The following is a 288,358-nucleotide window of genomic DNA, read 5'->3' as shown; positions in this document are numbered from 1 at the left end:
CCCAGCCATGTCATTTTCATTCATTACTTCAGTCTTTATAAAAAACTCCAGCATGATACTCTGAAAAACTATTGTGAAATTAAAGTTTTGTCAATGATTCTGAAAATCACAGGGACAGAGATTATAAACTCAGCCTTGCCAGTGCCATTAATTTAGTACAGTAAATCCTGTTTAGATCTCACACAGTGAGAGATCTTGTTCCAACAAATTATATTTTATTTTGCCCATTCACCTGTTGCAAATAACTGCACATCTTTCACAAGTGCACAGCAGTAAACAGCTGCATATTTCTGTTGAATTTCCACCACTTTTGTGGTACCCTCTCTTTACCTCCCCACTTGGGCAAGGCTGCCAGATTCGTAGTTCAATCCAAGTGGAAGAAAACAAGAATCTGCTGTTTGAGGTGACAGTGACCTCTGTCTGGTGCATTATCACATCTCAAAGTGTGATTTCCTCAGGATGCCAGGAGAAAGCCAATCATTATGAGAGCTGTTTTATTGCCATTGCTTTAGACAGCTGATGAAAGAAACAAGTCTCACTTTTTTATGTAAGAGTAATTCTGGACAGCAAAACCCCACAGTAAATTATTGTAAGGGGTTCTTTTTATAACATATGTCACTCAAATCTTAACACAAAGAAGCATTTTAAAAATTTATAGCCTTCAGACCAAGCGAGTTGTGATTGATAGTAGATTTTTTAATATAGATTTTTAAATAAATATGTGTAGCTGTGGTGAGTAGGGAGATGTTTTAATGATGGACTGAGCAGTGCTGGGTTAATGGTTGGATTTGATCACCTTAAAGGCTTTTTCCAGTCTAAACAATTTTTTCTTTGCCTTGTACACTTACAGAATGGTAATTTCACCCAAATACATTCCCTACTATTTGTTTTAAGATATCACTAATGAAAAAAAGGCAGCTTTTATCACTTCTTCCTTCTTATCCACTACACTGCATATTGGTTACAGTGTCAAGAAGCACAAGATTTGTTTAACATAATTAGTTCTTCACATAGCTCAGCTGTTGTTATCACCCAATTATCCCCCAGCTCCTTTGAAATCAATTGTTAAGAAACTAGGCTTCCCAGACAGCAAGGATTTTTAATTTTATTAAGGAAGTTTTACCAGATGTTTATATAAGAGCACATAGGGGGAAATTATGGAAAATGTACACTGCATTACATGATTCACCCTTTTGGAAAGATTGTCTCTCTTAAAATTTGCATTATGCATCAATGTGTACAAAGAACATTGATAAGACAGTCAATTGTTGAGGCAATTTAATGTGGGTTTTATTTTTATTTTTTATTTTTAGAACCCCTCTTAGTACATTTGCTTTTAACAGGTGTTAATGCACCAGGCTTTCAGCAAAACAAATTAGAGAGGAAATTTTGTTTCCTTTATGGGATTGCTAAAGACTTTTTTCCCATTTAATATGTTACATATTTTAGTCAATTAAAATTATCATCAGTTTGTTACAAAACAATTCTCAACTGTGATGTCAAGCCAAAGGTTGGGTGAACACATGAGAATTGAATGTGAGAAATTTCCTTAAAAAAAACCCCAACCTGTTCATTGAATTGAGAATTTTATTCCCTGTGTTTGGGAGGACTCAGCCTTGCTTTCCCTGGACTCTCTCTGAAATTCCCATGGAGTTCCCAGGCAGCAGGAATGGGGCCTCAGTGTGTTAGGGCAGAGAGAGAAGTTTCTCATCTCAATTCTAGCAGGGAACACGTTCCTCCCACAACATTTTGATCATTTGTGAATATTCCAGCAGAGATGTCTTCACAATGCTGGCAGCACAATAAAGGCCACAAATAGTGGTCAAAATTTCTTTAAACGTGTAGTATTTTATTTTCTTCACTCACTGTACACCTTTAAAAAAGTTTTTGCTTACTGCAGGGAAATAATTCAGCGTTCACCAAGTCCTGCATCTCCTGTCATCTGCACACTTATTGATGTGCCTCTATTTAGGCTCAAGGACATTTTCACACTGTGTCCAAATGCCTTTCTGGAGGCTGATTACATTGGCATTTTCCTCCTCCATTTCTGGCATGGTTTCAGAGTATGTTTTGCAAGTATAAGTGAAGTGTCAATGAAGTTTAATGAAAAGAAACACAAGAAAGGAATTGTCCAGCTTTGGCTTCATGGTCATCCAGTTAAGCATTAAGATGCATATGTTGTCTGGAATATTACAGAACAGCTGAACTAAAGTGATGCAAACAAGTCTTGTGGTTTCTCAGGTACAGCATTGAATTATTTTTATCTTCTGTTTCTAATTTTGCAACAGTTCTACATTTCTTTTATGGCAACCTATATCAGCAAAACAAGACACAGAGAAGGTACAGAAATGAGTTGGGAGCACATGATTGCTTAAATTCTCTCTCCAAGTTAGAATGATCTTTTTGACTAAACTCAATTGCCAAGTGATAATTATTTCATTTGATCTTTCTTTGGTTGAATTAAATCTCTCCTCCCTGGTATCCAGTGGGAATGGGAATGGTTCAAGGCTGTGCCAGGGGAGGTTCAGGCTGGACATTGGGAAGCATTTCTGTACAGAGAGGGTGGTGTTTGAACACTGGAACAGCTTCCTAGGGAGGTGGTTGATGTCCCAAGGCTGTCACTGTTTGAGAGGCATTTGGACAATGCCCTCAACAACATAAATTAGAATTTAGCTGTAGGTCAGCCCCAAACTGGTCAGGCAGCTGCACTAGATGGCTGTTGCAAGTCCCTTCCAACTGAAATAGTCTTTCCAATTCTATTCTAATGACCTTTTTAATTCACTCACAAAATTTCTCAGTTTCTGTTTTTAGATAAAAAATTCCAAATCTGGAAATATAGAACAGCCCTTCCATATTTAGGGTTTTGCTCTTGCTAAAAATAGTTGGTTTTGTGTAATGTGGTATTTTTACTCTTTATAATCTCATTTTGCTATTAACACAGAAGACTCCTTTCAAGGGTTCTTCTTAAGAAGAGATTTGAACATCCAAATGATGCATCTGATTTGAGGCAAGCAGACCATTATCCCATTTCTTTTGAATCATGACTGACAAAGAGTCAGCCTGGATCAAGCACTAAATTCATATAATAGTCAACCCATCTATATTCAGACAAATCCTGTGGGTTTTCAAGCACTTTTGAAGAGGATATGAAAATCATTACATTAGGAAAGTGGTAGTTATTGCTGCTACTCTCACTCTGGATTTATGCCTTCATAGCAATTCTGTGCAACTTTTTTCATTGTTTAAATCCTAGAGGAAATGTGTTTACATTTCTTCCTCTAACATGAAGATGGACAAATAATAATGTGCTTTGCTGGTTTCAGCCATAGCAACTGAAGATTCATGGCTGTATACATCCAGCATAAGTACTATACTAAAACTACATAAATAAATAAAATGGAATTTACTTTCCACAGAAATTAAATCCAGCCCCAGAATACATCCAAGGCTGAGGGGGAAAAAATATGTGTTGATATTTTACAACACAAATAATAACAGAAAAGCAGTAACACATTGGGTTTTTTAAAGTACATGAAAAAGCTGGTTCCATGAGAACAAACATTTTTTGGTTTGTTTTAGTTTAGTTTGGATTTTAATCAAGAATGTGCATAGCTAGGTAACTCAATTCTTGTAAGAGAAATAGAGAAATAGGACATTGTGGCTTGGAAAGGGTTGCACTTGTGTGTATCCCAAACAATATCACCGGTGGCTTTTGTACCAATCCAACCCTTGTATCCAGGGACTGCACTGCTGCACAGGTTTTTCCTCCTTTTCTTATCCATTCCTAATCCATCAGTATGGCTGTCTGCTACCTCACAGTGCAAAGTGAATTTTCTGCAGAGGAGCTCCTGGGTTTTATCTGTGATTGCTGTCTGCACATACCAGCGTTGCCTGTTACATAATTGCTCCAATTGCTGGCATTGTCTTTGAAAAGAGATGTGTTTTTATTTTCAAATGTGAGCTATTTTATGGAGTTAGTTTAGCCTAAGCAAGATTCCTTGCTTTAAAAAAATTATAATTGGGAAATATGTGAATACTAGATAAAGAAATTGAAAATATGGGATCAAGCAAGCATTCAAAATTAAGTCAAATCAACACAGACAGAGCGAGTCTATCAAAGGCTGCATAAGGGAATGCCAATAATTTTCACATTTGTGTGAAGTTCTCCATTATTTTCCTATTTAAAATGAGCACATCCATTTTTCCAAGTTGGAGGAGCTCTATCTGATGGGTCTTGTTCCCTATGAAGACTGTTTATGCCTTTATTAATTGTAAAAATTGCAACAGGGTGGTGATTCTAAGAAATTCCAGGAATGGGGTGATTAGGAAATATGTGATGTTTCAGCTGTAAAGCCATAATTTACCTTGGATACTGCAAATACCACCTGAAAACCACCCACTAACTTGTCAGAACAGCAGCATTTGCTCAGGACAGCTGAAAAGGAACAAAATGGTTCATTCTTCCCACATTAAAGTGCCATTTTCCCTTCTCTCCTGTTGCAACCCATGGTTGTTCTCAATGGTTCATTTCATGACACTGGGTTCAGGGGCAAGGGGAAATAATTGATGCAGCAGCAATTATAAATATTTTAATTATAACTGAGGCTGAGATATGATATCTGACCTACAAAACTTCTTTAGCAAGATTAATGCTGGGAAAAGACACAAAGGTAAGATAATATGGATACAAGATTTAAGAGAAAAATACTTCCTAAGCATCCTGGGGAAAGAGGTAATTTTCATCAGGGATTTGAACAATGCATAATGCTTGCCTTGGATGAGAAATCCTGATGTTGTATGTGTTTGTACCTCCTCACATTTTGTACTCTGCCTTCCCAGCTCAAGGTATCAAAAATCCAGAGCTCCCCCGGGTAAAGACCCCTGAGTGCTGCTGCAGTGGGTGGGATACAGAGCTCCCAGAGCAGATAAAGTTTGACTCCCTGTGAAAAGCCAACACCTTGGGTAGCATTAAAAAGAAAAAACTCATCTAAAGGGAATAAGGAATCTAAATGGAATAAGATCACTCAGATGGTCAAGTCACTCAGGCTACAATTTTAATCCAACAATATGAAGCCTGTCTCTCCAAGGACCTCAAAAGCATCATGAGTTTCCTTCAGCCTGTGATGTTTTCTTTCAGAATAAAAAGAAATAAAAATACATCCAAGGCCCACTTTGGGTGCTTTGTTGACAGGGTTTGTAGCCAGGACTGAAGGCAGCCTAGGCCAGGCCACCCTCTGCAGCCCCTTTGAAATTGTGACCATAATTCCTCCCAAGGTGGGAACTGGGGTGACAATGTCACATCAAATAATTCAGGCCTTGTGGATACTGTCAGACAGATAAATGCTCCAGGAAATCTTCACAATTAGCAAGCTCCAAATGCCACATCCTAAATAAGAAAAGCCAGATTTAGGCAGGACATGTGTGTAGCTCTCAAATAACTTCCCATTACCCCTCCTGAGTCAGTATTGCCTACAAGGTAATTTAACTTACTGTCTTGTCTTCCTGTTGATAAAAAAAATAATTTCTTCCTCTGAGACACCTAACAGATGATCTGCTGAAATACATGCCTAAATAATTATCTGTCTAGGAGACTCTTTTATATGGTGAGTCATCACTCACTGTCACTATAAAGGGCTTGTTCTAATTTTGAGACCCTCATTAGAATTAAAATATCAAACAAAGTATATGCCTCTGACAGCTAGTCCAGCAGAATTGCAGCAGGAATTCTGTACAGCAAGAAGCAAACAAGGAGTGTTCTGAAGACACAAGTCTAGAATATAGAACATTTTCAGCACAGAGTGAAATCAGAGTTCAAGGCACAGAACATTTGAATTCAACCTGCTCAGAGGAATTTTCTCTTACTAATTGTCTGTAAGCAGAAGAGAAAAACCTTGAGAAAGTGAAGATGGAAAATATTGTACTCCAGTGCAAACTTCCATGGTACCTCCAGGGAAGGAACAGAATGTAAGCTACTAGATATAAAAAAGCAATATTTTTTCTTTTTTATTATTATTGTGGAAGAGAGGGTAGGTTTGGGATTGCAGGGGCTCCTATAGGATGCTTTATTTGTTCCTATGCTGACTAGCATGGAAGAAGAAATTTGGGAAAAAATCTATCAAGAATCCTGAGTGATTTCCAGCTCCCAGCTGAAGTCAGGTTCTCATATTCTTTCTTCCAAATACTTGTGTATTTCATTTCTTTTAGAAGACTAAATGTGGCAGGCTAAAATTTAAAAAAAAAAAATATCCCTTGCCATAAGCTAAACCAGATTTCAGTGTGACATTGTACTCCAGAAGTCAGAGTTGGAGCAGAGTGGGAGGAAGCAAACTACAAAGTCTCAAGGAATTGGAATCTCCACAGACAATAAACCTGCTCTTTGTGCCTAATCTCAGCCATTAGGGAGCAATGCTTGGTTAGTAGGGTTTGTTTCAACCATACATCAGAACAGTTCTTTGAAAGAAAATTTGACTTTTGACTCAAAAAAACCATTGAACTGGAAATGGATGCTGAAAAGCTTTCAGAGCTCAAACCTCAGCCTGTGGATGAGAACAGCTCTGATGTAATAGACTTAGGCAAGCCAGGGCTTTTCCTCAGAATATTAGGGGGAAATGCAGAGGAAGTCTAGGGTGCAACTGGAGGTGTTAAATGTGTGAGTTATCTGCTTTTACAGCAATTGTGAAAAAGGAATTACATCAGCATAATTCAGAAAGTCAGTTTATACTAAATACACGTCAACTGCATAACCTAGTTTATATTTGTTTATATTTATGCTGCTGTTCCCACTGATGTGGTACAGCTGCTCCTGCCACAGAGAACTGTAATACCTCCCTGCCACTGTGGGGACAAAAACCACTGGTTCTTTTTTCTCAGAGTGTCCCTTGGCCTCAGGCTCAGCTGTGGCTCAGATGACAAGGTGGTGATTTTCTCCCCAGCTCTGACTGTTTAATCTCGGTGTGAGAAACCCTCCTGCTTCACATCCATTGAACCAATCTGGCTGCTGCTTGACAGGGGTTTACCCAAATTCCATCCCCTGCCAATAGCTGACCAAGAACAAAAGGAAAAGGACAATCCCTAGCCCCAAGATCCTCCCACTTATGTTCCTGTCCCATGGGTCTTTGCAATGCTTTGATGACAGCCCTTGTTTCAGTGTCCCACACCTGAAACCTCACTTTCACATTATTTCTCTGCTTATCCCCATATCCCCTCCTTCAGCTGTAAAAATATCTTATTTCTATCTCCAGAATAGGTTCATGTGGATCAATTGCCAGTTAAATAGATAAAGAAGCAATTGATAAGAGATTTGTTTCTGGAAAAAAAAGGAGTATTTCTGTCTTTATTGTCTTTACACCTGCTTCTAATGTCTCCCTGCTTCCACCTTGTTTTTAAGCCTCATGTGGGTGACCTCCATACACACAGACACCAAAATATCCCTACAAACAAACAAAAAACCCACAGGAATGGCTTAAATTAGTTAAGAAGTGTGGGCAACCCAAGGATATTTAGCATTGCAGTGAATGCTTGTCTCCTCTACATCACACTGCAGATATTCAAATAGGTCTACCATGGCTCGGCTCAGAGAAGGAACTGTGATGTTTAGGGTGCCTCTTTTCTGAACTCTGATATTTAGGGTGCATCCATGTTTTGCACAGTCTGTTCCTGCTCCCAGCTCATGCTGAGCAGCAGCAGCACCTCAGATGTTTCTGATCTGCTGCCTGAACAACAACTCACAGTTTCTGGCTATTTTCTTCCCCCTGAGAAACTTCTCCACTTTAAGCCCAGGTACAGGCAGAGATGTGCCCATCACTACAGTGCTGTAAATGATGAGCTGTGGTACAGAGAGCACCAGGGCTTGGCCATCCACCCAGGGGCAATGAGCTGGCTGTGCTTTGATATCCTGCCTAGCCAAAGGCTGGAGAGACACCCTGGCAGCTGCTCATCAGCAGTGAGAGGTCAGTGTGCAGGGCTTGGCTGGTTTTGGTGTCTCTCTCCATCCCAGTCCTCATCCCCATCCCTCTCCAAGCCCCTGCCCCAGAGCTGCCATTTCAGAGCCCCGCTGAGCCCCTCAATACCACCCTGTGGCAGCACCCCCATCTCTGCTGTGACCGTGTTCACAGGGGTTTTCGGATGAGGGAAGAGATGAGGATCTGACTCCATGTTTCAGAAGGCTTGATTTATTATTTTATGATATATATTACATTAAAACTATACTAAAAGAATAGAAGAAAAGGTTTTCATCAGAAGGCTTAGCTAAGAATAGAATAGAAAGAATGATAACAAAGGCAGCTGTCTCGGACTCTGAGCCGGCTGACCTGATTGGCCATTAATTATAAACATCTAAGATGGACCAATCAAAGATTTACCTGTTGCATTCCACAGCAGCAGGTAATCAATGTTTACGTTTTGTTCTTGAAGCCTCTCAGATTCTCAAGAGGAAAAATCTTTAAAAAAAAGGTTTTTCATGAAAAGATGTCTGTGACACTCTGCCCCCCTGTCCAGCCAGGTCTGTGGGGCTGAGCTGCTGAGACCCCCATGGGCAAACTGTAGGGTCTGTGGGGTCTGGGGCTTCCTCCCCACCCCTGGGCACAGGCTGCACCATGAGCAGCTCTGTTTGAGGCACCTCATCCAGGAACTCTTGATGGGGCATTTTACCCCAGCAACAATTGTCACTCCTGACTGAGCTGGGTTTGACCTGCTCAGGAATCCCTGTGTGCCACAGGAACATGACAAGAACACCCCAGGCCTAGGGATCACAGCTTATTTGAGAGTTTTTTTAATAAGAGCTCTATATCTTTTTTTATCTAGCTCTGTAGTGGCTGATCTTTTGTGTCAACCATCCCAAATGTAGCAGAAAATACTTTCTTTTATACATATACACACATGTATATTGTATTTACGTCCTGTATTATCAAGCAGTCAGGATTACATACTTTTTAATTGCTCCTTGTTGCAAAAATTAGGCTTAAAATTATCAATAATATGGTCCATCACATTCTGGGCTACTGCTTTGAAGAAAACAGCTGTAGTGATGGTTCTAAGTCTGTCTTGTGTAGCATTTCATTCCATGGGCACATATTGTCACCAGAGTCTTTGAATCATGTTATGACATTTCTTTTGCTGGGTCCTGAGAAGACTTCTGTAATAACTATAACTTATATTAAAAAAAAAAAGAAATCCCCAAATATTTTTCTTCCAACCCAGACTAATGTGACATCCAGCCACCTCTGATTGTTATTAAATTGTGCAAGTTGCTAGCTCTGCTGAAAGTTTTGTGAATTTTCAGCAACTTTTGAGTTAGCCTGCAACATTTTTGGTTTTATTTGGAAATTATGCCAAATCAACAATGAAAGTGAATGCGCAGCTTTGGGAAAAACGTGGATATGCAAATCTATCTGCATTGGCTGAGGAAAAATGTCCCCCTTAGTTCCTTATAAGGTGAGTCTTATACAGCTAAAATACAGATCTATGAAAGTGATGAGAAATTAGATCTTATTTGAATAAATGAAAGATGAACATAAACATTTTTCTGTGTTCTCCAGCCGGGTTCATTTTCTCCCGTGCTAGCTCTTGTCTAGCCCTGCAGTGGCAAGCAGAGTGCCATCTCGTGGATAAACACCTGCACTCACAATACATAAACCACGGACCTGTCTTTTCCCCACTGGTTGGAAGAAAATCAATTATGGTCTGCAAATATGACCCAGGACAGCAGGCTTCATGCAGAACCATGCAGTTTTTGACACTTATCCCTCCTGGTACAGAGCAACAACCCTACTGGGAGTGTGCCAGACAGCACCAGTGGAATCCAAGCATATCTTTCCCTGGAGTGCATTATTTTGAATGATGCTGGTGGTAATATGTAGTAGATATTCACTTGGTTGGCTTATTAATAGAGAACAATTTCCCACAGTGGAAAATGTACCATTTTTATCATGGTATGTTAATTATAATATTTCACATGCCAGTAAAGATCAGTCACAACTTATATTTAGAGAAAGTCTGAATGATTAAGAACATTCCTGTAGCTTATGTTTTAATCCAGTTTTGGAATAGAGACAAAACCAGTATTGCCTGACTATTAATAGATGGTAACAATTTTAAGGCACATTTCTGTGCAATCTGTCCATAAATTAAGTTTTAAAAAAAGATATGAATTTCCATACCATAGCACTCAATACTCTCACGGCAGTATCACAAGCACACACATGGATTTCTCTGCTCTCTCTAAATGCTGGCCAGCTCCAGTAAATGGCTAAACCATAAATTGAAATCTGATCCTCTGCTCATGTTTATCTGTGGTTGCATCCACGCCTCAGCCTTCTGCACCCCATTCCTGCACATCCAGAAATTGTCCCCACACTCTCCCCTGGCTGCTCCTCCTGTGCCTGCTCCCCTGCCTGTGCATTTCTTCCTTCCCATTAGTCTGACCAGCAGTTTGCTCCTCAGCCATGTCAGTCTCTTCCTTCCTTGCCTGATTTCTTGTTCCTGGGGATTGAGAGCTCTTGTGCTCTATGGAAAGTGTCCTTCAAAACATGGAGTAGGGAGAAAATTACTCCTTTTGCAGTCTACTGGCCCAGCTATGTCATCTAACAGAGCTCTGAGGTGCCAAACAGACCCAGTGAGTGCATCTGGGCTTCCCTTGGCTTATACTGTTGTTGAATGAAGGACAAACCCATTGGCCTGTGAGAAATAAGGGCACTGCAGTTTTAGTCACTGAAATTCTCAGGTTCCTAATGAAACTTCTCAAATTAATCTCACTACAAAGCAAATTGCAGTGTAAACAAAGCAGAGTAGCCTAATTTGCTAAACTGATATGGGTGATTTGCTCCTAATTCAGAAGAATTTCAAGTGAAAACTGAAGAGGTGCTGTGCAGCTTCATGTTGTATGCCTTTTCCATGACTTTAAGTTGTAAATCATTCACCTGATTCCCTGAGGACAGAAACAGGGCACTCACCCAGAGCCAGGCCAGCCCTTCCCTTGGCCAGCAGCAAGGGGAGCTGTGCCAGCCAGCTCATGGGCACTGCTGTCTTCACACTTACAGGGAGGGTGGAATGTTTTCTGTGTTCTCCTATTCCACAGTAAAGACAAGTACTTGGATTCAAGCAGCCGTGCAAAAACTGAAATCCCTGTGCTGGATCTCCAAGCTCATTCAAGGGCAAGTGTCCAGCTCACAGCAAGCACTGTGAGGCCAAGGACTGCTTGGTTTAGGTTGTAGAACCAGAGAGTTCTCTCTTAAAAATTGAGCAAAGCCTGCTTTGCCCTGCTGAGCCACCATTCTCAGCTCTGTCCCTGCTCTGGCCTGTGAGTTATCTGCCAAAAGGGCCTTGCATTTTAAAGTCCATTAGCTGCAGGGCCATCAGTCTGTGACAGAAGCATGTTGTTTTCTGTCCTAGAGCCCAGTTCCTGACTGAAGACACTCTGCAAGATCTGAGCAAATTGAAGATAAGTAGGTTCTTATCAGAAGGATCCACAGAAAGTTACCAAACACTGAATAATATCTAAAGGCTGTACTCTTGAGAAATAGGCTGTTCATTGTGTTCATGAATGAAAAATTACACATAGAGTAAGTTGCTTTTCTCCCTTCTTATTAATAGGGGTAATTCCTACTTCCATTTACATCATGTGTGCTGCATTGTTTCAGATGATCATTAATTTGGTTTTGCTGAGAGCCAAGTTTCAACAAACATTCTTAAATCAAATGAGGAGCTCCTCTAACCATTCCATACAGCAGTATCAGGTAGCTCTTTAGCAGATTACTGGGGTTTCCAGACCTGTTAACTTTTGATTCTATGGAAGGGACAATACTGATAGCTCTGTGGTGGATTTCAGAAACTGAGTACATACAAAATGATAGAGAAGTTTGTGGAACCTCTTAGACATATGCTGTGTCTAGTCTCACTGATGCAGTTCTGTGAAAAGCAGTGAAGCAGACAGGATCTGTCAACAATTATTCATCAAATGCCTGATTTGTTAAATATTGCATACAGATTGCCTGCTGAATAACAAGAAGCCAATTCTGGAACTTGCTGCAGTGTAATTCAGAGCTCCTCCCAAACAGCTATTAACATCTAGACTTTCAAGTGTCTGAGACCAAGCTACCAAGCTATTATTTTAATTTCATTGCTGCCTTCTTACAAGTTCCTATCTAATGAACTATAATAGTGCTTTTTGAAAAGCTCTCCATTTATTTAGAGCAGCTTAGAAGCAGTGCTAGCTGTCTTGGCAAATCAGTAATTTGTTTTGGTAACCTGAATGATTAATACATTGAAATGTCACCACCTTATTCTGGACTCAGAATTCTTGAAACTTGATGCAAAATGCATAGAAAAGCTCTTTGGAAAACACTGATGCTTTAAGCATTCCTCAGTTTGCCAGGTCCAGGGGAAGAAACAATGAAAACAGCCAAGGAATGCTCCTCCTTAGTGAATGTACAGAAGGTGGCCCTTTTCAACAATGAATAAATTCCCTTTCCTTGATGAAACAAAGTATGGGTTTGATCCAGCTGCTACTCCATCAGAGAAAATGAAGTGGAGATTTCCATGGTAAATGGTGGTAATTAATGCATAAGTAAAATAGACAATAATCAAATCACTGAGGGTGCATTTTCAAAAGAGGCACTTTTAAGAGTAAAAATCTTGCTAGAGCATTTTGGGTCAGAGGTTAATGCCCATATTTATGCAGGCAGTTTATCCTGCTCCTGCACTCCACACAAGGTTCTGGGATAGATCTGTGATGATCTCTGACTCACTCAGTGTTTGAGCCCAGCTGCCCATGAGTGCTGGCATGTTGTTCAAGGCCTTCCAGGAATTGCAGAGCATGGGCTGCTGAAAAGGGCTAGGATCCCAAACAGAGGTGGCTGCTAAAAGCAGATTTACTCCTGTAATTGCGACATGAGCAAGTTCACTTTCTGACTCCAACCTGAGATGTGTGACTGGAATCTTAAAATGGGAAACAACTTGTGTCCCAAATTCACAACATCTCTTCCAGAGATTTTACAGACCTTCAAGTCCAGTTTCTATACAAAGCAGAGAATTATAGCATTAGGCTAATGACAATCAAACCTGGAACAGCACTGAAGGCTCTTCAGAAAGGACAGATATTTGCATTCACTTCAGCTGACTCCCAGAACAATTCCTCCATTTCTCAGAAGTGACAGGATAAAGTACTTGCAGATAATGCTTTTCCCTGGCCCTTGGCAGTCTGGTATGTTCTGTTCCATTTTTGCAGGCAATGAGAAGGTGTTTGCAAATAGCACAGAGTTGCATTAATTGAACCTGAGATCCTCACTAGTACTGTAGATTCCAATTTTAACCAAAAGATTTTTGGTTTCTCAGACTGGTTCTTATATATACAGTTCTCCCTTCTTCTCTTAAACAAGCCCATAAGCAAACAAACATAAACCCCATATCTGAATACATAACACCAAGACTTAAGCAATGATTTAAAGTGGAACTGGAGGGAGATGGGCAATGGGCTGCTAATATCAAGCACCTGCTGTTGTCAGCAGGAGCTTAAGGCATATTAGGACACAATCCCAGGCCATGTATCTGTGTTGACTGATCCTGTACAGGAATGAGGAGCAAACCCAAGCTGCTGGAAGCAGACAGAGCTTTCATTGCCTCAGATCTAAGAGCTCAGGTTGGGTTCCTCTGCTGTGGTGTTCGAGAGTCAGGGTAAGAGATTCAGCAGATGTAAAACTGGAACAGCTCTGCCTGTTCCAGGAGCAAAATGTACCAGGAGCTTCCTCTGCCCATCACCTCCTGCCCACCTGGGTGCCCTGCACAGGGACTGTGCTCCCTGTGTGAGCTGGCTCTGAACTCTGGCAAGGCACATCCAGTGCCCACTGCCACCTTTGGGTCACAGGGAGTCTCAGGGCCACCCCTGGGTGGTGACACAAACACCCACCCTGGTTTGCAGGCAAGTGCAACACTGCAGGGCATTTTCCAGACTGCTGTGATATTAATTCACTATGAAGTACAAGGGCAGGCTAATTTCTGCAGTGTGAAAAACTTAGCACTTTTAAGGAGCCATTAAGGAAACAATAACTCACAAAAAAATCACTGCTTGCCCTTTCTCAGACCCTGATTTTGCTACCATCCATTGCAGGGAAAATAATTATGTCAAAGGATGCATAACTAGTCTTGGTGTATATCAACATGGGCTTCTGCTGTGCATCCAAATAGATCTCTGCCAGCTTCACTGGGGCTCTGTAATTATCTTTGATTAACCTAGACATAATGATAGGAAGCTGCAAGATTGTAATGGAGATGAGAATTTCACTTAACAAATGGCCTTGCCAGGTGCTCTTCTGTATATCTGTATTTGCTGCCTCACTCTTGAGAGGCTGGAGAGAATATAAGAGAGGTGTTGAAATGAAATCATAGGACATGTGAGCTCAAAGCACTTCAGGGATGCAGTGAACCACAATGTCCTCAAAACCACAGGCTGCACTCTCTCTCTGCACGTGTGTTTTGATGGTTCTGATTTACAAATTGTTTGGAAAAAGAAGGATTAAAGTTCCTGTTCTTTGTAATTTGAAACCCTCAAAGTAGTTCACAAGAGAAAGTGATGTGATATTTCCAGTCAGACAGACCAGCACAAAGGCAGACACTGCAGGAACTGTGGCTAAAATAAAGCACTGATAGGAATTTGAGAGCTGAAATCCTTGATCAGATTACACCACCATATCCATGTTTATTAAGGCAATTAAGGCAAAAAAAACCCCACATAACTAACTTTTATTACTTGAATAAAAGTTAAGCAACTAGAGACCCTCATAGATGTCTGCTCCAAACACCATTGCATTAAGGAGGCTCTTACTCCTGATTTAAAAAAAATAGGCTCATTCTCAGTTCCTCCGTTTTTCCTTCCAACAAGTGATGGGGTGTTAAAAACAGAGAAGTGTGATGATTCATAAAATGTGTTATAGGGAACATTATCAGCTGAGATTAATGTTATATCATGTGTAATATTTATTGTCAGAGCAAGTGGAAATGTTTTCTAAAATTTAAATTCCAGCTATGAACTTTGGCTAAGTTTCAAATTTTAATGATTTTTTTGCAAATGCATATTCAAAACTGTCAAAGTTTTCTGAATTTGGTTTCCTAGCATGTTCCAACTTATTCTTATCTATTTACTTTCTCAATTCCTTTTAGATACAGGAAGTTTTACAATTTATAAAGCCAGCAAAAGGTTAGATTTTTCCATTCATATATGGTAGCTTTGTTATGCCTTAGTCTGGAGAAAGAATCTAAAAACCACATCTTTAATGCTCTTTTTCAGACAACTGCCTAGTGATGCCACTGCAATGTAATAGTCCCAGGATAAATGGTTTGGGGTAGATTTCCTTACTGTGTTCTCCTGGACTTCATATCTGACATTTTAACTTCAGGATTATCAGCTCTGCTTGACATTAAGTATTGGTGAGAATTAGCTTTTCAAAAATAACAATTTTTTAAATATACTTTTTAAATTAAAAATTAAGTCATCGGGGAAATACAACAAAATGATTAAATGTTAGGTAGGGATTTTTCATAGAATAGAGATGTCACTTCTTGAAAGAAATCCAGAGCTGACAGAAGTTGACAGAATAAAGGCCACAAAATTCAGCTGTTTGCCTCTATGATGCCCTTGGGGAATACTGATTCTCAACTCCCTGCAATAATAAAACTGGGTCTGGAAGGTTCAAGAATGTCCCCATTCTAACACCTGCTCAGTGAATCTCTAGAACTGAAATATTCTTTTTTCATGATTTTATAAAACAAGCATGAGAACACAAACATAAATAGATGTTAATGGAGATGGACTCAAGGTGTGCACTAAGCAGAACAATAATGTGAGTAATTCCCAAAATATTAAATAGTCTGACTGAACAGCATGAGATTGTTCATTGCTTTATAGACTGGCTCCCAAACTGCACTTTTGGATGCCCAACCATGTTTGGGTGCAGGTAGAGAAATGCTATCAAAATGAGTAAGCAGTTCCAAAAATGTAGATGCTAAACCAGAACCTGACTGGGAACCCCAATGCCACTGACCACTGACCTCAGCTGAAACTTGGCCCATTATCCAATGGCCATGAAGCCATATCCAACCCCATGCCAGCCATAAATCAGATTTAAAGAGCCAAAAGGACACAGATAAAGACATTTTCAGCTTCTGGGATGTGTCACTGTGCACCTGTCAACCCTAACAAGTTACAACTTGGGAAGGGAAACAGTGTTTGAATAGCATTTTGTGGTGTTAGATAATTGGCTTTTGAACCTGCAGTGTGAGCTAATGCTGATTTGCACATGGAAGTTATTTTTGAAAGACATTACATACTGAAATAATTTACATACTGAAACAGGAAAGCATCAAAACCCTTTATTTCAAAGAAAGCTTAGTCTGACTGGCTTCACTAAAAGATGCATTACATCTTGACTTTGTCCAAAAATTACTTCACAACCTCAATGAAAATCACAGGGTTACTAGCAGGATTGCTATCAAGAAAATAAAGTTACATCCAAAATGTCAATGAAAGTTTCCTTCAATACCAGCAATGATCTTAAACACACACACACACAAAAAAAAAAAAAAAAAAAAAAAAAAAACAAAAAAAACACCAAAAAACAAAATCAAACAACCAAACAAACATAAGAAAAAGGCACAAAGTCAATACAGCATGTTTTCAGAACAAATTGAAAAGGAGAAAAAATGGGATGTCTTAGATCCCTTGGCATCTGTAAACATCTAGAAGACATCACACCTGAGCTAATCTCAAGGCAAACCAGCCTTATAAAGTAAATCTACAGGCTATCTAAATAAATCTATGGGCTTTCTTGGCCTTCTAAGGTATGGAAGATAATAGAAGAATAAGAAGATAAAAGGAAGTCCTCTTTCTTTTTTGTTAAAAAAAGGTTACTTTAAAGTAGGGTGAACTTTTTTTTCCTCACTTTGTAGGATCTATTTTAAATGACCTATTTAAATGTTCTGCAATTATGGTGCTTTTGTATATTTTCCATGCAAAGCTAACAGAAAGGGAATCCCTTGAAGTCATGGTATTTTAACCAACCAAAGAATAATCTTCTTTTTCTTTCTTGCTGAATTCTTCATACAAGGTGTCTTAAAATAGATAAGAAAGGTTCATTACCATTGTCATAATTGTCAGCTTCTGCCAGTTCCATTAGTGGATAAAGGTGTCTCTGGATATTACTCGTGCACTCCTAGCCAGCTTCCCAAACTCTGTAAAGCCTCCTAAAACCTCCTCAGTCCCTCAAACCTGCTCTTCAGCCATTTACCATGTTCCCTGCAAGGCTTCCCTTGTTGCAATATTTCACTTTTTTCCACCTTCTGTACTGCTTCTGCATTACTTTATTAATATCTGAATATCTTTATTGATTTATCAAGCACTCTTTTAATAAAATTCATTTCCCTTTATGCTTCAAGCATGCTGGTTTCAGATTTGTCTGGGAGGTTGTTAAAACTTCACACCTTGGAGAAGACCTGAAATGTTGTGTGTCAGGACAGTATTCAGGTCACAGATCTTGAGATAAGGCAAGACATTTGTTTTTTTATCATTTTGTTATGCTCAGTGTGTCTACAAGCATATCCTCCTCTTGGCTTAAGAGGATTCCAATAATGCTAGAATTTGCCTTTAGACTACAAGGTTTCAATCATTCAGGCACCAGTTTAGACTTTTCACATTAATCTGTCTTTGATTCTTTCACTATTTAGTAAATATGCATAAATGTTTCTTCTGAAAATGAGATTTCATGGACATGTGGGAAGAACTGATATTTTCCCTTTTTAAATGTTAAAAGGCACAAGTGTGAGAAAATACAGACTTTTTTTTTCTGGTGAAGTGAGGAAACTCTACAGAAATATTTTTTTTCTTTACATTTCCATCTAAACTTTAATCAAAATTAAATTTACAAGACTGTGAGCTACAATAGGCATTTTCAAACATTTAACTTGTGTTATTGATGTTGTTGAGTCCAGCTCATCCTCCTCTCAGAACCTGTCCCATCTCTCTGTGTCCCCATTAGTGTCTGGGTGCTCACACCACTGATCACACACCAGCTCTAACACATGCTGGAGCACTTCACAAGACAGCTCAGGTCAGTAATTTGAAAATTAACCTGATCTAGAGAAGTAAAAAGGGTTATTTGGGCCTGGTGGGCTGGTTCAAAGAGGGTCCAATAAATGCCATTGATGGCGTGAGACCTTGACAAGACTCCTGGTGTTCTCATTTGGAAAACTTCACTGCTCTGAAAAATTATTTTACACACCATGAAATCTAGCTTTAGATTTTTTTAAGATATTTCTGGGTTTTTTCTGTCTTCCTTCTGATGGTCCACCTCCTGTTCCCTGGTGTGCCCATCCAGCAGAATGCAGCAGAGCTGCCTGTACATATTGCTGTGCTTTAGCCTTTGCTCAGGTGAGCAATATTCCATTTTCCTGCTTTTGGGACAGTCTGGACTGGCTGCTCACACCTCAGAGACAATCACATGAGGCAGACAGGTAATGAGAGGACATTCCTCCCTTCACCCAGATGGGGCTGGAATTCATAGAGAGAGTGAGACACCATCTCAAATACAATCTTTCCTGGCAAAAGAAGATATGTCAGCGAAGACTTAGGTGGATATTAGGAGAAGGTTCTTCATCTAGACTTAGGCTGGATATTAGGAGAAGGTTCTTCATCCAGACTTAGGTGGATATTAGGAGAAGGTTCTTCATCCAGACTTAGGCTGGATATTAGGAGAAGGTTCTTCATCCAGAGGGTGTTTGGATATTGGAACAAGCTCACCAGGAAAAGGGACAGAGCACCAGCCTGCCAGAGCTCAAGAAGCATTTGGAAAATACATGGTGTGATTCTTGGGGTTCTTATGTGAAGGGCAATGAGCTGGTCTTTGATGCTCCTTGTGGGTCCCTTACAATGCAGGATATTCTATTATCCCATGATCATTTTGATATAGTGTCAAAGTGTTTGTTGTTAAAAGCAAACATCTCTTTTTCAACTACAGGTTCGGCGTGCCTTCCCTGAAGACACTTTACATCGGACCAGCCCTGGTCTTTCATCATTAGGTTAAAAAAAGTCACAACTTGGTTTCTGAAGTAGCTGCAGTTTCTTGAAAGATCATGCTCCTACATTCCTTTGCAATAGTCTAGAGGCAACAGGAAAGCCAGTTTTGGCCTGCGTTTTTAAAAACAATAATAAAAAATCTGTTAGTTCGTGAGTCTATGGAGGCTTTAATTGAAATGAATATAAAATGCAAAAGTAGAGGAAATTAGGACAGCTGCAAAAGAAACCCCAGAAGCAAAAGCAGATTAAAGTAGAGCAATGAGCAAACCCATGCAAACACTTAATGTTGCTTCAGATGTTTCCCCCTTGGTGAAACTTTTTCCCCAAATCAAGCAACAAGTCTAAAGCACATGGTTTCTGCTGCAGATGCCTCTGAGTTCCACCCAGGGCTCCTTCAGCTGATGCGCACAGGCACTGCAGGAGCTGGGGAGGGAAAGAGGGAGGGAGTGAATCTCAGTGTGCTGAGGCAGGGGTAGCTGGCACACTGCTCTGTGCTCGCTCCCCATTCCACAGGGTCACAGCTTGGAGCTCTTCTTCCAGGAGACAGCACCAGCCTAAACTTCAGCAAAAACAGAACATTTATTCTTCATTCTAAAGATTGGATGACAACTGTTTGATTTTCTTTCCTGCAAGTTTTATTCTTCAACTATCTTTTACTCTTCAACTATCAGAGACCTTTCTGCTGGCACGTAGCTTTATGAAGGAGTTATTCCATCAACCTTCACACACGTGAGAAGCCCCATTTAGGTCTGTGGAATTCCAGAAGGTGATAGGAAACAGTCTCATGTGTGAGAAAAACATGGAGGAGTGAGGATTTAAATTAGAATGTTCTAAATTCATATTCTGTTAATGTCAAGTGATCTCAACCCACCCAATCCTGACTGCAAGCACAGCAGGCATGATATTCATGGCATGAAAGATTTCCCTTGCTCCACTGCTGAAGACAAAGTTATCAGCAGCAAAGAAAGAAACAAGTCTTGCAACACAATACATTTTCTCCCCTTCTTATCCTCTAACATCTCCAACCACAGTCAAGGTTCTTTAAATTTTCTCTGCAGTTCTTTTATTTGGTTAATAGGCTGTCTGCTCAGGGAGAATGAACTGTTATTTCATGATTTGGAGTATTCAATAATGTCAGAGTTTTCTAGCACAGGATCCTTATTTTAAATATATCTCTCATCTTGAGAAATCATTTAGTGAGCAGTTTCCACATGAGGTGGGTAGGAAAAGAGCAGTTGCTTGTAGGTTTAGCATTTAACCTTATATCATAAAACCTTATAGAAAAATATTCCCTGTAAGTTCTTTACCAATTATTTCCTAAATTTTCTCTGTCCTCTGATTTCACATTTTTGGTAGTTCCAGGAGTCAAGAGAATAGGCCAAGCTCGGTTTTAGATTCTGACAGTGAGCTGGAGGGTGAACAACCCTTGGGTAGATGAGCACAGAGAAAGAAAATAAGTAAGGCACAGGACATTTTGGAACTTAGTGAAATTAAATGCCTGCCACTGTGCTCTGACAGCTCTGCAGTTATGGAAAGCTGGCAAGCACAGGGTAATGGAGCTGGACAGCCCCACAGGCTGAGTTTACACAGAGAACTGGTGAGAAAACCCACTACCAGCACCATGACCTTGATCAAGCATTCAAGACAATGACTTATTGCAAATGAACAGCAAATGATGGAATTAAAACCCCAGCAATCCCTGTGGAAGGCACTGCAGTGACTCCTCAGGTTTCCTGGATGCAGGTGATGGGTTACTTGTTGCATATTGAGGAGGGGTCCTGGATAAAATGGAGGAAGTGAGGTGGAAATAATACAGAGACAGGCAGAGACATATATCTGACAGTTTCTTCCACTTTATTCAGCACAGTGCTCTCTCACAGTGCTTCTGCCTTGGGTCTGCTGCAGACTTGCACTGTTTCCTATCCCACTGTGTCTTTAAAAGGATGTACATGCTGGGACTCACTCCAGTACATACAGAGTTCTCAAGGATGTTCTTCCTCCCTGCTTTTAACTGACATTCTGGCAAAATACAGACAAGATGTGGACATTGGGTGAAGTTATTGGTTGATTTTGGGGATTTCTTTCCTCCTCAAAAGGCTATGATCTATTCGTTGAAGCCTCATTAGAAGACTGCACAGTCATTTCTGTACTCTGCTGTGTTGGATGTTGTTTGCTGAGTATGGCTGCTGTTACTGATTTATATGAAAGCAGAAACTTGTTGTAGACCTGTTAAACTGAAATTGCTTAACCACAGAAACCCCAGCAACAGACAGACCCCATACAAACCATTGCTTTCCTATTCAAAGAATTGTTAACCAGCTTCCCACATGTTCAAACAAAACAGTTTATTCTTTACCTGGGCACTGTGTGAAGGGCCAAAATATTAACTCTTGGGTTATTTTTATCATTCTTTAGGAAAAGGAAGGTGTAGCATGTAGTGTTAACATAACATTAGAGTCTGATCCAAATGGATCCACCTTAATTTCCGGAGATCTTTTATAAAAATTTCTACTCCTGGCATGAATCTTTTCAAACAGAACAACCCAAATTCATATGTGTGCACACTGCTTCTCTCCCAGGTGTGTTTTTGCCATCTGGATACACAAGGCTTGCTCACTGCTGGCCAGTGGACATGCAGACATGACCAAGAAATGAGTGTTCCTCTGCTGCTCACAGCAATTGCAATTCCTTGTTTTGGCCTTCTGATTTCAAGAGCCAGGGGTGTGTGGGTCATAGGCATCTTTGGTTAGTTCTCACTGCTGAGAGTGAGATTAATCCTTATTTGATTTTCAGGATGACAACAGAAAAACTGGAGAGGGAGCAGAAAAGTGCAAGGCAGTGTCTGTGGAGAAAGTGTTTAGGATGCACACAAATCCATAGGTATTATAAATGTAGGATGATGGCAGATGTATGAAGACACCTCTTCTCTGCCACTTATGTGCGCACACACAGCCTGATTGCAGGTACTGAATCTTAAATTGTACTTGTAAGCGCTCAGGAATGAGTAGGATGTTTAGCTCCTGTTTCCTGTCACTTCATTCCTCACTCAGAAAATGACTGTGGATGAGAAAACAAAGCAAGTTATTGCACAGAACTGTCCTCCCTTCAGCTGCAGCCCCATTTGCATGTGTGCCAAGCAGCTTGAGGAAAATGCTCTCCAAGGTTTCCTGCTGTGAGCAGTAGTCTCAGCATCTCAACTGGCCTCTGCATTTTGATGACTCTGTTACAAGAAGCTTTTTCTCCTGACAGACTTTGGACGCACATAAAGCTCAGTTTCAGTCTCAAGTTCCTGCATCAGCCCAGAATTAAATTGGGAGAGGTAGGTGACCAAGCATGTCTGTGTGTTTAAAAGAAAAGTGTTGCTTAGGTCTCACAAAAATGTGAAAGGAAAAATAATATAAACAGGCTTCTGTAATTTCTGAACAGATTTAATGATGAATGCCAGTAGCCAGGAGTAAAAAAGTACCTTTCTCTCCCAAGAGAGAATGATAATGCCTTCTACTTAGGCATTATCAACAAGCTAATTGTTGATATGATACTGAATGCTACCCCCTGAGTGTGTCTGTTTGGGTGGGAAGTAGTATATGTCACATTTCTACCTTTTCTTCAGCTACTTCTCTCTGCAGAAAACCCTGTTATGAATCTGTCTGCCTGTTAGCTTTTGCTCTCCTCTTGCTAAGCTGAAGAAGGAAAAAAATACATGCTGCTGTGGCAAACAACAGACAGGGGGAAAAATCAAAGGAGATGAATGAGGTTCCATCACAGTAGAAAATTTTAGAAAAGGTTAGAGATTACATTAAATGGGCATGGTGTGTAGCCTGAAGTAATCTTGTAAACTTCAGGGAACCAGGCCAGGTACTCCAACGTGCCCTGTCTGGCTCTGCTGTCTTCCAATTACTATCTGCCATCAGCCTAAACAGAAAATGTATCCTGATAGTGATAGAACCTCAAGCTGGATCTCAGAAAATGGGTGCAACCAAGTGATTCTAGGATGTAACCCTTTAAAGTGTTTTATTCCTGAAGCACATCAACATCTTGGGTCCCAGTCTTGACCTTAGCTTGTGCTTATGTCATACTTTAAAATTCCCCTGTTTGCTTTGGATTGTGGTCCTGACATGTAAGCCTAAATATTAGTGAGCTTGACATGATGGCAAGTAGCTTAGGAATCACTTAAGATTTGAAGAAGTTATTTTTAGTGACTGTAAATTAGAAAGAGAAATATATTGCATACTGAAACCCTAATAATGAAATTGTGCTGCATAACTAAGTTTCCTTCTCAGATAAGCTCTACAACACCATAAACATACACCATTGGTAATAGCCACTCATAACAGAAACATCAAGAATTATTTATTTAGAGTGTAATTTCAGTTCTCAAATATTTATTCATTTCACAGTTTACTTGGTTAAAATACAGTATTTTATTATGCTTCTTGTTTGATGTTTAATTCAGTCTCTGAGTAGTTGGTTTGAATGTGGTGGGAGCAGTGATCTCTTTGAAACTGCCAATATGCTCTTTCACCTACTAAATAAGCAAGAAATTAGTTTAGCATCCAGATAAGGTTGCTGATTAAACAAAACTGGCATCTTGATCTTTACACCTGCATTTCTATGCCTGCTGCTAAAATAGTTATAAACCAGCTATCTTCCTAAATGAATTTTATTCTAGACCTTTGCTCTCCAATTCATTAGTTTATTTTAAAAGTGTTTGAAAAATTCAGCTTAAACTATATGCAAATCCTTCTAAACTGGGCCCTTTATATACACACATCCCCTTTTATGTGAACAGTACTTTGTTAATGGCTCAATAATTAAGAGAGTTTACATTTTAAAGACTTCAGATTTTAATTGACTGAATATTAATCACAGATCGCTTTCAGTTCTGTTGTGATATGCAAATTATTGATGTCTCAGCTGCATTTGTTTTCAGGTATCAGTCTAACCGCATAATGCAAAATAACATTCTGCAATTATTTCAATTAGATGCAGTCAGCCTTTGAGCAAGCTATTTATTTCATTTCAGTAAATGAAGAAAGCAGTTGCTGTTTTCCATTCCCTGGCATTTATTGCCCAGAACTAGCACTCACAGCCGGTATGTGTACAGCACATAAACAGTTTTCTAACTGGATCACGTTAGCATTCGTGGTAAAGGACAAGCAGTTGAACTCCCCTTGCAAGATTTCATTTGGTTAACTGACTCTTCTGCTTCGGAATGCGATGTCACCTTGTTCGAGGGTATTCATTACCATTTTAAAGTGTATTATGAAAGCTAGAGTCAATAAGAGTTGTTAATTAGAAGAATCTCTTTAGCACCGGTGCATAACATTTGAGGATTTTTTTCCATCAGGCTGCAGCTGTTACCTACGCAGAGAAGGAATTTCACCTAACCACAAAGAATGAGATAGACAAATAGCTGCGTTGTCGTAAGAACGGCTCGGGTATGTCTCCTCGCAGCGATTTCGCTCCATAATTGCAATTCACATTAAATGCAGCAAATGTTACCATCCTGCCCACTCAGTTTCCACCTCTACTTTTGTTTCAAGCCGGGAGGGGAGATCACCAGAAAAGAGAGGGGGGAGTCCCTCCTTGCCTCCTCTCTCTCCTTCCCCCGCTCGGCTCTCGCAGCCGCGCTGCCCTGCGGCTCCGCTGGCCCCGTCCCGGCCGCGGGCCGCACTTGTGGCTGCCTCGCCCGCCCATGGCAGCCCCGCCGCGGCCCCGCCTGGGCTCCCGCCGCCCCGGGGGGCTCCTCCCGCCCCGCACGCCCCGCCTGGGCTCCGCGGGGGCGCAGCGCGACGGCTCCGCGGGAAAGGCACCGGCGGCACGGCGCCTCCGGGCTGCGGGAGAGCCTCCGGCCGCGGCGATGCGCCGGGATCGCTGCCCCGGAGCGGCGTCTCCCTCCCCGGCGGAGCAGCGCTCGGTGCGTGCGTGTATGTGTGTGTGTGTGCGTGTGTTTGTGTGTGTGTGTCTGTGTGTGCGTGTGTGTGCGGCTGTGCGTGTGGCGAGGGGAGGGGGCTCGCTGCGTGCAGGGGGTGGGCGAGAGCAGTGCGATGGGAGCGGGCGCCCGTGTGCAGAGGGATCCTCTCCCCGCATGTGTGCGGGGGACCGCGGCGGCGGCGGGGCAGGGCTCAGCCGGGCGGCTGCTGCTGCATGCGGCGGAGCCCGCGGGGTTCCGCAGCGCCGGGCTTGCCCTCGCTCCGCGCGGCCGGGGGTGCTGGCCCCGGCGGGCGCCCCGGCTGCCCCCGCCGCCCGCGGAGCCGCCGGAGCCCGGAGCTGGCGGGGAGAGCAGCGGAGCGCAGCCCAGCGGAGCCGCGGCGACCCCGGGCGCCGAGGTAGGGACGGTGCCGGGCTGGCCGCGGAGAGCCGGGAGCATCGCCGAGGGCGGCGGGCGCCCGCCGGGCGTGTGAGTGCGGGCGGGGGTGGGGGCACGGCGGGGCCGCCCGTACGTTGGCGTTTTCATTTTTTTTAATTACTCCGAAGGTTCTGTTTTCATTGCTATAAGAATTAGCGGTGCTGTTTTAAAGACGGCGAGGGGTGGGGTGGGGGGAGGCGGGGGTGCACACGACGAGGCGACAGTGGCTTCCTGCCGGAGCCTCTCTGCCATCGCGCTCGCCTCTCCCGGAGCCCCGGCCGGCGGCACCAGGCGCAGCGCTGCCCTCTCCCATCCTTCCCGGGAGAGCGGGCGAGCGGAGGCACCGGGGCCGGGCGGCCCGGAAAAGCCGGCGGAGGTGTGGGAGGGACGGGGGGGCAGGATCTGCGCAGTGGGGCTGGGGAAGGGGGTGTGTGTGGATCCGCTGCGGGCTGGACTTTGCAAAGGTACCGGGGCGGGGGGGCCGGTGCGTTCCGCGGCGGGGAGCACGGCCGTGCCTCGGAGGTTGCGAAGGGACGGCGGAGGGGATGCGGGGCTGCTCCGCCGCGCTCTGCCCGCGCCCCGCCGGGATGTGCGAGCGCGCCCGTGCCCCTGCCGCCCTCCCCCGCCGGGAGACAGAGGGCGACGGGGCGCCCACGGCAGAGGGGAGCCGGCACCAGCCGAGCCGGATGCGGCAAAAAATTGCGGTAGTGCCGGCAGTGCTGGCCGGGCTCGCCGCCCCGCCGCCAGCCCCGCGCAGCGCCCGCAGCCCGCCCGCTCCGCGCCGGCCGGGGCCCCGGGGCTGAGGAAGAAGAGGGACTCGAGCGTGGGCGAGGCAGGGACACGGGAGCGCGGCGGCTCCAGGGGGAGGGAGACGGAGCGGCGGGGGCGCGGGGACACCGGTCCGCCCCTGGGGGCGCGCTCGCCGCGGCCGGGGTCGGCAGCCTGCGGGCATCGGCAGCGCTGCTCCGCTTCCCCTTCTCCCGGCAAGCGGCCTCCTTGACCCCTTCCTTCGGCCATCCGTTCCTCTCATCCTATCCTCTCTCCTCTGTGCTTTTCCTCTCCCTCTTGTCCTTCTGTCCTGCGGTTTCTCCTCATCCCTCCTCTCCCCTCCCTCCCAGGACCCCCGGCGCATCCTCCCCTTGTGTCTCTCTCCAGCCCGGTTTTCCTCCCTCCAGCTGGCTCCTGCTTTCTCCACTTTTCATTCTGGCTCTCTCCTGCCAACTCAGTGGCTTCCTACAGCAGGAAATGAAAGGGACAAGTTGGGAAATGGGGGTAATGGGAAGATGGAATGTGTGTGTGCAATGTATTGATTATTGACTGATTTATTAATAAAGGGGGGGAGGGGGGACCTACCTTATAACTCAGAGGAAATGCTGTGGCTCGAGTTCTTCTGCGTAAAAAATGGCAGTTCAGCTGGCCGGACTATTGCAAAGGGTTCTTATCAATGCAGGAATAAGAGCAAATTACATAATGTTTTAGGGGGAAAAAAATAGTTCTCAGATTTCAATAGTGTCAGACTGGCAAATTGTGACTTTGTTTTTCCCTGCAAGTCAATGTATTGTTATTCCTGGGGATGGGGCTGTGTGCTTGTGCATGCTTCTTCCATGTCTGAGTGCTTCCATTGGTCACCCAGAGCTGATCTTGTTTTGTGAATAGTTGTGTTTCTGCAGTCAGTTTATCACCTACTTATTTAAACTAGATATCAGAAGTGACAGAAACAATGTGTTTGCATGCCTATGTAGCCCTTGAGTGAATATCTTTATCATAGTGATACATCTGTATGTGCTGTTGCTTTATATGCATATACTGAGCATTGGCATTGCTTTTTGTGTCAGCATCTCCATCCTTTCTATATTGTGCTATCCCATCCCAGATGTTTGGGCATGCATAACATCAGCATTTGTGTTTAATATCCCTGAAATGCACAGCAACATATGAGCAGTGCACAATTGAGGGGAGTAAATATGCATAAAATTGGAATCTCCTTTGGTTATTTTACTTTATTAGTTATGCATGCTTGGCATGTACAAGAGAGAGAAATACATTTGACAGACCTGAGAGTTATTTGTGTTTCTCTACAGAAATTTACATTCTGTGTTTGAAATCATCCCAGCTCCTGTGCACTTGTTTGGTTGTTAAAGTCTTTCATGTTATTTTAAATTCAGTTCTTGTAGTTTATCTATAATACTTGGCAGGTACAGTAGCTCAGTGGTATACAATTTCTAACCCAAGTGACGTTTTGGAACAATGTCAACTGAAAAACATTTTCTTTTTCTTTCCTTCTTTCTTCTTTAGATTCTTTATCTTTGTTCAGGAGCCTAAGGTTGCTTGCTGATCATAAGAAGATGATTCTGTGGCTCTTTCTGGTTCTGTCATCTCCAGTTTCTTCTACAACTGCAGATGCTGATATATCTGTGGAAATTTGCAATGTTTGCTCCTGTGTGTCAGTTGAGAATGTACTCTATGTCAACTGTGAGAAGGTTGCAGTCTACAGACCAAATCAGCTTAAACCACCATGGTCTAATTTTTACCACCTCAACTTTCAAAACAACCTGCTAATTATTCTATATCCAAATTCCTTTCTTAATTTTACACATGCAGTGTCCTTGCAACTGGGTAATAATAAGTTGCAGAACATTGAGGGAGGGGCCTTTATGGGTCTTAGTGCATTAAAACAGTTGCACTTGAACAACAACGAATTAAAGATTCTCCGGGCTGACACTTTCCTTGGCATAGAGAACTTGGAGTATCTCCAAGCTGACTACAATTTAATCAAGTTTATTGAACGGGGAGCCTTCAATAAGCTTCACAAGCTGAAAGTCCTGATACTTAATGACAATCTGATTTCATTCCTTCCCGATAATATTTTTCGATTTGCTTCTCTAACCCATCTGGATATACGGGGGAATCGAATACAGAAGCTGCCATACATTGGAGTTCTGGAACACATCGGGCGAATTGTTGAACTGCAGCTGGAAGACAACCCCTGGAATTGTACTTGTGATTTGTTGCCTTTGAAAGCGTGGCTGGAGAACATGCCCTACAACATCTACATTGGAGAGGCTATCTGTGAAACACCCAGTGACTTGTATGGAAGGCTGCTGAAAGAGACCAATAAGCAGGAGCTGTGCTCCATGGGGACAGGGAGTGATTTTGACGTGCGCATCCTGCCTCCCTCGCAGCTGGAGCCCGGCTACAGCACGCCCAACGGCCACACCACTCAAACATCAGTGCACAGATTAGTCACAAAGGCACCAAAGACTACAAATCCTTCCAAGATCTCGGGGATAGTAGCAGGCAAAGCTCTGTCCAGTCGTAATCTCAGTCAGATCGTATCTTACCAGACCAGGGTGCCTCCTTTAACTCCTTGTCCGCTCCCTTGTGTTTGCAAAACTCATCCTTCAGACTTGGGATTAAGCGTAAATTGCCAAGAAAGAAATATAGAATCGATGGCTGAACTCGTACCCAAACCTTTAAATGCCAAGAAACTGCATGTAAATGGCAATTATATTAAGGATGTGGATACTACAGATTTCGCTGAGTTTGAGGGGCTGGATTTGCTACATTTAGGCAGCAATCGGATTTCAGTGATCAAAGGAGATGTTTTCCGCAACCTTACAAATTTACGGAGATTGTACCTCAATGGCAATCAGATAGAGCGTCTGAGCCCAGAGATGTTTGCTGGCCTCCACAATTTGCAATATCTGTATTTGGAATACAATGTTATCAAAGAAATCCTAGCAGGCACCTTTGACTTAATGCCAAATTTGCAGTTGCTCTACCTGAACAACAATCTTCTGCGAAGCTTGCCAGCCTATATTTTTGCTGGTGCACCACTTGCTAGACTGAATCTGAGGAACAATCACTTCATGTATTTACCTGTAAGTGGTGTTCTTGATCAGCTAAAGTCTCTTACACAAATAGATTTGGAAGGTAATCCGTGGGACTGCACTTGTGATTTAGTTGCTTTAAAACTCTGGCTTGAGAAGCTAAATGACGGTATTGTGGTGAAGGAATTGAAATGTGAGACACCTGTGCAGTTTGCTAACATAGAACTTAAGTCTCTGAAAAATGAGATTCTCTGTCCTAAACTTTTAAACAAGCCATCTGCTCTGTTCACTAGTCCCATGCCTGCTGTTATTTTTACAACACCCCCGGGACCAGTCCGGAGTCCTCCTGGTGGCCCAGTTCCATTGTCCATCCTAATCCTGAGCATATTGGTTGTGCTGATTTTAACGGTGTTTGTTGCTTTTTGTCTTCTTGTTTTTGTGCTTCGGCGCAACAAAAAACCAACCATAAAGCATGAAGGGATTGGAAACCAAGAGTGCAGTTCTATGCAACTGCAGCTAAGAAAGCACGATCACAAGTCAAACAAAAAAGATGGACTGGGTGCAGAGGCCTTCATTCCTCAGACCATTGAGCAGATGAGCAAAACTCATACCTGTGGCTTGAAAGAGTCTGAAACAGGCTTCACGTTTGCTGACCCACCAGGGCAAAAAGTCATTCTGAGAAATATGAATGACAAGGAGAAAGATTTGTTGCATGTGGATTCCAGAAAAAGACTTAGCACAATCGATGAACTGGATGAGTTATTCCCTGGAAGGGATTCCAATGTATTTATTCAAAATTTTCTTGAAAGTAAAAAGGAATACAACAGCATAGGGGTCAGTGGCTTTGAAATACGTTACCCAGAGAAACTGCAAGACAAAAAAGCCAAGAAATCTCTAATAGGTGGTAATCATAGTAAAATTGTAGTAGAACAAAGAAAAAGTGAATATTTTGAACTAAAAGCTAAACTTCAAGGTTCACCTGACTACCTACAAGTCCTTGAAGAACAAACAGCTTTGAATAAAATATAGGTCATATAATCATTGCCTACAGAGGACATTTATTTAATGATGAAAGTGCCTTTTGTTGACTTTTAACTTCCAAATACTATATTATATTGATAGGCATAGAGGCAGGTGTATCCAAGGGTGTCTGATTAACTGTAGCTGCGTATGATTTGTCAAGTAGAGGAGAATTTCCTTAGTAGATTTTACTCCATAAAGCTCATGCCCTGTGGAATCCTGTAGGGATACTGCAAACTCTATTGCCAAAGGGATGCTTTATACACGTTACACTGAATTTAACCTCAAGAGGCATATATGTTTTGTATCTCAAATGCAAACCATCGTCTCCTTGTGATTTGTTAGAACAAACACAAGAAACCTGGTACTGATATTTGTACTTCAGCTGGGTCCTTCATCCTGCACGTGGATTTAAGTTGGTGGAACTGGAGTAATCCTTTGATTTGTGGTGTTCTAATGGCACTGTTTAAAGCTTACCTGGAAAGTAACAAGCATGCAAAGAGAGAACATTCAATAGTATGTGTAAATTGGTTACATTTATGGGCTGCATCTTGAAACCACTGGAATTATAATGTTAAATTGTGTTTAAAATATACCATGCATTACATACCTATGAAATAAATCTGACCACTTGAAGCATACATGTCTATACAGAAAATTAAAAAAAGAAAGAAAGAAAGAAAGAAAATAGTTCAACCTGACTTCTGCAGTATTCGTGACATCTGAAGAAAATATTTGATATTTATGCAGAATCTGTTCTAAGACTCATCTCCAATTAAAACTAGAGTTCCTTCTCAGTTACGTGAAACTCTTGCAACCCCAACAGGTTGTCCAAAATTGTCAAAGTGCTTACTGTGTGAGCGTAGCAGAAATTATTTTTGTAATATAATTCATATTTATGAAATACTTTGTATACTACATAGGAAAAAAAATATGTACTCCTTAATATGTATTTAATATGCCTGACTTGTTTTCCTGATCACAATGCATTAATCATTCAGTATAAATAAAACCAGAACAATATACCAAACAGCAACGGGGGATGTAATGTATAGCATCATCCAGAATTAAGTGATCAGATAATGATGATAATAATAATAATAATGATAATAATAATAAAATTGTTCTGTACTATTCTCGTGAGATTAGCATATTACCTTATTTCAGATCTGTTACCAATGGTGCATTTTGAAATAGATTGATTAGTTTTTTAGTATTGTGTCCCAGGCTGTTACTTGCCATCAATTTTCTTGCTTTTCAGGTCTCTACAGCTTAATCTGAATACTTTTCACAAGCATTTACAGGAATTCATGCTAAGGGGAACATTTTTATTGCACATGCAGAAATTTTCTGTTCTTATCTCTCTGGCTCTTTTTAGTCAGCAAAACGTGATCAAAGCAGTGAACAATATGGCAAATCCTGTTCAAAACCACAGTGCAAAATGGATATAGTGGTCTCAGTTCAGAGGACTGTGTAGCTCACAACTAGAGAGTAAAAGCTTGGCTTTGTGAAGGCTGAATCTGAATAGCCAGGAAAAAAGGTAGGAGAATGGAAAATCCCTATTGTATCTCACTGATAGATGGTACTTTGTCATGAGAATGGAGATATATTGGTAAAGCATCCTAGAAAAAAGGTAGGAGAATGGAAAATCCCCATTGTATCTCACTGATAGATGGTACTTTGACATGAGAATAGAGATATATTGGCAAAGCATCCTAGAGCAAATCTATGAGATGAAATTAACAAAATTAACTCGATGAGCTTTGGATAAGACCCTCTTATCTCCTTGGCTTTCAGAACCTTTACCCCTCCTTACCTTTTATAATCAATACATTAGTCAATTAAGATAGTAGGATATAAACATGAACGTTTTTCATGAATTTGAAGCTAGCAAAAATTAGAGCAAGGCTCAATAATAATACTGTGAAGAAGGCTGTGTCAGCTATTTCCAATATAAACCTCTAATTTCAGGGCTTTGTGACACTGAGTTAAAATTTTTATTCTGGAATGATACTTGGCAAACAGCCTGCAGTATATTTTTATCAAAATAGACCAAAAAAAAAAAAAAAAAGAGCCCTGCTTCTTTATTTAAGGGAAAGCAAACAAAACATTTCTCTACTTTCAGACATTTGTTTATGCTCTTTTGGCTTAGAAAGAGACTGGTTTTATTATTTTTCTCCATAATGCATAGTATATACATGACTTCAGATAATAAAATTGCGAGAGATGAATTAATGGCTGAGTTTCTTTAAAAAGCTGCCTCTATCCATGCACAATAATTAACTTGATTCAGAATGTCATGGGGATTTTGAGGACATGGATACTGCGTACACATGCAGCTCTGGCATAAAAAGCTCCTGGCTGGCCAATGATGCAATAATGCATGGCTAAGGTTTGGATGGGAACATGTGAGTTTATTGATTGTCTGTGGATGAAGGAGTGTCCATGGTGCACTGACCAGGTGGACTCTGCTGGCTCCTTCAGTAGGCTGAGGGTGACAGGTCCTGGTCTGCTCTGCACAGAGCTCTGTGGCCTCGAGGATGGGTCCGAGTTCACTGGGGTTTGCCAAAGCAGAAGGTGTCTGACACACTCACTGGCATGTCCTGTATGATCCTCCTGAGAGCAATGTGCTAAAAATATTAACAATTGCAAGTGAGGAATTACTTCTAAGTGATGGTAAAACTGATGTGCTTGTAACTTGTATTGCCCTGAGTCAAAAGAACAGAGATAAATGGTCATACCTTCTTAAGCTTTTGTTTCATTTTGTGCTGTGAGGTTTCCTGGGGGTGTTCTTTCTGAGTTTTTGTTCTGTTTTGGTTTGGTATTTTTAATTTGTTTGAGATTTTTTGGTTTTTGGAGTGGTGTCTTCTGTTTGCTGATCAAAAGAACTGAACCGTTATGCTGTACCATTACACTGGGTCAGAGTTTTCTGATCACTGAGGCCCCAATTCCAGTAAAGCATTTCACCTCAACCTAAATCATGTGCAGAGGTATTATTCATGAGATAATAATTAGATACCTGCCCAAGAGTGGGGCTTAGCTAGAGTTTTGTCATTGACTTCAGAACAAGCCAGCTCAGAACCATTGTATATAATCCATAGAGCCCAGAGACTCGTCTGGGGTTATGCAGTTGAGTGTAGGTTCACCAGCATCAGTAAAGGTTGCACAATCTGGACCTTCCTGTAGAAATTGTCCCTAAGTGTTTTACAATGTATGGTGCAATATGTAGGCATAATAGTGTGAGTGGAGAATGCAGAAGCTGGCAAAACACTATTTTTCTGTGAAATTGTTACTTTGAATGGCAACCTTAGTGTCAGTTTATTTTCTCCGCGTTTGGAAACGGTGTATGTGTCTGCACAGCAGTTTTAGTGTGATGTCCATTCAAATCTCTGGTCAGTCTTTCTGAGAAGGTGACTCTTGGGTGTGGCTTAACGGGTCTGTCTGTTCATTATATTGGTTTGAGTGGCCATGCTTGTAAAATGGCTGTTAAGACCCATAGACATAAACTAAATCAGTGAAGGTGTTGGCATAATCTGTTGTCTCCATTGTACTATAAAGAAGTTTCCATTTTTAAATGAAATCAATAAAGTGTACTCGTTTCCTTGAAAAAGAAAAACAATTGTGCAATTTTATCAGACAGCAAATACCGCGGTGCAAGAACACCAGAACAGGTGATTTATGTTTTGCATTTAGTGTTCAAGATTGACAATAATGCAACAATCTAGTATAAATATATTTTTAAATGCTTTTTTTTTAAAGCCATAATGATGATATAAATTATAAAGGCATGGCCTTGTGAATAATGTTAACAAATGTTTCAGAATCAAGAAAAAACATCCAGAACTTGATGGTGGTATAATATCTATAATATCTTTTGCATGATTTGTATGTTGATATTGTATGAAATGAGCACAGTGAGACTTTTTTTTTGGTTGCATCCAAAGAGTTAGGAAGGAAATATAACAAGAATGTATTTAAAATCACTCTATTTTGAAATAAAGTAAAGAAAACAAAATGTATTGGCTTTACCCTGTTTTGATCATTACTATTTTAGGTTAGTTTATAATTTAGGCAGTTACTTATGACATCCAGTCCAGTGTAAAACCCAGAAACCTATTGTTTATTAATCTTGTTTGCCTTCATCAATATCAAAATACTAGTCAGTGTTGACTTCAAAATTTGTATGAAATATTAATAAAATTGTTTGGTACTATTGTATTTCTGAAACTAGACTTTGTTAAGTGCCTGTGATATTCTCTTTTGGATTATTTGTATATGGATGAGAGAGAATCTGTAAAGCAGTTATGCAGTAATGTTTTCTAACCATATCAACAATTTTTTCTGTTTTAGAAAGCTTTTCTCATCTTCTGTTGTCCAACAAAATCTTCCTTCCCCCTGTTATGCAAATAATCCCTCCAAAATCAGTGCCTTTTTTTTCCATTACTACCACAAGCAGAATTTAGTTTTCAGTTGGATTCTCAGTTCTTCAACCCAGATTGCTTAGAGGAACAGTTACATAATGTAAGGGGCATTTGCTTTGATTCTGCTGTCTTCTTATTAGTAATTTTCAACAACAATTTTTCAGAGGAAAGAAAAGTTAATTTTTCCTTAGAAGAAGCAAAGCCACCAATCCATCTACCATTTCATTTGGTTAAGTTAGTTTTATAACTGAAAGTTGCAAAGATATCTTTAGGTAGTTTAACTTCCAAATTTATATTTTGTAGTTAAAATGGTTTACAAAGCCTCATAAAAATCTTCATGGCAAGGGAGAGGAGCAGGAACAGAATTACATTTAGATTAAACATTCCCTGTTGTGCAGGATTTAACTTGCATTATAATGGCAGTGAATGTGAATCAGAATGGGATGTGGAGTGGAAAATCAGGACTTGATACAGATTTTTTTCACTTCTAGTTGAAGTGTAACATTAGGAACAAACCCACAGCATTAGTTGAGAAAGGTCTACATATAATATTCCATATAATTTCTTTCTAAAGAAAAACTTGAGAACTAGGAATTAATTATTCATGTTTTGATAATAAGTGTGCACTGCTTTTCTGAATGCAGAGGAACTTGAGAGTTTTCTGTTAATATGTTTTGTCATTATTAGTTTTTTTTTCCAATTTCGATTCACTCATCTTTATGTGTTATGGTTGATGCTGTGTTGGAAAACAAAAATAAGAATGTTGTTGCTCAGGGACAAACTTCTCAAAAATTTACCAATGTAAATCCAGACCGGCTGAACAGACTTCAATGGAGTCAAATCTGCTGTTACCCTAGTGAACAAAAAAAGAGCAGAAAGTACAAGATCTATCCATCATTGAAATAAAAATAAGTAATTTTTCACTTGAAAAGTAATATAATCTTGCTTTATACTCTGTTGATCTGAGTGGTAAAGCTGTTGCTGTTTTCAAACGACTGTAGGGAGAGCACAGACCGAGTGCAGCCCTGTGTCTGTTTGATGTCAGTGGAACTCGGCAGTGATTCAAGAGCTGTGGGCATCCCAGAGCAGTGCTATGGGTACAAAACTATAAATTTGCTGGTTTATACATACACTTGGGGTAGATCTCACATAAAATAGAAATGCTTTCTTAACAATACAATTTACTTTCTCCCTGTAATGGAGCAAAGATACTCTGCTCTTGTTTTTCATTAAATAGGGAGTTTATTGCAAATACCTTTGTTTCACTGCTAATTTTATTTGTGTTCACTAGCAATACTTGAGATAACTGATTCATTGTCTGAAAGCAGTACTTTTCAGTATGATATTTTTAAAATACCAGTCACTGGTAACAGACAGATACTGAGTTGTATTGAATTTCCATTCCCTCAGTAATAATTCCATAAATAATTCTTCAAAAGCACGAAGAAAGATTGGATAAGAAAAAAGAGCCCTAGCTTTTACTAAATCTGAATTTTTTGAATGCACGTATGGAAAAGCTTAATACAATGTAGTACGACTCTGATGGGTAACAAATGGTACCTCACTTCTTTTTGGTCTTTGTTTAACCAGAAAACAGAAAGTGATCTCTAAATGCTTTAGTTGTCATTTTGTAACAGTAGAATAGCAAAGAATATTCCTAAATTTCCCTCATCCAGGAGGATTTCATTTCTTGGTTTAATTTCATGTGGTTTCCTGGACATGTGTGCACTATGACCTTGCAGAGCATCCTCCCACTGCATGCTCTCATTTCTCCTCCAGTGAGCCAGTCCTTTACAGCTGAAGGTTTTTCTGGGCTTGGGTTGATGGCAGCTTCCAAAAGGCACAAGAGTGGGATTTGTCAGTTCCTAGAAAACAGCTAAAAAGGGAAACTAAGAGCCTGTCCTGGATGGTTTCTGAGTCACCTCAGATGGTGTATGATACAAAACAGAAATGTAGGAAATGGTTTAAGCTTCTGTTGGGAAGTTTTGTGCTGAGCTTTTGAAGCTGGACAGTTGTGGCTTTCCATGACTTTAAGTTGTGCATTGTAAAGGAAATGGGGTTCAGTCAATTGAATTCTGGCTGTGGCCAAATCCTGCAGACATCTGCACCCACTTACCTGAGCCAGGCTTTGGGGTCACTGTTCACTGAAATGTCTTGCACAGATCACTCAGGTTAAACCAGCTGTGATACAGATTTCTCAGGGGTGCTTTTATTTAGGATGTGGATACATTTTTGTGCACTCTGGGAGCTCTTTGGGTGTGGGGTCAGTCTGTGCCCAGTGTTTGCTGAGCAGTGCCTTTGGTAGGGGCTCCCTTCATGTGCTGCATTAGTGCTCACATCTGAATATGAGACACTGTGCAGGATGCACATCTCAATGAGCACAGTCACAAAGGGCAGCGTGTTTTGACAGATTTTGAGCTCTTCACTGCAAGAAACTGCAGGAAAGGATATACCATACAGCAGATTTTCTTGCTCCCTGGCAGGATTTCATAGACCCTGTTAGTCCTTCTCAGCAGGGTATTCTTGTCTATACACTGCAAATAAGGCTCCAGGTCAGCAGTCTCGTGTATGTGCAGTCTGTGTTTGCTTATACCCAAAAATAGTTTTGTGGAGAAGGGTAGGAGAATAATTTCCTCTTTTTCCTTTTTCTTTTCTTTTCTTTCCTTTTTTTTTTTTTTTTTCTGAAAAGCAAAATGGGCTGAATTTGAATTTTTCCAGATTGAAAAAGAAAAATGCAGGTATTTTAAAGAACGGTCACATTGTCAGTTCATATCAGTACTATTAAAGTATTTCACTAAGAGAGAGAGGAGGAAAGCAGTTGTGTTTATATTTTTAGCGTGCAGCTTTTCAACTTCCATTCTTGGGTTAGAACATGCCCCTAGGTGCCAAGGCACTTAGATGTGCAGCTCAGGGCACTCTGCAAAGATTCATCCTCAATATCTTTCTGTCTTTTGTGTGGTAGGAATGAAATGCAAAGTTTTGAATGTTCCCTCTCTGTTTGCTTTAATGGAAGTTACATCAGCAGGCATCCCTCACCTTGCAGCTCCTGTTGAGTTGTGCCTGCAGTTTGGTGAGGTTGGTCAAGAACATGAGTACAAATCTCATACAAGGGGTGAACTTTTGGATGAAGTTAGCACTTTGAAATAATTTGGGTTCATATGGCTTCCTTCTGAAATATCACCATAACATTGAACTGTTTTATACTTAAGGAGATCTTTGCTTCTATGATCAGTTCAATACATCAGTGGTTTTACAAATATGATCAGGTAATTGGGTCCAAAGGTCTAGAAATATTTTGCTTTTAATTCTCATTATTTTTTTGAGAAAATAAAGCGCAAAAACATCGTGAATAACCTAGACTTAAGATTTCTTTTTGTTCAATGAAAATTACTTTTGCCTCAATGAAGTGAAATATTCACAAAGTACAAGTGAAATATTTAGGAATTAATTTGGGAAAATTTGGTTTGTGCCAACAAACAAGGCCCCTATTTTGTAAATCTTTCTCAAGAATATAAGCTGTGGATGCCATAAGAGGTTTTATCTTTTAAGTAGCTTCTCCTAGAATTTGAATTTCATTCAGCTGTTGGAGCTATGCCATGAGCATGATTTTATGATTTTGCTGTATTGGTCAACAAAACAACAGTGTGATGCATTTTCTCTGTGTAGCTTTGTCAAGTCATTTATACCACTTATGACAGCAAAGATAGTAAGGATTATAGATTGTAAAGTGTGTTTATAAGGATTCCTATACATTTGTAATGTGCTTTCAAAATGAAAGCAGCATGCAAATGATGAGTATTATCAGCATACAATCCATTTCAAAAGGGAAGTAGCACTGTGCTCTGCACAGAGCTCTATTGTTCAGATTGAGGAATATCATTGAGAGTGGATAAGCTGTGTTTTCCTCTTTGTAGACTTTTCTTCTTCAGCTGTTAAATAGACCTGTTTACTCTGTACAGAGCAAAGCAACTCTGAGCCATCTGCAAGAAAACACATAAGCCTGAAAAAGACAAGCGAATACATTCCCTCCCAAAAGAACATCTGCATTATAATAATAAAATCAGTCATATTTTCCATTGTCATTGGCACCTTTGGCCCTTTTTGCTATGCTGACAAGCTGTGGGACTGAGATTTGGAGTTAGCCTCAGCTCCTGTTTCCTTTCTCCACACCAGAATTCCCTGTGACATCACACATGGCCAAGATCAGTTTGCCCAGGTGCCTTTCAGTGCCAAATGGGGCTGCGGCAGCAGCATGAATTCACATCCACTCTGCAGGTATCTGCAGTGAGCTAGAAATAGGGTTATCATGGGCTAGATACACTCAGAGAAGCATGGCAGAGACCTTTGCCAAAATTCCCTCTCCTTTACCCTCTGGAGCACACCTGTGCCATGGCCCACAGCATCCTTGGGCCAAGGAACAAGGCTCTACCAGGGCTCAGTGACGTCCATCTTTTAGTATTGCAGGGAGGAGAAGTAACACAAGAGCTCTGCAATCAAGAATGTAGGACTCTCCTTGGCTGGCTGCTATTCAATATGTGGGCTAGTCCCTTTTGGAAGAGGAGGAGTAATCTTCACTGCTGGGTCCAATCTGAACTCTTGGGACCAGTTGGGAAGAACTTGTTTGAGCAAATGAGGTTTCCCCCACAGGACAGCTAGCCCAGGTTCTCTGTCAGATGTGTGGAGACACATCTTTTTCCCTGTCTGTAAATAGTATACCCTCAAACTTGTATTAACAGTTCTAATGGTTTGGTAATGTGCTACGTATAATGCGTGTGCATGTGCAAAATTGCATTTCCATGTGGAATTGCTGAGTGTCACTGGCAGTAAATGAGCACAACCATTTTTTTTCCTCAAAACCTATTGTGGTGGCCAGATTCAGATTGCTTTGCCTAATAATTACATGTGCTTCTTGTATAAGAGTTTATTTTCTTAATCACAGCACTCTCTTTCTTTTTAACAGAGAGAGAAGGCTTTCACCTTTTTCTTTCTTACTCATTCTTCTGCAGTTGGAGTTCTATTAATCCATTTCCAACCCATAAAGAACAAAGGAAAAATCCTCTACAGGAAAACTCCACTTTATGTAACGCACTGAAGATGGCACTGTAGTAACAACTTCATACTGTGAATGATAAGATATGCTTGTGTTTGTTACTGGGAAACTGTGATTTTTTTATTTATTTAGCACAGCTAAACATAAGCCAAAGGTCAGTTTAATGCAGCACCACCCAACACTGCTACTGTAATTAAGGGTGAAGAAGGGTTTCTGTTACTTGGACTTATCACAAGGAGACTCCATCTCAACCCAAACCATGTGGAATAGTTTATAACTGATCTTCACAATGAGAGGAGTTTTTTTGTTAAAAAAGAAAATATCCAAGGAAAACAAAGAAAATCCTTTCTGTAAAGGATAACTTGCCATGTCTGTAACCTTTACAGGCCATGTTAAGGCATATTAACACCACAGCAGGTCTCTAAAGATCCAATGAACCTTGGGCCCTTCATGGCTTTAGTTGCACTACACAAATTACAAAATTCACTTTCCTATAGAGATTAGAGGCTTTAATTCATCTGAAACAGGAGCTTCAAGTTAAAATAAAAACAACCAACCGACCAACCACACACTAAGAATACCAGTCACAGCTAACAGCCACATTTAGGTTAATGTTAATTTGTAGTAAGACTTAAAAAAACCCAAATTTAAACCAACACTTATGTAGGTCTGAAATGATGCTTCTATCTGTTTCATAACCCACACTTTTAAAGCCCTTCACTCATAGCAGGTGGGAGTTTTGGGTTGTTTTGAAGTGTGTGAGTAATTGGGCCACTGTGCAGCAATTACCTCTCCCAGCTACTTCCATCATACATGCCTGAGCTATTTTGAAGGGGATTAAAAAGGGAAACTTTATATTCTTTTTGCTTTGTCTTGCTCAAGAGAAGTCAGTGGAAGAATTTGTGTGAACTGCCACACTGGGGATCTTTCTCAGGTGTTGAGAAAAAATTGCAGGATTTAAAGCCCCACTGATTTCCATGAGAGACAGCATCTGTCCCAGATGACCTAATGCACTTTGTCAGCAAACTAATTTTGGGGAGGAAAATTTTGACTTTTCCAAATTCCCCTCCCAAGCTGCCAAAGTACTTCTCCAGCTGTCTGTGTGTGTGCAGCTTTTCAAAGATAGGGGAGTTAAATAAGTTTAGGGCCTTGATCTTGGAATAAATCTGGTAGGAGCTCTCTGATTGCCCCAGCAGGATGCTCTGCTCTTTACACAGCCCCTTCCAGCTGCCTGAGCAGCCTCCTCAGCCTCCCCTCCTTTGCCAGCTCCAAACTTCCCACAGAACCTCTGCAGATTCCCCACCAGAGGAATGCTGGGTTTGTTCTTGAGTGAATGAAAGCAGGGGTAAATTATTTCTATTTGTGTCACCACGACCTCCAACTACAGTAAAAACTCAGTGCGGGTGATGGAGACAGGCAAGCCAAGAAACCCAGAAGCTCATGGTGAGATAGGGGTTTATATTTAAGGGATGCAGAAGGAGTAATTGAAATAACTTGAGTTTGAACTTCTGGAGCTGGAATTTTTGCTTAGAGGTGATTTTGGGTCCATGGGATTGCTTAGAGGCCTATGAAGCAGTGAACAGGCAAGATAGGTGAGAACAGACTGAGCTGTTACAAAAATAAGCACTAACTTATATACTCATATAAACATTTGGAGATGTCTGTGATGCATTGGCCATTAATATTTAATTTATCATTAGTTAAATATTTTATTTTGTATCGTTCTTTACTGGAAAGGTGATGGATTACATCATCCACAAGGACCTATATATAAAGATCTGGCAGATTTCTCAGTCTTTTGAAAAATAATTACATTTATAAGCAGTTTGCAGGAGGTAAAATGCATTATGAAGAGATTAGTCATGTGCAAACGTGTTGTCTCATTTTAGTTTGCAGAAAGGCAGCAGTAAACACCTGCAGGCAGTATTTGTATTGCAAAGGGAGAGTTATTTTGAACCTGTAGAGAAGCTGCCACCTGGATCTTCACTACCCCAATCATCACAGAAAATTGGAGCTGTTTGCTTCTACCTCCCATGGCTGAGGGAGCACAGAGCAGTGTGAGGGGCTGAGGTGACAGCACAGGGCACTGCCCCTGTTCTTGTGCCCCCTTCACCCATGTGTAGGGGGATACAGTATGAAGGTGGTATAGAATGTAATCGTATCCCCCAAAGAGTTGCAGCTGAACTAATTACTAAAGATTAGGAGCAGGACTGATCTTAACAGGCCACACCTGTAGCCAATAAGAACAGTGGTATAAAAGAGTTGATTGGTGAGCTCTGGAGTTGGATGGTTGCTGCAAGGACCAGGAACAGTCAGTGCTTAGAGGAACTGCCTACAAGAAACATTGAGGAGGTATGAAGCTCTGGTGATATGGAACCCTTGCACTATAATGATAATAGAACTCTTGATATATAAGACAACACCTATGGGCAGCACAGCTGTCCCTGCACACCTGGGAATTCAGGTCTTTGCCTCTGTGCCTCCCTGTACCACTCTAATATCTGGAGGGTGAGATGGCCCAAGACACAAGCCAGTAGATCTTAAACACTGTCAAAAAGCAGTTCTGTGCAATTCCTATTTTTATTTTGTCATGAACATGGCATGTGAAAGCTCCATGACACAATCTGTGCTCTGTTCTGTGGTCACACATGGCCCCCATCTCCCCTGACTGTCCCATCCCACACACACAGACCTTGGCAAACCCTGAAAGCAGTTCCCTCTCTCTGTTGTCAGGCCTCTGACTGTGCTGCAGACAATGAACATCTCCTTCATTTTTCAGTAGTTCTTGTTCTTAATCCAGGAAAGCATTTCCTTGGGTCCTTAATAGCAAGCTTAAGGTTAAGCATTTATTTAAGCACTTTGCTAGACTGTGCCTTGCTGAATGCCTGCCAGATGAAAACAGATGGGCTAATTTACCCTGGTGTTCTTCCATGACTTCAGGAGAGCTGTAAGAGCAGGAATCCTGATGAAAGGTGGACTCCAAAGCAAGTGAGGGGCAGAGTTAGGTTCTTCCAGGCCACAAGATATTTCCGAGTTCCCTGGGAATCTGTAGATTTGGAGATTGACCAGGAGAGAGTACAAGCCTCTCTGCAAGGAGCATCACCCCAACTATTCATCCCTGGTGCTATCTCATTACCTATAAGGAACAGAACTGAGGAATATCAGCTTTTCCTCATTTGTCACCAAAAACAGCTGTGTCTGGGTTGTGTGCAGTGAGCAGGGCTCTTTTCCTAGCTTATCACCCAGTCTCTGCTATAGGGCTTTTGAAACAGAAAGCTCCTCTTCTGTTGGCATTTATGATGAGCCAGTGGAGGCACAAACTGTTCATGGGTCCTTAAAACCGCTCCCCTTTATTGAAGAGCAGCCAGACATGTTGTGGGATTGAAAGATTCCTAAAGCTCTTGTGAATATGTTAGAATTTGGTATAAAATTATGACTACTGTCTCTCACACATGAGACAATGTGGTAAGTTTAAGGTTTTGCAATATGTCACATGCTTTTAAAAAAATTAAATAATGGCTTATAAAATATATTAATGAAACAAATTGCTAACTTAGGAACACAGATTGGTGGAGATGCATTTTTACAGTAAATTGGTATTGTTCACAAATCTGAGAAAGTTGCTAATGCTGGCAGTGACATTTAAATGCTGTCCTGTAAGGTCTCAGGTCTATGACTTAATGTAATATGGTCTTAAGGAAAAACAGTGAGAGAACGTGGAATTAAAAGCTTTACATATTTCAAGAGTACACTGAATCAATACTGTCTTAGCAATATTTATTGCTCCAGTGTTATATTTAAGGTTTTTTTTTTTCTGTGTGTGGTTGTGCTTCTCCAAATGATGATACTCCTGCCATCCACAGGCAGTCTGGCTTGTTACCAAAATGTGCCTGTTTATAATAGCTTTAATGCCAAATGAAAAAGTAGGAGTAAGAAAGGAAGGGTGGAATTTGGGCTTTAAAATGTCTTTCTCATGAATAATTCATATTATTTATTTCACTAGATCAAATGCTGGTTTTGAAAAATAGTATGACAGGGCGTGCACAAGAGATTTCAGAGGTTGAATATGAGCAACAAACCTTTTCTAGAAGAGAAAAAACAATAAAACAATCTCCAAACCTCAAACAGAAATCTTGCCTAAGAAATATCAAAGTTCAGTGTTGTGGGACTGTAAAATGCAGACCCAAATCTATCACTTTATTTTTACAGCAAGGTGTCATCAAGCTCTTCTGTGATCCAAGACTAAACAGCGATTTTCAAACTGTGGTGCCAGAACACGAGATCACCTTCATTTTTAGAACATCATAGCTTGGAATGAGCCACTGCATGTATTAACCTCTGTAAAAACAGTGAATTTCAGCTTCTTGAACAGCACTTTATTCTCTTTGGGTAATTAACTCTGGTATGTGAATGGTGAAGTTCCTTTATTTAACCCAGAGAGCAGAAAAGGGAATCCATGGAGAGCCAGTCTCACCCTCCTCCTTTCTTTGTACCCACTTAAAGGGCACCAGTGGACATCTTCCTGAATTTCACTGGATGTGTACTGGGGAATGTTGCAGTAATAAGCAGACTGGGCTCAGTTTCTTCAGGCAGGAAAAGCCAATCTTTAATGTCACAGCCCATTTTGATACTTTTCAAGACCTCGTGTATAACTCTAATTGGTTCGTAGCTATTCAATTCATTGGTTAGTAAATGGCATTATACATGTCCATCAAATCTTTCTATTCCTGGATAGTTTACATGTTTTTTTCACAGATTCCCATGGGACAGATTTCTTGTTTTTCACAGGTGCAAACGGTTCTCTTACCAGAATAGTTTGTTGTGCTAACTGCTTTCATTCTTATGATTTTTCACATGGGAAGTTAGAAGCTAACTGTTAGCTTAGCTAGAAGGACCCAAACCATATTTTATAAGGCCTTTGTTTTATAATATATGGTGTATGCAACAGGGGAATGCCCCCTGGCAAAGAAGCTGAGGATGTTCCTGGCCCTGCTTCGCTGTGGGGATGGAAAGGCCTTATTTATAAGAATGAGGTTCTCCAGGCTTGGCATGGAGAACCTCTGATAGCCTCTCCTGCATCTGGTGGGGCCAGCAGAGCTCCACTGACCTGAGCAGCCCCAGGATGACCTTTACAGTGGGTCCAGGCTCTGCAGTATCACTGGTGTCCATGGAAGTGCAATGTGCTGGATGAACGAGTAACAGGTTTATCCACTCGGTACCATGGAAAGATGATTTGGGCTCGGAAAATCCTTTGTAGTCTCTAATGCCTTCTTCTCTCCTCTTTCCTTGCTTACTCTATATATAAATTAAGACCAACTGGGGTTGTACCAGCTGCCTAATTTATTCAGATATTCAGGTTTGTATTTAATGTCATCTCCTTGTCAGCCTTGGTAGACTCTGGTTCAGACCCACGGTTTTTGCTGCTGCCACAACCCTCAGAGGCACAGAAGCTGGAAAATAAGTAGGATGTAATTCAAGAGCTCTTTACATCTTTGTAACCACGGATACCTAAGTGATGCATATGACCAGTGTTTACAAAGTAAAGTGCCTTGTTTCCAGAAATGGGAAGCACAGACTGTGAATTCTCCCTGGGACATATGTGCAGGAGATAAAAAGTAAAAGTAATGCTCTTCCACCTTTATGAAATAATGTTCAGTAGTAAGTTCTGCTTTCTATTGCTGTGACTATAGTAAAGGTGGATGGCTGTGTGTGGGGGATAGAATGTAAGAAAATAGTGCAGAAGGCAATCTCACCCCTGAGGAGTTACAGCTGTACTAATTAGCAAAGATTAGGAATAGGCTATAGCTGTGTCCAATAAGAAAAGTGCTACAAAAGAGTGGGTTAGCTGGGTGAGGAGAGAGTTGGAGTTTGTTGGTTGTACTATGAAGAAGAAAGAGTCAGTGCTGTGAGGAGATGACCATGAGAAATCACCAAGAAGGTATGGAACTTTGCAATAAGATGTCAACAGCTGTGGGTTTGTGGCTTGGATAGCCATGGTAGACTTTGGCCCAATTTCATATTTTAAGTCAGGTGTGAAGTGGGCAGCAAATTGCTGGAAGAAGCTTGTTCTTCACAGAGAATATTGTTTGAGGTAATAAGTTAATTAGTCTTTAAAAAGTTGTACTATTGGTACTAAATATCCCAGGGTTCCTCATTGTAAGTGTAAATAATAAGCTGTCCCACAGAAATGTGATGTCTAAAGCAAATGTTAATGTGTACATATCATACCTTTTATCTTTTATTTGTATCATATGTCCTTATTTATGCTATCTCTTAGCACAATTCCCTACATAAGTCAGTTTTATAAAGGTATCTTTCATTTAGCACTAATTCATTAAGATTTTGTTTCTTCTAAGACACAATGAGGAGTTCTAGGACTCTACTGGCATCTATTTCTTTCCATACTGCTTTAGAGTACACATACTCTGCCTCAGTTTCTACTTCCTAGGTTAAAGTCTCATTCATTCACTCATTTTAACCATTCAGTTTCAAGATAGGTTTAGAAATTCTGACCACCTAACACTATAAAATATCTCAGCAATAAGTAAAGATATACAAACTAAAAAGCCCAGATCTCTCATGAAAAAAGTCACAATAAGCAACTTTCATTTTCCTGATGCTTACCTAAAGAGCACGTGGGTATCATCATGATCTGTTGGCTTTTTTCTAGAACATAGTATGGAAAGCCATACTATGGGGGCAGGGAAGAAATAAAAAAAAAATGTTTTTCAGGAAGAAAATGTTCTTCCAACTGCACTAAACATTGAAGTGTTTTGCTTTGTAATAAACTTAAAATAATTTCTAAGTGTTTATTGCTAAACCACTGGGAAGAATCTCATTTTTCAGGGCTGGAAAACAGATAATCTGTTTCAGGTTGATATGTATGTAAAAGCCTGTAGGGAAAATTTTTATGAAATTGAAGATTGCCCACAATTTTTCCAGAGCTGGAATGAAGAAACAGACAACAAAAATTTAAAAATTCTGATGCTTCAGTACATTGCTGATTTCTGTAAGTACATGTGACAGTTTTTCATCTTGCATAGCAAATCCCTCTAGGTAAGGCCACCAGAGGCAGATGTGGTGGATGCTCTAATACTGGGGACTGGAGGGCTGTTCTTGCTTTTATGGCACATTCATTATTTCTGTACTTGCACAACTTTCTGTTGGTGCTTTCCTCTGTATCTGATCCTATATGGAAACACATCAGCAGCTGCAGGGGCAGTGCTGGCAGTGTCTGCAGGAGATGATCCTTGCCCCTGGTGCAGTCCTGGGCACGCTGTTTTACAGTCTGGTTGATGTACACATAAGTAATCTGTGGTCTGAGAAGGAGGAAAAAGATCAGGTGTTGTTGGACAGTTTCTCTTGATTAAAAGCATGACATTACCTTAGAAAAAGTGTTTAAAGTAAGGCACCAGGAAGCAGAAATTCCCCTTTTCTTCCAGAGCCCAGTCAGAGTTGTTTCAAAGCCTGAGGGAGTAAGAAGCTTTCCTATAACAACCATTTAGAAAGTCCCTGTTTGGTAAAATTTAAACATCCCATGGTCAGTAGCCGTCTTTGATTTGGGATTGCATGGGTGTCTAAGGGAATTTGGGAGCTCCCTGCTAGCTGATTGCAGTAAGGGGGATGATAATGCACATGTGCACACATGCCTGGAAACTCATTACAGAGGTGAGATCTTTTTGTACAAAATCTCTCTACCATACAAGCATGACAAGTGTAAAGATGAAGAAAGCATTAACTTCAGAGCTGGTTTCTGTTAATCTGTGCCATGTAGCCAGTCCAGCATTATGTAATGGATGGCTACTGCTGCTCAGAGGCAAAGCAAACTCCCCAAAATAAACAGAGCTGTGAATCTGGTGGAAAAACCGACCATGAGGAGCAGCCAGCACCTGATCCTTGCTGCTGCAACAGGCTTATTTGCTGGCAAAGTTAGTAACCACACTGCTGATGAACCTTTCCCACACTACTTTTGTTTCTGTCAGTTCTGCTTCTGTGACCAGGAAGCCAGCTTGGCATCTTTATATTTGTTTTTTAGTGATGATTTCAGTTTTGCAGTTACACCCACCAACTTGAAGCCCATGATGTAAGGCACTATTTAGGGGCTTTAGCCTGTACATAACAGAGGGGGAAATCTGCAGTACAAGTATGTTCCTCTGCAGCACTTACTTTTAGCAGGTCATTGATTCAGGTTTCAATAAGTAGCAGCTCTTTGATAATTCTGTTTTCTTTCCTTTTTTAAACCAAGCTGTGTTACAAGACAGCTGCAATATGCCCAATTTATAGCATGCCACTATAAATATTATATCATAATGATTGTTTCGATTCTTTTTCTCCTGGGTCTGACTTTTGTAAGCAGCTTACATTTTGTTAATTTAAACCAGCACCACCAAAAAATACCTAACTTTCAAGCCAATTTTGGTGTGAAAAGAGTGAAGTTTTATAATCTGGAAGTAAAATTAAACCTTATGCAAAGATACTCATTAGTCAAATATTGAGATTGTATTTTAATAAGTAAGATTTATTTATATAAAATTTTTGAATGCTTGAGGCTAACAAACTTGGCTTGTCAGAAAATCCTGTGAGCCCTGAAGCCAGCAGTTGTCTATAGAGCCCCTGCACTGGAGTGTGTGAGGGACATTCACTGCCCAAACGGGGCTGGATTCCCCGGAAGCGCCGTGGGGAGCGTGAAGAAGGAAACCTGTGTGGTCAGATGGAGGGGGGAGGGATGGGGTGGAGATGAAGTTTGGCTCACAGCTCCTGCATGATCCCTGTTGCTGTGGAAACGAGGCCCTTTGCAGTGCCTATCACATCTCTATACATCCTTGAGAGCCATCTCTTGTGTGTGTGCTGAGGAGGAGCCTGACACGGAGCCCATCAATTGGGGCCTGTGCTGCGAGGGGGAAATGGAGACAATAACTCCAACTATGTGCTGAGAGAGAAGTAATGAATCACCCTTTTATGCAGGGACATATAGTTACATCCAAATGCCATGCTGTGCTTCTTAGGGAGAAGAAAGGGAGAGAATGATAAAAATGGAGCTGAGCTTTTATGTTCATTTGCTCACAACCTTTCCTAAGTCTTCCTTATCCTCCAGAGTGAGCCAATCACTATAATATCCCTCCTCCATTCATCCACTGCCTTGTGAATAAGATCATTTTATATATGATTATTTCTTCAACTAACGAGGCTCAAGCTCAGGGAAGTAGGTGCTTCCAGTTAGAGCACATTTCCTTCTGCTGTTTGCAGTTTGTTTGTAGGAGCAACTGTCTGATTGTTACCCAGGCAACCAAGGCAGGCGTGAATTTGATTAGATATAGTTTCACAGATGTGGGCAGCGTTTCAAGCATTGTTTGGTGTTTCTGTCAAAAAGGAAATTCAGTTTGTTAACTTTTAAGAGGTTTTTTTCTTTTTTTGAAGGACAGAGAGGAAAAAGTCAAGGATCTTATAATAATCATTTTTCAATGGGGTTATCTCAGCTTGTTAGTTGCTATTTGTGTTTAGTAGATGGTTATTCATCCCACATAAAGAAAAAAATGTGGAAAAAATCCAGTATTGACAGCAGGGAGATGTGCAAAAGTACACGACTTTTTATTATCTCCACTGAAGCAGGTTAAATTATCATCCCACTAGAAGATAACATCATTAAAATGTGAGGACTCTTTGTCATATCATAATAATAACAGTACAGGGAACATATTTTGATGCTTAGCTATGCACGGCCTGCCTTGTGAAGAGGCAGCTTGGTATTTAACTGATGGCAATGTTGTGCTCAGTGTGTTTATTTCTCCAGTGGAACTTGCAGATGGAAACAGCAGCTGAATGTGCAGCTAGAGGACAATGGTCTGACATTCTGCATGAGCTCTCTTGGTGAACAAGGCTCACTTTCTTTTGATGCAAAAGGCAAAGGGGGAAGTAAACTTTGTGGATAAAATAAAATGGAAATGACTCCCCCTAAAGCTGAGCATTTCAAATTTCAGAGTGCAGTTTAGTCTTACAAAGACATAAGCCTACATGTGATGTTCAGTTCAGTTTCCAGGTAGAAAATTCAAGGGTAGTTGAGATTTTCTCTTCTGTTTCAAGCTTAACTCTAGAATAAACAGGATTAGCTGTTTAACTGTGATCACTTGTTTGGGATTGCCATGACCTGCAGGCTGGGAGCTGGAAACAAGTGTTCCCTCACTGCAGCCTCAGTAACCTTGAGAGCTTTACACACTCTGCTGCAAATGCACATCAGAATTACTTCTCTTGAGCAAACGAACTCTTCTTTTATGACCCTGCTCTTGAAAATGGATGATTTGGCTGCCAGTGCACTATCATTCATACCTGGTCTGTGATTTTATAAGACTGCTACCTTCTTCTGGGAACATTTAGTCTGGCTTTTTAAAGGAACACAACTCGTGATGACATTGTCCATCTGTGAGTCATTTACTCCTAGCATCTTTTGATTTATTTTTTTTTAGCAAACTCCAACCAAATTTGGAAACATCCACTACTTTCACAGCACAGAGAGATCTGGAAGGTGTTAAGCTCCTAAATATTCTGTTAGAATTGACAGCTAGCTACATGGCAAAGAGCCTTTAGTGAGAGATAAACAGGGAGCACTCCCTTGCTCTCAGCTGAGTTTATAGCAGCCATAGAGCAACCAGCTTTTTAGCCAACTCCTCTCCTGCACAGGGCAGAGCAATCAGCATGGCAGGAGGGATGCTCTGATGTAAAATGTGGCAGGAAAAGGGCCTGGGGACCAGAGAGAAGGAGAATAATAGCAGGAGGGCTGGGAATGTGCAGGGCAGAACCACTGCGATGGAGCTATGGGAATGGAAATTACCCAGGGAGATGGGATGGGGGTGGAAATGGGACAGGAGTAATCTGGAAGCCAGACTTTGCACTGTTCATGAGCCAATTTGTTCTACCACATCATTCAGCTGTGATTTGATCCTGATAGTCTGCAGTGCAAATGAAAGAAGCTGTTACAGATCAAAACTTCATTAATAGAATGACTCCTGCTGAGTTGAATGGCTGTGGGATTGGGATGGTGTTTGGCAAAAACAAGTAATAAGGGATCAAAAAAGAGAAGGAGTAATTGAGAGTAATTAAAAATCCATAACCAGAAGGCTAGAATTGTAGTGTAGCTTAACCATCTTGATTGCTGGTCATTTAAAAGTGCAGCCAGTGAGCAAAAGATTCTTGCAGATTGAGATGAGATTTTTTGATGAAAAAGTTGGGAGAGAGGCTGAATAACACAGTTCAAAACTGTAATGCTTCTTTTGTGGGTTGCTGAAAATCACATGGCTACTTACAGCTATTTGCTCTAATAAAATTATCTCTTTTCCTGAACATCATCAATACAGGTTTTGATTTTCTGCAGATGTATTTCTCACTGACGTGAACTGAGAAAGTGAGAATGTATTCTATCCTCCCAGCTGATTGCCAATAAATGTTAATCCTCTGTGCTTTGTAATCAGATAATATTGTTTCTGCTTTGCAAATGCATTCTTTGTGAGACAATTGCTAGTAACGTGCACTTTTTGGGTGTGCAAAAAAATCTGGTTTTTTTCCATGTATGACTGGGAATTTTGCATGTTCCTATTCCCACATTGATCTTTTCTTTGGCAAGTTTATATTTGCACAGAAAGAAAGATTTTTCAGTGCAAGTTTTTTCCAAGCTCTTTTTACAAGTTTGTTATGAGGGGCAATAACCAAAACCTCTGCTCCAGACAGTTTGTCAGCATCCCATGCTCACTCACTTTGCTGCCTTCCATTTGCTCAGTACTGAGTGCCAGTTCTGGCTGTTTGACACTACTTTACCCTTTTAAAACAGAACATATTATTTGAAATAAAGAGAGAGAAGAGGAATTGACATAATTCAATACAATTTCATCACTTAATAAATGGAATGGGAATGGATTTTTCTTTCTCATTTGAATTCCAGGTACTAAATCCTCTGCATACAAAGGCAATTATTCTGGTTTAAATATTCATTTATACCAAGAAATACAACATACCCTGTATTGTATAAATGCAGGAACAGACATGGATCAATATTTTGGTTTTTTATTTTCCTCATGCTCTAGATTGCCAATGCACAGGAGACTAAAGCCCCTCTGTCTGTGTGGCTGGGTGCATTTTATGCAGGGTGACTTCACAGGTAAAAAATATTAAGTCACATCTTAGTGATGATTTACGTCCTCTAAGAAATGGGCAAAGCAGCCCTGCCAGGGCTGTATATCTGGTAAGTGCTAATCACACTATTGTAAATATAAAGATACTTGGACAAAAGCTTTCCAGTCCTTATAAATTTTTAAGCCACATTCAGGGAAGTTGTATTTCTCTTGTGCATTAAGTTCTCCTCTGGGAAGAAATTACAACTCACACTTTTTAACAGTAGCAATAGTGGAACTGGTTTATATGGCACCTTTTTAATAGGGATAATTCTAATAATTGCTTGACACAAAATCATATGCAGATGTGGAAATATTAAAAGTGCTAGAGAATAAAACAGCTGGAGGTTGGAAGCTGTGCCTGGACTGGTTCAGATCTGAGGCTGTGTTATGATTTCATGGCAATGGGAGCTCACTAATATCTTGCATTTCAGTAGTCTCAGAAATTATCCAGTATTTAGCCCTCAGCCTAAACCTTTACACCCTCAGCTCTGCCCAGCTCACCCTGGTGTCCTGAGCAGAGGCAATGCCACAGCTGCAGTCTGGCAACTCCACACAGGTTCAGCAGCTCTATGAAATCCTTGGTGTTGCTTGAATGGGAAATCTTCATCAGAAAATGCTGCACTATAACTTGAACATGGTTTACTGTTGTCACCAGTAAATCTACTTTTGCTTGTATGGTGTAACAGCTCTGTGAGAAGGCAAAAGCTAAAGAAACAGTGTAAGGGTAATAGAAAACTGATTGTAGCCATCAAGATTTTTTCTGCTTCTGACTTAAAAAAAAGTAAGGCAACAACCAAAATCAAACAGTAAGGCTTTTAAAGTGGAAGGGAGTAAATTCTATACCAAACCACAGAAGAATTCAAGGTTCTATGTAAATATGTTGCATTCTGAAAAAAAAAAAAAAAAAAAAACCGAAAACAGAAAACAGAAAATTAACTGCTGCTTTGAACATGGTTGAATAGTTTTTCACTAGCTAAAAATACCCTCAAAGAACTGATGCAGAACCAGAATGTTTATCTGGATGTACCCCCATTATTTCCACTGTTGCGTTCACATTCCTGCATTAAGATGAAGCTGTGTTACCTCAGAGCACAGAGAAATTGCTCAGGCTTTCTGGAAGGAACTGGGAAGACAGGCAGGAGGATGTACTTGTACTATTAATGTACTTTATACTTTTTTTTTTTCTTTCTTGCTTGTTTGCCAATAGAGCTTTCTTACAGGCAAAACCAGTTTTTTATCTGGCATCAAATTTTTAAAAGAACTTTTGTCTCACCAGGGTTCCAGAGAGCTCAGAATCAGTTTGTCCACTTTTCAAAGAGCTCTGTGGATCTGCACTGAGAATCCAACCCTCAAAGTGCTTTAAGTGCTTGCAGATATCAAGCAGCTACCTTTAAAGATAGTGGCAGCACACCTTTGAAAATAGGGCTGTATTATCAAATTTTTGTGGGTATTATCAATCTACTGTGTGTTACAGCAACCTGAAGTGTGTGTGACAGTGTTCACAGGGGCCTGAGGATGAGGGAAGAGACGAGGATCTGACTCCACGTTTGAGAAGGCTGATTTATTATTTTATGATATATATTATATTAAAACTATACTAAAGGAGTAGAAGAAAGGATTTCATCAGAAGTCTAGCTAAGAATAGAAAAAGAAGTAATGAATAACAAAGGTTTGTGTCTCGGACAGAGAGTCCAAGCCAGCTGACTGTGATTGGCCATTAATTAGAAACAACCACAAGGGCCAATCACAGATGCACCTGTTGCATTCCACAGCAGCAGATAATCACTGTTTACATTTTGTTCCTGAGGTCTCTCAGCTTCTCAGGAGGAAAAATCCTAAGGAAAGGATTTTTCATAAAATATCATGGCTACACATGTGGATATCAGTTTTTTTCTTAAATGGGCAGGTCTGCATAGTGAGCCCTTGTAATGTGCAGTGCCCCTGTAATGTCCCCATGCATCCCTGGGAGCTGGGTGACATTTCTGCCACTGAGCTGTTGCAGGGGTTTGGGAGCTGAGCAAACAGCAGGAGAAGTTTCCTTCTCTCTCAGTCCCTGATTAAGCCACAGCCCTGAGGTGGGACTGGCTTTGCTGAAACCAGGCTCCTGTGCTGGCCTGGGATTTCTGGGAGTGAATTACCTGTGTGCTGCCAGACCCCTGCTTTGGGATTTGCCTCTATGAGAAACACTAATTTACTACAGTAAAAATAAACCCAAACTGACAAAAATAAAAACCAGTGCTAAAAAACAGCGCCCAAAAATAAACCCAGTGCTGACAGCTCCCTTACTGGATGACATAGCATTTGGACACCATAATATCTAGACTGATAACAATGCTGCACCTAGAAGAGCAGAAAATGCTGCCTCAGGTTATAGAAAGGACAATTTCTGACTCATTGAAAGAAAAACAAAAAACCCCCACATTTAAGCTGCTCTTAGTGGAGTAGAGAAAGTCTCTCAGAAAATCACAGTGAGTAGTCATTCAGCTGTATTGGCCTTGGGGCTTTTTCATAAAGGTAAAACTATTTCAAGCATGAAAATTTAAGGTTTTAAACCTTGCAATGTATTTTTCCTCATTTATGTGTTAAACTCAATCCTAGCAGATCACACTTTGGACTCTGTGATAAACTGGAAATTCTGAGCACCTCCAAAAATGGAAAGTAAATGATGTATTGTTTCAGGATGGCTGATATCAATAGCCCATCCCACTTCTGAACTAAGATTTCTGCATCTCTCTGCTGCTTCATTGAAGCCTCAACACACAATCTCCCCTCCAATGCATTGAATTTCTAATTTGATTGGGGGAAAAAAACCTAATGACAAAAGAACACCAAACCAAATCTGATTAGATAGAACTTCAAGCTGTTTATTTCAATTATACAAGATGTAGTGCTCTGCAGTGCCCACAGGAAGGAATTTTTTTATAGCTTGGAATTAAGAAATCTTAAGTACTTTAATTTGTGATAGCAAAACTACTTGAGTGACTTTCTTTGCTTCTGCTCCAAACACAGATCTGTATCACACATCCCATTTTCAATTTATTCAGCACTGTAAGTATTTTGATGCATGGATTAAATTGCTCTGAGGTTTCTATGTGTCTAACCATTTCCCCTTATTATAAATTCACTAGATATTCACTTGCAGGGATATTAATATGGTTTTTGCTGAGAGAAGAAGTAACTCTGGGAATCAGCCATGACTCTGTGTCAGAAAGCGAAATATAAAGCAATGAATTCTATGATTTAGATATAAATGTATTTGGTGGTATGAGAGAAACAGGATTGCATTGTGTAAGTGGAAAGTCAGGGGATTCCTCTCATATTGCCATTCATATTGCTGCTGTGAATGGCAATATAAGAGAGAAATGCACATCTGCACACATTTCTTAGATTGTTGGTGTCACCGGAGTCACGTTCTCTTTCAGTAGCTATAAATCTTGCCTAATTTGTGTGATTCGTTTTTTCTAGTTTTATTATTGCTGCCACCCAGTTTTATTATTGCTTTCTCAAATGCCTGTTTTTATTCCTTTGCCTCTCCATTTCGTAAAGCTCTTCAAAACTTTCAAAAAATAATGAAAAAAAATCCTGGATAGAATAGATAAATTACCTGGAGGGGAAAGTGATGAGTTTATAGAGGATGGATGATAGAAGTTGGTTTCATTTATGGCGCAGGGAAAGACAAGGTGGAAGAAAGGATAAAAGTTCATTTGGTCAGCATTTGCTTTGATGAGGTCCATCTAATGATCATTGAATGCTAAAAAGTTCAGCAAAACAGGGATCCTGTAGGCAATGATTGTACACAGCAGAAGTTTAAGGGAAGGCAGGTTTAAAGCCCTCAGGCTGCAACTTGTCTCTATTTTAGTAGTGTTATCTCTGAATGTTGTTGTCTGTTCCTGTTTGTTGTGGTTTTGCACTTTCTTTTCCACAGAGGAAAGCACATTGCATATTTATTGCTTTACTGTCCCACCTCTCAAACACAGAAATCAAGCAAGCCTTTTGTTATGGCTGCAGGCTACCATTTGCAAACTGCTGGTTATCACAGCCTATTGAAACCTCAAGATACCTAGAGGACTTTCAATGGAATTGTGTTTTAAGCCTTTAAATGTAGGTGTTGCTGAGAAACTCCTTTATGAATCTACTGTAAAGATCCAGGTGTGAATACACAGGTAAGTATTTTATCTAGCACTACTTAGACCAGAGCACATAAACAGCAATGGAGATTAGAGAGCAACTTTGCTTCTTCCTAAAGCTGTTCAGTTAAGGTCATCTATTTCCTAAAGAGTCAAAACAGGGAGGGTTATTATCTGCATTTGCTAAGGCCCTATGATCTAGGCCACAAGAAAAGGCCCATATTGATCTCATTAACTGAAATATATATATGAAAAAATCAGTTTCTTTGGAAATACCTTTTGATGTAGTCCCATGCTATTCTTATCCTGTCTTCCTTTAGCCTGCTTTTTGATGAATATTTCTGTTATAACAGACTTTAAGCTGGAAAACTTAATATGCGGCCACAGAAAAGGAACTAGGTGGATCTTTATGGTGTTCCTGGCCCAGGGTATCAGCAGACAAGTACTGCTCCCCATCCATCAGAACTGATAATCATCCCCCCTCCTGCTCATTAACCTGTTAATTTTTGTAATGAGCAGTGTTTGTTGGTGTGGTGAGGAGACAAGGTTTATTGTATGGAGATTAATGCAAATATGTGATAGAGCCTATAAAAATGTGACATATTTCTGGATGCTTAAGGAGGGGCTGAGGTCTGCAAGCTTTTGATTATCTCTACAGAAATCTGCTTGCAAATGGCACAGGGTGTTTAATTTAAGAAGACAAGTGCACTTGCAGTCAGCTTTCCTGGAAAATACTTGTCAGGGCCTGAAAGATGCTTCCAAAAGTAGAAGGAAAAACTCTCTGAAATCTCAAAAAAATGGTGATGTACTGCAGCAAACCTGGAATGAAGGGTTTATTTAAAAAAAGAACAGCTGGTTGAGCAGTCAAAATATGACATAATGAGATATCTATCAAAAAATTCCTGGCTTCTTTTAGGAACTTCTCAGTTCTCCTTTATTAGTTACCAACTGCAGTTTCCATTCAATTCTTAGAGTAAAATTTATGAACTGTGAGAGCAGAAGAGAAAAATGGCATTTCTGTTCATTGTATGGTACAGCTGATACAGAGCCTTAGGTAGGCAACGCTTCTGGTTCCCTCATGCAATTAAAGGAAGTTGTTTCCCAGAGTTTCATTCCAAAATGGATTGGCTTGGAAGAGACCTTAAAGATCACCTTGTTCCACCTCCTCTGCCAAGTGCAGGGAGACCTGCATTGGACCAGGCTGCTCCAAACCCCATCCAGCCTGGCCTTGGACACTTCCAAGGGCATCCACAGCTTCTCTGGGCAGGCTGTGCCACAGCCCCACCATCCTCACAGTAAAGAACTTCTCCTAATCCAATCTAGTCAAATCAAATGCAGGGAAATGAATCTCTGCAGTGCTCTCATGGAAGTCAGAATCAGACCCACTTTGATTCATTTTCCATTTCCCTTTCTGCCTCAGGGCAGTTGGGTTAGATTAGATCTGCCCAGGGTGGGGAATGCTTTTGCTGTGCCCGAGCTGCCTGCTGAAAGCTCCAGGCTGGGACTTGCCATGGCTGCAGCCACAAGATGAATTATTCCAAAGGCTGAGCATCCTGAAGGAGTCATCACCTTCTCTGTCACTTGTTCTGGCTTTGTTAGTAAACACTTCTCACCTGTGACAGTCGCTGATAAATCTCAGACAGGAGTTTCTGATCTATTGTAAACAGCTTTCACTTGCTCCCCTGAGGGAGGTGTTTTTCAGAATTTGGCATGTCTTATTGCTCACATGGCAGCATTAGCAGTGTAGTTCTTTTCCAGTGTCCTTAGTGCACTTGTCAGGAATGTTAACAAGATGATAGTGGGGTGGTTCCCTCCCTTTCTTGCTCCTCTAGCTGGTATCAAGGATACCAAGGGTACCAAAGCCTTCACACTCAGAATATTTCATTTGTAATATCCACAACTGCAGCATTGCCAACAGGCAAACTTCCATCCTAAGAGACTCCTTTAAAATACCCACTGTGCTCAGTGCAATTTCATTTCCTTTCTGTCTGAAATCAGTTTCTGCAGTAAGTTGATTTATGGTGACCTTCTGGTAGGATATTGAGGACAGGTGCCACCACAAGCTCCTTTTATGTGGTTCCAAAACCTCCCACATCCCAGAGAGTCCCATTCTGTTCTCTGCCTGGCTTCTGGCCAGGTCTCAGTGAAGGCAACGAGAATAGGCACAAATTTAAAGTTGGGCCTGAGCTTCAGTGCCTTGTTGGACTGACAAAAATCATGACATAAACAGAGCATGAAAACTAAATTATATGTTTAAACAAACTAGCAAAAAATTTGCTAGGTTCCAAAGTTTTCCCATCATTTTTTCTCTCAAAAGACATGCAAATCCACAGTGGTGATTATATTTAAAAAGGTTTATTGCCACTTATGGATGTACAAATGCAATGCAGTAATTTTAAGACCCCAGGAAGTGGGGAAGATGAAAAGGAAATATGAATAGCTATAGCTCTAATCAATGTGTAAGAGGGTTTTTTTTTTTTAGCTGGAGACAAGGTTTTAAAAATGCAAGATACATATTAATGAGTACTGTGCTCATGAAAGGTGCTAGATTAACCTTCCCAAAGAGGAGAATATTCAATTTATTCATTTGAAAAGTGCTTTGTTAGCAGCAGTGTTGGTACTGCTGTGTCAGGAGCTCTCTGTCCCAATTGGGTCCCTACTGTGGCAAAACCTGGGGTCAAGGAGAGACCCCTGAAATCCATGGGCCTGGTTCTTTATTTAGCAGGTGTCTAATGGGGTTTGCTACACCCTCGGTTTGTAGAAACTTGGTTTGGGATGAAAGACTGCTAGAGCTGTGCTCTGGACCTAGACCTAACTCTAGACCTTTCTCCATTAGGTAAGGCTGAGGAAGGTGCCTCCATAAAACGCAATTGTAATATCAATTATTTCCCAAAAGCAATCATTCCAAGACAAGCTTAATCTTCATTAAGAAAGGTTTTTCCACAAAATGTTTTATTTTTTATATCGTCTCATACATTTTATATTTCTATCAATAGTCATGAAAGTGGGGAATCATAACATTAAACATCATAACATTTACACACCAGTAAAATTAGAGCTCTACAGCAGTGAAATGTAAAAAAAATTGAACACACTTTAGTTATACTCTTAAAGTGAAAAAAACACCAATAGTAGATCATTAAACATGAAGCAAAATATGGAAATGCATCAGCAAAACAAAATTCACCACTCTAAATAAAATATATAGGCTACTGCAGAAATGTTTTTTAAAAATATTTCTGATAAATAAAAGAACAGTCTAAGCACAATTAATTATAATTCATAGTTCCATTACATTTTTATTGTTGGGGAATTGCATAATATTCAAAGGTAGCAGAAAAATGTATAAATGTTCTTGAATTATATATTTTAAATATAACATTTTAATGTGAAGAAAAATAAAATTAAACATAGTTACTTCTAGATATGTGCTTCATATTTATAAGAAGGGAACCAAAAAACTTCTGACAGACAAAATCAGGCAACTCCAAACAGGTTATGCATAAATATGAGAACATATTTGGATCCCTTTGGATAACACATTTATGTGATTGAAGGCATTCTCCATTGGATGCAGCTATTAAAGCATTGGAAGTCACCTCCAGGTGCAGCTCCCTTGGCCAGCAATTCTGGTTCCTCACGTGAAATACCCACAGGACTGCATCTGCAGTGCTCATTGCTGCCTCCTCTGAGCCACCTAAATCAGACCAAAGTCACCTCCAGGGTAGGCAGAGATAACAGGACTCTCTTAAATAAACAGAGGGTTTTTCTGGTTGGGTTTGTTGGGTTTTGTCCCAGCACTGAGGTAATAACAAATACCTAGCAGATAATTGCTTTGGTCATTGTAACTATGTATGCAAAAGAATGTTTGATGATGCCTAAAGAACAGGAAGGTAAGTCCAGGGGTTTATTTTCTGCAAATCCAAATTTTGATCATTGTTCCATGCTGAGCACAACAACTGTATGGATTAAAGTTTCAGTATTCAAAAGCCTGTTTCAAATTTTATTTTATATATATGTTTTTATCAACTAGTTAGACAATGTATATATAATAGACACATTTACAATGTGTCTATTATATATTACAATGTGTCTATTCTAATATACATATACGTGTATATTATATATACAATATACATTGTATATATAATATACAATAAATAAATCAAATATAATAAATTAATCAATCATATACAATAAACAAAATAAATGTGCAATCAAATACAATAAATAAATCATATACAATAAATAAATTAACTGTATTTTGGAATCAAGGCTATTGGGTGATTCTGATCCTCTACAAAGTTAAGGAAACAGGTGAGCTTTGGCATCATTGCTAAGCAGGTGTCTGTCTGCAGCAAATCCCCCAAAGAGGGTTTTTATGGGGCACCATGATGCCACAGATGTTCATTGCTTCCCTCCATTATGTAACCTTTATAGAGTCTAATTTATTTTTTAAAATTAACTCATAAGTCTTTTTGCCATGACATATTTATAAATAAATCAGAACAACAACTTAAATTGGACTTTTCAGGAAATCCTGTCAGGTGATTTAATTGACAGTGATAAAAAAGAAAAAAGGAAACAAAACAGCCTTAGATGGTTTTTGCTGTTAAAATTCCCTGCACTGTCTCTTGATTTTACCAAAACCTGGCATTCTTCACATTTATTTGCTCAGTTTTTTATTGTTCCTGTCACATCATTAGGACCACTCCTGCTTTGTTTTCAACTTGTCAGTAAATCCCCAGAAACAGTGAAATAGTAGAAGGGACATAATGAATTCTCTTTGCACTGAAGGTGCAGGAGGACTGAGATGTGTTTCCTGGTAAGGTCAAATTTAGCAAAATAATAAATGTCTGCATTTACAAACAAAACAGAAGGAAAAGCCAACCTCCCCTCCATGCAGGTTTTCTGCCTCTGGCTGTGATCACGGTGGTTGGTCACTGACAGGGAGGCTGTGATGGCTGCAAGGGTGAGTGAGGATGGGCAGGATTTATCCCCAAACTCAGAGGGGCTGTGTGAGGCTCAGCACTGAGGGCTGCTCCCTTGAATTCTTCATGTGCCTCTGGTCTGTGCCTTTCTCCAGGGCTGGAACTGCCTGCTCCTGCCTGGACAAGAGGGCACAGAATTTTATTTGCCAGAACTTTAATACCCTGCAGCAGCAAAGCAGAATCAAGGCAAAGAGTAGTTCTGAGACTACTCCTGTCTCCTCCTGGGGTAATTCTGATACAGTGCAGGGTGTTTCTTTGTTGTTGTAGTTTCCTTTCCTGTTTGTTTGGAGGGTATTTCATTACTGTTTCTATGAGCAAACATTGTATTTCAGCCAGGAAAAGGAGGACCAGTGCTCCTCTGACCCTCCTGTTGTCCCTGTTGTGGTTGGGTGTTTCAAGATGCAGAGGTACAAGATGCAGAAGCTGGCAAAGTTCCTACACAGAATCCCAGAAACCCTGCAAGCACTGACCCTCATGGAGGAAGAGACAACATTACATCAAGTAATGCCAAGGTAAAGCACAAAATCATCCTCCCAGCAGCAGGGTGAGGTAACACTAACCCTGCCTTCTGTCACAACAAATCACAGCACAGCAGAGAGAAACTGCCACAGGCAGGTGGCCCCTACCCCAATTTAAGTTATTACAAATGCTCAAGCCTGGCTATTTCTACAGCTGTAACCACCAGACCCAGCTGTCCTTGCCTTTGATTCACCTGGCTTGGCTCAAGGCACCTGCTCTGCTGTAAAACCTCGTGCAGTCCCCACCATCCAAAAGCAACATTTTACTCCATATATAAGAGAGAAAACAAAATAAAAGTCAAAACCTGAAGCATGCCTGTCGCATTTCTGAATGGGAATGCTGAGAGGTGTGACAGAGTCAGAAATAACAGAGGGGTGATTAATTAATCACCTTCTCCTAGCTTATCCTTCTTAGAGCCTACTCTTAAGGACAATGACATCCAGGATCTCACAAAGCACAACAGTGCTGCTGTGTCACTCTCCAGGAATTCTTTTGACAAAATTCCTATGGCACACTGATCATTCTTGCTATGGAATCAGGAATACAGTTCATTAGAGACCCAGAGCTATGGATAAGTTTATTTTATCAGGGTGCTCTGCCAGCTGAAGTGGCTCATGCATTTGACAATCCAGCACCTGCTGGTGGAACATGTTGTTTGGTTGGGAGAACACACAGCTCCTCCTGTCCTCCTCACAAATGGAATATCTTTCAGAATCATCTGGCAATCTGGGACTTTTTTTATCTTTTTGCTTCTGTTACTGCTGTTTGTCATTATCCATCCGTCTTCAGGTGATACATTTAAATTTCCTGGTGAATCCTGACCTCATGGTGAGCTCTGTGTCACCATCAGTGTCTGAAAGGCCTTATCTGAAGTCATCTGTTTAGAATTATGCAATAATTGAAAAGTTATGGTGCTGCCAATTGAAAGAACAGAGGGAGATGTTCTGGCAAAAATCCCTCAGCAGATCTGGTGATGATTTTGATCATGATGCTTATATAAACGCCCCCAAGCTGTTCAATATTTTCCCATTCTGGAGGAAATTTTCCTGAGCACAGCGCAATATAACCTGCCCTAATATTTCATACTTTAATATTTTGTAAACATCCTTAAACACTATATTTTCTGAAGAATTTAACTTTTTAATCTATTTTTTGCAGCTCAAACCAGCAGTCTGTTTTCTGCAGATGCTTGATGAAAATGGACTCATTCTGGTTTTGAGCATTTATTGAGTGCACTGGAACCCCACTCAACTAAACACATGCAATAGAAGTAGCACCTAAGGTTTGTCAGCAGTGTGGCTGTCATGGTTTAACCCCAAAACACAGCTGCTCTCTCGTACATCCACCTCCATCCCCACCCTGGGATGGGGAGGAGAGCTGGAAAACAAAATACATCTCATGGGTAGAAATAAGAACAGTTTAATAACTGGAATATGATGAAGATGATGATAATAATATATATAAGGGCATACAATCAGACTGTAGTTTGGAATGTGCTTTCTCCAAAACCCCAAAACATCTAAGAGAGCTTTCCTTCTTACTAGTTAGTGGAGAAATTGCTGTTTGATCATAACTTCCTAGCAAAGGCCATATTCCCTCTGAAATACTGCAGTAGTTCTTTATGGGATTATATTTTGTCCCAAGATGGGGACTTTATTGTCATTGCTGTGAGAACAGTAATTCCATTCCAGCAGAAATGGGTGCACTGTGAGGATTTGAATAGAAAGCAGAAGAATTTGAGTGAAATCTCTCACTTCTATCAGTACCTGGCATGACCAGACAAGTCTTTGAGGATGACAATGAGTGTTAAACTGATCACATTAGGTGCTGGTACAAAAACATGTTTATATGCTTATGATACCATTTTGTTTAAGTCAATGCATTTTATGTTTACGAGCACAAAGGTGGAAATTGTCCATTTATAAAGTCTACTGCAAAGCATAAGCTTGACCATAGTCTGGTTTTAATTTTTATGGTCTCTCAAATTTGCACATACAGAACAGATAAAATAGAGCAAACAAGAAATACTCCATCTAATCAGAAACCACAAATAAAAAATGGAAATAATCTCACTTTCATCCATTGTATTTGTAGTTTTAACAGAGAAAAATGCTTTCCTTAGAAACGAGGGTATCTTTACAATATACTGCTGAAAATTTACTCATTCTGTCCTGAAGCTGAAGAAATAGTTTTCTGTATGCAGTAAAATGGAGGTGATTGTTAATGATACATCTGAGGTCTGCACCATGCTAAGAAGCAGTACTGGGATGTTAAATGCATGAGTGGCTTTTTACATATAATGCAATCTGTTATTAAATTGTGTATTTAAGCAGAAAATAAACCAGGTTGGACAAAAGTGTTAAGAGGAAGAGAAACTGAAAAAACATGTGTGTTTGGTCACTCTGCATTAACAGAAGTAGTTTAGGCATTGTTGTCAGAAAGCAAGGGAAACACAGCTTTCCCTTATTGCCTTTGACTAGAACAGAACCCATTGCATCAAAAAAGATCAAGGATAAAGTTCTCAAAATCTGCCTCTGGGCACTGCAAACAGCATTCCCATTCATTTCATAAGGAATTGGGTGTCTCTTTAGTTCAAATAGTTGTTGCAGAAAATTCAATGTGAATTTTCATTACTTACCAAGTTAGAAAATATTATCAATTGCAGAATTCAAATTCAATTTGTAATATATTTTCATCTACTTTTTCCTTGGCTCCAGTGCTGGAGTAATTTCATAGTCACAGTTCTTTGTCTGTACAGAAATTATCACTTTTTTTCTTCTGCAGCAGTAAATAGCATGTGCCACTGCTTAATTCAAAATAGGTAATTAAGAATCTTGCTAATGATGCTTAACACATTTATTGTGCTGACAAGACAACAGATTTCTCCCAGGGAGATAGTGTGCAGCGTCTTGGCTGTTTGCCTGCTTGGGATCACCCAGAGATGTGAAGCAGACCTTTGGAATTATGTGGTGCATCTGTCAGCCAGAGCTCATCACCACTGCCTCTGCCTGTGCTGGGACTCAGCACCTCATCAGATGCCATGAGAGAGCTGCATGGATGAAACTGTAATTTCATTTTCCTTGCCTTTTTGGAGGAATCAGAACCTGTTCTGTCACTGTATATTCAGAATATCCGTGCTTGAAGGTATGAAGACAACGTTCAGGAGCAATTGGGTATCATTATTTTGGGATGTAGAACCCCATAAACTCCCACCTAGTGAAAAAAGTCCAACAATCATTCACCCAGCCTGTTGTTTTTTGGGGTAGGTTGAGGAAAGTTCATGACAGATTTTTTTCTGTATTTACTTGTAAAGCTATGTCCTAGATCTGAGAATAAAATCCCAACAGGAGGCCTGGTTCAAAGCAGGTAGGAGAATTTCCATCAACTTCAGCAGAGTGCAGGGGAGGCCAAAGTCTGGCTCAAGTGTTTGTTTAATGTTTCATTCCTGATCAAATATAGTGACCAGATTTTAGAGAGCTTATCATACTGCATCACCAAGAGCTTTAATGGAGTTAAACAGGTTTACATCAGCTAAAAGTGTGGTTCTGAGCTTTCATCTGACTGGAATGTACTGAACAACTAATGCTGCTAATAAGTAAAACTTCAAACCAAGAGAGTAACATGCTGTAAGTCTTGAAATTTTATCCAAACAAATGCTGCTCTCTAAATGTGTTGTATATTCTACAGAAGAAGAGGTTGTTCACCTTAATTATTTATGATTGACTGATTTATGGATTTTAGTTTGTGGTTCACTTTTGGGTTTTTTCCATGTTTGTTGTTTTCCCTGATCTCAATTTAACAATCTCTTTAATATTGATCTGGATATGGCAAGCAATGCAAATTTTTAATGTTCTGCATCGTGTGGCATACTGCACTTATTGGGATTTACTGCCATGAATAATTTATAGCTGTGTTCTTTAATATGTTATTGATTGTTGCCTCTTTTAATAAGGAATGGAGGTCTCAGTTTTGCTGGATTGACAGGTATGGGTGGGTGTGTCCTGTTCAATTGCTCACAGTACAAGAAAAACAGGGGTAGTTAAGAACTATCAGAGTCAAGAAACATTGTCTTGAACTGAGAACAAATCAGAAAAATAAATAGTGTTCCCTTTCACACAGAAATAACAATAATGATTCTTTCTAATTGTGCTCTGAATTCAGGACACTACTGCAAAAAGTTTACAACCACAGGAAAAATAAAAGCATGTGACAGAATATTTAATCTTTTGCACTGTAGCAATCTCAAAACTGATTTCCTGATGATAATTATTTGTAGATGGAATAGCTTATTAATAGGAACTTATTTCAAAATCAGGTGATGGCATAGATTGCCTAGCAGAAGGATGTACGTTGTTCAAATTACTGAAGGAATTTGTTGCTCGAGTTTCTGACTCCTCTGCAAATGATAAAAAAAATATCCAGACAAGGTCACTGCAAGCACATTTTCCATCTGTCAGCTGGGGAAAAAAATGGCATCAGTAGGGAATAGAATCTTAGAAACAATTGGTACTTTCTGAGGGCCTATGACCTATCTGAACTAATTAAGCACTCTTTGAAGTACCAGCATTTCAGCCTTCATAATACATCATGCATAGTCATTGCCTTTTTTCTGGAGCAGCAAACTGCAATGCAGCAGATGGGATTTCCAAGAGCTCTGCCCTGTCCTCCCTTGTGCTGGAGTCAATGAGAGTTTTCACATCGATATTTATGGGCAAGAATCATGATAACACTAACTCATTGACCTCAGCAGCAGCAGAGAGAAATCAATGGTGATGGCCTTTCAAACAGCTTTTCCTCAGTGACTTCAGCCAGCTTGGCATAAAAGACATAATCAGAGGCAGGCAGGTCACCTGGGTCACCCTCCCAGCCACCACACTGCTCTGCCTTTGTAGGCAAGATTTCAGGTGCTCATCCCCCTGCTGAGAACCAAGAGTGCAGGGCTTATGAGAACTCAGTGAGTGCAATCTCTGTTTTCCTTCCCACTGAGCAGGAAAAGAGAAAGAGTGGTGGTATGAATTTTGTATCTCAAAATAATGAATATTTTTGTAGCTCTGTGTGACTAGGAGGACATTTTCTTTGCACTGCCACATGTAGAACGAAAATATCAAAACTTTTAAGTACATTTGGGATCACAGAATCCAAGTTAAATATTACAACTCATTATGTGGTCACAAGCCATTAGTTGCAGATCCAAATTGGCAAGAAAGTAGTAGTTCAGGACTCATATGCATGTGGGAAAAAATGTACTCAGAAACTCTAAAAATTAATCAGAAAAAAATGTGTTTCATAGCAATTCCCTTTTTTCATTTTAACACCCTATTGCTTATGATGATGGCTCATTAGCTTCTGTCAAATATTTCATCATTTAATCCTCAGCCTTACTTGAGAATGGCTACATTACATTTCTATTCTGGCTCGAAGGAGGTTTATATTTGTTAGTCTTGATTTCAAATTTATTTAATGCTAATCCACTTTACCAATTCATAGTACTTCAACTACATGTTTATTCATTTGTCATTCTTCTCCAAGACTAAATCTGTGCTTCAGTAATAAATTGTGCAAAATACTTCTTCACAGTGGTAATTATTCTAAGTCACTGCTCAAAATTACTTTCATGTTACATAGAGAAATCCACAACAAGATATGGTCTGAACAATTAATGACTTCCTACACAAGTGCAGTCCATTCTCACCCTCTGTTCCAACAGCCTGTTGAAATAATCCTGTTGGCAGCTAGCAAAAATTCTGAGTGCTCATTAAAGGAAAATGACATTTTTTTTCCCCTTGGACAGTATATGATGGTAAATGTCTGAGAATTACAAATGCCAAAGACTTAACTGCAGCTGTGTGCTACCTACTAAAACAAATGGGAAATATTTTTTCTTGGTTTGACTCTCCTTTTCTATTGGAAAAGCTCAGAGAGTATATCATATTGCTGCTTTTGCTGAAGACTTAAAATGACCGTCTGTTGTCTGTAGGAAACAGAATCCTGTGGAACACATGGAGCCCCTCAGCCAGGATGTGTAAATTGTCTTTGTGCAAACCTGTGCTGCATCGTTTGCCTGCTGATGATTTTAAAACAGGGTGGAACATGACACAGTGCTGGTGGATGTTCCCTGGAGCCCTATCAGGTCTGGATCCTATCAGGATTGACCCCCTGTTAGAGTGAGCACTCTGTCAGACCCCAAACAGTTTCCTGCGACCTTTGAAAAGGCTGATCAGTTCATTCATATGTGTGTGACCACAGGAGCACCTTTAAACTGGCCCAAAGCTGTGCACCATTGTGACTCCAGCTAGGAAGGATTGCGTGTGCAGACACTTTGCACAGGTCTCAACAGCCTGGAATCCTGCAGTGAGGTTTCATCTGCGACCAGATTCCTTTGGAATGGTGAGACTGGAATGGGGTGGATGGTGCATCTCAGCCCAAGACAGATGTCTGACACCACGGAGAAGAATCACACACTGGAGGTGCTAGACTCTCTGTCGGCTTTCAAATGAATCCAGATGAGCAGCTGGAACAAGATATTTCATTCTGGATAGCTGAAATGTGGTGGTATATATCTATACCTCTTACCTACAAATTCCTGCTGCCAGCAGGGCTTACAAGGACTGGTTTAGATTGTGTGTGCTTGTCAGAAAGCAACGAGTGAAATTTGTTGTGACATTGTTTCACTCTAATGCAGCAGAAGATGGTAAGAATATGCATGCACAGGGTCCTTCTGCATAATTTGTATAATGATGATGATTATGGTGCTGGAAACATTTGGGAGAGCGAGAGCAATTGACAGAGGATGGGAAGAAGCACAAGCAAATAAACTAACACAATGATCTAATCTCACCAGAAAAAAAACAGAGCCAAATTTGACCCAAGGACTGCAATTGCAAATAGGCATTAATAGGATTCCTCAGTGAATGTAGCAGAACATAATTTAATCTGAAGTGCACTCGAGAAATTAGAAATGCCTCCCTTTTGTTGTTTTTTGTCATGGCAGAGGTCTGGATAAGTGTTAGGTTTTACTGTAAATTAACAAGATGAGCATGTCTGCAATTTGTCTACAAATAGTCTTCATCTGTTTAATTTCCCTCAGTGCTGTCACCCTCCATTTTATCCTCTTGAGATCCTTCAAGGGGAAAAGAATTGTCAGGGCAAAAAAATTATTTAAATTTCATTTTAAAATACTGTCTTGGTTTCTTAGGCTGTCTTCTAATCAGACTAACCATCTTGAAGAGTAAATACAGAATTAATCAAGCTTGTGCTTTCATGTTCACAAAATTCCTGAAACTCGTGGCATACACTGCAAAGAGGTTAAACTCATAATATTATAGAACTTTGTTAAAATGACCTATGCCTTGTATTCTGGAGAAAGGTTGAATAAGTGAACAGGGTACATAAGCAATCGTTTTGTCAAGTACTTCTCTAAGAGCAGCTAATTAGATCCACTTCTATTCAAAGATAACAGGAATTACATAGAAAAAGGGTTGAAAATAAATGAAACTTTCTCTTCAGTCAAAGAATATTGAAATTATCTTTAGCGTAATTTTGAAAAGTCTTTTCATTGCTGTTAATCAGAAATTAAAGTGAAATCTGTTCTAAACCACTTTTTCCACTTAGCTTGCCCAAAGTGATTTTCACTTTCAACACTTTCAGATCCATTTTGCAGTTAAAAAAACAAAATGAGGAAGCTGAGTGGAAACCTCCAACCTTTGCAGGGCCTAACCTCAGCTTCTGCTTCCTTGGGGGTCAAATAACATTTCTTCCTCTCCACAGACAAAAATATCATATAGTGAACAAAAAATGCTTTTCACCATATCATTAATCCCAAAGGGCTCATATGGACTCCCCATGTTTGATGCCATTCAGCACAAAGGGAGAGGAGGGCATGCGCAGCAGATGGTTATTACATATGTGGCTCCACTGTATGTGGCTCCACTTTCATTTGCAGATGCTGCTCTTGCACATGAACCCTTTCAATTCTCAAACTGTACAGCACAAGGGCTTACACAATATCAAGTAATTTTTGGCAGCTGCTGCTCAGTCTTACATTGCTGCCAGATCTCTGGCAGAATGAGCTGAATCCCTGTCTGGTGTACAACCAGCACAAGGTCCTCATTATACTGGAATTTAATACTCAGGGCCAGAAGGCTCCACACACAATGCAAACCCAGATTCACTCCCTTGCCTTTTGAGTGAACAACTGTTTGATACGTGGTGCCTTACAAAGCTGCCATAATTAAATGGATAACTATTTATATACACATTCTGGTCCAATGTAAATAAATAAGAATGAAGGAATTATTGGGATAAATATCAGAAGTTAAATATGCTGGTATACATGTATTTATGCCACCAATGAACAATTACAACTGGCACAGAAGTCTGTGTAGGACAATTATGACATGGAGAACGTCAAAGGCTGCATGGGATCTGCAGTATATGCCAATAGTATATTCCAATACTATATGCCTAGTATATGCCAATACTAGGAAAAGTGTGTATAAATATGGACTCGTTTTAAAGCAAGTGGGAGAGCCCAAATCAAAACTACAATTTAATAGGAAAATGAAGGTAAAGGCAATAATACAGAATGACTGGCTTAAACTGACAGGATATGACCTGACACCCTGTGGGTCAGGGTGGTGGTAGCAGAACAATCAAAGGGTGGCTGCAGTCCTTTTGGAATGATGGATGTGATTCTGTCCAAGGGGTGATCCTGTAGGAAAGTCTGATCTTTTTCTGGAGGTCCAGTGGTGACTATGGAGCTCTCCTCCTCTGGGAATCCTCTGGGCTGTGCTGCTCATGGTGTTCCAAACCTCAGACTGGCAGAGGTTGGATCCATATAGGATCCAACCTACTCCAGGTAGGAGTGCTTGGTTCCTCCCATTGGGTGGAGCATCTCACAATGAGGTCATGTAATTTTATCAGTCATACAGTGAGACTTGAAGGCCCATTAGCAGAAGATTAAAGATTGTCCTCAGAGGGAGTTATCAGGGGTGTGTCAAGGAAAAGATAAAGAACACTGCCCCACTGTTTTAACAGCTTATGGAGATGGTGATAGAATACATACTTTTGGTAGCATCTTACATTGTAACATAAAACAACACAAATACACATTTGTGTTCTGCACACACAATGTAAATCCTTTTCTGCTCATTCTCCAGGACATCATTTTAAATATTATCTACAGATTACAAAAACAAATAAGCTTTTTTCCCATGTTCTTTTAAGTTTCAGAGTCCACCCATTCTCCAAGTGGGAAAGGAGGAATGTCTTACTGAGGTTCTTAGCAATATGTTCTTGTGAATATAAATGGTCCCAAAAATATCAGCTCAGTGCTGTGTTTATACTGCCAACATGCACACCCAAAAAATTTGTTACACACCAGTCCTTGACAAAGCATCTTCCTCCTAAGACTAGTCTGGTGCATCCAGAGCCTTAGCAGCTCTGGGCCCCAACACAGGGAGGACTTGGACCTGATGGAGCAGGACCACAGGAGAGCCATGAGGATGCTCAGAGACTGGAGCGCCTCTCCTGTGAGGAGGCTGAGGGAGATGGGCTGTTCAGCCTGGAGATGAGAGGGCTCTGGGGAAACCTCAGAGCCCCTCTTCAGCACCCAAAGAGGCTCCAGGAGATCTGGAGAGGGACAGTTCATGAGGGCATGGAGTGACAGGATAAGGGGCAATGACTTGAAGTGGAAAGATTGATGCCTCAGCTGGAAACCTTGAGGAGCTTTGTGTGGAAGGGAAATACTGAGACAGCACTGCTGGACATGCACAGTAGCAGAAGGTTGAGAGTCTGGGGAACTTTTCATCTCGTCCAAGCAGAATTTTTTACTCATTTTACTCATCCTGCCTGCAAAGGTGACAATCTAGATGCCTAAGTGCTATTCAATATTTTATCCTAAATGAATAGATAATCAGAGTAACTCTAATAATATGGCTAAGCAGGCAGGAAAAGGGAATTATTTTGAATGACCTAGTCAAAATCAATGATCAAGGCTGTAAACAGAAATATTTTCCTTTTAATTAATTCACCTTCTGTGTTCTTTTTCATTAAAATTTAAATGAGGCACTGTAATTCAGAAGGAGATAACTGCAGAGTGTGGAGATATACTGGGCTTTAAATCAGTTCATGGATGTTTGGGGTTATTTCATTGTGTGCTGATTTTGAAGCAATTTCACAAAATCAAGTGTTAGTGCTTTGAGGCTGTTTGGCACAAGAACCCTTAAGGACCTTGAGGTTAAATAAAAATTGAGGTAAACTGTTCATGTTTCTATTTATAGTAGAATTACTATGACCTTGTGAGCATTTCTATAAAACAGATTAAAATTTTGCCACTGAATTCCCTCTACAGGCTGATATTTATCACAACAAGGCTTCAGTATTTTAATAGCTCCTCAAAATTGGACTCTGATGCTGGAAAAGGCTTTACTGTTTAGATCAAAACTGGCTGAAATTCAATTTTGTTTCATGGGAATTGAGCATATTTTGAAGAAATTTTTATTTCAGGATAAAAGTAGTGCTTTCAATTTCCCATGGAAGCAAATATTTTTTTTTAAAAATGATAGTTTAATATTTTTTTGAGAAATAGTATGAATTTAAACAGGCCTTCCTAAAATAAAAATTAATCAATATGGCATAATTACCAGTTTTGCAGAGCTTCCAGGTTTGCAGAAGACATTGCCATGGATTAGAAATAGTGAGTTGAGAAGTGGAGGACTCGTAGCCCGGTTTGCCAGAGCTTTGATGGACTTTTGCTTCATGTGGAGGAGTTTGGATATTCTGAGCCCACTGAGACCCCTTCAGAGCATCTCCTCCCAGTTCCATGTGCATTTGGCATTCCACATGCCCTATAAAATGAAGAAATAATCTTCTCATTTTGAAAATGGGAACAAAGAGAGACAGAAGACAATGCCAAGAGCTCATCATTGCATAACTTAACCTTGGAGAAATCTGCAACTGAGAGCAACCAGGAGGTAAAGCCAAAGTAGTTGAGAAGAAATATGTTGCATGGACCTGCAGTTTGGACTGGAGGATGGTGCCTCTATCCAGGCAGGAGTCACAGTAAAGTTCTTCTTTCAGGGCAGGAAACTCACTCTGCTTTGTATCTTCTACTGGAAAATTCCTGAAAAGGGCCTGACCAATGTGCCTGTACATCAAGGCAGGAGGTATTTCAAATGAGATTCCCCTGTCTCACTCCCAAAACTGTTCCACTCTCTATGCCAAAATAATCCTTTGCTCACAGGGCCTAGGAGAGCCAATGGCTTTGTGACCTTTGGGAGTCTCTCGTGCCTGCAGGAATTATATTAATCCAGAGCAAGATGACAAGCGGTAGGTTTGAAAGTCAATATTTTACTTTTAGCTACTCAGATCTTTCATGGGTCCAAGATTATGTGTTTATCTGTCCAAAGGCTCAAAAGAAAAGCTGTAGTTGAGCCAGCAGCTTAACTCTCTGGTAGAAAATTCCTAGATGCTGTCAATGCTGAACAGTCAGTGTTTATCATCAAAAGGCATCATCTCCACTGATTTTCTTTGGTTTCAAACACAAAATTGCAACACACGTTTTCAGAACTTTACAATTAAATAATTATTTTTATAAAAATAATAACAATAGTATAGTTGAGATCTGTAAAAATCAAAGGTGTGGTTTACTGCGAAATATATTTTTCTAGGAAACTCACTATGACTTCTTCTAGCTTTATATCACTCTATGAACAATCTATACTGCATTAAAGATCTATAATATGGAGCACACATTGGTTTATCTATCTCCCTAGCAGAACCCCAGGGGAGCTGTTAAAATAAAGGTAGTGAACAAACATTAAGTTAAAGTCAGAAGTCTTGTCAGATCTAAATATGGCTATTGTTAGAATATAAACTCAAATTTAATCTCCTATTCCTTTGTGTTTAATAGCACTTTGAAAATGCATATACTTTAATTTTGCCAAAACAGAATAGAAATAAAAAGGAATTAAATTACTGCAGAGCATCATAAAAGTATTTAAGCAATCATGTAAATGTGGAAAACCTCTACCTTATTCTAAATCATTATGGCTATTGTTATAAGAATTTATACTGTCTTATGTGATCACAGCAGTGCTTGCCAGTTTAGGAATGATCATACCTGAAATAAATACAATATTTTACTGCAAGCCATGGAAGAAATTAAATTAGAGCAAAAAAGCTGTGAGGAGAGCGAGACATAAAGTCAAGGCCTGTGATTTTACACCTTATTGTGCTAAATCTGCAATTTTGGCACAATTTCCAACTGAGGCGTCCTACTCAATATCAGCTGTCAGTTTTTGTGTGTGTGTGTGTCTGCCATCTCATAGATTTTACTGTAAGAAAGGTTTTGCACAGGACTCATTTCTACACACCAAATTAATGAATCTCAATCAGAAATAATTTGTGCCATTTCCTCAGAACAACAATTCATGCAACAAAGTCACCAGTGAAGTGGATTCATGACTAAAGTGCATCATGGAGGTGTGGATGGGTGCATGCAAATTTATTTCCTAAATTTCAGGAGTTGGGTAGGAAATATCTATCTCCTACTTCTTTTGATTACCAGATCTATCAGATTCTGTACATGCACATTTCTGAAAACATTTCATGAAGGTTCATTCCTGTAAGAGAGATTTGACATAAGAAAATTCAGCACTGTGAACAGGAGAATAATTTCTGAGTCTCTAAACTCAATTCATAACCAAGTCTAAATATGAATGTTGCTAACCCAGCAGACACTGAGCTCAGTTTGCTTCCTTGACTCATTCTAAATACTAATTGAATGCAAATAATGGCATAAGAATAGTAAGAATAGTTTGCAAGATGGGGCAGTGCTAGATGAAAGCAGTAGAAAGTGTTCAGCAGCTGATCATGTATTTTTCTTTTTCCAAATTTAGCATTTTTAGTCATAGAAAATTAAGCTGAAATTCAGAACTAGGGAAAAATCCCCAAACACGTCTAAATAACAGTCTTTTGACTCCAACAGCAACAGTTTCTTCTGAAAAAACACTTTGAAAATTATGAGCTCTCTTTGAGCTAGCATATGCCAAAAGAAGGGTTGAATTGCAGCTGTTCCCAGTGCTCAGCATATACTTTCAACCTGTTCTTGGTTTTGTTTTCTATTAAAAATGTAAGAGTCTCCTTTTTTTGTGCTGAAAAAAGAAAAAATGCAGTAGCTTCTAAAAATTCTGCAAGGTTTAAAAGATCTCTTTAGTAAAGCATTTCATTTTTAAAGTTAAGGCCAGGCTGCTTCCACAAGGTTTTTTGCAGCTCCCACATGGAATATAATCTTGTTTCAGGTTAAAATATTAAATAAATCTCTTGCTAGTGATGACTCTGGCTTTCAGCAGGATTCCTTGATGGTTCCTGCAGGATGGAAGTTGTGTCTCTGGCCCCAGCTGAGTGAGGATGCTGGGGATGTGCTGGGGCTGAGCACAGCCAGAAGCATCACTCCAGCCCCTGCCAGCACAGCACAGGCAGGGCTCTCCTTCACTCTCAGAAATGATGGGATTTCCTTGGGATGCAAATGGAATTGCAGTGGAGAAGTACCCTCTCTAGGCTGACAAATGCCACTGCGTAGTAGGATTAATATTTCACAGACTAAGTGGAGGGAGGCAGCAGAAGTCAAAGCAACACTTCTGGAGATGGCATTGGTGACAGAGAGGTGGAGGTTTTTATCTGTGTTATAAAACATTTAATATCAAATTAATATGCAAAATTATTAATAGCTACGAGTTATATTAATGATGAGGTTATATACATAAACTAACTAGTGTTGATGAAACTTTATGACCTGAGCAAACGTGATCAGGAGATATTCTCCTGGGTGGGTTTGTTTTTTTGCTTGTTAATAATAAATGAATAAATATTAGCCTGGCTGTTGCATAATGAAAGCGGAAAAAAAGAAATTGCAAACTCCTTTCCTTTGATGTAGGGCCTGAATAAGTGTGCAGAGAGGCAGGCATGGGGGAGCTGGGGATCAGCTCTCTGGCATCCCTGCTTGCAGTGAGCGCTGCTCTGCTGGGCCCCGGTGATGGGAGCTGAGAGAGGCTCAGTGATTCATCCGTAGGTGGCTGCCTGTCACAGGTGGGTGAAGTGCTTCCTATATATAGCCTCTGTATGGGTTCACAGCGCACTTGAGGATGGCCTGGAATGAAAGGTGCTCTCAAAAAGCCCTGGGTAAGTCATTATTTCATTATTACAGGAAGGCGCTAGCAGCTGTCAGTCTCAATAATTGGATCAACGCTCACATCGCAAATGCCAGCAGGTTTGACTCAGCTGTTTATAGTTCTCTAGCAGATAAATTATATTCTGTGGAACTGATTTCATTTCAGGTGAGATTTCTGGGAGATGGCACAAACAAAGGCCAGGCTGTTCTTTGCAGCTGTTATAGATCCCAGGGCTGGTGGCCCAAAGGATTTTCCCTCTGTTGTGCTGTGACAGGGCCTGAGCTGGCTGTGGCATGGACATTAGCACTGCTGTGTAAATGAAATCCCAATTTCTGGTCCCTGTGCCACAGTGCAGCTCATCAGTGCTGAATCCAAATAGGTATAGGGATGCTCTTGCTGCTGACTTGAGCTGTCTGGGTCTTGCAGTGAAATCTAATCCTAAAGGCATTTAGCAGAAGTAGACTGGCTTACCTAGATAACCAGGAATTGCTGCTGCTCTTCTCTGGTGAGAGAAGTTAATCAGAGTCTCAGGAAGTCATCACCTGCAGGGCTGCACGGCTGGAATGTCCTCCTGGAAGAAAAGGCCCTGTCTCCTTTCTAAAATGTGGCACAAACCTCATGTCAGGAGGACAATCCTCTTACGTGGTAACCTTGAGTTTAGAGCTCCTATCCAAAACCATGCAGTGTAGGTTCAGTTTCTTCCTCTGTTTGAACATACTCAGCTTTCTTTCTTTTGAAATCCCTTAATATCAGAGCAAATTGGGTCATTAATTCCTGTTAACCCTCATCTAAACTCACATATGACAAAAATTATGTACTGAAGTAATAACATTTTGCTTTTCCTCTCTGAATCATAATTATATCAATGGCACTGTGCATTTGAAGCAGCGTTTCCCAAGATGATCTACAATTTATGCTTTGGAAAAGTCTTTAGAGGGAATGCTATGAACTTCAGAAGCTGAGGTTTGGGTCCAAACACAGGAAACTTTCCCTTGATGTTTGTTTACTTTTCCCATCACTGCCTCTTTCTTTCCCTGGCATGAATAATGTATCAATGCTTTTTTGGTTGGGTTGTTTTGTTTTGGAGTGATTGTTTGGGTTTTGTTTTGTTTTGTTTTGTTTTTTTATTTCTTCTCTTAGCACCTCAGGAAAATGGAGATGTTAATTTCTTACAGTGGCAGCTTAGACAGGCACAATTAAGCAGTTTACTTTCTAGGGATTGCTCAGTGAATTCTTCAAGAAGTTTCTGTGCAGGTGAGGGCCAGGCTATCGATTCCTGGCTGGCAGCAGACAGATGTGCTGTCAGCAGAACTGCTCATACTTTTACTGGGGTACCTCATTAATGAAGCCAACTACGAGCTCAGGTTTTCAGCTCCCTGGTATTTGGAAAGTGGTGCAGCACACTGCAAAAGGAGTTTATTGCATCCCATGTGTCATTCAAGGGAATCAGCAATGTGTGTTACTGGTGCCCTGCGTTCTGTCTGACAAATTTGATTTTTCCACAGGTAACAGCTAAAATATTGCTTTGCATCTACACTAGCAGTTGCTTATCTTTGCATTCCCTGATATGCTGGGTGTAAAAGGATGCAGAAAAACCTGAGAAAACCAGAAATGCCAGTTTTAGGTCTTTTTAGCTTTATATCACCATTTTTATTTTTGCTTCACCTAGAAAAGACTAATTGTGTGTTGTGTGTAAAAATTCAGATTTCAAAACACCTGGCTACAATTTCACATGCTTTACATTTCAAATGAAACAGTGACAGTTAAAGGATCAATTCCCACTCACTTGGCTCTCACAAACAGTCCCACTGAAACCAAGCCAGTCCTGTAAAATGTGCACTCTTGCTCCTTGCTTGTTTTCTGGAACTGAATTTCCCCAAGGCAATGACCTGTGTGATCCTGTTCACCAGTACAAAAAATTCATTGCTTTATAGTCACTACTACTGTGTACATGGCAAACCAGCAATAAGCTGGTCCAAAACCCAAACAGTGAAAGATGATTTTACAATAAAGAAAAATAGATTAATAACTACGGTGAGACTTAATCACAAGAGGTAAATATGCAATGATACTGACAGCACTGTGGACAATATTCTTAAATGCTGTGTTACTGTTCACAGAGTCTGTTTTTCTTCAGATATTTTTTCTATATAATCTATGTACTTTCAGAGGAAATTTCCTCACATTCCTGTAGTCATCTTTGTCAATTTAATCACTGCTTGATACTTTTGTTCAGTAAAATTTTGGAAAGGTTTCATTTGTGCTGTAGCCTTTTATTAGTAAAGTTCTCTACAGGGGGAGTGGTGATGTCTGAAGGTTGGAGTGGTTGCATTTAAGGTTTTACTCAAGAAGCAGTGTTTTTTAATCAATTACTCATTTAAGAAAACTCAAAGAGTATGGAAAAGTATTGTTCCTGGGGTGTTTTATTGTACCATTTTTGGCTTTTTTTCACGTTCACCATTTGTAATTCTTCTATTCTTTCTCTCTCAATTACTATTGACGTTCAGGATGACTGTCAGCTGATGGCTTTTTATAAGCTGTTCTGCAAGCTGAACACAAATAACATGACAGCTTGCAGGCTACTTGTTGTCATGGTGTTCTTACTTTGCTCTGGGCAATGCCATATAAAGAATATTACATCTCGACTCCTATTTGCATCAACCAAATATTTTAACATTAACATGATAATATCAGAATGCCAGGATGTTTATGACATTGCCAGCACCAAGAAAAACAGAATAAAATTCTGTTCTGTTTCCACCTACACATTTTCACCCACTCCCAGGTTCTGTACTACTGTGGTTACAGGATTGTTGATTTCTGTGGAGGTAAGTTGATTTCAAGTTCTAAGCCAAATTATGAAATCTAATTTGAAAGGTCTTTCTGATTGCATTTGCAAGCTTCATTAAGTGAGATGTAACACAGGGAATGTCACCCTACGTGCTGCTCTTTGAACTGTCTTCCACCAATTTACTCTAAGGTTGTCTTAGCTTTAGAAGTTCTCTGCAACATCCACAGCTCAAAAGGCTACAAGGAATTACAGCACTGACCAACAAAAATGAAAAAAATAATTTGTGGAAAATAATTTGTGTAAGAATATTACCAAAATTATGAATTACAGAAATTTCCTGCACCAGAAATATCTTTACATGTGAATAGCCTTCCTGTATTTAGGTTTTACTTTGGTATATTATATTTGGTTTGATATATTATGTTTTGTATTATTACAATAAGTTGGACATTGGTTTATTGTTTGGCTCATTAAGCTGTCTAGCCTGAAGGATAAAATGCTTTTTAAGCAAGAATATGTATTTGAAGTTCTTGTATACAGTACCTGTAGGCACAGTTCTCACTATACAGCTGGATCCAAGTTTCCAATGAATCATTTTGAATAAAACAGCTCTCAGAGCTGTGCTGCTGGTTGTTAGATTCACTGTGTGAACATCACTGATATGTTCCTGTATGACCTTCTGCAGCTTTGCAAACCAGCTCCTGTCACTAAATGCAAATGCTTTTGTCTGCAAAGCAGGGTCATCTGCAGTTTTCTCTTTTCCTCTGTAGTATGAATGTTTGGGAACATGAAGAACAGCAGGCAGAGCCTTGCTGGAAGCCCTGAGGTTGTCAGGAAATACCTGCTTCAATACAATAGGCTTCATCCTAAAAAACTGGAATAATGCAGTGCAGGAAGGGCTGTCAGAGGCAGTTTGGACCCTTGGGGCAGCTGCTGTGGTGGTCCCTCCCCAGCAGCAGAGAAAAGGCTGCTGTGTCTGTCTGAGATGTTTCTGACCTGGCACCTCCTGCCTCTGTGCAGCTTCCATCCCAACATCAGCACCCCCTGCCTCTGATAAAATGGGCAGAGAAGCACCTCAGTGTTTTTTCCTGTGTCTCCCCTGTGCTTGGGAGAAGGACCTTGCAAACACCTGGGTCACCCTGATTTTTTAAGATTTTCTAAGCCTTCTGATGTTGACATTCTTGTAACAAACTTTCTCACACATTTTCTGTAAATAACTCATTGTTTTGTATTCTTTTATGGAGGAAGAGAAATTTGATGGAAATCTGCTGGTTTGCCCAGTGTCATTGGAGAGGTGGCACTGTTACCCTCCAATCCACTGTCACTTGTGGAAATCTATAAATATTAGGGTCAGAAAAAATAAAAGTTCCTTTTTTCCCTTGGAAAGAGCAGCGAGTCCGTGTTGTTTTGTGTCCTGTAGTGACACAGCTGTGCAGCTGAAGAGCTTTTGTGCCCCCAGAGCCTCTCCCAGGCCCTCCTGAGCCCCAAATGCTGCCCGGGCTGATCCTGGGGCTGGGAGAGGAGCTCTCCATGGTGCTGGCAGGTGCCAGCGCCTCCTTTACAAAACGGGCATTAATATTCCTATTGTTCTCTCCTACAGAGAACTTTTCTGATAAGACCAAGATGCCAAGAAAACAAAACCAGAGAATAAATATCTCATTTTGGTGTCTCTTTATCCATGTTAGGCTGCAACAGCCTTTCAATTTTCCAGCAGCCAGCCCCTGAGGTACAGAAATCCACCCTTCTCTCCCAGAACAAAAAGAGAGAGAGTTGCCTTTCCTGCATTAGCAAATATTAAGAACAGACAGAACCACTAGATCCTCCAAGTTTAACACAAACAAGGGTATACACCTGGGCTTTACACCTGAAAAATACAATTATTTTGATGAAAAGAACTATTTAAATGAAAGAAAACAAACAGAGAAGCAAAGACACTACTCAAATAGAAATTTTGTTTCACTGAGATTTTATTTCCTTTCAAAAAACGCAGAATCCATATACTAATATATTCTTTGTGCTTCTCCTATGCTTTATGCATTCATCTGGGTGTAGTTATTTTTTGCACACTCTTTCTCACTTTTCCAGGATGACCTCTTATCATATGTATTTCAGCATTGTTTTTTCTTGTAGAAAGAAATTAAAGGTTTAAGGATGAAATTTGCTTCAATTAAGTGGCTAAAAAAATTCCATTCCCAAGTACTTACTGATTACTTATCACTTTGCTATGAAGATGGAGAGCATTTTTTTCTTCTGAAGATCTGAATTCCTAGAAACATAAAAGAAAGTGGAAATTAATAAATAATACATATACCACTTGCTCAAGACCAGATCAATTGCCAGGCACAATCCATAGACTCAAAACATATTAAAACATTAAAGTTCACCAGACTAAGTAGATCAAGCTTTATCCTTTTCTTCATTTGCATTCATTTTGTGGCTTGTTTTACTCTCAAGAATTGTCACAGTTTATTCTCCCCTCCCCCCTGCCCTTCACAGCAAATATTAGCATACACGACCCCATCCTGTTGGTATTTTGTACAAAACCTTTATCAAGATTCTTTTTTTCCTCTGAATTTTTCTGGACATTTTGGACAACTTCAAAAGGAAAGATAAATGAAAAATAATTTTAACTTTTATGTTGAAAATGGTTTTACCTTTCCTGGTAGATGGGAAAGAGCTTCACCACAGAAATATTTTTGGTACAGAAGAATACACAGTGTCATTCTCAAATACCCTGGAGACTAGAAATGCACCTTTAAGCATCTGTGTGCATGAGCCAGCTTTTTAAGGGATATTGCTTGGAAAGGCAAGAGAATGAAATACTATTCAATTATCCATGTTTGGATTTTGGTGGGTTATTTTTAACAGGATATAATGTAAGGTCAAATGCTTATAGATTTTTTTGACACTGAATTATGCCATCTATATTGTTATAGCTCTACAGACAACCAAAAGATAAATGGTTAGACTACTAGCTGTCTTCAGGCTTTTTAACAGAAGAAGATATAGAAAATAACTGGTTTTCAGACACCTAAGGACATGCTATTGCAGGTTACCCTGGTGGCAGCTGAGCCCCTCTCAGCCACTCACTCCCCCACAGTGGGATGGGGAAGCAAATCAGAGCTGCACAAGTGAGAAAACTGGTGGGTTGAGGTAAAGACAGTTTAATAGGTAAAGCAAAAGCTGCATGTGTCAGCGAGGCAAAGAGGAGCTCATTCACTACTTCCCATGGGCAAATGGGTCTTCAGGCATTTTTGGAACAGCAGGGCTCCATCACACAGAGCAGTGACTTGGGAAGACAAACACCATCACTCTGAATGTCCCTCCTTCCTCCTTTTCCCCAGATTTAAATGCTGAGCATGGTCTGGGATATGCCCTGGGTCAGTTGGGGTCATCTGTCCTGGCTGTGTCCCCTCCCAGCTCCTTGGGCACCCCCAGCCCCTCTCTGGTGGGGTGGGAGAGCAGCAGGAAAGGCCTTGGCTCTGGGTAAGCTCTGCCCAGTGACAGATAAAACCAAGGCTATGTCAGTCCCACTGAAACTCCAACACTGAAACTACACTGAAACATCCTACAAGCTACTGGGAAGCAAAATAACTCAGTGCCAGCCAAAGCCAGAACATGTGGGTAAAGTTGCTGAGAAAGAGCATTGTAATTGCTATCATCAAAATCCTTTACTTCAAAGTGTCCTAAAATCAAGTGCCATACCTTGGCAATGTCATCAGAGACAGTTCATAGTCACAATTCATTCATTTAGCAAAAAATCATAAAATACTTCAATATTGGAGCCTGTGAAATCTGTGAGTTTTAAACATTTCAGCTGGAAAATGTTAAGCAAGACTGAGTATTGTGTGTAGTGCCAGGACAAGGAATCTGTCAGGGAGAGGAAAGGGAAAAGAGCAGTGAAGAAAGGAAAGGCTCCTTTTTCAGGAGGCTGCTCTAATGCAAGAGCAATAGTGTTGTGATGCTGGGACAGAGCCTGGAGCAGCAGCAGAGTGACCTTAAGCTGACCTGACTGACCTGACCCGACTGAACATTGAATTCCCACAGTTCTTACCCAGAGGGCAGGAATCACCACACTGACAGAAAATTAGAGGGAATTAAGGACTTTTTCTGGAAATAAAGGATGCGGCAGGCAGCTGATTTGGCTCTGTTTGAAATGACCTCTTTGGGCAGTGCCCATCATTACAGATGTGTGACTGCACTAAAACACAGCACAGGGATGGCTGCACTTCACACTCTCAGAATTCAAAACATTCCCACAGCGTTATGAGCACAAACTGAAGTCTGAACAACAACAAAACCAGATGAGAATCTCAACAAAATACATCACTTAATAAATGCTTGGTGAGCTCAATACATAAACCAACAAGCCTCAGTTGACTGAACTGGGCCTTATCACCATGCCAGGAGCATCCTTTGAACCCCACAGCTCTGGAAATCAACCTGGTTTACATAACAAAACAGTAAATAGATGATCTTTCTAGAAGCTGCTTTATAGAAGCTTACCTTAAAACTAAAGATAGCTATTTGGATTGAAAAACTTTTTAATTTGTGTTCAGAATTTCCAGAATCTGGCAGCTCTGAATATCCAGGACCAGAAATTTAAAGAGCCAAGAGGAATTCAAGGTGTTTCATGTGTCAGATTTATTGTGTGGGCAAAGATGATTTTTCAGAATACACGGTGCACGTCCCAGATTTTGAAGACAGCAGGACCAAGAATAAAGACCAGAACAATTTATTTTTCTCCTGTTGTGTACAGAATCTTTGGACCCTCAGATGAGTTTGTGAATGAGAGCCTTCCTATAGAATGGTAGGTAGAGCTGATGGAAGGCAACTAAAAATTCAAATGGAAATAATAATTAATTGTATACACTTATATAAGTTCTCTTTATTTCAATTTCTTTATTTTGATTTTGCTAGCTCCAAGTCCCAGACATTAGTTTCCTCTATGTTTATATTAAATAGATTAAAGAATGATCTTTTTGTGGAAATATTAATCATTTAATAAGATAGATTCATTATTTACCAAAAAGCTGTTTTTTTCAAACCAACTTGCATTTTACTTAGTTCTGTGATGCGTTTGATCTCTTCTAAAGCCTTCCAATCTTACATTTAAATAACTATTGATGATGACTAATCTTTTCTATTTCACACAAAGCTCAATCTGGAGATTTTTTCCCTGAGTCCAAATGATCACCAGGGCTACCCTGCTCTGCAGTTTCAAATACTTTTTAACTGTCTTTTTTTATTTCCTAAAGAACTAAACACGCCTCCAAAGGAAACTTTCCTAGTATAAACTCAGAGCAGGCCCACCAGTTTTTTGCTTACATAAGTTGGTTCATTTCCTATTCCTCTGTACTGTGCCAAAACCATTTTAAAAATGCATAATTCCATTCAGCTAATTAAATTTCCGCTGTATTTGTTTCCTCTATCTCTTCCTGAAATAAAAATTCATCACATATTTAACCTCTTGCTTAACAGCCTCACAAATTCCCATGCATCATGCCAGTGAGTGATAAATACTTAAGCAGGTAGGATCCCAGATGTCCTTTAATACATTCATGTATTGATTGGTTGCATTTCTTTCAGTAATAGTTCAACCTGAACCTGCAAATGTTGTCTAAAATAGTCCTTCTTTTCCCTGTTACACTTTTTAATGAAGGATTTGCACAGCAGATACAGAAAGGTGGGTTGGTACACTGAATTAAGCTGATAGAAATCAGCTGATGCCCATCAAGGTGCTTATGATGCTGAACATCAAGGTTGTCTTTCATTTCTGGACTCAGTCTGGACATATCTCTGAGTGCTGGAGGCACGTTTAATGTCAAAATCTGAGATGAGCATGCAGAGAAAACATTTTCACAGGAATGCAAATATAAAAATATTCTGACATTTATTCCTGGTTTTGAGAGTTTATGACAAAAAATAATCAACCCAGAGATTAAGGATTAAGCAGCTCAGAGCTGCTACGGAATAAATAGCAACGTTTTGCACAGTGCTGTCCTCAGCAAAGAGTGAGCACAGTGCTGACGTCAAGGAGCAAAAAAGCTGACCCTTTTGCTCTTTTTCTGGTATCTACATAAGCTACAGGCTCCCTGGTTTATAGATGCCTTTGCACCTTCCCAAAATTAGCAGAAATGCAGTGTCCCATATTGGACACCCCTCAGTAATTGCAAAAATGCATTATATCCCTAGCAGCTGTAAAATTTCAGAAAGCTGTAGTGTCAGCGTGGTCTCCCAAGCCATCTGTGTCTCTAATCTATTTTTCCATATGAAATCATCAATATTCTGATCTACACAGCCACTGCTGGGTTTTGTTTGCACTACAAATACAATCAGTTACACATTACTCAAGATCTAATTATGCTGCACTGCAAATGATGTTGAACTAGGTAATTTCTTTGAAATGATAAAGTAAATTTATCAAACCCTTTTTTGCCACCCAAACAGAAATTTCCCTAAGAGGATTCCTTTGGTTCATATTGGTTTGCTTTCAAATTTATTCTGTTTCCCAACAAATTGCTGATACAGCTTAAGCAGTGCTCAGTACCAAACATTTGTGAGGAAATGATTAAATGGCTTTTTTCAGTTTTAATAAAAATTTATCTGAAACATCACTCTGGTACAACTTTCCAGAAATATATATTCATAATTACTTGTAGCGCTCTTCATTCATATTATCATGGTCTGATTATTTAAAAGGATGTAAATGTCCTGGTTTGCATGATTTACATGAGAATATAAAAATATTTTTAGACTTTCAATATTTTGGAACAAAGATTAATAAAATAGTAAAAAAAAAATCTGAATATCATCTTTCCTTATAGCAAATAAAATCTGCTTAAATGCTGTTTAAAGATTAAAGAATTTTCAATTATGAGAACATTTTATAGGAGACAAATATGAGAAATTTGATTTGGCCAGAAAGATTTAAATCTCCCCAAACACATAGTTTTCAGTTTTTAGCATACTGAAAATGAAATTCTTTTGGGACAAGGTCCTGGTGAAAATGGATAGAGAAAAGCCCCTCCTTCATATTATTCAATGTAAAGTGCTATGAATCTGTTTCAAACTGCATCTTAGTGACATAATATACATTCTCCAAAGAATCCTGTATCAAGATGGGAAAGAAAAAATTTGAAAGGATTACAGATACATTTTTTAAGTATTGAGAAAACATAATAATGTCTGTGCTGTACATGCAAGCAGTGGAACTGTGGATTGGCTCCACAACAGAATTGGTTCACAAATGATCAATGTGTTGTTCTAATACTAACAGATCTGAGAAACCCAATTGTTCACGTTCAGACCCTCCTGTTTTTTGCTCAGTATTGACCCTGCCAACCCTCCAAGGTCTGTTCCACATTCATAAGGAATAGGAATCTTTGCATTCTAGTCAGGCCAAAAGGTCTCCTTCCTCTTGTCTGCATTATGCCATGAGAATTACCAGGCCAGGCCAGTTCTCAGAACACTGAACACTTCTCCCCCACAAGTAAATAATAAAAGTGGAACAAATGAACTACTGTAGAAGCAAACTGGATCCCACAAACTCGTTCAAGTTTCCCATTAACAGAGCTCTGCTGACCTAAATCCATCCTGTACTCTATACACCAAATTTCATTATTGATGATTTAGATGGCAGGATGGAAAGCACTTAATTGTGAAGGTGATAACAATTAGGGATGGCAAGCACTTTAGAGGGCAGGAATTGAATGAAAGGATGTAGTAGAATCAGTAAAATAATGAGTAATTCAATGTGTACCACAAGGTGACACCTACCTACAAGATAGAAATGGTTCTACAGAAGGTGATCTGAGAATTAATGGCCCAAGAATGGAACAGTAACCACAGGGTCATAACCCACCAGGAGATGTTTTACATACAATACCTGAAGTTTGCTACATCAGTGGGCTCAGCTGGAGTACTACATCAGATTTGAGCACAACATTAGGGCTGGAAAACTTGCCAACTAAGAAAGTTCAAAAAAAAGCAAAACCCAAGATATTGCCAAAAAAGACTATGAAGAAAGATGGAAAGTAATGCTTATAGCTGAAAGAAGACCAAGGGGGGATATGAGTATTTATTTCAAATGACAGCTGATGTCACCAAGAGGTTGACAAAGAGAGGAAAGCACCAATGTGTTTTCCCGGACAAAAAGAAATGGATTTTAAGTTACCACAAAGGAGGTTTATTCTATACATTATAAACATGCTGAATGGCAAGAGAATCTAGAGTTAAAACAGCTGTTAAGAGAAGATGGGGATTCTGCATCACCAGGCTATTTTAAAAACAGGCTGGACAAGTGGCTGTCAAATATTATTCAGGTAAAGCTGAATCTGGGATTAGTAAAGGAAACCAGTGATTTCCTGAGATCACATCAATTCTGTTCTAAAGGTTCTGTATCTGTCTTCAGATTTTTTTAACAGCTGTAAAACACAGACTACTCTGCATGTATTGGGCTGAACTCAGAGCAAATCTCACTGATTTGTGATCAAACACAGTCTGATGAAACACTAACACCAACTATCACCAAGTCAATAATGAGACAAAGCCTTCAATATAATGTCTGAGTTTTATTCAGAGGGTAAAAGCCTTGGTCAAGAGACAGTTACCCTTATTTTTATTTAAGAAATGCACAAGGTCTATGGTAATTGTTGAAATTTGGTTCAGTAGCTTTAAATATAAGAAATTTGTAGTCCTCTTTTGCCTTTCACTGCATTTAAGAGATAGTAAACGACTGCTAAAAATAATGAGTTTGCCTCATAAAAGTTAAGCATTAAAATAATAAGTTAGAGGCCATAAAAACAAATGTCCCTTAGGGATTTTATCCATCTGGACTAGACAGAATATATAGCTCCTGCAGTTATTTTGCAAACATTGTTAACAACATTATTCTAAAGCTTTCACATTGAATCTTAAAGCCCACAACACATATCTGTTCTGTCCCAAAGACTCACAGGCTTCAGATTTACATCTAAAACTCACAGATGGCCTTACATGGTAATGGACCAACACAAATCATTGACTCAGGGAAGTATCTAAGCAACAGTTAAATCCATCTTTATTCAATAAAATGTTAATACGTGATTAACTTTAATAATGTCCACATTTAAAACAGAATCTATTCTGCTCCCATGGACTTTCACATATGTTCAGTAATGCATTTACATTTTTATCATTAATGTGAAAGAAGCCCCTAGAAGGGACCAAAATTTAAATATCCTAAAATGTAAGATTGCTGGGGAGCAGGAACACAAAGCTAGATGCAAGTGTCAAGGTCAAGCTCTGACATGAAATGCTCTGTTGGCCATTAACATCTTCAAGCAGTTGCTGTGTCCATGCCTAATTTGAGTGGAAATTCATTACAGAGCATTTCAAGGAAAGAAAGCCTGGCTGATCAATATGAAAATGGCAATTTTAGATTAGTGTATCTTTTTTTTTGGTTGCTCAGCACAAAATACTCAGTTTACTTTGAAATTGCTTTGTTCTACTTTAATGAGGCTGATCTAATTCCTAAAGCCTTAGACCAAAATGGTAATTGACAGGCATCATATAGCATTTAGAGGAGAAAATTAAAAATCTATATAGCATCTATAAGTGATGAAGCTTTCTCAATGAATAAGAAGTGTTTGAAATGAGCAGCTATTATGGATAAAGAATAAATAAATTTATTATTAAGAAAAACCGAACATTTCATTATTATCTTTTTTAAACACCTTGGTACTCTGCAATAATCAGCAGAGATCTGGAATGACAAGCTTTTCCCAGAGCTGGGGAGGTTGGCAGCATCACGTGCAGTATTCCCAGAGCAGCTGGGAAAGTGGAATATCTCCAGAGCTGCTGGGAGGAATGACACTGACCCCAGCTCTGTGGCCACTAATGCATATGCTCAGCTTGAAACAGGGTTAAGCTAAAACAGGAACAGCACTTGTAGCAAATGACACCAAAATCTGTCATCAAAGGATGCTATAAACTGGAGATAAGCAAGCATGTTCATTTAAAATAATTCAGTTGCCTAAGTTGTAGCTAAATTTTAGTTTGATTGCATTTTCTTGTACCTTTTATTCCTTAAGCTCTGATTGGGGTCAGAAGTCAGAAATGACAAAATACCTGAGCAAAACATAACTGAATATTTCTAAATCAAAGGCAAAGAGAAGAAAATCCTGTTCCTAAGCATCCTGCCTCACTGTGTAGATAATAAAGCTACAATTTGTTCAAAGCAATTCAGATAAATATGATTGTCTGAATTTAGTGATTACTAATTTATTAATTATAGAGCCTCAGTTAAGTGAATAATCTGACAATTTAAAACATTGGTTTTTCATAGCTTTTAAACTTATTTGCTACTGATTCTACTTGCTGCAAAATCTACCACGATCCTGTTTATGAATCATTCATAAAATGTTCCTAAGTTCAACAAATGCATTTCCTATCAGTAAGTGTTTTTCAGATAGTCTGGGTATATAATTTTCCTTCTCTTTCCTTTTCTTTGATCACTGACTATAGGACCAGTCATTTTTCACAATTTCTGACATATTTGGTTGGGTAAATCACAGAGAGTTATTTCTCCTCCTTGACAGTGTGACTGAGGCTGGGGAAAAAAAGCAAAAAAAGAAATATATGAGAATTGCAAATTAGAAAAATCCTCTAGGATCATAGGATCTGCCATCCTGGTATAAACTATCTTGCATATAGTCCAATACTTTGCATCTGACAGTTTTCAGTGCTGGGTCTTTCAAAAGAAGGCAGAAAAAATCTGCAACAGCAAAAGGAAACTAATCAAGACAACTCACACGGTTCTTTGCCTGAACTCTGACAGTTTAAAGTTGGTTAACATCTGCAAGTAGAAGTCAAAATGCTTTCAAAATCTGTCATCATTATTAATTCTATCTATGAATATCCCTGATACTTTTATACATCCCAATTTTCTTTCCATTTGAAATTTTTTGCTTCAAAATGGCAAAGGACAAATATAGCTTTGATGGCACAAATGCTTAGTCAAACAGCCACTTACAAAACTTTCAGAATCAATACATTCAGCAACATGGAAAAGCTGTCAAAATGTGTGTCTAAAGGACCAAGAAAACAGACTTCATATTTCTAGTCATGAAATAGAAATTTTGAACTCTTAACTAGCAGCATTAATAAAAGTCTGTGAGATAACAGAATAATCCCTGAAAATTCAAAGGTGTTTTACATTTTCTATGACTGGGTGTGAGTTTATAAAGTTTATATTGGATTCCTTCTGGGAAGATCAAACACACAGACAAGGTTTGATTACTTTTAACTGAACCTTCAGAACGTGGTCTTTTACCAAGGAAATCCTGCAACAATCTGGGGCTCAGATTACCATTAATTTGAGTAAAAGTGTTTTCACTAAAATGAGCTTTGATTCTTATTCTCTCCAAATTTTAGCAATGAAAAAATGAGGCATTTAGTCAAAACACAGATATTTGGACAATATTTTGGGACAGTGCAGAGATGGGCTGGTTTTAGAGTCCACCTGAAAACAACTGCTTAAGACTGGGATGAACCACTCACTCCTCTTTCAGACATCTTAATCTACCTTCCACTTCTCTGCTCCTGAGCCAAATTCTGTGAATTGCTAAGCACCCTCATCTTCCTATACAGACAATAGCACTTCAGAGAACACAACTCTGCCCAGGAGCAGCTCAATTCCTCTCAGAATAAAGCTTTAAGGAAGAGAATTCTCTTTTAGTAATAATCTGGCAACAGTTTAATGAAAAGTGGAAACACTGGGAGATAGGCGTGCCTATATTTCCATTAGAATCACTGATCAAAGATTTAGAAAAGGCAGCATTTAATTCTTTTGAAATCTCACTCCCAGGAGCACAGTTCAGAACAATTCCACTCGATCTTATCAGTGGGTTTTACAATAAGACCTTTATTAGATTGCAATTGATTCACAGTAATCTATTCATTTTTAGTCAAATTAAAACAACCTTGATTGTAGTGCCACAGTTCATGCTGATACAATTAATGTGGTGTGAGGCATTTCTATTATGAAAATCCTTTATTCCTTTCCTTGGTTTATAGCTCAAGCATAAAGAACTCGAGTGGCACTGAAACTTGTCAGACAAAGTCTCAGCCCAGGCAAGAATGTATTCTTTGAAATATATAATAATATGAAAAGAACTGGACTGCTTTCCCCTTGCAGTAATATAATGAGGTGAGAGAAACTGGAAATGTGCCACTGGAGCTGACCACTTGCCCCATCAGATTAGCATTCTTTAATTGTAGATGACTAATAAATGTGAGAACTAGGAAAGCAGGTTCATCTATTCACTATCTTCATTGTGTGTGACACAAGGATGCAAACTGAAGACATGATTCCAAATAGTTCCCATCCCTTTAAATGCATCCCTAATTTCACAGAGTGAACAGAGGAAATAGTCCCAGGGAGATGCAGGAGCTGCAGACACATCCCAACACACAGACTGTGCTCTCACCACAGGCAGGGACAGGCTGACCCAGAGGGAGCATCAGTGATAAAGCACAAAAAGAAGCTGTGTGTGATATAAAGCCAGGTTAACACAAACAAGCTGGGAAAGAGTCGGGGAACTGCAGATGTCCAGATGAAAGATAGACTGAAGCACATCTTTTACTCTCTGCATCTGATATTTATCCTGGATTCATGCTTTGGGCTGTATTTTTAACTCAGTTAATGGAAGAAGCACAAACTCAGTGCTTGGCAGAGAGAACACACTCCTATATCTTCTTTGTGGGCTGGTGATGCATGCACTAATCTCTGTAGCACTGATTTACAAATGCAAGAGATATAGTGAGACCAAATTTCTGGCTAAGGTAAACTTTTCTCCATTTGCTCCCTAGTGCCAAAGCAAGCTGCCAGTCTTTCCTTGAGAAGTGCATTCACAGTTCCCTGAGCACTGAAAGCTGCTCTAAGCCAATGGTGCTGCTCAAAGCCCCCCATATCCTCACAAAACCATCCCTTCAGCCAGAAAAAGTGCTCAGGTAGCTGCTTAGGGAGCTGATCCCAGTTACAACTCACCTGGCAAAATAAATACACACATTGTTTCCAGACTCTGGGGTTTTTAAATTATTACATGGATCACGCTTGTGTAAACAAAAAGTGGTGCTGGAATGGGCAAGTGGGGGTGGGATTTCCTCTTCTGGCAGCATTGAAAGACTTGGCTAACTTAAACTGCTCTTCTATGTTAAAGAGAGTTTCCAGAACCTGCTCCTTATGCAGCTTCAATTTACCCTTTCCCAACAGAGCACAGCCATGTAAAATGAGACCAAGGCACTCTAGACTCCAGCAGGCACCTTCACTTGTAATATGTGCAGCTGCTCTTTGTCCTCTGGAGCTGGCACAGGAAAGCCTGATTTGCTTAAAAATCCTTCAAAATGGAAAATGGATACCAATGTAATAAGCAAAGAGGAGGTGGGGGGAGGGGGAAAGCAAAATTCAGTGTGGTCATTTATCCTGAGTTCTTTTGTTTCAATACATGCAGTTCCCCTTCCTCACATCTTTAAATACCAATTCTTACCTCTATTCCGCCTCCTGTTTGTTTGTCCTGGGGAGAACAAAAAAAAAAATGAAAAAGGTAGGTCATTACAAACTCAGGTCTAATTCCTATTCAGCAACAGGTTCCATATGTTATCCCAGCTGAGGGATCACTGGAAAGGTGCTGAAGCCAGAGGACATTTTTAACCAGAGCCGCCACCAAGAAAACGTGTGGGAACTTCATTCCCTAAGGCATCACCTTTCTGTGAACTTTTCTTTACAGCTCTTTGCTGCCCTAATTCTATTCAAACTGATTACTCGAGTTTTATATAATACTGTAAAAGTTACTCTTCCATGGGAAATATTCTTCTGAAATACCAGAATTACCATTAGGACTATCAAAAAAATCCTGATATAATTGTATAAAAAAATACTAATATAATATTAAAAGTCAGGATTGTATCAGGATTCTTCTGGAATTGTTCTACTGTCCTTCATTTTTATTTCAAAATCATTTCCTGAGTACAAAGCCAAACACACAAAGCCAAAAGCATTTAAACAGAGCAGACTAATTTAAGCATTAAACATTAGAATAGTTTGAGGAGAAATTTCAATGTCATGGAATATGTACAAAAGAACAGCAATTGATTTAATGCAGGAATAGTGTCCATGATCAAAAGGAAAGCAGATAACTTGAGTGTGCTCTCCAGTCAAGCAATAGCAGAAGAAAACCCAATATTGCAACAAGTTTTATATTTATATTTTATCCCCACTGGGCTGATCTTTAACACGAAGATTGACATCACTGTCCAAGTACGGATTTTTCTATTAAAAGGGTTCTCTGTAGAACTTTAGATGAGAACGCTTGGAAACAGTTTAGGGTCCAATCCAGAAATAATTTATGGTGATGGAATGCTTGCTGTCCATTCTGACAGGAGCTGGATTTGTTCTCTTAGGACAAGATTTTCATGCACACCTGAGGGAAATCTTGTATCAGGTCTGTTAACATGTATTCAAACCTATGTCTTGATTATTAAAAAAAAAAAATAGAAAAAAAAAAAAGGAATGAGGTAGAGATTAGAGCTCCTTTCAAGTTCTGGACCAGTTCCACATTTCTTCCAATTTAACATCTAGCAGTGTGCCCAAACATGAGCCCCAGTGAGATACAGTCAATTATATTATGGCAAATGCTCACATAATTTCAACCACGTCAATTTATAGAAATACACAAAAGTGTACACACTGTTCAGTCTTGAAAGGAAAAACAAAGCAATGTGAAGAGCCATTAGTGCTGTCATATAACCTTGAAACAATTTCACTTTGTGAGTATTTCATATTTATTTACAGTCATAACAGCTCAGATAAAGTATTTGAAGAGGATATTCAGGTTTTATCCATCATCTTATCTCTCATCAATTGGGAACAATTATCAGTATATTTCATCTGTTTCTATACAAGTTTAAGTATTATCCAGAGATAGAACACTGCTCCTTTTCCATTATTAAAGTAAAATCTAGTGGATTTTTCCAATACAGAGTTCATTCCACTGAGAGTTTCTATTCCATGTTTCATGGACACAATCCTGGCTGCTACGAGTCACTTAACCATGCCCCTCACAGTGGCAGAACCACAACTGTGCACAGAAACTGGCAGAAATGCTAGAAGGCTTCCAATTACCTGCAGAAATTAGCACTAAATGTGCAATGTGGACTTTTGGGAGCAGCCCCTTTCAGCTGATCTTTGTTTAACCTTGTGTGTGATGGTTGTGAGGAGCTCTCTGTATCCAAGGGCAGTTTCCACTGCCCACCCTCAGCCCCTCATTGCCATTCAGAGCGGGCTCAGACGAGCAGGTGATGACTGATGAGAACACACGCTGCCATATGCTGGAGGAGGAGGGAGCTGTCCCCTGCTCCAGCAGCAGTGCCACACTCTGACACCAGCACTGTCACTGCTGCACAGCAGCAGATGTTCAGAGCCCCAGACCTTGGCTTCCCATGGAGGGAGAAAGCAATGACACAGAAGCTGATGGAACTCTTAACTCCTGCTAAATTTGCACATGCACAGAGATTCTGAACTTAGGCACAGAGCACACGGGACAACCAGCTCCAAAAAAGGTGCCTCTTGACTCCTGCAGTATTATATTTTATTACACTTAAATACCTGCAGTATTTTATTATTGGTTTTTTAGACAATAATATATTGAGTTTTTTCAGAAAATAAGCTTCTAATTCAGAAAAGTTGTCAAATTAAAAAAAAAAAAACCAACCAACCAAACAAATAAGCAGACCCAAACATGTCAATAAGTGTTGACATTTTTGATTTAAAAAGAAAAAAAAATTATAAGCACACCTCCCAGTGAATTCTCAGGTGCCTGGTACTAATTTACAGCAGTCCTCTGTAATAAAAACAGCCTGAAACAAATCATGCAGCTGGAGACAACTCAGAGAAAAATTAAGAAAAAAGGGGTGAAAAGTTTTCTTCTGCTGCAAAAGGCAGATGTACCCTCTTAGTTTATCATATTCTGGGTTCTTTTCATCATTCTGCTGTCTTCACACATAATAAATTATCTAACTGGTTTATGTTTAATCTGTTTAAGACAATTTAAGTTAATTAAGAATAAACATACTGCCTGAAGCTAAAACACAAAGACCACAGTTAAGTAAGAATATCTCAAGGTAAATATTTTCTCTGTCAGTATTAAGGATATGTTTACACAAACTATTGGACAGATGTAATTTAAAGTGGGTACTTTACAAGTATTCAGGCCTGAGCACTAACCTGTTCTCCAGAAGAAAAATGTGGATCTTTGCCTCCTCTATTCAAAGAGAATGCTGTTAACATCTGAAAATCAGTCATAGAATATGCCAGACTGGATGAATGAGTCTCAGTCTGAACAGACAAGTACACCATTTTTGGCATTTGGGCTTCCATTCCTTTCTGCTGTAATTGATCTCTATTATTTTATTTATTTTTCATAGCTCATCACATACAAGCAAGTCCAAAATGCCTACAGCAGTACCTTGGGTAAATTGTGTTTTAAGTCTTTTTTCTCATCCCTAAAAAGAAAATCTACCCACCAGGGTGTTTTACAGCTGATTGCTATTGTTTGTGGCATAGTCTCTCTGGATGTTGTACAAAATGCCAACATTTGATATCCCATGTAGCCACTGATCCTTTTGTGCACATTTGGAATGTAATGAAGAGCTTGTGCAGTGGATATTCCAGTTTATTCCATCTCATCACATACACCTGTAGGCTTTTCTTCTTGTGCTTTCCCCTTTTATGTTCTTCACTTATATTTTACTGTAAACAAGAGAGAATATATGAACTATTATACTGCCATGTGTCACAAAATTATGTGATTTTACAGTAATGGTCTACCAAAGCTAATTCAAGCCATTAAATCATTTTATACAAACTAAATGAGAAACTCACAACTTACACTATAAATTATTTTATTTATTAAATCTCAGATTCCTTCCAGAAGAGCACAACCATCCCAGATGTTTATAATTTACTTATGTTTTATTTAAGGAGCAGTAATGAAGTTTGATCTAAAAGGCAATAATAAAAAGCAGCGTAGACTGAAATCCACTACAGTTAATTTCTCATATGCAATTTAAAGAATATTTTATGTAAAACCAGTATGCTGATATTCCATATAATTTTATCAAATATTTTCCTATAAATGTTTTTTAAGTTAGAATTTTTTAAGGCTTTGCTCTGAAAGCCATAACAATATTTTGATTATCATTTTTCTCAAAGATAAAACCAGCATGAAAATGTTGAAATTTCTCTTGGGACAGAAATTTCACTTTCTCAGCAGCTCTAGATTTCATACATATAATATCCATACACATCCAATTTGTATAAATAAGGCATACAGAATATTTTAAATTGCTTATCTTTTTCCTCTTCAAACTTTTTTCTTTTTTTCTGGTAAACAAACCATTTTTTAAAAAGCTTATATATCCCATGTATAACACCAAAAGCATGAAAGCCAAATTGATTTAGAAAATATGAAAAAGTATCAGTTAACTATAAAAAAGTGAAAGTCTTCTGAGCTGAAGATATGAAGCAAGTAGGACCTAAATCCAGGAGCAGGTGTGCACCAGCTGTTTGTGCATTTTAATTTACTTTGAAGGCTAAAAGAAATGACAGAGGAATTGACCTCTCTCCTGCAAACTGTGAGCTCAGTATTTCACCCTGTCTTCACAGAAATTCCTTCCCCTGCTCAGGGAATCCCAGAAGTGAAGCATCAGTCCCTGGTGTGGCAATACAGCACTGGACAGCACGTGATGACAAGGAATTCAGACCATTGTTTATGGGGGATCCTCTGAGACATCTCTATAAAAACTCTGGCTGGTAAGGATGGGCAGTCAAACACAGCTGTGGAAACCCAGGAAATCCCTCTGGGATGGCTCCAGCCCCTGCCCAGGGGGCTCAGAGACCTTGACACAGAGCCCAAGACCCCTGTGCCTTTGATTCAGCCCTTGGAAAAAACAATGGCCAACCTTGTATGAAGAATTACAAGCCACGAAAGTTAAAGCAGAATGATAGTGAATTTATCATGGGGTGAAAAATAGATTTTTGGGTTTTTTAGAATAGGGGGGTTCAGGGGGCAAGATGGAGGGAACCGGGCATGTCCAGCCTTTCTCCTTCTTCTTCTTCTTGACCTCCATCTTCTGCTGTGATGGTGGCACTTTTAGATTGGCTTAGAGTAGAAGCTCACTAACACAGGTGATAGGTATTGGAAAGTAATTGTAAATATTGCACACGCAATTTTCAATATAAAAAGATAACACCACCCTGGGGGCAGGCAGAGTGCCTCTGACTGTCCTGCGGAGTGGACCTCAGCTGGAGAGGAGAAAGAATTTTATAGATAAGATACAATAAACAACATTGAGACTGAGAAATTAAGAGTTCTGACTCCTTCTTCGAGCACCGGGCTGGGAAAAGAGATCTTTTAACATTTCTCAGGGTCACTCTGAGCAGCTAGAGATCTCGAGACACAACCACTCACTAAATTCCTTTGCTACCATTTCTAAAAGAAATGTAAAAGATTCTGCCTTGGACACCATCCCAAAGCCAACACAGTGGGGACAGACCCCTCTGCCAGAATCTGATTGGTCCTTCTGGCCTGGAAACCAGCTCACCACTCAGCTGCAAAAGGCTTCAGCAGCCTTCTCTTCAAAGAAATCCTTCTATCCCTTCATTGACTACTGTTATTGTTAATGACTTAGACTGAGAACTGGATTGTGAATATTATATGGGACTTACCAGTGCTCTGCTCTTACACATCAGTGACATTCCTCTGTCTCTCATGCTAGTCTGGTTGTTGCCTTAGGGTTAGATATATTGTGCTCTTATAGAAATGGCAAAGTACAAATCTCCTGTTGCCTTTTCCACAGTAGGAATTTTACCATAAGAGCTCAGGCTATTTTGGGAATACCAGAATAAGCAAGGTCTGTAATATCCTCTTCAAAGATGACAATCTTTGTGCTACAAAGAATGAAATTTCCTCTATTAATTATACTTTTCTGCTGCTCTGCATCCTCAGATCCAGCCCTGTATCCTCAAAGGTATTTCATTATCTCTTCAGCCAAGAAAGGCTCAGTATCCATTACCCAGCTTCCCGCTGACAAAAGATCTTCCACTAATTACAAAGAGACTTTCTGTGGGTAGAGGTTACTGCAAAATTTGAGTTCTTGCTACAGACAATGACTCTTCATTTCTGTCATGATCCTCTTACCACTCCACACAGCTTCTTAACTCACTCCAGTGAGTTTCTCCAGTAAAGTTGTTCAAAAATGCAGCTGGTGATGGTTACACATCTCAGGGTGAAGGGCTTGGTTCTGCCCATGGATCCCTTCCATGTCAGTGCAGTTACAGGGGGAGTTAATCCTGAGTTTCAAATCACGGAGTTCTCTGCAGGTTCAGTGTGGCTATTTCCAAACCACAAGCCTTGAAACAGTGAGTTATGGTTGCTTCACTCCAACTTACAGAAAGATGCACTCTGACACTTGGTTTGCTCTCTGGAGAGATCTCCAGCTCCAGCCAGATGGCTCTGAGGCTCCTGCTAGGCCTGATCCATGCTTGCCAATTTATAAGAATTGGAGACCATAATATTACACATTTCACAGTCTCTGCTGTTAAAATTTGATGTGAAAAATGTAACTGAATCAGCTAGTGAGAGCATCCTTTTATATTTTATTGCATTGTGGTTCTAATATCATTAGAAAATATTGCACTCAATTACTCAAAAGTGAGAAAATTCCAGTATGAACTCTTTCATGCACAAACAGAAAGCACTTGGAGTAGCTAAGGGGTATTAATGTGAAGGAAATCTGAGTTGAGTGCACTTTGTAAGCTGCTGTGGAAGAAGAGTTCTTTTTTTCTTCCCTGCTTCTAGGGGCAAACATGATTATTTTACTGAGAATAGGGGAAAAAATGGAAACAAAGCAAACAACTGCAGCTCCAGAAATTCTGCTTCATAAATTATGCCGATAAGGAAAATGTAGCTGGGTGATTTTACAATGCTTGAGTTTCAAATTGAATTAAGCAAAAGTGCTTTATGTGCATTGCCAAGCACTTTCAAGAGGCTGTTTCTTGTCTTTCATGATGCAGTTATCTTTTAATGAACTAGGTGTTTGGGTTTTTCACTAATGTGATGCATTTCATCTGAAAGATCTTACACTACACAGGAATAAAATATTCATAATTGAGCATCATGGTCCTTTTAGTTACTTATCCTCACAGTGAGATTTTAAAAAGAGCATTACTTTACAATCGTTTAGATTTTATTTTCTTTCCAATTTTCCTTTTCTGCAACACTTCCCAAGGTGTCCAAGGTTGTTATAAATCACAAATGCACACACAAAAGATTCTGCCTGAACTCAGCATGCCTCAGATCCTTTTCACTGCACAGCACAATGAGAAAAGCTGGCCAGAAGAGATTCCACTGTGAATTCATTCAGATCTGCATGGAAATGTAGAAATTTCCTGTCTCTCTTTTTTCTGACTAATTACCATACACATCTTATTTCTTAATTTAAATCTGAATTGTTTGCTTCTTTCTATGACAAAGGTACTACATACCTTGGGAACATGAATCATGCTGTAAATATCTTTGAGGTCATCACTTTATCTTTTGATGATCAAAAATTTATCCATTCTTAAAGACAGGTATTCATTCTTAGAAATGGGCCTAAGAATGTGTGCCTAAATAAAAGCAAAATCTTCAGAGGGTTATTTTATTAAACATCCAGATATGAATGCTGCATTCTTCTGCCTTCACACACCCAAACCTGTGGTCATTATTTAACCAACAAGTTGCTCTTTTTGTCTTGTACACACAGAATACTTTTTCTTCCTTTCTTGTATGAAAAATGCCCCTCTTAATCTCTACTTCTTTGCCTGCTTTCTCCATATACGAGTAACCTGCAGGACACCACTTGTTTAACAAATGATATTTCATCTTTTGCTCCTTTATCAGCAGAACTTCTCTGTCTTGTAAGATACTGCTATACATAAGAATTACATGCCAAAAATGCCATTCTTAATCACACAATGACTCTTTTACAGAAAACCACTTGACATAATTCACTGCTACTATACTAGTTTCAGATTTTTCAATTTGGAGCTAGTAGTAGGAAAGAATCAACAGTATTATAAAATTCCTTACTACAATTACAGTAAGACTCTGCCTCTTAAAAATTTTGTGTTAGCCTTTCTGTAGGTTAAACATTTATAACACTGTGATTTTCACTCTAGTATGTCTTTAACATCAAAGGAAAAGTTCTAAGATCAAAAAATGTGAGTTGCTGATGATTGAACATAAATAAATTGAATATATTTTAGACTTCAAATCATGTTAATAATTTAGAAAATAAATTTCCTGCACTTGATATTTCAGGGATAACCCCTGCTTACTGAACTTAAGAAACTAGAGATTTGTCTTTCAGATTTCATAATGTTTTGTTAAGATTTCACAAAACTGTATCTGGTCATGGTCACAGTTTGAAATTTATTCACTGAATATATTTATCATGAAGTCTTCTAATACTTTCATTGGTCCAGAAAGAAAACTCTAAATCCAACATGGGAAGTCAAATGCTTTTCTTCTTGGTACTTCTCCCAACACTGAGATTTATTAACTTTGTATATCATGAGAGTTTTGGAATCCTGGCTTTAAGTCTGATTCAAAGGCTTCCAAAAGTCCACCTAAGGGAGCATATTTATTGATTCAGTCAAAGGGTATCAAATGCTCAGAAACCAAGCACACTTTTTGTGTACATTTCACAAGCATATTATCTTTTGGATGTCTGTAAGGAAAAAATCCATTCAAATGCGACATTATAATAAAGAACTGAAGTTATAATAAGAATAATTATGAGTTAATATTGTACTGAATTAAGGCTCTTGAGATACACATCTCACTTTCGTTACAGTTTACCATTACTATTAATTTTATTTAAGGCTCAACTTGAAGCATTCAATTCCCATTCTAATTCTTTTCTTTTTTTTTTTTTTACTTATGTTCAACAAAAATTTGCAGAATACCCTCATTCATTGTGATAAAGAAAGGATTTTCCTTTTAAATACATTGAATTTGCTCAATTTTCCAGTCAAAACTACAGCAAATCTACAACAGAGATGGTGGTGAAACACAGCTGATAAAAGCTGCAGGTATTGTGGCTGCTGCCCATGGAGAGGCTTGAAGCCAAATGGACGAGAGATCAGCACCAATGCCAAGAATTATTGTGAGGCAGGGATGGGGATTTGACTCCTGGGAGGGAGAGATAAACCCCTCCTAAGGGAGGGATGAATGCTGGATTGAACTCACATCCTTGCTGCTGCAGCAATGCCCAGTGGGACACCTCAGGAAATGTCAGTGGGAGAGATCCTTGCCTGAGATTCTGTGAGTAGGGACAAGTTCAGGATTTTTTTTGGGCCAGGAAAGGAATGGGGAATATTATTTTAAAGGCACATTCTGCTTTCCTTCCCAGCACCAAGAGCCCTGGTACATTCTCCACATTAGTTACTCAGTGTGGTATTTTCTGGGGTCCCCATGGCAGGAAAGAAGGATTAATCTGACTCCATGTTCTTAGAAGGAGAAGGTTTAACAAGATACTAATGAAAACTGGTGACTGACTCCTCAGAGTCCAACACAGCCTAGCTGTGATTGATCATTAATAAAAACAATTCACATGTTGGATAAACAATCTCCAAACCACATTCCAAAGCAGCAAAACAGGGAGAAACAAATGAGATAATATTGTTTTCCTTTTTCCCTGAGGCTTCTCAGCTTCCCAGGAGAAGAAATCCTGGTGAAAGGATTTTTCAGAGAATATGACAGTGACATCGGAGGGCAGGGACTGCAGCTTCAGCACCGTGACCTGATGAGAGATAAGTGAGATGGATTGCACCTCTACCATTTCTAACCTGCCCTTAGAGAATGGTTTTCAGCTGAGAGGAGGACTGAACCACAGAGACATACAGAAGTATTTGCAGTAATACAGAAGTATTTACATCAGAGACAACTTTATCACAAATGATTGTTCAGGTTTACCCAAATAAACACAGATAATGCCTCTGTATCATTTCTCAGCATCACAGGTGGAACGTTTATTTACTCCTTCTAATTAAACTTGTTTTAAAAACTCATTGTGTTCTCATCAGAACAATGCAAGAAACAGACATAATAGATTTTCTAAGGAAATACTCTAAAACATATTTTGAACATAGGAAGTGGCCAAACAGCATAAGGAAATTGAGATACTCAACAATGGAAGGAGTCTTCATTTTCTGCAAAGGTGACACAAGCTTGTTCTGACTATGTGAAAAAAGAAACACAAAATTTTCTTTACTTTGAAGTAAAGAAATCTTTGCTAAGTTATATTGAATCAGGCGTCCATGGCTCCAGATAGACTAATGGCAGAATATGGCTCATTTTGTTTAACCCTTTAGATATGTTTAATATATGCATGTAAATGACTTTAACTTGATGTGGAAATAAATAATTCAAGTTGGTTTTAACGAGATCTAAATTACTCACTGCAGTATACATTGTTCTCCCTAGACTGAGCACAGCAGAGTAAATTTTAATTGTGATGCTTAGGGATTTTCATCAGCAGTGAAACCCCTTGTGCACTGAAATGAGAGTGTTCCCCAGAGAGTGCAGAGGCAGGCAGAGAGAATGTGTAATGAACTGAGCTCAACAGAATGAAGGTCAGAGCCAACATTCATGCAGAAAAGAGGTCACCCTAGGAAGCTGTGTTATTAAATACAACCTGGGATGTCTACACCTTGACAAGCAGCAGGAGGAAATCACTTCTTATTCCAGATATAATCAAATGATAACATGTAGGTGAATTTGCAGTGGATTTGCAAGCCAAGATACATCTTAAGGAACAGGAATTTAGTGATTTTCAAAATAGAACATGACTTTATTGGCCATATTCTTGGCCAAGAACATACTCATCCTTGTTCAAAACTGACACCAGGAATTTTTAAGAAATATAGATGTGTAAATGATTTTGTCTCACCAATCAAAAGGAACTCAGCAGTAGAGCTACTGCTACAGAATTTGCAGAAGGGAGAATTACAGCTTCATGTTGTAATCAAGCAAGAAACAGAGAATGTAAAATTTAAACAAAAATATTTTGGGGAATAGATTAAAAGACAACAGGAGAGAAAAACTTCTCTAGACAAATCATCATGTGGTGGACAGAAACAAACTGGATTATAAAAGAACAATCAGCACCACACAGGTTACCCTTGGGAAAGACAAAACACAATAAATATAAAAATGCAGTAAGAACTCTGAACATCTGAGGAGTGACTGACAGAGAGCTGTGTGTTATCCAGTTCAGTTTACAAGTTCAGCAGGATGATGAAAGTTTGCTAATTGCCTGAGCACTTGTGAAGCAGCAAAGAGGGCTCTCACAGGTATTTGATGTTTGACAGGACAGCTATTCTGCCTCTGGATGTCCAGGCCCAAGGGATGGTGGGGAATGGAGTTACATCCAGCTGGGGCTGATCACAAGTGATGTACTGCAGGCCAGCTCTGTTTAATGTCTTTATCAATGGTCTGGAAGGGTTCAAGTGTACCCTCAATAAGTTTGCAGTCAATACTAAGTTGATCTGCTGCAGGGCAGGAAGGCTCTGCACAGGGATCTGGCCAGGCTGGCTCCATGGGCTGAGGCCCAGCCAGGCCCTGCCCTGGGTCACACCAAGCCCTGCAGCTCCAGGCTGGGCAGAGGGGCTGGAAAGGGCCTGGTGGGAAAGGCCCTGGGGGTGCTGCTCACCAGCAGCTCAACAGGAGCCAGGTGTGCCCAGGTGGGCAAGAGGCCAAGGGCACCTGGCCTGTCCCAGCCATGGTGGGGCAGCAGGACCAGGACAGTGACTGTCCCCTGCCTGGGCACTGCTGAGGCCACTCCTCAAATCCTGTGTCCAGCTCTGGGTTCCTCACAACAACACAGACACTGAGGGGCTGGAGCGTGTCCAGAGAAGGGAATGGAGCTGGGGAAGGGTCTGGAGCACCAGGATCAGCTGAGGGAGCTGGGCTTGGGCTGGCCTGGAGAAAAGGAGGCTCAGGGAGTTCTCTACAGCTCTCTAACAGGAGGGTGCAGGTCAGGAGTCAATCTCTTCTCCCAAGTCACAAGCAACAGAACGAGAGGCAATGGCCTCAAGTTGCACCAGAGTGGATGTTAGGAATATTCCTTCATGGAAATTGTTGTCAGGTATGGGAATAGGCTGCCAGGGAAGTGAGTCACCATCCCTGGAGGAATTTAAAAGACAGGTACATGGGGCTCTTGGGGACACAGCTCAGCAGAGACTTGGAAGAGTCACATTTTCAATTGTATTTGGCACTCTTAAAGATCCTTCCCAGCCTAGAGGATTCTGTGATTTGGAGATTCTAATTAATCTGGGATGTCCATAAGAGAACATAACCGTATCTTAGGGTTATCCCCTTTCCTAGAACTCCTTAAAAGAATAGTCATTGATGACAATTCAAATTCTGCTTTTTTCAACCTGTATATCTTCTTAAAGAGATTTGTCTCCTCAGATGTGGGTTTTAACTTCTACAGTCTGTGGACTGAGTAGCCTGATGAAAGGAACTATGGCCTTTCAATCTGTTTTTAATAGCATTGTCCTCCCATTTTGTTCTGAAAGCAATTTACATAGTACAGCACTTGCAACTACTCATTGGAGAGATTTATCAAGTTTTCACTAACAGTAAAGATCATAGCATGGCTTTTTAGTATTGAAAGAAACAACTTGCAAAGCTGTTAAACTTTCAAACTTAATTGTGTGTGTCTGTGATTTTTGGAATCTTTTTCTTTTTTATTTTTGGTTTGGTTTTTTTCCAAAGTGTATGAATACCAAAAAAAAAAAAAAAAAAAACCAAAAAAACCCAGAAACAAGTGGTGAAGGTAAATATGTGATTTTGAAATTCAGTTAAATGGAATAATTCAATTATCCTCAGCTTTGCCTGTATTCACCCACATATGCATCAAAGTAACACGACCAGCACCAGGAGAGCTGCTCTGCCTTTAGTAGGGAGAAACCAAACAGAACATGGTTCACTACTCACTCAGCATCCCTGACTGATGGGGAGATGTCATGCCTAACAACTACAACACATGGCTTTGGACTGGCATGCAACCAAAACCCATTGCAAGAGGGGAGGAATGCCAAGACAGAAAATAGCTCCTCCTCGATGACAAGTGTAACAGACTTCACTGCTATGTTAATAGACAGATCAATGTGTTTAGCATATTTCAAACTATTTAAAAAAAACCCAAGAATTAAAGTCCTTGCTACGATGTCTGCAAGTTTCCCAAAGATATTAAATACATGGTGCTTTCATCCAACCCTGAGTGTATTCTCAGCGCTGAGCAGATGTGCTCTGCCATCCCTTCAGCTGGCCAGCAGCAGCAGGCTTGTGGCAAGGCTCTGAACCCCAGTTAATCTTGCAGCAAGGCTCTGAACCTCCTGCTGCACAGCTGAGCTGGCTGTCGTGGGCTGAGTGCCTCATTAACCCTTGCCATGAGGGTCCCAGCTGGGGCAGAGGTCCCACAGCCCCTCAGAGCTACCTGCAAAAGGCTGCTGGACCTGCACTGCATGTGCTTAAACCACACCAGCACTGAGATTCTAACAGGATTTGGGACACTGCCTGTAGGGCTGCCTGCCTTTAAATTGTTCCAGTACAGCCAGATTCTACATTTTAAAAGGGGTTCAATAATCCAATAATGATGTTTAAAACAAGTCTGTTGAAATTCATGACCTAATGCATTTCTAAACACTGTTTCCCAGCTCTACTCATGTCCCAGCTAAACAGGATTTTGGGGCTTGCATTCTATTCAGGGAAGTGGGGAAAAAAAAAGAAACTGATTGGGCCAGAAAAAAAAATTCTAATGGCAAATTTATTCTATTCGGCAAATTATTTATTCTATTTAGCACATTAATGCCAAATGAACGGAATTATGAACTGAATGGATGGAAGGGTAAAAAGCAGAAACCTTTTTGAGCAGATCTGGGGAGAAGATCATGACAAATGTACCAAAGGAAGAACTAAACAGCCTTTTCCTTTTGCTGATGGTCACAGAGGAACAGAAAAGCAGGAGAGTGTATCACATTCTGTAAGTGTTCTTAGATGGGATAAAAGGTTATTTGACTTTGAAAAAGGTAGTAGTTAATTTCATACATACAACCTGCATCTTGCTGCAGAAATCAGAATCAAACACACATCATGACATGATGACAGCTGTAAAGTGTTCAAGAGCTCTCCATAAGCCAGATGTAAAGTCCTGGCAGGGGACAAAAGAAAAATCTCAGTTAAGAATGATTTGATGAAAAATATAATTATGTAAAGAAGCTCATAAATAGGTCTTACAGCCCTTTTCAGTGAGTTTCAATTGAATAGTTATTTAATTCATAAATTGTGGCCCATTTTTCCCACTTCCCTCTTTCTTTGTACTTTTCCATTTCTGTTTCTTTGCCAAACAGGTTTAATCAATTAAAAATGTATTATTATACTTCTATAAAGTTCACAGCATTTACAGATATATTGACAAGCACTGCCTACTGTGCTTCCTTTCAGAGAAGAACAGCTTAACAAAATGCCCACTGGCAGAAAATAAACATGTCTGCTTCTAGAATTCAAAAACTTGCAGGAAACCTGGCAACAAGACAGCATGAAGAAAATTCCAAACCTTCTCTGTTTATGCTATCTGCTTCGGTTTAGTGTGGACTGCTACTAAAGGAGGGAACATTCCTTTCACAGGGGCACAACAAGAAAATATTAGGCTTCAAAACAAAAAAGCAGAAAATTTTGCAATCTCAGAATTGTTTGAGATCTCAGCAAACCTCAGTGGTCCTGAGACCATCCATCTCTCTGCAATAATTTCTCCAAAGCAATCAGAATCCTTTTTTTGAAGCTTCTTTGCCTCCTGCAGCTGGCAGATATTTGACACTGCTAATGATCACAGTGGGTATTGAAAGCCAGCAGCCACTATTAACCTTCAGTGTTCTAGAGAGGCAGGGTGGTCTGTCTCCTCTCCTTGACATAACAAGAAACATTTTTCCACTGCAGGAATTAACAGTAATTGGCTCTTATTCTGATTGTGCCATGCACACTCCATGATAATTTGCAGGTGCAAAGGCAGGCAAGTTTCTCAATGTACATTAATCTCCAGGCTCTGAAAAGACACTTTTTATTTTTATAAAACTTTTTGTTACCAAAAGAAATTTCTTCAGTCCCACATAAAATCCCAACCTCTTTCCCTTTTGCATGTTAAAAATCAGGAACTGAAGCCTGTAAACAAGACTGTTCAAATAAAGGAAATATATAATTAGATCTTAATTGTAGAGGAAGGAACTGATAATTGTGTGATTACTCTTCAGCTATGGGAACATCTTGCTCCAGTAATGGTCCTATTGAATTACATAAGGCCACTTTTGAAACAAGATAATATCCTATCCAAATATTAGTTGAGAGTCTTAAACACTAAACTAAATTATTTCAACAGTCCTACACAACATGCACTTGATCTGAAGTATCCAGACCATCACATTTTCCTGTTAAATACTGTTAAGTCAATGCTAGCAGTACTGCCAAATTAAAACTCAGACATCCTTAAAATGCAAATTCTTTTATACATGTTTATTTTATGTATGAAAACTTGAAACTACTGTTTTTTTTAAAAATCTAATTCTACTCTCACTTTATCTTTTCTAGATATTTCCCCATTCAACTTATTTTTGCTTCCACTTCTCAGTTGGCAATGGAAAAAAATCTTCAGTGACTTTCAACATATATGTAACTGTTTACATTTTGGGGTGCCGGTGTATTAATAACCACAAAACGTTGCAATGACTAGACTAAAAGTAACAATATAACATGTTAAATTCCAAAGTATCAACACCTTTCCTTGGAATTATAAAAGGCCATAAAAAACAGCTGAATATATTCTATGGTTTTTGCAAAATCTGTATCTACAGACTAAACCAAAATGAGTGGTTCCACCTTTAAAATTGAAAAAAAAAAACCATAGTTCCATTTGAGCAGGTTTTAAATACTAAATTTGAAGGGGTAAAAAGCAAACAAACATGACACCCAAAAGACTGAAATACATCAAGCAGCTCGGGACAGAAAGAATACATGGAGATGTCTTTATTGACATGTCATATTTCCTTTATAAAAAGTAGCAGCTAAACATATGGTTGTATATCCCTCTGTTTCTCTAGATAAAACTGTCTATTAAACAAATTTGAAGACTGCAATATTAAAGTCTGTCAAAGTGATTTGGAAGTACATATATATGTATATATAAGAGCCTGGAATTTTACCACTCAGAGCAATGAAACTGCAGTAAAAGTTGCACAGCTGAGCTGATTTTTGTTATTTAAGACATGGCCTTAATGTCCCTTATGTGATATTTGGGTGTATGCACTTGCGCGGGGCGTGAACGGCCCTGGAATCCGGCTATCTGGTGAGGGGCGAAGGCCAGGGCCCCTGCGCATCAGAAAACAGCCCCCCTCGGCGTCTTTGGCCTCGGGCTGAGCTGGGTGATAGCTCGGAGCAGCGCGGTGAGAGACGAGTCAGGAGGCGACCACTTGCTGGGGGTAAAACTGTCGGTTTATTACAGAAGAACCAACAAAGAGGGGAAAAACACCCAGCAAATGGCCCCGAACAAGGGGCAGGAGAGGGTTTTAAGGGAAAAGGGGGGAAGAAGGCAGGGAAACCCGGCTATCCAATAGAAATACATATTTGGAGGTACGAAACATAACTGATATACCAAAGTAACCAACTGTTATAAATCATAGGAGGGGCTCCGGGGCTACAGCCAACCATACCTCCCAGAGAAAGGAAAATTCTCGAAACCGGGGAGGAGCAAAAGAGTGATTGACTGACCCCAAGGAGGAAACAACTTTCACTTTATAAGAGAAACCAAGGGAGGAGCAGTTTCATTTCTATAGCAACATAACTGGCAGGGTAGCAGCAGGAAGTAATACAGAAAATGGGGGGAGCAAACTAACGAACTTAAGAACACACCACAGTATGCACTGTTCAAGTATTTTGTCCTGCTGTATTTTTCTGCCCTTCAAGGCAAAGTTCAGCAATTATAAATCCTACTTGAAAGGAGTTTCAAGCAGTTTCACAAGAAAGACAACAAATTTGCAAATTAGTTACCTTCCCTCACCTGTCTGCAGAAAAAGCACCCTTTGGTCCCTTCTTGCATTGACTGACTCACCTGGAAGAGCCCCTGATCAGATGAGACACAGTTAATTTGTGCCTGCATTGCCTGCTGGCAGATCAGAAGCCATCCCAAGTCTCCCAGAGCTCTGCCTCCATTATGTGCAGTGACATTACCAGGGATGTGTCAGCACCATCCCTTTAATTGCCTGTCATTACAAAACACTCCTGCTTTAAATAACAACAGACCACAGCCACTTTCTTTCCCTGGCTGATTTTTCACAGTTCCACATTGAATCTTAGACAAAAGGAAGGAGAACAGGTCAGTACCTACAAAGGAAAGCAGGCAAATGACTCTGCTGAGCAGAGCAGAAATGGTCACATCATCCTCAGTCATCTGTCCTCCAGAAACATCATCATCCTTGGAGAGCCCTTCAGAAGGACTCTTGAAAAATTCTCTTTTATGGTAAGACAGGTTTGTTTGTGATGGACCTTGGTGCTCTTCTGCACATCTCTGAGCTGGCTGTACCTCTGCAAATCTCAATGAGAGTGAGGTGACCTCGGCAGAGCAATGATCTTTTGGGTTAAATTACAAAGGATTTTGGAGCAGGCTTGGAGCCAGGTGGTTTTGTAATTTCTGGGGCTCCTCAGGCAGTGTATAGAGGAAGGAACTCTTGTGAGGTTAAGCCTGATTCCTCCCTGTTTGAGTGAACACATGGCAGTGCCTCTCTCTGCCCTTGTGCTGCTGGACACATGTGCTGACCCCTTCTCCTGGCTCTGGGCTCTCAGTCAGCTCCTGGGAAAACCGAGCACAGCCAAGTCTGTTTTGTTCACATGGGTGTTGGGGCATGATTTGCCGTGTTTCCATCTGCTGGAAAAAGCAAGGAGTTATCCTAGAATGTGAATAGGTTAGTCCTAACACAGGTAGCAAAATGAAACTGAAGGTATAAATTAGATTTAGAGCATTTTTCAGCAAAATCTGCTACCCCCCATAATTAGAGACTATAGGGATTAAGGATATTTTCCTGGGCTTGTCACTGTCTCATTGCTGTGTCAAAGTCTCATCTTTATTTTCATTTTTTATGTACATCATGAGAAATAAGACTGTCTCCCCTTCCTCAAACCTCAACATTCCAAATGTGTAAAATTCCAGGGTGTAAAAGAGGTGAACAGACTGAACCTCTGCAGAGATCCAGAGGAACAGCTGTGCTCCTTCCTGCAGAGACCTTCTGTAGGATCAACAGGAGAAAAGCACAGGGGCAAAACACCAATATTACAATATCTTTGCATTAGACAACTTTTGCTCTCACCACCAAATTTACAATCATTAAAAACCATTTCCCATGTTGTTACCTTATTGTAAAGTTCCATACCTTCTTGGTGATCCCTCATGAGCAGCTCCTCACAGTACTGACCCCATCTTCTTCACTGCACAACCAACAAGCTCCAACTCTTTTGTAGCACTCATCTTCTTATTGGACACAGCTGTGGCCTGTTAAGGGCAGGCCTGTTCCTAATCTTTGGTGATTGGCACAGCTGCAACTCCTCAGGGTCAGATTGCCTTCTGCACTATTCTCTTACATTCTATCTCTCCAGAATTTCCCAGTTGCAAGAAAAGTGACCAGGCACTAATGCACTGCTGCTACTGCAGAGCCTTCATCCAGCAGCTCAGCCTTGAAGACCATGGTTCAAACTGAGCATGTGATACCACATAAAAGAATTTGATACCATCACCCTCATCTGTAAGGCCTGTTTATTTCACATGTTGAAAGCAACAAACAGCTTGCTGAAGTTGGCAACCATAGCTTAAAAAAATAAAAAAAGAGAGGACACAGCATTGCATTACAGTAGCATTAAAAACATCCAAGTACAAAATCTTCCACTGATGGGGCTGGCAGGGGAAATGCAAGGGGGAGGCTGTTTGAAAAACAGCAGCTGTACAGCCAATATGTCTCAGTCTTGTCTGTAGCCTCTCCAAAACTTTATCCAAAATGTATCCAAAGTTAACTATGAAACTAGTGCTTCCCCTTTTTAATGTAAACTTTTGGGCTTAATTCTATTTTTCTGGTGTATTTTGAACCTCCTTATTTTAGATCATCACTAGCACACCTGCTAGGGGCACTGTATGGATGAGATTTTTAAGCAAAAAATCCAACTATCTACAACAAATCCAAAGACACTGAGTCAATTCTAGACGTTTCTCATAATCTAGAAAATTTTAAATGCAGACAGCAAGAATAATAGAATCTTGCACTGGATACATGTTCCACAAAATTCATATAAGAAAAAAAGGAATCTCTTTTTCCTTACCCTGGAGAATGAGCTGAATTTTTCTAAGAGGTAAAGCCTTGCTCAACTTGCTATTGCAGCCAGTCCTGTTGACTTTGACAACATGAAGTTATGTTAGAACAAGAGTTCTGGAAAATCCCAGCAGGAAAAATCTCTTGCTCTTATATAAACTGAGTTCTCTGACTGAAAACTAAACAAGGCTTTTTTGTTGTTTTGTTTGCATTTTATGAGACTTAGGATTTGTGGATGGCCATTTAGCTGGTAGTGGTATCTGTCACAAACAGACTGGCTCATCAGGGATTTAACATAAGCCAGGTTCATTTTATACCAATATTCAGCTTTGGTACTTCTGATAAGCTTCCATGACAATAGAACAATCACAAGACTTGGAAATAAATAATGCTTTAGTCAATTGCACCTTATTTTAAAAAGGATTCATGACAATTCAATGGAAGTAATTTGTTTTTCTCTCTCTTTCAGTAATTATTCTGACATATTCCTTGCAGCTAGGCTACAACATTTCACAGGTTAAGGAGCATAGATGTGATTTCTTGGTCAGCTACTTTCTAGGGAGTTAATAATTTAACAAAGCCCAGATCATACATTTTTCACAACTATTTGTAGCTAGAAAAGATCTAGATATCTGATTGCACAACAGATGAAGGGGAAGGTGGGAAAGAAACAACCAATGATATAACCCTTTATATCATTGTACACATATGTGACAGCTTATGGGAGGTTATAATTAGATTAGGGACATTTTAATGGCCCAGGCTTTGCATGAAAAACAGTATGGTGGGATATTTCTACCATCTATACACTGATACTGCCCCAGCACCTCAGGATTTACACACCTTTTTTTATTTTGTGTTTTTTTCAGCAGGTGCAGGTATGAATACTAAACTCTGAGGAGCTCTAATTTTATTACTTGGGAAAGAATTAAATACTGATATGATGTTAACCTCCACCAAGAGCCAGATATCCAGGAAATATCACATTGTGCTTGTTACTCTATTCATAAATTCTAAACTTGCTGGTTTTTCAGCATCCAAGGAATCTGCTCAGTTACTGTGTTCTCTATTTTCCATGCAATCAAATCAGATCATGAAAGATGTACCAGGCAGTAGAGAGCTGCAAACTGTGTATTAGAATTTTCAGAGATTGAAAAGACTAAAAAGGAAAATGGTAAGTCAGCATGTGAAAAACTGCACACTAATGCTTTTTTGAATTCTTTATTTTAAAAGTTATATTTATGGACTAAATGAGATTGCAATATCATTAAAATCTTGCAGTTCTTTGAGCTTAATATTCCCTGTAATGCAACTTAATTTATTTTACAGATAATAGAATAGACACCAAAATTACTAAAATCTGCAGAAGCAGAAGCAGAATTCTTAGATGATGCTTCTGGTTTTGTTCCCGATTTTCTGTTTTAAGACAGAAAAATCACTTGAGTTATAGATAAACCCAAAAATATAAAGATGTATCAATTCAACTGCAAAAAGTTTGGGAGTCTTGCTTTACATTAATCTAAACCCTTGCAGTAGGGAGTTGATAATATCATGGTGGGCGAGGTTGATATTGGATCAATAAGGGAATGCAGCCCTTGGGATTGTGTAACTCTGGCAAACAGATATTTCTGTTCCATGCAGTGACAAAGGTAAAGGTTTGGTGAATTCATTTCAGCCCTCCTGAGGAGTTCCAAACTGTTCTCTTTGACTGCCTGCTAGCTGTTATTCACTGTGATTTGTGATCTGAGCCAAGCAACTCCTCTTTTCTGCTGTCCAAACAGATGCCTGAAACATCCTCAGCAGGAATACTGAGAGCACCAAATAACAAACCCTGCACAGCAGATGTGAGTGTTAGAGCATGACTGCCTTTGTTCCAATTCAAATTCAGGTACTCACCCAGATATTCTCTAAAAATGGTGCATCATGTGAGCATTCTAATTTGCTTGGCAAACTAGATATTTCATGAGGGTTGAATGTAACAAATTTCAGGGGACTCACACCAGTGTTGTTAACTTTGTTTATTTGTATTTATCTGTCTTCAGGTGTTAGGAGAATCTTGTATGAGAAGTTGTAAATATCCACAAAGTACAACAATATTTTTCTGGATATCTAATTTTTTTTTTTCAGCTAAAATGGCAATCACATATCTACAGAAACATTTAGAGAAGTGCTTTCTGTGTATTTGACATTTATTTTTAATTTACACCTATCACAAGATACACATGCCTAATCATTCGCTGCATGATCTGTAAATTGAAGAATTACAACTTCCTGCCTTTGGGGCAAGGAGTAGATAGACTTTTATAAGCATACACTGTAAAACCCATTCCCAGAATAGATACACTTGAGAGTGGGCTTCTGAATCCATTTTCTTCAGTTTTAGCTGAACTTTAATCCATGACAAGGATCTTTATATATAATGTGTTACAGCTCCTAACCAAAGCCAAGAAACACTGCCAGCAAAACTACCTAGATTCTGATTTTATGCTCCTTTTCCTGTCATTCTAATGATTATGTCCTGCATTTATTTTGGTGACAGCAGAAAAAAGAAGATAATAACCCACTTGCATTATCAGAATTACTCCTTGAAACTTTGGCATTTCTAGATCATAGACCACCATGCAGACAAGTCAAACTAATACAAAATCAGAACTTAAAGCTGTTTATTTTTCACAACTCACCTGATGTGGCTGTATCATTTTTTTTTGTTTCAGCCTGAGCTCATTCTAAGTCTGTTTGAGCATCTATTCCCCTGTGACGTGCAAGTCTAAATACTAACAACACATGCAGGCATTTACTGGGAATTACAATGCCAAGCCCTGGCACAAACATCCAGCTTCCCTGACCTTCAGTGACCTTCTCAGAGGACTCTGAACGTCCATTACCTATAAATGTGTATCATGCTCAGCTGCATGTGATCCCTAAGTCAATGGGATAGAAAATATTTTGACAGAGCAGTTTTACATCCACATCCTCTGCCCTGTCAGAAAGAGTAAATTTCTCTCTCAACAGATCAGTGAAGTCAAAATGCATCATTCATGTGCGGCTTTAACCTCCTATAATACAGATTATAACATACAGTTTATGATGTGTTAAAATATAAAAACTTTTCGTAACTTTTTTTTGTTATTTATTTACTTACATGTTTTATGAGTTATCTACTTTTCCAATCCAAGACAAACACATCACTTGTTAGCAGAGAGCAGAGGAAAGCCAGCTCTCTCTAAATACACCCTTGAGAGGTCACAAAACACAGCAGAAATCCAGGGAATTTTTCTCTGGGACAGGATTTCTCCCTTCCACCTTCTGCAACAGATGTTTGTATATCCCCAACTTCCAGACTGTGAATTGCAGTGTGAGCACTCCCTACACTCTGTCCTTCATCACCCAAACACCTTTGGACAGCTCACCTGTTGTGAATGAAGTTTTGAAAGTACGTCAACAACAGAACTGCAGTGACCTCCAGGCTCTCAATCCTCAAATAATTTATAATTTCCCATTAAAATTTATATACTTTCTTGAACTGGGAAGAGTGGTGAGTAATATTAATGTTTTTCAGAACATGCCTCATCTGAAGAGTTCATTTTACACAGTTACACCATTTCACATAATAATAATTCAACAGTATTGAAGCCAGGCAAATAAATTAATCTGTTTTGTTGTTATAAATGAATCGTGCAGTAGATTTTGATAAATCATCTCTTCAACTATATAGCATGGAATTACTGAACACTGACAATTTTCAAGTTACTAAATAACACACCTAAATATATTTCATATGTTAATGCTGATTTTGACCCCAGAATAATCTTTTTACACCTACCTATATCTATCTATACAGAATAATTTACTGTTAAAGCAAACCAATTAAATGACAGCATAATACTTTTTCTGAAACTGACCAAAAATATCATAAGAATTCAGAAACTAATTTAACTAACAGTTCACAGCTAATCAAATACAAATTTAAAAAATTAATTACCATTTTAAAAATAAAAAAAATTGCTGAATATTTGTGTCACTCTGTGGTAACTATCAAATTTAGTTGGAGAGCAGCAAAGGGATTCCTGTGATAATGAATAACTGCATTCATGAATGCCATTATTTCCACTGAAATCCTGCATTTCCAAAGAGCTCAAGCAGCTCAAGGTAAAAATGCTACAGCAGAAGAAGGCTGGGGGAGGTGGAGCCACCCCAGACACTGTGGGGTGATTGGTCAATACTGCACAACAATCATGAAAATATGATTTCTTAAACATCAAAGCAATTAAGAAGGAAAAAACTGAAACTAATGGAAATTGAAGGTCATCCCACTGCTGCTGAAAACCTTATTCTTATGAGGGCTTTGCAAAGGTAACTGACACCAGGGAAAGGTTTTCACAGACCTCAGAGGACAAATAAGTGTCCAGATCCCATTAAAAGGTTTTTGACTGAAATAAATCCACTAGAAACAAATATAGAACATTAATTTATGGTGCAATGGGAAACAAATTGTTTTCCTCAAAGCATTTGAGATATTTAGATTTAGATAATCTCAAATTTAGATAACCTTGTCACTCAGCAGAAAATAAGTCATTTTTTTGCATTGAACAAGTGAGTGATGGTAATGAGAAAGGTATTGAAATGACAGTACAGAGACATTCATTGAGATAAACCTACCCATAAGGAAGGCACCCACAACATCATGATGATGATTTTCCAGTTAGTTCATGACATACAAGTATTTGACATCCTTCATGAAGAAATTCCCTAGAGCAGCACTGAGCACTTAGCAGTGCTGAGTACTTTGTCTTAATCTAACAAAGCACAGAAAATGCATGGAACAATGATTTAAAGAACATTCTTAAGGACAAGAAAGTGCTGTTTGATTTGCTAGACAGTGGACAATTGTGTCTGTGCCTGTGCAGATTCCACTAAAGGTGAACTTCAAATATTAATATAATTTTAATCTAACTTTTCTGCCTGACAGCAAAGTGTCTGGAATATATAAAGGCAGATCCAAAATATCACACACATGCTTAAGAACTTTTCATTCAAGGTCAAAGTATTGGTTTGCCCTAGTCTATCTAAATGGCAACAACAGGATCTAAATCAAAAGACCTTAATCCCCCTTCCCTGTCACAAATCTTGAGAATGGCTGCAGTCCTGGGTATATGAAGAGATGAATAATAAAAAAAAAACAAACATGGAAACTTTTTTAGCTCTCTACAATACAGAAAATGCATTATATGGCAGTTTCATGCAAACATCATGTTTACAGAAATGTTTTTTTATTGTAAGTAGAAAGGTATTTCCCAGTGTGGCCCAGCTTGGTGACTCCCTGAAGTTAGGGCTCTGTAAGTATGATGATCAAATTACATATATATTCATATACATATTCATAAATACACTTATTTCTATTTTTTTATATTATTTACATTTTTATATATATATGTGTGTGTATATATGTATACACAGTCTAGGAGAAAGTTCACTAAGCTCTGGAATTCTTTGGAGGGGGGGAGGGCACAGAGAAACAAAAAGAGGCAACAAAAATATGGATTAAAATCTGAAATGTCTTTTTGTTTCACTGCTTTTTCACTTCAGAGGTGCAGTAAAATCTGTTTTCAGCTAACTGATAGTTCTAAGGTGATTTAATATCTTCAGACAAAAGTAGCCATATAAAAGAGAAGAGACAATAGATTGGTATTTTTTATTTCTTGGCATACACACTACTTTTTTCTCATTTATGTGGCAACAAGAGGAAGAATCTCAGTGTGGTTTATAGGTGGGGAAGGCAGAAATCATTTCCTAAGTGCCATTTATAGAGGAAGGACACTTTAAACTGAAAGGATTGCAGCAGTTAAGGGAGGCAGAGAGCAGAAGTGTGTGAAGAGCAGCGAGTAACTCTTCACAGGAAAATACCAAAGTGCATTTCTTCTGGGTTTAGAGCTGGCTGAGCCCCTCAGGGTGATGAGCTGGATGTCCCAGGTGTGAAGAGCCATTGGTGCCAGGAGGGCATGGAGGGGACAAGGCTGGAGGGGCAGGAGCTGGAGCAGAACCCGCTGTGCCCCTGCTGGGCAGTGCCTTGGCTGGCATTGCCCTCCCAGAGCTCTGCAGCCACACTCAGGCCTGATTGGGCAACTTAAAAACCAGGGCTAAACAAAACTATGAGAATAAAAAGAGGTTATATTTATTGAAGGGCCCTCAGGTGTATTTTGGGCAGACAAAGCACACTCAAGGGCTATACCTAAAAATGGACAATATGTCATGGGTTTTCATACTTTTATAAGTTTGGTCTATTTGCATATTCAGGGTTAATCTTCCAATTACAGCTTCAGGTAATGAAGTCATTTACTCCAAGCTTGCTCCCCTCAACTCACTTTTGTTTTACATCTCTCAGGGCCTGAGACAGTGAGGTATCCTTGATTCCCAGACCTGGAGAGGAATTGTTTCTGACCAAAATGGGAAAGCAGCAGCTCACACTGTGTATGGAGTTTAGAGTTATACAAGAATTATTATACAAGAGTTATTAAGAATTGCATGTTACAAATAAATGAAAAACTTAAAAGGTAAAATCCTAAGGCATCAAGAGCACACCCTGCCATTTGCTCAGCTCACACACAGCTCCTGCTGCCCTGCCCAGCTTTAAGCCTCCCTCACTGCATCCTGTTGCGCTTCACTTTCAATCAACATGGACTGCCCAGAGCTCTCCTGATGAGGTCAAGGTCAACCTTTTTGTCACCTTAATGGTGCAGGATGTTTTGGGGGAGAATAAGGATTCACATACTCACTCTTGTGGCACTGAGTGGGTGTTTTATCATCCACCTGAGGCTGGGCACAATTTTTATCAGCATGCCTTGAGTGGAAATCACAGGCAGTGGAGACACAAGAGCAGCAGAAATAACCACAAGGCAGTGGGATCACTGGTGACCTGACAGGACTGTTCACTCTGACCAGTGAAAATCACAGCTGAATTGGCACTATAAATCCACAGAGCAAACGAGCACACAGTTACTCCTGGCCAAAATGTTTACTTCCTCAGTATCTCAATTTTCCCTTAGAAGACTACAGGTTGATCTTTATCAAATTTGAAGAGTTATTTCAGAGAATTTAACACAAGTTTCATGGATATCAGTGACCAGGTAGAGGATAGATGCCATAGAAGAAAAGGATCAGATCAAACGTGGTAGGAGTAGCTCCTAGAGAATCCAACTAAAAGTCTTGCATGCCAAGAAAAACATTTGACTTCAAAAGTTTCATTGCCCAAAGCACCAAATCTTCCACAATCAATATTTTTCTGTTGTACCATGAAGCAGCAATTAAACAAATAATGATTATCAGCAGCAACTCCACAGTAATAATTTACAGTTGTTCAGAAGCCATTAACTTGTGTCTCTATGGACTGAATTATTCTAAAGAATAAAAATGCCCCACATTTTGTCCTTCATATGGATAATTAACAAGCAAACAGCTCACAGTGCTCAACACTAGTAAGGAATGGTTGGGACCAATTATCTGTAAAGTTGTAAAATTGAAAGAGAGTTTAGGAGAGTTTAAATTTCTCTTAATCCTGCCAGAAGGAGCTTCAGAAAACTTGTCCTACTACTTTAGCCTGACTACACACATCAATTAGAAAATATAGAACTGATTACTTGATCAAGTCAAGAAATTTATACTTGACCAGATATAAATTGGACACTTGCTTTCACTACATTTCCCTTTCTGCCATCCTGGCCTTCCTATTCATTTGTTCATCTCCTATGCCCTGACCTTTTGTCTATAAGTTTTTTGAATTTGGAAATATCATTAACTATAAATGTGTATCATTTCACTGCATGAAAATACAGCATAAAATTGTAGGCCTGCAAGAACTTCCCTGAAATAAATTTCATCATAAAGCCAGCATGGAAGTTCAGGTAAGAGAAAAAGTGCCTAGAACTAATGTACATTATGAAGATTTTCCAGTATTCCCTCACCCTAAATCTGGTTCAAGATTCAGAAGGCTAAAACGATCTTCTTTATGATGTAAATTGCATCCTACATAACAGGAAACCAAGTGAGATTTAATTCAGTTAATTTATAACAAAATTACTATTTTGATAGGGCAGATAACATATTTCTCTATTCCTTATGATTTAGAAGAATTTAAATAGTGGAATTATTCATATACATGCATAATGTAGATGTTCAATAGATTTATCTTTTACCTAATTGTAATGCTTCAGATTGTTCCCCATCCCTAAAGATTATTCTTGATTTTATAGGCCCAGGAATACATATTGGACTCTAAGTGGGAATAAATTTAAAATTCACAGAAACTTTCTCAACAACTGTTTTGCAGATTATATTTTCTGTCATATCATTCATTGACTTTTCAATAAATAGAATCAGAATATTACAATACTGGCCTATGTTTCATCTGAGATCAACTGTAACATGTTTACTGGAAGCAGAATTAGGAAATACTTTTGAAATTTAAAAAAAAAAAAGTAAAAAGCTTTGTGGAATCAGTCTGTTCAGCTACAAACACCAGATCCTGAGCTGGTGAAGAGGCATTGCAGACTGGGGCAAACTTCCTTAAAAAGCTTTACAGGAAGTAGATATTTCTTGTAAAATGGAATTAATTTTAGGATTTTATTATTGTGGATTCACAGGCTTTGGTTTCTATTTCCAATTATAATTAATTCAAACCCTTTCCCTTGTTTCAAGCACTGTTCCTTTCCTGGATGGAAGTTTTCTCTTACAATTTTTGTTCTCCTCTGTAGGAGGAAGATTGAGCTCCAGCACAGAAGGTTCATCAGCAGTCCACTAACCCCTCTCTTCTGTAAACCCTAAAATATCAAACTCCATGAATTGATTTCCTTTCATTCTCTGCTTCAGGCGTAACTGTTAATGAAGTTGCCAGGTCTGTTGAGATCCTAAAGATTTATTTGTTGTACTGAATATAATGTCAAGACAGAGAGTTATTGGTTGCTTTCTCTGACAGTTTTATTCATGAAGCAGAATCCTGGAACTCACAGAAGCTTGGCCCACTCAATATATCATTCCTGAAACTCAGTTAAATGCTTAATGCAAACTTAGTTTAAAGGAGAACAATTGCCTTTAATATGCAAATACTTTATAAATAAATTGCCTTAAAGCATCTAAGTGAATTACTCTGCTATGTAATTACTCTTGGTGTAGTTGTGGACTGAATTCCTTCTATTAACCCTTAATCCATCCTAACCACAGCAGTCAGTATTAGAAATGAGCCTTTAAATATTCTATCCTGTTCAATTTGTCTCCCTATCCACTCTCATACTCACATTTGAGATTTGCTACATCAAGACAACTTTAAAAAATCCAACCCAACCCAAAAACCTTGAAACTTAAACAAGAAATCAGTATGACTACCTTTTACCTGTATGACATCATAGTTTAGAAATAAATTGCTTCACTCTGAAATAAGCAGGAGAAAAATTTTTGAGGTAGATGAGAAATCTTTTAGAAACTGAAAGCTCAACAAAATGTTTTCAAATCAAAGGCAACACAATTTAAAATTTTGAGGAAAGACAGAAGAAAGTCCTGAAATAAATGCAAAATTCTCTTTCTAGGTGGTGGTTTTCCTTTTTTGGAAGATCCTGTAGAGAAAGCAACTTGTTCACTCCTGCAGAGTCTGATTTATGCACATCGCGGGGGCAGGAATGAGTAAAAAAAGTAAATTTTATTTCCTGAGTCTTTTAATGAAAAGCATTTATTTCTTCAAAGTCTGACTTTATCAATCAAAACCATAACATCCTGAACACCAGAAACATTTGAATTTGGACCTGAACATTTATTGGACCTGAGCTTCTAGCCTGAATTGAAGCAAGGATCTTTACATCTTCCAGCAGATCTAGGCTTTTCTATGGTGAGTCCATGCTGCTACAAACCCAGTCCAGTTGCTACAACTGCCTGCCCAGAACAGACTTTGGGTCTTTGGTCTAACAGGTAGCACTGGAGGCACATACTAGATACCAGACAAGCTCTCACATCAATTTGATTTTTTATTTTCCTCCTCAATCCCCCAAGATGGTCAAATGCTTCTGTTTGAAATTATTTGCCTGTGAACCTTAAAATGCAAAAAATAGAGCAGAACCTACAAAACACATGAGTTTAGTGGTACAGTCTTGCCAGAATAAAAAGGTGTGAAAGTCAGCATTTATGGTCTCAGTGGAAGATTCATGGCAGTGCTGAGAGGCAGGAAGGCTTTTACAGCTTTGGGATTGTGGCATTACTCAGGGAAGGAGAACTAAATTCCCATAAAATCCTTCACACCTTTCCACATTGCTCTGTGTTCTGTATATACTTTCTCTTGTAGCAAATAACAACTTAGAGTGTTTCTAAAAGACCTACTGGTTTTTGCCTTTCTCTTATAAAGCAAAAAACCTCTAACAAGTCAAACACAGAAGGAAAAATATGATAAGGACTATATTTAGGACAGAGAATAAGAATAGATTTAATGAAAACATTGTGCGGTTCTGTGTGTAATTGCTACTTCCCCAATGATTCCTTTGCTTAAAAAGGGAGGTCTGGATCCCTTTTATCATTATAAAATATTCCTTCCACACACCTAGCCCCACCTGGCCTTACACAGGAGCTGGTCCAGTAAGAATGTGGTGCTATTCCAGTTTCCAATAACTGCATTTGCTCACTGCTCCCCAATTATTCTTTTGTTGTCATTTTCTTTGATGCTTGGGACATTTCAATCCCAATCTCAAGTGATCAAATTGCATTCATGCTTTTTCAGTTTTGTTAAAAAAAAATCCCTGTTCAAAATCTTTTGCTTCCTATGCATCATTCACAAAATAAAGTGTCTCAAAACAAAAACCCATTTTAAGACCATATTCTCCCCCTACCTTCCCAAAAAGGAACTTTCCCAAGAAAAGCAAAAGCCCACAAATGAAGAACAATTCACTTTCAGACAATTTGGTTGATTTTGGTTTTCCTTTCCCTGCTCCTTTGTTCAGTTACAAAACAGAATATTGCAGCTAAACCTGACCAAAATACTGTGCAAAAATATCACCTGATCCTAAATATTTTCCCAGGGATATCACCTACAAACACATAACACACATCCTTTTCTGTGAAAGCTCTTCTCACAGTAAGCTCTAATATCTGGATTTGTCATTTGACAGGAAAAGCTGAAGATAGGACAAAAAATTCTTATTTTTTAATTAGATGATGGTACAAATTCTCTCAGCCAAACTCAGTGCAGTAACAGAGTTATTATAAACATGCAGAACTTGCATCAGTAACATAACAACAAGGACTCACAGAATACCTCACACATATCTCCTGTGAGAGTGACTACTTAAATTAGATAATATAAGATGAACAGGAAGTCAATAAAATACAGCAGAGTTCACAAACCAGGGAAAAACCCTGAATTTTCTGTTCAAGGTCGTGGACCCAGCCTGAGCTGCTGTTAAATTAAAGCTACCCTTTTGAGATGCTTAAATTATCTGTGCCATGTGGATTGGGACCATTGACAGCTGATGAGAAAATTACTTCTGTAGCACCTCAGGGGAATTCCCACACCTATTAGACCTCAGTGGAAATGAGATAAGTTTGCTTTAAGCTCCTTCTGGGCTGTATGCCAGAGTTTGGCAGAATCCATAAAGGAAGCAGAGCTCCCAGGCCAGCAGTCACTTAGGCTTGGATTTGGTGTTTGACAAGGAATGCCTAAATGAGGCACAGGAGGAAAAATAAGTGCCTTACTTTGATTAGATGAATCAGAGAGTACACTGTCTTTCAAAAAAGTAATTTTAAGAGACAAACTTCTCCTTATTTCCAAAGAATTGGTGAGTAAAATGATGGGATGGGGTGTGCAAGAAAAGCTGAGTCAGTAAGGAGCCCAAGGTTATCAATTTAGCAGTCACAGGTTATGAAATATTCTGTAAGACTATTATGAATCCTGATGTGTAATTTCTCAAGTGCACATGACAGATGCATCATAAATAATAAACCAATGCATAAATGTAGCTTATATCTTGGGGGATAATGCCACATTCTTTTCACTCATAGGTCATTAGCTGTCATTTTAATTCCTAGGATTAGGGTCTTCAACATTCCTCAACGCTGGCAGTCCACTTCTACATAAATAATGCTGCACTCCTGTAATTTGCTGGGTTTTCCAGGCAACAGAGTGTAATAGAGCAGAGTAGCTGTCCTTAATTGCCATACAAGGAGCAGGGAAACTGTAATGACTAAAGCATCTGAGAGGTGAAGTGTCCCTGGTCCACACCACTCAAGCCATGAGGCATTCCTGGATTTTACCAGGAGCTCTCATGTCACCCTGTTTATTTAAATTTTTCTAAGCCTTCTGATGTTTACGTTCTTGTAACAAACTTGCACACTTTCTGTAAATAACTCATTGTTTTGCATTCTTTTATGGAGGAGGAGAAATTTGATGGACTGTTGATTTGCCCAGTGTCATTGGAGAGGTGGCACTGTCACCCTCCAATCCACTGTCATTTTTGGAAATCTATAAATGCTGGAGTCAGAAATTAAAGGCCCTCTTTTTTACCTTGGAGAGTTGCGTGTCCGCATCATTTTATTTCATATCCTATAGTGACACTCTTGAGTGGTGCAGATGGGAACAGCCAGGAGCAGCAGCTGCCCAAACAAGCCCAGCCTTGAGAATCATCCTCTGCAGCCCTGGTGAAGCATTTCCCTGCGTCACAGCCTGAGAGGAGCAGTGCCACTGTTACAGCCCAGCTACTGGCACAGGTTGTGGCCAGGATGGAAACTTGCTGGTGAGCAAAGTCAAGCATCCTGTGACCCCATAAACAGTGGTCCTCAGTGAGGCCCTTTGAGCTCTCCTGGGCCTCAGTGGCTTCTCCAGCACCTCTCTCTCTGAGTGAAAGACCTCCCAGAGATCATGATCCCCCAAGCTCCACAATACTCAACTGTTACTATGGCATTTTCTGAAAAATCCCTTCACCAGGATTTTTCTCCTAAGAAGCTTGGAAGCCTCTGAAAAGAAATGTAAACAGTAATTATCTGATTGCTTGGAATGTGGTCTGGAGGTTGCTTACCAACAGCTGCATCTTTGATTGGTTCTATTTGAATTGTTTTTAATATAATGACCAATCCCAGTGCAGCTGTGTCAGACTCTCTGGTCAGTCATGGGTTTTTATTATCATTCCTTTCTAGCTTTCTGATGTATCCTTTCTCTTTCTTTAGTATAGTTTTAGTATATAATTTCTTTTAATATAATGTAATATCATAAAATAATAAATCAACCTTCTGAGAACTTGTAGTTGAATTCTCATCTCTCACCTTGTCCTGGAGACCCAGCACCACCACAACAACCAACAGTGGTAATGAGGCCAAGGCTGATACCACCAAACCACCCCCTGACCCCGCCAACTTCATGTTCCTACAAGAGTAATACACCTCCTGAAGCTGTTCTGTCTCTCCCTGCTTTGCAGCAGAGCTTCCTTTTAATAACCCCTGAACAGAATCTGGATTTTCTTGTCTCTTTCAGCTGTCACAGAGCACATTGCTACGAGAAAATCCTGCAGCCAAATCCCTACTTGTTTTAAACCTCTTCAAATTGGACTCAACACAGATGTGTGGGTATTCCAAGCACTCAAACTGCCTTTTCTCTGAGCATTCTGTCTACAGGGTAGAACTGGTCTAGTTTAAAATTCCCCAAGTCTGAACATGTTGTCATGCTTGCTAACTTTTCTTCTTGACAAGGATGGCTTGCCTTCAGGAAAAGGAATTCACAAGGTATTCCTGAAGTCCCTTGAAGGATCCTGGTCTTTCTTCATCTTCTTTCCACATCCTCCTGGCTAAGTAGGCTTTCCATGGTGCCTTCCTCACTTGTGTTCATAGCCTTTAACTCTCCTTGCACAGAGATCAGTGGGCTCTGAACTCTGTCATTAGCTCTACTAGGGTCCTGAAAACTGGATGATAAAAAGTAAAAATTCCTTTTTGACTCTCCGTTGCTCATTCCCCACAGAGCTTGGAGTATGTACTCCACAGGACTGTTGTGATCATAAAATGACACAAATACTGTTTTGCTTGTGCTTTATATTCTCCTGGAGAAACACAAGGCAACAGATCTCCAATTAAATGTGAGTGATGTCAGTCACATAGTTCTGCCAAGACACCTCAAGCTACCCAGCTAAATCTTACTACTTATTAGAGCAACTATAACAATCATTATCTTCTTCATCAATATATTTATATTCCTATTTTAGTTTGTTTTCCTCAAGGCAGAGTTAGAGATCTTCCTTCAGAGTCTTCTGTTAAGCCTGGGTTTACTAAGGCTCTACAGAAACATTTTCGTTTCAGGTAAGGGCATTAAAGGTTTACATGTGGCTTTTCTTCTTGCCTTTAATTTATCTTTTATTAAAAAACCACAAGAAGAAAGCAGTGGAAGAACACTACAAAAATGCTACAAATGCTTGCCTCGTGGGGTCTCAGCTGTCATCTGACTATGGATTTTCAAATGACAAACAACAACTTGCAAGTGAAAATAGCATGTCATTTCTCCTCTCACCTACCTCTGGGTAAGTGGAATTGCCATTAAAAAATAAAAAAGTCAAGGTTATTTGTTTCCACTTGACAGCAGGAACTAAAAGCACATCGATGCTGCTGTCATGAAGGGTGTCTTGGACTGCCCCATAGTGGTGTTTCTGCCTGATTGAAGGGGAAGCTTGCGGAGCTACAGACAGGGAAAGTCAAGCTCCGAGAGCAAACATCAACAGATATTTCACATTTGATCTTAAACTTAGAGAAGGGATAAAGGAAATTAAATCTATTCCCAGGTGTTGCAGATGACATTCATCAAATGATCAGTAAAGTTACACATCTTTCCCATCAGCCAACTACAAACATGCATGGGCCACATCTTCTCATGGAACAGATTTTCTTATGTAAAACACACTAATAATTGCATAACTGATAATCCCAGAGATCAAAAATGTCCCTACATCCTCCTGGTTGAAGGGAGTTAATTTCCACCTGTGAGACATCTGTCATCAGATGCCAGGGCAGCAGACAGTGTGAAAGAGAGGAGAGCTTCTAAAAGGCTCAGTTGTGTCATAATGGTCCTTGGCTGTGTCTATATATTCATCAGTCATCTGCCGAGCTGTGTCTTCTCACTGCCTCCCTCAATGTTCACCTCAAAGTGCTTAAGTACAAGGCAGGATCAAGATGTAAATGAGCCAAACTTAATTTCATCTTGAATCTCCTGCAGCTCGACCAAAGGGAGAGAAAAGACTTTAATATTACACTATTACTGGTTGCCCTTCTGCCCATGATCAGTCAGGCTTCCCACAAATGAAGAGCCCCTGTCTCCTTGCCTTCCAGGCCAAGCTGGAATCCATAAGGGTGCTCTAAATTGTGTCAGCTGCCATCTCCTTTGCCATTACTTGTACTAGAAGCTCCACGGGAAAAGATATAAAGAACCATCTCTCCTGCTTCTGGTCTCCTTGAATTTCTCCACTCTTAGAGAATACTTAGTTGAAATGAGCAAAAGTGAAAAAATCTTCCCACAAGACCTGCAAGAGTAGCAGGCATAAAAAACTCTGCTACAGTGGCAGGCATTACTTTAGTTTCTTCTGTATACAACTGATGAAACAGAAAAAAAATGAATCTCTGCAGAGAGCCTGCAGAATACATTTTAAAATGTCATGTGAATATCAATTTGCTTTGTTCATATTCCTTTTTGTTTGCATTTCCCAAATACTCCAGTGAAAAAGCTTTCCTAGCACAAGTCTTTGCAAAGATTTAATATGGTCTGCTCAAATTGGAAATGAGGAATAGTACACTCAAATATGGGGTTCACTTTGCTTTTGGTTATAAGTCATTTGAAGTGAGGGCAGGAAAGCTGCCACATGCATTCTTCAAATGAAAATTCTTAATTGAGCTTTTTTGAATGGCAGAAAAATACTGACTTTTAAAGCTAAATTGGAATGCATACAAATAATTGAGTAATGCATAAAGCAGAGAAGAGTGGATTGAAGAGAATTAGACAAATGGACACACTTCAGAATGAAAAGTACAATTTTTTGAGTGAGATGGCTAAAACCCTGCTTCCTTTGTTTTGCATGATGTTTACCAAATACTGAACTGTCTAGGCTGGCTGCCCTTACCCAGTGAAACCTTTCTTGGAGAGGAGCATTTGTGTCCTGAGAGCTGCTGCTGTGAGAACCTCAGGTTTCTTTTCCTTATTTAGGATGCTAAATAGGATAAAGGACTTACACTTGTGGCAGTGGTCATTTCCTGACCCTCAGCTTGATGTCATTCCAGGCAAGAGGAAGAAATAAATCACAGGCAGGCACACCATGCTTTAACTCTACCCAGAGTCCCCAATTAATTAACCTAAAGTGAGAGTCCACAGAGCCTCTTGTCAGTCTAACTTGCATGAGAAATTCTTCCCTAGCCTCCAAAACTTGCAAACAAAGAAAAATACCAATAGGATTTTGTAAGAACAAGCTCAAGGGAGCGTGTTCTTTCATTACCATAAAAAAATCATTCCTCTTTGCCATAAGAGATTTGCCTACAGGGGAGTGCAAGGAGTTATCAAGACCCATCACCCACTGCCTTGGTTTGGAAAGACAGGAGTCTGTTAAGGAAGGCAGGAGCCTCCCCTGAAACGGAGAATGTAAACCCTCCCCACCCCACCACATTGCTATAAATTTTAAATTAAGGGGATCTCAGGCAAAAATATGGGAGCAGGAAATAACAGTTATTTAACAGGGAAGGAAATAAAAGGATAAAATAAACAATGCAGTACACTAGAACAACACTGACAGTGTCAGAACCCAACCTGACACCCTGTGGCTCAGGGTGTTGGCAGCAGTCCCATTGGAATTGTGGCTGCAGCCCTCCTGAAGTGTCAGGATCCCGTGTGAAGTGGAGAATCCCATGGAGAAAGCTGTGCTGGTGTCTCAAAACCTCTGGATTATATCTGGGCAATGCTTGGCTCCTCCCTCTGGGCTCACATCTCCCTGTGGGATGCTGTAGTTCTTATCAGCCATGCAGTGACATTCAATAGCTGTTATCAGCAGATGTCCCCTCCCAAGGGAGGAGTGATTGTGGTCACTCAGAGAGAGAGATAAGGCAAACTGCCCACTTGACAAAGGTAATCTGCCATACAGATGGTAATAGAAAACATCTTGCATTGTAATCTTCAACAGCCACAAAGCAAAATCTGACTCCTTTGTGCCTACATCCCCCAAGAAGGAAGGCGGCTATCACTGAGAGCATCTCCAGCCCAAAGGACAGCGAGGGCAGAGCAAAAGTGGCTGCTGAAGCAGTGCCTGGGTGGGACCCACCATGCTCAGCTGTCCAGGGACAGGGGCACACCTGGAAGGAGAATCAGGCTCTGAGAGAGATCTGATCATAGGCCCTCCTGAGTTAAAGGCTGTGCTGGAACTGAGCACCACTGCAAGCCAGGCTGCTCTAGAGAACCTGCAGGAAATTCTCTGTGTGTGCAAGTGCTCATGGACATGGAGACAAAGCATCCTGCCTGAGTCACTGCTGGGACATGCAAACTATTCTCTCCATCCATCCACTGCCTGCCATCCATCCATGCCCAGCTCAGGCAGCCATGGATGGTGACTCACATCTCACTTTTCCTGCCCTTGAGCGCCAGCATTGGATGCTTCGTGTTGCTCTGTGTGCTCCTGAGCCTAAAGGGACAAATTTGGGGATATTTTAATCAGGAAACACATCTGCTGCAGTCTGTTAGAGCCAAACATTTACAACTGAGACATTGTTTTGACTTCAGAAGAGTGATTGAGAGACAGAAAAATGAATTGTGACTTTAAATTTAGCCTGGAGAAAAAAAAAAAAAAACAAGCAAGGGAAAATGTTGATTTTTTGGGGGAAATCTCATTTCACTGGAGACTTAAGGCTTAATGGGGTCTGGAACCTTGGCTTTCCCCACAGAAAAGAATATGTCCAATGGAACAGAGTTGTGCTCAGTGTACATGGGGTCTTTGTGAGTGGAAACTTCAGAGCCTGCATTGATTTCCTACAAGAGACTGCAGTATTCCCTCATGCTAAAGTTAATTCTGCTTGATACTGTTTATCTGGCTAAGACACATTGACATGGAACATTTCTCAATATAAGGAGACTTAGAGTGCTATTTGTGACCACTTTTAGAGAGGATTCCTGCATCACTTGGCTGAGAAAAGGCAGGCAGAGGAGGCAGCCCTGTGAGATTTGCCTACCATTAATAACACTCTGCATTTCCAGGTGTTGTCACTGAATGTCACTCTGACATATTCCCTCAAGAAACCTCCCTGTCTGACTGACACCAGCACAGATGAGATGTGTAATGTGCAACAATGTGCTCAGGAGGCTTTTCCCACTCAGCTTCCCAGTGCTGCATCTGCTTCCACAAAGACAGGTCTGCTCACAGAGCTCAGAGCTGGCACAAAAATCGCTTGCATCTCTCATATTTTAACAGAAGTTTTTCCTTTCTTGCTGTAGTAGGCTCAACTATCCCCACCCACCACTTCTGCTATTTCAAGGAGCTGTTTTATGACTAACTCCTCTTCAAGGGGGTGCTGAAATAGAGATCAGATGGTGGGACTTAAAGACAGGGACCACAAGCCTTGGCAAGCAGAGAATGAACCCCTAAACATTTCTGTGCTTAAATTCAACACAGAGTACAGTGATGAAAGGCAAAAAGTGCTGCTTCTTGCCATCCTCTTCTCCCCCCACTCCACTTGTGTTTCCTTCTGTTCTATGAAATTACACTTGAAAATCTTCTGGACAGAAAAAGAAGTCGTCATAATAGTGAATCCTGTTAACAGAACCTGAACATCCATTCACACAAATGCTACTTTTCATTATATGCATGTGCTTCTTACTTTTGCTTTGGTTCTTGGTAAGTGGTATCAAATACACTGAGTTTTTTCTATCCTACCTTTTAATGCTATTTGCAAGCACTCAGCTACCCTGTAAGAACAGGAAAACAATACATTTATTGCAAACCAATACTTTAAAGGTAAAATATAGAGTTTATATTTGAACACTGTGTCAAAAAAAGAAGAAAAAAAAGAAAAAATCTATATTTTTTTTTCAATGTTATTTTAACAAGTAAAAGAAGTTTGGGCTCTTCAGTCCCTCAGAATAGAGATTTATCAGGATGCTGTCAGCCCTGTTTTTGTAATCAACAGCTGAAGGACCAGTGGAACTGTCACGAAGCTTAATTGACTTCCTGGGCTGAGACATTCATCTGTTGGGAAGTTAAAGATGAATGCCTGGAGCAAGGCCTGAATTTCTTTTCATGAGTCTAAAATGAAATGTCTCCTGCTACGACACCAGGCAGGACTCACTCCATAAACAAACCCCTAATATCATATCAGTATGTACATGCCACACCACATCCCAACACAAGTCCTAGTGGAACTGAGGCTAATAATCAAAAACCCCATAAATGACGTTCACTCAGTAGTTTTAATTCATACCAGGTCCTCAGAACACTCCAAAATTTAAATGCTTTAATCACAAGTTGCACTGTAGCTCCCTAATTAGCAAGTGTTCGTGGAATGAGCTGCTCTGCAACAGGACCCATCCCACAATGGCTCATAATTTGAGTGGGAAGGTAACAGACACATTTAATAGCACAAATTAACTTGATGGTAATGAGGAAGCCTCTCTGTCAGCAATATCACAAATTAAATTATCTGCTACCTCACTAGTGATGAGGAATAATTAAGAAAGCTACACAATTGCTTACAAATAAACCAGCAGCAGATCAGCTGAAAGATGCCTGTCCTGGAATCTCTTTGGCATAGCAACGTTCATTCCCTTAACTCTGATACCATTTGTTTGTAGGTAAACCAGATCTTCAGCATTATCTTAATTAAGCTTTTAAAATTTAATTTCCTTTTTCAAAGGAGAGTATCTTGGGCACTACACAGTGAGTTTTCATTAACAATGCAGCAGCTTCAACAGAGCATTTCCTAGCTGAGCAGGAAACAACAACAAAAAGGGCTGATGGCCCTGGGGGGCTGAGGGACAGAGGAGCACCTTGCAACACACAGCTCTCAACAGCCACCCTAAAACACATTCTGATTCCCCAGAGGAACTCAGGTGCTAAGCAAGTAAACTGCAAATTATGTTTTAATGTTGCATTTTTTTAAAATTAAACTTCTGATTTGTAGGCAAGTATTAAATGCTGGAAATACTTATATCAAGAGTTCTTTTCAGATTGTATTTTTGGTTTAGTGGGGGGTTTTGACATTTTAAGATTTAACTGAAATTAGACTCTGTTGCCTTTTTTTTTTTTACTTTCAAAACAACTGATGAGACTAGCAGATTATTTTCCTGCAATTAATTAAAGCAGAGGAGGATTATCAACTCTTGTAGCTCATTCACACAGATTCCAAGATCACTCCTGGCAGCTCAGTAATTATTCATATTAACTACAGAGGCAATACCCTTATTTGGCTCTTGCTAGAACTGCATATTGAAAAAGAAGCAAGACAATGAGCAATGTAAATAGGTAAAGTATGATGGACTTTTAAAATTTTTATAAAGTGCAATGAATCTTTGGTCTCAATCAAGACTGAAAAATGAGAAATATTAGTCCTCTTTCCTCACCCTGTGCATGAGATTTTGGATCTTTTACTTAAGTGCAGAAAGCATAATATCCAATGCATCACATCTAGGAGATAAACCAGCAGCAACTGAGCTTAAAATGTCACAGCTCACAAAACACAACAATGATGCATTTTGAGCAATGGCAGATAAGGTTTGTGTGTATCATGTGTTGGTGCTTTAATTTCTGCACTTGAGACATTAGGCAATCTTTTGCAGTTCACATATTGTAACCAAGCATACAAGTGAAAAGCAGCTGGGCCAGCAATCTTTTGGAAAGCAAATAACAAAAATGCTGCTGGTGATCTTCCAACCCTCTGTTAATCCAAGTGATGTTAAAATAGAGATACAAAATAATGCAAGTCTGAGCAGTTTCAGTCAACGGGGTAAGCCTAACAATGATAGAAGTCTCAGAGTAGTAATACACCCTTTTCAATTTGGGTTTTCAGGATTTACTGGAGAAATAATGTTTTAGCAGTCCTAGTCACCTGGAGCATAAAAATACATACATATAAATGTATTCAGTCAGGGCAAACACACTGGCATTACATTTTTTACAAGGTGAAAAACTCAATAAATAGGGAAAGGATGTGGCTCTCAACACCACCTAAGATAACAAGGAAAGGTAATGACCAGGGAAGACATAAGTAATTTCACCCAGTGGTGCTGGACAAACTGCCTGGCCATAATTTAGGGAAGATTACTGCTTGGTTAGATGCACTAAAGTTGAAATAACACCTACAAATAATCCATACTTTCCCTTTCCCTGCTTAGTATGGAGATTCCTGCAATAGTCCTGATTTTATGGAACTATATTTCTTTCTTTGTGAACAGCAAGAGATATCATCTTAAATATTGGAGTACTTTTGAGAAAGTTCTTTCCTGTTCACAAATAATTCACAGATTACTTCTGCTGAAAAGAAAAGCTATTCTGCAATAACTACTTTGCAAAGTAATGAAACTAGGCAGACACTGGAAGAATATGACAAAATATATTTGGTTGAATCATGTCTGGAAAATTTCAAAGATCTTGAATAAAAATGAGATCACTCTAATAGCAACATTTAAATGAAAGACAAACCATAATCAAATATTCTATATTAAAACTGAATTACAGTTTTCCAATCAGGGAATATATTAAAATATTACATTCTGTAGAAAATTTTCCTAAAGCTTGAAAAACATATACAGAAAGCAAGATGGAAGGGAAAAAGCTCATTTATCTAAATTACTTGAGGTTTCTAAAGTATCTGAAATATCACAGGTACAAACAAAAGAGCTTCCAAATATCCAGACAATTCTGAAAGTCCTTTTAAATTCAGTAAAAAAGAAGTTGTTATGTTTTGGCATATGTAATTGAGTTTATAGTCAAACACACAAAAAACCACCCAATGATGAACCTAGGTCAGTAAGCTTATAAGGCCATTGGTCTGTCAACAGATAACTTATTTACTTTACAACATTGCTGGCTGCAAGTAATTTTTCTGTGTTTGAATTTTTTAAAGATAAAAAAAAATCCAAAATACGCATTTATGCTCTTAATCAAACAAGACTTTCATTTTCTGCAATCCCACTTAAATGGGGGGAAATCCCAGGTCAAATTCACTGTTCTGTGCAACCATAGGTCTGTAGTTGATCCTGATTTCTTCCAGCCTTGGTTTGAAACGTGTTCCCAGGCGAAAAAAGGACAACAAAGTCAAAAGTACCAAAGCTGTTGCTCTTCTGCACACAATGAAGCTTTGATTAAATGCTTGCCAATGCTGCAAGCAAAGACAGACCACAGAAAATACAAAATAATTTCTTCCATAGCTGCCCACCTTCTCCTGCCCTGATCTACACACATGGAGTTTACAGCCATTATTGTTTATTTCCCTAAGAAACGATCTGATATGGCAAAATGTCCATGACCTCGGTGACCCACTGTTACTCAAACACAGGCTGATAAAATGACTTTGTGTCAGTAGCACTTCTTTCTAACAAACAGTTATAATTTGCAGAAACCTTTAACATCTACCCAGTTCCAATGAAATTGAGTCTGTAACTTCCTTTTTACATTTCTTAGGCAAATCATCAGAATGTAACCCCTGCTGTTACACTGAAGAACAGCTAAGTGCAGGCCAAGAACAAAGCCATTGTGTTCCCAAGGCTGTGCACAGTCCCCTCTGTGCACTGATTGCTGCAGCCTGTCACCTCCTGGTGATATGAGAAACAAGCTGCACAGCAAAGAAAACCACACAAATACAGCTCTAATGCACGGGCTTTGTCTAAAAGGTGGTGATATTCTACTTAAACTGCAATGGGCCCTAACAATGAGAACATTTAAACAGCTGGTAATGTCCACACATGTTGCTGGTCACTGAATAAGCATCAACATCTCAGAAAACTACACACTCATAATGGTTGACTGGCAAGTTAGATTTTATAACTTAAATTGTACATGTCAAACAGCTTAATTTTGAGTCTTCTTCACATTTAAAAATACTTTTCATTCCAAACAATTTTTTAAAATATAAACTAGTACTTAATAACAAACTTGTAGTTCCACATGTTACCACAAGAAAAACTTCAATATTTTACAGTGTTGTCAGATTTTCAATATACAAAATTGAAAGTAAATTTAGCCTTAAACTCTAAGTGACAGCTGACTGCATCCTCTAAGAAACCCTCTACACCTTCTGAATTGTGTTGCCATAATTCAGATCACACTGAACTCAAGATTCATCCCAAATTCTTTTCCAAGTAACAAAGAAAGTTCTTCTCCCCATTAGCCCCCAGTGACCAACCAAAGGATTTCTCACCAGTTGGCAATATGAATTCCAGATGAGTGTATTTAGGTGCATGGTGAGATCATTAACCTTATTATGCCACACTGTCTTGTTTTCAAGCTTCCCACTAATCTGTTGCTAATAGATACAGGCGCCAGAATTATTGCCTGCAAAGGCTTTTCTTTGTGTTTGAAATAATTTGTGGTGCTGCCATTTATCCCTCACGTTTCCAAGGTGCCTTTTATGCTAACATGTGGAAGGCACTGCAAACAATTTGTAGCTCCATGGAAGGCAGTGCCAGTGCCTCTGGTTGCCTGCCTGCTCCCATCTGTGGAGCTGGCTCACTCCAGAGCCCTGTGGTTTAGGTAACACCTCCTGGCACAGTAGAGGATCCTGGATTTTGAGCTGTGGGTCCTATGGTCTCCTCCAGAGGAAATCCTTTCCCCTGCACAAAGCTGACAGTGCTGTTTGAACACAGAATTTACACCCAGTGTGAAAAGCTTTGGTGTGCAGCCCTGCCTGGAGGGACCTGCTGGCAAAAGCAATAAAACATAGCTGCAATAAGGACTAGTCTGCAGCTGAGTGAAAATGCTCCTTTATTTATCCATGTTATGCTACAGGGATGCTGTGAGGACATGGACCTTGGGTGATCTGGCTCCGAGTGCCAGCAGGGAGAGCTCAGCCAAAGCTCTCAGAGCTGGTGCTCTCTGCAGGCAGCACAAACCAGAGCCCTGCAGAGTCCCACCACCCAAAGCTGCTTCCAAAACTTCTCCCCTCTCACAGACATCCTCCCAGGGCATCTCTCCCTGAGCCTCACCACTCTCCTGCCCCAAAGCACAGCCCAATATTATCTAATTAAGACTGAACACTTCACATGGCCTCAAGACTCACCATAACCCAGTTTGACTGATTTGTTATTTGCACTTCCTCGATGGTTGTGGTACAATCAGACAGTGTTCTCTGGACACTCTTTTCTTCAAGTCCTGCCACACATGTCTGTTAGCTATTTCTTTGTATTACTAATGATTCTAAGCAACACCTTGAGGCAAATCTTGATTAGCATGTTAATTAGGAAATTCCTAGCAGGCACTTTGGGTGACAGCTTACTCCCAATCCCCAAGAATAAAAAACGTGTTCAGATTGAGACATCAGGTTGAATTATAGAGATGGACGCACTGGAAATGCTGTCAAACAAATAAAACTCCCAGTTCCTTTCCCTGCGTTGCAGAATGCCAGCCTTTAAAAAGCAAATGTTGTACAAAGCAGCCAAGCCCTGGCTCCCCAGGCTGCCTCCTGTCCTCTGCTGGACTCCCTTCCATTTCTGTACAGACACAGCACTGGGGGCTCGGAGGAGCCAGGTTAGCCCAGAGCTCTGAGCACTCCTTGCCAGCTCAGACCTGATCCGGGCTCAGCTCAGGGAAGGTTGTGGGAATATTTCCAGGGAGTGTTGCAGGCTCTGAGAAATGTCCAAAAGGTCAGAATATGAAACAAGCACTCTCTGCTCCTCTGGCAATTACCTCTCACAGAAAAATATTTCTCTCCTCTACTTCCCCCTTATTCTTCCAAAACAAACACAGGGCTGAAAATTAAACCAGTCCCATAATGGTTTAAGTACTGTTTATGTAGCCTTAAAAATATATATATGCCTTTACAATTTTCCACTCTGTTGTTGTGGAGCTAAGTTTCATTCAGTAAAACTCCACTACACTAGCACCAGTGATGAAACACTTGTAACAAGAATCAATCTCCATCTGAGGGAAGAATGCTGATTTTTTAATTATACATAGGTTAGTGAGAAAGGGAAAATGCCCATGATTGGTCTCAGTTGAATTATTTTTCTTCTCAATAAGATTTTTTAAACATAAATGAATTCTTAAAGTGCCTCTCTCACACAATTTCCTACTGAACAGTGCTTTAATCTGGAATTAGTTTCAGTATTTTCTATGGGCTACACAAAGTGCAAGGACTTTTTACAGAGAACTAAGCAGAAAGATTGGGCAAAATCTGAACAATCCCAGGTAATTCTCCTAAGACTGGGGGCAGGTTTCTACCCTGGAAACAATGCCTTGTTTGTCAGTGCTGCATCTCCAAAGAATTTAGCTAAACTAGGGCTGGAAGTTGTTTCCATAACACACTAGAAGGTGAAAAGAGGTACAACACCCATCTCACCATTCCTCCCATTGGGGTTATATCACTCTGCTACTGCTTCTGTCACCAGTTTAAATCCCCTGGTAATCATTGGGTGAGAGCAAACACAGAATTTAGATTCCCTTGATTTTTTTCTTGCGCTTGGAGAAGACTTTAAAGAGACATTCAGGTGACTTATTCATAAGTTTGGAGACTCAGTGGAAAAATGAGAGGCTTCAATAAAAGAGGCACAATAAGGCAACAGAGGTGGGAAGCAGAAAGAGGGAAATTAGGCACACAGTTATTTCACTCCAGACAGTATGGAATATTGGAATATAAAATATGGAGCAGTGAAAAAGTATGATACATAATAGCCGCTTTGCCAAGAATGTTCCATTAAGAAAATTAAAGGTGAAAAGATATCAAAGTTGGTCCTGAAGCCTACAGCAAAATTTCCAGCCCCAAAATTCCCAGCTTTTTCCCACAAAGTAAAAGCAGGTCATTCAAATACACTGTTTAAGAAATTCTTCTACTACTGCTAATTACATGTAGGTGTGGTATTCCTTACATAGATGCAATAAGAAGTAAAGCTGTAAAGTTAATGGAAATTCCAAGTCTAGGAAAAAAGAAAAGCCATAAAGAAAAATCTCCAATCCTATTTGATTAAGAGAAAGGAAACAGAATTATAATTTTATCTACATTAGTTATTTTCTTCTTTGAAAGTAGTATTTAATTACCTTTTCAAGAGTGAAAAATGTATTATGCATAATTTATTTATGAAACAGAAAATACTACTAGGCAGGTCTCTGTAATAAATACCTTTATGTTGTTTATATTAGAATAATGACAAATCTAGGCAATATTTGAGACAGAGCTGTTCTGCATGTTAAGGTATTTACATTTACTGTTTGCCTGTAAACATTTCTAAAGTAGGAAAAACTAACACAGCAGAATTACAAAACATCAATATTATTGACTTTTTACCAGAAAGGTATTTACATACAGTTTCTGATGTGTACCCACTATAAAACCACATCTCTTTAATGCAGATGCAAAGGGAAAGTGTGTTTTGTAGAGGTAAGAAGTGGAAAATGCATGCAACATTCTACATATTCATTGAAACATAGCTCCAGGGGATATAGAAATACATAGAATATAGGCATTGAACCTGTACACTGATATAAATTTGAAATAACATAATTTGAAAACCTAATTAATTTTAGACTGCATCTGAAAGAACTGAAATGCAGCAGTAATATAATTTTCAACACTGAGGATTCAGTCATTACTTATTCAAAATATTGCCCAAAACATAATTTTTTGTCCCTCTGCAGCTCCCCGGGTTTCCAGATTTTCCTTATTTTTCCTCAGGGTAGAGAATAAAACAAATGACAGCAAAAGAGCAGACATTTCCTCCTCTACCACCAAAGCCTGAGAAACCTACATTAAAAAAGGAGAAATATGGTTTTGCCCTTAAGAGTTTGCTATTGTTTTCTTGATCTCAGATCTCTCTCTGAAATGTGGAAAATGGAAGGGTGCTTTATTTCAGATTACTAATTTCTTGTCTTTGATAAGCTCGATGGGAAACTACAAGAAAAAGGCAGGTGGAATAATGCTTTTTTTAAAGAAAAGGGGAAAGAGTTTCACCCAGGCTATTCATTCATTTATATGTTGCAATTCTTAACAAAGTGGGATTTTTTCCAAGTTGTGCTTCACATGCTCTTTGTAAGAGCAGCCTATTAGTGTCAAACTGTAATAGCATCAAATTAGGTGATGTGAGCGTTCAGGCCCTTAAGCCAAGTATTTTTATTTTTTGTGGCAAGAATGAGTGTGTGGGATGAATCATGCAGCCCCAAAGCACCTTGGTAATCTTGGCTTTATCTGTTCTGCTGCACTGCTGTACTGAGGAGAGAAAGGCAAGATAAAATCCTTGTTATGTGTGGCCCAGAAGCACAGAACACGCAGGTGACTCCGTCCCTGCCAGGGAGATGTGGGCTCCAAATGTGTCTGGGAGCATCAAAAAGCCAAAGGGAGGGAACTGCCAGGGACCAGCTTGATTTTACAGAGAGCATACAGCATGCTTTGTTTCCAAAAGCTGCTTGGGTCTAACCCAAACCCCACAGGAACAGGTGGAAATGTCCCACTGCCTTCAATAGGCTTTGGTAAACACAAATAGCATTGCCTCAGCCTGGTTTCCTGTTGAGAGCGGAGTGGATTATCCAGTAGTTCAGGATTCCTGAAGATTTCACCTTGTTTCAGTATTAGATTTACATAGAAACATGTGGATGAGAACACTGCCATCATCCCCTCAGAGTGGGGATTATTTTTCCCTTTATTTTAAGACTCTCAAGAGCAGCCTCCCTTCACCAGCAAGGTAAATAAGTACCCATGTTCCACAAATTTTGTACTTAAAAGATTCCAGTGAGGGAATGATGGTAACACTTTACACAGACAGTAGCACAGGGCTGCAGCATGTTTAGCCAGGATCCTCATTTGGTTTTAATTAGTAGAGGGAAAAGGGAAAATTCCTGATTCCTTGACAGCACTAGATCATACATAAAGATAATCACGTTTATCATGTTTACAGCCAGTGATTTGCAGTTATTTGAATACACTACTAATTAGCATACACAATGAAATAACTGTTAGAATGAGTGAGACTGTGTGATTGCTAAGACTGGATCAATGAAATGCACCTACTTAAATTTTAGGAAAGTACTTGCTTTAACTGACCATGTGCATGTACAACAACCTTGATGAAATTCTGTAATAAAGAATATTCTTAAATTGTCACTATAGCCATTAGAGGTCCTATAGAATTAAATATTGGTAATGTCCTTGACTTTGTTCTGCAGAAAATTTAAGAATTATCCTTTATGTTGCTGCAGACCAGCTCCAGAAACCTCCTAAAGTTCTCTTCCTTGTTGGCATATGTTCCTTGTTCTGTTTTCTATAATTACCATGCCTTAGTATACACTCAAATACACTAGAGACAAGAACAGAAAACATAAAATATTTAATACTAAACCTTCAAGGTGAGTACACACACAGGGATATGCATAAATCCCCTGCTTCTTATTAAAAACCTATACCTACATTGTTATTTTAGACTGAGCACCTACAGAAGAAACTTTCCTTACATCTTAGCAATGCTTCAGGGGCCATAAGCAAAAAACCCAACAAGAACAAAACCCACCACAAACCACAAAACAAATAAACATGAAAGTTACCTTCTAATTTCAACCTTACCTAGAGCAAATGCAGCAAAATTCATATTTCCTAGCCAGGGGTTGCTTGCCTGTCATTAAAAGGCAGCACAATATTCCAGCAACAGATAACAATTGTCTCTCAGGATATTGTAAGATATTAACAGTGATTAAGGACCCCCAACTAGGTACAATCTATGCCAGAGTTGACAGAAAAGCAGCTGCCCATTCAGAGCCAGCAGTGCTGGGTTTGAGGCCCTGGTGTTTGCACTGTCCAGCAGATACTGAATGAACAGCATTAATTAATTAATTACAGCACTTATTTATGCCCATGTTCTTCCCAGTTGGAATACAGCTCAGTGCACTTCTCTTTGCAGAGACCACAATGGATTTTAATAGACTAAAAGGAAAGATAGAGCAAGAAATTGTGGCCTAGTTACAGTTCTCTTCCTTCTGCCCTTTCATTTGAAAACACGTTCTGCAGGAAAAAGCTTGTAGAGTGCACAAATTTCAGCAGACTCATGATGAACTCTTCAATCTTACCAAAACAGAGGAAAAAGAAACTGTTGTATCACAATACCTACAAAAATTTGAGGACCTTGAAATGTCATACTCCACATTTCAATCCCTAATTTTTTTTCCAGTCTGTCCCTTTCTCATTCATTTGGACAATAAACCACCCATCAACTACGACAATATGAACACTAATAAAACATCATTAAACCCCAAATATTCAAATGATCCTTTGCTCTATATTGCCTTTTTATAGGAATGCATGTTTCGTCTGATTCCAGACCATATAACACCTTGTATTTCAGTGTTTTCAAACTTCTCCCCCTGTAAGCAGAGCCATGCTATGCTTGTTTTATGAGGAGAGCAGACTCTTCCTCCCAGGCAGAGATCAGGTCTCCAATCTCCAGCTGTCACTCAGGCCCTCTGCAGCTCATGGCTGCTGTCCCTGCAGCCTGGCTCTGCTCCCCTGACCCCAGCAGGAACAGCAGCAGGGCTCCTCAGCACAGCACATTAACCTGCTCCTCCTGCCCCTCTCAGCCTCTGCCTGCAGCTGCCTTCTCCCCTGCACTGTGAATCCGTAAATCTGCGCTCACTGCAAACCCAGGTCAGGCTGAGTGGGATTCCCCTCCTCCTCCCCAGAAGGGAAGTGCTTTGGAGCTGGGCTCATTTTCACCTGGATTACCGAAATCAAAGGGGACAAGCCTGGATATCCAACTTCATTTCCACTTAGGCATTCACTGCAACAAGCTCAGCTCCCAAATCAATGATCTTGGCACTCCTGGGGAATGAAATGAGGTTCCCACATTGTCTGTGCTGGGATGCAGTGACAATCCTCCCACACTGGGGGTCCATCTTGGCAGTAAATTGGGATGCTCTTCCCAAGTTATCAGCAATATTGCAATGAAAATGCCAATAGATCTATTTTCTAAGTTACAGCTGCCTGAAGTAGCAGGGAAGTGGTGGCAGAGAAAAAGCTAATTAAACAAGTAGTGGAGGCATCTTTTACTGCCTCCTACATTAATGCTTCATTAAGGATCTGGAACTGCACTTAGCCTGGAATGATAACAGCATTCACATATTCAATAGACCATAAATGAGAATATAAAGTGCAGGACAATACAGAGCACAGCTTTAAAGGATAATCACCTTTAACAGAATCTAAAATTTTTATTTTGATTTCAAAATATAAATACCAGGAAAGGTGAACCCATATTTTCTTCATTAAAACTACCTATAGCCTTGAATGGGGAGGAGTTTCTTTCCTCAAACCATCCAGAGGCAGGTCAAATGCAGAAAGACACGTGTGAAAAACAGTTTTGCTTCCTTGTGATTTTCACCCAGAGGATCTGGCAGGATGACTATACACACATTTGACATGCTGCCAGTGCTTTTCATTTTCACCTGTAACAGTTCTTTGGCAAACAGCAGCCAAAGCAGCAGTGTTTTTACAGAAGATGACTTGGTTATCATGCTTCCATGACAGCTTTCCATAGAAAAGAAGCTTGAGTAAAGACACGCTTGGGCTGTACCAGCCCAGGAGCCCTTCTCCATGGAACTGTTCTCCTTCTCATTTGTCAGCTGGGAAGGCTTGTGTGCCATTTGTTCACAGCCCACTAAACATTTTAAATTTTTTCATGGCAAGGTGACTGCTTTGAGTATAGAGGCTGCCATGGTTGGGTAAGACAGACTGCGCAGATCTCTGGTAGATGGACAGCTTTAACCTGTCATCAGGTTCTGGGCTTTCTTGTATAAGTGCTTTCTTGCACCTTCAGGCCTGATATAAACTTGATGTGAAGCCCCAGGCACGTTCAAATCAAAACATGGCTTTCATGTGTTTTGTGGAGACTTGCAGATCAACCCTAGTGTGCATGGAAATATTTGTTGCAAACTCCTGAGCAAAACTGAATCCATAAGTTTCATTTGCATTCAAAATTCCCCATACTGAATATGTCCTTCTTGTTAATTCTCTAGCATGAAGAAAATCATTAATCTATCAACTATGACCTAAATATTTTTATTAGATTCGGAAAGTCAGTAAATTCTCATATAAGAACACCAAAAGACCACAAAAAAAGATCTGCATGTTCCATAGAGAGCAGATAATGAAAGCTGTGAAAACGAAAGCTTTGAAGCCCTGGCATTTTTCATATTCATTAAAATCTATATAGGCTCTTGCCTGCTACACCCCACTCCAAGGCAACATAACATGATCTTCTAGTGAGCAAGATTAGCATTCAAATCACAAGGAATTCTGACTCAAGAAACATCTCAGAGCAAAAATTAAAATGCTGATCGATCCTCTATTAATATAGGACAGATAATTTCTAAGCTGTTCTAGCCCCTTCTGTCTCATGTAATTTCCATTTTCTTCCTCACAGGAACAAATGGTTTCCAATGCAGAATCACAACAGAATAAATTTATACATTTGATGAACATATGTGAATGTTAGAATCTCTGCAGAATGTTAGGATCACTGCAAAACACTGAAATGAATGACAGGTATGTATTCATGTACACATCCTGTTCAGGGATGCTTATGGCAGGAAGGGGCTCTGCCAAATCCAAACCTCTGCAATCAGGGTTTGGCACCTTGCACAGTGCAAGGATGAGCTCTGTCTGCAGGGACAGCTGCCTTCTGCCCTTCCTGTGTTCCAGAGAGGATGCCATCAGGCCACACCTCCTCATTGGTACATTTCAGACCAGAGGAGGGGGCCTGGAAGCTTTTACTAAATGCAAATGTAAAGCTCAGAAGCTTGAATTGCACCAGCATGAATGCCAATAAAAATGCAAGGGGGAAAAAGGCCTTTTTTATTCTCCTTTGATTACCAGGTACATGTTTATCTCTCCCTTTTTTTCTCTTAGGTCTCAGCTAAGCACTAAGTTAACCATCATCATCCAACACTGCACACACTGGGCAATTTGTCAGTGTAAAGGCTCTCAGTTCCACCAAGGCTGGTTGCACTTTTGAGAGAGCAGCCTGAGCAGATTGTGCTGTTCATGCTGTGCTGTGCTGAGGCCCTCAAACAAGGCAACCGCAAACTTCATGCATGACAATGTTATTTCTATTATTTAATACACCAGGTAGTATTTCTACTGGTTTTTATCCAAATAATAGCTGGGCAAAAAGAACTGGATTCACAGATTGAGAACATTTGTGTTCCTGTTTCTCTGTTACCCCTGTCCACATGACAAAATTGGGCCTGTTCACACGTGGAGAGGCAGGGTTGAAACTCCTTTCAGGCATTGCTAGCAGGGAGTTTTTAAATGCAGAACACAGAGATTAATGTGTAGACAACTTACAATTTAGCTTTTCCTAATGATAATAAAATTGGTGTTACTGAATTCATTTAGTGTGGAGAACATATGAAAACAGCATGTTCAGGGTGGCTTTCCTTTACCTATCTGAGAACATCAATAAGAAACTTCTCTGAATTAGCAATATCCACTCCCTCTGGCACTACATGGCAGAGAAAAAAGTCCTTAAAACTCGCTGGCTGTGACTGATTTCCTTAAATCATGTGGAGCCAAAAGTGACAAAGAGAGAATCACTTTCCAGCCAGTGTGCCATGGCTTGAGGAACTGGAACCAGCAGGAATGCTGCAAGGACAGGAGGGGCTGCAGCCTCGTCCCTTCAAGCCTGCTCCCTTACAGACAGGTACATGGATATCACTTTTGTTTTTCTCTCTGTGAAAAGAAATTAGTGCTCTCCAGGGCCAAATGTGCTAGAAAAGGGAAGGCTGCTCTCTAAGTGACACACAGGAGCTGAATCACCTGCTGATGCTGGGTGGGGTGGAAGCTGACAAAGAAAGGTCTGAATCTCTGCTCTAATGTTTTCTGAGAACATAAATTGAACAATCTTCCAACACAGCAAAAGCTCTGACCTGCTCAAAGAGCAAACAGTGAAACCAGACCCTGTGTTCATATCCTCACTGGGCAAACCTCTCCATGGCTGCTCAAGAATCTTCGTCTGACACCACAGCTTCCCTGTAAAAGAAGGGTGATTCCTGCACCCAGGGGACTGACAGCAGGTCTCATTCTGACTCTCAGCAGCATCCTGGCTTGCCCTCCTGCTCAGGCCCTGTGCTGAGGGAATCTCTCTCCCACGAGCTCTGTTAAAGCACCAGGGCATTTCCCATGTGGAGTGCACAGCTGGGATCACCTTGGAGACACAGCCTGAACAAGAGTGCTGGTCAGCCCAGGTGGGGCACACAGAGAACTTCCCCTGCTCCCCTCTGCCTCAAAAACATGAGAACAAACATGAGGAACACATGCAAGAAAGCAAACACCAGGAGCCCTCATGAAAGAGAACAAACACCAGGAGCCCTCATCCAGAAACAAAGAGAATGGGAGGTGTCTGCCAGAGCCCCTCACACCCATGCTAATGGCCAGCCAGGACCTCCAGGGTTTTGGTGCTCTGTATTCTAGTCTGGGTGCAGTGAGTTTCACTGCACACAATTGCATGCCAGGAGCCATGCTGCCAATCCCCAAGGATGAGGCAAAGGCATTAGAGTTCAGCTTTAGCACCACAAGGAGCAGCTTTTAAACACTGACGATCTACAGCCAGCATTGCCTGAGCAAGGCTCATTCCTCACAGCACAGCTCTGCTGCAGACATCCTCTGAGCACAGCCAGGTACATCCAGAGCAGAGCAGGACTTAGTACAGACATGCACAAGGACAGACCTTTAACTCCGGGCAGGAACATTACCCAGTTGTCTCTAATCACTGTTATGAAATTCATCTGTAAAGACAGAGGCCCCTGTGGTTGTGGGAATCATGCCACACAGATGCTGCTCTCTGCTGTTTCAATCCTTTTGTTGGTCTGTATTGTGCCTTTGTTTCTCCACATGCTCCAGAATGGAAATGAACAGCTGGTGATTGTCTCCAAGTTTATATCTAGCTTTTATTTAAAAACTTCACAGTCCCTCCAACCTTCCCAGCAGACTGAAACACAGAATGAGATCTCTTATTTACAATATGCATTCCTCCTTTGCTTCCCTACAGGGCATTCTGAATCCAGGTTGCTCAAATTCTCTCCAAATTTATTCCCCAGTGTCCTTGTTTCCTTGCAGGATGTACTTAGAAAGCATCCAACTGGACCACTAACAGATGGCCTGCTCTGACTTCAGACACTTGTAGAGCCAGGTGTTGCCATATTGAAGCTATTACAGATAATTCAATCCGTGCCATGATGCTTTTTGAGATGCTAATGCTCACTGTGATTTAAAATACAGCAACATGAATTTTTTAAAAACCATATGCTTTCACTGTTCTATAGATAAGGCCAACTATTCAATTTGGTTGGTTCTAAATAGGCATAACCTCAAAGGACACCCACAAAAAAAGATGATTTGCATTAGTATGAACCATAGTCGGCAGGTAGATCTTTTACACTGAAATTTATTGCTGATGAGTTGAAAATTCCTAACCTGGGGACGTGACTGATTTTATGTCCTGAGATTTCATTTGACTGCAAGAGAGACCCTCCATCTGTCAGACAGCTCCTCATAAAATCTGCTATGAGCAGTTTGTAATACTGGATACACTGGAAGGTGTCACAGCACGTGGTACAGACAGTCCGAGAGACCACTGCAACAAAAATCAGCTTATTCAGTGTGCCTTGTGTGATAATACAATAATTGCAGTGCAGGGAAAGGAACACTGTGCTGGTGTTCACAGGGATCCCAGGATGAGGGAAGAGATGAGGATCTGACTCCATGTTTCAGAAGGATGATTTCTTATTTTGATATATATTATATCAAAACTATACTAAAAGAATAGAAGAAAGGATTTCATCAGAAGGCTGGCTAAGAATAGAAAAAGAATGATAAAGGCTTGTGACTGAGACAGTCCGAGCCAGCTGACTGTGATTGGCCATTAATTAGAAACAACCAACATGGGCCAATCACAGATGCACCTGTGGCATTCCACAGCAGCAGATAATCATTGTTTACATTTTGTTCCTGAGGCCTCTCAACTTCTCAGGAGAAAAAATCCTAAGGAAAGGATATTTCAGAAAATATAATGGCCACAGAACACAGCTTTCCCTGCTGTATGAACGGGGAGTAACCCTCCCATTAGGAGCTTCTAATAAGCTAACTTCAGCATTTAGATTCCCTGAGATAAAAGGGGATTGAAAAAGAGAACCTGGTGCCTTTTCCTTCAGTCCTTCTTTGTCCACTTCCCTGGAAAGTTCCTGGAATTTACCATCCTCAAGATTCTGCAAGGTCATAGCGAAGCAAAAATTTTATCCATGTTTAGTTCAGACCTCAGCAAGTGCAGCTGGTGCTCCAGAATACCACAGGACAGAGGAGAAAACAGGGCATTCACTATAATTTCCTTTGCCATTCAGACACAGGCAAGTTTGCTACAAACTGCAATTTCTGCCCCAAGGTTTGACAGCCTCAAGGTTTGACAGGAGGAGTTACATGAGAAGCTGTGTCAGGAACACAGGGATGTGCTGCACTGCACACTGTGCCGCTTGGTTTTCAGTGCTCTGAACAAAATACCCAGCATTTAGATTTCCATTTGGGAGAGGATTTGAAAGCCAGCAGAGATGCCTGGGGCCAGCAGCGTCTCCAGCAGGAGGTTTCAGCTGCAGCCAGGGCTCCTAACGATGCCATATTTGCTCTGCAGCATTCAATGGCTCTGTGTCAATGTATCAAACTGCTTCATTACAAGGCAATTACTGGCTGAGAAAACAAGGTGGTTCAGTTCCTACTCCCTAGCCCCTGCCCCTGATGTTAATAAATACAGAAAAAAATTATTATGTCACAATGTGTAAGGCCAGAAGTAGAAAAGGAAAAAATTAATTATGAAAGCAAGAATTTATGAAATTACTCAAACGAAATATTCAGATTCCAGAGGGTCAGTGGGATTCACATCTGTTTGCTTTGCTTTTGCTGCGGGATTTTTGTTCATGGGTCCTGCCCCTCTCCCACATGTGCAGGATGTGATGGAGGAGCTTTTTCTGAGCAGGGACCCTTTATGTGCAGGATGTGATGGAGGAGCTTTCCCAAGCAGGGACCCTTTATTCTGGCAGCCACAGGTGTGGCACCAGGGATGTCAGCAAGGCTGGCAGGAGCAGGACCTCATCTCTCTCCACCAGTTTGCTCCACAGTGACACAAACTGAGGGCCTCTGGTGTCTCTCCCATGCCTCTGCCTCTGTTCCTCACCCTGCTGCTGTTTTCCTTCACCCTCCTCTGCACACTGCAGGTTTGGCCCTGGCACTCTCCAGCTTCCCACACTGTGCAGGCAGAAAATAAACTGAATATACAACAACTTCTCCCATCCACATCCCATTCATCCCTATTATGAGAATCCTGAGCAGCCCCTTCAGGCCAGCCTTCAGCCCATTTCCCCATCCTGAAATCACATCAAGCAAGCTGCGAAAATTTGGCCCTTTAAAAATAATAATTCCGTTAGAGATAGGCAATATTGCAGAAAAATATTCCCACTTGTTAATTTTTGCTCTGGCCCTGTTATGTTAGCTCACTGAAATTTAATTGCTAAAGGGTTATAAGAGCCTAGAAACAGACCTAGCATCTGTCTTTTTTTAATGTCTCAATTATCACCACGGTAATTTAATGGCACCGTGTAAGAGAATCACCATTGACATGCTAATGAATGGCACCATGTTCACGTACATTAGCTCTATTTTAAAGAGGTTATAGGTTGAAGATAGACATTTTATGCTTCAGATATCACTAAGGCAAGCAGTGTCACATTTATCTCATTTTGCTTTTACGACTCAAATTGCTGCTTATCTTAAAAATACTCATTGAACAGTGAACTGCAAATGGGTTAAATTGTGGTCAATTACAATTATGTACTTCTTTCTTTAGACCAAGCAAAGTAACAAAAATCTTTTCAACCCATTTGTTACTTCATTTGTATGTCAACATCTACTGTTGAAATTTTCTTCAATTTATTTTGTGGGGTTTTTTGTTTTTCCCCCATAAATATCTTTATCTTTTACTATTTGCTTTTTAATTGAACAGCCTTGCTTTACTCTCATTTTGCTGAACCAAATTTACCTATCAATATTTTTCTTTCATTTATTCCGCAGAAACTGTAATGCTAACTAGAGTCCCAAATCTATTTCATCTAAATGATCATAGCAATTTCCATAATAAGAGATGCAATGATGTACACTGAGATATTTATCTGCAAACGTTTCAGCATATTGTGTATGAATTTCTACAGACAAGCAATGAGGGGCTGACTTCACAAACACAATGGAACAGCCTTTTGAGATCAGCTAAATGCTAGTGTTAGCATCAGAATTGATTTTGCATGGAAAGCTGACAATAACCTGAAAGGATTTCTCACTTCAGCAAACATACCACAGGACTGGAGAATAACCCCGTGATATTTGTTATCAGCATCTATTTCAGGAAATTTTAAAATCAGTTCATTCTATCACCATGAGCACTGCCAGCAGTTCCAGTGCACAGCTCTGAAGAAGGAGGGAGGCCAGGCTGCCAAACACCTTTAGGTGGGAGAGCTCGCTGATGTTCAGATGAGCACTCCGGGCTTCTAGTGGAGAGATACAAGAGGATGCTTCAAGCTGTATTTTATAAAAAAATAAGTTTTTTTAAGTGCGTTGTTGGCACCACAATCGTTACAGAGGTTTCCCTTGCGAGGCAGCTGGCGGGATGCCTGCGCTCCCCGGAATTCCATGGAAAAGGTGGAACCGCATCCCGAATCCCGCAGCCTCAGCCGGGGCCGTTCCGCCCCCTGCTGTCCGCACGTCCGAAAACCTCCCCTCCACCTCCCTAATTCTGGGTCAAAAACATAACAAATTCATCACGGAAACCTCTAATTCCCTGAACGCTTTTCAGGTTTTTTTTCCCCTTGTGATGTTTAATTCTGTCGTGTTGGGATTGTTGCTTCCACCTCTGCGGGGAGAAGGAGAGAATCCAAACCTGGGGTTCTCAGCAGGGCCAAGTCGAAGGGGTCTGTGACAAGCAGCCAAAAGATGCTCTTAATTTCATCACCTCTCGCAGGAAAATATGACAGTGTGTGGCTCTATTCTTCTCCTGCCTGAAATATTCCTCTGGCCAAGTGCCAGGCTGTCCCTCTGTGGCTGGGCTGCTGCCTTGCAGGAAAGCTGCCACTAATTAGCTTTGTAATCACTGTGAGAGAAGCAACGAGGGTGTGGGGGGGGGAACGGTCATTCCATGGAAAGAGTGGTCATTCCATTAACTCTTCTTTATCTGTGATCACAGAAGCTTATAAATTGTCTCACAGTTACAATTATCTATTATAAAGCAGATTTAATTGTGTCAGGCAACTTGGAGCATCTATCTCAGTGCAAATCCTGCAGATGCTGAGTTTATCTCCCCATTTGCAGAAGAGCCTGTGCTCTGTGTGCACTCTGCCATCCTGACAAGCACATCCAAGAAGGGATCACAAGGGAATCGTGGCAGACACTTCCCCTCCTCTCTCACTCTGCTTTCTGTTAGCCAAAGGACATCATTTGCAGAATAAATTACAACTGTAAAATAAGGAAAAGGCTGCCTAGATCAGCTTAGGGCACAGCCTAGTGAATATTTTCTCCTTAGTGCCCTGTTGATTGCTTGAAGGTGAGCTTGTAATACACTCAGTGTTTATAACCATGGCTTATATGTGCTCATGTTACTCTTTATTAACCCACTGCAACTGTGAGGAGCTTGATATCAATCATTAGAGAGATTGCAGCCATCCTCATGCAATTTAAACCTCAAGAGCAATACATGGCCCTTAAAAGAAAAACTAATTCTTGCAGGAGGAGTGCAATCTAACTGTAGGTACCTGTAACTGGAGACTTTGAGAAATAGGAGAGAAAATAGCAATGAATTTGACTGTTATCCATGCAATGTTGATCTGAAAAATTATGGATGACACAGCTGACTGCAACTTCTTTAAGGGTCTTCCCACTCACATCTTTGAAAGTTAGACTGAATATTCATTACATTCACCTTCACAGTGGTCTGGTTAAAGGTCCTCATCCTGCTTAATTGATGTCAACATGCAGTTCTAACTAGGAAAGGAACTTTTCCCCTCTGGGTGGCTGATTGGGATTTTACATAGGTCAAGAAGAAATAAAAATCCATGTAAACATTTCAAATTTCAACAAGAATCTCACGTTCTAGAAGAAGTAAATCACCGACCAGTGTCTGGTTAAATTAAGTTCAAGGTCCTATTTTCTGCTCATCATTACTGATGTTTTATAAAGAAGTAAGACTTGCACAAGCCTTTGTATATCACAAAACAAGCACATATTTCTTACTGTTGCCTCTCTGGTGTGTTGAAATGAATTTTGATACTTACAAAGGAATTTACACCATGTAAAAAGCAGAATGCTACAAGGGGTAATGAAGAGCACTACAAATGAAAAAAATAATCATGCATGATAAACACTCATGTTTTGAGAACAAGTTCCAGGGACTTAAAAAGATTAGATTAAATTCAGCTCATTTAGTCCAATAACTTAAACATTGTCAAATTTAATCATAAGAATAGGTAGGCAGTTTTCTGCACTTGTTTTGTGTAGTGTTGAATACATTTGAAGATTAGCCAGTTGCAAGTTTAAACACTTCAATTAAAACAATTTTGTTATAAATCCACCTCAAGAACAAGTGAGAGTAGTTTTTACAGTGTGCTTTTGGACAGAGATTTGACTCACGAGAAAAGCTCTTAGACTGCCTTGAAGAAGACTACAGTCAATCTCTACTCTTTGTCCAGAGAGCTTTGGAAGAGAAAATAAAGTCTGAAAGATGTCAACATATCTGAGAAATTCAAATTTAATTGACAGTGACATTAGTCACAGAGGAAGAACAAAACAAAACAAAAAACTGAGCCAGCCTACTTCACTGGTTAATTTTCTTTTCCCCTCTGCTGCAAGTGCTCTGTTAATAAAGTTCTCCCTAAGCTTTCCAAAGCAGTGAGCTTTGGAAAAAAGAAAGTGCAGAAACAGCATGTATCAGGAAGAATTTCTGCACAAGTGGATGCAGAATAAGGGAAGTGCACATGTTCAGTTCACATAAATGATGTACCTTGTCTCTATCAAGGGTAGGTGAAAATACAGGTGCTTGTGTTTCATTTTTTTATTGAAAAATTCTAAAAAACACAATATTTCAGTGAAGAATCCATAAAAGAATTCATAAGAATACAGCTGAACCCAGCTGATGCAAATTGGAATACCACCAGATTCAAGACAGAAGTGCTCACCTAAACCTGCACATCATGTCATTATCTACAGATCAAAATGGAACTGGTTTATCTTTCACCAGACACTAGGAGAAAGAGGCAAAATTTCTGTGGGTTATGCTTAACTCATTGTGCAATCCAAATTAACAAATTCCATCCCAGTATTCAAAATATACTTTTTTGGCTTAGCCTTGAAGTCTAATACCCCAGCCAGCTGTACCCAAGTTGAAGCAAAGCAAGCTGTCATTATGTCTGTGAAGACAGGCTGATTCTGCACTAAAAGTTTTGAATATTCTTGTACTGTGATTTTATCTTGGACCAGCTGATATTACTACAGAAACACAGACATTTTCAGGCACAAAAGTTATCACCAAATCAGATAAAGAAGCAGCTATCCAATCTGATGAAGGGTTCATGTGCCAAAACATGCCCATCATTTTTCAACCATATTGCATTTTAATTTGTATCTTTATTTTTAACCCCATTTATTCCCTTAGATCATAATAAGCAACTCTTCCGCTATAACAATTTATCTTTATATAGATCTGGCATATCAGATGTCTCATGGATAAACACGTATACCTTACGTATTTACATGAGTTTTTAGAATTAAGCAGAATCTCTTTTTTTGTTTGCTTTTTTTAATTTCAAGAGGGAGGAAATAAGCATTTCCCATGCATCATTTTCAGAAAAGACACCTTCCAAATGCACACCAAACACTGCTGATCCATTAGTGTCTTCCCCAGCCTGCCAAAAGACAAGCAATGCAGATGAAAGGGTGCAGGCAATCCAAGGTTACTCTGCCAGTGCTCAGCCTGTGGATCACAACCCAGCTTCAGCCTGGGAGCTGCACAGGAGCCAGAGTGGCTCCGTGCCCACCAAACTGGGCACAGCCTGTGAGCTCAGGCACAGTCACAGCTGCACACAGGGCTGGGGGCTCCAGGGCAGCACCAGCACTGGGCTCTGGAGGGTTTGCAGGGTCCCTCAACAAAGGAAGGAAAGATGAGGAGCACTCCATATTATCAGAAGGCTAATTAATTACTTTATTATACTATAATATTCTATACTATATTATTTTACTATATTATGCTATATTACATTGTAGCCATGATATTTTATGAAAAGTCCTTTCCTTAGTATTTTTCCTCCTGAGAAGCTGAGAGGCCTCAGGAACAAAATGTAAGCAATGATTATCTGCTGCTGTGGAATGAAACAGGTGCATCTGTGATTGGCCCATGTGGTTGTTTCTAATTAATGGCCAATCACAGTCAGCTGGCTTGGACTATCTGTCCAAAACACCACCCATTGTTTTCATTCTCTCTTTTTCTATTCTTAGCCAGCCTTCTGATGAAATCCTTTCTTCCATTCTTTTAGTATAGTTTTAATGTAATATATATCCTAAAATAATAAATCAAGCCTTCTGAAACATGGAGTCAGATCCTCATCTCTTCCCTCATCCTCGGACCCCTGTGAACACTGCCACATTACATGACATCTAAACTGAATCTGCCAAGCACTCAACTCTTCACACACTGCCCAGAATCTGGTGAGTGTCAGCCTACAGTCCTGACACACACACATACACCCACACATAAAACAAAACACCATCACTATGGGTAAACAATCTCCACATTGCATTCTGCTTTTGCACAAACACAGGCACAGCAAATGATAAGAATTGTTTTTCCTTTCTCTGAGGTTCAGAGAATGTGAAACCCAGAAATACCCTGGGAAGAATTGTGCCTTGCTTTTCTCTGGGAAGGAAAATGTGGTGACAGGGCTCTCTGCAACCATGCCTCACTCAGAGCTGGAGAGCAAAACCTCACTGCATTATCCAGCTCTCTGAGACTGCAGCAAAAGAGGACAAGAATGGGACAAACACATGGAATAAAAGCCATGGAATCCCTAAGGCTGGAAAAGATTTTCATGTCAAGATCTTCAGGTCCATCCTTTGACTGAAGAGCCTCACCCATTAAACCAGAACTTGAGGTGCCCTGTCCCAGAGCAGGCTCCAAGCTGAACCACTCCCCCAGTGAAGAACTTTCCTTTGCAGCTCTCACTCCTGCAAGGACACAAGCTCCTGAACACCCACTAACCCACCCACTGGTGACATTTCAGATGACTGATTTATTGTTGCTCAGCTGGGAAGAAGCAGCAGGTACAAAGTGGCACCACTGAGGGGCACGGAATGTTCTCCAGCTCTTGTAAATGCATTAAGGCACTACATGTACTAAAGGCAAGGGACATCATGGGTTTTTTCTGACAAAGCAACAAAGCTTAAAATAATTACTCCTAAACCATACTTCCTGGCTGTATTGTGGGTTCAGACTTTCTCATGCAGGATTTTGTCTGTGGGGAAGAAAAGGTCTTTATAGCATGTCCTGGCATCCTGATCTTTTATTAATACAGTACACACTCTTTCTAAAGGGCAGAACACATGTGAGGAATCCAAATAATTAAATCACTTTGCTCTGAGAAAGGCCTTCTCTTTAAGTTCTGTCTCTAATTTAACTAGGTCACTCCAACTTATAGAAGGAAAATTAAAATCTTCTAAGATAGGAGCTATCCATAATGAAAAAATATTATCATTGTTAAGATGATACTAAGCTGAAGTTTAAAAAGATTGCATTTTTAGATGCTAGTCATCAGAAATTAAAAAAAAAACCAAAAACAAATTACAAGAAAAAAACAAAAATCCCCAAGCAAACCCAAACAAAACTATAAACAAACAAACAAAAAAAAATGCCAGCAACCAAATTCATAGTTCCTGGAAATGAAGATAGAAAGTCCATACCTCAAATTGTATAAAGCATCATGTGTTTGCCATATTCCAATATAAAAAACATCTACTCCTTATGCAGTTAAGTGCTTCTCTAAGCTCTTCAAAAGCAAAAGTTGGCATGTGTAAACTGAGACAGATGGGGGACATGATCTCTTGCCTAGGGTTCACCACCACATATTGGAGAAAACTTTGGCCTACATCCAGATTTGTCCCATCACCCAATGCAGTGTTCTTTCCACAAAGTTACATTATTCACTGCCTGTTACAAATATTGCATCAGTTCCTGGGAATTCATCAATGTGCCTGTCCAATAAATGCATGTTCCACAAAAGTAGGTGTTGTGCACAGAGCAGCTACCTTTGACTTGCACATTGCTGCAGCTGGGAGACGCTTTCAGCTCCACATGAAACCCTTGTAGCATTGCTTAAATGGAATAGACTGCTCTGTGAACAACAGCAAGATCAAGCTCCTGTAGCTCTCTAATTAGCGTTAATTTCTGCATACTAATTGGGTGAATGCCAGCAAAGAATCAGTAGGCCTACTCTGGTACAGAGTCAGTAAAATACTTCAGAGGAAAACTGGATCTGTGCCTTTTTGAAATCAGTTTAAATTTGTTGCTAGGCTTTTCATTTTGCTCAGCAGTGAATAGCAAAGTGGTAAATGATATCTTAATACAAATTCACAGAAGTTTTCATGCTCTGAAATACTCTCTGATCCCACTGCAATGGAGGAGCCTTTCCCAGGGTCTAGGCCCTGGTGATCAGACACACAGATGTACATCAGTCTCATCTCAGCTCTGTTCAAGGGCAGCACTGATTCATCCTGGCTGTATGGCTCATAACAAGTGACTAGAGGAAATTTCTGTGTGGCTTTTAAGGATACTGATTATCCAAAATCTAAACTAAACCATGTTAATTGCCAGAGACTGGGGAAATACAACAGAGGAGTAGACTAAACTTAGATTAACAGAGTAAAACTGAGCTGGGAGAGGAACAGACCAAGAGCAGCTCTGCAGAAAACAGCTTAGGGTACTGGTGGATGAGAGGCTGGACAGGACCCAGCCATGGACACTCACAGCCCTCAAAGCCCCAAATGTGTCCTGGGCTGCAGCAAAACAGCACGAAGGGAGGGGATTCTGCACCTCCAGCCTCATAGACCCCCCCTGCAGTGCTGCCTCCAGCTCTGGGGTCACTGCACGGGAGGGACATGGAGCTGCTGGAGCAAGGCAGAGGAGGCCATAGAGGGGATTGGGATTTCCTAATTGCAGCCTTCACTACCTCCAGGAAAGATGGACAGAGACTATTTACAAGAACATGTAGTGAAAGGTGGAATGGTTTAAAATCCTCAGAGGGCTTAGATTAGACATTAGGAGGAAATTCTTCCCTGTGAGGTGGTGAGGATCATGCATAGGTTTCCCTGAGAAGCTGTGGCTGCTCCATCCCTGGAAGTGTTCAAGGACAGGATGAGGCTTGGAGCAACCTGGTCTAGTGGAATCTGTCCCTGTACATAGCAGAGGAATTGGATGATCTCTGAGATCCCTACCAACCAAAGCCATTCTCTGATTCCATTTCCTACTCATTCCATACTGGTCAGGTTTCAGCTTTAATCTGATCTCTGTGCACTGGGATGGAAACAAGGATTTCATGCCGATGTTCACATAGGCAGATAACAAACATCCAACACTTTCAGGTGTCTTTTTCCAAAGGATGAAGCTGACCTACCCCTGATGAATGCCTCTGCTTTTTCCTGAGAAAAGCAGCTGAGAAAATGGTGATTTTATTAACTGTCTTATTGCCAGTGGCAGAGACAGAGCCAAGGTGCCTGCCCATTCCTTCCCCTATTCTCCTCTGCCTCCATGCCACTGCTTATGCTCCAGGAAGAAAATTCAGAGGAATTCCTTGTTCCATTACATAAATTCAGAGTAACATAAGTTCTCTGTGAAAGGTAACAGCTGTTTTTTCTTGCCTCCTCCACAAGAATGGCTTTCAGATAGCCCCAACAAACAATGTTCTTCATTCTCGTTGTGTTGGAGCTCGCACTGCACAAACACCAGTTGTACTGATGGGACCTGACATAACCATTCAAGTCAAACTACAACAGCAAATCTTTCAGTGCTGCTGGGTTCAGCAATTGGCAAGCATAAATCTAGAGCTTTTGGTGCAAATCTCTTTTAGTCATCTGTCAGGGCATTCTCAAATTTATGGAGACATGCAAAGTACTTGCTGGGAAAACAAGGAAGTGAAAGCATGACTTCATAAACATTCATAAATATTTCTCCCTTTTGAATTTTGTACCTTGTATGTTTTTGAGCTTAGATGAAAAACTTTTGACTACATCTCTGTTGGTTGCTTTTTTGATTTGGTTTTCTTTATCAAACTTTGAAATTGAAAGTAAACCAAATATGCTTATCTTGTTGACATTTAGTCCACATCAGAGAAAATCGTATGTGATAGCAAGCTCACCAACCCTATAGATATTGTCTGTATCTATCTGCAGGCTTAGCAGAAATAGTCTGAAGTTACAAAGACAACCAGCATTCACAGTAGCACTGGACAGTTACTCCACAGTGAATGCTTAATTCAATGCATCTTTTACAGTTTATATTTTCTGTTTCTATTTGTGTCCAGGAAACATTTTTCCTCCAACTCTGTAGCATTTGTCCCTTCTGTGAGTATCAATTTCCATGGCTGGCAGCATTTCTGTCAGAATGCCTTTGTGAAGGTTTGAACCCAAAATGGGGTCGCATGCATTCCCCTTTACAAGCAACCTCTTTTGACTCAGCTTTACCTGCCACACACAATTTGTTTGAAGTAACTCTTGGCTAAAGGATTATTCCCAATATCATACACTTCTGATCCTGTGAGCAATGCATCTTCTATGCACTTATCTTCTCTGGTTTTGATCATAAAAGATCAAAGCTAAAGAATAAAAAGAAAGGAAAAAAGCTTTGGCTGATCATACACAAAATCACGTGGAGAACCAAGTGGTAAAGTGATCATGTTTGGCTGCATTAATCCTGGTGCAAAGTCAAAGCAGGAAGCTGCTACACAAGAAACAAATGAAAGTCTTTTTATTCTTTCCTCACCTCTTTTTCACCCACTGTATACCCATGAAAGCCATTAGAATATTCAAAGTACTGCATAAGCCACACTTTGCTCAAGGAAGCCAAGCTCAGAGCCTGGGTACTTGAGGTACATTCTGCACCTCAGATACAGAAATTCCCTTCTTTTGCACCATGGGGAATGTCCCAGAGCTATCTTTTATCTTGGTACCTTCACAACCTACACATGCTCTTGTAGTGTCACAGTGACAAATTCTGAGATTTTAAAGTGATTTCAGTTTGTCAAAGACATGAAGATATCTGCTCTGCTCAGATCCTGCTTACTGCAAAAAGCACTGGCTCCTTCAACATGGATCCTCCAAAATGTGAAAAACACCAAACCAAACACACAAACACATATATTCTGTGCAAATAATTGGAAAACAGAAAGGTAGTTTTGCCAAAGAATCACTTTCTTCCTTTCAGGAATCCTGTTTAATTAAATTTGTTTTATTGAAGTGGTTTATGGTGAGGGAACAGAACTCAGCAATGTGAAATGGCTGTCATGTGGTTAGAAAAGTCTCTCTATTTCCTAAGCTATGTGTTCAATGCCTTTTTATTTCTTAGCCTTCATTTTGTAATAAGAATAACAGCAATCTTAGCAATCTTTCCATGTTCCTACAAAAATAATAATAATTAAAAACTCTCTTATTCTATTATAAAATGTCATGAACTTTTCACTTTAATTTTCAAAATTACCCCAGAGCACCAAATGACAGTTACAACTACATTAAATCAATGAACACATCAAAATGGCAGATCAGCTTTTCTTTTTTTTTTTTTTACAGGCCGAACAAGCACATTGTGTGTGTTTATGGGGGTAGAGAGAGACGGAGAGAGGGGAGTTATATACATGCAAGCACACACCAAGGCAGATAAACATGCACAGCATACTGAAGGTTAAAGTGATGTCTCCATTTTACTTGGAGATATTCACATGCAGCACTATATAAAAAAGTAGAAATAACTCATCCATTTTGAAACAGAAGTTTTGAGGTTACAAGTCTGGAAAGCATCTATTGTACGTGCAAAGAAGTTTTGTGTAAGGTTTACTGAGATGCATCTATTTGAAAATTACCTTTTGTATTCAGCCCCTCAGCACAATAGCTTAGATTTCTGCAGAGGACAACTGGAGGACATCACAGTACAAAATTATTCTATTATATCTGCTGCTAAAACAAATGGAAGCACTGAATTACAGTATACAGTATCAAAAAGGAATATTTTACTGGCATATATTTCTCTAAGAACTTTGTGAATGTCAATAAGGACACAGAAAACAGAGGAATTTAACAGCTGTTTTACAGGCTGAGCAGTGAAGCACAGCAATGCTACGTCCTTATCTGCTCAGGTGAAATACCTTTCCTACATGGTTCTTTCATTGTGCCAGCTCCTGTCCAACACGTGGGCTGTAGCTGTAAGGCTGAGCAGGTCAGCTCACCCAGCTGGGCATGCCAAGAGTGCTCCTGGCACTGTGGGACTGACAGCACACAAAGGGCACAAGCGTCTGTGGAGTGAACCAGAGCAGCCATCCCTGTACTCTGGAAATGACTTTCAACCTTTCCGTGCCTCCCTCCACAGGCAGGGACTTCATCCTGCAGTGCCTCACCTGAGGAAAACCTCCCACCAGGTCCTGCAGTGCTGACACTGCCTTGCTCTGAGCAGACAGGCTGCTTTTATTGGTTCAGGTGAAAATGCCGTAGTAAACTTAACCATTTAGTAAATTTCACAGCTTCTTTCCCTTGCCTCCACCCACATGTGGGATCATGCTTCTGCACCCTGACCTCACAATGCTTTCCAGTTGTGTTGCATTTTCCTGCACAGATTTCCAGCAGTTTTTAATTTCTTTCCACTTCATCATGAACACCCCAGGGTACCTCTGTGTCAGAATCTTGGCAGTGCCATTGGATGTATAAGATGCAAGACTTGAAGACACAGAAGAGGAAACAGAGAATATATTTGTGATATTAAAAAAAATCCTCTTTGAATAATTTTGTTTTATGTGATGCAAAGATAAAAAGGGGGATATTAAGCAAGATTTCAAAATTCCCGTGTTTAAATGAATCACAAATTGAGATATAACAGCCTTTTTGCAGACCTAAATTATCCCCTGAGTTCTGCAGGAGTTTGACTATTAGGACATCCTGTCTAATTATTCAGATTAGGTACATGTAAGTGGAGCCTAACAAAATTAAAGCCTGATGAAAGGGAAATATGTGTGGTAGAATATCTTAAATTATCAGAAAATTAGATGATTTCACTGGCTGACAGGAAACAGATCATTGAAGGGTGTGTTACAGAGTTATTTTCTACAAAGTTATTAAAGAGTTATTAACATAAACCAATACATAGATAAGTCAAAAGGTGTTTTATTCAGTGGAGGATGGTTAACCACAAGAAAAATCTGTCTGGACAGTACACTTCAGCCAGACAACAGCAAATGCTTTCCATGCTTCAAAAAGCTCATAGTTCCATTAAGCTAACACGGAGATATAGTATGTGTTTCCTCTCAGCAGGAATGTAATGACCTGAGGTTAAGTACCTGCATGTAAAAATCCAAGCATTTCTCAGGGGAATTAAAATTTAGGCAAAGAAAAATCTGACTTCTTGTTACCCATCCATTTTGCTATTGGAATCCCAAAAGTGGTTTCCCAATCTGCTTTATTTTTCATTATTGTCTCAGGCACACTGAATCTTTCAACCAAAGAGGCTCCCATGCTCATGATACTATTTAAAAAAGCAAAGTAACTCCTGGTGCATTGGTTTTACTGCACATAGATTACAGCTTGCAAGAGCTTCATGCATCCTCCCTGCTGAAGTCAGCAGTGCAGTCCAGCTATAGATCTCTGGCCTGCTGAGCTTTTGTTGAGACAACAGTTAGTAAAGACTCATCCTGTGAGATGGAGATTCTCTGGCTGCGCATTCCCCCTTGTCACACAAAACAGGCTGTGCCTCTGAGATGGACAGACGGAATGCTGCCACCCCTGCATGGCCAAGGTCAGCTGGCTCTGGGGGTCACAGAAGGGACAGACACAGGGTTCTGCATTTCCAGCACACAGCGCAAAATCACCAGGGGGAGCTGGGGCTTATCAGTGACAGGATGACCCCTGTGCCAGGGAGAAATGATGGACCTGACTCCATTGATATCAGAAGGCTAATTAATTACTTTATTACATGTGGTGTTAGCAAGGGTCCTCAGAATGAGGGAAGAGATGAGAATCTGACTCCATGTTCTCAGAAGGCTGATATATTATATTATTATATATTATTATATATATGATATCATATATCATATGTCATATATAATATTAATTATAAGAATGCTATAGTAAAATTATACTAAAGAGAAAGACATCAGAAGGCTTAACAAGAACAAATAATAAAACTCTTGACTGACTCAGAGAGTCCAACACAGCTGGCTGTGATTGGTCATTGACTTAATTCACATGGCTCCAATCAAAGATGCACCTGTTGGTAAATCATCTCCAGACCACATTCCAAAGCAATCAGATAATGGTTTTAATTTCTCTCTGAGGTGTCTCAGCTTTCCAGGATAAGAAAGCCTGGCAAAGGGATTTTTCAGAAAATATGACAGTGACAATTATACTATATTATTCTATATTATATTACACTATATTACATCTAAACTGAATCTGCACAAGCACCCAACTCAACTCAGCTGCCCAGAATCTCCTGACTGTCTGCTGACCGACACCCTGAACACACACCTGGCCCTGACAGGCCAAGAAAACAAAACACCATCACTCTGGGTAAACAATCTCCATATTGCATTCTGCTTTGACACAACACAGGAGCAGCCAATGAGATAAGAATTGTTTTGATCATTCTTTTCTCTGCTTCTCTCACATTCAGAGAATGTAAATCCCATAGGGGCTAGAATCATCAGAAGTCTGGCATGCTCAGGTCTTCTTAGCTCCTGTAATCATCAGGACACTCATTATGTACACAGCAATCTGACCTTTGCTGAGAAACCCCCTCCTTTACTAATTGCTGCAAATCTACTAATTAAAGATCTAGTAATAGATTCAAGTCACCTGAGCTAGTTGCAGTTTTATTTAAGGCACTGAGGTGAGTTAAACTCCTTGAGCAACATCCAAAATCCAAGAGTTGTATACTGCTGCACTCTAGCAAATCAAGAACAGCTTTTGACAGAGGTGATTGCATAGAGGGTAAGAGACAGGAGAGGGAAACCTTTACTCAGTGCTGTGAGAAATTACATCTTCTCCTTGGAAAGTATTCCTTTTCTGCCCTATGGACAGAAACACACATTTTTCTCTCAAAATATCACACAAACTGTACTTAATATAGCTCTGTCCTGAGAAGCCATGACTTTAAATCCGTTTGGCAGACAAGGAAAACCAATTCAGATCTCCCCTTTCCTGCACAAATCCTCTGGCCACTACATTAGTACATGGAAGGAGGGTAGGAACTCTTCCTTAGGGCGCAAATTAAAGAATCAGCAGCTGGAACTTGTCTGTGATCCTTTGCTAGGTGCACCCTGAGAGTCTCCACCAGGAAATCTCCACAGAGGCTTAAACAGGATTGCACTGACAGGATTTGCATCTAATTGCCCCAAGGAATGTGAGGTAATTCTTGATGTGTGAAGAAGCTAATGGGGAGATGTCTGCAGGGTCAGCTATGTCACAGGGTGCAGGATCACATATCTGAAATTAAGTAGATTGATTCTGCCATGTCTGGTGGCTCTGGCTTGGATCAGAGTGCCTCTGTCATGGAATAGGACATGTGCTCCCATACTGGCCACAGTACTGCAGTGCAACTTTAACAAAATCTTATTCAGAAAACTGACTTTTGATGATAACGAATGGCAAAACTGAATTTTAAAATGTATGTAATTAATCTCATTGGGTTCAATGTAACTATTTAGATAATTAGCATATAATTTGTCAAGACTGATTATAAACTTAACTACTTTCCACAATCCATATCAGTGTTTCAGTTGCTCATAAGACACAGTCAGGTAGGCTAATTTGACACCACCTTTGCTGTTTTGTTTCACTCACAGTAATTAACCTCTCAACATCTGTAGCTGTTTCCTCCTGTGTGGTTAATGCACATCTAAAGTGTCCAACATGCACTATTTCCCTAAAGTGCTATATTATTTCAGCTTGGCCTCCAGCCAACCTTTTAATACCCATCCTTACATTTCATTCAGCTTTTCCAGTTGCTGCTGAAAGAGAGAAAAGATAGTAAGCAGCTCCACCCGGGAAAAAATAAAAAAAAAGACCCTGCCTAGTCCCCTTATGGATGTCTGCAAATGTGTTAAAAATTGTCCAGACAAAATCTGGCCCAGCAGAACCTCTAAATACCTTCACCCTTGATGATATTTAGGAATCACTATTATTTCAGTTCTTATGTTCAATACTACAAAAAATACAGTCTGTTCATCAGATGAATACTTTGTTTCTCCAAAAAGGGTCTAATCCAAAACCCATGTCAAGGCTAAGGGAAGTGATTTTAATTATTTCACCATTCTTTGGATCAAGTTCACTTGCTTTCAGGAGAATTTTGAAACTGAAATGGATTATTTCTTTTTGCCCAGGGGTTAGGTTACATGAGGATGAAGCATGGTATGATAAGTGATTACTAGAACAGTCTAGAGTGAAATATGAAGTGTTAGCTGGATTAGTTGATGAGCTCTTTATTGCTTCTTTTTTATGTGAAGGAAAAAAAAAATCTCTGTGAAATTATATCCAGTTAGATTCTACAAATGATAATGATGACAAAAGTTTTCAGTGATCTGGGATGCCTTAATCATCTCCTGATTAGTCAGGGAATATTTATGTTAAATAAAATAATCTAGCAATAAAAGAACAGCCTTTCATTGCCCTCACAATCTCTGCTTGCTACCGCACCAGCTCTGCTTCCCTCTGCAAAGTCAGGGGAGAGAGACAAGGACTGCTGGTTCCCCTAAAAGCTGAAGGACTTTCCTGTTCCAAAGTTTGAGAACTCATGGAATTGCTACTGAAGCCACTAGAATGTAAACATTGGACCTGAGATTTAGCATTCTGCTCAGAGGTTTCACTGGGCAGAATCTCTCACATCCCCAGTGCATCACAGCATGGATCCCTCATCCCTGGGGGATGGAATCTGACAGGCAGCTCTGGGGGTCTTTCCTGCACCAGCCAATCTTGGTGCACAGTGACACAGAAGGGGAAGAAAACAGCCAGAAAACAGGATCTGAATAATTCTGCATTCCTGTCTAAGAACCAGTGTAGATGAATAGCAGCAAGGATGCGCACAGGGAGAGCTGAGCTTGCAAACCCAACGTGCACAAGTGGCACACCTTGCTTATGGAGCCTGCACCATTTCCAGAATGATGCCTGCTCTCCTCATGAGTGAAAACAATAAATCTGTAAAGAAACTCAGGCACAAACTCCTTAGACTTCCAGTGTCAGCCCCACTGGCACTGAGGGTAAACTTTGCATAAATTTAATTAGCACAGGTCCATGGCAGATGAGATAGCCACTATCAAACATGAGCCAGTGAACAAGAGGCAAGTCCTATCAATAAAGTACAGATTTGAGGCATGAAGTGCATAAACTCTCAGAAGCTGCTCCCATTTAAGAAATTGGCAGTCTAGAGAAAAACAAATGGGTTTGACTGAAGACCTACAAGAGCTAGAATACCACCAGCTGGGCAACTTTCCCCTCCATTGTGCACAAATTTGTCAATGGATTCACTTCCAGGGGCAGTGAGCATGGTAAATATTCATCAAAGCCTACACTGAGCTATAGATTTTAAGGAAATCATAAACTCAAGGCCACAGGCGACTACTGTTGTTAGTATTTGACTTCTCACTTAATAGACCATTTAATAGCACCTAGCCATGCCTGCACTGAGGAAAATTCTCTGCAATATGAGCCTGCAGACCTTATAATCTAAACCCAAGCCTCTCGTGTTGAGGTTTTTACATTGCCAAACCTGAACATTCTTCATTTTTCAGCATTTGGTTTCATTTTCCATGCAAGAATAGATTAAATTTGAGAGGGAAGTCTGCAAACTTACCCCTAGAGCAACAATTAAGAACAGCCTTATGTTCTATTACATGGTAAAGGACAGAGATATCAAAAATTCATTCCACAGCAAAATACAGTAGGGGGTTGTTGCCAATAAGAAGTCTCAGAATCAATTTTAGATGAATCTAGGCCTTTTAAGGCTTAGGTAATGGACTTATTTTGCATTATTTGTAATTGCTATGAAAAAGCCACCCCAAGGTTACATTCGCTCCTCATTTTTATTTCTCTTCCTCAAAGAGAATTTAAGGTAGTTTTAAGGCAAAAGGAGGAGCTCCCACCAGATCTGTCATCCTGTTATGGCCCCACAAGAACACAGCTCTGTATCCTTCAGTTTGTCACTAATCATTAATCTGAGTAGCTGAAGATGGAATTGCTTTGACAAAAAGCACTGAAGGGGGCATTTGTTGGTGGTGTTAGTGTGTATATACATATACACATAAATATATATATGGGTAAAAGTACACATATATATAGAGAGGTATGATCAAAGATAGTTTTAGATACAAAATATTCATCCTCTGAGAAGGAATAAATTTGAGTATGACCTTTCATTTTCATCTGACCTTTCAAAAGACATGATTAAACTCTATCTCCTGGCAGTGCAATTGATTTTCCCCAAAGGGCCATTTATCAGAGAATAAACTGGGTTTATACCTTGAAGTGTATATTTTGTGGCTTTTACATATCAATTGGTATTTTAAAAGAAGCTCTCTGTTTTGAAAGCACTTCTGAGAATACCAGGAAAAAAAATTAAAAACAACTCAGGCAGAGCCCCTGACTTTTTATCAATGTATCACTCCAGTAAATCTTGTCAGTTAAAAGACTAACTTTTGAGAAGAGCTGTATTGAAGTCACAAACAGAATTAGATGTGACTAGCAAGTTGTTTCAGCAAAAAGGGGCCTGAGAAAAACTTGCTTAAACCAACATGGAAGGACATGCCAATTCATGTAAAGTTTGGGCATTAAAAACAAAGGTACAAAACCCCTTCCACCTCTGTCAGGGATGGTGGAACACACAAACAAGGAATTCTTTCCCAATTTCCCATGGCAGGCAGGTGCTCAGCCATCCCCACTGCAGCAGGGCTCCATCACCTCTAACAGTGACTTGGGAAGGAAAACACCATCACTCCAAAAATCCCCCCTTCCTCCTCCTCCCCAGGAATTAAAGAGCCAAAATATCCAAATAATAAATAAATATTCTGAATAGTTTAAATAATAATTTATATTAATATATATTAATAATTTACATTAATAAATATTCTGAAAGGAAGGGAGTAAATAAATATTCTGAGGAACAGGAAAGGCCTTGGCTCTGGGTAAGAACTGCTCAGAATCACAAACATCTCTGTATTAGCAATGCTGTTTTCAACAAAAATCCAAACCACAGCCCCATACCAGCTACTGTGAAGAAAATTAACTGTATCCCAGACACAAGAAAACACATACCATAAAGATCAAGTGTTGGATTTTAACTGATATTTTACCTGGGGGTTAAGATGCTCAATAACCTGGACATGCAGACATCCAAATTCATAGCCCAGTGTAACACCCCAAAATTGCTGTGAGAATCCTTGTGTTTGGAGTTATAGATAGCTCATTGAGGAACAGGCAAAAATGTTCAGAGACTCCGATCTTGAGTCATAATTCCTTAACTCTGAGTGTTTTAATCCATGCATTTTGATACTGTTTTTAAACAGAGCATTTATAGTAGTGGGAATCAAGCCATTTTCATGAGCAGCTCAATGCTGGAATGTACAGAATCAGACACAGGATTTACTTGTTCTACAAATGAGACTCAGTGCTCCAGGTGAATTAAAAATAATTTTATCACTGCAGCTACAAAGAAATTTAGGTTAACCAGAAAGTAATTACCTGTGTGGTGCAGCAGAGGTAAAGTGATATCTAGATTTAACATTATTGTTAATTGAATTATACATCTGCTGTGGGAGAAAAATAACTTGCTAAACTCAAATTATGTTCTCCCAAATGTGATTATACATAACACATTTGCTATTCTCAGACAATCATAAAGCAAATATTATTTCATCAGAAGGCAGAGTTATGAGGAATATTTACTCTAATGAAATATAAGAACAAACAAACAGATAAACAAGATATTAAGGGACATATATTAACCCTCTGTACTGAGATTTACTTGAGTTCGAGACTTACAAGAGGACTTGGGAATTAAGCCAGCACAGCATTTGACCACATCTTTGGCCCTGAGTTTTGTCAGTCAGGCATTATACAAATTGCAGGTTCTCCTGGAGATAAGTTACATGATGGTTTCAGCTTGCTAAACAGTGTAATAATCTCTCAGGGTAATAACAAATACACCTTGGGTATGTGATCCTCTGGTCTGGAGGATTGCTCAAGTCCATGGACTTGTGTCACGGATCAGCACTGCTGGCTGCCTGTCAGGATCTGCCCAGAGCTCTTTGCCATCCTCTCAGATTCACTGCCATACACACAGAAACACAAAAGCAGGGTGGAGAAGGAAAGATGCAACACAGATGGATTGGAGGAGATGTGAAGCATTCAGCTGTTGAATAAAACTCCAGTTCTGTCCAGGAGATCTTGCAGCAGGGTCAGCTTTGTACTCTCACTGACAGAGGGCACAGGCAGCTTGCTGGAGCACGAGTGACCTGCTCAGGGTTACCCTGCACACTTGGGACAAACACTGGGGCAGGGCCTGGGGAACTGCAATAAACTCAATCTCTGACAAGCACATTAAAGGGGGAAGGTTAAAATACAAGGAGAAAATCCCAAAAGAGCCCACTTACAGAACAGCATTAGTTTGAGGTAGATTAGTTTTTAAACCACACAGCAACTGAGATGAAAAACACACTTTAAAACTTGCCTTGCTTTCCAAATGAATGATGGGCGTAATTTCCTGTTCAAATGCACCCGGGAAGGGATTTCTGTATTGGGTACAGTGACTGCCACCGTCTGCATTTCACTGCAGGAGCCCTGAGGCACCTGCAGAGCTGGGAGCTCTGATTTAGCAGCCACCAACAGGCAGCAGGGACAGCTGCACCAGTGCCCCTGCTCAAGCACAAGTGTTTGCTAAGCTAATCGAGGTTAACTTCTTCTAACTCAATATGCAAAAAGGCTTGCCCAGCTTCAGCCAGGGGATATCATGACAACAGCCCAATAAATAAACACATATATACATAATATATAAATTATATATTATATATAAATACACACTATCATATATATTATGTATATAATATATAATTTATATATAAAATACATAAATATATAATGTAACATATAAATAATATATAATATAGATTATTATATACAATAATATATTATATAGTAAATATATCTTATATATGATATGTAATTAATATATATAATATAAATTCATATATATGAATATATATATGAATTTATATATATTCAGCCCAGCACTGAAATCAAGCAACAGAACTGAATTGCATGGCAGATGGGATGACAAAATTATTTGATCCCTAAAGATCTACAAATAAGTTTGAAAGAAGGTTAAAAAAATGTTGATTTAAAGGGAATGTTTTTAAGGATCCCCTTGTTATAATAACCTCCAACCTGAACTCTATTCCTTTGTCTGGCACAGTAATTCACAGGGTGATTTAAGAATTAATGTGCTGAATTTAGACCATTTAGAAAAGTCAACATTTTGACATCAACTAACTGTAGAATTGAATTTCTAGTACAATTTAATGTGTCTGACCAAAATAAGACAAACTGACAATTCCAAAGTCACAGTGATAAGAGGTTATCAGTAATACCCTCTACATTTTTCTATTTTGAGTAAGAGCAGCAATTTTGTCTGGGTACTCTATATCATAAAACAATCTGGCACCAACTATTTGTCCAAACAAAGAAGTGCTCTTTAAATCACCACTTTGAGTTTTCACTATTCAGACCTACCAAAAGACAATTTGAAATCATTTCCAGACAATGAAAAATTACCATAGAGCTTTGATGATGGCACTGGCAAGACACAACACTGAATCTCTCATTTGGTGTGAAGGAACCCAGAATAAAAAGGAGATATTCAGTAACAATTCTGTATTGATATTCATTACAATGGAGTTGAGCTTGCTCATTCTAACAAGAGTGCTAAATTCAGTGAGTACCAGTGTGCAAAACTGGAACTCCTATTAGAGAAGAAAAAATAACCAAATTCTACAACTGCTGGGAGAGAGTAATACCTGAAAAGAGACCACACGTTCAGGTGGTTCAGGGGAACAGAGACCTTGGAAATGCAAGGCACAGGATGAAACCAAAGGCCTCCAGCACCTCCATACAAACAGTCAATTACTGCAGGATTGTTACCTTGAGAGTTTGCTACAACTGGCATTAGGGCAGAGCAAAGAGAAAAAAGAGGAGGTGTCATAAGTAAAATCACTTATATTGTAGAAACACAGGCGATAGCAAGAAGGTATAAATGTGAGTAACAACCCTCATAGGAACTGAAATATTGCAGCATCACCCCCACAGCTTTGGTGGTGAAACTGCTGCTTTTTATTTTTTCAATCATCATATTTTCCTACTTCAGTTTTTCACATGCCATGTATTATATTTATTAAGTTATTGGGTAGAGTAAATTAGAATTTCAGAGAGCAGCATGTATATAGATACATGTATTTTCTGCTCTAACCTTATCACATGGCAGTGTGATTAATATCAGCACACCAAGTCAGAATAAACCCTTATAAATATTTAATCTTTTCCCTTATAAAGGCATTAATAAAGTAGCAGTAATAGGTGCAAGAATGCTGCAACACCATACCTCTCTGCTATTTTTATTTTTAGAATTCTTGTTGTAAAATCATGTATTGCATACAATATTTTTCAGTTGTAAAGACAGCAAAATAATGCTTGATAAAATCTGGGAAGATTTAGAGCAACTAGCAGCAAGCTCATCTTGTAGGATTCCCCTGCGCCAAAGGGAAGCAATCTGAACTCAGTTATTTGTGAAGTTCTGGATATGCAGGTAGTCTTTTATAAAGTTAGAATTACAGTTTAAAGTCCCCTTTTATAACCCTTCACAGATTTTATTTTGACTCTTAGATGCTGTTTGATATGTGAGCAAGGATGTTTAACCAGTGGGCTGAGGTGAGAAATGCCACCAACAAAAGAAACCTGGACCACAGCGATACAAATTGGGGTCCAGTAATTTAAGTGCAAAGATGTACAGCCAACATTTCCAGCAGCATTTTGACTGGTACCTCCTTGTAGAGGCTCCACATACATTTGTGCTTCTAAATCACTCATCCCAAAGACAAACTGACAAAAAAAATCCTTTTTTTCACTTTGCTTCTAAGCGGCTCACGAGCAAACCTGTCCTTTCAAACTTAAAAACACACTAATTTTTACTAATTTTTGCTACCTTATTATAATTTGGCATTGTCATAACTCAGTGCAATGGTTTTTCTTACAGAGGCTAATGGGACACAGGGAGCCTGTGGGTTACAATACCAGCAGGTGGATGACAGCAATACAGGCAGGATGAATATCCCAAAAAGTTTTTTGGGGTTTGTTCTAGACATTAACAAGTAGTGCAAGTTAGATGTTCACTGCAGTAATTCAGCATCTGATTTAAAATAAAAGAATATACTCTTGTTCTGCATGAGACACTCTTCTCAGAAGAAACACACAGGGGAAAAACCCTGCACACTTTGATATGAAGCAGGAGCAGAGAATTCAGCTTTTCTCACTGCTCACTTGGCTTCACACTCCTTTCCCTCCAAAGAGAAAGAGATTGCTCTGTGCTGGAGGATTTAGTAGGTGGTTCTGCACTGCTGCTCTCAGGATGTGGAGGAATGTTTAAAACCATCAGCTAATGTCCAGAGGCAGCTGGGGAGCCATCCTTCCCTTTACAGAGTCCTTGCACACAGATCCCATTTGGAGAAGATGTGTGGCACAGCCCTCCAGGCTGCCAGTGTGCAGAACCCTCCTGTGAGGTGTAATCAGAGCATCAGTGTCCCTCAGCAAATATCACACCCTGCCTGAGTGTTCCAGGCTCCAAAATTCAGCTTTAACTGTGACATCCACTCTCCCCTGAGCTGCCTTGACACAGCACTTGGGTCACACAGAGCCAGACAGAATGACTTTGTGAATAAAAATCTGCTATGCCAACTTTCTGCTTAGGAAATCTCCACTGCCACTTGCCTCCCAACCCAAACATTGCTCCATGATTTCCCATTGTGGCTGAACATGCACTCAGAGCTCTTTCCCAGGAGGCAGATTGGGCAGTACAGAATTAGTAGGGCAGGGAAGGGAGCTGCCTTCATGTGCTTTTGGCTCCTCTGGCAACATAAAGCAGCAGGAGATTCTTATTCTGAACTTGAGAATTTTGTTTCTTGCCCTTATCCTACCTTTATTCTATTTGCCATAAAATGACCATCCTCATGATTTGCTGAATCAAACAATTCCAGTAGGCATTGTGACTATATGGTCCTTCTGCAAAATAAGAGTTAAATGCAATTCTTAAGATGTGAAAAGCAGGAAGGCAGGAGATAGTCAAAGATTTAGACACAACAAATGGTACATTTTTAGAGGATTAAGTCTATTCTTCAAGTGTGTGTCACATGGGACTGAAGGTCAAGTGCATACAGCCACCTGAGCAGTGAAATAATCCTCCAGAAGTACCTTGCCTGCAGAGACTTATTATTCTGAAACAGAAATTATTAAGGCAAAAAAGAGGGAAAAAATTCAGAAGCCCAACTTTTTCAGGGATTAGTTCTATAAATATAACATCATTCAAAACGCATTAAAAACATAAAATATTTCAGCTATTCTGAACCTATTCTATTTTTGAAATTCAGGTATTATTCATATCACTAGGGTAGCACTGTGGATTGGTTTTAGCTGATTACATTAAATCAATGTTGTTCAAAAATTCAAAAGATTATAAAAGCCTGCATGTGCCTACAGCCTATTCGAAGAGGTTTGTAGTCATGAGAGTGGAATGAGTGCTGAAGTTGACAGGAAACTGAAGATGCTGTGCCATGGCCTGCCTTTGACATCCTTGAGGGATCCTGGGCAAAACGCACTTGCTGCAAGTTAAGGAAATGAGGGATCATTTTGTGCATGTGAATCTCCTTCTTGCAAGATCCCTTCTGTATGTCCAAGTTAAAAATCCTGCTTAACTGCCCTTCTGTGGCCCTGCAGCTGCACACATGATGGAATGGTCCTTCAGGGCAGCTCCCTGTCAGGAGTTACCCCAGCTATCCTACAATACCCAGACTTGGCAGAGAAACAATTTAGCTGCTAATCAGATTCACTGTTCAAGTATCAGGTAAATCAAAGGGGATGCATTTCTCAATGCCTGATACAAAAATTCCAGCATAATTGCTGTCAGAGCCCCATCACTTTCTATCACATTGCTGAACCCCCACCAAGATCAAAAGCATCTGAAAAATTGTGAAGGATGCAACATCCATCTGATACATTTCTTACAGTTCTTATAAGGCTTTTTTCCTCTCAGATCACAAATCAAATAAAAGGGGCACTGAAGCTTGAGAACACTCACTTCATTTTCTGATTTCCTAAAAACAACACTTGACAAGTAAAGTGGTTGCATCACCCTCTTTGAAGCAGGGCAATGAAAAACTCTGATTCATATTCACTGAGTTTGTCCTGAACTTACAGGTGGCCCAGGATGGAGAAGAGAGAGCAAACAAAGAATCTGTATATTTGAGCAGTTGTTGTCAACATATCCTCATTGCATCTTTTGAAGAAACTCTTGGCATTACTAGGAGCACAAGTACATCAGAAGACATGGCAATATCAATATAAAATGACATGTTGCAAAGTATAAATAAGGTGACTCAACTTGAATGGGTTTACATTAACAAACAACTGGTGCCAGCTGATAATCAAATTTAAAACCTTAACACAGAGCCAGTAAAGAAATCAGACTGGAAATTACCATAATTTTATGAACCCTATTTAACACCACATCAAGCCTGCCAAACAGCAATCCAACTTCCAAAAATGTTATTTTTCGTATCTCTACATTCAGGAATACCACACAGGCAATGCCTGCCATCTCAAATGGAAACCACTTGAGTGAGAGACTCTGCCACCACTGCAAACCCAACCACCCCCAGCTCAGGCAGGTGTGACCTTTTCAAAGGGTACCTGCATGTCACCTCACCATTAAGCACTGTATCCATAATCTGCCCACCACTCTGCAACCTAAAAAATATTGCCCGAGGCCTTTGTTTCCTTTTCTAGTCTCATAATTGCAGTCAGCTTCTGCAGCAGCTTCTGACATTCTCTTGTGTGCTGGCTGAACTCATTCTGTCATGAAAGGTCAGAAAGTAAACAGCTTCAGAATGTCAATAGGTGTTTAAAGTATTCCATCTCAGCCCCAATTGCTTATGTGCTCAACCATCAAGTGTTGATTCAGAGGTCATTAACTTTAAGGTAGGCAACTTGAGCTCATAAAGGGAAAATTTGCTCTTTACCTACCTTCTTCAATAAAAATTTGAGTCCAGGTCACATTGACCATTAGCAGTTATTCAGAGTAAGATGAAGATTACTGCACTTCCTTAATCCTCCTCAGCAGTTCCATGATGTGTATTTAATGAGAGTGACATTTAATGTATTTACATTTTGGGAGCTTGGCTTGCTTAAGAAAAGAGGACATGGTGCTACAGATCCATTTAATCAGACTTGCTCTGATTTACCACAGTCCTGCAGAGGAACTCTATTACAAGCCAAAATAAATCATACCTAATGCTTTATAACAGTTTTTTTCATATGTGAATTTTCAAAGGCACTTTACAAAAACAGTTTAGGTTCATTATTTCTAGTAAAAAGAAAAACTTGTCAAGCTGGCCAGTTTGTTAGTGTCAAGCCAGGAATACAATGCAGGTTCTCTGCAGGGACTTAAACAGACTCAGCTGCCCAAGACCAGCCTAATACAAAAAAACTACTGAAGAGTTGCAGCATGGTAGAAAAGTAGGGAACTTGTGAGGAAAAAACAAGACAAGGAAGTATTTGTGATTCTCAATTCCATAACCATTTTTTGAATAAAAGACTTCTGCAAATCACTCTTTTCATTATTTGATATGCTAAAAATTAAGAGGAAAATTGATGCTAAATTTAGACCAGAACTGAATGTATTTAATAAACTATAACCTTGCATTCTCCAAATTTAAGTTCTTTGTGGATCAAAAGTTTTGTTTGCATGTTCCATGAGGATTCCTTTTTTTCCTTTAAAAAGAGAAGAATGATGAGAAGCAATTCTAGTTCTTTTTCCCAGTTTTATAGCAGTTTAATATTGTCTTTAACACTTCTTGGAAGTTCAATAATCTTTGATGAAGTTGAGTTATAAGAGCTTATTTTGGATCCACTCTATTCATCAAAATAATTCCAAAAAACCTATTCCATGTACAAGATCACCTATAAACAACATACACTTCAAAATTCAGTTTGGAAAAAGAAGCCTACCAGAAAAATCCCACTGAGAGTATAATGAGAAAGTGGAAGAACTGAATACATATTTTAAAGCTTGTGATCTTATTTGCTCTAAAAATAGCAATATCTCCACATTCTTTCTTTTCTTTTTTCAGTATAAAATAATAAAAAAAACCATTTATTTTCATGTTCTTAATCAGTTAGTGCATGCTTGTTTTTAAACACTACCCTCAAAAAAGCTGAAGAAGACCCAGATTTGCAGAAAAAAACAAGCACCAAAATGTTATGATCAAATGCAGGGCATTGCAAGTCAAAAGTCTTTCTTGTTTGCAAAGTGAGGAGCAACTGGAAATGGAGTTTATAGTAAGGCTGCATTTCAAGCCCACTTTCTGTTTGATAGATAAATGATAGATCTCTCAATGTACACTACAGCAGTTTAATTGAAAACAAACAAAAAGCCAGCTAACCCCTGAAAAACAAATCAGAGATGGAATAATGAAATCATTCCTGCACTCTGCCCCAGTTTGCCAGGCAGTGTCTGTTGCTTTTATCCAGAACATGCAATTTAAACATTTTTGCTTATTTCTTGTATTATTTCTTTGCAAGAACAGACAGAACTGACTAGAAGTCTCCTCTATTAATATGCCATATGCATGCTGTGCTCCAGCTGCCATGTTAAAAATACATAAGGCTAAATTAAAAACTGCTGCAAAGCTTTTTGGTGGCAATCAGATAACTCTCTATGTAAAATATGATTTAAAATGATAATATTTTCCACACATTTCATATCAGCAATATAGATAAAGGATAAAAGACTACATTTTGATAATTATCCTTTATGGACATTCTGTGTCAATGCTATAAATAAAATGTATTTCTAAATAGCATTTAAAAGTACAAGTATTGAGTCATAGCTTCAGCTGGTACAAACAGTAGTGAGTCCAGCAATTTTCACCAGTTTTAGTGTCATGATCAAATGAACAGCTTTTCTCTTTGGAAGGAAAATAAACCCTTGCAAAGTAGTTATCATTACTACTCAATAAAGGCAGTGAACTGAACTGTGGTGTTCAGCCAAAATCAGACCAAGTAGAAACAGTGAAATAAACCCCAGTTTGTGGGAGATAATGGTGCCAGGATGTGGTGTTGTTTTGGAAAAAAAGGGAGAGCAGAAGGAAAGAGAAGCTGGCAAATTCTCAAATATGTGCATTGTCCTTGTTAATGGCCACAAACTGCAGAAACTGTCTGAAAGTGAGCAGGGTTTGGGGAGGCTGGCTGCCCTCAGGGGGAAGATGAATCTCACAGTGAGCTGGTATGACAAGACCCTCCTAAAGGGTCTTGGTTCCCCGTTACACTTCAGGCAAATGCATTTTAACTGCCTCAGCCACAGCCTTGCCCTCAGCTGGGGTACAGTGAAAGCATCTTGTCCTGATTCTTGCACTCCTGTTTCCAGATCTCCCAAAAGTCCTGAGGAGGGCACCTGTGGCTGAACAGCCCCAAAGCTGCTTTCAGCTCCCTGGGGCAGGAACCTTCCCCAGCCCCTCAGCAGCACACACAGCTGGGGCACAAAGAGTTAACCCAGCCTCGAGGGCTCAGCAAGGGGGCACCTCAGTCACAAATCAACATCTTAATATGGAGAGCAGATGTGGGAAGAGATGAAGGAAATGTTGTTGACTATGAGATACTATTTTACAGACTATGAAAGCACACACAGTTACCAGAAAGGCATGTGGTAACTACACACACACACCCTGAACGGATCAGAAACTTCTCCTGGTATTTGGACACAAACCTGTGGTTACTTCCTGGAAATTGGGATAAAGGATTCCCTTGAGTGCTACACCAACAACTGGACAGTAATGTACATTGAATCTTAAGCTTACACTACTTCTTCACTAGCTTTAATTGAAGGGGTACCTTATCATGCGCTGTAGGTTAATCTACTAGAAGTCCTTGTTTCTTTATTTTGTCCTTATTCCTGTATAGTATATAGTCCATGTTAAGTCTTCTGTCTGTTAGTTTTGTGTCTATTAAATAAATAATTCATTCCATAACAGACCCAATCAGCAATTATTAAATAACTTGTGAACCAGAGTGGGTATTGAGGTGCTGGCCTCAATAAAGCTGCTGCCTGGGCAAAAAGCAAGAATTTATCTGAACCCCCACACCCATTTCCAACACTTCTCTGGGATGCTGTTGGGAATGCAGCCAGCAGTGTCAGGAACAGTGTCAGGGACACGGGATTGTCCTTCCCAGCAGCAGAACTGCTGGAGCTCCATCCCTCTCCCACAGCCAGCAGGGCCATTCCCCAAGCACCCCAAGCCCTGCTGCTGCTGCCAAAGCAGGGAACAAGAACCTGGGGCTCAGGCTCTGTGCACCAGCCCATCCCCAAAGCCCAGAGCTTGCCAGAGCTGGGCTCCCCTGGCTGCACAGGGCTTGGTCCTCAGTGAGCTGCAGCCACACAGCTCCAAACCCAATAACTCTGCTATTGGATCCCCAAAGTCCAGTGCTGGGCTGGGGACAGCACATCTCATAAAACAATGCTCTGTGAGGGGTTTAAAAAATCCTTTCCTTGCAGATAAGGAGACTATAACCTAATCCATCATCCCGGGCCTTCTTTGGCTTTGTTTTCACACAAGGGAAAGAAACCCATCAAAAACAACTGTTCAGCTGCACAGATCTATTTTTCTAAAGCAAAAAATTATTGTTATGGACCATCAGTATATCTGTACAAAGGTTAATAATTGTCAAAGCAGAAAATAATGGGTATATCTAGATAATAATTTTAATAAAAAAAGAATATTGGCCTAACTGCATAGTAAAGTCTACCAATTCTTCACTACAGCTGCAGAAAGTAAATTTCTAAATAAATGGTCATTTCATATTATGAGAAAAGTATTGGGAATGAAGCAGCTATCAGAAATTAATTAGAATAAAGAAATTACTGTGCCATATGTCATGAAAAATGACTATTTTTAAAAGACATATGAAATTATTGTATATTGGGGTAGCTTCATCATCATATTAAAATATCTGGCTCATTTACAAGCTGTAGTTTCAAGCTCAAGAAAATAGTTTGCATCATTCTGAGAACCACACATATATAATAACACAAACAGAAACTAAACATAGGTGTTATAAACATGAGAATGTAATGCAGGGCTGGAATATTAATCTCTTCCAAGATGCAAATGCACTGATAATGCAAAATTTCTCTCCATCACTGGAGCGGTTCACACCAAAAAACTCCACCGAGTCAGATTTCACCACAAGAAAAAAATGTTGGACTTTCCTGATAATTAAAATTTCTGGTATTTCAACAACACCAGAGCTATTTTCTATTGTCCTGGCAGATCTAACCCAGGGTACTTGTGCAATGGACTGAACTGAACGATGCACTGCCAAGAAAAATCTATAAAATACCTTTATTGCACATAACACAGTGAGAATGAGGTTATTGCTGTGCAATGCTGCCATAGACAGGGTAAGCCCCAAACACATCCAGTTTAAAACAAGGGATTGTCGTGCTTCTGCCTGTCCACCCTTCTCAGACAAGACAATACAGACTCACATGAGCTTCCTCAGGATCTGCTTTTCCTTTTAGCATTGAGCACCACAATCAGAAATGAAATTTTAAACCCTTTTTCTGAAATGCATTGATGCCAGACATGGTGATAAACTCCTCAGGTCTGGAGTTTAGCCCTCAGTGCCAGGGCAGATTGAGCAGCAGTGTGTGGAGGGGTGCATGGCAAACCTAAACAATGCAGCAAATGTGCTGTGAAATTGCACAGCAAATGCAGATACGAACAACAAATAGACTCAGTGGTCATTTAGCAAAGCCTTCAAGATTGCTCAAAACTCACTGGCTCAGCACTGAAAGCTATAGGTTACCTTTCTATTGTTACATCATTAAACATGGTGGGTTAATGGATCTGTAATGAAATGGAAGACCAGCATTTTATAAGTATAAAACATTAAAATTTGCCTTGAAAGCAACACAAAGGAGTACGTGGCCCAGAAATTCAGTACTTCACAGTAACTTTAACCCAAGTAATTGACCTGGACAAACACAACTCCAACATTCAGACTTGAAACAATTCAGATTGGTTTTGACTCTTTTAGTAAACTAACCCTGCTAAGTATTTGAAGGAAATATTATTTATTATACAGGGAAAATTTGCTTCTAAATTATACTAAAAATACATATGTAATTTCCTTGACAAAATTGACTTTGGCAGCTTTTTTATGGGAAAGACAAATTCAGGGATGTCTGAGTGAGGGAGCACAGCTGCTTTGTGCAAAAGGAGTTCAGGTGGAATGGGAACATGGCATCAATCTTTCAGGCAAACCTGTCCCTTTCACATCACTGACTGACATCACAGTGTCTAGGTCTTGAGGGAACCTATAATTTGCTTCCTTGTAGTCTGGTGGTTGTTTTTATTTTAGTTTTGGGTGGTTTATTTCTCCTTGGTTTGAGGTTTCTTTAGGTAATTTCAATTCACTAGAAAATCAAATCAACCACTGCAATGAAATGCTTCTCTTTTTTCTTTTCACTGGGTGCACACCTGTTTCTCTCTGCAATATGTCCTTGAATCATCCTCTTATTGCATTTCTAAGGGAAGTTTCGCTGTTTTAGCCCCCTACATAATAAAACACAGAGTAGAACATAACCATCTCCCTTGTACATCTCAGACAGCTCCCAGGGGACAGCTCTGAGATGTTCTAGCCCAGGAAAATTTGCCCAGCTCCTCTGGCAGATGCTGCACTGTGTGCAGGCAGTCAGCTCATTGCTCACTGGGGAATGAAGATCAAACCTCTTCTTTCAGATCCATCAAAATTTCATTATTTTTCACTGCACAGAAGAAGAAAAAAAAAAAAAAGGGAATTCTAGGAAGAGTGTTCCCTTTTCCTCCTCACCCAGAAATCCACATTTGGCAGGATGACAAGAAGGAGCTGGCAGCTGCTGAGCTCTTGGTGGTGAGTCAAGGCATCTGCATCGGCACGAAAGGGAGTTCCTAAACCCCAAACTGCCTTTCCTGATGGGGACTAAGGAGGAACTACCTCAAAGCAAATTATCAGCAGAAAGAAAAAACTTCAGGATGAATCAATACAATGAACTTTAACAAATTGCTGTTACTGGTTCAGCAGTTTTATTTCCTGAACTCTCCTGAACTCACTGAAGGTGCTACATGTGGTGGGCACCTTTCACTCCAGCTCCCTTCTACACCCAGGAACTCTTCTGTGTAAGATAAGCATCAGACCTTTCTCCTTACTCCTATCATCCTCTCTGATGCTTAGTAAATGAATTCATTCTTCGAAACTACTAAGTATTTTCAGCCTTCAATTTATTATATAAATAGTAGCTGCAACTACTTTATTTGTTTTGCTTGAAAAGACAAATAGTGGAATATAATGATGCTGATTTATCTTTTTTAATTAAAAATAAGAAGCTTGCTAGGCACTGCAGGATTGAAAAATGTAAGTAATTTAATTTTTCCTACTTTTTTTAACAGCTGTTGCAGAGGTACTTTTTCCAGCCATCAGCTCTCATATCTAAACTTCAATATCAGTGGCACAATTTGAAGTCACAGAAATGCAGAAAAATTACTTCATCTCTAGGAAAAAACAAGCAATGTGATTGCATTGTATCTGTGTATGATTATTAAGCAAATGCTTGAATGGTGTAAGACCAAGAACCAGAAAATTACCCAAAGTATCTCATTATACAGTATAATTTCTCCAGATGCCCAATTCAAAGACCATAAAATGTTCATTTTCTATGTCTTAGAATATGTTTCATATTCATATTTCTATTAATTGAATAAACAAGATTAGCTGTGTTGCATTTTCAGTGTCTTTGCAATTTTATCTGCAGACTTATTAATATACTCCCTTTCACTTCTAATGCTTTGTAGAATGAAGATCACTTTGCAGATTTTCATTACATCTTGCTTTTTTACAATATGTCAGAGGATTGCAATTAATCTGCAACTCTCCTGCTTTTTAAAAAGATTGGGCAACACTCAAATAACATATTTGCTCTTCAACAGAACTTCATGAAGATTTCTAAGAGATCTTACAAACTTTTGTGCAAGAACCTCACACAAAATTATGTATGAGTGGCACAAGTAATAGGAGATATAGGGAATCTTCATATAGGGTGGAAAAAAATATATTCAGCATAGTTTAAAAGGGAAACAAATAAATACTTGGAGTTTCACAGGCTTCTTTGTAAAATACAAATGACAAATTGAAATTAAGAGGACATTACATATTTTGATTGGGGGAACAGCAAATACCACGGCAAATAACAAACAAAAGTATATTTTTTAAATTATTATCAAACATCAGAAATGGAACAAAATGTTTGATTTTGAGATTCTATTTTATAGGTTTCTTCATAGTGGCAAAAATATAGACAGACCATAAAATATTCATGGAGTTTCATTAAGTTTCTCAATGCCAAAAGGATGTTGTGAAACTGAACAGTCTCACATCAAAAATCATTGTTTCTATTAGATACCGGTGAGGGTATCTGATGCTAAAGGTTATGTGTTTAAAATTTGCTGGTAGTGAATTATTTACATTTATCCTTACTAATGTATCTTGTTAATTCATAGTTATGGCAAAGATTTCTTTAGTAAACTTGTAAATTTTGCTGTTCTGGCATAAACATAACTCAAGCAAAATACAGGAAGAAAATTATTTATGTGATTCAGTTTGGTTATGATTGGAGGAAAATTTTCATCCATTTCCAGCATGCTTGAGTTACATGTTTGGTGCTCAGCATGTAACATTGAAATATGAAATTTAACAATTCACAGAGATAAAAGAGCAATTCACATTTCCTGCAGTTACCTCCATTATAAAACACCACCACCCCACTTATTTCTGAACATAATCTCTTGTTAAGGTTTGCTACCAACATGAGAGGCATTTATGTCTTTCTGTAGATAAATAATGCTTAGCTGAAAAATGCATGAACTATTGCTGAGAGTTTCCCCATAAACAGTTATAATTCTGGTAAATGACTCTTGTGGAAAGCCCAGTAATTCTAATAATTTTCTTATTACCAGATGCTCTTTGCCTTCACACTACCTGAATCACTAAAACTCATTTTCAGTCTTCAGAAGTGACAGAGATGAAAGTTTCTACTGACAACTCATAGAAAGGGACATGATAATAAAGGTAAATTAATGTATAATCTAAAGTAAGAGCACTGCTGTTATTGATACAATACGCTTTGTTACTTTAAATAACAAGTCAGATATCATCCTGAGAGCACTGTGAGCATCCAGGACATTAATAAGTACAGACAGAAAGTTGCAGAGTTCTGACATTTTCATTTATAACTGTATTTTATGGACTGACATTAGGGTTTTGTTACAGTCATTCACAATCTTATTTGAAAAGAGTCCTTTTCTAGAGAACCTACCTAGAAGTGGAAAATACTAAAGTTTATTTAGGCCATAAACATGTAGAGTCAATGAGTGTACAGACAAAATCTCAACACAGAAAAAGAAAACATGAAAAGCTTAGCACCACCTTAAAGAGGTATGCTGGCAATTAGTGAGTATAGTGGTAAATAAAAATGAGTCACTAGATGAGGAGTTGCTCCATACAGGCAGGAATTTTAGATGGGATGCATTGGAAACACAGCTAAGATGGAAATCAGGCCGGGAAACCACCCCCGGTGGTTCCAGTATGCTGAAAGACAACAGTAAAATCAGCTCTCCCACTGATTGTTGTTATCACCATGGGACCCTCACTCAAGGTAGTCTGTGTGTCTCTTAAATAAATGAGAGAAGATATTTTCTGGCAGCCACAACCATGTCATGCCAACAGAAAATTTCCTGTTAACTTAAGATTCAGATGCAGCCCTGTCTATAGAGTTCTCCAAAACACATTGAGACTCACTGTGATTATTCTTCATTTTGTCAAGACTTCATTTTCCCTATAATGGGCTCAAGAAGGCCTTGAAGTCAAAGTTAACAGGCCAAATCCCCTTTCCATTGGGGACAGTGAGGAAAAAAAAAGCATGAGCAGGTTCAGCTGGTTTGCACCTCTCATCCCATCAACAGCAACAATTGCAAGAGCTCAGGGATCTTTCCCTCATGTCATGCTGCTGCTTAGAGCACATGCATAATGTTTTCTTTTATTTTGGTTAATGCTTATTACTAATGTATGTAACATGTGGTAGCCTGTTATAAATTCAATTAAATGTTAATGTAAACATCTGCTTGACTTCATCTGTATACTGATACATCAGGCCAAGAACTAAAAGTTTTACCCTGTGAGCTGCTTTTACATTATGTGCCCATCCAAGGAGAAAGAGACAAGGGAAAAGAACCTGCTAAATTGACACTGGGCAGCTACAAACTCCTCTAAGTCATTGACACTATAAAAGATACCTGTATCAAAGCAATTGAGATTAAAGGCACAGCAGCCTAAACATTTCTCCCAGGGCTCAGGAGTACCAGTGACTATTAAAGCATAAATAATAACCTCAAAGAGAGTGCAATGGGAAATATCACAGGGTCTGGAAACAGCAGAGTGAAGCCACTTGTACAGGCAGGGATAGCTACACTTGCTGGACATGTTCAACTTGTCAAAAAATGACACAATTCTCAGACACAATCACAGGTCACTCACAGAAGAGTCACCCTGAGGAAGCAGCTCCTGAGACAGGCACATAAAAAATAATTTCAACTGTTACAGCTCATATAAAAAGAAATGGCCAAACAAGAAACAGCAACTTTGGAATGTGAATCATTACCTAAATACATCCCTGAATCTGAGAAAAGCTAGGAATCATTAGAGAAAATTTGCTCTGCTCTATCATGCAACAAAGCAATTATCACCTTCCTCTTAATGTAATTTCAAAGCTTGATTTCAGACAAACCATCTCAAAACTAAACAGCTTTAGAAAGCAGAAAAATATTCATTTGGACTTGTCATGGAGGGAAGATAAGGATACCATTACTCACATCAAACACAAGAGCCACCCACAAATTGCTGGCATGCTGGAGAGCAAGAAGAGTTTCCCCTGCATGGTGTAGTCTGCCAAAGAACGCAGCCAAAAATTCAGATGAACACGTGTGTTCTGACCCACATGGAAACACCTAGATGACTCTGTGAGGAATCATTGATGAACCCCAGCAACTTTACATCCATTTGGACTCTAAAGCTCCAAAAGTTTCAATGTCAAAAAGTCATTTGTGTAAGGTTTGTTTGTCCTCTCCACCTTAGCATGTGGCTGGAAGATCTGGCAATAAGTCAGCTCAAAGGCCCAATCCTGCTTTTTCCCCTTTCTCCAGCACTGTGCCTTTGCCTGGCAGCCTCAATGAGAGGTGGTGCCATGCAATCCTACTAATTATTGTCCTGCCTAATTCTTGTTAGATCTGTAGGAATTTACTTTTGTAAAGTTGGTGAATGAAAAGAACCTGTGGGTTGTTAACACCATAGCATGTAGACTAATAAGATAAAATAGGTCAGGATGGATAATAAACTAATGCTAATGGACCACACCAGAAGAAACTTTTTAAGTTTTGTGTTTTATAACATTTAGAACGCTATTTTAACTGTTCTAATTTTCTCACCCTTGGGAAGAAAAAAATGGAGGAGCATCAGTGGTCTCTCATGTCAGTGCTATGGAGGTTGGTGAAAATGTTGGTGGAATGTCTTGAGGACTTTGAAACTAATTGGATTAGTGCTTATATAATTAATAGGATTACTCTGACTCTGCACATTAATAGGCTTTTTCCTTATCAATTCCAGGCTTAAATGTTATGAAACTGCATGTGTCTGTACACCTCCCCCAAGAACTCTGTGAATCACAACAGCTCCCAGTCTCATAACTGCACAGCAGTTCCTCTAGAAGCTCCCCTCTGAATATATTTATCTGGGCTTTGCAACTCTTCTGAATAAAAATATAAGCTCAACCACATAAATACTCTCCAATGTCTTCTATACACCTTTATCTGTTCTAAACTGAACTTTCTAAGCACATACCCACTTTACTGAAACAGGGTTTTCACTGAACGCATAACACCAAGTTCTCTCCAAGGCTGCATTCAAGATTACTTCTTTTTCCCCCTACAACCAATTTCCAATCCATTAAGCTGCTCTATTTTCTTCTTTTCAGCAGCTATTTAACTTGGACATTAACCTTTGTGGCGGGCCACAATCTCTTAAACACTTTGCTTTGCAATACACTTTCCCAGGCTGTCAGTTACATTTTTTTTCTAGAGAAATATGATGGGGAAACCATTAAGCCTCATGGTATTTTTGCTGCCATTTTTAGCTTTTAACCTCCCAAGAAGCTTTCATATGAAACCTCTGAGAAACAAAATATTTTGGTCAAAGTACAGTATTAAATCAGTGGAAATGAATCTGCTTCAGTGCATGACTGTTTACATCACCTATTTAGTTGGCAAATTGCACAGACCAAACAGATCAATGCACACATCCTGGACTTGTCACAGCAACTAATTCTGCCTCTATTTCCTCAGCACAGCCATCGTCTTCATGAGAAATGTTCATGACTTTCTCTGGGAGTTTGAAACTTGAGACTGAATTAACTCACAGGCTGCACAAAACCTGTAAAAGCTAAGAAAGGATTAAGAGTTTGCTGCCACTCTTTCTGGTTAAAGGGAGGAGTAGAAGTTATTTCTTAAAAGCTGCTTGACTTCAGCAATAAGACCACCATAGAAATTGAAGTTAACTTGCTGGCAGAAGACAGTATTTGCTAAGCACAGGGTGTTTATATGCCTTGCACTGAGCAGCTACTTTTTTTTTCATTATGGGTTATCTGGGTGAGTCACAAGAACTCCTAGTTAGAAAAAACACACTCTCCACAAAAGAGGATAAAGGGAAAAAAGGAATTCTTTATTCCTTCCCAAGATAATGGCCCAAAATTTCAGAAAGAATAAAAATTAGGGTGAATCTCCAGAACATATTTCTCTGCAGATGAGGAGGATCACAGTGTACAGCCAACACAAAGGAAACCCCTGAATTGCCTCTCCTGCAACTTAAGAGTGGCACACATTGCCCAGTGACATCCATAAAGAACCTGGGTGGGAAGGTAACCTGCATCCCTTAGTGGCAGAGCAAAACCCTTTTTGGAGGCTGCTACTTGTTTTCAGCCATGCTCCATTTCTCATGAGTGAACAAGCAAGTTCCAGCAAGAAAAAAGAGTGTAGTAGAGTATAAATTAAAGTGCCTGCAGGAAGATGCTTAGCCTATCCCTACAATTAACTTCTTGTCTCAAATCTTCTTATTTCACCTGATTTACCTCATCTTACCCTGATTTTACAGTCAAGGTAAAGGTAATATTTTCAGGAAAAAGAGTGTATCATTGAGAGGATGCATTTAGAGTGAGTCATAAAGAACATACCCCCATGTACAAGAGAAGACAAGGAGAGCCCCATGTGGCTTCCCTGTATCTGCCTCTTAATTTTTTTTTTTATTTTCTCAATCTGTATTTCAATCCTTCTCTCTAGCCACAGATACAACATACCCTGCTTGTACATGCTTGGCAAAAAAAAAAAAAAAAAAAGCAAAAGCCTCTTGGCACTTCATTTTAATGCATATTCTATTGCATTTCTGTAAATAAAGTTGTTTTAAAATTCATTTATTGTTCTTCTCATGTGTTTCTGATTGAAAAATCTGACTTGAAAATTGAGTTTTCCAGTTTATGTTTCAGTAGATCCAAAGTAACTCAGTATTGCTTCATGCATTTTGTCTGCTGAGAAATTGAATTGACTTGAGCAGAACCACATCAAAAAACAACATGAGAATATTACAGGAAAAGAGGAAAAAATGGTGTGATAAATACCACAGATATAGACTTACTCTAATACCAATCATTGATGTTACTCACAAGACTGGATTGCAATCTCATTAGGAAAACCTACCCTTATTTTTTTTTGTAACAATTATCTTGCAATTGTTTGCAGCAAAGGCATGACAAAGTAACATGGGTTTTGTGCATCTGTCTCATGGTTTATCTGATTAAATCTGGAGAGGCACCAAGCCCAGAGAGATTACAAACAGTTATAAAAATAAATATTTGATCTCGTATTAAAATGAAGGCTCTAAAATTTGAACCTCAAGTGCTAGGTACATATTTCATCCCTATGCAGGCTGGAAACAAATCATGGTGTCATCTGGAAAAAGTCCATGCCTTGTAAGTTTGCATAAAATTCTGGTTTCATTTTTATTACTTCTGGTGCTGTTTCATAGTTTTTTACCAAAGACTTTACTGCTATTACAATAAAATATATTTATCTGTCTCCACAACCATAGCTCAACTCATTGCCTTGTTCAGGGCAGAATTCAGTTTCTGTTGGAGCACTGAACCATTCAGGAATTTCACCAAGTAATAGATTCCACTAGCAAGGAAAACAATACTCCAAAGTCAACAGAGAAATTTCTTGCTCCAAACTACCTATTTTTAAAAGTTTCTTGGGCAGCATCTAATGCAAATTCAGTGGGCAGTTTAAACATATCCCTGCTGGTTTCCATACAGATTACAGCATACATCTTGTAAGTACCACAGGTCACTGATGTGGCCACAGTTTCTATTTTAAATAATTATATTAACCCTGCTCCTTAGATTAATTGGTTTGACTAATTTGTGCTATCTCCAGCTATAAAAGATTCACAGATCCATAATTCTATGTAATTATGCTGAAAATTAAGTGTGAAAATATTGCAACTGAATCACTTGCAAAAAAAAAAAAAAGTCTCTTCTTAATTGACAGCTACTTATTTAAGGAGAGCATGTTGAAAGTGAACTGTTTCTCCTGGATTGAAGATCCTATGAATATCACCCAGTGGTGTGCTTGAGGTGAAAAGAGATTTTATGCATTAATCAATTTTTTAAAAATCTCTATCTTTGAGGGGAGTAATCCTCTAAAATTTAAATAAACATATTTTTCAGAGTTCCTAATTCTAGGTCTGTGCAGGAAACAATGGTGTTGTGTTACTGGGAACCATTTTGTAGAGGTTTGATGCAAATTGACATGAGATGGAGAGATCAGCAGTATTGTAGAAATAAATAAATGCAATAAAAGTTAAAAATGCATAAATATATGTATTATAGCACCTTCATTTCCCATGTATTGAGGAAATTCAGACATATTTACATGGCAGTGTGGGATATCTGAATAAAAACTAGAAGTGGAAACATTTTTAAAACTATACTTGCTAAAAACAACAGAGATCATCTACAATATGCAGGTTTAATTTTTCTCTCTCAGTCCCTACAATACAATGTGTTCTTGCCACCACTTAAAATGAAATATGTGATGTGTAGCCTCAACACCCCTGACAACATTTCTAAAGGAGCACAAATGAAAAGATTCCACACCTTGTGTTCTGCACAAAGGACAGGACTGCACAGCACAGAGGGGCAGGGTTAAAAGCAGCACAAGGACATTGCTGGAACAATAAGTAACAATAAATAACAATAAGATGTGCAGAAGCAGAGCCATCATGAAAACAAAATGTTTACATAGGACAGAAAGGAAAGCTGATAGAAAAAAAATCCTTTCATATTCCTTGGTACTCTTCTTAACCATTTGTATCCTCAGCATGGAGTAGCAGATGATAATTTGAAACTCTGCCATATTATTGGCCACAATAAAAACCTAATTATTCTATTTTAGTTTTTAATTGTCAAATTTGCCCCTCAGGGCTCCAGGATCGCACTTTACTCTAAACTTCATAATAGTCCTCAAAACAGAGTTTCATATTAGTTTTTTCCTTCAGCTAAATTCAACAGCATTTTAATTAACTTCTTAGAACACAACTTTTTTTTTTTTAAATGCTACTTACTTTCCTAGCTGGTCATTGATACATTAATAATGAACAAATTTCAGGTGTTAAGTTGTTAACAGTAATAAGCAATATACTTTCTAAAAAAAGTTTTAACTTTAATATGCTTTTGTTGAGTTATATTATTTTAGTCTTTCCTTCAATAACTAAAAATCAAAACATATTAATCATAAAACATCTTTTTGTCCTAGAATTCTCATGATAAAGGCCAACACTCAAGCATTTGCAATTCAGTGGGCATGGTAGAAAAAAAATAGCATAAGTTACTCAATGTTTGTTATATTCAGAGTGTTAAATACTTTGGAATGTCCCCAGGAATGCATCAGCAGAGAAGGTGAGATGTGATGTAGGAGTGGGGCTGGAGAAGAAACCCCTGACAAACTCTGAACTGCACCAAGCTGTCAGAGCTGAGAGGCCACGAGCGTCACTGCCAGCCAGGCAGAGGGAAAGGGGCAGCAGCTGTGGGCACATCCCCACCTCCTTATGAACCAAACCAATATACCAACGGAGATCAAAAAATCCCCAGGTTTCAATTTCTATAACCTGTGAACTAAAAATGTGATTAAATCTTTTCATTTGTGGCTATTTACTGTGTCAATCACATCATTTTTTTCTTGCAATGGTTATGAGATTTTGAGCAGGTTACTGAGAAATCCAGGTCTGTTTCAGATAAAATTTTGCTGCTTCATGAACTCCAGGACATATAAGCCAGTCGTACGCCTTGGGATTTTTTATTTACAGAATCAAACTTTCTTACTTTCCTTAAAATGTATTTTAACCTATCATTCTTCAAACTATATATGAACACCTGTGTTTACAAGTGCAGAACTGTAGCCTGAGGGTTTCTGGTATATTTACCTCATCACAAAATAGTGCTGCCAAGTAAAGTCAGTATATTCAATGCAATCTATTCAAGGAGAACGACCAATCTGAGCAGTGTTTTTCATCAAGCAAAAACCAGTATTCATCATTAAAAATAGAATATGTGTTTAGTCTGGACAAAACCACCTCCATGCACACCTACACCAGCTCAGTTCCCTTTCCTTGTCACAATAAACCTCTCCTGGGTGCTGCAGTCTCTGGAACTATCTGCCTCCTCCTCCTGGCTGTTGGACACCCACTATCTTTAAGAGTGTGCAATTAATATGAAATTCAGAGTTATAATTTATGGAGGCTTGCTGCTGTTGGCTCTAAATGCTGTGTTTTTGCTGCAGATGGGAGTGTTGCTATGGCAGCACCAGAGTCAATGCAGGCCACAAACCCTGCCCAGGTTCAGGGGCCTGGTGTCCACTCCACTCCTGGTTGCCATGGCTGCACTGCTTTAAGTGCCAGCTAATTTAACAAGTTATCATCTGCCTTTGTGCATTGCCATCTTTGTTTTAAATTGCTGTGTAAGAATGGTTCTGGGATTGCTGGGACAAATTCCAGGAAATGGTTGTGCCTATTACTCCCCACTCTTCCCAAATGGCAGTGAAACAAGAATAAGGTGGCATAACCTCCAAGAAACATTTTTTGAGAGATCATTCTTATAAATAAAAGCCTTACATTTTAGAATATTTCTCAATAAAAGGGCTATCTGACAATATGCAGAAGAAACCACTGCTGTTTATTTCCCTCCATCCCCATTTCCTCTAGGTTCACACATTCACCATTACAAGTGGTGCACTCTGTCTTCTGACAAGTGCCCAAAATCAGATGGTTTTGGTGAAGTGAAATCAATTAATTTCATAGGACATTCATTTCATTTAAACACCCAAATAACTCTATAGTGAAGTCAAGAACAAGTTATGCCACATTTTGCAGGATCTAAGAGGGAAACAAGGTTAAAGTCTGAAAATTATTTTCTTGTTTGGGTTTAGCCCTAAAACCTTCAACTCAACATGTCACCTAATACATGGAATTTGTCATCACATTTCCGTGTGTTATCAAAACGTCCAAACTGATATAAATCAGACATTTTCTGTAGCTTTTCGGACTGTAGACGGCAGGAAAGGGAAAATTAGAAGAATATCAACATTCTTCCCTACCAGGGGATGATGATGATACTCTCCAGATAAGACTCAGGGATAAACTCTGGGTTTAAAAAGAGCTTAGCAAAGGCATCTCTCTTTGGGAAGAAATTCTTGGGGGCTCTAATACAAACACTGGTGGGAAAGGAAAGCAGCAGAACCAAACACCACCTGCCCAAGTGCTGTGCTATCACTCCTTCCTGAAAGAGAAAATCAAACCAAAGGAGTCTCATGCTTCAAAAAAGGGGCAGGCAGATATTTCTAGGCAATCTCTTCAGAATTAAAAACCTATCTGAATTGGATATTTCCCACCACTTTATTGATGATGATGTCTTCTTTTGCATTTTCAGGTAATAATACTTCAGGATTAAAGCTATCGTGCAGAAAGGTGTCAGTTTCAGTTGCTGTTTCTTTTTTTTAAATTATCATTCCAATTTTCATAAGCTGTCATGTAGCCTGAAAATTAGCATCTCAACTTTTGCCAGAAAACAACAAAGGGCTCGTCACCAATGCCTTTTCCTTCCATAAGTGTTTCTTTCCTGGTAGGCAGCCTCTTGCTAGACCTGGGTGAAAAGCCACCTGATATAAAAAAATCTACAGGTAAAGGCCTATTTAAACCAAACCTAATTACACTAAATGCTAGCATTCATTACCTGAAAAACAAAACATCAAATAGAGTGGATGAACTGATGTTCTGTATCATTTATTTCAGGCAAAGCAAAAAGTAGTTTTTTATGAAAAAAACACCAGTATTATAACTGTGTCCAAAAAATATAAGACATCACATTTTCAAACAGTATCAAGCAGACTAGAAGGTAAACCAAATAAATAAAAGTAAAGATTAATTCCTTTAGGGTTTTTTCCAAGTATGTGGGCTAGGATCCTTATCTGAACTATCTAAAGAGCACCTTGATTAAAAGAAAAACCATAACCCAAAAAAAAATACCAGCAGTAAAATCTATGTATAAAAATTATTTTGAAATATTCAATCAACAATATGATTGGCTTTTCAGCAGTAACACCTCTGACTTAATTTCCTCCCTCTGGGGCAGGTTCTCAGGTTGTATAGGATATCTTCAACACCTGCCAGGCAGCAATAGCAACCATTAGGCAAATGAAAAGCTTTTCTCAGCATGTCAGTCCTTAAAAAAGACCATTTCTCTTTGCTCTCTATTTCCCCATCACTCACTCCTATGGCAGTTGTCATCCACCACCCTGCTCAGCTGCAGATTCATATTTCCATTTTATTGCATATGCCTTGCAAAAGTCTCTCCTCATGACACCTTTGACTTATATTAACAGCAAAATAAAGACTAAAAAACACTTCAGTAGTGGTTTCTGGACTTGATCATATTATCATAGTGGACCTCTGCATTTTTCTTTAGAACAACATGCATTTCAAAAGCCTCCTATAAGTGTGTGTATATGTATAGATATATGTATTTATTAGCATCTCCTGCTTCCTGTAAGAAAACTATTTGTCTACAAGGGCACCTGGTGACAGCACATTTGCTTTTCAGGTGTATTTCCACAATTTCTTTTATACATTCTGCACCATTACCAAGGAATAGCTCAAAGTTCAGTGCATCAGGAACACAAGAAGATGGGTTTTTTTATTTATAGGTGTGCAACTGTATACTTTAATATCAGATATGATCAATCTCCCTCTAAAGGAAGTACACTATGTTTTATTAAAAACTTCTGGAGAACATAACTCTCACAGTAAGTGAAAGTGTAAATAAATATTCTTGCAAGAGATATAGGAATTATTCTAAGTCAGCAGCACCATGCCAGTCAGGACTGATTAGATTCTTTACAACACCACCTCATGAAAAGGAAAAATGTTATATTTGGTGCAGAGAGGGACTTTTTAATGAGTGATATTCGTGGAACTTTTGGGATCAATGAACCTTCTGTCATAAACTGAAGCAAAACCTTTACTGCAGGATTGTGAACATTTTTTTGGAAATTCAGGTTTGCACATGTTATAAATCTGAATGATATGAACACCCAGAGAGCTCAGCTGAAATCAGCCCTCACTGTAACAGGCATGACTATACATAGTGAGAGAGGCAAAACTCCATTATTTTACTGCCAGAATTGCCTAAGTGCAAGAGAGAGGACAAAAGGTAAATGCAGTCAAGGTCCTGTGCTCCTCCAGGCTCCGATGCCAACTTGGCACCTGGTTAACAACATTTCCTATACTGTCCTCCAGCCTCTGGCAGCTAAATCCATTTTAAGAGAAATGGCACCACAAAGAAAATTTATGCAAGTGTGTAATCTTCCAGGGAACTCTTCAAGGATGCAGAAAAAAATCCCCAACACATTACCCTAGAGGCAAACTCAATAATATATGGTCTGCAAAGCATAAAATAGTACAGAAACATGGTGTTTCCAAGTTCCATCCAGATATATTTAAAAGTATATACAGAGTATCTATCTGAAACACACCAGTGAAGGATATCCGAATACTGCAAGGAAATTACCTCAATTTATTCTCCTTTCTTCTCAAACCTGTAAAAGAATCACTTAAAGAAATCTCTTACAGAAACAATGCTGCCTCTTATTGCCAGTGAAAGTAATGAGTCTACACTTTCACAAACATTTTTGGGCAAAGTGGTTTTTTTTTTTTTTGCAGCTATAACAATTTACACCCAGAGTTACTCCAATGGTATCTACAGAGCTGTTCAAATTTACACAGTTATCAATGAGAAGAATTTGGTTCTGTGTTTCACATACCCAGGTTTAACAGTTGCCCTCTCTAAAATGCAGTATAGGTGATTACAGGTATTTCAGGGACCCCCGGTATGTTCTCCTGCATGTCAGTTCTGTCTAACTTGAGTAAATATGGTCTAATATATTGCTGTAAAATAGATTTGTACTTTGTTGTGAGTAGACCTGCATTTATAAAGAAGAGTGTTCCTTCCTAGGAATGGATCATTTCCAGATTAATTGGTAAATTGCTGTTCCCTGGCAATTAGCACAACTTGGTCTACTTCTAAAACAACAAACATTCTCCAATGAAATGGAAATTGTTTTATCTTTTCCCATTTTCTTTCTGCTTGGGTGGGAAAAAAAATAAAGGGAAAAAAAAAAGAAATGAACAAATTCTGTTGCACTGCTGGGGAAGAGTACCTACAGTAATAAGATTACTATGTGATGTCGTAAACACCAATATTAACTGTGTCCAAAAAATATAAGATACCATATTTTCAACAAACAGTATCAAGCAGGTTACTTTTATTTATTTGGTTTACCTTCTAAAGATTAATTCCTTTAGGGTTTTTTCCAAGTATATGGGCTAGGATCCTTAAAGAAAACTGATGTTTCCACATAATCACAGAGTGGAACCATGACAAAAACTGAGATACTGCTAGAATTTTGACAGCAGCTTAAAGTGGTGTCTTGAGAGCTGGTTCTGACCTTAAGTAGTTGCTGGCCTTTTCATCAATCATGGCCATTATTCAGGTGGAGTTTAGTTTCACTGCCTCTCCCTCACTCCTCCGAAATACGTTTTGATAGCTTGACAGGAAAACTGTTCCCTAAGTTGGTCCCAAACTCTTCTGTAATATTACCAATACCAAGTAGAAAGACAGGTCTTATCCAGACCTGCTTACAATTCTTAAGCACTTTTGTTTCATACAGCTTAACAGAGATTGTTTATTCAGACAGAAAAATCTGTTTCTCATCATCTAGTAAATGACAATTCCTTCTTTAAATATCTTTTTCTTCTCTAAGATTTGCTAAGAAGTGCCATGGAAACTAGACATCCATGTGGTGTGATATTTGCAAGCATCTACAGGTTTAACAGAAAAATGTGACAATTAAAAGGAATCTGAAAATTGCTGTGTTTCTCTGATAGATGGGTTTTATTAAATTAAAATTTCTTGATCATTAAGCAATTAACTTATTCTGTTGTAAGTGAGAAAATGACTGATGATTTATCCAGTTTTAGAAGCCAGAAGGGAGAGAAGAGAAAGTTTATTTTTAATGTTACTTAAGAAATATGACAGTTGGGAATCAAGTAGGAAATGACAAAAAGCTCCATGGACCCTGGTATCTCAGCAGGGCAGTGTGAGACCTTGCCTGGATTTAAAGCCAGCAATCTCCACGGTCAGCATTCACTTGGATAGAGATGGAATGGAAAATAGCACAAGCCTCAAGCAAAACTTAAATCAGTGCTTGTGGACCTGAGTGGCCCTAAAGAATCTGATGTTCACTATTAACTAACAAAACAATTTATCTGTGATTATTTTACCAAGAGACACAGTTAAGCTGCTCTCCCCTCCTAATTTCCTATATTATTATGCAATTGCCTTGCCATCCAACCTTTCAGTGTAAACAGACACTATTTAAATTGAGGTAACACTATGACAGTATTTTCATTTTTCATAAAATAGAAAAATCATAAAAAACTCATACAAATTAAAGAGTGCCAACAAAGGTGCACTACTTTGCTCTAGTAAAAAGTCCTTTGGAGCACAGTATACCTAATGAGACATTGCTCTGAAATATTATTTATTTTACCATGTAGATTGATTTTTCTGCAATTTCTTACTAACTGCAAAATGCCTACTAATTAAAGCGAGCTCAGTCTTGCCCTCCAGCACTGTTCTCCTGTTCTGAGAACCAACAAAACCCAGTGTTTTTCTGCAACCAAAGTGTAAGGAAAATATTTGAACCAGACTTAATATTGATTAAATGAATGCATGAAGGCTGGAATTCAAGATCTCTTTTTTGGGGTGACAATTACAAAATATACAGGCTACATAAATTTAGAATTTTCAGGATAGAAGGAGGGTATGAAATTTGTGGAACAGGAATGTATTTGCTTCAATTTTTGCTTTTGATGAGCAACATGCTTACACTGATATAGCTTTTTCAAGGTCATATGCAATGGATTGTTGTGACTAACACGCAGGAATTGAAAACTGAAAAAATAGAATTCCCCTCAAGAATTTTCTTCCCTCTCTTCTCCAACTAAAGGCTGATAAGTGTTCCAAATATTATGCACAAAAATCAACCAACATGTAGGCCCTTTAGTGATGTGCCCTACAACACAGTATCCCAGAAGAAAAGAAGTATTCTGCGAGAAATGAAGATGTTATTTCTCTGAATAATAATATTACAATACTGCCTGAGAACATGTGTACTTCCTTTCAATTGTAAAACACTGAATTTGGGTCACAGTACCCAAATCCTGTGAAGGCAAATCCTTCTCTAACTGACTAGCTTACACACTAATTTTAGGAAAATGGTATTAAAAAGGAACCAAATTTGTGGCCTTCCTTCACTGACTCTTTTACAGACATTTGAGATTAGCCTACTGCTTCTGAATTTTGCCTGTAACTCCAAATTAGTTTTCAGACAGTTCTCCTCAAAGAAGGAAATATCTATACAACCATACCCAGTGCTTCTGCTCACCACCTTCTCCCCTTTGCCTGGCTACACCCATGAAGACTTTCAATTCCATCCCTAATTTAGATCAAATTCAGAAAAGGTAAGTGTTTCAGATATGTTACACCCCAGCAAATTCCCCCCTCATCCTCTAAAAAAACCCTGAAACAATTCAGTAGCACAATGAGCTTTGACTTAACATCCCCATAAGCAAAAAGGTGCAGCATCCTTTGGTCTATATTGCACTCAGATAAGCAAAACAGGACAGAAGTTTTATTAATAGTTACAGTTCAGGAAAAGCACTAATAGATTAGTACAAGACAAGCAGGAAAAGGTCAAGGAAGGGTGTATTTTGTTTTTCTCACTCACAAATGGAATGATAGAATCAGTTCAGTTGGAAAAGACCTCTGAGATCAAGCCCAGCCATTACCCAGGCCACCACCAAACCATGTAATGAAGGGACACAGCCACAAATCTTTTAAATAACTCTGGGGATGGTGACCCCAACAGTGCCCTGGGCAGCCTGTTCCAGTGCTTGACCCCCCACCCCTCCAGTGAAATTTTCCTGATATCAAATCCAAACATTTCATGATGCTATTTGAAGCCCCTTCCTCTTGTCCCATAGCTTTTCCTAAGGAGAAAAGACTGACCCCCACCTGGCCACAGCCAAATTTCAGGCAGCTATAGAGAGCAAGAAATCCTCTCTGAGCCTCCTTTTCTCCAGGCTGGAGAATCTGAGCTCCCTCAGCTGCTCCTCATCAGAGCTGCCCTCCAGACCTTCTCTGGGCACACTCCATGGCTCACAGGGAGTGACCCACAAATTGCCAGGCTTTTGTTTACTTGTTTGTGGCATTCAGTTTGTTTCCTATTCCTGTTCCTAGGTACCTTTCTGTATTTCTAAAAGGCTTATAGAACTGCTTTACAATTTTAGGAGACACATGGTTTATCAAAGACTGAGAGAAAACCCTTGTGGTAAATATGCTACCAATTAGCTCAGAACTGATGAGCTTTTATGTAGAAATTTTTATATAAAGATTTGTTTTAAATAAAAGCTCTCTTTCAATGCTCATTATGGTGTGCTACAGAAATAAAAAGCAGCGTCATCCTTTATTATTCCCTCTCCTGATATAAAATAATATTTACACTGCACCTCCTCAAAAAAGGCAAAATTTTCCCGATCTTGCAACTTATAACACAGGTCAGTGTTTCCTGAAGCCTTGACCAAAAGCAAATCTAACTCCAGACATCTTTATTTAGGTCATCTATCCAGGCCCTGTAGAAACCTGCCCTGTGCAATGAAAGATGCACTGAACCTTTGACATTTCCACAGATATACATCAGTGCCTTAGAGATTTATGTGAACATTTCCATTCCACCAGAGTAAACACATCACTCTTATTGATTTTAACTTATGGAAACGAAGATGGAGAACACTAACTTTATAATGTCTTTTTTAATGGTTGGCTGGGAGATCTCATGAACCACACTTACAGTCCCAGCCATAAAATCAAGCCTCTAAAATGCAGGGAAATTTTAGGACATAAAACAAAAATTAATAACGCTTCCAACACAAATATACCTTGTCCCAGGAAATTTCTGGATGTGCAGATCACAGAAAAGAAAACAAACAAAAATACAAAAGAAAGTACTCAAGTGAATGATGGTTTCTTTTAATTAATCCCTTGAATTCTCATGCTAAAAAAAATTAAAAAGTAGTGAACCGTAGGAATCACAAATGACTGAAAGATCAAAGCTTACAAAGACAAAACCTGCACATTTCACATTAAAAAAATTGTTGGCAACTTATTTCAAAAGTTCCATACCGTCTCGGTGATTTCTCATAGGCAGTTCCTCATAGCACTGACTCCTTCTTCAAGGCACAACCAACAAACTCAAACATCTCTTCTCACCCAGCTCACCCACTCTTTTATAGCACCCATCCTGATTGGACACAGCTGTGGCCTGTTAAGGGCAGGCCTGTTCCTAATCTTTGCTAATTAGCACAGCTGCTTACTACAATTCAAACTGAATTTTTTCTAAGCAGTTAATTTTAGTAGATTTTGTTGCTTTGTTTTTTGAGGTTTTTTTTTTTTTTAAGGCATAGATTGGCCTGACAGAAGGATAACCAACACTTTGCAAAGTGCAGTAGTTAAAAGTAATACACAGTGAGGAAAAAAAGTCAATATAATTTAGTGCTTTCCCATCTAGTTCTGCTCCCAGTGGAATGCATGCAAAACAGCAGCAACAAACAAATCACCCTAATAAACTTTTGGTGAGAAGGATGTTGGATAGCTTTTTTAGAAGCTTGGACTTCAATTAAGGCTTTCAGGCAAATCTCCTCTGTGGGTGTCCTGTGGTGCCTGAAGCACAAGGTCAGGATGAGTTGCTCCAGTATTTCAGTCCAAAAGAACTACACACACTTTAATTCTACTGAATTTTTTTGCATCTTCTAGAATGCCTAAAATAAAATACAGTTTTCCTTCAGTCCTCGTTTAATCAGGGGAAAGAAACAAAACCCTATGAAAAGCAATTCAATTTTTCTTATTCAGTCACCTTCTGGAGTGTTTTTCTGGTTTGTTTCTGTGTTAGTACTTCTAGCCTGACATTATAAGCACTTTGCATAAGCACACCTTGGTCTCACAGAGATTGAAATGACTGAAAGTGTCTTAATAAATTTTAGATGACTTTTAGAAAATCACTCCTCTTTTCAAAAGTGTTGTCAAAACTGAAATTAAACATCTAGAAAGCTCAGAGCTGATGCTGTGCCAGGAGCAGTATCTGAATTTCTTTAGAAGGATATGCAAAGACCTTTCTACTGAGCCCTGCAGTCCCATTTCACTGCATTACCTATTTACTTTAAGAGACTAGACTCAAATATTGCTTTAAAAATCTTAAACTGTGCACTGAGCTACAAAATCACCAGCCTTGTTCACACTGAGGAGAGTGATAACAGCTACACACATGACTCATGAGCCCAAGTGACACCATTCCCTTGTGGGGGCTCTTTTACAAGAGAGAGTTTTCAGCAGCAGTCAGGAAAGATCAGGCAAGATGATGGGCAAGGACGTGATCCAGCTCCCACTGAAATCTCTCTGAATGTTCCCATTTGCTTCAGCAACTTGGAAAACACAGAATATTCTGCTGGAGTGATGCTAACAGAAAACATTCAGCTGGTACTGATGACTGCATGGCTGGAGAGCCTGCCAAAGATATCTCTTAGTAAGGGTGGAAAGTGTTGTGAATTGACTCAAATTCTTGCAGACTGATTCCTTATCTGGGTTATGAGGCAAAAAGAAGAAAAGTTTAAATACTTTTCATCTCCAGCACCTTAGTCATCATCCTTCCTATGCAAGAGGAGTGTGAAAAATGAGAGTTTCCTCTGTAGATAGTGGGTGGTGGTAGGATTGCCACTGTTTTTATAGAATTTTCCTTACAGAGGCCAAAACCCAGCAAGTATATTGCACACAGCTTCTTTAGCAGTGCAACAGAATGTTTCATAAACTGAGCTGCTATTGCTCCTGCCAGCACTTTAAAGGAATCTCAGTCTGCAGTGGAGATGCAGCGACTCCAATGGTCCGGTCCAACTGCAGCTCCAAGGGGTCTTAAATGAGATGAACATTCAAATTAGGTAGTTCTCTGTCTGATGGAGAATCTGATATGCAAAATTATAATTTCAGGAATTGGCAGGTTCCCCTTGGCTTGCAGTTTTGCCTGTTTTGCTCTCTCATATTTCACAGAATGAGAAATTCCTAAACTTGGCAGCCAGGAATGCATGAATAGGAGGACAATAATTCAGTAATTACTTCAGAAACAAAACAGGGAGGATTCCTGCTCTGATCTGTCTTCACTCTCTACTCAGAAAGCTTAGGATATAGAAATAATACCCTCTGTTTAGAAGCTGAAATAGGGTACAAAGAAGTAAATGAATTAGAAATGTAACTGCAGGTCCTAGAGAAATTAATAACAGCAAATGTGTTATTTATATTATAATGCAAGGAAATTCTATGCTATTCAGAATAAAAAATGTCCATTATCCAAGGAAACACACCATAAATTGAAGCGTACATAATTTTTACAAAACCCCTAATGGTCTGTTCTACATTCATATGAATACAATTTTTTTCCCAAATTCCTAACAAGAATGTTTGCTGCAATTAATTTGGTTTCTTGGTCTTCTTTCATGAACCATATTTACTTCTTTGATTCCAAGAAAAGTTGGACCTAGACCAACAGAGGGAGACTTCTATATTTTTAGTGCCCTAAAGAACTGAGTCAAAAATTGGCAGTAGATATTTTCCTTGAAGAAAAATTAGTATTTTTTGGCCATGAAATTCACAGGATTCATTTCTACTGCATTCACTCTTTATTTACTCTCAATAAATGCACCAGAGAGGATGATTTCAATAGTCTGGAAATTTTGAAGTTCTTACTTATTTCCTGACCATTCCATATGAAATACTGGCTTATGCCATTAGTATAGATAAGAGTATGGTCTTTTAGCAGTTAATAGTGTTTTGGAGTGAATATCTTATTATTTTAATTGGAAAGCACTGATGTTTATTAATGAATGAGTTAAAGAATGGCTATCCAATGTCTGCACACAACTCATTTTCCATCTTAAAAAAAAAAAATAATATTTATATGTACATACATATTTATTCTGAGGGGTAAGATTCATTGCTGATAAGATGGATGAAGGAAATCACCTTGCCTTAATTTCAGAAAGACATTAAAATTTCTTTAATTACTCAAAATTCTTTGTTAAACTGATAGCGATTAAGGACAATGCTGTAGTAAGATAATAGGTGTGATATATTTGACAAAGAGCAATATTTCATTTGAATACAATAAACAGGGACAACATAATTTAGTCTTCTTATAATTTAGACAAATGCAAGGTAAATTGGTAAATTAGAAATAATTGCCCTTAAGTTACTATGATGATTTTCTAATCAAAATGTAACTAGATTCTTTTCAAATTTAGAATATGGCTATCCCTAAGGTGAGAGGAGAACACTGCATTATGGAAAGGAGAATGTTACACCTATTGCAATACAAAAGCTAAAGAACCTCCTTCATCTTATTTACTGCATCTACAGCAGTGCTTTTATACCACCTTAATTGAGTGCTAATTGACTGCTATTTGCATCCTATGAAGAGTGGTTTTCTTCATCACAGCCAGCCACATGGAGGGTTTTATTCCAGCAACTGCAAATTGATCCTCACCAGAATTTCCCAAGATTTTCCCCTCTGATATTCCTGTCAGCTATTAGCTCCTTTATTCTATTTCAAACAAGCACACACAGCTTTTCTTCCTCTCACTTAAAGTCAGGCACAAGAATGCTCACATAAATTTACTTGTCAAATCCAGCAAGAAAAGGCAGAATAGCAGCAATAAACATGTATTTACCACATTCAGTGTGTGCTAAATCTTAAAAAGCAGGTAAGGTGCTACACAGAGCAAATATCTGGGATTTTCAGTGCAGCCAACCACTACACTTAGTGCATTTTGTGCTCCTCTCCTTGCAATGTTACACTGAAACATCTCATTGAAAATCCTCGAGATGAACAGAACTTTTCAATTATCTTTATTTCTTTTTCATTCCCAGTCTTCTGGAAGCCTTCTCAAAGTCAGAGAATATTTGTAGCTGAAGAAATGGGTAATTTGTTGAGCACTGCTGGTGATGGACACCATGCCTTACACCTTTTCATGGTATTGTGAATTCTGTACAAACCCAGGCTGTGCCTTGCTTGTCTTAATGTCAGCAGCTGTTCGAGCCTGCCCTGCACCTTCAGAATAAAGCTCCTCCCTGCCCTGACTCCTCGGCTGCACTCATTTATCACTCCCTCGCGGGGATTTCCTTTCCACAGAGCTCCTGTGTGCTGCAGGATGTGTTTGGCATGGGAAGCAGCGCGCGCCCCGCTGTGCTGTGCAAACCCCTCATCCCAGGGCTGCTTCTCACTGGAACCTTGCACTGGGGCAGCTGGCACAGGAGCAGCAGCAAAAGGGATAGAATCATTTCCATCCCACATTTCAGAGCAGCTGGATTCTTTTCTTTTTAGACAAGCTGCTGGAAAAGAATCTTCATGCTGCCGCTGGTTCCTCAGGATGCCCCATGAGATGTGGATATACAGAAACTTGATGGACAGAATGCTCTGCACAGCAGAACTCATTGTGCAACAAGGGATTTACCCTGCACCAAATTATGTTATTAATTATGTTACAATTTAAAACTGTACTGCTATTTAAGTGTTGCATAAGATCTCCACAAGATGCAGATACTCCAGACATCCATTAACTGTTTTAAGGATTCTTACGTCAGGATTTAAAGGCTTAAAAATGTCCTCTAGATGTTATTTAGTTTATAATAACAGCTAGAGACATTATTATTACAATTATTTCTCCTAACTGCACAACATAAAACTACTCCCTTTGACAAAGATGTCTTTAACTAGAGAAGACAAATGGCTGGGACAGTAACAGAGAGAGATAAAGAAGAGAAATTTTTGAGTTTACAACGTAAAAGTGCAAAAATCTCTAAACATTATGTGAACCACCTGAATCCCTTCCCATGGCTCCATTCACTCAGCACACATTAGTCATTCTCATAGTATAACAGTTTTTTGTTTTTTATTCTTTTCCTTTTCTTCAAACAATTCAGATATTATATGAATTTTATTTTATTTCTTAACACTGGCACAGGTTCCTAGAGAGATGTTCAACGCCCCAAGCCTGTCACTGTTTGAGAGGCATTTGGATAATTCAAATTAACATTGTTCTAATTTTTTCAGCCCTGGATTGGTCAAAGAGTTGGATATGATGATTCTTTTAAGTCTCTTCCAACTGAAACATTCTATTCTATTTCCACTGCACATTTGCAAGTAATGTGACATCACTGAGGAAGGAAATGAAACACTTACCTTGATTTGCATCATATATTCTACAAGGTACACATTTTCTACACCCACCCTTCTCCCTTTGTTTCCCTATCAGAGCTCCTCAGTGCTTCACAGGAAGTTCTGTACCCTTAACTGAAATTGAGTAAAAAAATTCTGAAGGAGGAAAAAAACCTCTTCCATAGTTGTGACCTTACCAAGGAACATTTCGACCTCTCTTTTACAAGAGCACAAAAGACTGGAAAAAGGGGAGATCAACAAAGCTGCTGCTAGGAGCTGACAGGATGATCATCTGTGTACTCAGAGCCACTGACAGACAGAATTTCCTGCAGCTCTCATCTCCCTGCAGGAGCAGAGATCAGAGGCAGCTCTGTCCCAGCTCACCACCACTCTTGGGCACAGCTTGGTGAATGCTGGTGAAGCAATGATGCACATCTTGGCAGGGTGGGTATGGGGCTGCAAGGAACTTGGATTTGTCCTCACGTAGCAAGAAATGAAGGAACAGATCCACTGATCACACAGGGTTTATGAGTAAATAATTAATTTTTCCTACAAGATAAAATCCTTAAGAATACCTCCTCCTGCAGAATGCTGTAAATTCCTATCACCTGTTTCATATTTTCTGTGTATTCTTTTACATGATTCTAGGAATCATCTCTTGTTCTCACTGCCTACTCCATTTTTCCTCTCTTTGGGAAAAAAATACGTTTTTCCTCTCCTCTCAGTTCAGTTAAGTAATCAACTGTCCTGAGGTTAAACAAGAGTAGGGCATGAATGCATTTTAATGGTGCAAATTATCTTGGGTCTGACATGACAAAAGCTAATCTGACAGTCTTTTATGAATTGTTAGAGTCAGATATACAGACAGCAATTTTCATAATACCAAAGATTATTCAAAAGCTATATAGATAAATTATACAGATATCAGCTTCCATTATTAAAAATATATACTTCCATTTTCATCTCCCAGTACAGCCTATTAAGATATTTAAACCTACAGAATTACATTTTATTTTGCAGATAAAGAATATGTTCAGGGAATAAATTTGTGGACCTGTTAGTCCACACTTTTCACTGACCTGCCACATTGACAACCATTTCAAGTAAACATGATATGGACAACATTTAATCTATATTTTACCTATATTGACAAGCAGGATTATTCATCAGCCTAAAATTAAGCACCAGTGGAAGAATGGAAGAATTATATGTTTGCTTAATCTCTTCATAAAATCAATAAAATTAAAGTGCCCAGGGAAATAATAAGTTTACTCTCACTGAACTTCCCAGCTACAGCACCAAGACTGCTAGGAAAGGAAATTAACAAAACACCAAAACTTACAACTGAGTAAAGATGTGTGAAGGTGTCTCAGCTGAGGATAAATATCTATAAGGGCATGAGACTTTTCTAAAGAAACAAGTTAAACATCAAGAATTGCTAAAAGCAAAGGACAGACAGTCAGCATCAGCCAAAGTAACATAGAAAATGCAAAATCTGCCCAGCAAGCCCCATTTGAGAGATAATTGGGGAGCACAGTATTCATCAAGAACAGTTTTAGGCAAAAAGGAGAGCTACTGTCACATCTCTTTGTAATCATGCCTTTCTGTAAAACAATCCAAAATTATTTTTGCTCATTTTCCATTCTGCTGTCTCTGCAAGCAAAAAAAAAGTTCTATTACACCAAATGCAGCATTCTTTGGCTTTAGGTGAGCAGGAAAAATTGATAAGGTCTAACAATGAGCTTGGCAAGAAGGTAAGAGCTACCTGAGACCTAAAACTAGCAGGGTTGGGCAGAAACATTTCCTTCCTGCTGCAAGGCAAGAGTGGAGTGTCCCCTGGGGCTGATGTGCAGCATTTTGGGATCACATTTGTCCCACCATCAACAACTCTCATCTGCTCTTGGCTGCCAATGCTGAATTTCACGGATCTGCTCTGCATTCTCTATTAACTCTTTCATCTCTAGCTCATGGCCAAAAGCTTTCCTGAGCTCTGCAGCAAACAGATATCTTTCATTTCCCCTGAATTACTTTGCCTCAACCTGCCATAAAGTGGCTGAACCCTGTGGACAATCCACTTTTTTGCTGTCCCATCACTGAGCAGCCAAATCCATCATGACATTTCCAGGTGCTTTTGAGTTCCACACTGGAATGCTATCAGATGTAGATAAGATTGTTTTTTAAAACAACCAAAGCCCCAGATGTGGCCAGAGGCATGATTCAGGTGGGAAAAGCTGCTCTGTGTATGGATTTTACAGGGTCAAGGCATACTGGGCTTATGGCAAACACTTTAGCTTGGAAAAATCTGGAAATGAAGCAATAGCACAACATCAGCTGCTCTGATCATGTCTGAGATCAAAAGCAGCCATTTCAGCAATCTTTTCTGCTGTCATTATGAGGGAAGTGAGCTCTTACTCTCTCTGCTGCTAGAAGACATAAAAGTCCATTAAGGCAATTTTGTCACATAGAGAAGAAAACCTAAAATTTTGACACAGTCTTAACTCTGTTATGAAGCCAAATCCCACTAAATCCCCAACATATTCATCAAATAAAACAAAAGTAAGATCAACAGGTGGGGAAAAACATAAACTTCTTCATATTTTTGATAATATCTTTCAATTGATAAAAATTAAGTTGTTTTTTTTCTTTTTAACTGCTATTGCTATTTCACATTCATGGAATATTTTAGCAAGGATTTTATTATGAAGTGAAGTATTTGCCTACCTGCTACACACATGTGTAGCAGGTAGGCAAATGTTTCACTCCATAACAAAATCATTCAGCCCATTCAGTAATCATTCAACCCTAAATTAATTTACAATTTAAGAGAAAAGGAACCAAAATCTACCATCAGAAAAATAGGGAGGATTTCTTACATTGTCTCTTTTAAATAGCTGAATCTTTGGGGGGTTTTTTGACCATCAAGAAAACAGTAGAAAATGTGTTGTCATGTTGGATTTAAACCTGTGAAAGGGGAACTTAGACTCAAGTTATTACATAGTGCACTTACTTTATTGTACAGGAGCAGTCAATAAATTAAAATGCTTGTTATGTTGAATGGAACTTGTGGCACAACTTAGATTCAGGCTTTCAGCCAAATCCTTCCCTCTTTAAAATTTCCTATGGAACTTCAGCTTCAGGATGTTTGTATGGTTCAAACAGGGCACAGATGTGCCCAACATGCAATCAGTGCCTGTTCTTTATCTCATTGATGCATGATGCTGGGTGTGGATTAATGAAATATTTATCAGATAGGATAATTTCAACCTTGTTTTTGAACCTAAGAAACTCTTTCTGTTCTCTTTATTACAGTAGCCTTCAATGAGACTATAAAAAGATAATTTGGGTAACTATTCCTTTCTAAACACCAGCAAACCTCATTCTGGTGGTGCATAATTTATTTTGGGGCCTCACATGGATAGTCCATGCTCCATGACCAGGAGTGCACTTATTCCTGAATCTGACTTAGAGCAAGATCCTGGGTTTGCAGAGGAAACTCAATAAGTCATAGTCAACAGAATGCACACAGAGGTCTTTGTGAGCCAGACAAGTTTTCATTTTAGAGCTCTTATTAGATTTCTGGGGTACCCAGAATGGTGGCAGGAGAAGGGAGATGGGAGGATGTATGAAAGGAAGTAAAGGAACATCCAGGTCCCACTTTCTTGCAGCGTTCTGAATTTAAGATGTTTCCTCCTGTAGATTTTGCAAGCAATCTCCTTTTTGGTGCCTCACCTGAACTTCCCAGGCTTAGACTCCCTGCAGGCTCTCCAGTTCACCTGAGGACAGCACGAAATATCCTGGAGCTGCTTCTTGTGTTGCTTTTTCAGGTGGTAACACATAGGCAATTTAATAGTCACAGAGCACTACAAGAAACAGATCAGGGCTTATACAAAGAATTGTGAACATGTGTAGCTCAGTTTGGCTGTAGCCAAAAAGTTGCTTAGTTAAACCACTTAAAGAACACAAACCTGTAGCAAGCAACCATTTCTTCAAAAGATTCTGGATCTTTACTCTCTGCTTCTGCCCCCAGCTGCAGCTGCTATTACCTTCTGCAATGTCATCTATATTTATTCCTTCACATCTTCCTCCCCTCTCACATCTTTTCCTTCTAGTAATTGCATGAGAGAACCTGTGGAACCAGCGATTTATCCTGCTAGCTTTGATATCACTTTCAAATTCTGTCTCACAGCATAGGGAAATCTGACATTTTAATGATGCAGCTACCTTAAACTGCCCAGCAACTTTCCTCTAAAGTTGCTCTGTTTTGTACACCTGTGACTCTCTTTATGTAAGGCAAGACATTAGAGTACATTTTAAAGCATTTCCCACTTTGGTTCTAACTAGTCCTGCTTTTCTCTAAAGCCAAAAATAGAGAGAGCTCTCGTGCAAGTCACTGGAAGAGAACTATGTAATTTTAGGAAGCCACAGATCTACCTGCAGCCAAACTAAATTTATCTCCCAGAAAGGGCATATCCCCAAGTCCTTTCACTACTTAGACAGGAAAGCCAAGCTTTTAAAAAGTTTATTCCTTCCTTGTACCTTTCTTTTGGCTCAATTATCTGATTGATAAATTGATTTTGTAACAGACCCAAAGTACTACATGTTTCTTTTGCATCTGAATATCTCTTTTCCTCTTTGGACTGTCAATCTATGTAGGAGCATGCTGTGATCACAAATGATTTTTTCTTTCACTCATACAACTATTATTGTTAATGGTTTTCAGTTATTAACCTTGGGATTGCATCAACTTCAGAAGACTGATGGAAAAATTTTGCTCCAGAAGTCAAAATATAAACCAAGATAAGATCCAACTCAAATATTGTTTTGGAGACTGGCATGTTTATTTCACTGTCTATTTACATTTAAAAAGACAAGAACTCAAAAAGCATTAAAAAATCCAAAGCCAAAAATTAAACTGGTTTTTTTCTGTTCTAAAAACCTCCAAGATTTCCATGTTTTCTGTTAGTGAGTAGTGTTTTCAAAATCCAGACTCAAATTTTCACACTAATATAGGCCTTTCCAGAGGTTTAGTAGTACCCAATCAATGTCCTAAACCTCCATATTAAGGTGCTTACATATGCACCAATATTTTATTTTCTACATAGTAGATATTATAAAAACATTGTAGTTAATAATGTACTTTAATGCTGCCATGCATTGAATCTTTCTTTGCAATCCTGAAATCAAAGGCTTAATTACCTGATATGCCAGGCACTGGTTTTGTTTGTTTGTTTGTTTTGTTTGAGGGAGGGTGTTTTCCTTTAGTTAAGCATCCATTGTGTTTCGATGTATTGGAATTTCACAAGTTTTTCAAAACACTCTTTCATAAATGAGTCTGTATTAGCTACCACTACTATTTAGATGTCAAAAAGTTGGCTGTTACAATTGGTAATAAAAATACTTCAGTGCATAAAATAACACTGATTTTAAATGTTTTTAGTTTATTTTAATGTTATCATCAAGGCACATTTTCAGTTCATATCTTCTTCTTTTTAAATTACACCAATGTTTGTATGGCATTAAATCTCCATTTCCATTACAAAAATTTTCTGTTGATTTTGACTTCCATATGGATAAATGTACTGCAATAATAAAAGCCAGCTGTTAGTGCTTCCACACTTTCATCTTTTTAATGAATATCCCAAAAAATATGGGAGTGCCAAGCACCTCCTGCAAACTGACATCAGCAAACTGGGGTGGTGAGATTTGTTTCTCATGGAAAATGGCTTCCATATTATTTAAATTTACATCAAACATATCAATCTTATTTGAAGCCTTGCCTTATACTCAAAAATTATTCATCTGTATAGAAGAACTCTTCCTACAGCCTGATTACAGCAGTGGCTGTACCCAATTACATTTGTGAAAAATCCTTCTCCAAAACCCTTTTATTCAAAAGCACTCTTACCAAAACTAAGATGGTTCAAGAAGTTTTGCAATCTCCATTTGCAGTGTACTGAACTTCTGTTTTCAGTCCTCAAATAGCTGAAAACTCTTCAACAATGGTGTCATTTCCTCTTTGCTCAAATATTACAGTGAGATCCCTTAGGAAAAGTACAGGAGTACCAGTAACTCACATGGAAGTGCATTCACATGATCCAGATGGTGATGGAGGAAGATTTATGAGGATGTAAAGTATCAGCTAGCTCCATACAAAATAGAGGTGAGGAAAATTTACTACTTCATTCTGAAATATTTTGACTTGTTTTTGTCTATAGATAAAGAACGTCTGCTTGCACTGGCCAAAAAAAAAAAAAATAAAGTTTTCCTCTATCTGAAAAAAGCCATTACTTTTCATCCATGCAAGGTAAAAGAAAAAAAAAGTCAGCTAGGTAGCTAAATTTTGCAGTTATATGGACATTTGTATCTCATAGACTGACAAGGATTTTTGCTCAAATAACATGGTCTACAGGATACCACATTTATAGTTCTCTGAGAACACAACATTTTACTCTGAATTGCATAAACAGTAGTTATCCTTTCTTAGCTGGAGATGCTACTGCAAAAGTAATTCCCAAAAATATCACAATCTGATACCTGAAGTGCAGCTAAAGCCTGCAGGGTGCTTCTGATAAGTCTAGAAACCAGAAAGTTGTTTAACTTATTCATGAGAATCCCCACACTACCAGGAGAAGACTGATGAACACTAATACACAAGAAACATGGACTTAGAGCCATCAGCCAAATTGGTTCTAAATTTTGGTGGCTTTGTTTGTACTCCACTATATATATTTATTAAGTTATATTTTCTTCACTGTAAGTCACATCAGGGTTTCTGCAGGAACATAGGCTGCCCACTGTTATATTGACATTTATTGTCAGTTTTATTTGCAGTTTTATGTGTGCCATTTCAGATACTTGCTCTATTTCTAAATATTTTCCAACACAATATTTGTGTCATGGTGCCCTTGCCAAAACAATTCTTATTCTAAAAATGGGAATTTATTCTATTTGATTTATGCCATCTCAGATGTGACTGATGGAAGCTCTAATGGTGGGTAATATCTCACATCCTGTGGTGCATCTCTTATGAGCACAGCACACATTGCTCACATATTGTGTACTGTAAATACTGCCAAATAAACTTTGCTGGACTTGTCAGCAAAGAATGAAATAAAATTCCTCAGTGATAGCAGTTCAAATATTCCATTTAGGTAGTCAGCACCACTTATGTGGGAGCTGTTTAACTACATTTGCTTGCAAATCAAACAGAAATCAAGAAACTTTGAAGTTATTTGTTGACTTCACAGTAACAGACACAAAGAACATCCAGGAGGAGTAAAACCAGCAAAGCCTTGTTGGGGAAAGAGCTCAGCCTCTTCCAGCACTCAGGCTGCAGTGCTCCCATTCTCACCAAGCAGCAATTATCCTCCAAGCCCAGCAGCAGCTAAAAGTTGGCAACAACTAGAAATACATTTATAAATGCTTGAATTTTTTTCATTCTGTAGTTACTGAACTGAGTGAGAGCTGGAAGTCTTGAAAATATGAGGCTAAATACTTGATACAGCCCTCAGAAAAGGTTCTCCAACTTTATATAACCATTATATATACTTGAACAAGAGAGGGGTTTGGCCTTGACAGGACTGGTTTTGTTGCAGAAAATCGAGTGCTGATGTTTGTTTTCTAAAGTTTAAAAATTCCAACTGTTTAAACAAAGATCTGTTTGACATGGAGAAAGTATCAAAAAATGCAGAAATACAGGGAAATAAAGGTGTAAGAGTTTTCACTGATGATACTGAAGTATTTCAGAGTGCTAAAAAAGGAGAGTTGGCTGAAAAAATACTGCAAGAAGACCTCAAAATACTGAGCAGTCAGGTGGCAAAACAACAGGATAACATGCATGGTGATAAATATTAAAGCAAAAAAATAGACATGCACTGAAAGGCAAGGAAGCCCCAACTGCACAAAGGCAGTGAAAGACAAAGGCATGAAAGAGGAAATAGCTAAAAGTCCAAAATTACCAAGTAGTGTTCAACGCCCCAATTTAAGGAAAGGATTTAAAAAGAAAAAAAAACAAAAAACCCACCAAAAAACAAAAACAAAAACCCTAAAAAATCTTTGTTATTGTTGTGTATGGACCAGCAAACTGCCTGCAATCAAGCTGCTGGAAAAGGAAAACAGATTATGACTTTCTAAAATCTAAAAGAAATGGCTGCAGAGGGGTGGTAGATGTCTTCATAAGTTATAATGTGAAATAGCTAATCTTAGATGGGAAGTTTAAAGTAGAGAAATAGCAGAACTTAATCACACCTACTGTAGTTAAATGCTATTACTAATTGCCTCAAGATTGGTGCAGATAGCAACACTTTACCTAAGTTCAAAAAGTGTCTAGATAAACTCACAGAAGGAAAACATCCCCTATGGCTTATTAAACTCGAATGTGACAGTTCTGACTGAGCCTCTCATTTGCCTGAGGAAAGACAGAGTATTTGATGATACCTGGGAAATAAAGTTTAAAAAATTATGCAAAATAATACAATATCTACCAACTTAATGGGAATACAGTGCTAAGAAATTTAAGTAAAAAATGGAGACAGTAACACCAGAAGGCGATGTGATGTAACTCATGTCAACAAAACATAAAATATATTAAAGACATTACAAATGAGTCATAGACAAACTCTGTATCTATGTTCAAGATGATCAACTCTTGAAGTTGTTTGAAAGTTTTCTTTCTTAAAGAAGCTTTCAGTAGAATTTAGTTAGTGAGATAAGATCTACATTACCTTAATTTGCTCTGGTTTTAAACTGCAGTAACAACATAATGAAGCATAGATTATATCCTCTAATTTCCTAAAATGGGTAAACAATGGTTACAGCTGAATGTCAGGAATTTTGGAGAAAGCTGTTTGAAGTACAGATTGTTTCATCAGTTCCCACTCATTTAAGCCATTAGGATCCTTAGGAGCAGCTACCAGATGAGTTCATCCATCCATGAAGGTCATCACAGCACCCTCTCAGATGAGCACCTGAAACAGTCAATGAAATCCAAACATCACCTCCTTAAACCCCAATCCTCATATGCCATATGCCAGAATTTAAGGCATGGAGAGCTGGTACCCAAGTAATTTTGGGTTGGTATTTTCCTTCCTTTCACTTGACATTCCTTCTATTAGCTGCTGTCCGAGAGACAGGACACGAAATCCAGCTGATCTTTGGTGGGATGCAGCACAGGTGCTCCCATACTCAGCAGTTTTCAGTTTTATATTACCTTATTGCACAGTCCTTATATTAACAAGCAAAAAACCACCAGCTCCATTCCCCACATTTTTAATGATATTGCTTAGCAAGGAGAATATCTCACCATTTAGGATAAAGAAATGGAGAAGAGAGGAATACAGGCTTTATTTTCCTTAAAACCACATAATAGTTGAAATGTTGCCAAGTACCCCTTTCATTTCTTTTACTATTAACATTTTGTTCCCTCCTTCTTGCTCCTTTGCCTTTAAATCTTCTTTAAAATCCTGCTTTGGATGTCCCAGTCATAGGGATATCTCTGAGAGCAGGGTCTCTGTACCTGCTGTGGGCACTGAAGCTGTACCAGGTAACCCATGCAAGGAACTTTAATTTGGGTTTCCTATCTGAGGGGAGGGTCAGGCTGCTAAAGCCAGTGTTAAAGCCATTTTTCCTGTGTAAAATATGAAAGTAGACAGAGATTAATCAGTGCCATGTCACAAGTGCTGACAAACCTTCATTAATAAAATCAGCAAACACTTTAGAAACATTATGTATTCTAAATGGAGCACAGCAGAGTGGATCCAAAGGATACCCAGAGGCCAAGGGATTGCCACTCAATTGTCCTGCATGCAGCAGTTTGCACTTACTAGTAAAGAATTGCACTCAAAATCCACAGCTCTGCACTGGAATTCAATATTTTCATCCTACCCTTTTGTACACAGGCATGTGTGGGTATTTTAAACAGAGAATCAAAGAGAACTCTGAGATTGGTTTCCCTAATGGGGAAGGCAGGGCAGCAAAATTTTCCAGTAGTAGAGATCATATTTTCAAAAATAATACAGTTATGTACTGTGGTGCTTTGCAACAGGTCCAAATACACACACTTATTGAAATTAAAGTAATTCATCACATTGATCTAAATGACAGTGATGAATCAAAGAAAAAAGAAATCTTTACATCTTCCTGGAAATAGCAACAAAGCAAAACAGAAACTACTTCTATATATAAAGCATTGATCAATATGATTTGTGGGAGGCTAATATACCTGACTGCCTAGTCTAGATTTCCATTTGTATTAAAGAGGAAACTTTTCTGGCCTGCAGATGCACAAACTGCAATTATAGGCTAGAGGCTCCCATTATAATTTTTAGAGCATAGAATGTTATCATTCAGATATCTCTGTCAGTGCCAGCAGTAGGACTACTGACATATGGTTAGAGAACAGAAGCCTACTTTTTAAACTCAAGGTATTGTCTGGTCAAATGCTTTTAGTTATAAATGATTTACAGGGCTGTTACCATCAGCAGATTACTCTGCAACATCTTCCTGAGAATACCCTGCACACCTTGTGAGCTCCACAAGGATGCTGTGCCATAACCCTGCTGCTGTGAACAGTGCAGGGGATTTATTGGCTCTCTGTGAATCCCCAGGTGAATTGTAGGCCAGTGACCTGTGAGGAGATCATCACCCTGTGCCTCTCGGTTCTTTTAGAGCAGAAACTGTCAAAAAGACTCTTCCTCTCACAGAATGCTACATGTGACACCAAGCAAATGCTGAGGGCATTAGGTTTCCCCTGACTTGCTGATCCATTAAAAAATTATCATCTATCACAATTCTATTCCTTGCAGTGTTTTTTTCTATTACAAAGAACCCCTAAAAAAAAGCTTGGGTTTTCAAATCCCTGTTCTGTGCTTACTGGAGAATAGAAAAGGCCCTTTCTATCCTTGTATTGTGGCAAAGGAGGAGATGATCACATTGTCCTTCCAGAGACAACAGTGAAGCTTTTAATAGCAATGTTTGACAACCCATGCTCCAAAACACCCCCTCCAAAGCAAAGGTTCAAGCATGACCTTTAATTCTCCCTTTATCAGGAGCAAAAGACCTTTCCAGAAATATTTAGCCCAGTGGCACTCATTTTGTATTAGCCCTTGCTCATTCAAGCTTCTTGAATACATCTGGAGGGTCCTTCAACAAGTTTTTGACACTATTTATGGAACCCTTCCGACAGCTCATTAGGGGAATTCATGAGCTTTCCCAAACATGCCTAGAGACTCATGTTCACTCAGGGTTCAGAGTTAGCTAACAGATTGCTGCAGCTCTAATTAAAATGTAAAGTCATTCAAAGCACACAACCTTTGGCAAATCAAATGCGCCAACTGATTTAAAAAAAAAATAAAAATCGTTTCGATTGTAAGAATAGTTTGCCAAAATATTATGTTTGCTCCTAATGGAAATGAGCAGCAAATTTATATCACACAGCAGTGAAAAGCTGAGTGGGAAAAAGGCAGTTTTAGCTAGTGACAGCATATGAAAGAGACTCCTTGTTGTGGTGAAGAGATTATTAAAACACATTTTTAACACAAACTACCATGATCTCTGGATGGAATTTCTAATGAAGCACACATTTTAGCCTTCTGATAATATTATTGCTGTTAAAAGCGTTTCAATGAAATCCCAAAGCACGGCTATAATTGCAATGCTTCACAGGGAAGTGATTTCCAAACCCAAAATTGAGGTCAAAGGCCAACAACATTCCCACTAACACCAAACATTTCTCTCCATATGATTTCAACATAACTTATAGCTGTACATCTCATATCCACTCTAAGCAGGGGGAGTAATTTCACTGTATATTAGATTCAATTGGAATGGCAGTTTCTACAAATATTTGTTGCCCTAAAGAGGTTGAAAGAAACAAAGCAAATAGAGACAAAGAGTATTCAGGAAAGGTTGAAGCATTGTAGAACAGAGCTGTGTGGTTGTTATTATTGAGACCAAGCTCATGTTCATTCCTTGAATACCAAGCTCACTTGTATTTCCAAATATACTGGGAGACACATATGGCAAAAATACATCATTGTGTAGAATTCTGTATTTCCCTATTACAAAAAAATATCAAGGGCATTTACATTAAAAAAATAAGCTTTGTAAAATGTACAAAGAAACAGGCATAACAGAAAGGAAAATATAAGCAACAAACAAAAATAATGGAAGATTCTCTTCAGAGTCTCTATAAAAATCCACAGAAACTCACCTGTCACATGGGCTATCTTTAAAATAGCATGAACCTAAAATCTGTCTCATACACTGATTTAGCTGTTGAGGAAATACATGCACATGACTGATTCATTCTTGCAAAGTGCAAGTCCTGTTTAGAAAGAGGATACATCACTGCAAACTTCTACATTAGTTAGAAAAAGTGCAAAAAACATGCCACAAATTTTAGAACACCCAACATTTTATTTCTAGCATAAGGATAATTTGTAGTTTATGGTCTTCCTTCACTGTTTCTCTGCTTCTTTTCACTTTCTCCAACAACAGAAGAGACTAATGAGATTCCGGCTGTCAGAAAGCAGCAGAATTGAGTCACTTTCTCACCACTGGCTCCCTCTCTTGAGGACTCAGTGAATTGGGGTCTCATCAGCTCATAAATATGAGGATGCAGAGGGTGACCAGTAATGCATCACCCACGGCCTGCAGCAGCTGATGTGAAGAACAATTTTGCCTTGTTCCAGCAGTAAAGAAATCTATGGGATTAGACTGGTGTGTGTCTCACTTGCAGAGCTTCCCAGCCAAAGTTCTCTCTCTTATGTGTCAATGAATACAATGCAAAGCACATTTTCCCTTCCAAAAGCTCATGTTGCAGCAACTTCCAGATGAGAGCTGCTCTCACACAGCTAATGCATGGCACAAACACCAGCTGCTTAGCAGCACATGCTGCAAATAACTCATGAAATCCATATTCTTGGTCTTACATCCAGTGAACAAGCTGACAAAGGAATTTTCTCTGATTTAAGGGTTTCTCTCTCTCTAAATTGATGGCTTGAAACACATTGATCCTCAGACTTTTAAGCAGGTGCTTAAATTTCAGTGTTGCACTAAAATACATCGACTTCAATGAGACATAACTGAGGCTGAAGTGAGGAAAAGGGCTCTGAGTGAGCAGGGAGAAGCAGTCCTGGAAAAATTACTGCAACATTCACCAGCATAGGCACAACACAAACTGCATCTCTATCTGCACTCTCAAGCTGGTGACTCCTTTGCTATCTGACTTGTTAAAATAAGACGAGGGAGAAGTTACTTTTCCCATGAAAAAATTTGTAAATCAGAATTTTTGCATGGAGAAAAAAATGTTTGAGAGGCTTCATGACTGATTCTCAGCAGGTAAATGAGTTACTGGTGGCCTGGCCCAACTCTAACTACTGTCAGTGCCCTTCACAGATAGATTTTACTCTGCTGTTTGTGTTATATTGTAAAAGAAACAAATAAATACTTCACTTGAAAACTAAACAAAAAATAAAACTCATTAAATTTCTGGTTGATAGGGTTAGCATTCCTTTGCCTGCCTTCCCTCCTCTTTAAGATCTCCCATGAAAATGCAAATTCATGTATAACTGTGTATTGTGAAAATGTGCTCCACTGGGTGTTTAACCACCCTGCCTCTGCAGCCCTGACACTCTGTGGCTCGTCAGCATATTCCTTCAGCATTGAACTCAATGATGTTCCTCAGTTCAGCAAATATTTTATTTTTCTCCAGTGCCAGAAAATAAGTGAGCATAACAATAAGTTTAAAATATTTTCAGTACAAGTGGCCTTTTATCTCCCACCTCTTTTCCTGTATTCTTTTACATGTGTTATATAATCAGGGGACAAAGTCATTTCTCCTGTAAATAAACATTTCTGCTTTTATTTTTCTAAAGGTGCTTTTCAGGATCTCACATTGGTTTTTCTTTAACTGCATTTCAATTAATCTTTATGAACAGTAGGGAAAATGAAACTTGGGTTTGAGATATTTGATTTCTTTTCATCCCTGTCCTTCCCTTCCTGAGGGCTGCCATGCATTCACACACAATGGAGAGGGCCCACAAGGATAAAATTCCATCCAGGCATTTGCTGATGAGCTGCATGACAATGAAATTGCTGAACCCTCCCTGCACACCTCTCAAAGGCTCTCCTTGCATTGCCCTTACACAACCCATGTCTTTCTTTTCTGAAATATTTGACCTGGATCCTACTTCTGGTGAACCACAGGGGTGGGAGGGCAGTAGGGACTCTGATTCAGATTTGTTTAACCTACCATGGTTATTATTCTCCATTATTGTCAAAAAGGCTTTGTTCAGATCTCAGGTGTGTAAGACAAGAGGGAAACAAAAGCTCAGTGCATGTCACTGTGAATGAGCAATCAGTGCTGGGAGGAGCTGGATGGGTTTGAGGGAAAGGTTGGATAATCCATGGAAGGACCATGGTTAACCCCAGTTCATGACTGCTCCCAGCTGAGAATTTGGATATCCTCACCCATTCAAAACACTTGGGACCACAGACCTTCCTGAAGCTACTTCATCCCAGATTCAGAAGCAGCAGAGTTCCTTAGGATTTCTGTTTCTTGTCTTTACAAGCAGAAAAGCCTGGTCCCATGCTCCAAGAGCCTGAACCCCTGGCTGTGGCACCAGCCCCAGGATTTGCTGATTCACCAGAATGGACAAGCCCTTTCAAATCCTTCACTTTGCCTGGGAGGGAGGACTGATGAAAACTCTGCCTGCCCTCTGGATCCTCTGCTCTTCAGAGCAGTCCCTGGCCACTTTATGGTGAGAGCTGGGCCAGGGAATCTGATAAATTACATCTAATAGGGTACCTGACCCTTGGAGCTGCAAATGCTCTCCTTCCTTTTCCCTCTTTCTTTTATTTTTAAAAAGTTCATAGGAACATTTATTCCAGCCTCTGAACATAATCACTGAGTTTCATAAAGAACAAGATTCCCACAAGGCCTCATAAAAGTTATTCTCAGTATTACGGTTCTACTTCAAACAGGAAAAAAAGCCATTTTACAATAACCTTGCTGTCACAAAGTGCTTACAGCCAGGGTGTTCACTGGGAATAATCCATAATAAAAAGGAACCCTTTGGGACTGTCTGTCCAATTGCCACATATAAAACAAAGCAGAAAATAAAGTGTTGCATGTTTAACTGTACCTCCAGCTACTGACACCCGCAGTGTCAAAAATAAGGGAAGGAATAAAAAGATAGTCTAATTAGATAGCGCTCTCTGAAGTGCTGCTCTTAGTGGGTTTTATTTGCTTTGCATCACATATTTTAGTTCCAATTTCTTCTTTTTTTTTTGTGCCTTTTTTGTTTTGGTTTTTGTGGGCTTTTCTGTTTGTTTGTTTGGAGGGGTTTTGTCTCAAATTATCCCTACTTCCAATGCAGTCTGAGCAACTAATACAGATCCTTTGTAATCCATGTGGAATTTAGCATGTGCAAATGCTGGGCAGGTGGTGGAGAGGGACCTTGAACACCAAAGTGAAAGAGCCCAAATTAACCCCCACAGTTCTAATCCTCTCAAACTTTGTGGCTGTGGTACCCCTGAAAAGAAACATCATTTTACTTCAATTCTGTGCTTTTTAAAAACAGGTATATATGTAATGACATGGGCAGCTAAGACATGAATCTCCAATAGCCAAATCCATAGAGGATACAAAGGAAAAAAATCCATAAAGCAATATTAGGGTTTCTTTCACATCAGCTGGCAGCTTCATCTTAGGTCCGCCTCATTCGGACACTAATTTTTGCTTTTAAAACCAGGTGTTTTTATTAATTTGCATAATGGGAAGGCTCCTTTCTGTCTGCCCTGCCTTATTCCTCTCCTGAAGTGCAAAATCCTATGCACCAATGACCATCATCAAAAGGCCATGAATTTGCTAGAGACCTTTCATTCTTTGACAATTCCCAGGTTCTGCACTAAGTCTTCCTTCAGCTGCTGTCAGTATCTCTGCTGGACACACCCACATTTTAACACAGTCAGCTTGAAGTTGATGCCTGAGAGTTACTGTACCAAGTAGAAAAATAGAAGTCACAGATATTTCCCACAATTATTTTCCAGGTTTTTCCTGGAATTTCCTGAGTTAACATCTATTTCAAACAGGATAGAATCTTTGCTTCCTTGGAATCAACTGGAAATGTTTTGAACCTTTCAACAAAGCAGATGCATGGCAGACACACTACTACTTAAACCAGAGGGAAGATGATTGAATTTTTATCCATCTCTAGGGGAGAAGTATCCAGATCAGGATGCAGAAAAAAGCAAGAAGGAAGAATTTGTTTTATTGTCCTTGGGCCTATCTACTTGTTCCTACTAATGAGACTCTTCTAAAATTTAAAAATTATATCTCACAAGTTCTAATTTTTGGTCAAATTCTGAATCTTTCTCTCTCTCATTCATTCTGTCAGAAATAGATGGACAAATCTTGTCTAAATGGAAAATAACTATGGGAGATGATGACTTCCAGAAATTCCCCAATCACTGTGTAATTTAATCTTCAGAATAAAATTACCTTTATTTCCATATTGCAAGAGAGTGTAATGGAATGCATATTTCCATGAGCTTAGGCTTTAAAAAGAAACTAAGTACATTGATGAATATGCTTTTCATTCTTTTCAATAATCAGATTATGATCACACAAGCAGCTTCAGAGTTTGGATGACGATGTAATAATTCATCCATGGCACTGTCAATGACACTTGGCTTTTGGCCTCATGCTTAAACCATGTTAGCTATAAATTACTATTTTATAATTCATGCCTTGTTGCTTAAGAAAGAAATTATTGGAGCATAATAACTGTAAAATTGTATTCAACTACTGGTTTTATTCACTCAGTTAAGTATTTTCAGCACCCTTCCAATTAATGCTTGGATCAAAAAATGAAGTAAGGGGATAATATGTACTTGAGAATTTTTGATATTCACTACCATTGTCTTTTTAAGAGACCAGGGAATCACACAATAGAGAGAAATGCTAGATGGGATTTATGGCAGTTCTACAGAAAAAAAATTGTTGCCTACAATAGACATTTCTAGCACTGAATAAACATCAGCTAAAAGATGATATTTAACAGTCTGTTACAGCTTTCTATAGAAAGACTTTCCTTCTGCTTGAGAAACAAAGGCTGTCAGAAAACTGCTAAATGCAATATGTCTGACCATATCAAGTAAGAAAACAAAAAAATCAAACTTACTGTGAAAACATTTACAATAGAGCAGCATTGTAAAGCAACTTGGGTGGCTTAATTTCAGTAAACTATTTCAATTAATTATCTGCAGTGATTTATACCTGTAGGACATGCTGTCCTAGTGAGCCATATCTGCCACTGGGAGAAGCAACGTTCCACAGACAAATGTGGAATGGCTAAATATGAGCAGAAAGAGCTTAAAATCATTACAGATAGACAAGGAACAAGAAATTACACCTGACTCCATTTTTAAAGGATATGCCTACAAAAGTGATGCTGTGAAGTTCAGAGTATGAGGCTGATGTGGAACCAGCTTTCTGCAAGTACCTGCTCAAAAACTCTTTAGCTAAGGAGCCCAGAATAGAGAGGATCTTTTCCAGACATGGGTGAGCAGAGTGTTCTGCTCTTCTTGGCCTCTCACTTCAGGAATTTAGCAGAAGAGACCAGCAGATTGCCTTCAAACTTTAGTGAATTTTTCCTCTTGGAAGCCATAATGCTGCTTATGGATCTTTTGCTTTTCATAGCATGCCACACTGTTCTTTTCTTTTTCAGCAGGAGCTAAAAAAGTTTAATATTATTTCAAGCTGTCTGACTCTTTCTTCCTCAATTATGTTATTAAAGAATTGCAGCTATCAGCAAAGAAACTTGAAATAAAAATATCTGGGTTGTCCTGCACACAGTGTTTTCAAAAGACAGTTTGCAGCAGCATCTCTATCATATTTTGCACCTCTGCCTAGGAAATCTTGCTAATGCAGGTGACAGTGACATATTAAACCTGAGAATTCACTAAGATCAGAATGAAAATGAAGAGGAAAACATGGCAGAGCTGCAATTGCAAGCAAACAGAAATCACTTGTCCAATGTTTGACAAAGTCTTCCTGCTCTCTGACCATATTAACATGATTTAGCAATGCAGCTGCACACTAAGGTGGAGATTCTGCAGAGCAAGGCACCATCCTTTACATTCAGAGTGTTTGGAATAATGAACATCCTTCTCCAAAGCTGAACTGGAATCAATCCTAAGCAAAATTAAGTGATTCTGGATTAAAACATGTGGTGTTGTTCAGGCAGCAAAGGAGAATTTCAAGTCTGAATAATAAGTTATTTACCAGAGTATTGGAATTTGACAACAATTAAACAAAGATCAGAAGAACAGTACAGACAGAAGGAGTAGAACATCTTTCTGTGTGTGAGGCTGATCACAAATTCATCCTAACAAATTCCTTCATATTTCATTCCAAACTTTTTACATGTTTGGTCACACCTCTACAGATGTTCATCTTTACTCCTTAGAGTGTTGATATATTATGAAGCAGAAGGCATAGAAAAATGGAAACCCATTTTTTAAATCTTTCCCAATTAGCATTTAAGCAAAAGGAATCTCCAAGACACCCCAAACCAAAGAAAATAAAACAAGCAACCTCTCCCCAAATGAAACAGAACACTCCTCATAAAAACCAACCAAACAGCAACAAATCAAAAATAACTCCATAAATTTTGTATCCTAGAGAACAAAAAAGGCCTTCTCTTATAACAATTTATATTTTGTCTTGGAAAATTTGATAAATGCTCTTTAAGTAAAATTTTCTTTCAAGCTAGGTTAAAGGATTTAGGTAGAAAATATCCATATAGAAGCTACGTAGTTCTATAATTAATGGAACTAGACTCATGGCATTATTTCATATCTCAGATGATAATATGTCAAGTAAGCTCCTATTATTCCAGCATCACTTCTTATTCTGCAGAATTCTGGGGTTTCATTAATCATGCTGAAGTGCAGCAATTATTTTTGAAATGTCTCCTGTGCGGTACAATTGTTTTTTACTCTATCTTGCTATTTTTTACTCTCATGCTTAAACTATTTTCTATTTTCACACCTGGAGCTTTTGCCTTCATTTTCATGTCCTTTGCCAGTCTTTGTTCACAGTGGCAAAGCATTTCCCCTGTTACAGCTCTGACACAGAGCAATCATTCATGTCACAGCATATTGAGTTTATTTACACACAATTGTACCACATCAAGCTTTCCATTATCCTACAGCAGTGATCTCAGCACAAGCACACACAGCTGATAATGATGATATCCAGAGAGTTTCCCCCTCTATTTCAGAGCACAAACTTCCTTTTGGCAGCCTACTGTGATCATTCAGGGCAATATCAAGGTTTCTGCCTCACACATATGATTTCTCTTTTCCAAAAGCATGACAGGAAATTCTGTCTATGCCACCTATCACCAATGGGGTGTTTGTAGCTGACTTCTAAGTGATACCTCTGGAATGTGAATATGACAAATATCAGACAACCCCCAGGGAATGACCTGCATTATAACCCAGGGATATCAGAGTCCTACATCTGCAGCCAGACCACTGACTTCACTGAGGGTCCCTTTTCTCTTTTTGCTCTACTCATTCAATTCCCCTAACAGTGCGATGAGAGCTGCCTCACAAAACAGCTTTTGGAGAATTGGAAGCCTGAATGGGACAGCACTCCCACATCAGAAGAGATCAAGGCAGTGCTGGCTGTAGAGGGCTGTGCAGGTTATGTAGAAAATGCAGAAAAGGTTTTGAAGTGGAACAGGCAGGAAAAGAACCCCAGCTCCTGAGTTTGCAGATCAAGGTCTTTGTGGCACAGCGCAATGTAGCAGAGAAAACATGTCAAAATTTGACTTCACCTCAAGTTTATAGATCTTCTCAGGGGTGATCTCTCCCACTACATCTACTCCCTCTGGACTGTCAGGATTCAGGGTCACAGAGAATCTTTTGAATTTTGTAAATTTAAGGGAGCTTGAATGATCATATCATGAATGATCACCAACCTCTCCAGCACCAGCATCACCTAAGCAATCTGATTAAGCAAACACACTGCAATAATCCATGGAAGAGAGCATCACGTGACAATATCATCAGGAGTATCTGAGGACTACCTGGTCCTTTGAAGCCTTAAAATGCCAGTAGCAGAGTGAAAAAGACACAAAAAGTGAAAAAAAATCCCCTGTGTCACTGTAAGCTCATTGAAACTCTGTGTACCTCCTGAACACTGAACCAGCAATTATCTTTTGATTATTGTTATTATTATTATTTTGCATATATATATATCTTGTTACCATTTCTGACTACTTAATGAATTATCTTATTAACATATTCCAGAATTTTTCAAACACAAGGAACTGTCCTTCCTTTGCACAAGAATCAAACCCACTCACAGTTTCTGCCTGGGACAGAACCCTTTGGTTTGTGTTTTACATTGAGATGCAACAAATGAGATGGTAATCAGAATACCATCTCACTAAATACATCCAGAATTACTGCTTGGTGATTTGCTGTATCATTCTTCTTCCCAGTGTCTTGTGCTTTCCAAATAACACATAATTTTACAATTACAGGAATTACATCCAAGTCCTTTTTGCCTTTCTAAAAGTTATTAGGCATAAAGACTGCAATTTAAAACAAAACAATTTATGCAGATATTAAACTGCAGATACATTCACTATTCCAAAAACACAAGAAAAAATTCAAATCTGACAAATCAGAAGTCAATAACAAATAAAAGTAAGGATTGATCCTTGATGTAGAGAGTGTGAGGATGCAATGCTTGCTTCATGTTCCTCAGGTAAAAATGTGTATGAGGAAACAGGAATGTGAGTTGAGGGGTAAAAGAAAAGGCTACTAAATTGTATTAGTGCAATTAATTATATTAGCTGAAAAGAGTGGTTGTGTTGGAGAATGTAGAGACATTTACTCAGTAAGATGAAAAGGAAGTTAATGGGGATATGGGATGAGGGTATTTTGGTGTTGCTCAGCACTGGTGGCAGCCCAGCAGCTCTGCTGCAGCAGCAGCACTTTGCAGCCAGCCCTGCATCCCTGCACCACCTGCTCCTGAATCCTGGAGCAACACACACCAAATTCACTCAAACCCCCACGCATACATTCTTGTCCTTTTGTAAAATACCAAATACATTTTTGAGTTTTACTTCTTCATTTTCTAACAATATAATAATAACTAAAAAGCCAAAAATTACTTAAAGATATTAAACAAATCTTTACAAGTATTTCAAAAAGGGAAATAATCCTCATTTTATTCTTTTTCCAGTGCATCACAATTCCCTCCTCCTCTGATAATTCCATTGCCTTTTTAAAAAATAATACATTGCCAAAAAATCAAAATGCACCATTGCAGACTGACTTAGTTATAGAAGACTTTTTGCAGTATTGTATTGATGTCATTATTCCCAAAATCATTGACCCAGGAATTCTCTGCTCCCCCTTTTTTTTTGCCTTATCTACATTCCAGAGTGCAGATTAAGCCAAGCTCTCAGTCTTCTGTGACCAAAGTGCAATAAAAAGCAACAACTGAATTTGAAATATTTATTAGAAGTGTAGAGAATGAGAGGAGAAAAGCAACCGAGGGAAAAGAAGCAGCAAAAGAGCATTGGACAAGGTTACTTAAACTGCCAATTAATGTTCAAAAATAACCTCAGCAATAAGCACAAACATGACAGGCCTGACAAAGAGTAAGGCTGCAGCCCTAATGAATACTTGATATCAACTGCAGCAGCCAGCAAGTAGCTTTTCCCCCCCAGGATTTCCTCTATGGAACAATGAATTTTTCCTCACTTTTCCTGGGCAGGCACTAAACATGAGGCAAAGGCTCAAAGTTCAGAGCAGGGAGCAGTTTTGGGTGGGCACAGGGAGCCAGGATGGTGTTGGGGGGTGGAATGGGGCAGACAGGGCTGTGCATCCCCCTTGGTGACACAGGGACAGGAGATTCTCTGCAGCCCCAAGTTACAGCTCTGCCCTTGCTCTGCTGCATCCCTTGGCCCCTTCTGCCCTTCAACACCTTCATTTGCTTAGACAAGAAGTTCTTTTGTAGGTATTTTATCAACATGCAATAAAATGTTCCTAGCCCAACAGAGATGCTATGGGTGTTGAGGCAGAAAATGCAGAAAAATGGAAAAAATGCAGAAACATCAACCCTTTGTGAGACTATTTCTTTGCCACTGCTGTGGGGAACTGTTGTGAAATAAATGACTGGTGCATCCTGTGGTTTTCACACACTCCTCTCCAGCTGGAAAAGGAAGGAGCCAGTGCTTCCAGTGACAAACTCCTACACAGCCAGAAGGGCAGAAGCTCTCTTGATCTTGATTTTCAGTACAAATACAGAATATCCAGTGCAAACAACTAAATAACTATTTAGTGCAATACAACACCAGCTTTAGATCTGGCTTTTCTCTTAATTGTCTGCCTGATTAATTACATGCCTTTTTCCCCACCAGCATCATTGTGTTTGAACACTGGGTTGAATTGTGACTTTATCTAACGAGCCATAAATTCTGTCTTTTATAATATATCAGTTTCTGCCTCTGGGCTTCTGTTACCTGACACAAATTTGTCCTATTATTATTTCTGTGAAATCCTTCACAGTTTATAGTTCACTTTCAACAACATTTCACTAACTGTCTTCTATTTGAAATGGCTGTCTTCCCTAACAGTATCATTCATAATTTAAAGTCTGTTTTTTAAAGAAATTCAATTACCACTCGGTTGAAATATTTTCTATACAAAAAGAGAAAATACTTAATAAACAAAAAGAGCTAATTAGAAGAGAGTTGTGCTTCATTTTAGAAAAGTAACAAGTGATTTTTGGATCTCTGCATTAACTTTTAAAAAAAGACTTAAATTAATGTTTCCCAAGTTCTTTTTCACCTAAGATATAGCAAGAATTTCAAAAAGCTCAGAGACTTGTCTCTCTTTGAAATCAAAACAGGAAAATTCTTGCCCTGGGGCTCCTAAGTCACTTTTGAGATGTGACAGTGTTGAAAAGAATACAAATTGCTTCTTAAAGGGCTTGAAGCTGTTGATGGATAAAGAGCTGGAACTAAAGACAAAGAGGTTAATGACACTTTATTATTATTTATTAATTTGTTGTTTGGCAAAAAGAAAATTTCTTGGTTAAGGATCTTTCTAAAAGCACTCAAGTAAATGGATGGAGGGGACAGGAACAACTGAGGAGCACACTTCATTTGAAACACAATTTCATGTATTTGAGCCTCTCTCCTACTCAGAAAATGACTTTGATAATGCTTGAACTTCCACAGTGGAGTTTGGGCAATAATTCTAATTCTTGCTCTTCACATAAATAACCCTTCCAAGATGATTATATAGGAAAGATCTGCTCAAAAACCCATGGATCCTCAAAAGCTGCTCACCTTTGCTTTCTGCCTAGATGAAAATAATTTTCTAATTTTCAGGAAGAGCTGGGAGCTTTCCAGAGTTACATGTCCTTGAGACTTTGTTCAAAGGGAAATTAAAACTGTTAAATATCCATTATGTGGCATATAATTGATAGGTACTAGGTATATTAAAATAAATATATTAGGTATATAAAAAATATTAAATTTTGTGTTTGTTGCTTATGAATAAGAAAACACATTTTTTCCCCTTGGCTCACATCTATCACAAGTTGCATATAAATGAAATCAAAAGTCATTTCCACATTTTTGTGACACCCCTGGATCGTTCTAAGACCTGTCTGTCCCAACAACACAATTGTGCAATGCAGTGAGGTGTGCAAAAAGAGCTCCTCCAGGCTATTACACACTAATCCTTTTTGGATACTTTGTAAATAAAAAGGAGTGTTAAATATAGGCATTTCAATTTTAAAAATGTAAAATAAATATAAATATTGTTTTAAAAATATTTTTAAATGTAACACAGTTACAATATCTAAACTTGAAATTATATTCTGTATAAAGCTATCTTATTATAATTTTTTCTCTCCATTATCCCTTACAAAAAGGCACAGCAGCCCTGTCTCCTGACATCTTGTCCAACAACATTCCTCATAATCAGTGTGGCAGAATGAGTCCAATACTTACAGTCACTCATGTTCCATATTCAAGAACAAACTTTTAATTACTTGAGAAAAATGAACATGTCTCTTTATCTAATCAAAATTTTCATAAACTGAACTTTATTTGTTCTCTGCCTTTTTTTAAGAAATCACTCTAATTTTATAAAAGACAACAATAAGGGCAAGATATGGGAATATATAATTTGATCTAATAGCACAAATTCTCATATTGCAGTAAAAGCCTGTTTTAAAAAAGAAATAACATTAAAAACAAAAAGAAAGGAAAGGGTCAGTCTTGATGGATGGACTTATGAGAAGAGTTCTATTTTCTCTGCCTATGTGTTCATAAACTCTATTTTATAGCAGCCACCCATTATATTTTTCAGGGAAAACATTCCTAAATGTGATGGACAAGTTGTTGTATGAACAAACACCAGATACCTGCCATTGGTCTCACTGTATTAATATTTATTTCTACTCCATCTGATTTGCAGAAGATAAAGGTCAAAGCAGAACTGATAAGGAGATTATGTCAACAAGAATTTAATCTAATTCAGTGTTCTAAGTATGTAATGTTAAACAAAATTCTCAACCTTGCACAGGACACAATGATAACACAAAATGGCTCCTCCAAGTTTCAAGGATAAAAAAATAAGTAAGTAATAAAAACAGAGGAAATCCATTAAAAAAAAATATTTTTAGGCAATTCTGCTTCTATCCTCATTCTAAACTTTATTCTTGTATTCTTTACATCCCGATTAACAAATCCCTTCACATATTCTGGCTCCTGAATACTCAACACTCATGAAATCCTTGATATTTCACATGGATTTGATACACAACTTATATTTTGCATATAAAAGGCAAGGTAAACCTGTAATTTTGGCCTCTGCTACACTGGAAATGAACAGCACAGCAATTGTGAAGAAAAGTGAATTCTCTAATGGACTACAGAGCCATAACCAGTTATTGAAGAAACTTTCTGCTCATTCTTCAGAGAGTAAGTGGATGAATGGGAAGGGCTCTACCTCCAGGAAGAATAACTTCAACAAACTGCAAGCAGATAATGACACAATGAGAGCCAAGGCTACAATTTTCAGAAGCACATTGAACCAAAAGCAAGGTGAAAATATCTTATATTTAGACCTGCCATGCTGTAGGTTGGATCTACATTCCCACTATTCAGAACATAAGTGAATTGATCTTTACAATTACAGACATTAAAAGGAATGCCAGAATATTTTTCCATGGGCAGCCACTTTCCCCATCTAAAAAAGGGAAGGAAACCACTGCATGTGAAATTTAAAATGCCCTTAGTGATGTGTGACTTAAGACAACTGCACCACTTATCAGCTTGCAAGTACAGCTTACCTTTAAGTAGAATATGAAATAAAAAATTTAAATATCAGCATTTACATGAAAAACGTTTTAGCCTACCATACTATTATTTCAACAAGAGTTCAGATACTCACTCTCCCCCTCTGTTAGCAAACACATCCCTAAACTTTTGGGATTCTCAGTAATTTGGAAGTCTCTATCTCACTCCTTAAGCATTCAAAACTGACTGAGACTTGTGAATTTGTAAAAGGGGCCGCAGCCATAGCCTGACCCAGGCTGCAGGATCCCATCAGTTGTTCAGAACTACAGCTGGGATCTCCAACAGAAAGAAGGATTGCTGACAAATGAGGAGAAATACTGACAGAACCATTTCTGTCACGAGGACAGCTCACCCGAGCTGTAATATTTCTGTTTCACTAGCACATATTGATTGCCAGGCAAAAATGTGTGAAAAACGCTATAAAAGATACAACATATCCTAGACTGGGTGAAAGCCAAGCTCAGGTTCGTTACTTAGGATGATTTAGATTAAATACCCTGGTGTATCTCAGCCAGAATTTTACACTCCTGATCTTTCTGAGTAATGACAAATCTGCATCTCACATGCACAGGCACTCAGGACCCACAGCTTTCTCCACTTGCAGTCACCACCTGCAGACCAAAACATTCAGCTTTTCTCTAGTATTATCTAATGAAAACAAAACTACAAAGTTCCAGACTATGGTGCAAAGCAGAACAACCCAGCTTTCTCAAGAAGGCCCCATCCTGACATAATCAGGTAGAAATACAAAAGCTGAATAGAGGTACCAGATGAGCAGAGTTGTTTCCTGGCACAGAGAGCTCAGGCTAAGCAAAAGCCTTTTCTGAGTCAATTTACAGCACACAAAGCATGTGGAGCAAGTGGCAAAATGACTATTCACAGTCAGGTATGACTCCAGAAAAATATACAGTATTTTAATGTAGAAATGTGTTAAAGATACTGAAGTGTGATGGCTCATCTCTCTATTTTAATCTAAATAGATGTTAAACACTAAAGAGCCCTTCAAAATGCTTGGGAGAATTTTCCTTCTAAAATGTTACTGCTGAACCTGGAAATATTATCATTATTCTTCCTGCAGCTTAGCCAATATCCTGCTGTTGGGTTTTTTATCAGTGAAAGACAAAATGCAGTGAGGGAACAGATGTTTCCATCCCTTTTTCTTCAGAGGGGTCTTCCTGGGCCACAATAAACAGATATTTTTAAACAAATTACACGGCACAGGTACTCCAGAGTAAATTCAGAGCACGAACCTTTCCCCTATGAACACAGAAGTAATGAAACATTAGTTTTAGATCTGTTCCCAGAGTCATGAGGTTTAAATTCACACATGAATTCTGCATTCCAGATTACGTTACTATCAAAGCCATAGATATTCTCCCCAAATTACATTGCCTTTGGAAACCATTGTGCTCAAAATAAACAGTGATTACACATAGTTTTAAAAGATGCCTTGAACTCTGCTGAGTCAGTATTGGCCACACACAAATTGTCCTTGAGGATTTTGGTTGTTCCATAAAGTGTCCCTGGGACTCTTAGGAAAGCTGCACTCTCTCCTTGCTACCATTAGGAGAAATTTCATACTGGATGAGAAGTGCTGAAAAACTTGGGTTGGACAGGGGGATCCTTGCACAAGCCTGGAAAATTGAGCAATTTTGAAAATCCATAGTAACAAATGTTTTGTCAGAATTGAGCAATAGAGAATGCATCTGCATCGGAGACCCACACAGAGATAAAAAATCCCTTCTGCATATAGAAAATAAATGAAAAAAATCCCACAAGACAGCATTTACAAGACCCTTTCCAGTATTTTCTCTTCAAAAGCAAAAACTGTCCCAAAATTTTAAAATCACTGTAAATACTGCTTGGAATTTTGTTTTCCAAAATTACACGCAATAAAGATACAGCTAAATTTTAAATTCAAACAGTCAACATTTTGCTTAAATTCAAGAAGAATCCATCTTTACAACTGGCAGAATCAAACGTTGAAAATAAATTAGGTTTTGATGAGAAAAAACACATGCTAAGAATTAAACTTACATTCCAGTTACTCCTAGAAAGGATGGAGGATTTATCCTCTCTTCACTTGCACCTCTGCTTAAAATATATTGTCACCTGCTATTAGATCAGAGACAAATTTCAGCAACTGTGATTTCCCCAGTAATGCAATTTCCTTGTTCCTGTGTGTAACTGTATGATTTGAAAATAATTCAGATGCCTTGTAAAGCTCATCTTGAGGGTTTAAATGGGATGAACATTAATAAAATGAATAAAAGGGGTTGTACATGTACAGTGGGATGTTTATAATACATGCATGTAAACCTCTAAAGGAGTATATCACACATTAGTTTAAGAAATTCTGTGCATTAGAGCAGAACTGATGATGAATAGGCCACGGGAAGCTGTGAAAAATATTTGGATAAATTAAATGCATCCAAGTTGACAAGATTCAGTTCACCCAAGGGTACACAGGAAACCAGCCAATGCAATCTGTGAGCCATTAAAGCTTATTTTCAAGAGTTTTTTTAAAGATATAAAGGGAAGTTTCCAAAGGACCGATGAAGGGCAAACTTCATGGGTATTTCCAAAAAGAGGGAAAGGGCCTAGAAAATTATAGATCAGCCAGTCAAACTTCAATGTTCAGAGAGATACCAGAACAAATCATTTAAGAGTCAATTTAAAAGCACCTACAGGATAGTAAATGTGATAAAAAGCAGCTAACATGGATCTGTCAAGAACAAATCTCATCAAAACGATCCAATTTCCTTTCATGACAGGATAATGGGTCTGGCAGATAAGGGGGAGGCATTGGAGACAATCTGTCTTGACTTCAGCTCTGCATTGATGCCATCCCTCCGGACACTCTCATGAGTAAACTGGGAACTTTGGGGTTGATGAAGACAAAAGATGGGCACAAAACTCCATATATGTGCAGTAACCAACAGTTTGTTGTCAACCAGAAAAGCATTTTAAGCAGAGTTCTAGACGAGTTGGTCCTGGCCCACTTCTACACATATTTTCAATTTCTGTATTTGCTCCAGCCTACCACTATGTTCACTCAGAAACCAAGAGACTACATCTAATGGATTAAGTGGATAGAATCCAAAAAAAAAAAAAAATTAAAATCAGGTTTAGTAATTTCACAAACTCCTACATTTAGAAAGATGCCCAGAACATTATTTTGCAGCAAAATAGTAGTGTAGAATAATTTTCCACAACCTTTGAAGAATGCAGGGCTGCTCTGGGGATCCCAGGTACTGCTTTATGCCTTCAGGCAAAAGTCTGCATAAAACCTTGCATTTTTTCTTACACATTCATGTAAAATTAATCAATTTTGTTTACAGTTCATTAAATGTTTTACTGTCCCGAAACAGCAGCAAAAGAAATAGAGAGGGAAAATAACTTGCTTTATTTTAGAACCCTTTGTAATAAGTTTCTTTTCCTTCATTGTTTCTTTCAGCAATGCCCTAGACTGAAATATAGTTAGAATTTTCTGAACTGTAATTTTTTTAATAGTGGTTGTGTCATATTGAATCATAAAGAAGATAATTTTCTACCTAACCAAAGCAAAAACTAGACTCAATCAATTTGTATGTTGTTAATTATACAACAGCCTATATTGGTATAACCTAAACTTCCTTCATATCAAAGTGAATCCAGTCTATCCAGTAATTTTTGCATTAGGTGTTCACAGGTGTAATTATAGAAAACGTTCATGCTTCAAAGGTGCTCAGCTAAAACATCACTGATGTTGTAATGAGAAATACATTGATTAAGACTACCTTGATATAGTAAACTGCTAAAATACACTGAAAAGCATAAGCTGATTTTTCAAAAAATAAAAAGTTGCAAGACCTTTACCTACTGTTACACCAACTCACTGTAGAACTTGAGCAAGTCACTTCATTTATTCTATTCAAAAAACAAATGATAATTCTCCCTTAATTTACCCCCTGTGCTGAATAATTATTTAATCCCTGTGTAATTATTTCAAATTGTATAAATGTGCTCAATATTGCTATTAGCATAACCCAAGCTGGGTAAGATACAGAAAAAACACCACTGTATATATTCTATCATATTGAGTTGTTAGGCCTTGCAGTAAACAAAATAATAGCTGGCTTCAAGTGAGATGGAACAGAGAAAGGAGAAGCTGAATTAAGTTCTAAAAGAGGAAACCAGAGAGGGTCTAAACAGAGAAATAGAAATATCAGCCCAGAGCTGACAGATTGTCAGGGCAGAGGGGAAAAGTAGGAACAACCCAGTGAGCAACACAACGACTCCTCCAAGGCAAAGGCAGCTCATGTGGAAAGAGATCAAAACTCAGAACAAGGGTTCAGAGTGATCTCAGTCACTCACTGAAATAGGGAACCCCTAAATTCACAAGTTTGTAGCAAGTAGGAAACCTAAAAAAACCCTGGAATTTGCAGAACTGCAGAGATTCCTTCAGAGCTGCTGCAGAGGGCATTCTGAGTGCACAGAGTATGAAACATGAAAGCAAAATCCAGTGCAGCACAATGTAAGGGTAAAATAAACATCATATTTCTGCCTCTAATATCACTCTTGGTGAGCCTCTCAAGTCACTGCCTTGGCCATTCTTCCCTTTTCACTGGCAAAGATGAACAGAAAGAAGAGAGAGAGATAAAATCAAATTAAACATCCAATATTTCTGAAAGTGGAAAATGCTACAGATTTGGGTACAGCTTTAAAATCCCTTTCCACTAAAATGTTGTGACAAAAATCTGTTACTGGAGTGCACTGGAGGGTGAATGGTGATGGGTAAATCACATATGCCCTCCCTGTGTTTGCTGTCATGGATTATCTTTTTCTGTAAAGGCACTTATAAACCTGGGTCTCTTGTGTTCAGGGAGCAAGGTAGCACAGATTTTGATTTACAGAGGCATGGCAATGAGTTCTGCTACAGCCCCAGATGCAGCAAGGAAGCGTCCTGCTGACCAAATAAAAAAGATCAGTAATTGTTCAGCCAGCCATGGGATGAAGAATGATCAATCACCTGAGGAGGATAGGGATTTGGAGATTGCATTGCTCTACAGCAAATTAGTTTTTTAACCATTAGTGAAAACTTCCTGTTTAGCATTGCCAAATGTGGGTTTTTTTTCATTTTGCAATCAATAATATGCTGGTGCTTGTTGTCTTTTTTAGCACCTTAAGTAAACCTTTTTTAAGGTATTTGTTAATAATAAACAGTTAGAATTTCTATAGAGATTTTGTGGATTTTTTACTTCTTGATTCATCCCTTTTACAACTTGTGCAGGGAGAATCACTATGAGCAAAGTTAAAAAATCCTGTTCTCCAAGGGCATGAATGACTGACAGCAGCAGAGATTTAGGAAAAAAATCAGCTGAAAGGGGCCTGTGGGTGACCCAAGAATAGATCAGCCATCAGTCAGTTTATCCAACTCCATGGCACTGCATTCACCCCAGGCCAGGCCTCCAAAAGACCTCAGCAGGCCAAGATAATGAGAGTTTAAACAGGTTTAGGTTTTGAACATCCATGGAGAGTCTATTAGGGCTTCTTTCTGCATTCCTGCTTTTCCCTCCCCTGGTGGCTTTGCCCTTTCCACCTGTCCATCCCATTAGGAGCCCTTGAACAGAACTATCATCTAAGCTGTTTATCTGCAGCTCATTGCACCTCAAGTGAACAACCAGTCTGCAGGAAGAGGAAAATCTGTGTACAAAAATATAAAGCACAGTCTACAGATGGACTTTGTGTCTTTTTTGTCCTCATAGCATAAGTTACACAGTCAAATCTCAACTTATCCTGTCTACAGCAGCCTCCAAAATTGAAAACAAATGGTTTTTTTCTTGCTACCCTGTTAATCACTGAAAGCACTTTCACCCACTCACATCTGCTGACCTGAAGTGCTGTTTTAGGTGTGGTTATCATGACCATAACTCTCTTTAAAACCAATTTCATCTAATTTCTAATTCCTGGGTGAAACAACCAGACTTCAGAAAGCAAAGCCTCCATGAACCAACCCCTAATCCTTTCCTGCACCAGACCTGTGAGGTTTCATTTCCCTGGGCACAGCCCTGCCTGGGAAGGCACTCCAGCAGTCTGTAAGGTATTAGAGGCTAATGAATAAAACAATGTTTGTTTCTTAAGTAGAGTACAGTATTTTCTGTTGCTGTGAATTTAGGTGAAATCTGTGTTAATCTCTCCACAATGCTCCTTAAAACTTCTGAGGAAAAATCTTCCCATGAAAAAATACATCAATTCAGACAAGATTCATGTAAAGAAAGAATTCAAATGTCCTTTTTGCCACTTTTTCCTTGCCATGGGTATGTTCTGCACTGATTTGTCCTGCTCAGCTGCCCAGAGCTGGTGGCCCCTGCCTGAGGTGGGGCTTGTTCTCCACTCCTGGCACTAAAACACCACCACACAATTCAAACTGCAAACTAGGAAACTTCCCAAAGCCCTGTCTCTGTTCCACTGCCCTGATTCTGTTCCCTCCTTTACCCATGGCTTTCTCTTCTCTCTGCCTTCTGCTTCTCAGGTATCATTTTTTAATAACTATTTCTTCCCTTGGGAGGATAAGATTGGGTTCTCTCTCTGTTCTGCTTTTGTTTCTTCCATGACATGGGGAGAGCAACAGTGTAGGAGTGATGAGGGTTTGGGGGTTCCATAGGGATGATAGATGGGAGGTTTTGGTTGGTTTTTGTTTGTTTGTGTGTCTTTTTAAAGGTTTTTGGTTTTTTTTAATAATTGGATTTAATTGTCTCACTGTCCTCATCCACAGGAAATCTCTTTTCTCACCTGGTGCTGCTCTCATCCCCTCACAGCGTTAACACTAAAATCCCTGCACAATCAAAAATGAGAGACAGCAAGCAAGTCCCAGATCTTATCTTGCAAGGCATTACTCCCAGGAGCTGAGAGGAACAGAACTCAGATTATCTCAGGCTGGTTCAGGGTGTGATTGACACAGCTTGAGTGTCTGCTCAAGTGAAGCAAATCAAGAGACTTCCAAAATAAAAGTGGAGTAGGAAACAAAGATCTTTACAGGCACTATGCCCTAATCTTAATTATTTTAATTAATATTTTATGGGTTGCAAATGCAAGGGGTTTTATGCTTTGCCACTTTTGTGTAATCAAGTTTCTTTCACTATGAGCTGATTAATCTCTGTTTTCTCTTTTAGATGATTGCATTTGTTCAGAGTTTAGCTCAAAATGACACATTGTAAGAATAACCTACTGAAAAAGCTAATCCTTGTTGGTAATTAGCTGTAATGACTTCTAAAGGGAAAAGGAAAAGCAAATGCAGGGAAAAAAGGTTCTTTTTTCCCCCTCCTCAGTACTTATGTCTTAAAGACCTCCTGCACTAACCCCAGACGTTGCTGGCTCATTTGTTAAATCACAGGTGGTTTGTTGTCAGTTTGAGACTTAAAATATTGAACATTTTATCACTTGTGACATCTGAATTCATGAAATGATGAAACTGTAAACTGCTTATATTTAAATTTTCTATGCTTAATGATTGCTGCTCTGCCCATCAAATTTATTTGACAGATCTTCACACAAAACCTGACATTCACAGATACATATTTGTATACACACATACCTACAAACTTTCTTCCACTTTACCTTGAACTAAATGCAAACAGGACTGTGAAGTAGGAGGAGAAAAAAAAATAATGCAACACTGCCATTATCTCACATCTCTTTGTTAATTTTTCAGGAATTGTGGGAGACTCTCTCCCCAAGGATGAAAGGTTTTCTGAGGAATAAGAAGAGTTTCCTCAGAAAGAGAAGTACCAAACATATCATTGGGATGAAGAAAAACTGGGATTCCACAGTAAAAATGGTACAGAGATTATTCTTATTTCTTCCTGCAATCCTCGGGAAACTTTGTGTAAGCAAAAGTAAAGTGCTTGCTCTAACCACACCGCATCCTCAGAACAATAAATGAGCAACATTTTGGAAAAACAGAGGAACAACAGATAAGGGGAAAGAGATTCTTCATCCATTTGACAGAGAGGAAAAAAGGAGGAGGGAAACAAAGATCATTGCTATGTGAGATCAGAAGAAAACTGTAAAGAACAGTAAAAGAGGTTTGTTTGAAGCTCTCAGATCTCCTATCAGTAAGTTTTTAAAACTGAAAGGAAGCCTCTCTTTATTCTCCTCCCTCCCTTCTGGATCAAAATGAGGGCCCTTTGAACAAGTAAAACAGAACTCATAGACACAGAAGTGTAACAAAGTGATAAAAGGGCTGGGGCCAGAATGAAACCATGAAGGGGACCAGAGGATAAAGGAAGAGTAATTTGAAAAGTATCAGGGGAAAAATAAAAAAAGCAAAGATGATCAAAAAAGATGGATAAAGTTTAATGTTAAAACCAGACCTTTTGTATCTATTCCTAGAATGGTTGTTGCTTAAAGTATCAAGGAACATATTTAGTTCTGATTCTGCTTTTATTAATAGTCTCAGTAATAAAAAAACATTCCAGCATTCCTGCACCCAGATAGAAAATAGTTGTTTTGAGAAGATTTTAACATGTATTTAGTGCCTTTTGTTATTTTCATCTCAATGTGCAACCATATGCTGCCTTTTGGTACCATGATAAACATCTGCATAATTGGCTTACCTTTAAGTGAAATACTCAATGTATTTTAATGCACCTCTATGGGTAAACAGTTCATGACTGAAAGTCAACACAAATAAATAGAACAATTCCTGTCACATCTTCCCTTTCTCAATATTTTTCAATTAATTAACAAGGTTAACATTGTAAGTCAGTGTTATTGCATCATTACAAATTATTTTTAGGTTTGTTTGGTTGGGTATTTTTAGCATTTCCAGATATAGATATTTCCAAAGTATTTCACTACAGAAGATAGCTGTGCTAATCAAGTAAGAAATGAGAAAGGGAGCTACTCAGAATTTGTTGTCTAATAGACAATGACGCCTATGAGAAAGGGAGAAAGAAAACATGCATACACATACCCAGTAAACAAAAAGATCACTTAAGGAAATAGACTGATGATAATGTGCTGAGCATGGGGGAGAAAGAAGAATCAGGGGTCTCTATGATATTCATCTAGCTCAATGCTGAAGGAAATCCTAAACCCTAACACAGCCCTTTCCTCTCTCAAACATTTCAGTCAGGGCAGAAAAGCCACCCATTTTACCCTTTTTGTTTTTTTCCCAAAAATTCCAGCCTGCATTGTTAAATTCTACTCATGTGAGTCCCTGCAAAAGATTCCCATCCTTTGTGATTGCCTTCTTTCACATAGAAATCTCATTTCCCCCTAAAAGAATACATTGAGATCAGATACATTTGAGCTTCTGAAGAAAAATTGCTTTTAAATGCTGCAGGGGGTAGCCTGGACAGTTCACTTCTACTGGTTCACCATGACAAACCAACAGTTGTTAGATAACTAATACCTGCTATCTCATGCCAGAAAAAAAGAGGTAATTTTTAATGTTGTCCTGGTTTCAGCTGGGATAGAATTAATTTTCTTGCTAGTAGATAGTACAGCGTTGGGTTGTGGATTCAGGAGGAGAATAATGTTGAAAATATGCTGATGTTTAGTTATTGTTAAGCAGTTCTTGCTCTCAATCAAGGACTTTTGGGTTCCCCTGCTCTGGGAGGGGGCAGGTGCACCAGAAACCAGGAGGGAGCATGGCCAGGATGGCTGCCCTGGGCTGGCCAAAGGGATATTCCACACCATGGCACATCACACTCAGGATATAAACTGGCCAGGGACAGGCTGGGCTTTGCTCAGTGGATGCTGAACAATTGTGCATCCCTTGCCTTTCTTAGGCTTCACCTTCTCCTCTCTCTTTTTGTTGTCTCCATTTTCATCACAGTTAACATTATTAATTGGTTTATTTCAGCTATTAAACTGTTCTTATCTCAACCCAAGGACTTCACCCATTTTCCCAGCTCTTCTCCAGGTGTCCCTGGGGTTGCAGGAGCTGCTGGGTGACACTGAGTTGTCACCTGGGTTTGAACCATGACAGCTGCCAGTGCTCATAGCCAAGGAACATCTAAATGTCCAACAGAAACATGGGGGGAAAGAGGACTGTGTCATAAAAATCATTAATTTTACATTGCCCATATAAATAGCTTTTCAGGAAGCTTTCCTAATGAAGTCTCAACTTACACTTGAAATTCAATTACACCTCAGGTGATTTGACAACAGGAAATGAAAACATTTAACTCTTCAGGCATTTGGTGCTCAAGATCACCTGCTTAAATCAGTTTTTCCTGTCTGTAGAAGAACAAAGTGACAGGACAGAATATGAGTTACACTGAGCATATTAGTGAATCGCCAATTATTTCCAAATATGTAAACAAAATCATATAAAATTAGACAAACATCTAGAAATTTGATTTCACTATTTCTTAAATGACATGTTCTCTCCTGATATATAATATGCCTTCTAAAAAAATCATGTAAGTAGAAGACAAAATATTTTGTTTGGTTTTGGTGAAGTTTTTGTTGTCTCGGTTTGGTTTTGTTCTTTTAAACTGGGATTAACAAATACCAAGACAAACACTTCGGTGTTTTTCATGGTGAATGTTATAGAAAGGCACTTAAATTCTATCTAAGACGTGTTAAGAATGAAACCTGAATGGTTGCTTTTTCACCAAACATGAAAAGAACAGATAAAAAATTGTTAAATAATTAGGGAAGGAAACAGAGGTGGTACAAGTACCACAGGACTTCATGAACATTTGCTCGAGGCCCATTGTGCCTCAAAGAGCAGATGCTGTAAGGTAAGAATTCAGAATCAAAAGCCTCAAACATTCATGTTTCAGTGAGTTTTATTCCTATTTCAGAAAGCTTTTATCCAATCTTTCAGCTTTTTGCAATCAACAGGCAGCAAGAAATCCCTCCATAAATATTCCATTTTAAATTCTTCAGACTTCTAGCAGCGTATACATAGCTTCTGGCATGGATCAAATGGACTCCTAGAGCTTCTGTCCCACCCCCTCAACACCAAAATTGATCTTTCAGAGTGCTCAGAAATGGCTTTACTATAAAAGTTATCACTTCCACACTGATTTCTATCAGGAACCTACTTTAGAAGTCATCAGGGCCTCCAGTTTTATCAGAACTAGATATCAGATATGTCCAGCTTTGGTGTGATTTTTGTCCTGAATGTGTATTGTTAGAGGGCATATGGGTCTAATGGGAAAAAAGGGATTTTTCTTGCTTTAGATCAGAGAAAGAAATATGTTTAATAGATTGGTTTTTTAAAACAAATTATTGTATTTCACAGATCTCTCATTTTAATATATAAAGACTATCCTCTTTCAAATAATCAACTATCCTCAAATATTATAAACAAGGAGATAATGTAAAAGGGAAAAATATTTCTCCTTTTTAACAGCCACTGAATCTCTTGCTGTAATATTTTTAATTAAGTTTTACACTATATTGCCATCTATAGGTTTGCACTTAAATAAAACTTCCAAAAATTAAGCTATGATAATTTTCTTTATAGCTCTTCCTTGCAATTTGCAGACAGCAATAAAAAAGGTGGTGAGGTTCTGTGATTCTGTGTAAACAACTGATGGCCATTTCATCATTCCAGCACAGCCACTGCACAAACTTCAAAAGTCTGGTAGATAGAAATAATCCCATTTGTTGAGACCAGGGGAGACAGCACACACACACCAGCACAACCCCCAGAGGTCTTTGAAGTAAAGACCTTATAATGCAATCTTATAATGAGATATTATCTGGTCAACAATAGTCAGAGTATCTTTTGCTTGGCACTCGAGCAGATTTCATCTCTGGAGCTGGTTGCACTACATGCTCCACCTGGAGGACCTGCTGGATCCAGATTATCTTGAAAACATGATTGAGACTAATCCTCATGTGCTATTTTCTCCCCTGCTGGATTTATTCTCCATCTAGTGCAGAATGCATTAATAAATCATATCTGGTACTGATGATGAATAATCAAAATTAAAGCCATTCTTTTCATGTTTCCTACTCGAAACTTCTTTGTTGTTCATCTTTTGTGGTTTTTTTTCTTTGCCTAAGGGTTTTCATCCTTTTAGTTATTCTGACTGGGTTATTCTGTGAATTACTGAATTTCCCATTTTACCAGGAATCATTCATCTTTCTTTGCAGTCAGATTTGCCTAGATGGGCAATTGTTCACAGTCCAGACATGCTGTTCCTTGAGTGCTTGTGTCCCCAATTCCATTTCTGTGCACCATGATGGAAGCATAGCACAGAAAGCAGAAATTATACACATTTGCCTTAACTCTTATTGTAGTAATGCTAGCTGAATCTGTAAAACTCTGTTGTAAATTCCAGTCTTTCTCAGTAGCTCTTTTTTTATGCCTTTCTTCCTATTGCCACTTAAAAAAATAACTTGTGTTGTTCAAAATCTTGTTGTGAAGCAAAAGAAGATTTTACAGCAAGCAAAGAGTAACACATTGGGGCAGTCTCTGCACAACTACCTCTGCCCACTTTCAATACATTTAGCTCTGCACACTGCTTGAAAAAGAATAAAAGCTGAATGTGGCACTAAATTTAACCTAGCAGGCATTTTTATGTCTCTGTAGTAAGAACCCAGATTTCCCTGTATTCAGAGAGAGGGAAGTCGGAACAAAAAAAAAAAGAAAAAAAAGCTGGAAAACCAGGTTTTATGGCAACTAGAAAGAGCTTCTGCTCTTGTTTCACTGCAAAAACAGAATAATTTGCAGAAGGTCTTTATGATTTTTCTATTTATGACACTAAAGTTCACTTTTTTTTTTTTTTGCATCTTGCTCTTGCTGATCCAGCTCCACAGGTTTGAACTTCTAGAAATACAAGCCTTAGAAAGCACTGGAAAGGGAAATTCAGGCAGTGCCAGATAATATGACACTATTAATAGTACCAGAGGATCTGTCTTAGGAAGCTAAATTTTTAGTAGAAAACACACTTTTAGGAATACCACAACAAAAACTGAAAAGATCCATGGTTCTTACCCTGCTAAAATTCACAACAAGACTAAGACTGGTCAGGCAATATTATGCAGTTATCTCCCAGCATTAAAGGTTTTGCTTCTTGCCTGGAAGTCTGGCAGACACAATTTTAGCTCTGTAAGCAGATGCCTTGTCCTGTACATTCAGGTATTTGCCAATAATGCAAAGAGCCTCAGCAAGTCTGTGAATTACTGAGTTTCCATCAGAACTTCAGAATGCATGACTTCCCCATCCCTGAGAGATCCAAATGGCAACTTTTAAGTGAAAGTAAACAGGAAAAAAACCTCTACTTTTATACAATATTAGAAGTGAGTGTTGTTCAATAGCTACTTTATAATTAAAGATTTAGTAATGAATGCTAAGAACATTCCCTAATGATGGCTGGTCAATGTCCAGCAACATTTTCCAGTTATTCCATGGCTGAATGTGACTCAGCAAAGAAATATCTGCAAGTCCACAATGGTGAGCCAATCTTTTGGGTTTATCCTGCAGTTCCTGTCAGGGCTCAGTTGGTTTTTCAAAATGTGTAAAAGGGAACTATATGGGATGAGATATAGAGCTCCTACTGCCCTACTTTTTTTCCAGCAACATTCAGAAATATTTAGAGGGATATCTTTCCCCTCCTACTGAACAAGGAAGATATTACCTCTCCTTATCAGGTCTTGTTCCACTGAATTCACAGCAGTTTCCAATGAAAGAATTATTACATGAATGCAGGTGGTTAACAGATACAGAACTTCTACCCACATTAACATATTTTCAGTACTCCCACTTGTGAAGCCACCCCAAACTCTGGCTGAGAAATTCACTGCCTGTAGTGCTTGTTATATCATCTCATCATTCCCTAGCTCTGAGGTAGACTAAATTCAATTATTAAATATGAAAATATTTAAATTTCTATACATAATTTTAAGCAGACAGTATGGAAGAGGAGTTTATATTAGATAAAATGGGCAATAATCCCATAAAGAAAAAAATTTCAGTTTCTCTCCAGCACTTAAGAGAAATTCACAGCATTTTTGTGCTTCTCTCTCTGATGTCAAGTAAATGAACATATTGCCAGACTCCCACAAACAGGTATTGTCAGGTTTGCTTGGCTTTGTTATTTCAAAACCAATTGCCTCAAACAAGGCGAAGTGAAGATTACTCATACCCCTGCCTCCTGCTGAGCCTGATGCTTTGAGAGGCTTTTAGTTTTATGTAACACAAAAAAAGGTGCCAACATATTCTGAAGAGCAGAAAATACACTTTTCCTCACATTCTCATGCAGTAAGTCATGGAGTTAGTAATGGCAGAATCTCCATTACTAAACAGAAACATCTGGTCCATTTACAGCAGGGCACTGTCCTAACCCATCTGAATGGCAGAGGAAGGGTCGTGTTACACCCTCCCAAAGGCAAAAATCTCTTACATGCAGCATCCAGGATGTTCTCACCTATCACAGAAATTTTAACTGGCTGAGGGAAGTTTGTCAAGCCAGGCAGGAAATCAAAAGAAAAATAATAAAGGGGGATGTCTTGCTCAGAACAGGTAAAAATTTACACACCAGAACTTCTAGTTCAAACAATTCTTAGGGCCACAGGCACTTTTCTCTGTTATTTCTATAACCAAATAAATGCAAACAAAGCTTCTGCACATGCAGAGGGGACGTTGGGCTGAAAACATTGAACATTTCCCATAAGAAACATTGCACAAGAGGCTGGGCTTCTTACACTGCCAGGGAAAAGCTGTAATGTACAGCATGAATCTTTGGTTTTGGGTTCAGTATAAGTCTCTTAGTGAGCTCATTTAGCAGGTTTTATGGGGTTCAAACAACGGTTTGCCAGTAATTCCCATCTCAGTCACAATGGTAACAGTGTGGTGATCTGCTTAAGAGACAGAAATTAAAACAATTTATTGTATTAATTAGCATCTCCTCCTCTACACTGAGATACTTGCTTCAAGTAATCTGACAACTTAATTGAGGACATCATTGATTTTAATTAACATTTTTCTTTGGAGAAAGGCTGTTACTGTTGGATGATGCTGGAAATTAACAGTAGGGGGGAAAAAAGAACCCTAGTCAAAGAACATTAATTTCTGGCCCCACTGCAGAATTTTGAAATTCACTGCCTTTAGATACGTCAAAAATACAGGTGGAGAAGTACCAATAAGTCATAACATCCCAGATAATTTCAGTGACAAGACTTGATCAAAATGGAGTCAGCTTGCATAATATCCCTTGAATTGGTCTCTACTCAGATCCAGGACAACTACTGGTTCCTTGCAGTACTCACCAAGTTACTTTTTTTTTCATTGACTAGCTTTTCATAGTTTTTTAAATCCTGATATCAAGCTCAACCTTCAGATTTAAATTATTCTTTATTCCAACTCATCTGCTAATGTAGTCAAAGCTTGCACCTTAAGACTATTTAAAATAACATGTTCAATTTTTATTTATAAAACCATCCAAAATTTGTTGGACAGTACAATTATCTCCAGAAAAAAAAAGAAATATTTGTATTTAAAAATTGAAGATAAAACTCATATTTGGAAGGGCAGGAAATTCTTTCCTGTCTTTCAGGTTTTGTAACAGAACAATATATTGACCAAATCCCAGATGTCAAGAGCAGGGTCAGAGCCCTTTATAGGAACTGAAATATTTTAAAAATTCAGAGCAGGATAATTCAATTGCTGTTTATCATGTGTAGAGGGCCCTGTCACTTCAAAGGTGTTCAGTACCAGATGAATCAGAACCTGTTCATTAAACACTTCATAGAGAAATAATTTTTCTCCCTATTCATTACGCAACCAGAGGGAAGGGTTAAGAAACACCCAAAGGACTCAATCTGAACCTTTATTTTTGAACCTTATTATTATGATCTTTGCAAAAATATCTAAATTCAGGAAGAAAAACTACAAGACCATCTCATTTTCTTTATTTCCATTTAACCACACTCTGAATATAATCTCCCTTTTTGAACCTAGTTCATGGCTATTTGCCACTTTAGACTTTCATTCTACATAATTGAAGTCAATGAGAGATTTGGTACTAAATTAATTCCAAGCACAAATTGTCCCAATTCGTGGGCAGAGCCCCACAGTTCCAATTATCTGTAGCCAGCAGATGTAAATATTCAGCACTTGTTCACATCCAAAGTTGACTGCTCTACCTTTTCTTTTATTATTTGAAGTAATAATTACTGACAGCAGGTTCCCCTGTATATCACCCAAAGCAAGCTCACTGCCCTTCAGCTATTTTCATCTGTCTTTGTGAATGAGAGACATCAAGACAGAGTTTGCTTTTAAAGGTGAGGATGAAAAGCCTTTTGGGCATTCGAGATTGCAGGTGGAATGCAGAGGAACAGTCTCAGGGGTCTCATGCAGACACTGTGCAGAAAATGACAAACCAAAGCCAAATGCCTTCAAATTCTATTCCCCCATTTTCTCCTTCTATAAAACACTGTAAAATCATTGGAAAAGTATGAGGGATTTTTCTTTCACTTCCAATCTTTCCACAGTGAGAGATTTTAAGCATTTGTTTCTTGCTTTTAAAACACCAGATGCAAGGCAAGAACTCCACAATGCTTCACAGCAGGTACCTGCTGACTTATTGTCATAACAACCTTGATTATTTTACTGTTGACTCAGGTTATTGTTCTCCTTAAAGGGCATTTTCAAAGAACCCAACCTAAGGCTAATTTCATCTTAATTACACATGAAATTAAGAGCATGAAAAACCTCTCCAGACTACTTGACTGCTTGAAGTTAAAAACCAGTTTAAGTGCTTCTCTGGACAGGTGCATACCTGAAGATATGGGAAATTACTCTGCCATTAAGAAGCTAAAAATACCTAAGGATTGTCCCATAGCTTTTATTATAGACTGTTATTGTTCTGAACCAAAAATGCAGCATGGGCCAACACTTAAATTTTCATTAAAGTCTGTGTGATCTTACACATCCACAAATTCTTTATCTGAATTAATGGTGTGGGGAGGCTGCAGAATACTGGCAACACCTCTCATAATTATAACAACTTGAGGATTTCAGAGAGGGGGTGTGGGCACAACAAAAATCTTCTTGAAACACAAATGAGAACAATAATTTTGTTAAAGAAATGTGCTTGACCACACATATTGTTATTTTGGTAAATTAGGCCGGTGTAAAAAAATCTCTCAGGATAGTTATATGAAGAAGCATAATTGGGTTATTTACTGGCAGTAAAACAATGTCTTTTACTTCTAGAATCCATTAATAACTTTTAAAAGACACTGGAGGAGAGTACAAGCAGTAAGATATTGTTTCCATCTCTACTTCCTGCAGCTTTGAAAATAAATAGCTCTTATTGGGGCTTTCTTATGTTTGGGTGGTCTTTTTAGATCTAGGTCATACATTATTCCTTTACACAAACTGTCATGTACTAGTATTCTACACAACCTGTGGAAGAAAAAGATCCAAGATTTTGCCTTACCTGTGCCAGAGCACAAATTACAACACATTACACAGTGGAACCATCCCACATTTATAAACCATGTTTAAAGAAACTCTTTGAGCCTGAAATAAGAAATATACCTGAGATGCAAGTCTGGACTAACAGACTTGATCTTGGACAAATCAGTTTAAGTCCTAGAGCATTTAATCACAAGAGGCAATAACACTTGCAGACCCTGGAAGCCTAAGTTAGATTTAAACTAGTGCAAATGAAAATATCCACTTGCAAGTCAATCCGTTCTGTAAAATACCTGCATTACCTGCACACTGTCCAAACAGGCTCTTTGATTTTTATTTTTTTTTAAAGTATTAAATATAACCAAATAGGAAATCTTTCCACTGACAAAAACCCCCAAAAACCACATGTAATTTATGCAGGAAGAGTAAACTCCTGCTTTCCCCAAGGCAGATAAAAGCCATCTCTCCACTGAAAGGCATGAGTGAGCAGCAATCTCTGGTAGGACTCAGCAAATGCAGAGACATCCCAAACTCCAAAAGTGTGCAGCAGAATTTCACATGTTTCAGGGATGCCAACAGCTTATGAGTCAGCCTCCTCCTTCTGCCTGGAGTCCCCCATCTCTCCTGTCACAGAGCTGCGATGGCAAACTGCCACCTGTGCCTTCCCTGAGCACATTCCTGAGGCTGGGATACCCTCAGGGAGGTTTTGTGGAGAATTTATGAAAAAAGCATCCACACAAAGTTCAGCAGTCTGCACATTTGATTCCACGATGCACCACAGCCTTTCAGCCTGACAAACCTCGATGGCAGCTCTCTGAAAGTCACTGCAAGAAAATGTGACATTCAAAAATCCCATGTCCTGCAGGTGACACCCACTGGGATTAAGGGGTGAAGCATTTAAACTTATTATTAATTCTAATGAGCTTTAATACCACCACTGCATCAGACAGGAAAAATGTTATAACCTGTAGAAAAGAAGCTTTGGTGTGGCTTTCTGAAAGAATCTGGAAATATATCATGGCCTGGTTCCACAATGTCTGGGATAAAGAAGCTGGATCTCAGGCTTGATTTGGTTCTCAACAGGACTCTCAGCATTCTGTGTATTTCTAAACAAGCTCTGCAAGCTTCATAACTGCACCTCTAAAATGGAGACACCCTCAATATTTTACCCATCCTTTTTGCTTTGTTTGTAATCCTTTTTAACAGGTATTTTTTCTCATTCTTTGTCCAGTGCCCTCACACTTGGTATGCAGGTATTTTTAAGAATGTTTCAGAGTATTACACATGCCCTGTCATCACCCTGCCAGGAGAAATCTCACTGTAGGCTCTTTATTAAGAGTAGTGGATGATATTAACCTAAAACCTGACCCAGACCAAGGAACCCTATTGTCAGTGAGACAGGCACAGTGTGTGCTGAGCTGAGTCACCAGTTCATCCATTGCAGGTTTTATGAAATTCTTCTTGAGAAGAATCCATCAGGGAAAAGCTGCATTCAGGGCAGGTGGAGATGGCCAAGGGACCCTCCTGGGCACATCCAACTCTCTGGAACAGGAATACATGAACACCAATCAGGATGATCTGGGCCAGTGGGGTTTGACCAGAAATGAACTGACAGCAGTGACCAAATTTTCAGAGCAGTCTCATCCCAAACTGGAACCCTGCACAGTGTTTCTTGTACCTGAAGCAGTACAGTATCAGAGGATCTCAAGTGCTATACAGTTTATTTAAAGATGATTTTTTTTCCTAACTGAATCTTGAGTGAGTCATCAATCACTCAGCTATTCTGTGCTGGTTTTTCCTCTACTGCAATCTCACATTAAACTTTGTCTAACCACTTATGACAGTTTTTCAAACATTTTTGAAATGCAGCCCCTTTTGCCTCATCTGTCTTCCTGCCACCCTTCCATTGCCTCCAGCTGTCCTCCTCTCCTGGCATCACCACTTCCATTTCTCCTCCACAGGGGAACAAAACCAGGCTGTAATTACTGTCTGCAAGTATTTACTCACTCCCACATCTAAATGGAACCAAACTGCTCAACTCTCCACAACCCTAAAATAGGTCTCAATCCTCAGGTGAAAAAACCATATTTATTAAACCTTGCCAGTGGTATCCCACACTACTTATCTCTGTAGCAACAACTTAAAAATATTTCAAAACTTACCACCTCTAATAGCTTTTTTTCTTTGGTGTTCCCTCAATCATACCACTTATTTCACATCCCATTATATATTACTTATGAATTAGGCCCTCCACAAGTAACCATGTTCAAGACAACTTAAGGAAATGCTTATTAGACTCTCATTTTGAAGAAAAATATACTATAAAATATAAAACATCAAAATTACCAACAGGAGTGAGATCTAAAAGAAAATTTGCAGATAGATATCCTCTTCCAGATCTAGGTAATTTGGTGGAAGTTGTAATAGTCATCTACAATATTTTCCACTGGACAGGACACTCAACTAACCTGGCAGATTCTGCTGGTGAAAGTGCTCTCAGATTCACCTAATGCAGGCAAGAAACTAATGAGCTAAATCAGCTCGCCAGTTTCAACAGTTAAACCTTCACATTTAAGGAGTTTTAGAGAATATTCATGTGAATGGCTCCTTCAGCAAACACCCACAGAGAGGTGATGACAGATCAGGGTAACTTCTTCCTATGACCTGATTAACCTAGGGATTAAAGTATCTTAATTTGCATCTACAGTATGAATTTACTTCATTAGACCAATTTAATTTATGCAATTTTCAACTGATTTAGAAATTAACCCATATTTTCCATTCAAAATAAGCCTGCCAGAATGGTCAGTTATACATGAAAACAAACATAAAAGAACTGATTATTTTCCTGTAAATTTTCCTTAAACAAAACCAAACTAACCACAGCACCCTTTCACCTGAGCAGAACACATAACTAGATAACCAAGTACTTCATGTGTAAGACAAAATATCTTCTGTACTGGGGGGTTATACAAACATTTGCACCAATACACTGCTCACAGAGAGGAAGAAATCACACATCCTTAAAGAATTCACTTCTGTAAGAACAGCAGCTGCACAGATGGTGGAGTCGGTACAAAAAAGCCTCTCCCAGCACCTCCCAAGTGATGTTTGGGCCAGACTCACTTCTAAAATTTCTCTGGATCTTTTAGTAGTGAGTGAATTTACAAATATAGAACAAACTCTGCAGAGTTTCTTCTCTTCCCAGAAAATTTTTGTTTTGCTAAAATTTCAGGCAGCCTTACTCCAAAGTAAGACTACAACTGAGAGACAGACAGTTCTAAAGAGTTATTATAAGTGCATTTTATATATACAAGACAAACATTTATTTCAAGCATTTATTTTCTTTCCCTTGCACAGAATGGGTAGTTTTTTGAGTTTTGTGGGTTTTTGGTTTGGTTTTTTTTTTTTTTTCTACTTCAGCATGTGCCTCTATTAATCTCATTTTAACATTTTCATCTTCTCTGGTTCCAATTCCTACATCACTGCAAGACTGCATCTCATCACACACATCTAATGCATCATTTTAGTTTGAGTCATTAATCTTTGCTTTCCATTCAAAAGATAAGGCATGTTTAATAGCTAGATCATGTAATCTGCAGCAAGGTTCTGGAAGAACAATTTGCAAACTTCAGAAAAATATTGTATCTATACCAAATTTAATTACACATCCAAATATCATTTTTAAGAGGCCAAAAGTTCTCACTGCAACAGCAAGAGCTGGGAATACATTTTAAACAATTTCTGCTTGAGTCTTGGGAGAAATAAAAGAACACAATCAGCTCCCTCATGTCCCTCTCCCCCAGGCTAGTTAATGTTATCTTCATACAATAAAGATAAGGATACACTTTTAAAAAGACGTTAGCATTGATAAATATTTAGTAACCCAAAAGCACCCACCCTGAAGAGGCAGAGCATTTATAGAAGATTAGATTGCCAAGAGAATAAATGGCTCCTAGGCTGATATTGCACACCTTGAGGCAGGATTTAACCTGTGACAAGGACCCTGCTTCAAACATTTCTCCAGCTGTCTGCCCCACTTGCTCATTCCACAATTAGTGACAGCACAGCCCAAGCACTACCAAGCTCATAAAGCACACTAAGGCACAACGACCAAAATCAGGCGAGTTTTGTACATTGATATGTTTACTAACTTTGTGTTATATCTTCATAAATATCTTCTGAAGTGCTCCAACAGCATTAGGTCTCTTCCACCCAATGTTTTAGCTCATCAACACCACGTCACCAGCCACATTCCAGATTTCTCCAAACAGAATTAAAGCACAGGAAGTGACACAGAGCTCTTCGCTGCTCACCCTGACTCACAAGACATTTGTGATATAACTGGTGACTAAATTGAGGTTGTAGAGCATGAAGATTTCATCAGAGTCACTGCAATAAGGTATTTGTGGTGCTGCATCCCTGCTTGATCTTTTCCCCCATGAGAAGGAGGAGGTGGCACTCTTTATAATGGTCATCCAGCCTTTCAGCAAAGATATGTCACACACTGGAGTTAAAATAAGGGCAACAGGACAAGATTAAAGGAATGAACCAACTGGTCAAGCAGTCCTTATCTGAGGGAACACATCTAATTATATTCAAAAGACTTCATTAAATTTTGAAAGGAACTCTTTGCTTCTTAATTTTAGTGGAATCAGAACTATAAATAGAATCATTCACTAAATTAATAGTGCAGGCTCCTTTCAAGAAGAGGATAATGTGAGAGCTCATCATAGCACTTCACAACCAGGGTTTCAGATAAAGAGCAGATTGCAAAATTGCCTCATTTCCTGAAGTAAAAAGGCCTATTTTTTAGGAGAACTGGTGGTTCTAGCTAGCTGTGAATGACCATTCAGGCCTCTTAGGGCAGTACCATTTCAAGGAACTATTAAATTTTCTGTATGAACAGAAGACACATATATATATCAAAACTATATATAAATCTATCAATAGATATAATATATATAAATAAATATATATATATTTATATATATATAAATCAAAACTAAGAAACACAGCTCTTCAAAGGTTCATTGGGACTCCCATAAGTATATACAAGTTATCAACTTTATGAAATCATTATGCTAAATAAAGTCACATTCCAGGCCATGCAGCTGCCTCTCTGATTCCTAAAATCATATGCCCAAGATGTTTTCACAGCTTTTATTTAATGAATGTTCCTCAACATATAGTTAGACCTAAGGCTCAAAAATAAGAAGGGCAAATAAAAAAGCAGTAAAAATTCTTTGCTTTTTTAAAAATCTCATTATGTTTTAAGCCAATCTTATGAGCTAGAGAAGTAAGTAGTGAGTTTTGACCTCCTGAGGGTCCTAAAACCAAAACAGCTTCTAGGAAGAAAACTAGAAACACAATAATACACAAATGTATTTAGATGGTCTGCTCCTTTAGTCTTTTCCACTGGCAGGAAATTTAATAAACATGTTTATTGTCAGCAGCTGAAACACATCAATTCAGGAAGACCTCAATTCCACCCTTTCACTCCTTTCCTTTACTGTATCTAATCAGGCAATATATAAACATTATTGCATTCTCCAGAGCCAGGTGGGTCCCTGCTTTTGATTTCTCCTTAGGATTGGATTCACAGTTCCTCTGAACACTATTTTTTTAATATATTTTTGTTCCTAACTTCCTTTCTCAAGTCTTTTCTCATGTCCCAATTCCAACAGTAAACAGACTCAAAATCTTCTCCTTGGAAATATCTGCAAAATTTCCATGTGAAGAGAATCACACCTTTTCTCCTGAAAAAGCTGAGTTTTTATTAAATCATCCCTCTTCATTATTCGACCAGTCCATTTAAGTCAGATTGAGACTGGCTGATTTTAACTCTAAAACCTTTGAGCTTCAGACAGTGATGGCATTCCCAAAACTCCAGATCAGCTCCTGCTGCAAACCCACCCACATTATTTATCTCAGTGTGTTCTGCACACAGCAGAGCATTCAGCAGCTCAGCGAAGACCATGTCAATTCCAGAATTACTTGGCAAAGCAGGGATTTCATAGATAACAGCAGGCATGCCTTTGGTGCTAGGTGTGGATGAGCATGGGTGTTACAATCAAGGGTAGAAAACTCTTGTTGATTTGAATTTCAAGATTGGATTGAAATTTCCAACACCCACACTCTGCTCTGTGCTTACACAGTAGAGTAGTAACAGAGATCAAGTTTCTTGGAATATTTTAATCCACCCTTTCCTTATTATTGAAGGGTTCTCATAGTATCAAAGATGACTATTAATTAGTTGGCTGTTATTGATTTTTTTTTGTTACTGTAATTTAAAAACATTTTATCAAACTCTACACATACTATTTATATGCCCAGAGGCACCTCTCCACATTTTGTAGTAGTTGACAAACCAGAACCAAGTAATACAATTCAGAATGAAAATGCTACACAATTTAGCAGCTCTAGCTGCAGTAAATATTTCATTAGAGTAACAAAACACTCCTTTTGTTCTGTAATACAAGGGATACGGTTTGTAAAATGAACATTCTTATCTTGTATGCATACCTTTCTGTAATATATATATATATAACATATATATATATATGGCTCTAAAACATATCTCTAATAATTAACGATCAAATTAAAACACATCCACAATTGGTCTAACTACTGATTTTGGTCTTAATACTTTAAACATTCATTGTTTAAAGTATTAAGACCAATAATATACAATTCAACAGCATTGCAGCTTATGGGAACCACAAGTGTCAGAGCACTGGTTTCCTTGGGCACTGCTCTGTGTCCCCTCACCCCCCCAGGGACACCCCGAGTGACCCCTCAATGCAAACTGCCACTTACAGAGGAGCTCTGAACTTCTGAGGAAACGTGATGAAATACATCCATAAAAAATGGATTAGGTGATCCAAGAGAGGGAAAGGAAAACAAGGGATCTCATTAATGCCCTGCACAGAGGTGCTGTGTGTGTTCCACTGGGGTTTAATACAGTGAGGAGCACTTAATGTATTGTGCTAAAGAGCCTCAGGCCTTTGGAAGGTTCAGTCTGTGAAACAAACAAAATCCTATTAAGTGCATTTCTACTGGTAATCTCCCTGTATTATAGTAAAATAATCTGTGGAGAAATCAGAGTGTTGATTATGAGCAAGGGATCCAAAATGAGCTATGGGACAAAACAGAAAGCTGGATTTTTTGCAGCTCATAAAACTTAAAGAGTTTTATATCAAGGACCTCCTCTTTATCAGCAGGCACCACCAAAAAAAAAAAAAAAAACAAAACAAAACAAAAAAAAAAACTACCCTGCAAATTTATACAGATCTTATGAGACACTGAAGTTGTCTAAGAGAACTTAGCTTATTTTCTCTAAATTCATTTATCCCAAATTACTGGAGTGCATTGAACCAACGCAAGCATTATCCCATTCTGTTCTGACACCTTCTGCCAGCAGATGACTTTCCTTTTAGTAAAAGTCTTAGTCTACTTGGTAAAAATATAGCTAGGATCAATCTCAAGTATCTCTATCCTGCTACAAATCTGGCTTCTTTTAGAATTACAATGTGCAGCTTTCCAGCTCTTATCCACAATGAATAACTTTCCTCAGTCATTAAAAAATACTTTTCCTAAGCCATTTCAATGTGAAACACTGGAGAAGATTTTATTTTATGCCTTGGGATAAAGCTTTCACTAGTCAGGCATTACAACAACCCCTTAATAATTTCATGCTGATCTTGAAAATTCCAAAACTATTCCCTCTGTTACTGAAGAATTGTTTAGAAGTACAGCTAAGATTCACTTGATCCCAGTTACAGAGACGCTGCAAACACATTACTGTAAAACTGCAACACCACACAATTCCTTTCCCTCTCTGTTTCCCCCCCACAAGCTCATGCTTAAAAATATTATTTGACACCAAATAACTCTTAACACCTGTGAATGGAATGCTTGAAATCTGCAGAAAATTGCGTGTTTATCGTTAACCATCCCTCAGCTGAAAGAGCTTCTCCAATATTCTTTGTGCTGTGGTTTTAACTTGCAATAACTTGGCTCACATACAGCTGGGAATTAGTGTTTTATTAATGGTAGTTCCAATGTGAATTTGCTAAAATTCCACACAAAGCTAAATTATAATTTGTTACAAAGAACATGTTGGGTTTTCCATTCATTTGTACTGCAGCTACTACAAGACTGCTAATTTCTAGTGAGATAAATCCTGATAGCCTCAATGAGGGAAACAAAACTCCCTGTACCAATTGCCAAAACAAATTCACACATCACAGGGATCCCAGCAGCTCCTTCTAGGATTACAAACTATAAAACAACACAACCAACCAAAGGCCAAAATTGGGCTGCTGGAACTTGATTACTTCAGGGTACTTCAATCTCAACATGCAAGTCATGTTGATCGAGGTCACACTTTTTACATAGAAAAATATTTACTCTGATATCACCTGGATCTGTGGCACAGACACACTGTTATTGAGCAACAGCAGAATTCTGTACATACACCCAATTACTCTGAAAATCATGGCTGGTTTTTTGCATGATACACAAAATTTCCATTGATTTTAATGAGGTGGGGTTCTCACAGGAGACCAAGAAAGCCCAAGTGGAGTTGCCCACTGGTTGCTGCAGCTTCAAATCTCCTTGTGATTTATTCCCAGAATGTGTTTAAACATGTCCCAACATTTTATTTTTAGCACTGCCAGTGCAAAGTTTAAAAAAAAAATCTACTTCAGTGCCCTGCAAAAATCATAGTAACTGCCTTAAAAGCCATGAAACTTTGTTTGAAGAAAAGCTGTAAAGTTCTTCCCTGCCTCCTATTTTTCTGATGCTCTTAGGTGTCCTTGCTTCAGATTTTCAAGGCTTTCTACAAACAATGGTCAGAAACAATTCCACTGAAAATGAAAGCCAAGATTCTCATGAACTCAGTTGACCACGGAAAACAAAGTGAAAAGTATCAGAGAACCATGACAAAGCCTGGCAGCTTTTCAGCTCTGTTTTTCTTCTAATTTCTGATACACTTCAGTGGTAAGCAGCAAATACTTTTGTCCTGGAAATGCATCTCTGTTGTTTGTGTGTTCACCTGAGCCTTCCTGATGGATTTGAACATAATATACTTCTAGGTTAACTCTCTCTACAAAGATCAGGGGTTTTTTTCAGGAAAACAAGGTCACCTGTCAATGTGAAAGACAAGGACAGAAAGGATACAAAGCCTTTATGTGAAATAACAACACTTCAATATAGGACATTATTAACTTAAAACATTCCTCACCTGCCCATTCCAGCAACAACTATAAGCACCATTACTTAATTTCAGAAAAAAAAATAAACAGAGTATTTTGGTCTTAGTAAGTATGCAACTCTAGGATGCAGGAACAAACACATATTCTGAAATAATTTATGCTTTAAAAATCCAACCATGATAATTTAACCTGCATGAGAGATGGAAGGAGTTGCCAGTGACTTCAGATTCATTATCCTCCTTTGCTATAAATCACACAAGACAGAGACAATCAGAATCAGCACTGACTTACCTCCCAAACAGGTGATTTTAAGAATGACATGACAACTGAAAAATAAGCCCCTTGCTTTCAGGTTCCCTTCACATTTTTAAAAGCCATATGGCATAAAAGCAACACACCAGATGCATTCTACATTGTTTCCAGTTTTTTTCTCAAATAATGTTTTTATATTAGAAAAATTAAAAGAACAAAATGTACCTGCATACTTTGGAAATATTCCCTTAAACTCTCAAGGCTAGAGGATTAAATACTACAATATATTTCAAGAATATTCTCAAAGCACCTAAATACCTGGGTTTCACTCATTTGTACTAATATAAATCTTCATGCTAAGGAGAGCACTGAAGCATGACAAAAAATCCCAAATCCCTGACAGATTACACATCAGAGTGGAGGGACAACAGCAAAAATGTTGAATGTTTCAGAAAGATTCCTAAACCATTTTCACCAATAACTCAAGAGTGAAATAAAATATACATTAAGTGGTGACTGCACTACTTGAATTTTTTTTCTGTATATATACAGAAATTATGTGTTGTGTTATGTTACGTTATGTTATATATAAAAATATGTGTATATATTCTGTGTTTCTGTATATATATATCTTTGTTTATAATCTTCTATTGAAAGAATCACCATACTGCCCTGGATTCCATGTGTACTGCCATGGACATGGAATGAGAGAGAGGAAAAATTATTAAATTCTTGTCAACTTGTCAGAAATGGTTCCCAACTCTTGTTAGTTACCTTCTGAACCTAAGGAATGCCTTGTATTAATACAGAGCACAGCTGATTCTTCAACTGATAAATAATCTGTTATTTCCTGTTATTACAATAGATTGCAAAGCACAATATTTATGACATCTATGTGATGTAAAGGCATTTTATATATATGAAAAAAATCCACCACAAAAGCATAGTAAATGCATAACAGACATACAATTTTTTACAGGGAATAGCATAAGCAGCTAAGGTAGGAAAAATTTATAGTAACTCACTCATTTCCAAAGAGAAAAAGGAAAAAAAACCAGTTACTGCAGATGAAAGGAAAAAAAACCAGTTACTGCAGATGATTGGATTTTCAGAGTTGGATGTGAGCATTTTATTTTCAAACACCAGTATATAAAGAACTAAGTACTACTTCTTTTTTCCTTCAGTTTTTTCCCTCGCAGTCAAATGTAAGTTGAGAAAATCTTAAATGTCCTCATTGGTATAAAACAATGGGCAAGGAACCCCGTGGCAGAGTGCTTTATATGTTACTAAAACACAATAGAAGGCATCTTTCTCTGGCTGTATCTCTTAAAGAGGGGTTAATGTGCAAAATGTAACTTTACACTGGATGAGCGCTTCTTGCCCAGCTGTTGAAATACCATTACGCACTTAACAGAAATAAGAAAACACTTTCTTTCTCATTAAGTGAGCCCTGAAGAACTTGCCTGCAGAAATCTCAGAGTGCACAGGGATATGGAGACAGCACCAAACAGAAACCCTCAAACCTGGAGTCGTACCCAGCTTTGACACCAAGAGAAGCTCCCCACAGGAGGGATGTGACGAGCACCGGGACCCAGCATGCAGCTCCTTGGTTTAACACTTTCTCATGTTACTCCTTCACAGCTACTTTTGCTACCACGCCAGAGCTAATGCACTGCCTTCCACAGCTGTTTTTTTCACTGCATTTTATGTTCTGCACTGCTGTCACTTCCTTATAAAGAGTCAGATTGTGCAGAGAGCAGAAAAAAAAATTTATTTTATTACTGAGCCCAAAAGCCAATTATCAGAAGATAATATAGTCATGCAGTCAGGGCAGAAACATCATTTCCTTTCTCTCCATGGAACCGAACAGGTCTTAAGAATTTTACATTTCATTGATTTGTTTAGAGCTCAAAAGTGAATCATCAGGCACAGAACCTCTCTGCAGCACCAAAAGTCTCCTGCTGCAGTCAGTGATGCAGGGCTGGTCCAGGACACAGCTGGGATCTCCAAGAGAATGGAAAGCCCTTGACTCAGTGCAAGACCCAGGGCTTTGCTCCAGGGATTTATTTTATTGTGCTTGCTTAAGTTCCTGTGAAAGAGGTCTTCAGATGTCCAGATTTGGCTTTGATACATATTAAAAAAATGTTAGAATTTCATTATTTTTGTCTCTCAGTAGAACACAGTTAAAAATTAACTCCCATATTGGGGTTAAGGGGCACCAAATCAGCCAAATTAGGGCTCTTCCAGAAGGAGTTCTGATGATGTAACCAGTTAAAGAACAAGATGGTGTTCAATCTCAGTTTGTAAAAATACATGCAAATAATGTATGCAATTAGGTAAATAATTACATGTATTTACATGTAATGTATGTAATTATGTAAATAATAATTTGCATAAACACAAATCCATTCTTTCACACAGAAATATCTGAAAGCTGTTGCAAAACAAGACCTCTCAACTCAGTTATAAATGATCAAATTTAAATAAAACAACCAAAACAAAGTTTATGACTCTCCTTTAAACATATCTCCAAAATATACAAATGCATTTTATTTTTTGAAGCTACCATCTGCATGACAACTTAGAAACAGTTTTCACCTTTTCCAATAATTTGGCAAGAAATATAGACATTCTTTTATTACCTTTTTTTAAGGTATTTTCCTCCTCTATTGAGACTACAATGTTTGTAGCATTGATGAGCCTTATGGCAACTGTAAATCACGTTGAACTCTATTCATGAAATGAATCTCACACTACTGTAGAACATAAACAAGCCTTTGTTTCAAAAGTGGAAACAATATTTCACCAGGCCTGGAGAGGGAGAACTTAACAACCACTTTCGTTCTGTTTATTGCAGCAATCATTTCTATTCTAGACTGAACACTGGAAGAATAGTTTAGTGGCAAATTTGTTACTTTTCCAGTATGTAAACTACATTACCAGATGAAGTAGAAATAACACCCTTTATTAAGGGATTCTGGATTTTTTCAAAACTAGATTCAGCATGGCATTTAAAAGCAGAATGAACACTCAGCTGTGTAACATTGTGTTCTCATTTACACTACTCAGATTGTCTTAAATGGGTTTTTACTGTCATGAATTCAGAAATCAATTTCTAACAGCATTTATAAACTTAGTGTTGTTATATAAGCGTACACAACACTGGCACACATGTCTGTGAAACACTGAAAGAAGAAACAGCCATCACCTTACCAGACCTCTCCTCCCCTGGATTTGTGCTACAAGTGCTCTCTTGATGCTGCAGAAATAAAAGAGAGGGAATAAATTCAGAAGGGAAAACAACCATTGTACTCTTATCCACTTGTTCTCTTATTCACTATATTTCCATTATAACAGTCCATTAGTGGTGTTATACTGAGAAGTATTGGCAGCAGACCTGACCTTAACCTTTTAATTCTGAGGCACTATCTCCAGAGCAATTCAATGGAAATAACATCTATACACACACAAAAAACTGTGCAGTCTTCTCTTTGTTTCCATGGCTGTTTACAAATTTTTTACTCTTTAAGAGAACAAAAATTGTTCTCCCCAGCTGTATTATTTCAATGCCATAAGTAGAAATCACACTAAACATTCAGATGACATCTGACTTCAACGCTTCCCTGGGATTTACATTCTTGATTGGAATTTGTAAATTGCATCATGTGCACATTTAAACGTGCAGAAAATAGCGTACAAAGTACAAATTAATACTTCTGAGTACTATCAGATATATTTTAGCTCTGTAAAAACACAGCAAAAATGCACAAATGTGAGAGGCAAAAATACAGTTAGTTTAAAATCCCAAAAAACCAACAGGGCAGGAGGGCTTGTTTTCTATGTTGCTGTTTCCATCAGCTGTCTGATCATTTTGCTGACAATCACCCTTCCCATCACTTTGAGCACTCAGGGGAGGTCATCTCCCCTCCTCTGAGGTGCTGAATCCTTGAATTCTTCAGCAAACTCCAGCTGATTGTCTACATGGCATCAGCTACTTTTATACTGCTACACACACCTTCAGTTTTCTAATCATAGCACTTGTCTGAATGACAAGACATCAGAAACAGGAAAAGCAACATTCCAAAACATAGACTTCATCATTACATGAGAACAGAGAGGAGAAATATTGTACTCAGAGCTAGGAAATAATTTTATGGGATCAGACAATCTCTTTCCACTGTCAGTCCATAATTTTTACATGACTCACACTGTTTCATGTGTGCCCTCAGGGACCCACAGCTGGCCATAAGACCTACTCCCTGCCTCCCCTCAGTCCTGACCAGCTGTGAATCACATCTCCTCACACTGTGAGCTCTTAAATCTGCCAGCATTATCCACTTTACCCTGCAGCCTATTCTGCAGCCACAGATTGTTAATCTCTTGCTATCAAGACAGAAAACATGCTGTCATTTGCTGTGTCCAGCTTTCAGACTAGAATTCTTTTACTGCTTGCAAAAGCTGCCTGCCCTGTGCTGATGACTGCAGTAATTGATTCAAACATCTCATTTAAATACACAGGTCTGGTCTAATTGGCTGATTTGTTCCATCCTTGAGCAACCTTGTCCAGTGGGAGGTGCCCTGCCCATTACAGGGGTTGGAACTAGAGGAGCTTTAAGGTCCCTTCCAAACCAAATTCCTCCAGTTCTATGATTTTGAGCTCTCAAAGGCACCTGTGCCTTTCTTTACTAGTGTTTTTTTCCTTGGAACATAGAAAGAGCCACTCTTACATCAATAAAGGCCTCAGTTCTCAAGTTTTACATTCAACAAAATATGACACTGCCAGCAAGAGGGGTCTTATTTGGGTACAGCAGTCCTGATCCTGTCTTGGCTTGCGTCCCACTACAAAATGAGAATATTGTTAGCTAGAACAACCCATCCTCCAAAGAAAATAACTGCAGATCAGAGGCAACCAAACCCAAAACCACCCTAAATTAGAGGTGTTAACAGTTTGCATCTATAGTGTGTAAATAAAAATGCAAGGGTAGGTTCTACAAGGCATTGCTTTACAACTTAGAGCAGGGGAGATGGAAGAGAAACAGAAGTTAGAATTCTATTAGAATTGGCAAAGATCTTTGGGCTCCCCTTACATCCTTAACCAACTGCAATGTCAATTCCTTAGCTACTCTCCTAGCAGAGTTCTGAGTGTGTTTTCCTTTACAAATAAAAACTCTGAGGGCTAAAATCCCCCTGCTGTTCTTCAGCTGTCAACTCTCCCTTTCTGTACTGTTTGGCTCTAAAAATATTTAAACAATAGCCTGATTCTCAACAGGGCTTTGCTTGGCTAATTGAGCACAATAATGTACATGAGCAGCTTTTTTGTTCACAGCATTCCCAGGTGGACTGGGTCAGCTCTAATTACCAGCTAAACCATTTCCATAAGCACAGAATTAAAATGGTATCTGGGCAAGCCTGATCTGCTTTTCCTGTTATTCCTGCAGACATGGGCAGGAATGAACAACTGTGGTGGAAATATCTATATCTGATTAAAGAAATCAGATTTCACAGCCAGCACAGGGAAAGAGGCAGTGCTGGAGCCTGAGTGGGTTCCCCTTTTCCAGTGTGCACCTTCAGCTGAGATGGTTTGCATGACAGAAACCCCTTCCTCTCTGCTGGCTGGGAACTGAGTGCCCACAGGCAGCTTTTAGGGCACATTCCTGCCATCCTCAGTCACACAAAACCTGCCCCACCACAGCCTCAGGCTGGGTTTCACAAAGCTCAGTGACAGCTCTACACAGGACATTTCATTTAACTAATAAATGGCAAATTTATTTAAAAAATAAATTTGTCACTTATCAGTTAAATAAAATAAAACTGTTTATTTTATTTAACTAAAAACTGTTAACTGTTTTGGATTGCTTGGCATAGGAGAAGCTTCCCTCAGAGACTGGGGGGAGCTAAGCAAATCTCACTGTTTCCTTAGCACCACCACCCTGGTGCTCTTAAATAGCAAAGGCCAATCCCAGAGAGGATGTGATTCATGTCTTTATAAAGCTCTAGGCCTGGGGCGGTACTTAAGTGGAACTGGAAGAGAATGGTGAGACAAGAACAGAAACCCAGCAAGTTTCTGGCAAAAAAATGTACCAGCCAAGAGGGAATATTCTTTCTAAAAGCCCGAAGAAAACATTGGTTCTTGTGACTCCTGATAGCAAATAGAGATAGTAAAAAACCTTAAAAGTTTTATTCTTACTTACTCCTTTCAGATTTTCTTCATAATGACATGAGTGATACATGAGTTTCCAAATATCAAGGACTGCCTTATACCTTCTTCCTTTCACACTGATTAACTAATAGAAACAAACCCACTTGAATCAAACTTTTTTCTTCATTTTAGCTTCTCAAAGCAAACTGTCATTTCTTCATGAAGACAGAAAGAAGATATAATGAAAGACAAATAAAAAACATGCACAGCAATGGATTGAGGCATAGGAAAGGCAGTTGCCCTGCAACAAATATTCCATGTACATGTTTGATTGTGGCTGCAATTTGCAATCCTAACATGTCATTGCATGCTCCTGTACAATTTAACAACACATGAGTGATCAAAGAAGTCTTTAAAATGAAATTTATGTATTTAACAGAGTGAAATAAGGGATGATAGAACTAGTCCCTTTTAAATTCCTAACATGACAGTCTGTTTTGTCATTTCTTATCAGCCTGCTCTGTGCAGTACCATAGCTGATTATATGTTTTGAATCCACAGAAGCTACACCAAAACTGCGTTTCTCAAACTTTTAATAAACAACTGGAAGTAGCACAAGAGCCACAGTGCAGGTGCCTGTGAGCTCCTGCAGTGCTTGGGGGTGCTGGTGTGTTTTAAAATAAAATGTTCTGCTTCAAGCAAGAACGTTCCAAGTCATTAAATACCAGATCTTCCATGGACAAATAAAAAGCCTTCTGAATTCTCCTCCTTAGGATAATGGTATTGATATCCCTGCATGACTGTTTAGAGTAATAGGTGCTGAAGAGTAAAATCACTCTAATCCTGTGCTTTATTCCACAGTGCCTGTGGGTGCAGGAGGGTGGGGAAGTGCTGAGACACCTCATTGGCTCCTGTTTGTTCTGCTGACTTTTGGATCAGATTTGTAGATCCATATTCCATAAACTGTTTGCAGGCTCAGATCAGACTGGATCTCTGTTCAATCCTCACACCAGCCAGGACAGGGACATCAAATCTGACTGCAATGAGGGATTCAACCAGAGAAACTTGTGGAGGTCTCTTTATTCCGTAACAAAACAAGCCCTTTTCTCTTAGATCCTTTTCATGGCTCCCTTTGTGTGACAAGATCGTTAAAACAAATAAAGAGCCCCAGCCTTATCAATTGAGTTGTAAATGTTGCTTACACAGGCATGTCCCCAAGCCTCTGTCTGAGCTCATCAGTTCTCAGGGTACTGATGAATCCCAGGAAAACTGTTCTCCTTCAGGAATTCTTACAGATGGACTTTCATTCCTAAGTAAATTCATAAATGTTTTCTGGGATTTGTGTTTGCTTTCTGTTGCTTCCATCAGCCTCTGATCATCATTAGTGCTAAATCAATAGGTATCGCCTTTCTAGGCCAATTACTATCTAAAACAAATGAAACGAAATTTGTTTACATTTCCCACAAGATCCTTGTTCCCTTCTCTCAGCTTACTGATTCCATTAGCTGTGCCTGATCAGCTTTCAAACTTTTATCTAAATCACTCTGCCCATTATTGAACTGAGATACTAATTCAATATTCCCTGCACCTTTCACAGGATTTTTTATTTGCACATAATTTAAATTATGACCATGACATTTTTCTCAGAATAATTAAGATGTTCCAAACCAGCATCCATCCTCACTATCATTTAGACAGCTCTAGTTAGTAATTCCTGGAAAAATATACGGGATTTTTGTTGCAGTCTGGAGATCTACTGTCGAAAGTGCCAGGAGACATAAAAAAAAAAAAAAAAAAAAATAAAAAGAAGTGACACAAAATCAATGTCATCATTATGTGAGCCTATTTTTGACAAAAAAATAAAAACATAGACTCAGTTGAGTCAGACCTGCCATTGACTCTTCTATCCCTGAAAAAGATTATTTTCTTTCAACTTCCTTCCAGGATTTTTCCACAGCCACTGCCTGCAGTAGAAGGTTATCTGCAGGAAAGCCTTTGAAGCTCAGCTCCTCGGGCAAGGCTTCTGCTGTGGGAGGGAGATGAGCTCTGGCTCACATCACCCTTCCTCCTCAGAAGTCTTCCTCTCCTCTCCAGGGGAGCTCGTGCAGCTCCTCACTCAGCACGTTTGCTTGGCCATGAATTTCCCTTCAGACTGAGGCAGTTTTCATGCTAAAATCTCTGAGATTTCAGAATGTCCTTGTTCTGTGCTGGATGGAATCCAAAACCTTTGATGTTTCTTCAGCTAATTAAAAGACAGACAGCCTGCCCCAGAATAACTATCTTTGATAAAAATATAAATTGATCAAAAGAGATTTCTGTCTGGTAAAGAACAGACTATTTCACAGACAGATTTCTTAGATAAGAGACCTAAAATCATATAAGAGAGCAGCTCTATTATCATCATTATTACAGAGAAGTAAGAAAGAATACTTATTTTGTGACTCTCTTTGTGACAGGATCACTAGACACCCAGCACCCCTTGACCACCACCAGTTTTCATCCTAATTCCTCCTCATCTTCAATTAACTGAGTTAGAAAGAGATTATATGTCCCAAGAGCAAGAAAGAGTTGGAGGTCAGGATCCTTGTTAACAGAGCTGAACAAATATCATGAGTTTTTGTGCTGCTGGCCTGGCTGCACAGACCCAGCCCATCTTCAGTGAGATCCCTGTCTGAGGCATTTCCCTGCCCTAAGGACACTGATGGAATCCTGCTTGCAGACAGATCACAAAACACAAAGTTAAACCCAGGCAAGCCTAGAAGGAAACTCCAACATTTAATAAAAATTCAGAGGGATAAAGCACAAACCCTGAGTTAGCTGGGTAGCTGGATCCATAGAATATATGTGATGTGGCAGATTTGAGAAAAGCAAATGAAGCCTTGCTGCCACACACATCTACCAACCAGCCAGGGGAAATGGTGTGAATCATGCTTGGGAACTGCCACATTAGTGTGCTAATAAAGCAAAATGTAGCAATGTCTGATTGCACTATCAGCTGTAAAATAGCTACAGATAATAATAATGAACATATCTGGGGCAGATCCCAACAAAGACAGAGGCAGAGAGCTCAATGCTCCTGTGTTTTACTAAGGAGAGGGAGCTGTTTAATTGTCTAGGAATATCGAAAATTATTTTTATTTAGATGGCAAACTGTGCAATTTCAGAAATAGCAATAGTGGATGAATCAAGTCAATGATGAGGAGAATGGCTTTTAAAAAGCCAAGCCAAATAACATTTCAAGATGCCATTTCTCCATGAGCACTTGCTCACTGCTGCTCAGAAAGACCAAAGGAGGTGGAAAGAGGAATGCCAGCATCTGACCACATCACAAAACCCTCTCCAAAAGCACCTGCTGGAAGCTGAGTGCAGTAAAACTCTCTGAATCAGGCTCACCCCTCACTGCCCTGTGTCTCTGACAGCTGATTATGGCCTGGGGTTTTTCCCTGGTGTCTGGGAAATGTGCACAAATATCACAGCTGCAGGAGGGCTGCAGTGAAGATTTGGGATCTGGGAGTCATTCTAATCCCTGCTGGGAGCAGAACTTGGTAACTTGGTGTTAGCTGGTTCAAGTGCATGAAGGAGAAAGAAGTTAAAGCAGCAATGAAAGTGCATTCAAGGACACCTCGTTTTGCCAGACAAAGAAGGACATTGGCAGCCAATTTTCAAGCTTGCTTTAAAGAAAAAAAAAAAGTTCCCTCTGTTTTATCTGAGGAGACCAAGAAAAGCATTGGAGCTAAAAAGTACAACTGTAGGAAAAAACCAAATTTGTCTTTCTGATTTAGGATGATATACTTTGATCATAACTGCATCTCAAAATATTGTCTCTAATCCAGGTCTTTAATCCAGGCTGTTTGAAATGGGGGCAGTGGAACTTGACTTCTGAAGTGTCTACAGAAATATGAACCAAAGACATTTCAATATATCATTGTACAGAGCCTCATTACAGCAAATTTTTGCATCCATACCAATTTCTTTCTTTTTTCCTGTCTTCTCTTGCCTCCATCTTCCTCTCCTACATGCATTTCTTTAAAACTCTTTTAATTCCAGGTTTTGTAAATATTTATCAGGAGCTTTGGGAGACAGGACATGTAAATTTCTGTTCCTTATGTTAAGGATAGAGGTACAGCTACAAATGCACTGAGCTGTGTTTGTATTGCATTCCATGCTTACATAATGTAATTGTTTTCTGACAGAGACTTTTCAATGAGCAGGTAAGAGATCTGGCCACAAGTTTTGCTGTGACCCCTACCTAAACATCTCTCTCTGGGCTGGTTATTAGACAATGAAAGATTTAGGAGGGTCTCATTAGGCATGTAATATTTACATTTGCCAATCTTCTTTTCATTCTCGATGCCAATATAATTAAGTTAACATAAATACACAACAAAGAGAAGGCTTACAAAGTCATCAAGGTACTTATTTTCTTAACTTTTCAATTTATAAATTGACTAAATCCTTTAACAATCTTTATTATCTAGTTCTCTGTAGCCAAATCACAGGTTATGCACATTAATCTGTGCAGAGTCTGACTTTCAATTTCATCATTCCCAGGAGTATGTCCAGGTAGGACACTTCATCCCTGGCACTCTTAATGCCATTATTCCCGTCCTCAGACACCAGGCCAGAACCTTTCATTTTGTTTCTCCATTTTTGCCATGAGGAAAGTGTTTTTCAACCTGTCCCGCTTCCAAATATATTTCAGCTATGAAAAACCTTTGATATTAAAGACAAAATAGCCTCTCCTAAAATTAGTAACTCCAATGGGTCACAAAGGAATTCTTCTATGAATGAAAACTACTTGCATAAGGACGTGCAAGATCTGTCCCTTAAACTTTATATAAGAACCTGCCACAAGAAGGTGGAAAATGAAAAGAAAAGTCACATTGATTTCTTCTTTTCTGATCCTGTACAGGACTTCCAGACATTGCCAGCAGGTGAGCTTTGCCTCACTCTGAAAAGTACTTTTATAAAAAAGGACATACTGACAGTATTTTTCTTATAATTTAGTGATCTTTTTATTAAAGCATTCAACCATGCTGTTTCATTCTGAAGAACTTCAATTAATATGTCTAAATCCTCAGGATTTTTCAAGTGAAACTTGGGGATTAGGAAAGTACCTTGGACAGAGCCTCCAAAAACTATTTCTCTTCAAACACATAAAGTACATTCATTGTGTACTTCAAGAAGGTTTAGTTTCCATCAAAGGAAAAATATGCAAAAGGAAAAATATGTTTTAAAGGTCCATCAAAACTGATGCATTATCCTGATATTTGACAAGTATTGGCCAATTAAATCTTTTAGGATATTACATTTTCATCTTTATTTTGTAGCAATCACAGTGGCAAATAAAGGCATCGTATGATTATCTTAAATTTTGTTTGGATTCATTTATGTAGTTTGAAATATAAAACAGCATTACTTGTTACTATGTATTAACTCAGCGCATACTTGTAGTTCAATACTAGGAGTGTAACCATGGAAAAATGGTGGACTCCCTAACTCCAGTAATACACATGGTTTATTAGGATTATAATCTTAGGATTTGGAAGACTCAATCAGATTTGAACAGCAGCAGCAATGAACACCACAGCAGCTGTTTTCCAGCTGAGTTAGAGAGATTTCTGTAGTGTTGTGGAAAAAAGGATCTCATGATTGTTGAGGTTACTGATGCATCAGAGCTGAATCCAGGCTCCTCATTCTTTTACTGAAGTGAACAGAAGGTCCACTGTGGTTGACTTTGAACACAAACAGTGATTTTAGTGTGATATTCCATAAGCTAATGAACAATAAAGTTATTAATTGATTCCTTAGATTTTGTTGAAGAAGAAAACAAAATACAGGGCACCTGACTGGTCATGTTTTGCAGTTTGCAAGGCACAGTCAAGGTCACTTGTAATTGCCTGCAATTTCCATGCAACAGGCTGAGCACATGGGACTCTAAAGCAGATATCAGAATCCATTTTCTAATTTTTTCCCAACTATAAATTAGAAAATCGTTTCATCAGATAACTAAAATAATTTTAGGAGGTCATACATCAAGTCACCTTAGGCAATTTAACTCAACTGGATGAAATGATACTAAAATTCTTCTAGATAAAGAAGCCAATGGAAAACCCTTTTAGAATGTGAAAATAATCTATATCAAAACAATTAATTAATCTAACCTAAATTAAATTAATCCAGTCAATGGATTGTTTCTCTGTGAAAAGAAACATCAGCTTAGAAGTTGAATACTCAAAATTCTCTTTCCAACAGTCAGGCTGGTTCAAAAAGAAGCAATTGGAATTTCCAGAGGCATGAAAGAGCATCTTGCACTTGTCATTAGTTGTTTATCTCTTTTATTACCTGTTTCTGCTTTTAAGATTGAGTCACAGTTGTCACTTTGCTTTCTTGATGAACAATCTATTAAGAATGTTTTTTCATGTGCAATGTAATGAGCATCCCCTTAGTGTGACTCATGAGTTGTCAATGTGTATCCCATTTACACAATTGTAAGCTCACAGTACATGGTCTCAAAAGAAAAATGGGAAGAAAAGGTAAAAATAAAGTTAAATTCTAACTTTGTTTGAACATTAACATGACTTAGTAACTGTGAAGTATCTTACCTATTGTATTATTTTCTACTGTATTCTAATATCTAACATATTCTACGTGTACTGAGTCATTTTCTGTTAGGTTAGATGCCACACTGAACTCCTAATGTGGCCTTAGCAGCATAACTATTTCAGACTGGTAAAATATGTCTGAATTAGAGATTCTCTCCCCTAAGTGTGGTTGGGGTGGAGGAGCTGCACTTAAATGGGTCATGTTAAAAATTCTTCTCTTTATCAGTTTCTACTGATTGGCTCCACAGCAACTGCCTCTGAACTAATTACAAAATTATAAATATTTATAGGATGACCCTAGGAACAAGATACTGCTGCCTCAGTGCTTAAGTGACTGCTGAACTTATTCCATCCCTGAGGGGAAGAGTCCTGCAATTTATCTGCATCACCTGCTTGATCTACTGCCCAGGAGTGCACAGAGGCCTTCAAGCAAAGCATTGCAAAGTTCAGAAACACACAAGAACAGCTGTGCTTTATGCAAAAGGAGGAACTTCCTCCTTCCATCACACTGATATTGTAGCTGCCAAGCCTGTACAACATGAATTCTTACATTTTCACTTGCCTTGATCCATCTCTCTCCTAATTTGCACAGTGCCCTGACTCATTACCTTACAGGATAAATATTTCTCTCCCCACCCCTCACTAAGAAAAGTGTGTCTGAAAAGGCATAATTTTAAGGTAATAGAAAACCTTCTGTAAAGTCAAACTGGATTCTGTAAATTATTAGGCCTAGTGACAGAATAAGATAGTGCAGAATGATCAAATTATCATTTTGCCATGGAGGCTCTCTGAGCTGGTAATAAAAAGCACCACAGACACTCAGGGTGTGTGGCTCTTCATGGGGTGACAACACTTCTATTTCATAATGCTCTTGTGGCCTCAAGACAGAGCCACCCTTGTTCAGCTCCATTTACCACTTCCAGACTGACACACAAAGGAAATTTTCTGATTCTCAAAACCTCAGTCACTGCAGACCTTTATGCTTTAATATCTCCAGAAGAGCTTGGGGATTCTTTCATCCCTCCTAACTTTTAAAAATACTTCACTTTAACTTTTGTCTGCACCAACAGAACACCAGACATTTGTGAGCAGGATCAAGGCACAACAGGGAACCACCGTAACCCAACTTCAAGTCACACTTTTGCAGAGAGCTCTTAGAAGCTTAATGCTGAGAATTTCCATCCTTTTGTGAGCTTGAGTCGTACCAGGAAAATTTAATGTAGCTTTTGACTGGAAAACTAAGCAGGTATTCACCTTACACACACCCCATACAAAGAGTCTGAACCCACACCACTAAGGCAGTAGGACCTTGAACTGCATGAATGCAGAATCAGACCCATATTTTATTTTATTTGTGGTATTAAGAAGACTGGCCTATGTCTATGAAATCTAGCTAAAAGAATATATACTCCAGGCTCTAAATTCCTAGAATATTTAACAGTTATTAAATATTAACAGTATTAGGATAATCAAATTAATGTGATGGAGATAGTCCCTTAAAAGGAAAAACAACATTTTTTGGTCCCTTAGTCATGTGGAAAATTACCTATCAAAAAGAAGTCTTGCTTTTACCTGAAAATTTTCCCAAATGTAGACTGTTTCAGACTGCTAAGACTGAAGTTTCAGCAATTCAACTGTCAATGATCACTAAAGCAAGAAATTGTCACGTAAAAAGTGGCCAAAATTACATCTCATCTTCACAGAAAATTATTCTGATGGATTGTGACTTGAGTCCAAGTTACTCTGAAGACTAACATGAACAATAAATGTTATGATTCAAGAAAATAATTTCTACCCATTGTTAATTTTGCAGCTATTTTACCTGAGTGGGGATTGATACAGGTTTTCAGCCCTGCTCCCTCCTTTCCAAGAGGTGATAACAGCCCTGATCAGCATCACAGGGGTGAGCAGTCAGTGCATCCTTTGGGAAGGACCTGGTATGAAAGCAGGCATTGAATTCCTGTGGGAAACTGTCTGATCTGTGTCTGGTTTGGCTTGGAAAGGCTGCACTGTAGGTAAAGGAAAGGGTTCCTGGATCCAAATGTTTGCCGAAGCTACTTTTGTTTCCATGTGGGAAGCAAAAATGAGGAGAACACTGTGTAGTTTATTTTTTTCTACTTTATCAAACTTGGCTTTCATACAAAGGCAACTCAGATATTTGAGCCAGAGGGAACTTGTGGATGAGGAAAGCATGAAAGTTATGAAGTAATTTGCAGAGTTCAGCTGCTCATAGCATAATCAGAACCTACATGAATATGGATGACAACTATTCAACATGAAATCAGTAAATTCAAACAAATTTAAACCCAGGTGATATGGCTAAATAATTTCTATAGACATATTCCCTGACAAGTGAGGGATAGATATTAATTTCCTTCAACTATTAGGTCATCAAAAATCATAACTCTAAAGGCTGAACACATCACCTGGCTAATTCATATATTCTGTCAATTGGGATATAATTGTTATGTTATTGTTTCATTTCAAGTCATTTCCCGCACTAACAACCAGCATTATTAGCCAGCTCTTCCTTTTATAACACAGGCCTGTCTACATAAAAGAGTAAAGTTGAGGAGAACAATACATTTAGAACTAAGATCAGAAGTAACTTGCAAAAAATACTTCAATAAACTTAAGGGGTGGGGGAATAAAGGGGCTTTCTAAAGAATGAGATGACAGCTTTGGCAAGACTATCAGGTAAGCACAGGTCATTGTATTGCTTCATAAATAAATAATATTAGTGCCTAATTAATACTAGCACCACCAGAATTAATTGTTAAACATTAAAGTCTTCCAGGACCCTCACACAACCCAGGCTGCAGGTTGCTGTGCCCGAGGGCTGAAACTCTTTTGTCCTGGGCTCCCATGGTGAGTGTTTGATGCTTGCTGGCTGAACTCATTCTGTCAGCAGAGCAGTTGGTATTTCACACTGGAATTCTAACTGTACTTCAAGGACAAGTCATCTGATCAAAGGGTGCCACAAATCTTCACTGGGGATGACAGATAGGAAATGGTAAAGTATTATTTATGTGAATGACCATTATGAATTCGAGATGCTTTTTTAAGCCATTTCATCATTACCCATTCACATTTTAAATACCTCCCAATTCCTGGCATTGCAGTTATCCTTCAACTGCACAATGTTATAGCTGAACAGTCTGTGAGAGCAGCATGAGCTCCACATACACCCAGACATGTGTTTGAAGTATTTTTTTAGCTAAATGAAGGAAAGAGTAATGAGACAGAACAATCAGGGAGGAAAATAAATCCTTTGCTAAGGTCTGTTCTTGGGAGAGAACATGAACGTGATCAAGAGCTCTATGGCTGATGTGTGTCCTCCAGGTGAACAAGCACTGCTCCATTCAGCTCTGCATATCAGCATGCATGTAAATCAGTAATGTTCTTTCATTAAGAGGAAAATCATATGTGAAACATGACTGATTGAAACCCCCACCAGAATCACAGTAAATGAGCTCATGAGAATGAGCATGAAAAGTCAGATGTAATTCTGTACAAATAAATTTATCTGTGAAATATTTTTCTTCAACAATGTTCCTTTACAATCCTGAAATTTGTTTAACCACTCAATATTGTCTGAGGAAAATTTCATGAACACCTGAAAATGGCATTTATACAAACTAAGTAAAACAAAGTAATGGCTTAGAGATCATGACACAAGTTTTTGTGTGCACATTACCAGAGCAGCATTTCCATGCTTCAAAAACAGATCAATAGTTATGAAAGTGTTGAGGGCTTAAGAACTTCTGCCAAGAATGTCATTTACTGAACCATTCAATACAGCAATGAGAAATGCATTTTCTACCGCTCTGGTAGTCCCCTCCAATTAACTAAACTGAAGGAGTTAGAACTGAACAGAGTTCTTTACAGTGCAGTACACAATAATCTTTACCTAAGATAACACATGCACCAGTGTAAACTTAAATTTAAATTATTAGCTGTTATAAAAATAATGTGCTCAAATGTAGAGGAATTATGAAGATACTCTGAGTTCTGGCCCAGAAAACTTCTGAATGTCAGAGTTTTTACAGCTAGATCAGACTGGCAGAGGCTAACAAAGAAAATACTCTGCCAAACATGCCTGGTTTTTAGTGAGAGAGCACATCTTTGCTTGGTGACATCCCAGTGGCACAGCAGTTGGGCAGTGTCCCCTTGATTTGTGTTCTTGCCTTTGCTTCCATCTCAGTGAGGCTGCACCTAAGAATTTGGCTGAGAGCAGGCAGAGTCAAAGCAAAATGCCAAGAGCTCCAGAGGAAATTTCTAAAAGATCCCACTGGATTATATCTCTGCCACCATTGTGCAAATTGATAACCACTAGGATTCAGCAGAAGATCTGTTTGCACTGACTCATCAGAATTAAGGATTTTTAAAAATCCAATATAATGCTAATATGAAGGGACAAATGCCTCTGCTGAAAAAACTCAAATGGCATTGATATAAGCGGATGGAACAACAATAATCAATCCTTCAGTTTTCACGTCTTTTAGATTAACTCCAGTCTGGAAGAGATATCATAACTCATTTCCATCTACAAAACTTTGGAAGTGGTAAAGAACCTGTGTATTTTAGTCTTGCTGTTAGGATGTTTGAGAGCATAGGATCACATTGACTGGTACTAACATTAAGAAAGTTTCTGGTTCAAAACAGGCCCAAACTGAAGGTGAAACAAGTTAAAGACACACACAGACTGACTGAAAAACAATTGCAATAAACCACATCTAATTGACTGAATTGGGCTTTCATTAGACCATTTTTCCATTGAATCTTTCTGGTTTTAAACTTAGATTATTATGTTTCAGAAAATATCGGAAATTATCAATACAATTTTACAATAGAGAAATTCACATAAAGTGTAAAAAAATGTTAATGAAACCAAATGTAAAGGAATAATATCTTAGACTCTGAGCAGCCAGGGTGAGGAATATGTTCATACATCAAAGTCAAGGGGAAAAAAGCTCAGATACTGAGGCTATGGAGAAGAATTAATGGGAAAAGGCAGCTCTGTGGAAGAGCTGCAGCTTAGTCTTAAAACCTGCAGGTTGCTTTCTAACTATCATATCCAATCCCTGAGCCAGATTTGCACAGCTATAAACAACTGCTGATTAATTTCCATTTCTGAATACATTATAAGGCAGGCAGGTTGAGAAGGGTACCTTTCAAGTTTACCCTACAAATAAGACACCATGTTTTTGTACCATTCTCACATCTTCCTTTTCATCTTTGTTGTTCCTCATGTTTCTGTAGTTATTTTCATCTTTCTCCCATTATAGCTGTTTAATGCTAATGAGACAACACTTGATCCCCCCCTAAGTACATCAATGTGCTTTTTTTGTGTGTGAATATCAAATGCCTGCACTCACATTACAGAAATACATGGCCCAGGTAACCATGAAAAAACACCTAATTCTTTGATAGTAAAGGTGACTTACATTTTTGCTGCTTGTCACCCCAGAAAAGAACAATGAAAAAGGAGAAAGACAGTCGAGGAGAAAATTCTTTTCATCTAGAATGACTAAGCTAGGTGGCAAGGATATAAATACTGAATGGAAGAGAATCACTATCAGGGTATCACTACAGGGACTCATAAGCAGACCACTGCATGTCTGTATATGTGGCATAACTGTCTGCATTAATTTAGAGTAATTTGAGGTCAATGGGAAAAGTCTTGATGAATTTTCCAGCATTCAGAGAAAGCTGTGATTCTGGAAGGAGCCACTGTTTGCAGTTCTTCCATGACAGGTCCATGGGAGGTGTGCACATGTTATGTAGAACAGCTGTCAAAGCTGACAGCTGAAGCCATATCAGCACATGGCAGAGCCTGAGCCATTCACAGAGAAAGCAACAATCAAACTCACACTGGAGCTGGGACACTTCCAGTGAGACTTTGTTTAGGCCCCTGAATTTGCTCTGTAACTTACAGGGACAGGGACTCTTCTGAGCAAGAGTGGAACACGTTGATGTAAAGATGAATTCACAAGATCCACTTATGTTAAAAATTCAAAGAGGACTTAAGTCCATGAAATAATCTTGATTCATGGCAGAAGTTCTCAATGTCTGACTTCTTAAAGTTTGGCATTTCAATTATAGCTGTACAAAATGCTTATCTCCAGCCTCAGCCAGTTCAAAAGTAGAACTGCTCTCAACCTGACTTTTGAATTAGTAGTAGGCTGCTTGATATACTTTTAATATCTGCAGACAATTCACTTGCACTGGAGAGGAACAGTCCTGGTCTACTGGCTTATCCTGAAATGTTCTGAACCTGCCATGCATTTAGAGTTCAAATTAAGGTCATTTGAGAGGCTCATATGCTACTTTGGCCCTCACTCAGTTAACTCAATGTCTGGACACAGGAAACTGAGCTTAATGATCTGTTTCTCTAGGTGTTTCTTATACTGGTATACCAAATGATGCTTAAAAAGAGAGTGGAAATAATTTATAAATATATTACAAATGAAAAGTGTTATCTGGCAGGTCAAAGCACTAAACTCAGGCCAAAAAAATCTGTTCTGTAGAGTTGTGAACAGGGAGGAATGTTTCTCCAGGATGCAGAGATGTTAAGAAATTGACTGAACCTGTTTTCTGAATTTTTTTTGTTACTTTGCCCTTAGTGAGAGTCACAAAGAGGTCAGTCTTTTAATAGCATGCAAAGGAACTACAAGTATTGTCCACAGCAGGCAGAAGAGATTGCCAGAAATATAAACTGAGGCTTGCTGAAAACTCTCTATCAGAAATGCTTCACTTCATCAATAGGACACTAAGACCAGAAACCCTGAGGAGGCAACCAGCACCAAACACTCTGCAGTACACAGGAACATTCCTCTGGCCCCAAGGACCTCACCTCTTCCCCAGCTGTTTGGAGCCATCATTCTGGCTGCTACTGAGGACTGCAAGCACTTCCAGAAGAACACTGTCAAATCTGACTCATGAGTCAGAGGGCAGTGAATTAAATGCAAAAATATCACATCACACCACGAGCATTAAATCATAATCAATTAAGTTTGGCTTCACATTATTATTTGCTTAATCCTGAAATATGACACGCAGGCTGAGCACAAATGGATCCTCTGTCATCTCTGCTTCACAAAGCCAAACACAGAAAAGCCTCACTGTGCTTTCTGTCAACAGAGCTTTTATGATCTAACTTCCAAATTATTTCAAATTTATCAAGTTAATTTAGTTGGAAAAATTCTACCTCACAGAACCCTATAGAGCATGGAGCTTGGAAAGCTTTCACTTCCAAATTATAGACCACCATGCAAATGAGAAAAATGACTAATGTTTTACTCAGATTCTTGTGAAATACTCATCTCCTTGAAATGTCATACCAAGGATGAGAAAGAGTGATCACACTTCCCCCCCTCCATGTCAATTGCAAGTATCATCTTGATCATGACTTCTCAGAAATAAATGAAATCTACCCTCCTTAGAAATGTGTTCAAGAAGCCCAGCTGGTCAGAATCACAGCTTTTACAGGTGTACAAGCTGTCAGGTTCTCAGCAAGCCAGAAGAGTGAGTAAGGAGAAAATCATACAGGCCAGGTCACTGGGACAAAAATCCATGAAAGTTCCTGTCATCATTTGCTATCACCTTTCAGTCAGGCTCCGCTCTGAGCTGCCTTGAGAGGAATCTCTCTGGTTCACCCATCTTTTGGGTCTATCATAACCCCAGGGAGATCTGTCTCATGATGTAAGACATTAAATTTGGCAGTGTGTGTTCTTCATGCCTCCCCTAATTTTTCACAGCTCTACTGACAGCTCATTTATTAGATCTTTTGACTTATTTAGAGATTTTCATTGTGATTTTACTTATCTCTCAACATTGAGCAAATAAACTTTCACTGGCACCTGCTGGGTGAGCAGGAAGGGAATAAAATATGGTTGTTTTTGTTGGCTTACATAAATTTCACTGGTACTAATCAATAAACCTTTTACTTGCAGCACTCAGGAGTGCACATTTTAACTATAACAAGTGGCAAAAGGAACACAGAGAAGTGGCATTATTTCTGAAGTTGAAGGTAAGATCACATGAGATTGTTTTCTTTGGACTATTTGTGCCAAGCTGCCACATACAGGGGATACAACTCTCAGTCATGAAAGACATGTATAAGTGATTATAATTGAACTGCTCTGTGCTTTTTAAGCCAATTCACAAGTTTAAGAAATCCCAACAGAAATAATTGCCTTTCCAAAGCAGCCTTCCTGCAGGTGAAATGACAAGGTAAAGAACGTCAAAAAAAAGGAAAGCTGCTAAATAGCCACATTTCAGCTCTTTCAGAATTCAACTCCACAACCACAAAATAATCCAACTAGAGCCCACAGTGAAAATACACAAAATTTTCAAAAGAGGATATAGAGTGTAGGTGTGGCACCCATTCCCCACTGTAATGATAGCAGAGGCACAGCTTTTGTAATTTTTTTCATCTGTTGAATTTAAGCATACATTTCAAAAATGGAAGCATTTTAACATTTTAAAAAGGGAAAAGTGAGATGATGGTATTATACACTTCAAGTTAAAGAGATCATATGTGAAAGTCATTGAAGCAAACAGGAACTGCAAATGTGTAGCCATTAATCATTGTACCAGTATAAAATTTCTTTAGAAGCTGAATTTCCTCTGTATCTCTGGATAAGATAGGGAAACCTTCCTTTCCTACACCCCCTTAAAAGCCTGTGCTGGAACAAAGTTGAAGAGAAAATGAATTATATAGATCTTTAATTGCAATATGGGACATAAACTGAGCCCAATGAAGTTTTCATTATGCCAGAAAAAAACAGATAATACCATTAGTTCTTTTGCAGAAGTATCAGCAGAACACAGCATGAAATACTCTTCAGACATCACAAAAAAGACCCCACAGAATTTCTGCTGAGTGCACCAAGTGCTATAAAGGCAAGGACTGTGGTGCAGAGACATTATGGCAATTCATGAGTTCAGTTGTGAGAGCTGCCTAAAACAGGCTGAAGCATTTAATACCAGTGCAGTAAAGGGGCAGGGAAGGTTGGGGTACTCATTGTTGTGTGATCTGGAACACTGATGACCAGAGTGAGATATTGTCCCCAACAACTTTTTGGGGTTTGACCCCAAATAATGCTTTCTCTATCAGACTCCTAACAGCTCTGACAACAAAACAGGATGAAAAAATTGAATACCAGAGACAGACTAGAACACAGGAGAAATCTCAAAGGGTAACAATACTACTCTAACATATCTTTTCTTCTTTTGTTAAAACAGCCATGAAAGGTATCATTGCAGTTGCAGAAGAGACCTGCACTGAAAAAATTATGAGAACAGTCACCCAGTCAAATACAGAGTGAGGAATGGGACTGTAAAGCATCACTCTTATTAGAAACTGAAGATTTTGTGCAGTCAGATTTAGATCATCTGTCCCTCAGGAACAGATAAGATCTCTAATTTGATCCCAGAGTAACCTGCTGCTTGTCACCCTTCCATCAGAGAGGAAAAAAACTAAATTTGTGCACTGCAGTGAAAGGGGCAGAGGAACCCAACTATGCAGTGTTTGCTGGGCAACAAACAAAATAAATGCAACTTTGGTATTTTGGCACAAACCTCAGCTTACTACTTACGGCCAAACCAAATGCTGTATTTAAAGAGATAATTAAATTAAGTTCATCCATCTCCAGTTGCAGGCCAGATTAGTATCACCCTGCCATTTCACCTGGCTGAGAGGATACTTAGTTTGCAAAATCACTACTTTGTTGTGTTTTGGGATGGGGTATTATTACTATTAAATTATGCTGAATTTAATTTCTTAACAGCTCTACTTTCTGCACATTTTGGTTTTAGTGGAAAAAGTACTGAAGTACTGCATTAAACTGCAGGACAAATTATTAACACATGAACTCCTGATTATTTATATTCCAGATGCTATTTAGAAGGCATTTGTCCAACTGCACTTCTTTTCATGTTATGTTTAGGACATGGCTCAATTTCTGAGGGTCAGACTCATTTTCAGAGTAAGCAGTTTACAATCATGTTCCCACTGTGAGGGACTGAGAGGTATAATGGGAGACACAGCTTTGGCTTCTATTATTCATGCTTATTTTTCTTACATTAATATCCAAGATAAATATCAAGATTTATCCACTATACCAAGGATTACAGAGAAGCTGCACAGACCCAAATCCATCCTCAAAGTGGAATTTACAGTCTAAATACAGTTTGTATCCTCTTAACCTTTGCAGTATCTCTACCATCTTGCAGGCATGAGGAACAATCTGCAAGACCCACATTAATCTGTTAAGTACTTCTTGAAGCAATTGTTATCTTTGCAAGACTTGCCTGGACCTGGTGGGATTGCTAAGAGGGCCTTGAAAAACACTTTTCTCCTGGTTCCATTTTTGAAAGAGTCACTCGGGCCAAATCATTTCCTCTTTTGTTTGATGGACATGAGACCAAAATGCTTTTGTACATCACAGCAGCTTAATTCTACTGAACTGCTTTCAAGCTGTATTTAAGTCACTAAGTATTCTCTACCTAAGCCTAATCCCTCAGCCTTCTGAAAAACTTGATTCTTGGCAAATGGATATAATTATTTCATGAGCTTTTCTCTGTGAAAACCTAAGTCCACAATTAGCTCACACGAGCAGGCACAGATCAGAAGAACTTTGAAGTGTGGTTTTCTTACAAATCTTTAGAATAAAAGTTATCACGTGTTGCCAAAATTTCCTGGTAATTTTGGAAAGAAACTGATGTAAAAGTCAGATCCCCTCACTGGGTCACAGCCTATTTGGTTTTTTTGATAGCGCAGTGCAAGTGCTCATGTGCCAGATATTGGTGCTCCAGGAATTTCCTGTCCCACCTCACTCCCTGACACAAGCTCCTCTCATTTTCAGAAATGAAACAAGGTTTTGGTAGATATTCCTTGTCCAATCCATAGATGGATAATACATCAGTGCCATCAGAAACAACTGAGTCCTTACCCCAGAGACAAGATCTAGTAAAGCATGAATTAGAGCAGAGGTTTGATTTAAAACCAATCCTCTTTATTGTTAGAACTATTTTATTTATATGTGTACTCATTTATATTTATATGGTATCCTACAGGGATCTCTGAGATTGAGCAGCTGCTGCTTGGTTTACTCTTGTATGGCTGTTATTGCTCAGCTCTTCTCTGGTGCCCTGGTTCAACACAAAAGCATGCACGGTTACTTATCCAGATCATCCCACTATCAAAAAGAGTAAAAGATGGTTATCTAAAGTTTATCCTGAGTCTGAATTGCTGCTTGTATATGCTTTAAAGCCTACCATCCTTGCAGAAATCTTTTCCTCCTGCATTTTTTTTGTAGAATTTCAGAAATAGCTTGCCCAGATCACACACAAGCTGCCATGAAGTTCACAATATGAAAATACAGTGATTTTTTTCTTTGATTGATGTCCAAAGTGCTCTCTCAAGATGTGACTAATGCAGCTACAGAGCAGTGGGGGAAGGCCATTAAGGCTTGTATTGATTTCCTCTGAATTCTGGATAATATATCAACAATCTTTGCTACTTCTACTTCAAATTTTTAATTTAAATAACCGGAACAAAGCAGTCAATCACTGGCTTCCCTTAGAGCTGTGGCCATTTTGCATTGATATTTCAGGTGGAATAGAAACCATAAAGCTGCATTGTGTTATGCATGCTATTAATAACATTTAGACTGTGATGACACAGCAAATGTAAACAAGCAAAAGATACCATGGAAATGAAACCATGGAAGGTTTTTGAGCCTTTGGACAATGCTTTGGGGCACAGGGTGGGACTTTGGGGTGTCCTGTGCAGGGCCAGGAGTTGAACTTCAATAATCCCCCATGCATCCTTTCCAATTCAGGATATTCTATGACTCTAGATCAAGAAACAAGGTACCAAAAAATGCAATGAATCTGCAAGAATGAATATACTGTGGGATCAATTCCACATACATGTTGTGAAAGATGAATTTCACTCTGTTGTGACTTCCACATGAAGACCAAAAAAGAAAAGCAATATTGTACCCATTTATAAGAATGTCTCCAGGACAAAGAATTTCTAAATCTAAGTGCTACTTCTTTCTCTGTGCTACTTTCAAAGCTGATATGTTTGCTGTCCCTGCTGTACCAAAACAGAAAATGAAATTATACCTTTTAAAATAACAAAACTGAACAAATATATTTGTTATTCAAACATGGTATGAGGATGTGCACATGTCCTTGACATTTATTTTGGCGTGATAATCTGCCATTTGCACAATATACTCAGTCACACACAAGGCTCAGGCAGAAGGATGGGTGCTCTGATTAACCTCAAAGTGCTTACAAATTAGAGCTGTTTTCTTTATTAGTTTGTTCAAATCCACTTGAGAAGGCTGCTGAAGGATATCCTACAGAAAAACAACCAGCATCCTTTGAGGCACTGATGGTTTCTTGCCTGTAACACTCTCCTCCCCTGATTTGCATTGAATGCATCCTAACACTCCTGACTTTGTCTCCTTCCTAATAAGTCAACTACTAATTAATCAAATGCTGATTTTAATTGGAAACATTTTCTCATTAATTTGAAAGATTATTGAAAAAGACTTAATTCAAGCATCGCCTTCTGTTCTTCCAAAAAAGACAAAACTCCTGTTTCAAAAAAAGAATCACATCAAGTTCACAGATCTGCTCACGTAGGGGAAAAAAAAATAAAAAAAAACCCCTCAAGAGTGGTACTTTTGTAATACTTCACTAAATCAACAAAAATGCAATAAAACTGCAACTTGAAGAGCATTCAAAGTTAAGAATTCCTTGCCAAATGTAATTCACTGTGTTGTGCTGCCTTTCTCACAAGTCTGACACAAGCATACGCTCACTGGCAACGTTTCCAAAGATGCAATGAAGAACCACCTCAGGGTTACTGCAGTGTGCTGCTGGGTGCAGAAAAAACTGCATTGTCAAGTGGATTAGTCTGACACTCATGGAATGCATAGTCTTTGTTTCATTTTTAAGCATAAATTCAATATTATTGTTTTTTCCAATTCCTCAAGCTCTAATCTAGGTAAGGGCTCTTTGTCAAGGCACACCAAGCATCAGCAAGGCTTTTAAGGACTGGCAGTGAAAATTACAGTAATTCCCCCTGCCTGTAAAGCAAAGGCATTAAAACCAATCTGTAGCAAATAAAATGTTGGGCTTCTTTGTAATAAACAAGCAAACTCAAAAATTCCAGCTGAAAATTAATGGAACTTATGAAAATATTGAACTTGTTGAGGCCAAAAGATAAGATCTATACTTAAGATCATTCAAGTAATTATTAAAATCAGGCCAACTGGTTTAGACACAAAACAGTCACCCTCTCTTTTTCCTGTCTTTCCACAGTACCAGACAAAACACAAAAATCTCATGCTTGCTGAACATAATCCCACATTTTAAAGTGATGATTTACAAAACAAGGCAAGTGCTGAGTGCAGCAGACTCCCTCTGACCTCCCTTGAGATTTACATCATCTAAGTTTTAGAACCTACACATGTTCAACACCTAAAATATTACCAGTGTGAGCCACACAGATGTTAAATAAAAACTCACTAAACAGACACCCTTTAAAAAAAAATCCAGATGAAAACACATTAAAAGGACTCTCTTAGCTTCATGAGAACATAGAAAATTTGCAGTTTCTCAGCCTATGCAAATCATCTACATAATTAAAAGGACTAATTGACGCTCTGATGTATGGGAATATGTTTTTTGGTGGAACAGATGTTAAGAGCTTTGTTTCATAATTTGTCAACTTTACTAAATGTCACCGAGTTTGTCTTAAAACTGAGTTTTCTTATTGTGATCCAGAGTCTATTCCCTGAGAAAAACCTATTTATTTGTAAAACCTATCCCAGGTCTTAAAGTCTATCTCCTTCGGTAATTGAAAAAATTAAAATATCTGGAGTAATGGACATGCTCAGACTACAATAAATGCAACAAGGTGGTGTTCTGGGTTTTGAATTTTCCTTCTTCAATGGTCATAAATCAGGATTTGTTCCAGCACTGGAAATACTCAGGCAGAGTAGAGCAATGACATCATTTTGAGAGCAGACTGGGCCCTGGGGATTTAAATAGAAAACGACTAAAGCTTTCAGTAACATAATTACAAATTTATATTCAAATTAGGTCTTTTAAACTACATCATTCTTCTGATTACTGGATTCAAGGTAAAAGACATTAAAAAATATAATCTTCATTATTTTCCCTTTATGGCTGGTTGTTTTCTAGACAAACATACTGACTGCAGCATAAAGCCAAATTTCTTTATTAAAATGTCACAGGCTATTCTTTCTTAAATTTCTCTGAACAACAAAGAAGAAAATACCTGACCATCAATTGGATTTCCAATCATTAAATAAGCAAATTCATGAAAAAGAGACCTGAAGAGGAATTCTGTATTGCATTGCAGTTCTCATTCCCTTTCCTAAAACTAATGGTTATTCAGTGGTCATAAAATAGCATCCACAGACAAAAAGGCACCAATTCCATATAATGCATTTATTGAAATAATAAAATTATCTGAACCAAAGGCTATATTGTTATTAAAATGAGACAATACACAGTTCTAATAGCTTCATAACTTTGTGCAGTACTTTACCAAGCCTAAAACAGAATAGGCACCCATTCCACAACTGAAATTCAAGTAATGAAACATGATGAAATTCAACATAAAAGATAGGTAAAAATAGAAAAAAACTAGTAAAAAATATAATAAAATGAATGACTGAAATCAGTTCTATCAGCATTCATATAAAAGCCTCCCAGCACAGTAAATGAGGCTGTGATATTTGCCTTCATAAACTGCCAGTAGGTTTTTGTTGTTGTTGTTTGCTTCATTTATTTTAAAATTCATATAAATTATTAAAATATAAAATTTATTTTCCTGACTGAATAGAAAAGACAGGGCCAGGCAGGACATGCCCAGCAGGCAGAGCTGTGCCCTGCAGAGATCCTGGCTCTCCTCTCCACGCTGTGCGCAGTGAACCCTTCCCCTGCAATGAGATTTGTCCCCCAAGAGAGGCTGCCAGGCTGTTCCCACAGCATGAGAACATGGGGAGCACCATGGGGAAAGAAATTATCCAGGTCCCTCTCAATTGCCACGAGAACACAGAGGTACAAGGAAAAGGAAATTACTGCGTTTGCACCTGAACTCTGACCATTTCCTCTATCAAATGCATTTTTATTTCAGAAGTTATGTCAGTGTGTATCACAACAGGGCTTCCTAGAGAAGCATGTCCCTCCACCACAGCTGGAAGTCATTGCCTCTGCAGAGATAAAGCCTTAACAGAGCACAGGTGAAGGATCTGCCTCACATCTGAATGCAGGAGGATGAACCACACTTCACCACTGACCTTTGCTTGCCAAAAAATTATAGATGAAGACCAATAAAATGAATATTTTAAAGGACTTAATTTTTTTTTAAGAAATGTCAGTGTGTTCTGTTGAAAGGATCCAACTCTTATCAACGAAAAAGCTGCCCATCCAGTTAGAATTTCAATTTTTTCCTACAAATGCCAGTATCCTCATTGCTCACTAATCAATTAGAAAAAAATACACCAAAAAACCACCAAAACCCCATAGGTGTTAGAATTTTCTTTTCAGAAGTAGTGATAGAACAAAATGGATTCATTAACATTCATATTTTCCTTAACTGAAGTGATAAGGGACCATCTAGCTTGTCAATCTGGTGTGCAACAATATTTTTTAACTGACTACCCCAAATTAATTTATGCTGAGAATGGAGCTCAATGCACCTCATTATAATAGTCTGTGCCATGCAATTCAAAGATAAATACACACATTTTTATCTCTGAGTAGGATAAACCTGGAATAAGCCTCCTAAAATTAATTGGGGTTACTGCAGTCTTACTCTGATGTCATTCAGATCTGTGTGTGGTCTAGAATTAATACAGAATATTTGCACAAGGGTAGATGGATTCTGCTGCAGAAAGGGATTCAGATGTTTGTGAACAGCATGAAAAGTTCCTCACCTAAGAAATTAAGCAATCACCACCCAAGAAGTGAGGCCATCATTTGCCTCTGTGCATATATTTAATTGTTCCTGCAGAGGAGTCACTGTTGGCTGTGTTGGTCTCCAGTTTCCATTATGCTCCAGAATAATACTACTGACTTTGAATCAGCATTTTAATCTTCATAAAAAGGTCATAACTGGACATTCCAGACCCTGAACTTACAGAAACAAAATACTCAGTTACCCCAGTCTTGCACATTAGCCCACAGAGGGCGGCATTCTTCCCTTTCTTAGCCCTATCAACAATGAAATCTTTGAAATGCATAGACTTACAACTGGTTTACCAAATCTTACCTATACTGCAGGCTACAACTGAAGAGAAAGCAGTTGCTCTCTTTTACAAAAAAAAAAAAAAAAATTACTATGAGTTAAAACAAACCAGAACAGCTGATTAGAAATATGGAAAGAGAGATAATAACACAGTGCGTATTTTGTGTAAATGCTAGAATAAAACTGTCTCTTCCTGTTCTGTTTAGATGACTTCTATGTAAAACTCAATTATGGCCCTGGCAGGAGTCGTCTCTCTTTGCATTTCAGGAATGTGTGACTTTCTGCAGAGCCTGCTCAGCAATATGTGTGATACACCAGAGGAGCACATAAATAACAAGCAGCTGGGGCCAGTACAGGTCCCATTGATGCTGATGGTTCCCTTTTCATATAGCTGACAATTTTAATAAAAAAGATTAAATCCCAGAGTGGTTTTAACTTTATCATTCAATATAACTGACACTGCAGGAAGTGCAATATGCAGTTAGAAGGAAAATTAACTGTGTTCTAGATAGCATATCCATCATGCATGAGCAGTGTAACAACTTGGGGTAATCACTACTGCTTTTTTCATTTAGCTAAAAATAAATATTGAAAACAGAAGTTAATCAACTATACTGTGGAAAAAAAAATATTCTTTCCATCTTAAATCATACTGACGTCCATCTAACTATCAAGATGCTCATGGGCAAATCTCCCCAGTAAGGATGGAAGTAGAAGACTGCTGCTATTCCAAATGACCAAGTGATTATAGGATGGGCTCTTTTTGAGAGGTTCTCTGTGTCTGAGAGAGCCTCCAGCAGCCAGGGCAGGATTGCTCACAGGGAACATTTCCTGCTGATCAGCCCAGCAGCTGCAGCTCTCAGTGCTGCCCCACACAAAGCTGTGCTCCTGCAGTGCCACAGCATCATCCCCCAGCCCAGCTGGCACAGGGAATCACCCACATGGATCATGGAATCACCCAGGACATCCCCCAGATCATCACCCACAGGGCTCAGCACTGCACCAGGAAAAGGAGCAGCGAAAATACTTACATTTATAAATATATCAGTTATTGTGCTTCAGTTTCCCGTCTAATATTATGACTTCCGGCATTCACTTTCCCATACTTGGACAATTGGAAAATATATTTCTCATTTGGTTACCACACTAATATGTTGAAATTCTTTGCTTGCACATAATGAAAAGCTAACTAGAAGCCTCAACAATTACAATCTAGAGACAGCACCCAGTGAGTGTTGCAGTAACCTGACAGTTCCTTGGACAGAGGATTCACATTAAATGAATGTTTGATATATAAAGCAAGAGCTCACCACAAGATCTGATAAAAACAGCTTAAGACTTTCAAGTGAACTAAGATTAGAATTACAGGTTACCCTGGTTACAGCTGCTGGTGAATTTCAAAAGCAGTTTGAATTAGCCTGAATCATTCATTGCATGCCTTAGCTAACATATGAATGAAAAAAACTGACACAAAGAATTATCACTTGGGAAGGCAATTCTGATCTGAACTGTTGTTACTAAATGTAAACAATTTTTTAATTAGTTTTGCTCAATGACTTCAGGTTCTCCTATTATTGGTAGTACCTCAATTGTTATTTGCAAATAAGCAGAGACTCTGCTAAATAAGTTATAGAAGACTTGGTAATTAATTTTGATATGATCTACACCTCTTGATAAATCCTCTGGGAAATTAACTCAGCTGGATACTACCACAATTATTTGTATTGAACTCTTTCTAATCTTCTGCAGAAAAAATTACTGTAATAAAATATATGGGCTAGGAAGAATTCACAAAGCTGTATTTCAACTAAACATTAAAAATTCAGTGAAATACCATGAAAACTACTAAAAAAAGTAAGTATTAATACTTAAGAAATTGTGAAGGAATGTAGCAATTGTTCAAAAGAGATCAAAGGGAGGGGAATGGTCATTTTCTCAGCAGACAGAGCAGATTATCCCTCTTTTGAAATATGCTAGATATTTATCCAGATAATAAATGTGTTTTCTTCTAGAGCTAACTCATCTCCAGTGATACTGTTTTATGGGAGAGGTCCTGACAGAGAGATTTAATGCTGGGGAAAAAAAAATTTAAGAGAGACAGTTAAATAGTCTAGAAGAATTGCATAGCAAAGTTACCTAATGTCAATGTTCAGTGTGCCCTGAGCTTAAAACACTCTGAGAATGAAGCTCTCTGAGCTTCACAATCTATTTTGGCCATTATTCATGAGCTAATGTTATAAATGACCTTCCTTGGCAAAAAGGCAAAAAAATGAAACCCAACACAGTGTTCTTTCTATGTGGAAGCCCCATAATGAAAGCAATCTGAAGATCAATCACTGACAATTCTAGCTCCTACTAAAAGCCAACAATTTTATGAATAGCAACATTTTCTCAGCCAGGACCTAACAAGGCAACCAACTCCTATCCTGTAGTCCTGCAAACATCTGTTATCAATAACAATTTTGCCTACTGTTTATATTATCCTCCAGGAAGAAAAGAAACAGCCATGGGTTCACTGACAATTGAGATTTGTATGCATTTGAATCTTGCACTAGTTGTCAATAGCTCATTAAATGTAACAGCTTCACAACCAAGACATAGAAATGAAATATGTAAATTAAGGCATTTTAATATTGAGGCATGTATTAAAAGCCTAAGAGTTTTCTAAATGCCAGATTAACAACAAAGGTCAATGATTATCAGCCCAGTTGCTCAAAGTGACACAGCAGGTTCAGTATCTGTGTGCCAGAACACAATGCTGAAATTCCTTCAGAGTTCCGAGAGCCAAGGACTCTTAACTCAGTGAGCTTTTCACTTGTGCCTGTGGCTCCTTTTAAAGACATTTGATGTTTTCTAAAGCTTCTTAAAGTCCATATTTCTCACTCTCCTAGATATCCCACAGTCAGAAACTAAGATGAATTTACACCCTTTCTGTTGAAGCAGAGAAAATATGAATTTAGTGTAAGATTCTGAGTTAGTGAAACTAAGGTTAAATGGCCTAAGTTTGTACAACGGTTTCTAGAATAGAGCACTTCTTGAGTGTCTGTTTCCAGCTCAAAGGAAACAGAGACTCAAGAGGATTATCACATTCCATTAACCAATTGTTTAACATCTCCTCATTATAACCCCTATTTGTTCTCACTCCAACACTTCCATTTCAACAACCCTGTCCTCCTGCTGCTCAGTCTTTTCTTTGAAGAGATTTCTGGACTCTAATTGTAGGATTTGCTTTCCATCTCTCTCCATTATTTAGTCCCTCCCAACTTCAACATGTCTACACAAATTCCTTTCTTCTCCCCTCCATTCTGATAATCAGATTTTGGAATTTCTTGTTAGGAAACAAAGTCAACAGAGCTGCCTGTACTTTCCAGAAGTAATATAACTTCTCAATAACCTAAAGTTTAGTAGCAAACATCCTCTAGCAAATGGAAAGCTCATTTTAAGTGATAAATCAGCCAAGAGACTCAGCCAGTGCCCTCACACAAGTGTGACAGACCCACTTGCACCTGACATGCACTTTGCAGTTCAAAGATAACACTTTATGCTCAGCAAGGGTTGTGAGACTTTATCTTTTTCCCACTGGAAATGCAATTGGGAAGCAGCTAATGGACATATCAGGGAGCAGCAGAAACAGTTGTTCCACAAGGAAAGACAGACCAGGAGCTGAGGCTGACCAAGCCAATCTTACCTGTCTGGTGCAGTGCCAATCCAGGCAGAGCTGGGCTGCGTGCTCAGGTGGCCATCCAGTGATCCTCTGACAAGATGCAATAACAACACAAGTCCAAGTTAAATTCTGAAACTCCATTTGGCAAGTTAGGACAGGAGGAAACAGGGCTAGCTACCAGGCAGCTTGGGAAAGGAGCAGGAACCACAGCTCCAGCTCCTGAAGAGGAGAAAAGAAAGGGGGAGTGGGTGGTGATCCCAGCTGAGGCTGCTCCAGACAATCAAGGCTCATTAATGTGCTCAGGGCCCTGGAAAAACACTCTCCTGCAGAGAGCAAAGTCCTGTACTCTTGTAGGCACAGTTTGGGGTCACTGGGATGGGGCTGTGCTGTGGGCACAGTTTGGGGGCACTGGGATGGGGCTGTGCTGTGGGCACAGTTTGGGGTCACTGGGATGGGGCTGCGGGCACAGTTTGGGGTCACTGGGATGGGGCTGCAGGCACAGTTTGGGGTCACTGGGATGGGGCTGCAGGCACAGTTTGGGGTCACTGGGATGGGCTGGCCCAGCCCCATCCCCAGTGGGCACAGCTGTGAGCAGCCGGTGAGCAGCACTGACAGCAATGAGCCATGGAGTGCCCAGGTGTGCTGAGCAACCACCAAAGGGAGCAGAGGGCACACAGGGGCAGGGCATGTAAGATGAAGAGTGTAAAAGGTTGTACTGTAGGCCAATAAAGGGCTGCAGGTGTTTGAAGCCTTCTTTAGTGTTGGTTCCTGCCTCCACTGTCATCCTGACACTGCCCCAGCAAACGGTGTCAGCTCCATCTGAGCAGGAGCCTTTGGAGGGGGTGAGGATGCTTCCTGCCTTGGAAGCTGTGCCTGTTCCATGCACTCACATCAGGGGCTCCTCAGGGGTCTGCACCCCATGAGAAACAAGAGCTGCTGCTGCCACCAGGAGCTCAAGGAGCTGCCAGCACCTTCCCAGAGGTGCTTAAAAAGCAGGGGCTTAAAAAGTGGCACTTTGATCCTGCTGATCCTGTCTGAACATTCCCTGCACAGCTTTACACTGCTAGCAAACCTTATTGATCCTTTAACAGAGTAACCTTCCCATGAACTAATGGGTTAGGATGGACAGCTCCCAGACAAATAACTTATATATACAGAATTATGTGCTGGCAACCATTCATCTTTCTTTTCCTAATATAAAATATTCTTTGCCTAGTACCTCGTTGAAATAACCTAACCTTTCACTTTTGTGCAGCTAAAAAAGATTGATAGCAGCTGAAATCTGCCTGTAGTCTACGTTTTAGCTCCCAAAACAATTTCAATACTTTGCTATAGTGGAAGTTTTTCATCTAGAGACAGAACATCTTTAAAAGAAAATAAAATCTGACAAAAATAAAGGTTCTAACCAATACAGTCTGGCCTGATAAATATAGGGAATGAAAGGAATTTGCTAATATTCTGCACCATAGTTAAGTGAATTTTGAGGCAGAAGAAAATATTATTTTCCACTATAAGTTTAAACTGAATCTCGTTTTGTTCCT

The 288,358-nt window shown here is 39.0% G+C and overlaps 1 protein-coding gene and 3 long non-coding RNA genes across 10 annotated transcripts; 1 reads left to right on the top strand and 3 right to left on the bottom strand.

The window, feature by feature from the left end:
- The first annotated feature begins 24,690 nt into the window (after positions 1-24,690).
- Positions 24,691-35,009, top strand: SLITRK4 (SLIT and NTRK like family member 4). 2 transcript variants are annotated; one of them, XM_064713239.1, is made up of 2 exons: positions 24,691-24,974; positions 27,702-35,009. In XM_064713239.1, the coding sequence occupies exon 2, from the start codon at positions 27,752-27,754 to the stop codon at positions 30,263-30,265; it is 2,514 nt and encodes an 837-aa protein (XP_064569309.1). In that variant the 5' UTR covers positions 24,691-24,974; positions 27,702-27,751; the 3' UTR covers positions 30,266-35,009. The 2 variants fall into 2 exon arrangements, with proteins under 2 accessions (XP_064569309.1, XP_064569308.1); XM_064713238.1 differs by lacking the exon at positions 24,691-24,974 and adding an exon at positions 25,118-25,386.
- Positions 35,010-105,385: 70,376 nt separating this feature from the next.
- On the bottom strand, positions 105,386-110,126 carry LOC135447720 (uncharacterized). 5 transcript variants are annotated; one of them, XR_010440262.1, is made up of 4 exons: positions 110,049-110,126; positions 109,006-109,546; positions 108,683-108,733; positions 105,386-105,787 (listed from the first exon to the last, which is right to left on the bottom strand). It is a non-coding gene; the product is annotated as an uncharacterized LOC135447720 (long non-coding RNA). The 5 variants fall into 5 exon arrangements; XR_010440260.1 differs by having other exon boundaries at positions 109,006-109,543; positions 110,049-110,118; XR_010440261.1 differs by lacking the exon at positions 108,683-108,733 and having other exon boundaries at positions 108,734-109,546.
- Positions 110,127-169,065: 58,939 nt separating this feature from the next.
- LOC135447719 (uncharacterized) lies at positions 169,066-196,869 on the bottom strand. Its single transcript, XR_010440258.1, has 3 exons — positions 196,786-196,869; positions 170,669-170,753; positions 169,066-170,247 (listed from the first exon to the last, which is right to left on the bottom strand). It is a non-coding gene; the product is annotated as an uncharacterized LOC135447719 (long non-coding RNA).
- Positions 196,870-205,855: 8,986 nt separating this feature from the next.
- LOC135447730 (uncharacterized) lies at positions 205,856-287,098 on the bottom strand. Of its 2 annotated transcripts, XR_010440275.1 has the most exons (6): positions 286,996-287,098; positions 286,842-286,907; positions 257,317-257,362; positions 210,583-210,825; positions 207,765-207,900; positions 205,856-205,985 (listed from the first exon to the last, which is right to left on the bottom strand). It is a non-coding gene; the product is annotated as an uncharacterized LOC135447730 (long non-coding RNA). The 2 variants fall into 2 exon arrangements; XR_010440276.1 differs by lacking the exon at positions 210,583-210,825.
- Positions 287,099-288,358: the final 1,260 nt, after the last annotated feature.

This window comes from Zonotrichia leucophrys, chromosome 4A (assembly GCF_028769735.1).
Source record: "Zonotrichia leucophrys gambelii isolate GWCS_2022_RI chromosome 4A, RI_Zleu_2.0, whole genome shotgun sequence".
Taxonomy (NCBI): Eukaryota; Metazoa; Chordata; class Aves; order Passeriformes; family Passerellidae; genus Zonotrichia; species Zonotrichia leucophrys.
The sequence above is the reverse complement of the archived record's forward strand: the minus strand, read 5'-3'. Positions and strand labels throughout refer to the sequence as shown.

What these genes read in the sequence shown, in the direction of transcription:
- SLITRK4 (XM_064713238.1), top strand. Translation starts at nt 25,146, where the DNA reads ATGTGTGCGGGGGACCGCGGCGGCGGCGGGGCAGGGCTCAGCCGGGCG. An exon ending in CGGCGACCCCGGGCGCCGAG is followed by an intron (nt 25,387 to 27,701) that starts GTAGGGACGGTG and finishes TTTCTTCTTTAG; the next exon opens with ATTCTTTATCTTTGTTCAGG.